The sequence below is a fragment of the Neopsephotus bourkii genome, unplaced genomic scaffold, assembly GCF_033783945.1.
Source record: "Neopsephotus bourkii isolate Nb327-2 ecotype Australia unplaced genomic scaffold, CSIRO-AGI_Nbou_v1 NB_52, whole genome shotgun sequence".
Classification (NCBI taxonomy): domain Eukaryota; kingdom Metazoa; phylum Chordata; class Aves; order Psittaciformes; family Psittacidae; genus Neopsephotus; species Neopsephotus bourkii.
This window is the reverse complement of record NW_026900569.1, coordinates 24,401-268,193: the sequence shown is the minus strand read 5'-3', so window position 1 is coordinate 268,193 and position 243,793 is coordinate 24,401. Positions and strand designations below refer to the sequence as shown.

Here is a 243,793-nt window from a genome sequence, read left to right as displayed (position 1 = left end):
GGCTATGGGATAAAGATGGCATCCTGTGTGCCAGCGCTTGGATGCCAGTCAGGCAGCTTCAAAGCTGATGTGTTGAATATGGAGCTGATGTTGTGCTGAGCAAGCTTGAGAATGGGAGCAGGGTTGGCTGGTACTTGCTGCCTGTGGCAATGTGTGGTGTCCTCCTTGACACAGCAGGGACTTCTCTTTGCACTAGGATGAGATGTGCTGATGATGCAGATGAAGAGAACAACTGGAAGCTTAGCCATCAGATGGGATGTAGAGCATTACAAGTTAGCTGCTTTAAATAAAGGTGTGCTGTGAGGGTTACTAATAAGGCAGTAGTTAGCCTCTTTTTCTGGTTCACACTATATTTTTAAGTAATTGGCTTGGATTCTATGTAAAATTAAGACTAGAGCCCAATACCACACTCCAAATACAGACTGAGATAATCCATCTCTTGATATTGAGCTGCACAACAGGGTGTTTGGGGCTGATGGTCAGCTTGGGGATATTCTGCATCCTTAATGCTCAGGAACAGTTTAGAGGAGGTACAGGAGGTACAGACCTGCTGGGTACTTCTGTGCTGAAATGGATGAGGGTTGGAAGCAGGAAATAATATGGTTTGAAAAAACTCAAATTACTAACCAATGTCTTATGAGTCTTTTATAGCTTGGTTGGACCTGCTTAGAGAAAAGGGAGATGGGAGTCCAAGATGCTGCTCCCTGCTGGACCCCAATCAGGTGAGGCATTGCAAGCTCTTAATGCAGAAATGATGCTTTTTCCTCTGCAGAAACTTCCCTCTGCTTTGTGGAAGTCAATTAACATTGGGTTTACTGTGGCCTTAAAAACAACAGTAAAACCTTTCCCTCTGCAATAATCCTTGCAGTAAAACCCCAGAAATCTCTGCAGGTAACCCTCCACTCTCAGCTCTGCCATGACTACAGTGGTTGAATTCCCAGCCAGCATTGCACCCTCTTGTAAGTTAAAAGGTGACCAGAAAGTGTATGGCTCTTGGGTTGGGCATCCAATGGCACCACTTGAATGCAACTGTGGGGAGAAACCTTTGCTAATCCAGGCCTTTTGAGTTTTATGTCTGGGAATGGCAGTGCTCTGACCTTTGTAAAGTGGGGTGGGCTTCTCGTGTGATTTAGTGCTTATCTTGTTTACTGGTGGCAGCTGGCTCTCTGCTCTCTGCTGTGCTCACCACCTTTAGCTGATGGCTTTGGACAAGTGTCAGCACAGACTGCCAAGGGTTAGACACTGAAGTGCTTCATTAAAGAAACCTTTAGGCCGTGGCAATTTGCATGGCAGAAACACAGCAGCAGGGCTCTTTTATTCCTTAAAGTTAGTAAGGGTTATAAAAAATAGTGGCTTTTTGGTCTTGCTTTTTGTCTTGCAACTACAGTCAGCCGGAAAATCTAATGCTTATGATCCCTGTGTTTCCCAAACTTAAGATGAGACATGTAAGAGGTTCTGAAGGGGGCCTATAGGGATGCTGGGGAGGGACTCTTCCTTAGGGGCTGTAGTGGTAGGACAAGGGGTAACGGGTTCAAACTGAAACAGGGGAAGTTTAGATTGGATATAAGGAGGACGTTCTTTCCTGTGAGGGTGGTGAGGCACTGGAATGGGTTGCCCAGGGAGGTTGTGAATGCTCCATCCCTGGCAGTGTTCAAGGCCAGGTTGGACAGAGCCTTGGGTGAGATGGTTTAGTGTGAGGTGTCCCTTCCCATGGCAGGGGGCTTGGAACTTGATGACCTTAAGGTCCTTTCCAATCCTAACTATTCTACGATTCTATGATTCTAAGACACTTGGTCACCTTTGCGTGGGAGCACACTGGGATGTGTTTTCATGCTTTTTTCAGGCATTTTCCTTTTTCTTACAATGAAGGAGCAATAAAATTACATGGAAAAAAACAACCAAAGGAAAACAGAGCTTCTTCACTAGCCACTCATGTCTGTGAGGACTGTAAGTCGCCCCAGCATCATGCATCAAGGCACTGAGGGCCTTTAACAGTCCATCACACAGCCCCAGCCCAATGCAGTTCTGTCCCACTGCTTGGGTAGAAGCTGAGTCAATGCCTTTGCAACTTGGGGTCACCCTGATTTTTCCCAGCTGTGAGCACAGGTGAGATTCCCAACTCTTTCATCCTCTGAGCTTTGCTATTTCGATCTTTATTCTTAGAGATCACTGTTAAAATGAACCAACCCTCTTGTCAGAGGTGATAGAAAGGGTGACATGTCAGGTGTCTTGCTCTTCCTCCAGCAGGTAGGAGCATCGCATTCCTGACCTTGCTGTGCTTGGCTAGGAGTTTGTCCCATCTTCAGCACCAAATACCTCTTATGTACACCATCTCTTGTATAAAAGAATCACACAGGATTTCCTGGTCTCCAGATGGAGAAATTTTCCTGTGTTTTATTTCAATCTGCTCCAAAGAGTAACAAAGGGAAAAAACACGTAAAACCTCTCTTGTTCCAGAGGGACTGGGTAAAGGAGGAGACTGGGAGGCTGAGGTTCCTCATGCCACATCATCAGGGTAAAGATGCACTAAGGGGAAGGAGGGGTGAAATCCAGACAGGAATGAAAAGCCTTTGGGGAACAGCAGTGGGTGGTACGTGTTGTGAAAGCACAGAGATGGCAGTGAAGATGCACATGAGCAGGGAGGGCAGGCTTGCCAGGCTGGGGATGAGGAGCTCTTAGGAGCAAGTAAATAGACCTTAGGAGAGGTAAATAGACCATTGACCTTGGCTTTATTTGATATAACCTGTGTTGTAGGGTTTTGGTTGTAATCTGGAGCAGAAAGCAGGTGCTGGTTGCTTGCCTGGTGGGATGCACTTCCTTAGACTGAGCAGGATTTACTCCCAGGTTTCTTAAGAGAGAAATTATCTGTGCATGAGTTGCTGGGTCACAGGATATGCAGCAGACAGAGAAATTCCTGGGGTACAGTGTCCAAGTCCCAGGGGTTCCATGAACAGCAACAGCTATACATGTGTGTAACCCTTTGGATGTTCATTTAAAGCCCTAATGGGAAAGGACAAAGGGTGTCTTCAGGAAAGAATTATACAGGCATCATGGCATGCCCAGATCTTTAATGAATAACCAAGTAACTGCACTCATGTCAAAGCTTACATCTCCCCCAGCCTCAGTTCCTGCTTTCCTGGTCATTTTGCTGACCTGCTGTTGGGTAAGACAGGGAATTAGCCGTTATCTCCTTACAGAACTGAGATCTTGGCCTTTTCCTCTGGTTTACGCAGTACCTTGCACACTACTGGGCACTCTAGTAATTAAGACCTAATCACGGTATAAATCAAGGCAGTAAGTACTTGTTGACAGGTCATCAGGACTCATGTGCCTCTCCGGCAGACGTGTTTATGGAGGTCAACACAGCCAAACAGCCCAAGTCCGTCAAGGGAGGAAAAGTGTTTTTCAATAGCATCCCCCCCTCCCTCCAGTCCCCTTTCACAGGGGTGATGGAGCAACCCTGCCTGTTCCCCATTCCCACCCATCCCATGGGCACCCCCTCTTCCACCCACAGAAATATTTGGGGATTTCTGTTGTTTTTTTTTTTTTTTTGTAGTGATAAAAAATAAAGTATTAAATGGTAAGAACATGTTAATTATTGTCACAGATCCCAAATTAAGGCACTTGTAAGTTTTTCTCTCCAATTTAAAAGTGGATGGTTTCTAAATAGTTACTGAAGTGCATAAGTAAAGATGTTAAGTAAAACTTCCATTCAGAAAGTGAAAATACTGAGGGAAATACTAAGGCAAACCAGTATTTCCATTATACTACTGTTTAACCTCAATGGGGAATAGAAAATGCAGCTGATCTTGGGACTAGGGTCAACCAGAGATTATTGTTTCCATTATTCTAGTGCCAGAATACCCAACTGATATGGGAATGCTGTAGGATAATTAAATGGCCATTAATTCAACCTAAATTAATTTCAGTTAATCGCTGTGATTGTTAGATAGGAATTGTGAATCAGCGGAGAACACGCAGGGAGTGGGAAAGAAACTGCAACCAAGGAAACGTAGTCTCTTTTTGGTGAGAGTTGAAAGGCAAAAAGGAGTTGAAACAGTTTTTGAGTACATATAAAATTCCTGTGTCATAATAAAAATAAAATCAGAGTAACAAATGTGCAGCACTTTAATGTCAGGTTTGACCGTCATTGGAACTGTTCACAAGTCGTGTGGACAAGCTAAGTTGTACTTCATTTTCTAAGTATGATATATAACCAGTAGGATAATTTAGAAGACACATCACCAGAAACTTGGGCTGAAGGGGGAAGAAAGGGAACATCTTTGGAAGGGCCATGTGGGATTTGTCAAGTGAACGCTATTCCAATACTTTGCGACAAACAGGAAGAAGTGAGGTCTGTTACACATCTTTCACAGCCTATATATAAACCAGCCCCAAGAATATTTACCTGAACAGATATATACAGGGTTTTCTTTTAAATATTCTTAAAAAAGTAATATTTGCTTGATCTATGACACAATGAACGTCTCTACAGGGAAACTTACCATAGGCATAATAAAATAGTCAAGAAGTCATAAAAGATAACACGAGAGCAGTGTCTGGCCTTGGTAAAACACATTTAGGATGACAGCAATGTATGGATACAGCTCTGTTCAAGAAAGGAGTTGTGCATATTTCAAGGTACTTACAAAGCTGGTCTTCTCCTTTCCTTGACATGGGTATGTTTCCTAACTGGATGAGTAGAAAATCATGGACACCATGCATTGCTAAAGGCTATGCCCATCTGTTTTATATGCCTGTGTTGCAATGATGAAATAGTCTCTTCTAACCCCTATGGCTCATAAGTGAAAAGAGATGGAGGTTTCAGCCTATGGGTGTTGAAGGGCGATCTCAAGAACTCCATGTTTCATGAATTCATAGGATTCAGCTCCCTTTTTTTTGTCTGTCTGAACAGATTTTTACACAATCTTTATAGAACTGAAATTGCTTCAGTTACTTCAGGTCTCCAGCCATGCTAAAACGCTACTCTTCGGTAAAGTTTAACATTTAAAGCAAAGATTGCCAGTGTTAGTCTGCACCCTTCTCATTTACAATCCCTCTGTGTGCACTGTGAAATGGGTGACTTTAAGCATCTGTGGAGGAAAATAATTGATGTGCCACTACGTATCACGGGATGCGTTCAGCAGCTGCTTTCACAGGAACTCTGGTCAAGGAGATCATTCACAAAACAAGCTGGGTCTTTCCAAAGGCTGATGGGTGACTCCCATGGAACAGGTATTTACCTTCAGAGAGAGGTTTTGCCCACCTCAAGACCACATCTTCAAAGTGGTACATGGGTTACAACCACTCTGATGCACCCGCTCATGGTGGTAGTGGTGTTCATTATTTGCACCGCCTTGCAAGCCAAGGCTGCTCCTGCCCTGATTACTTCACGGTGATGGATAGAGAAAGTTACCAAAATGCACTAGAAAACTTTTCCTATCTTCCAAGTGTGCAAATGGATCCATGATTTTATAGGAACCCAACTGAAATTTCTCAGTGCCAGCTGTTGCATTCGAGGGTAATTCAGCTGGCTTTACATGAAGCTCTTTGCTCGTAACTAACAGATAATTGACTATAAACGAGTGCAGTATAAACGGGAAGGAAAAAAAATCACACATTAAAATTGTTTCCCAGGATATCTGAAAAGAAGGAGGCAAATTAAGGCTATGACTAGAAAATGAGTGAGTTTTCTATTAAAAATACGCTCTGTCGTTGTAAGCTACTGTTTTATGAAGAACCGAGTGACTTCAGTGCTGCTAAACAATTAATGAGAGAAACCAACAATTTCTAGGAGTGTTGCTGCCTCCTGTGGGAATAACCATAACTAATCCCCTGCCCCCAAAGAGCAGATTTTGCATATAGTGCCAAGCTGACCACACTCACAAGCTGCTGAAAGACTAATGCTCCTTCTCCACAGTATCTTTTACAACCTCTGACACCCCCCTCAGTGTTTCTGGGCTTTTACTCACTCTAATGGCCTGGATACTTCATGCCAAATTTCTCATATACAATCACACAGATATGCATTAGAAGAGGGAGGGGGACGGACTCGTAACATCGCCTTCAGCAGTACCGAGAGCAAAATCAAGCGCAGAAGAAAGCGAGCTGACAGTTGCTATTTCTGTTATGCCTCCTTCTGAAATCACATCTGTGAATCCTCCCAAAGCCATCCTGCAGAGAAAACTGATCAGTTCTCATTAAATCACTCTCCTAGCTTTCGGTGGGTTGAAAACTGCACTCTGATGCTTAGTTTCCCTCATCATCCAAAGGGGAATTTTAACTGCAGTCCTTGCTTCTGTAGTCTCTCTGTGTTGGGGTAGGGAATGGGCAAGGTATAAGGGAAAGAAAACGGATGGCTTGAGCATAACATAAAAGCTCCTCAGTATGGAAACTCAAAATGGGATTTGTTCTACAGAATCATTAGGTTTCGTGGCTTATACGGTATCTCAGTGGAGATATTACTCGCTTCTCAGCATTTTTCTCATAACCACAAATCATACCCCCAAATAAAAGACATCCCTTCAAAACCACTTCCTATTAGCAGAGCATACCTTATATTATAAAACTTGCAAGTAGACCAGTGTTGTACCATGAAGCCTATACAGGGTTTTTTTGTTTTTTTTTTTCTTATTTTTTCCCCCCAGTGTAAAAATATACAATGCTACTGCTCAGTTGTTGCAGTGTAAAGGTCCAACCGGTACTTGCCTGCTGAAGGCTCTACTGCTATTGCCCTTCATACCTCCCCAACCCAGACCACTGTGTTGCCCCTCCTTATACCTGAAACCTCACAGCGTAACGTATTTTGCCTCCCATTTATAACAAACAATGAATCTTTAGCTGGTGTAATGAGATACTGTCCAAATAATCCACTGTCTTTCATAATTCTGTTGTAGCTGCTCCAGGGCCAGTCTTTGGATGTGATAGGGTCCTTTAAATTCTTCAGTACATTCATTTTCCCCGTTGACAGCTCTACAAAAAGCACATCTGTTTGCAAATGTGAAGTAGCATATATATAGTACTGGTTGCCTTCAGTGAAAGAGGGTTGAAATGTCAGATCAGATATGTGTATGTCTGTTTGTAAGTCATAAATCAACTTGATTTCCCCGCGGACAGTTAGAGCCTGGACTCTGATCCTGCCACCTTCTTCATCCGCACTGACCAAATAGCGTCCATCTGGTGAGATGTACGGCGTGCCCGACACGTCGCTGTTGGGGCCGATGACAGCGTCGGTGACACTGTCAATGATGAGCTGTGGTGATGCAGCCATCGACCTATTCTTCCTACACTGGACAAAGAAGTACCCGCCCAGGTGGGTATAAGCCATGGCCTGTGGTATGCAGCTATGGTTTCTGAAGTTGATAGTCTTGATGTGGGTCACAGTTTCCAGGTCAATTTTGTGAACTGCTGACTTCGATTTGTTAAAGATGAAACCAAACCTGAAATAGAAAACATGACACTGAAGTCATCTCTGGAGACACGGTGAGATGCTTAAGGAAAGACAAAAGTCAGCAGAACCGGGAAACTCTATGCTGCTGGTTTTGGAAGCATGTGCAATAATACTGACTCTTTTCTGTAATAAATCTCCTGGTTTAGTGCTTCTAAAACATGCTAAAAGGAGGTATATACATTTCAGTTAAAATTAGCAACCTGATCCTAGAAGCCTGAATATCTGCTTGGGTATTTGAGTAACATCTTCAAGAGCTGAAATCTGACTGGGAAGATCAATCTACAACAGGAATAATAATCAAGGCTTGTGTGTTCTGTAGGCTACTGTTGACCAGCTTTGTGTGTAATCTGATTCAGGTCTAGAAAGATGTAATTCAGTATAGACTCAAGACTTCTTCAATCCAAAAGCAGAAACCTGTTCTAAATAAAGCTATCACTGCCAAGCTGGGGCCAGAGAACAACTCTGAGCTCTAGGTATAACCACTGAGAGAAGACCATGTCCAACCTCATCTCTTAAATTACAGCACCAGCGGGTAGCTGGGATGTGTGTTTGCTCCCCATGGTGCCTGGGATCCAGTGACAAGGCTGAGGTGTAGGGCAGACTATGTGAAACGCCATCCTGCCAGCACAGGAAGAATGTAAAACACTTCTCAAGGAACATAACCAGGGTGCACTGAAGAAAAAGGGTCTTTGTTTGCTGTCTCAAGAGAGGGCAGACAACAGTGAACACGGAATAAATGCTCTGTAAAAGATATATACTGCAGCACACCTGACCTTTGCTGAAGACAAGAAAAGGTCAAGAATAGCCAAGAAAGGTTTCTGCTTAATTTGAGAGGGAGCCCACAGAAACAGCCTGTTTGTGTTCACCTGGATTCACAGGTCGCTGATGATGACTTACCCAAACTAATTTTACATCCAGTATCTTTTCATCCATTCAATGCAGACAGAAGGAAATGAAGTGAGTGCTCAGTTTTGTATCTCTTCCCTTAAAGATGCAAAGTTGCTTTGTGAAATATGAACGGCAATGTCCTTGTGTGCAGATAATACATATTTTGCTTAAAACACTGCGTTTATTTCGTTATTCTTAATCCATCTGTCAAGGAGACACTCTGCAATGATTTCACTTTTAAAGAACGAGCCACTCTAGTGTATGATCCCATGAAAACCACTGGGCTGAGCCTTTCATTTTCCCATTATATTCACATCCATTAGAGAGACTTCAGAAAATATGTGCAGTGGAGACTCGCAGTGCACTGTGTGTGGGGAAATTGGATATGACACTTGTATTTCTCCTGGATGAATGTGCTTTAAGTACACTTTAAAAAATGCTTTTCCTTACATCATTCCCCCCCCCCCCCCAAGACTTCCCTAATAGTTGGCCCAATGCCTGAAGTTAAAAAATGGTTCTTATCATAAACTGTAAAGAAGTGGGTCAGAATGTGTTTTACAAGCACATGGCTGCAGAAGAGGTGCAGCGCTTGCCCACAATCTGTGACCTGAAAACCTTGCACTTGGAGAGGTTTTAATAGCCAACAACCTAGCCTGGGAACTACTAAAAACAGACACATCCCTAGATATCCATCTGAAATAACAGGCAGCTGCAATACATACGCAGCAGTATTTGCATACAAACAATTTTGGCTTGCAGAAGAGATTTAACAGTCACCTTCCTGGGAAACGCTGGGATTGCCACTGATTGTTTCTGAGTGGAGAATTCAGAGCATAATCTCAGTGAGTCTCATTAGACTGGGAGCAATTGTTTTTCAATGCTGAGGGTAAGAGAACGAACAAAGATCTGGCCTTGAACAAACACAACAGGAAATTAGGCTGAGCATTCTCTGCTTTGTGCGTGGAATACTACAAACAATTGTCTACAGCTAGTATTCCTTATAGAAGATTGTCTGTATACAGCCGATTAATCACACCGAAGCAAAAAGACAATGAAACAAAATAAACAGTGCAATTATTCCACCTTCCTCTCTTTGAACCCTATACCTTCTCATCTCAGGCTTTAGCATTCAGCAGAGTCATCTACCTTCTGGCACTACTATTAGTCATAAGGATATTTTGAAAGCAAAGTGGAAAAATGAGGTAGGGAGAAATTGAGAGTGACAGCCATGAAGTATGTCTCATTAGTTTGCGTTTCAGGAAGCAAAGTTATTTATTTTGGATCAGATTCAACACACAATCATTCAAGTGTGACCCCCCTGTCCTCGGTGTTCACTGCAGGGAACCTAAGATGAATGCAAGGAGTTACATTATCAGTTTTCATGTGTTTAGCTTAGTTAAACTACATTGGGGACAGAAGATTGTTAGAGTTGTTATAACATGGTAAGTACAGTATAAATTGCTTTGCAGTTATCATCAGTTTTGATAATGTTAATGGGAGGCTTCTTGTGCCTGCTGGGAAGCAGAGAGTATTAGTCCAAGTTATTAGTATGTTAGTTACACAATCTCATTAACCACTACACCACATCAACATTCAAAACTGATGGTTCATAGAGGTGGGCTTTCTAATATGCAGTGCGTAGTATTTTTCTTCTCAAACCACACACCTCACACAGAGATCCAGTATTTGAACAGGCTGGAAATACATGGAAGAACCATGCTTTATGCTTCAGGCAGAATAAACCTTTACCATTTCAGGCAATAAATCTTTGACACAGGTTTATTATGCCCAGATCCATAAAGCAGTTTTGATGCAAGAAATGCAACTTCTTTTGGCCATCCGATTCCCAGCACAACCAAGCAGGGCAGCGTGCGATACTTTGCATGGCTGACCAAGCTGAATGCCTGTGCATGTGCTAAGGAAGTGCAAGTTTGTTTCTTGCTGTTTCATTGATTCATTGAATAACTATTAGTAATTTGCTCAATCAATAAGAGTGATTAGCTTGATCATGAATTCATTCATTCACGTTTGTAAGGTGCTATAAGATTCCTAGAAGGATGCCCACTAGAAGAGAGCACCGTGGTCACTGTTGCTATTCATTCAGATGTTCTTACCTAACGTGATTAATAATAAGATTTGTAGGTGGTATAAAAAAATCATCCACTCCTTCAAAGGGCGTGCGGATAACATGCTGCTCCTCCCCTGCGCTTGCCTCTGGTATCACCTACAACAAACACACACAAGGTTGAGTACAGGAAAAGCAGCGAGTAAGGTAGAAAGGTAAATACAGATTCCATAGTCACACATGACATTGAGTGGCTTTTCCCAGGGATGTTGTAGACTCAAACTGATTAATGACTTCAAAATACTGCTTGGTGTAGCTGTCTTGAAGAAGGTGTGCTAATAAATAGTATTTGAGGCTTGGCATTTGTAAGGTAAGCACACAATGTGACTTTTGTAAGATGTTTGTACCTCGAGGAAGAGCAGTCGTGCAGGAGCTGAAATAGTATGACAACACCAAGACTGTAATTTATTCCTCACTGTCTAAAATAAACATTTATTTCATGGTCAAATTTATTAATCTCACTTATATGCGTAGATATAATTTACCAGCTTGAAGGATCAAACACCAACTCACAGCAGATAACTATCACTTTGAAGGAGAACTCTTCACCACGTATTGTACCATATATAATTCAGGAAGAGGCACTGAAAGGCCCTTTGGCTGCCTCTCTCCATGCTGCCCAGCACCCACCTCCATGGCCCTGGGAACTCAGCTCTTCCACCGCCCCAGAAAAAGAGAGCTGGAAGTTCTCAATAGTTAAAATGTCAAATACTCAAATTGTTTCCCTGGTTCAGGATGACATTAGCCCATTCATTAGAAACTTCTGCTTCTCTAATGTGCAACAGGGGTTGCTTTCAATTTATAGCTACATAATTCATCAGGGAAGTGTTAAATCCCTACAAGGTTTAGTTCAGACAGCTGTTCTGGTCGTGCCATTTAGATTTCTTCCAATTAGACTGCTCAAGAAAGATATCATCTCTTGCACAGGGCTTTCACAAGGCCAGACATTTGCTTCCCACAAGTCAGTAATGGCTAAACAACAGCATCCCATTAGTCGGCTGCATGGGCTGTTTGATAAATTCCTGACTTCCAAAGAACGAGTGGGAATTTAGATCAACCTCGGCAGAAGAATCTTTGTTAAAAGAAGATATTTTATTGCATGTCTGCATCTAACCACTGCAGGTTAAGAATGAACTTTGCCATATGAGTCACTGCCCACCATTTGGGAAAGAAGGTTGGAAAAGAGGAGAGACCTGCTGCTGCTGCTGATGTTAATCTCGCTGCCTACATAAGCAACTGCACTTCATAAACATAACAGAAAGGACTATCTTAGAGCTGGAGCCTTATAACAAGTTTCCAACTGTGCAGGTGGCCTGTTCTTCTTAATAATCACATGCTTGTGCCATGTCTCCTTTAATTACAGAAACCTCTCACAGCTGGATGGAAGAAATTAAGTCAGAGAGGGTAAAGAGAGCCAATTTTATCTCCTTATACCCTGTACAGGAAACTGCTCATCCCCAGGTGAGCCAAGCTGGAGCACTGCCTCAGAAAAACTTCATTTATTTGTCCCTGTTCTGTTTTTGGTGTCTTTCTCTGAAAATGCCCATATTTTGTTGCCAGTCTATTCTTTGCTGGGAAGAGCCTGCAGGCTGCAGCCATTATCACAGATGAAGCATGTGGCTGGTGGGGATGGTTTGTCCCACCTTCACGGGGCAGCATCCCCACGAAGAACATGGACTCCAGATTTATAGGTTTTTAGGTCAGAAAGCACTGCCAACCTTCTGTGCTGCTGGGGAATGTTTGAATGCAGACTTACAAGCAGATGCTTCTGGTAGAAGGAGTATCCACATGACACCTATGTTCCCAGGAATCAAGTGCCAGAAAGTAGCTGCTAGAGCAGGGTATGTCTAGCTGGATCACATCAGCTCTGGTGTCAACTCTGTCATATGACATATAGCAGCAGCAAAATGCCCAGTTAGATGCCTACACTTCGTGTTTCTGTGCCATCAACAGAAGAATGAACCCTCCAGGGCAATCCAGAAATAGAAGTTCGTTCAGTTGTCCAAACCTATGTGCATTACTGTGCCCCAATATCACTGTGTGTCTCATGGTGTTGAGCCTGGAGGAGCTCCTGGGCCCCCGATGGCATCCTCCTTGGGCTTTGGAGCATGGCAGGCTTACACTGCTTGCAGTCAGCTGCCAGCCCTTGCTGTACAACTTTATAGCACTTGGCTCTGTCATCGGCCTTAAAACAAAACAGACCTTGGCAACAAAGCGGTCCTGCTGCCAGCCTACGGCACAGCCATTGCTGAAAAACAAATTAAACAGCAGGAAAAATATGGGAGGATGGACGGAGGAGGGATGAATAAAACACACTGGATATGCAAATGAAAGAACAGCTTTATATCCAGGCCATTAAATGCTGTTAATTACCTGCAACCAACCAGGCACCAGCTTGCTACCAATGATGCCAAGGCAGGGAAGGGCAAAGGCTCAGGTGCATAAGGACTTACCTGCAGCGTTGGTGAGGACTTCCGCGTGTCACCCCAGCTAAGCACCCACACTTGGTCGTGGGACTTGTCATAATGTAATTTGGTTGGTAATGGATCAACATCCAAGGACTTAAAAAAAGAGGGACAGGTATTTACACAGTGACCCAAATGCACATCACAGATGTTATACCGGTTTGCTGCCCACATTCCCATGCAACCACCGTTACACCCATTGTGCGGCTTCATCTTCAGATCAATTGAGAGATCAGCAGCAGAACCAGCAGTAGAAAAATCTGGCTGCTCAGTGCCGTTTCCTAGCTAGACATCATTCCATCTTATGCTCTTACTTATAGCCAGTAGATCAGGGACCAATTTCTGCCTGAGTTATACCCACACCAGTTCATTCTTCCCACCCTGCTTATAACTGAGGTCAGGCAGCGGCTCGATGAGCGTGAGCCAGAAATTCATCCTAGTGCTATATTCCCACACTAGCTGCAAGCCTGGCTGCAGATGCACCCCTGGGACTATGATATCCAACCCATAAAGGAGTTTCTTTCCTGCCAGCAAGTTTTACAGAACAGAAATGGCACAGTGTGACCCCATGGGTGAAAGCAACACAGGCCCAAGCGGTGCCAGCAGCTCCATGGGCAAAGATCAACTTTTCTTGTCCCATACCTTTTGCCACCAGTGAATAAAGACTTCCCCTTGTAAGTACCTGTATGGCCTTCTGAGTCTGGATATCAATTATCATTACTCTGTTGAGCTTAGGCTGCGTCGCATAAATGTACTTGTCTCTGACATTGACCGCTGAAGCCCAGAGGCAGGACTGAGTGCCTTCACCTTCCACTTTAGGACAGATCTCTTCCTAAGGGGGGGAAAAGAAGAGGAGAAAAGGTTTAATTTCTACAAGTTCAGGGTCTGGAGCAGCAAGAGGCTTAGCCTAGAAAACCATAAGAAAAAAATCCCTGGGGATTCCATTAGGATGATATTTACCCCCTTCTTTTCCCTTAAAAACAGGAAATAATTAGTTTATCACATACCACACTGCAGCCTGGCTCTACCCAGTAACACTAAATAGCTGGACCTCCTGCAAACTCACCCTGAATCTAAATAACCGCAGTGTCTATATGGATCTATCTTAGAAGTACAGCGTGGCTCAGAGACTTGCAACGCTGTCAGGATTTATTAGCAATAGAAATATCACTCTGTGCTTTGAAAAACCAGTGATTTACATTAACCGAATCACAGCTTCATATTTTTCATCAAGCCATTTTCAGGTCAGGGGAGCGTGCTCCGAGATGCTGGTGCTCAGGGAAACAGTGGCAAAACAAGCAGAGCTCTGTCGTCTATTGCTCCACCACAGAAACTTCCCCTGTTCAAAATGAACTAAATCTTGTTGCTTTGCACCAAATCCTGTTCACAGCTGCCTGATGCCATTATTTTGACTCTGATCCTCACTGAGTCCTGTACAAAACTGGTATTAGCTTTAGAAGGAGCTCACTGGTACCCTGAGTTGGAAGAGTCACACATAATCTCACCAACAAACCTCTGCATGTTGGCTACTCTTTGTTGCTATCCCTTCTGTTGAGCTGCTTTATGGGAAAGACCATTTGTGTGGGAGTGGGCTGTGGTGTAGGAACAAGGGTAAACCGAAATGAACACATATATACTTCAGTGAGCAAAGGTGCTGGGTTTAAAGCCTGTCAATACAACTGCTGGGTCACTTTGAATAATGGCACAGTCTCCCTAAAGGGAGCCAGTTAGAGCAGCGCAGCTTGTTCAGGGAAAGGGGAGGTACAAGATACAACAGTGCCAACACCACGTCTGTATCAGAGTGGTGGTTATGGATGAAGATTTCACCCCTAGGCAGCACAGCTCTGTTGGTTTAGGTACCTTGGTGGAGACTGGCTGAAGATACAAGACTCAACAGCTTGGCTGCATTTTCCTTTCCTACGCTACTGCAAGTGAAAAGATGCTACAAAAGCCCAGCCCTGAGCTTCCAGCAGCCACACACAGAGCCAAACACCCACCAGCCTCCAAACTGCCCTCCTCATCCTCAGCTCTGCACTGGGGCTTAGGCTCTCACAACACTCCATCCACCCAGTGCAAGGGGAGCAGGGAAATGGCACCACTTTCTGCTACAGTGCTCAGCTGCTCTATCTGCTTTTGTGCCCTCTAACAGCCAATGAAGAAACCTCCTGAAGCTGCAGGCTGGTGTCAGTGTCTATGAGACAAACAGTCAAGACACTAAAAGGGAAAAAGGAGGGGAGAGAAAAGGCCAGTCCTCCCTATATCAAGGGAAAGGGCCCTACGATACCGGTAGGAAACCCTTAGAGGTCTCTCTGAAAGTCAGCCAAGTAATGATGTTAAAAATCCCTTTCATGCCCACCGCTGTGCTGGCATTATTTCCTTAAGTGCCCTCTCTCCTTTGTTCTTTTCAAGCTGTTTCTCCAGAACCACCTCTTTGATACTTACAGCTCTTGGGAAAAAAGAAACACAAGATTCCTGTCTCTGTGTAGCAACAGCTCAAGTGTGGCTCCATGATGCTAACCCAGTCCTGGGGTGAGCAGCAGTCTGGATTCCTGCTAAGGTATATGAAAATCCAGTGGGAAACCCCCCAACAGTATGAATCACAACTTTATGGGTATCTAAAAAGTGCTGAATGCAGACTCAGAAGAAGATCCTGACCCATGGCACCAGAGCCCGACCCAGCCTTTGGGGCTCATGACAGTGATTGTCCCCTTTCATCCCTCACAAAACTAATAGCAAGGCCGAGTCCTTTTCTTCAGGAAGTAGCCACATTCTCAGCTTCTCCTTTTAAAAAGCCCCACTAAATAAAGGAGTGACTGAAAAAGCATTTCCGGATGTATTTCTGCCCCTGTGTTTTATGAGAACTCATAGATCCATGAGCATACATATGGTGTATATTACCACACAGGAGTACATAACAGAGGTCACTGAGAACACTGCCCTCACAGCACCCCAGGCACATGTTATCCCCCTTGTCATGTTGAGCTCCACTGTGGATGAGGCTGTGCTTGACATTCCCTGACCCCTGAACACGTTCTCCTTGTGATTTCCTGCAGCAGGGGTGAGTGAACCCGGCGCTGGCAGGAAATGCTGGACAGCAAACAAGGATGGCACAGGTCTGCGGTTCGGCGGCGGTAGATGCAGAGGACCAGCACGACACAAACATCTTCTGTGCATCCTGACCCACCTCCTGCTGCGGTTTAATCTGGGAAACTACTTCTAAAGAGCAGAAAGTGGCCAACTCCTTTGCCTATCTGTAAAAGGGGCCAGTGAGTGATGTGTGCATCTTGCTGCTGCTGACTTCTGTACTTTCTCTAACAGCCCAGTTAACACTTTTGGGCATGGTTACACAAACAGGCCAAGTGAAATCTCTGCCTACATTTTGACATGGTAACTAGGCAAGTTCTCTGCAGTGTGTCAGTAATCCCCCATGTCAGTCTTATAACTTAACGTGGTTCCCTTAATTTTCAAGAGGAGGAGATGATACACCTCAGGGATGCCACACGAAGCCCACCAAGCTCTAACATCCCTGTGTCCTCTAGCAACAACAACCTTTGAAGAGATTAAGAGCTGTCAGCTGTAGGGGCTGGGTTTAGGACTTACATAACTTGTGAAAATCCTCTCTTCGGGCCTGATGTGTCTCCGGATTTCACATTCGTTTGGCTGAAGGACTGTGATCCCATCATCAGAAAAGATATAGAACATATTCCCAACACTCAGGCCTTGAAGGGGGATAAAGGAAAAGAAGCAGGAATGGTTTTGGTATGTATCCATAGCTGTTAGGACTTTTCTAAGAACCCTCCCTCCTCCCCCAGCAAGCAGAATCTGCCTCACATCAAGGTTGGCTGGTTGGATGCAGTCGGTGCATTCACAAAATCAAATCTCATGTCACAACAAGGGCTTCAAGAAGTGAAGAGGTACAGACACATTCAAAAATGCCTTGCCTTGGTGGCGGTGCTTGTACACAAATAACTATGTCCAGGTCTTGTGCGTATATACCAAAGCCAGATTGGATAACAAGAAGCCCCTGCATTGCATCAGTCACTCCCTCAGGTTATGTATGGTTTTTCTATGATTTCACTAAAAACAACTTGCTAATAATTTGAGAACTGAAGGAGAAGTTTCAGCTAAAACTAACCTGAAGGTTATCCTGTTACAGGTAACTTGACTGTGATGTAAAATGGAAGTGCTCCGTATCCAGAAAGATCGGTATTTCCCTGTTTTCTGACACTACCTGCATGAACTAACTATAGCCACCAAAACAAACACATTTTTGAAATCTTACAAACTGTAATTCACAAATGTGGAGTAGTTCAGCATCGCAACAGCACTCATTTATCCAACTGGGGCATTCCAGGAGATTTGGAAAACTGGCTGCCTGTCATTGCTTTGCTGTTAGGAGGTTGTATTTTGTCATTTCTGCCATGCAGAAATGCCTTAAAACACTGGTAATTTGGTTGTTCTCCAGCTACATGCAATTGCAGCAATGAGCACGTTAAGAAATGGTCAGGATCTTTCCAAACAGTCTAGTTAGAGAGATCCAGGAGTCATTTCATCTTTTTCATCACCACTAAGTGTTTGCCATGACCACTGTCACCCCTGTAACACTGATAGTGTACTTATCTGCTAATGAAACAGTGACGCGATAATTTGTAATTTCTAATTAATTGCATTTTACTCATGGAGAAATAAGGTCCTGGTTCTACAGGTCTGAACAGCATTCAGCCTTACAATTCCCGTGGCTGCTCCAGTGATGGCAGCTCCAGACACTGCTCACATCTACAGTTTCCCACACCTCTTAAGTGTTTGCAGGACTGGGGTCTCAATCATCACCAAACCTCCACTATAACAACATGTATAATTTGGACAAATGCATTTTTGGGGAAATTTTATCAATTCCATAGTATTTAGAAAGGCCAGAAGTTTTATTCGGTGCTAAAACCCCCTCTTTTTGTTCCAAATAAGGGGCTTCAGAGCACAATGCCTCAGTATGTGGTGTTTGCACTACTAACAATGTTCAAGCTGAGTCTCCCTAAACCATACCACAGAAATACCCCAGTTAGGGCATCAGGCGGGTACAGGAGCCACGATCCTTAAATGTGATGCCACAGTGAGGGATCATGCATGTAGGAAAAGAGGTACTGATCTTCCATCAAAACTAAGTTATCTTTATGGACTAAGGGCTCACTTTCCCCAAGTATGTTGTTAAAACATTTCATTTGGGCACTTTGGACCAAAACCTGCGCTCACAGCATGCACACAACTCCCACCTCCTTCAGTGGGACTTGAGTGAACACATCAGAGGGCAGAGTTTGACCCTGGCTGGAATGAGTGCACATATTGCCATGAGTAAAGGATTTTAATCAGGCAGGCAACAAATTATGACTGTTGTGAAGATGCTCATTATCATTTTCATGCACGATAGTAGCGTGATTTCACCTGATGAGCCTGTAACAATGAGGGGGTGTTTCAGAACTAAGGCTATAACTAGTCACAGAAATACTTTGATAATAATTGTACCCCTTTTCGTTTAGAGTTAGTGACTTGGCAAGTCCCACACTTTGTTTTACAGTCAAATGAGTGCAAGTTTTAATATTGACTGGCTTAAAATATAATCCAAATAGCATCCAGGTACTCTCGTTTAAAAAGAGTTTACCAAATGCTTTTTTTAGAGAGTAATCCTCACACTGATTTTTGGACAAAGCAGTTTTCTCATCAGCCAAACTACGTGTTTTATTGTGACTTACGAACTATTCGCCGAGTCTTGACTGGGGTACATCTCTAAATGATCTCATGGACATCAATAAAACAGATTCTGCTCTTGATTTTGCTGCTGCAGCTCCTGGGTCTGGGGAATTATTTCAGTACAGAGGTGGGTAATGGGGAACTTTGCAGAGCCGTGTTATTTATAGTGGTGAGGCAGGTACCAGATTGGAAACTGGGGGAGTGATGAGAAACGTTTTTCTTTCCCTTTTTAATTGAAGACATTTCAGGCTGGATGACACAACTAGCTCCAAAACTAAAGGCTTTATAAAAGGCAGCATACCTCATCTGTGTAACAAAAACCATCACGTAACAAAACCCCCATTAAAAACAGGGACGGTTTCCTAACCATAACAATTCTTATTCGAGCCATTCTAGATGAAGTTGATTCTAACATCTTTTTTTCAAGCACTTCAGGAGGACTCCTGATGACAACCAGAGTTGAATACAATCTCCAACTGAGTGTACTTTTGTATTTCCCTACTTGGAGATCAAAGGCCAAATTTGTCACTGTGGAGTAATCTCCTCTGACCTCATACTTGAATAATTTGCCTCAATTTAACCTGAATGCTTAAAAGCATTTTAGAGCTTAAATTTGGTTACAAAAAGGCTTTCGGCTTTTACACGTACATTCCTACACCGACGATTGCCTGCTGGCTCAGTATGCTCCCTTTACCCAGGTATAAAGTAAGCAACACTTGCTGCAGACATGAACACTGACATGAAATAAATCTCTGCCTTACATTTGGGCTACTTGCAGCTTTCTCTGTGCAAAATTCAAGTCTTGTTTGTACATTGAGTAAATACTGCAAGTGCTTCCACGTCCACATTTAATTGGCTGCTCATGCTATGGGCATTCATGTTTTGAGGTCTAACCTGTTCGTGGTCTGTGAAGGCTTTTGAGGACAGACTGACAGACTGAATTTTGTTAATTACTTGTGTTAATTTACTTGTTACTTTGACTTCCAGCAACAGTTTGCCTTACACGATATTCTGCCTAGGTATTTCCCCAGTAGCTTTAGTTACTACAGACCTTGTGGGCACTAGGGTGTGATCATTTTAAAGGAGCTCAAATCTACCAATCCATCTGTTAATACTGCTCACATGTTTTTATTTTAATGGAATTAAAAGAATACATTAAAATGTAAAGCCAAAAATAGCATTCCTCTCTTCCAGCATTTTCTGTGCCAAGATTTCACATGTTAAAGGGCGTTAGATGGATTCTTTATCTAGAATGAATATACCGATCAACTACTATAGAACAACACAGGGGAATAAACCTGCTCTAAAGATACTGAATTGCTTAGGAACATCAATAGTAAATCTGCTTTTACTGCTCATGTTTTCCCTGTACATTGCTCATACTTGAATTTGCAATGTTGATACGCAGCAAGTTCATACTGTTTAGCAGAATTATAGTTAAGAATTTCTGCAACCAACTTCTTAGCTGGTTCTTTAAATATTGCTACTACATCTGGTAGGGTTATCCAACTACTTTATAAAGGAGCATAAGGGATGCAGTATATAAACAGCCATGTAGCATCCTGCAGATGAGGCTGGACTGATTAGATGCACTAGAGATTTCACTTCCAAGCGGAAGGGAAATAGCAATTCTTAGTGCCCATAATGCCATTTACAGGAACATCAGCAGTAAAGAGATACTCCTCAGTGCCATGCACCAGCCACTTGTAGATGGCATATTTGAGAATAAGTGCTGGAGAGCTATCTTAGGCTGCTGCGCCACATCTCATGACCTCCAGCCTGCTGCACCTACTGCAGGAATGTGTCTGCAGCAGGCAGTGGGACAGCAGGTATGCATGGGGTGTTTGCATACCTGGCCGAGGTTGCACCAGTCACTAAGGGCGGGCATTTCTCTTCTGCCCCTACAATCCTTTGGGCCAAGCCACAGCAATCCAGAAAGCTCCAAGCCAAGGGCATGAAGCCCAGCTGTCATTTTGGGTACCTGGAGGCACTATGCATGAAAGGGTCTTTGCACCTTCCAAAGGCGCAGTGAGTGGGGAGCCCTTCTTGGAGGAACACCAGGAGGGAGAGGTGTTTGCAGGAGGCAAGGGGACATGGTCAAGAGCAGTTTGTAAGTGCACAGGGGGTCCCCACAAAGCTGGAAGGACACCAAGCTCCCAACTTCCTCCTATGCAACAGGCAGATGCAAGAACTGGCTTATGCTTGAACCTCAACCCAAGAACCTTCCTCTGGTGAGGAACACACAGCCCCAAGGAGCCAGAGGCTGCGCTCCCTATCAAAGCACTTACAGAGGTGCCTGAGAGCTCCTTGGGCCTCTGCACAATGCATCTTACTGTGTGTTTTGGACATTATGACAGCACAAGTGTGCACAAAATCAAACCCATTTTCATTTCAAGTGCCTCCATAGTATCTTTGAGTCAGTTAGCTGGTTAGGATGGTGTTTTCTTTTCTGATTTGGCTCCAAGACACACAGATGTTGACCTTGTGCAGGGCACACTGTAAATCTGATCAAACTAGAGATCTTAACTGCCAATTAAAACAAGGAGAAGTGGGGCAACCCTTACTCTGCATCGATTTAAAGGCTACAAGGAAGCAAAACCTGTTGTGGGTTTTTTTTTGTATCTGCCTAACAGTCAAGAACACAATTTTTGTTGCTTAGTAAACATCAATACACGCTACTGAGGAGGAAGAGCTTGAATTGCTTGCTTAAAATGCAGTCTATTGGATTTATGTCCTGCTTGCTCAATTATGGTAATTTGGGAGCACTTCTGACACTCGTGCAATTGTTAATGCAGCTTGAGAATCTTCAGGCTACTCACACGTGTGGCACTTTATATAAAATTTCCAGTTTTACATATTTTATGGTCATCTATTATTTCTTAGTGGGAAAGTATCAGAAGGTACGATTTGTATTACGAGAGCGATATCTCTTCTCTGAATAGTTTAGCTTTTAAATGTGTGGTCTGTACTTAATCTGGTAACTGTGAAAGCTGATAGAGTTAGCAGCAAGTCAGTGGAAAATGGCCCATCATGGAATTATTAAAGCAGACAAGCACATTATCACTACGACAAAAGAACTTTACTGCAGTACCTTCCTCTCGCCACAGTATGTTTGCAACTGCAGCATCAGAAAATTGGGGAAGCCAGAAAATAATCAGGAACAGAAAAAAACAAAACAAAACAATGTCAAAATTGTCATTGTAGCAAGAAACTGAATTAACACTCATGTTCACAGGAACTGTTTCATTTGCGAACCCTTTGTAACATTGATTCAAATAACACCAGGAAAGAGAGCTCTAAATACGCTTGCTCCTTCCAGAGATAACTATGAACCTTTGACATAGGCAAAATCCTACCTCAAATGAAGCCAACTTTAGCCTGTACATAGATCTTACTAAAGAGAAGCTGTTACCTTCAAATGTAATGTACCTGTATGGTACAAGCTCCAGCTTTCTGTATAGGTTCAATCAGGAAACATCACATCTTTCAGAAGCCTGAGACTGGCAGTTAAGGCAGCTACACAGTGTGCTACATTCTTTGTGGAATTTCATGCAACTACATTCTGTTTAGGATTCAAATACTCTTTGAAAGCACATCTGCATTTGAATTTCTGTTTTAGATAGATCCAATTATTTCTTACCATACTGCAATTTCCCTTGCTCAAGTATTCAAGGGAAAACGAGCAATATTAACAAGAGTACATAAATCTATTTAATGAGGAATAGAATATATTTTCCAAAGACTCGCCATGAGAGCACATATTTATGGCTAACTTCGTTTTCAATTCTTGCTCTACATTAACAGCCAGAAAAGTAGCAAAAATCCCATTTGCACCTAACCTTTTAGTATCCCCATAAACCCAAGCAATCTCCCAAGTAGTTAAGAGAGCAGAATTAGGAAGAATCAGGCCACTGGGAGCTTTTCCACTGGGGCAACTAATCACTTCCTCCATTAATTGTGTTGCGGGGACAGTGCAGTCAAGATAACATTGCCGCACTCCTACGGGACACATGCAGCTCAGAGCGGCTGGGGGAATATTTGTCTTGGAAGTGGAAGATAATTTCACACTGAGGGAAGCCTGTTGTGCTGGTTAGTGACGTAAATGCAGGGAAAATCAATAATTCAATCAGAACATTTTCCAAGCATCAAAATATTCGAGAACTTCACCTTGTAATTGGCTTTAACAGAAATCTTGTGTAGAAATCAAAGATGTTCATTTTCTGAAACCACATATAATTTCGCATGATACTAGTTTGGGATTCTCTGATATCTAAAACTAGTGCACATCTGGTACTTTATTAAAGATGTTACCTGTACCATATCCATACATTTTTGGCACATAAAAGGCACCACAAACCTGGGTGAGGGGATTTTACCTTCCCTGTGGATTCCTTCCCAAACCAGTATACAATCATCTCATCAAAGCACAGACAAACCTGTCACTACCTCACGAGTAAGAGTCCAACATACTGCATGCAGTGGACTGAAGCATTACACTGCATGTATACCATTACATTTAAAGACTCTTTAAAGAAATAAATCCATGGAAAGTGAAGCTTACGGGTCTTTCTTGCCGAATCTTCTATGAAAAGTGATGATATGTCCTCGTCCACTCCCACCTCGTTTTTAGCAATGCAGGTATAGGCACCAGTGTCTTCATATCGCACGCTACTGATATGAAGTTCACTCCCGTTTGCTGTAAGAAAGACACCCATAAACTGTGCTTCTCGCTGCTGCTAATTGCTTTTCCTGCTCTTAATTGCCTTCCATTGCCTGGCAACAACAGGGTGGCTTCACCACATGTTTCCCTGTACATAACTAGAGGTATTTTGGGGATTCTCATCACAGTTGATGTTTTGCTTCTTTCCATTAGCACATACAAGCTCTGTGCCAGGAACAAACAAAGAAGAATCCCAAGTGCAAACGATAAATTGCATTTCATTTATTTCTTCTTGTTAAAAAAGAAAAAAAAATGCTTTGGCTTTAGTGGAGAAAAATTAAATTGAGTTTTGTAAACTGCTTTTCATCAGATCACCAAAAACTTGGGTCTGGGAGGGGTTTTCTCCACTCCTATCATTTTGCTTTCTGGAGTGGGACCATTGCCTAAGACCTTACTTTAAGACATTGCACCCAGCCCTGCAGGGAGATCTGTGTTGCCAATGCTGGTTGAGGGCTGCAACGCACCACAGCCAGACTGGGGGGGACGTGGGAAGGCTTTCAGTATGCTTACACAGAGTAAGTATTTTTGCCTTCTGCTGTATTTGTGGCAGCCTCATTTGAACAAGGATCTATAGGAGTCCAGAGCCCAATTCCCTCTGCAGAGGTGGCTGTGAGGAGCCAAGTGAACCACAGCCCAATTCTCAGCTGACTTGCTTCCAATGCACATAAACCTGAATTAAGAATTTAATGCATTCCCCCTCTGCTTTGCACAGCTCTGCACAAGAGGCGAGGCAGTGGAGAACCAAGCACGTGTCTGTTTAACAGAACACTGTTACCACTCCTATCAATCAATACTCTTTCCCGAGAAATACACGGGAGAAAAAGATAAAAAGGAAGAACAGGGGGTTTGTAACACAATTTCCAACAACTGTGGCTTAGGGAGAGTGCAGGAACTTCTGGTTTAAAGTGCAAACTAATCCCCTTTAATCCCTGTCTACAATACTTTAATTAATCAGAATTCCTTTCTTACCTAGAAGCATTAGTTGTTTGGATAGTTTTGGCATGATATCAATGCCGTTCTTTAGCCAGGTAATTCGGGGATTAGGGATGCCTTCGGCGTGACATCTGAGGCTCGCCGACACGCCAGGCTCCTGCGCCTGCGTTTCCGGGTACACGCGGATCACTGGTGGCACTGTGGGAAACAAGGAATTGGACAATTTCAACTCACCTTCCAGTGCTGTTCCTTGTCAGTGGCTTGAGAGAGGAAAAGGTCTGATCCAAGCACCGGGAGACAAGCAACATTCTGGTACAGAAGCGATTCGTCTATAGCTCAACTTTGGGGGAGAATATAGGAAATAATAAACTAATAAATCAATGCCAGGGAGCAACCCTGATATCCAGTTCTGTATTTAGACTGTTCATGCTTTGTCTTCCTTTCTTTCACTAAGGGACTAATCAAAATCAAGTGAAGTTGGATCAAAACCTAAGGCGAGTACTCATGTATTTAACAATTAAAGTATAAACTTCCAGCATTCACTGAATCTAGTAAAGAAGAAACTGGACTTCTTGGCTATAAGAAGTAGCACATTATTCACCATTTTAATCAAATATCCATCAGGAAATAGCCTGTATATTCACTACCTGTTATTCTGAACAAATAAACTACTTCCCTTTTTCCTGAGAGGCTTTCAAAGCATGACTCATCTTGTTTCAGGAAGGCCCTCTGAACTATTTAATATACTCGGCTGGCGGAACTACTAATTATATTACAATTTGAGACAAGTTCATTGATTTTCAATCATGTTGCCTTCATTGCTCAAATCAACAAGGCTTTACATCGTCCATTGACTCTTTCTTCACAATTCACTCACCTACTTTGAGGAGAAATTGCAATATCAGTAAAAAATATGAGTGGAATCCTTCCTTTCACCTCGAGGGATTTAATAAAAGGAAACATGAGGATGTGCTGTACTTGGCTGATGGTATTTCAAGGGTGGCCATGGACGGCTCTGTTTCATAACCAAGCGGTCAACTTTATATTAAGAGATTGTGGGACTTGGATGTAACTGTTGAAAGATGTACAGCTGTGTAAAACCATGGTTGGAGTCAAATGTGGATGTGATATGTGGGAGCCTGACTTCTTCCTCAAGGAAAATCAATAACCTCTGCTGGCACTAATGGAGAATTAAGGAAAAATTGTGGGTTTTCTTTAAGATCACCTGAATGAGTTAATAACAAACTTCAACTGGAAATCACTGGCTCAAGGTACCTAACACAGTGCCATCTTTTTATACAGTCCATCATCGGGCTCCAGGCCTGGCAAAATTAAATTGTCTTAACAGTTGCTTCAGAATAAAACGAAATCTGTGTTTGCAGCTTGCTATGTGTCTATAGACCCATATGGACATGGTTTAAATAATTACATTCACTAGCATACACTTTCCATCTCTTTTTTTATGGGCCTTACCAGAGAGAGATGTATTTTACTTCTGTGTTACCTACCAGCTGCCAAGTACTAACCAGAGCTGAGTCGTCAGCTTGGAAGGAAATCAGCCACGACAGAAAGCCCTCAAGTCTACTTGGGTTTGCTCGAGTGTAATCTGAAAGGAAATGCCTCTGGGCAAAAAATGGGGATTTTTAGCAAAGGAATGGCTTTAAACTTCACCTCTGCACTAGATGTGTGGGTTTACTTCCTTGTCTCATATTTCCTTCACTGGAGAAGAAGAGAAAATGTGTTATAAGACGCAGAGCAGTGAGTAAACCCACCCAAGATCTTTTTAATCAGAGGGTTACCAAAAATACAAGCTTGCTTTATTAAACTGAGATTTCAAATTCCAAATAAGAGCATTTCTGGCTTTTCATCTTCTCCTCCTCCCATTACTGTCAGGGTTGTGGCTCCTCCTGACTTCAGGAGGTGCCCGATCAAGTGGAAGGTGAGCAAAGGAAGCGATGTGCTGCTGGGAATGGCTGGCAGCTGTCAGAGCCACCCCTGGGGTTATTGAAGAGACAGTGCCCAAGCAATTCAGGGCAATAACGCTGTGAGTCAGGAGCTTCTCATTCCATCTGCACCTCGGAAAATTAATTGGAATCTCTCCGAGTCAGTGTCTCCAGGCGAGACAGGATAAAGATAGTAATTTCTGGCCACTTTGACAGGGTTTTATGAAGGTCCTGCACTCAGGGCTTGTCTCGCCTATGATTTGCGTGCTACTAGTAACGTTTTTAGAACAAAATGATTTAGGAATTGAGGTGCACTGAAAGGCTATGTGATTTATTCAGACTCATGGATGAGAGGCAGTTTGTCTCCTGCAAATGCATAGGAAAAAAACATCACCCAAGGAGGCCAGACGCCCAAATCCTGAAGTCAACTGACAGCACTTAATGTCCCCAGGGACTTCCCCTATTCTCCAGATGGCACAACCTGCCTTTTCCAGTCCCCAAGCAATCCTGGCCCTCTCTGTCTGCAGGTTTGCCTGCCCTAGCCTCCTGCAGACAGACTTGGGTGCCCAAGCTTGCAGCTACCTACATGAAAGGCGGCTTGGAACAAAGCCCATGAGGTCCTGTGCCCTGTGCAGAGCTCTGCTCCTGCCAGGATAGAACGGTTTGGGTTGGGAGGAACCTTAATGCTCATCTAGATACAGCTGCCTGCCTGTGCCTGCCCAGCACAAGGCAAGAAGCAGATCCCCAGCCAGTTTCACACCCTTCTCTAATATACCCCAAATGGCCAAAGGCACCAAAGCAATTTCCTCACCAACCAGCTCTTGAAGGAGATAAGACCCATCTCAGACACCACCTATTTCATAGAATCATAGAATAGTTCGGGTCGGAAAGGACCTTAAGACCACCAAGTTCCAAACCCCCTGCCATGGGCAGGGACACCTCACTCTAAACCATCTCACCCAAGGCTCTGTCCAACCTGGCCTTGAACACTGCCAGGCATGGAGCATTCACAACCTCCCTGGGCAACCCATTCCAGTGCCTCACCACCCTCACAGGAAAGAATTTCCTCCTTATATCCAATCTAAACTTCCCCTGTTTGAGTTTTAACCCATTACCCCTTGTCCTGTCACTACAGTCCCTAATGAAGAGTTCCTCCCCAGCATCCCTATAGGCCCCCTAATACTCTCAAAGCCAGTGTGGGTTGATAACTTTCTTGTAAGTTTGCTCTAGGCTTTCCTAAAGGTTTTTTTGCCTCACACCACCTTAGCCTGCATGTAAGAAATCCTCATCTTTTACCTGCAGAGCTGAAAATACAATAGACTTCTAGCACATAAGGCAGCTCAGGGGTCCTAGGCACTGCATCAATGTTCTGCATGAAAATCAGGTTAACTTGAAATTACAGCAAGGTGTTTTTCCCAGTGATTAATGAGGGAAGTGTTTGTTTTCACCTGCAAAAGTATGTGTTGCATCCCCATGCCTGCTCTTACCATTTTCCTGCTCCTTCCATTTTTAAACATTTTATTTCTTCTCCCTTGTCTGACATAATTCATTGCACAGGCAAATTATTGCGTGGAACTGCCTTGTGATAACAGCAAACTGCAGAATGCATTTTTATTGTCCTTGAAACAAATTAATACATTCCAAGTAAGCACATTTTGCTTTAAACTTGCAAAAATTTCAGCTCCAGACTTTGGAATATATGGATTATCCTTTGCTATTTCCCTTGGTGAATATATATCACTGCTAAGCATTACTGCGCCTGAAGCCAAGGGCAGTATAAAAATGCTATTATCTTAAGGAAAGTGGGAAAAAAAGAGGCATTCAAACAAGTATGAGATTGGGTAGATTGCCTACTACTGCATACTGAGTAGTACCTTGTGAGCAGACCAACTCATTACAATAAAACAGCTCAGGTGATAAAGCACATGATGAGCACAGATGGCAATATCAAGGCCCAAAGACGTACATTGCTGCTCTAGGACCTATATACTCCAGGGCCTAGTCATAATTAATAGATTAATCATTTACTTGAGATGTTTAAATCTTTCCATTTATGATTCGAAAGGACTTTGCAGCGTTATATGTTTTCTCTTGAAAAGGCACATTAACAAAACATCCTTGTTTAAAACATCTCTCTGCTGCTGCAAAATGTGTCCTACTGGACCCTTACAATTGTGCTGAGGATCCAATGGCTTTTTAAACCCCTTTTCAAAGAAAACAATATTCTGATTTATGCTGCTGTTTTCCAGAGTGCAAGGACAAAGGGAAATGATGCCCCACACTCAGCAGCCTCCTGATTTGCAAACTATCAATTTTCATAGTTGATTACAATTTTATGAGATTCTTTATCCTCAGCAACTCTTTTTCCTCTTGAAAGTGATAAATTGCTTTTCCTCCCTACACTTAGTGTATGCTGAACACATTTCCCAAGCAATACAGCAATATCCATACGTAGGAGAGAACATAATCTTCCCACTGTTCTTGGCTTCTCCTGATCAAAGATACCAGCATGAAAGATGTATTTCTCATTCCTAAACTTTGTGCTGCCTTTCAGGGCATTCTTTTCTTTCAAAGACATTGAGGTCCAGCTGTGCAAATACACTGACCTGAATCTTACCACTGCTGTGACTCTTAAGATAGATGAGATCATCCCAAACCTACCACAACAAATGTCCCATGCAGGCTGCATTTCGCACGTGTGCTTTATGCTCCTTCCCCAGATGTGAGCCAGTGGTCTGGGACATTCATCTGGTGGTCCTCACCTTTTCTGCCTAACAGGATTCTCATCTTTGCCTGAGCATCTGGATCTGCCTGTGTTACTTGTGATATCCTGAACCAGCTGCTACAAAGGGAAGAACTGCCATGGTTGTGTAGCACATGCACAGCAGCAAGCATCCATAAGGACACTGTTCCCCTGCAGAGCATAAGGATATGCCTGTCTTCCCACCGGATTTACTGTGATGAAGCGAATCTCATAGAATCATGGAATGGTTTGGGTTGGAAGGGACCTTAAAACTCATACAGTTGCAACCCCACAATGCACCTGAAGGTACACAACACTGTCCTGCAATCGGACCTGTTGTCCCAGCATCAGCTATTGGAGGAAGCCACAACAGAGGCAGAAAAGGAGAGAATACAAGGGTATGGGCAGCCAGCCACATCAAGGAATGCAGAACACGGCTTTGCAATGTCTAATGGCTCACACGGGAATATCAATGCTGTAGGACAAAGATTTCTAGATCCTGCAGAGTCTTCTAGCATTGCCTAGAGTTGACAGCAGAATGCATGGCATTTTGTTGCAGTATTTATTGACTACATAGCAACATTAAAAAGCCAACATGGAAAATGAGGATTTTTTTTTGTTGTTCTATTAGTAAGAAAACCACATGCAGCTGCAGCGTGTAACTTCTGTTTAAAAACAAAATAGGATCTTTCAACAAGTTAAATCTAAGTGGCAGGCATAAAGATGAAAGGAAGCAAACCCTCCCCACACTCCATCTAGTTTTCCTCTCATTCTCACTTTAGTTTCAAAGCCTTTGGGCCTTATATTCTCAGTGATGATAAAGTCTATATTGTTGTCTGCCAACCAAACTCCATTCAGAGCTCATAACATATCACATAATATACACAGGATTAACTTGTTAGCTTGCTTTTCTCTCAACTGCCATTCATCAAACAAAGAGCGCTCTGAGGAAGGAAACCCATTTTCCCAGCCGTAGCACGCACAATCTAGTTATCCACGTTGCTGAGAATTTACACTTTACCGTCTCCAAAAGATGACAAGTTATTCTGTAGAAACATTAAGTCAGTTTTCATTCAAATCAACCGGATGCTTCGTGCTCTCTCCAGGTACACGCTGTGAGCGGGGAGCATTTACACACGTCCAGAAGAACTGAGCTGCAGCCAAACCTAAACCCCACGTCCACCATAGCACTTCTTACAGTGCATAAATATCCTTTTGCTGTTTCTCTTCATGTCAGCTTTTCTCTATTAAGCTGTGTGTAGCTATCTACTCTTCCCAGCTGAAAGCTCTCCTTTGTAGATGCCTGTGTACATCTAGAGAAAGAACTAAATACTAAATTTCCTTTATAATATATCCTCCTGGATAAAGTCACTGGATTTCCCTGCAAACTAAATATTTTCAAAGCAGAGTACATAAAAATCTACCCATGGTGAGCAACAGGTTACCCCGTCTCCTATTCTGCAGATACTGCTGGTCATATTAGCACATATAAACACAGGTTTAAAGCTGGACATGATTTTGCTACTGGAAAGGTGTATATTGCACTGGCTGGTCCCTCAATGAAATGCTGGTTGAAGCTAATGTAATATTAAACTAAATCCAATGGTCTGAGTTTGAGGCCAGAAGAAAGATAGGGAATGCCTGAATATAAGTTCTACCAAGTACAAATGTGGTCCAGGGAATGGAGGTGAACCAGAAAGCTGGAATATGGCCTGTGTGATTCTCTCACCTGTAAAAGGGTCTGTGCTCATTTTGCAACCCTGTGGAATATATCTTTAGCCAACGTACACAGCTCTTAGTGAACCAAGCAGACCTACAACCAGGTAATAATCTGATACAGAGCTGAGAATTAGCTCATTTTGGAAACTCTGCACTGTATTTATTTCAATATCCTGGGCTGGAAGAAATTACTAAAGCAACACTTCTGCTGACAGAAGTAGTAATTAGCCTAAGAGATGCTTTGAAATGCTGCTTTTAACTCTATGACTCTATTGACAGCTTGGATAACTGTTAGGACTGAAGCCCAGGTAATTACACACATTCCTCCCTTGGTACCTATCCTGTTGATTGCCAGTGTGGTTTCAGGAGTGAGCAGAGCCCCAGCTAGGTTCATGCTCGTGCACACACAACTGTGTGGCTTTTCGCGTCTCTGTGTGCATGAGGTTAACGCGCAACTTCGCTTACAGGAACATTTCATGGATTGTCATATATGCCATTTACTAACCATTCACCTGAAGGATGTGGGTCTGATACAGCTCTTCATAGCCGTAGGCATGACAGGTGTAGTTGCCCATGTGAATAGTTGTTACCTTGGTGATGTAGAGGGAATCGTCTTCTCCAAAGTCCTGTATGGAAAGAAAGACAGGAAAGGTGCCTCTTTATTTAGGAAAAACATCATAATCACCATGTGAAGGGACACGACACACAAAACTTCTTCAGTGGTTTTGATAGCACCATGGCTTGGGAACACAGCTTGAGTTTTGAATAGGAAGTTATGAAGTTCATAAATCAACATACAGGGAGAAAATGAACGGCAATTTAAGAGTAAGGCAAAACAACCCATCTGAGAACATGAACTTCTGTGCTGGCTGCTAACAAGGTGCTCTTTGCACATAAAAAAGGTGGCAATCTCCAGCTGTTTAATTTATGGAGGAACTTAGTATCTACCCTTTGGATGCCTAAAATGCTAACTTCTGGGTGGGTTGAAGTTTCCTTTATCTATGCCTGTTCTTAGAAAATGCGCTGTAACCTTGAGATGTGATGAGAAAGAACTGAAACTGTCACGTATCTCAGACAATATCCTAGGCAGGAGACGAGGAAGCAGACAAAGAGCATTTTCTCAGACAAACCTGGTTTGATCTGCAACTCCTTGACAAGTATCTTCCTTTATCCCCTTCATCTTCCTAGATCTGCTCTTGCATTACTACAATTTTTGGTTATAGATGGGAAGAATACGAGTTATTAAAGCAGTTTTAGCACTTGAATATGTTGTACAAGTGCCCTGCTTTGGAATGCATTTCAGATTATAGTTAACAGAACCACAGCACTGATGGGTGTATTAAGTGGCTTCTCTCGTTACTTCGTTACCGTTCAGCCTTCTGCAGCTCCAGAATGTTTGTACTCCCATGTGAAACCAGAAGGATTCATTTCAAAAGCAGTTCATGTGCTTAAAGAATGGGTTTTCTTTAATTAGCTCCCTCTGTGAAGCATTTTAAACTAACCTTTGCAGTATTTCACTGCAGAAGTACGGGAAAATCCAACTTGGAATCAGGGCGGCATGAACCCAGTGCAACAGCGTGAGTGTTGAAGAGTAGTTCTGCTTGTGAAAAAGCAAGGACTTTATTATCCCATTTCCAATGTGCTGGATTTTATACATGTTACAAGGCAGACTCAGAGGCAGCACTGAGAAATACAGAGTTTACAGACAGGACAACAACCCTTCCCAAAGCGCACACCTTAACCTGAGAGGACATAAGACATCGCCACCTTGGTGGTGCTATCTGCTACCTGGAAGCACGTGCTGCCCCAGTGTATGAACATGTATGAGCAATTATCTATGTACAATATATGAAAGGATGAATTAATGTATGAACAATTATGAAGAATAAATGCACAGATGATCCTGGAATTCAAAATCCATAATCAAAAGTATCTGAGATATTACTGTCACTTGGGTGTCAGGCAGATTTAGCATCTACACTATGGGATAAACTGGTTATGCTACCCAATATATTATTACAAGTGTCTACTCAAAAATTCCCATTTCAAGCATTTGCCTGTTTGCTGGTCTGCTACATCTTTCCTGATGGAAAGTAAAGATGCACGAGTAACTGCAAACAGAAAACACATCAACCCTGGTCAAGTGATATTTGCATGAGAGAGAGAAAAAGCTTGCAGTGGAAGGGACCGAATAACAGAGTTTAAAAGTTAATCCCAAAGCAACTCAAATGGAGTTTAGATCAATAAAAGCAGGATGGCTACTTTAATGGAATGATTTATATGGCGTTGTGGAAAAACAGGACAATAAAATCGTCTGGTTTAGGTATGCTGCTTCCTTTAAGATATCTCAGAAAAATAATATGAATGCTTGCTTTGTGCTCTGTAATTGTCTTTTTATGGACGATCTGCTTTTTCCAATGCATACAAATGTATTAATATAAGACCCTTGCAAAAACAAACTCATGCAAGACTGTGGTATTATTCTCTTCCTTTCCAAACATATTTTTCGTGTAAAGAGAAGCTTATATTGGTAAAAGCATCATTTATGACTTTTAGAAACTATTTTCTGACTTGTAGCACATAAAGCAGGTTATCAAAGATGGTTTGGATTAACACCATACCATTTATGTTGGGCACAGAAGGAATTTACCTGCCCTGTATAACTTGTGCACACACCGTAAATCCACATGAGACTACAATGGTATTAAGAATGACCAGTATTAGACATGGGAAGGAAAAAGTGATTATGACATGCAGCTGCTGTTGCTACAAAAAGAATGCTGAATTCTCTTAACAAATTAATGACTTTTTCTGTGGGTTTATTGCAGCTCATGGCTTCTCCCTGTCTTTCCCTGTGGATATAATTAGTACATTGGGTTTTCACAGTTCTATTTTATATATATGTGCATGCATTCTTATGCACAAGTGCTTTCTGTGTATTTTATAAGGGTGTATTTGAAGCGCTGTAAAAACCCAAGCCCTAGAGCATTAGCAAATGATGAGTCTGACTCTTAAATAGCCTCTAACTCTCTGTGTCACACTCACCCCAGGCAGGAGTCCTGCAGTGCAACAGAAGCCCTGGTATTCCAGCCACTTCCCACAGCCCTCCAACACTGCACTGCCTGAGGGAGCTCCTAGGAGCTGCTGGAGTATATCCCTGTAGTAAGTTAACACTGACAGCGTGCTCAGCGGCTGGCTTGGTTTGCTGGGAAGTGGTCCTCAATGTGTCTAACACCATTATGCTGCACACAGCTTGATCAAGCTGAGAAGGAGCTGTGGGTCAATGAGGGCTTCTTGCCTCTCAAATATGTCTATCAGGCAAATGGAAGCTATTTGCACAAACGTTTTTAGAGGCTCAGGTTCTGAGCTCCATCCCTCCTCCCCCCCAGACATGCACACATAAGCCTGCTGGGAGAACTCGCAGGGGTGGGCAGAGGGAATGGGAAGAATTCATGCTGGGAAAAGGCATGAGGAAGCATTTCATGTGCTTTGATTTTTCTGGATGGCTTTTGCTTGCAAAGCAAGGTTTCCATCTCACCACGAGCCTGAAAGCAGTCAAAGAGAACCAGAAACATCTATAAAACTGATGGAACATCGTTCTTTCCTCTCCCTAAAACTCTCTCACCTTTAAAGCAGAGTAATCTGAGGGCTGTTCAGGCATCTCAGCTAGCCCTGCACAACCCCTGGAGCTGGGGCTGCCCTACTCCTACCCCAACAGTGAACTGGAGAGACATTTTTATGTATCATCCCAGCAAAGGATAGGCAACCAGGAGAAAGGCAAATAAATCACTTCTGAGACACATCTTTCCTCATTTACCACCAAAGGTGAATTTCCTTGTGAAGAAGAAGAAGCAGAAGTGATGAAAACACAGGCAGGAACTATTCTAACCCCGCAAACTGATGAGCTTTGCATCAAAGCGGCCAGATAAGGACAGAGTGTTCATCACCTCTATTTTATGAAATTCATTATAAGATAATGTTACATGTTCTGGGGTAAAGAAAAAAAATGATTCAGCAAGCTATGCTTATAATTTCTCCTAATTGATAAGGTCGACTGGTGGCAGATGATAAATCGACTGCTCCAGCAGTTTGTCTCTTGTTTTCTCTCCCTTGTTTGAATCAAAAGCTCCCTGTCCTTCATGGGCTGCCTTATGTCTTGCAGTTACCCTTCAAATGAAGCGCTGATTAAGTGACCTCAGAATATGTTTAAACTTTCCCAGATTAAAACCTTGCCCCACGCTGCATTTTAAACTGGTAACAACCCAGTAAGCTGAACAATAATAACAAGAAAATGTTGCTTCTGCACACAGTCATTTTCAGACAGAAAAGCAGATCCCAGCAAATGGATATGTGGGTTTTCTTGTATTGTGTTTCCTTTCCATCACCACTGATTACCCAAAGCATCGCTCTCTCCAAACAGAAGGTTTTTCATATTTATTTACCCCATCCCTCCCTCCTAATGCATTCCCTGGTCATGCAATCTGCCGCGGCTCGCAGAGCCCACGCTCCAAATGTGTAAAACATTGCATATTGCTTGTACATCTCGCTTCACATTCTGTCTCGAGTGAAACCCAAGATGTGATTGGAATGGCACAAATCTCCTGCCCTGACACCCAGGAAGGCAGCCGGCAGAGAGGGAGCCCACATTAACCCAGGGCTGATGGAGGGTGCGAGGCATCAACTGCCTGTTTTTGCCTCTTTCAGATGCTTTTTCATGGAGCTTTTTAACACGTCTCGAGGTTGCTCCAACACAGAACAGAAACATATTTAAAATCCTTCACATTTTTTGGCAAAGTTTCTTGTTTTCCAGGAAGTCTGAGGAGGAATTAACATAAGGTACCTTCAGATTATTTTGTAGGATAACTTCCAGTTACTTGAGGAAAAAAATACTTGTCTTACAGCTATAAATAGGAAGAAGGAACAGAAAAACAAGCTCCAGTGACAAGAAACCAATCTCCCCATCTCCCCAGCTATCAGCAAACACTGGCACAAATCACACAGCAGAAGAGCATGTGCCACGGCCCCACACATGAGATTTTAAACCTGACTTAAACCACCTCAGTTAGATACTGAATGGTCCTACCGGATGTTGGGGTGAGTCCTGAAAATGGTTGAAAACCCCTCACCATCCTGGTTTAAAAGTGTTCATCACAGAAATAACGACAGAGGGAATGGGGTTCCCTGGGTGGTTTCTTAGGAGAAACTCACTGGTTGTTGGGACTTCCTTATAAATAAATATTATCAGCATCATGATCTCAGGGGAGACCTCAGAGCAGTCTTCCAATATAAAGGGGCTGACAAAAAACATGGAGAGGGGCTTTGAACAAGGGATATAAGGACAGGCCAAGGGGAATGGCTTGAACCTGCCCGAGGGGAGACTGAGCTGAGCTCTTAGGCAGAAGCTCTTCCCTGTGAGGGTGCTGAGGCGCTGGCACAGGGTGCCCAGAGAAGCTGTGGCTGCCCCATCCCTGGCAGTGCTCAAGGCCAGGTTGGACACAGGGGCTTGGAGCAAGCTGCTCCAGTGCAAGGGGTCCCTGCCCGTGGCAGGGGTTGGAGCTGGAGGAGCTTTAAGGTCCCTTCAACACAAATAGTTCGCTTTCCTTCTGAGCCCCTGCCTTTCAGCCCTTTCCAACAAGCCCAAGGGAGCTGGGAGCCTGTCAGTGCTCGCTGACAAAGCCAGTCCCACCACTGGGACTGGCTGGTGTCACTGGTTTTCCTTTAGACAAAATAAACCACTCTAATGATTTCATAGGAACCAGCACAGCAATGAAGCTGTATTAACCAGCTGATGTTAAAGCAGCTAGCCTGATCCTCAGAGCCCCAGACATCTCCCTCTGATAATGTTTACAGGGTTTTAAAACAAAATGTACCCAAGCGTTTAATGAGATTATTATGATGCAAAATCTACAACAATGGCTACCGCTTTGCCAATGATTTCTCCTCACTAATCAAATGCCTCTGATCTTTTTTTCACAACAGACTCATGAGTGATTCATATAAAAATAATAAAAAATAAAATAAATTAGTCATGGGCTCTTAAATCACTTTCTTGGCTGCTTTTAATAATTCATTTCCAGAGACAAGCTGGAAACTTATGCTTCATTAATGTTATTTGTTCTTGGGTTTACACATGCTATCACTTCAGTAATTTACATGGAGGAGAATTCTGCCTTAAGCAAATGCCAGGAAACTCTTGCAAACGCAGCCTGATGGGCTGTTCATTTATCTTCCTTTGCTTTTCTGCTCACAGAATTCAGCGCTCCAGAAGACTGCTGGTGAGATGAAAAAGTTTTGGGCTTAAAAACACATGGAAATGTACTTTTTAGAGATGTGTGCAATTGTAACATAGATAAAAATGGATGACTTTTGTATCCCGAGAAACTCAAGAGACAATACAACAAGGAAAACCAATGGTAGGTTTTCCACCTGGAGCCGCTGGGAGGGAGGAATTGGTATACCAGGGATTTAGTGACATGTTTCTATTAATTGGATCTACAAGACATTTCAGAGAAACACAAAGACCACAGAACATGGAAGTACCAATCTTGGGAGGAAATTCTGTTCATAAACTCCAGCTTTCTCCCTGCAATACAGAGAGAGAGAAGTGGGATTCATGGATTTTGGTCTCTCATTCAATTATGAGTTACAACAGTCAGAGCAGGTGCAGGAGAGTACAAGTCATTTCAGAGTCCTAATTCATCTCATTCCCAATTGCATCCTTTTAAGTGTCTTACTCTAGCTACTTTAATACTTAACTGCAGATGGGCTGCCTCCTTTCTTCTTGATCGCATTTAGAAGATTCACACCACATCCATAGTCCTGCTGTTCTGCTCTAACACTCAGACCGAGTACTGCAGTTCATCTCCGGGAGAGTTGCATCTGACATCCCAGGTTTCTCAAGGCATTCATTCCCAAGGCATGAGCCCTGTGTGCCTCTCAAAAACACAAGTGAAACAAAACCACCCCAGAGCAACATCGTCCTCCATAAATATGAGCTTTTGAGGAAGGAGAAGCTTTCTACTGTACCATCTACTTAGGACCAGGTGATTTTTTCTTATAGTAATACTCCCTCTGTTTGTGAATGCTTTCACCCTGCTTCCGAAGGAGTAACTTTTGTTTATGTTTTTAATAAATTTACATCTGTTTCTCTGGAGATAATATGAAATCACGTAAAAAAACTCCTATAAATACCATATAAATACCTTTAACTCCACAAGGGCTTTACTACAAGTCTCAAGTTGAGGAATGCTTTCATAACCATGTATTTGGGAAAACATGTTTCTCGTTCCTAGGGGGCAAACGTGGAATTCATGTTATTGGGAAAGATGACACGTTTTAACCACTTCACCATTTGGAGTCAGAAATTAATTTGTAGCTAGCACAATCTTACCGGTTCCAGCTACATTATAGTTATTTTCTGCATGAGAAAAGTTGATGTGATTTTTTTTCAGCTACAGCTGCAAAGGGACTTCTAATGGATAAATAATACGCATGGATAATTTATGGCTAAATAATATTTTGATGCTAAAAGCAATCTTAAATATTTGCAAGAAAAACTATTGAATTACATGTACCATTAAGATGGCTCCTCAGCGATAGCTATGTGACAACTCATTAACAGAGCTCTTCACAGACAGGACAGGACGAATTATGACTGTGTTGCTTGTGAAAGCCTCTGATTAAGAAAGCAATAAAAAAGTATTAATATTTTGTTGCCAATCAAGATACCACATAAAAGTGATTTAAGGAACGCACTTAAACAACCAGGCTTTATCATTGCCTTCAACCCTGCCGTTCTGCCCAAATCTAAGGTTACAGAATCATAGAATAGTTAGGGTTGGAAAGGACCTTACGATCATCCAGTTCCAACCCCCCTGCCATGGGCAGGGACAACTCACACTAAACCATGCCACCCAAGGCTCTGTCCAATTCACAACCTCCCTGGGCAACCCATTCCAGTGCCTCACCACCCTAACAGGAAAGAATTTCCTCCTTATATCCAATCTAAACTTCCCCTGTTTCAGTTTTAACCCATTACCCCTTGTCCTGTATCTAGGTTTTTGTTGACTGTCACTTCCAGTGTTAATGTGGAACACAGACAACCTTCTCCTATCACACCGGTCATGAATCCGGAGAAAACAAAGCCACAAAGGGTTTGCCAGTGGTTCCTCTCCTGTGCTACTGGAAGGATTCTGTTTTTTTCCAGAGCTGAGCTTTTGTTTTCATCTCATTTCTTGAATTAGCATTTAGAAGAGAAAGAGTTTAATTGAAATATAATACCGGGATTTCTCCAAGTGTGTGCATATGCTGTAGGCTTGTACGTGATTACCATTGTGCCAGGAGCAAGGGGGACTTTCTTGAAGTTAAAAAGGTACAATTAATCTCCTGTTGCACTTCCAATTAGCCAAATTGCTTACCTGATTGTGAAAAGCAGGAACGCAATTGAGTTTCTGCTTGACTAAAAGAAAACTGAAGTAATTTAATTAACTGACTTCAAGTATATTAAGAAGCACAGTGCCTTCACTTTCCTGCTGTCAGTGCCTTTAAATAGATTGTTGTTTCATGTGAGTTTGTGTACCCATGGAAAGCTGAAGCTTTGAACTGTCTGCTGCCACCTACCCTGGCCCAAGCTGTCAGGCATCCATGGGTGCATGTATTTTCACATTACAAACCTCAAAGTGAACACTGATGCCACTTCCATGTTACACCAAGTATCAACCCCCAAATACAAGTGTGTTCATGCTGCAGGTGAACATAGCTCATGTTAAAGTCCTTTCCAACTCTAACCGTTCTGATTCTATATTCCATGAGCACAGGACACAGAGCTTGTGATTATAAAGATGGGATTTACCAGTTGAAGGAGCATCTCTTCATCCCTGCTATGAAGTGCTTCAGATACGCAGGTGCCCACCCTCAGTAGCCAAAGATGGGGACAGACCAGAGCTCAAGAGTACTACAGCTTGCTCACAGTGGAAGAGGGAAAATAAAAAGATGCTAATCCCCAAATTGTGTCACCTCAAGTGACAGGCCAGAATTGAGACAGCAGTAACATATACAGAATAAAAACTTTCATAGTTTCATTAAAGCTGAAAAAGCCGTGGGAGGTGTTTATTAGATTAAAAGGATGTGATGCTTCCTTCTAGAGGTGTTACATGTCAGTTTACGACCCCTATCACCTTGTCATGTGAAACATTAAAACTGAGGCATAAATCCTGGTTTTCCTCCCTGTAAGAACCTCAGTGCTCCTTTGATTTAGTTTCCCAGTGATACACTAGTTCAAATAGATCAAAAACTGATTTTTTTTCCCCTGCTCTATTGCCTGGTACTGTCCTAGGGGGTGTTGAATCATTCAGGAACCAGTCAGTTTATGTGCAAAGACATAACCCTTCCTCTTAACATTTAATAACCAACAAGAAAGAGAACTACTTGCAAGTAATCCAGAAATCCACTTGGGCCAGCCCTAAATTAGGGAGGAACTTGCATTTCAGCATAAAAACATACTCAAAATTCTATTTCAGATAGTAGGAGTCACAAATTAAGCCTCAGAGCCACGTGCTTGCTATCTATCTATCTATCTATCTATCATCTATCTAATCTATCAAGGATGTTTCTACTCCAGCTCTTGGACTGTCATTTTGTGTTCAGTTCACAGACGAACTTAAATCATTTAAGATTAATGTGATCATAACCAAAATTTCATGAAAGTAAGATAAATCAGAGAATTTTCCTTATTCTTGGCCAAAAAATTCTAAGGCTACTCTTGAGCCTCCAGAGTGTGTGGAAATAAGAACAACAGTTGTCCCTTCTAACCCCAGCTCAGTCATGAGCCCAACAAAATGACCCTGAAGCCACAATGTCTCAGATCTATCTAGTGAGTATCACTGCCAAAAGAAAAGGCATTTTTTAGACTCTGATCTTGCAAAGCTGCTGAATTTGCTCACTACAGATTACAGTAAGCACACTGGCAGTTTGTGTAATCTTTACTAAACTTAATCTGTCTCAAGGAATAGATCTGTTCTGAGGAATATTCAAACAAAGCTTTACGGTCAGGTCAATGCCTGCATGGCTCCCTGTGCCACACTGACTACAGCAGGGAACGCCTGACTTGGTGCATGGCAGCTTGACAGTTTTCTATGTATTTTTAGTGCCAGTTACCCAAAGGTCATTTTCTAACTGGCATTGACTGATATCTATAAGAAATCTGGTCAGGGACACCGGCTTCGGGCTGCCTGTACAATCCTGCACACTCTCATGAGTATCCTGTGTAATTTCGTGCCACTCCTGCACTGGTTTCATCTTGCATTTCAATGTCATGCTCCAAACGGAGACAAGAAATGCACGTGAAAGGGTAATACTTGCTTTGATGAGAAGAAAAGTGTGTTCAGATGGTTATAATTACTGAGTTTGGGCGCACAATAATCACCTACACATAGAGTACATCATTCTCCTGGTAGAGTCAACAAATAAAGCACCAAGCTGCAGTGTGTATTTCTGTCCCGCGTGCTGTAATTTTCCTGTATTAATGCAGAAGAATAAACCAAAGGTTTTTCACATTTCAGCAATCCTGGGTACACAACAATTTAGGGAGCTACAGTATTGACTGTAACAACTCGGAACTGAGTGGTTATCAAATTAACACGAGCTGAACAAAAATATAAATCAACCCTTGCTGTACTGCAATTAAAATAAAACCTGATTTACTGTGTCCTGTAATGCAAAGAGAAATGAAATACAGACCGTATTTTTTGTACACTACTTCCCACTCTCTCCATAATTAAACGTTATTAAATAAATGAGCAAGTTTATACCATTATTCAGGTCCTGCCTTTACTACCAACTACGACTCACACATCAGCAGTGTGAATTAAACCAGATTCATCTTCTTTCCTGTGAGGGCACTGCCAGACCCTGCTGAATAACCTATATTCTAAACTGCTCATCAGAAATAGTAACCAAGGATTAAGAGATGAGAATTGGCTGAAAGGCAAATGAAACAGGAGGAACAGAGATAAAAACATCAATTGATTTAGGCAGGGAGAGATTTCACTGCCAATGATAAATGTATTGTTGTTCATGCTCCTGGTGAACCTGTTTCTTTGCACTAGGAAAGAGATCTCTCAGGAGTTAATGATCTGTGGAGCTGCTTTCCCCTGGATTTCCAAGGCTGCTGCCTGTGGACCACAGGTTGCACCAAACTGAATAAGCAACAAGATGCTATATAAGTGCTGGGTTATTGCAGTACTCAGTTTTAATTTCATCATAACATATTCCAAGTACCCCTGCTCTCAAGCTGCATATGTGTTGTTTTGGTTTTATTCCTCAGACATCTTCATGTAAAAACAAAATATCACACCAGCTTCCAGTTTACCATAATAATAACAAGATAAAACTTGTGCCCTTAAAACTATCATCTGTTAAATGAGGTCGTATTCAACTCCCTAAAAAGAAAATGACAAGAGCAATCCAGGGCTTACATTGATGTCCTCCAAGTCGAGGAAGTTGAGGATGACACCATTGCGCTTCCAGATGATGGGAGGCCGCAGCGCCCCACGGATGCTGCATGTCAGAACGGTGCTCAGGCCAACGGTGATGGTGGTAACACTGATCTTCTGGTCCTCTGGTAGGCTGAGCTGGACCACCTCTGCAAAAGACAGTAAAGCAGAGTAATACCAAACACTAGAAAGGGAAGCAAATCAAGAGATACAAACTGAATCTGCAACAATCAGACTTGCTGCATCATCTTCCTGAGTCATTTAGTGGTAGTTGTGGCATCAGGGCACTAAGGTCCTCTCCTGCAAGTTACATTTAACAAAGCAGTCAGCAACAGGACAAGCAAATGCTCTCCTGCTTGAGACCATCTGTGTTTCTCTAGACAACTCCTGCCCACGTCCTTTGAAAGGGGACAAGAATGAGTCAGGTTCTGTCCTTGAAGCATGAAGGTAATACTGTTGTTACTGAAAGGCAAACAAACCCAATTTTAAATTGCCCAAATATTTGAAGTCACCAAGCATGAAAACTCCTTTACCAAACGCAGCCACATGTGGCATCTGAGATACAGGTGTTGTTTAACAAGGAGTGAGAAGCTTTCTTATATTTTAGTTAAATAATAAAACCCCGTGTTATTTTGCCTGACATGTAACACACAAAAGAAACATCTGAGACATGCAGGCTTCGCTAAAAACCACACTCACATCTCTCAAACCACACCACGTTGCATCATTTCCTTCTGGCCAATGCTCACAGGATGTGTCTGCACATTTTGCCATGTCTGGCCATGCAGATAGGGAAGACATTAGATACCAGAACTAACTGAAAAATTAACATCTCTAGAGTAGCAAATCCATTAAATCTTGGCAATAAATATTGCCTATGTTGGTAGCCTTGGGAAGCCTTGGAAGGATTCTGCTCTGGTCTAGCCACTGAGTGTGAACACATTGTGCAAAACTTGCATGTGCAACAGTACCCGATCAGCTCAGCATCCTGCCTCTTCCTGCTTCTTCCACCTAAGCAAGAAGTCAATTGAATGTGCCACAAATTGTATTCACCACTGTAGATCCAAGGCTGACTGAAGGTTGCTAAGATCAATACAGCATTGCATGTCACATCCGCCAGCAGAGCCATTCTCCAACTTAATATTCCCAGTGCTATTTCAGAAAGAGTACAAACTGCTTTGAAGAGATGGTAGCTTCAGTTTTGATCTATGGTTGATCAAAAAGAGGAACGTCTGACCAGCTTGCTGCTGTTATTTGGGGGGCAGTGGCTCCCATACATGAGAAGAGAGACAGGCACAGTCAGACCATTAAGCAGTTCCTGCACTAAAAACCTTAAAATCCAAAGGGGGATATAGAGAAAGATTGGGAAGGGAAGGAGAACCTCATGCACTCAAGGTCACTGAGCAGACTAGAGGCAAAACCAGGAATAGATAATATAACATTAAATCACATCACCCTCAGGTACCTACTAGAGGAGATCAGACGTGGCAACTCAGGCTTATGGCCCAAAGGAGCAGTGATGTCCCATCCCATCGCCCTCATCCAGCTGCCTGAAGCACACAAACAGCAAGTAGGAGCCAATAACGTCATTATTTTCAGCATAAAAGAGGGCTCCTTTCTATGAATAAAATATTTGGAGTGCACTTGACAGGACAAAGAACTGATAATTACGATAATTTGTAGTATGGAGTAGGACTAATGAGGACATCTTTTCTCGAGGAGAAATGAAATAGAGGGTCATTTATTTCCAAGAGAATTGTTTTTTCATCTTACTGCTGTTTTCCTTAATTCCCTCTGCTGATTCTCACACTGCCTTGAGTTCCCTGGCTCACGCTGGGCTCCCTCTTCAGCATCATTTGTGGAGTGTTCTGTTGCAGTAGAATTGAAGGCTCCCTGCCCATCTTCCAAATGACAACCTAAAGAGGCTTTGGTTTTACGTTTTAGAAATACAGTAATGAAAAATACATTAACTTCCAATTAAGAAGACGCCTTGCATTGCTGCCATTCTTGGATGGAACTGTATGAGGCCAGGAGATGACTTTTTCTGTTAAAGCATGTAATTAGTACAGACCACTTCAACAATACAAACACACTCCTTTTCTTGAGTATTTCTATGGAGTACATTTGAGGGCATTTTATTAACATCTAAAAGCCTTTCTACTAACACAAGATTATATTGTGTGGCTTTAGTCATTGCTTTATTGTTACCAATAGAAAAGATTTTCTTATACAACCAGGTGCACTGTGGAGGAAGCAGAGGTTCCCTAAGAGGATGAGAGGGCTTTTAAAAACTCAGAATCTTGTAGTTAAGTTACAGAGCATAGACACACTGATGCTAGTTGGATTATGTCTACAAACTATTCAAGTCACCATAATGATTTTGTGTAGAGCCTCTAGACTGAGCACTGAACACTGTTCTTCTTAGTTTTAAAAAACCTTTATGAGATAAAAGGATTTTTACCATGCACATAAACCTGTTCAGAATAAATGGGAATTATTCAGAGTGTGCCCACTTGCAGAACACATGCTGGAATGGAATCTGGTCCTAAAAATCAAATACTTTTATGTTCATTTGGAAATTCTGCAGGATGATGCATGCACAACAGCTTCCATATTCAGTAGATTCAACCAGTATCAGTCCCAGAGTTGCAGCTGATCATATTTATGAAGTCAAACCTGGGATTCTTCTCTGGGATTTCACTTGAAGCAGCTCCTCAGTTTATTCCAGCTGGAAATAAAGAAACGCTCCTGCCAATTACTCTGCCTTCAGGGAGAGATGCTATCATCAGATAATGGGATGCTGTCATTTTGACTCAGCTTTTAATAGTTCAAGACAGTAGTAAAGCCTTAGTAATAATCACTTTTAAGAAGGAATGGGTATAACCACATCTCTGTCTATCAGAGGTCCAGGAGTTATCTTTCACCAGGCACTGCACTAAATGAAGGTCAGTAAGAGGTGGCCAGCATGTGCAAACCCCACTTTGGTGACAGCAGTGCCTGAAAACTCTGTGGCTTCAGGAACTGGGCAACACCATCCTGAAACCCAGCTTTCCCATTCAGGAGGGTGAGGGATCACTCCCCATCTGCCAGTGGTCAGTGGAAGCATCTCTCTGCCCTGTCCCTCACACTTTTCCCCCCTGCTATTACATTCAGCTTGAGATAAACGTGAAGCACTGCACACCTTTGGTAACCCAGGAGTAGCCACTCTGATATTCGCACATTGAATTTCTTGCCACACCAGATGAGAATATGAAGCCTTACTAATTCCTTTTCTTGTTAAAAATGCCACGATATTGTCAAACATTTCCCTCGGCCCTTCCTCTGCCCCAATTTGATTTCCTAGGGTGCTAAGCTGGAGTTGCTCTGCACCTTTGCAAGCGGTGCATACTAATGCGAGCAGGTATTACTTGTTGTGCTGTTTTATCATGGGAATCTTTTTCTCTGCTGTCAGTTGCAGCCCGCCAAAGGCAATCATAATTTCACAATGAAGACATGTATAATTGAGGTCATTATAGGGAGCAACCCACAATGAGCATCTATGGAGGAAAACTCATTGATTTAGCACTGCGTGGCGATAATTTACATAGTAAATGTTGGTTGCCTGCCTGCCTTTGCTCATGCTATACTACATACAGAAACAGATTTCACACTTTAAAAAATGCTTAGTATCATTAATTAGATCTTTTCCCTTAAACCTGAAGAAAATACACTTTCTAATACATTTTTGCCACCTTTAATCATTGCTACGTTTATTCATGGATATCTTGCCTTGCTAAAACAGAATGTGGAGCAGCCAAGTCTATTGCTTAGATTCTGCTTAGGGGACAAAACAATGTTTTCTTAATCCTGTGACTTACTCTCACTCAGGAGACAATGAAACACAATGCAGCCTTGTTTCGAGAAATGGGAGGAGGACTTTCAAAGAAAGCCTCAAGCACGGATTCTTGCCTGTAAATAAATGTTCCTGAGTAAAGAGACCTTTATTTGTGAACCGAAGCATGGGTAACGCAGCCCTAAATTCATCCTGTTGCTTCAGCAATGGTTTGAGTCAGGACTGATTTAATGGGGTGAAAACTTCAGCCTCCACCCAGTTCCCCAAGTCCTACAGCTGTGTTATGCACTGTGGTGCATTGCTCAAATCTGTTTATTGCCTTGTGTCCCAATATTGCAGCACGGAAGTCAATGTAATATTAGCATTTGTTTCAATAGATCCTCTAGCTGATTACGTTCTCAGGTGAGGTTGTAATTCAGTCAAGAAAATCAAACCCATTCACGATCAGAGGGATATACCTATTCCAACCATTTTTTCCCCAATAATTTTCATGAGATATACTTGGCTTTGTACAGAGAAGGGAGAACAATTTTAGACCCTCTTCAAGCTGAGCTGACCGATTTTAAACTGACCATGTTGTATGTAAGATGTATTTATAAACATGCAAGTGAACATGAAATCTGGCCAGACAACGAAAGACTCCAGTGATACCTATTGATAGACCCTGGGATTAGAGACGGTCATCCATTTTATCATTCTCAGTGGATCTGAATCTGTAAAGCACTGTATAATATGCTTATAAATTACCTGTATTAGCATGTGATTTAGTTTCTACCCTACTCCATAGACCAAATAAATGAATTAATAAAAACCTTAGCACACAAATCATACTGGGTTTGCATGCCTTTGCAAACCTGTCACGCTGGCTGGTTTTAGGACCATCTCCAGAAGAAATCTTGCTACGCCATCACATTTTGTTAGTTATTAAGGTTCAACAAGTCAGGCTTACCTAATGTATTTGCTGTCTTCTCACCTTCCCAGAGTCAGGAGAAAGGACTATCCATCACCCAGCCCAAAGGAAAACTCCATTTTCTGAACACCAACTTCGTGCTACAGGAAAGCCAGTCATGCCATTGAAATGTTTATGCTATTAATTAATGACATTAGAGCTGTTAATGAACATGATTAAAGTTGTTCACAATTAATTAACCCAGAGAATTCCTACAGCTCCCCCATCAGCACAGAGCAGGTGATCGGTATGCGGCTTCTGGCTTTATAACCTGTGACAAACACCATCAAGAGCTGGCTCTGCCTCTGGGCAGCCTTGGTGTGACCCACTGCTGCCCAGGGGGGCTCCATGGGACCTTCCAGGAGGTTTGTTCCCCTCAAAGAGAGCATTCCTCTAAGGCTTGCAAGCTTAATTAATGGCAATAATCAAATGCTTTCTAAAGCTAGGTTGAAATGTTCATAGCTTTATTTTGTAACTGCAAATAACTCAAGTTTTTAATGTAATTTATAAATGCTCAGGACCTTGGGCGTGCTACTTCAGGAAGTATTTTATTGTAAATTCTCTACTAAATTAGTAATGCTGTTTTCTAAGCCTTAAAAAGGCACAGTTCTCTTTCGAGCAGCATGAGAGGATTTAGTACCTCAAGCCTTCTTCTGCCGTTACTCTTGAAGGCCACAGGCTATGACTCCCTGAGGGAGGTCCCAACCTTGCTCTTGAAGCTAAAACCTGTCCTGTCAGGGAATGAACAATAAATGTGTGCACATCACCAGTGATACCGCTCTGGTGCGGTGCTAAAGGACAAGACCCCATCCCTCATCCTTGTCAAGTTGAACAACTCTTCTGGTTGGTGTGGCCATGACTTTTAGATTAAATGCAAGACAAAAGCAGCTATTGGGATGATTAAATAGTACAATATCTTTTACTTCTCTTCAGCAGCTGTGTCTATAATACACTGTCATTCACATGTCATAGAACAGTTGGGTTAGAAGAGACAAAGATCATCTAGTCCAACCCCCTGCCATGCAATGGGCATCTGTCACCAGGTTAAGACCAGGTTGCACAAAGCGGTTGATTATTTAAAGAATAAGAATATGTAGAATAAAACAAATCTTAACTTGAATTGAAACTTTAAACTCCTCACGCTGACTACAGAGAAACTTTAGGTTTAACTACAATAGAGCCACCTGCACCAGAAACACTTACGTGTGGAGAGGCAAAATCTGTTCAAACAGCTGCTTAGATATTTATCTCAATTACACACAAATTCCATCAAAAAATCATAGACATTCAAGAAAGCAGCCCAGCTTTCCCATATGGATTTGTATCAAGCAAGTTCACCTAGCTAATAAATCTGCTAAAAATCATTTACGTTGACTTGTAACCAAACACAGCTTCTTTATGTACTTTATGTACTAAAGAACAATGCTTTCCTAAAGAAAACAAGAAACATGCTTTTCATCCTAAAATCTCACCACTGCCCTCCTGTTACTAACCAGAAGGAGAACATTTCGTTTGTGCAGGAAGAGATAATTCATTCATTCTTGAAAGTACATGAATATAAGTTGTTCAGTGTTTCAGTGTTTAATTATCTAATCTCCTGAGGGTGGTGATGGAGTCATTATGTAAATAGGCAGAAGAAGTCTATTTTAGAGAATGATTTCCATAAATGCGTTTGTTTTTCTTTCAGATTCCCATTTCCCACAGATTGAGAGCAATGTTGACGTGATTAATTTTTGATCAAATACTCCCATGTTGTGTCAACAGTGTCCTGCCTAGATTGCAACAGACACAGCATTTCCCCAAGTCACTTTACAGAAGAGCAACAGGCTTTCAGATTACTCCTGGTAGTCACGGCAAGTCAAACATGGGCCTGCAAAGATTTGTCTCTTTTTCCTAAGGAAAGTCAGACACAGTGTCCTCCTCTGTCTCTCTCTGAATAATGATGGGAGTATTAAAATCTGCCACTGAACACAGGATAAAAAAGAACATTATGGTCTTCGGGACAGATGTGAGAGCGAGTGCTCTCTGCGTTTTGCGCTCTCTATCCCACTGGAAGAGAAACCCAGAAGTAGCATCAGTTGTTTCCCTGCCACAAAAGCAACACTTACCCCTTGTGAAAGGTTTATTTCAGCATTTCTAGGAGTTTGTAAGATAAAAAATAGTCCTTCAGAAATTTGTTAGCTTTGAAATGGAGAGCTCTTTAGCATGAGCACTTCTTCCAAAGCATTAAAGAACAGCCACCATCCATATTTAAACTACATTTTTTCAGGGAACCAAACACCATTTGAAGCCACTAAACTTTTTCTCGGTAACTTCTTTAAGTTACAGCAGCTGAACTGATTTATACCTGATTTAAGGCAGAAAAAGATAGCTTCTGGTGGAGGATGTGACAAGCCAAGTTTCTCCCTGGAGTGAATTTTTATGGATGCTCTATAAACCCCTAGGGTTTATCATGGAAATACTGTCAAACCATTAAGTTCAGCATGACTTGTGGGAACTGCTGTAATGTGTATGTAAATTACTTTGAAAATAGAGACAAGTCAGGCCATGGGGTATTTGGGGTTCAGGAAGCATTCACATATAGTTTAAAACCAGTGAGACATCAAAAATGGCTCCATTGAACCGCTCCAATCTCTCACTCTCCATTCATTTCACCTGAGTTCTTGGCCAGCATTATGCAATGAATGTGATACACTGAAAAATGGATGAAGCAGGAAACAAGGAGCCTAGAAAAAAGCCCCACACTGCTGCTAAACATCAGATTCGGGGTTTGTAAAAAAAACCCCAAGCATTTAAAATCAAGCATATTTAGTTCTTTCATATCCTCACATTTACTGCGCTCATAAACAACCCAAACAGCGATAGCATACCTTTCAAGTTGTAAATAAGCATTAGTAATACCTTTCATGGAGCTTTCATTGCTCTTTCTATGGATGACTGCAAATTTAACCATGGTGTTTATATGGATCTTGCATCTTTTCTGACTGCAGCCATGCTCAGGATACTCAATAAACGCAGAGACTCTGCTTCCCTGTGTTCACACCATCCTAAGCCAGAACATGAGCTACTTCATCCTTCACCTTCCAGTCCGGCCATTGCCCATTTGGGGTTTGCCCCATTAAAGTCAAAGGCTTTTGGGTGATTTTCCTTACAAATAGCTTCCCAGGTCCCAGGCCAGCAGTACAAGAACAGAACATGTTTCATTTGTAAATTATAGATACATAAACAGGGGAAAACCCAACACAATACAAAGTGAGTGCCTATAAGGCATAGCCAGATATTTATGCCATGCACCCCTGGCTGGAGGTGGGACTTCCATAACATCATTCAGCAATGCTGCCTGCAAAGCAGGATTATGGCCATAAAGACTCCAGTTATGCCATGGCTCAGCTGAATGTGCATCTTGAGGATGCATTTCTCCTCATCCCAGCGCTGCTGCTAGTCCTGCCTTGGAGGGTGAGGCTTTGGATCAGTTTAATGCATACTGCAATGATATATAGGGATGGAATTGGCGTAAATAATGCAAATTTGGCTGTGGACACACACATACACACTGTGCAAGGTTACAGTAAGGTTGCTCTGCAGCAATATTTATCCAGATTGCATCTTGTACTGCAAAAATACACTAGTTGTTAAAAATTTCTGCATCAGCACTCTCATCCACATCCTTCCCATATTCAAACTCACCTAAACTGAAGCTTAGGAGAAAGAAATGTGCAAGGGAACAGCAGTGATCTGCAAGAAACAGGTAATTAAATAACATTTCTTTCCAGAGAGGAGGGTGAAGGGAAAGCAGAGAGCAAACAGTACCTAACTAAAACCCTCTGGTCCCTGCTATCAGCACATCTATTGTTGTGGGCAGGTTTTCTCCTCATTCAACCTTTCCAAGCTCAATCCCCTGCAGTTAAGAGCCTTTTAACAAGGCACAGAGAGGGTTGGGTAATCCATCAGTGCTCCCTCACCATGCCTGGCAGGCAGCTGGGGCTTTTTAACATAATTGGGAGTTAGGGAATTGCAGGATGGACAACAAGAGGTTTGGAAGGGACCAGCAGGGATGCGGTGAGTACAGGCTTCACGTGGCCATCAACACGGCTTCCCTGGCGGAGATGGAACCTCTGCAGAAAGCTCCAGAGATGGGGAAAGCAGTGGTGATGGCAGGAGAAGCAGATACAAGTCCTTGCCCAGAAAGACCCGACTCTGCCTCAGTTTCCTCCATGGGAAAGACCTCTCCAGGCCATTGTAGGGATAACATGTTTGTAAAGACTGCTCAGCAACCAATGGGAATAGGGGCCACACAAATACCCACAGGCGTGTTGTGTCTGCGGATTTCCCATCAAAGCCCCTCAGAGGTTCACAGACAAAACCCACATAGAAAACTGAAATTTAATTACACAAAAATACTCTGAAGCAGAGATTTGTGGCTACTGCTGTGAGAAACTTAAATTCCAGTACTACAAGAATGATAAATGCGGCATCCTTGAAAGTAACAGGAAAACAAATCATCCGGACTATCATATTAAAAAGCACATTGAAAAGCAAGATATGCTGGCAAAACCAAACGTGGCCAGTCATACTTTGTGTACCAGCTGACATGAGCTTCTTGAAACTTTTAAATCTGCAGAGCAAAATGATTTATAGAAGCTGTTCTTTATCATTCAGGCTTATAAGTCTTATGTCACATAAAACCCCCTGGCATTAGGAGAACATTCAAATTGCAAAGGGAAGGAACTGTGGGAAAGGAGAGCGGAGACAGCCTGCATCACTTGGGTAACACTTCTCTTCCTGAATTCCATCAGCACACGCTATTCCTGCACAGAGCAGACAGGGCTTATTTAGAGAGCTGCTATTCAACATTTTGTTTTCCTTATCGTATATCCTCAACCTTATTTTCAACTGTTCAAATGCAGCTCTCAAGGCAGAAATGATTCATTTCTCCCTGGATGTTTCTGTAACACCCTTCACTGTTAAATCCGCTTCAGAAACGCTCGTGAGCACCTTTGACACATTTGCTTTAAGCGAGTTGTGCAGCCTTAGAGAGGGATTATTTGGCACAAAGTGCTGTTGAGCCCTTCTGCCTCATTTCTGCTCAGCTCCCAGCTCCGACCTGGCTGAGACCTCCTGTCCCTGCTGAGCTTCAGTAACCCCATGGTTACCCCATGGCCCCAGTGTCCCTTCCCCATTGCCACAGCACAGCTCTTCCCATCACCTACAGGTTTGACATCTTCCCTCTAACCACCTCCTGGGTCCAGCAAAGGCTGACAGGGATAAAACATAGCATGGCCCTGCTCCTGGCTCTGCAGGGACAGCCTCTGCCACTTCCCACCAAAGGACTTCAGAATCTTAGAAACAAGGAATGGGTTGGAAGGACCATAAAGTATTTAAACAGTATTTAAAACAACAGGCCCTCACTTCCTGCTCATTTCCATTTTTTCTTCCTATGAAAATGTGATCTTCTTATTTTCCTCCTATTTTTAATTGTTCCCTTCTTGATTTTCATCAACTGTATCTCATTATCTCTTTGTATGTGATATTAAATGGCTCTGTGCTACCCACCACCTCCTTCCTACACAGGCGGTTACAGACCAGATCACAGAGATTTCTCTTCTAACTAAGAGGATACAATCTTAGATACCACCATTTTGTTAATGGCTGTTGAATATTGACTTTTTAGGCTGATTGCAGTAGGTACATGGCTTGTTTACATTTAATGACCACAAATTAAAATCAGCTCAATAAAGGGAACATTTGAGGAACGCACACTGCACTATCTATAATGAATTATCACTGAGTAAGTCTATAACTTAAATACAAGCACAATCTTTAAACATATATTTGATTCACAACAGCCCAGAAATCGAGTGGGCCAAATGAAAGCTTGTTTAATGCTGAATTATTTGCCAGCATAGCCGCCATATGCCAAGTGCCCCAAATAACAATATTCATCACATCGAGAGCCTGGGGATAGTTTCTTTTGAAGATCTTTAGCGCAGTGCTCATCACAACTATTATCAACCAGATGCTCTGTTTTTCCAAGAACCAATTCACTCTTAATGTGAACTAAAAACCAGAAATCCTCTCAGACTGCAAGTCCTTGTGCACATCACAACAACCCAAACACAGAACAGTTAAAGCAGTGTCCCTCTTCATAGCTGAAGAGCAGCCTTCCTCCCATGCCCCAACCAGACCTTCCTCCCCCTCTATTTTATGCAGCAACACAGAAATAACATTGAAAATATATTCATTCACTCACCAAAGGTCAGATACAAATTAGTACATCATGAAAAGCCACTATCTTGTGCAGAACATCAGCACTGATGGCTCAATTGCTTTTGCTAATATCTTACTAAATAATACCTCTGTGATAGGAAAACCACAGAAGACAGTATTAAGTTGTAGTTACTGCTCATGATGGGAATGTCAAAATTAAATATAGCCCATGTAAAACCTGCAGCAAACACAAGTATTAATAAGATCAGTGGCTGGCTTGTCCACGCCAGGATGTATTATTCATTGCTTAAGTCATGGCTTTGATAACAAAATGGTTTTCTCAAACAGAACATGACATTCATTCACTAAGATACAATGCATACCTGTAGGGCATGCAGTGAAAAGCCTTCTGCAGTACTTTAATTGACGTATAGTCCTTTGTGGCTTATATCCATTCCAAGTAATCTCCATTCCTACATTATTAATTGCCTCAACTGTATTATTGCTAATTTGGGTAAACAATTCATGGTAATTTATGGAGCTATTATTTAGTTAGTCCCAGCAGTGCTGCAGCACCAGACATGATGCCTGACAAGGTTTGGTTTGTATGTGGCTACTAAGACACAAAAGGGCTCAACCATGATCAGTGGTTCAAAAAGCAAAGCTCTGTTCAAACATATGCTAAAAGAAACCCAGTTTATGACCTAGAAAGCAGCAATGGAAACATGGAATAATGCCAGAAGATGGCATGGGAAACCAAGGCACGGTTGGATAATATGACTCACATCAAGCAGAGCAAGCCTGTCTCCCTTCTCTTGAGTTTTACTGCCAAAACCCCCCAAAACGTCATGAATTATTATGGGGAGAATTCTGCTTTCAGATGTTTTCACTGCAGTGACCAACTCAGCTACGAGTACTTGGGATTTCTCCATGCCTGGCATGACCGCAGGTGCATGAGTGAGTGTTTCTGGCAGTGGTTAATCCTAGGGGGAAGGGATTTAATGAGCATTAGCTAAATTACACCATTTAGACCAGGTGACATGAATGTTCTTTGTCTTACAGTTACGCTTCATCTTTTGCCAGAGCTCTAATTCATCTTTTCTGCTTTCTTCTCCCTTCCCCTCACTAAGGCTCCATAGAGCAAGACAGAAAATGCCAACGTGCGGAAACAAGAAGATTGCCCCCATTCCCAGAAAAAGGGCATCCCACAAATGAAAATGCCGCCAACCGGTGCCAAAAGCCGAGAGATGCTGCTCTTCCAGTCCAGGTTAGACCAAGGAGGGCTGTAATTTTCCACCCTTGTTTCATTATGAGCAGAAGACAGCAGCATTCAGCACTGCCATGAGCAAGGCAAACTTCACCTCCAGCCATGGGCAATATGGACTGCCCAGGAAAATCCTTCAGACCTTCTGCTGGCTCATTGCAAGGGCGCACAGCACAGCAAGGGATAAATAGGTTGGAGCAGAGGTAGAGGATCAGGTCCTGTCACTATTCAAATGCTCTCTGAAATGATCCCTGCTCATCAGTGCTTTGGCAGCAGCAAGCCACTGACTAAACCTGAAAACAAAGAACATCAATAGTCTGAAGGTGTGCACCAAGGATGACTTGATTAAACATCTCCATTCTTCTCCCTAAGTTAAAGCTATGCCTGTAATTTCAAATTCCCTCCCTCTGAAGACTTAAACTTCATGCACTGCAAATCATTAACTCTCAGTATAAATCAAGAGCAATGCTTATATAGGAAACGTCAAGGATGAAGCACTGAAGTCAGGGACATACTGTGAAAAAAAACCTCTTAATGATTCAGAGTAATATATTTCAGATGTTTGAGCAAACAAAGTGTTCATAAACCACCGCAGAACTGCTCCTTTCAGACTGAATGGAGCCTTTATTCCCAAACTGCGGATAACAGTGATTGAAGGAAGGAGAAAAGGCAAGGACACTACACCAGGTAAAGCAGTGCTCCCCAATATTTTCAACCAAGGAGACATAGAAATATTTCATGTTGATCTCCTCTAATATTATTTTTTCCTAGCTTCTCCACTTAGCAATACCTGAGGGTATGAGCTGCCCATTGATATTTATAGTACGTGTTTAAGGAAAAGCACGCTTATCTCCTGTAGGGTTCCAGAGGTGAGAAGGTAAAGTGGGGAGATCCCTCCTTCCTCATCTCCCAAGGCACAAGGGATCTGTCTGCACACCAGACACGTGTATCCTTGAAGATCACCTCAAGGAGAAGCCTGTCAGAGCACGTCTAAAGCACCAGAGGAAAACCTTGCATGGGATGGTCTCTTGTGAACCCAGTTCTGGGAAGACTCTGGGTCTGAACGGCCTCACTCCAGGACTATGTGAATCATCAGGACATCACTGAAGCTTCCAGCTTCAGGACATCACTGAAACTTCCAGCTCACTGCAGCTTGCAGTGGGAGATGCAAACCTTGCACTTGCTCGAAGCATGAAATGCAGCAAAAGTCCAAGAACTCGAAGGGTATTTCATGACAGAAGAGGATGTGAGTAGTTTATCTCTGATGGCTATTACAGAGTGCGAGAAGCTGGCGTCTGTCCAGGATGTCAAGGTTAACAACAACCCCTCCGTTATAAAAAATGTTATGGGTGAATCTTAAATGACTACAGATGGTCAGGTGTTGATTTTGCATGTCCTTTGAAAGACAGTGCCGTCAGCAGAACAGTGCCTTCTAACCAAATTCTGAAGTTCAATATGCTGTCAGCAGGAAGAGTGTTGGCTCTTTAACTGAGTCATCAAAACACTGTTCTTTTAGTTGCCTCTGGTGACTTTCCATTCAAGTACTGCTCTGTGGCTGGTTCCCCAGGACAAGAATATCTGCACAATTGATTGCCGGGGTTTTTTTCCTTTCCCCAGTAGTATTGCTTTATGGAAAGAACGTAAAAATCCTTGCTTTACAGATGGTGAGCTGAAGCAGAGACAGACATTATTTAGCTGCAGTTACACAACGTATCTGAACCAGAACCAGACACATGCCTTATTTCCCAAGGTTACTCTTCCAGCCTCCCTGAGATTACTTTATAATCCCATTATGGGTGGAATAGCTACATATACACAGCTGCCTTCTTGGAGCACTTGTCTTAAAATGTGAGCAAGGTCTGAGTTTTCAGTGGCCATCGTAGGCTGTTTTGACCTTGGCTTCTGCAAGGGTTTGCAGAAGGACAGAGTGGGAACTGTTACCACTGAACCTGAAAAAACAGACTGAGAGGAGACTGGGGACTGGATTATAATATACAGCCACTGAACTAACATCCTAACATCACAAGGAATGTCATCAAAAGACTTTCTGCCCCTTCACGCTGTTACATTACATTACGAGCCATCTGAGCGGGTATTGCTGGAGTCTTTTGATCCTTGTTTGGCTTTTTCATCTGCCCTGGAGACCTGTACCAACTACTCGTACCAAGAGCAAAATGGGGTGTGCTACCACGTGGCAATGGTGCCTATAGGACCAAGACAACAAATCACCTTGGCTGTGCTGGCACCTTCCTTGTCTCTTTCGTACTTCAGCTGCAAGCTTTCCTTCATCCCCATTTATGATGGAGAAGATGGCAGGGTGTCCCCCCCTCATAGGTCAGGGCTGGGGTCCCGACCATGCTGATGAGGGATGCTCTGCTCCTTCAGGCTCCCTCACAGCCTCATCATCCCAACATCATAGCTACAGCTATCATCAGGCAATGCACACAAACAGAGAACACAACAGACTAACTCATGTACTTCCACTTGTTATTGATGACCTTTCATGACTTTCACAACTCCACCTCACTCCACCACTCATGAGTTATGAGGTCAGCTGTAACTCAGGGAAATAAATGAAGTTTCCCATTAGCCTATTGTATATCCCCATTTATTACTTCTTTATTACCAACCTTTACAGTTTTATCCCCTAGTATACTGTTTTACTGTGGCATAACATTCAGATGCAGGGATGTACATCAATCAGGCCAAAATGGCTCAGCTGAGTTGGGTTTCAATGCTGACACACAGATGCAAGCACCACTTTTTTCCCAAGCCATCAGACCACATCCAAGCCTTTACAACTAAAGCGTGCCAGCGCTCCGGATCTGGTGTTTGTACTAAATGAGGTACAATGTTTTCTTCTGACTAACTCATGTTAAAACCCTTTTGGAACAACATTTCCCACAGAAATGACAAGACCTATCATATAAATCAAAGGTTTAGAGATGTTTGAGGGCTAGCTGCTGGAGGATATGATGGCTTTGCAGCGCTTCACACAACACTGTGAATAACGAGCCTTTAAAAAGCTTCAGCTGAGGCATTCCTGAGCAAGTGCAGTGCTGCTGAACAGAATCACTTTTGTCTTTGACCTGTCAGTAAAATGCCACAAGAATTAAATCAGACAGTACACTAATCCTCAAGGTAATGCTTACATTCTTTGGCTGCATGTACTGCAGGAGCTCCTACGCTCCAGATGCTTTAATGACCAGTTTTGCAGGATGTGGCAATCAGTACATACACCTTCTTACCCATGCTGCTTCCCATGGAGGTGCTGCAGCTCCCTCGGGCTCTTTGGCTTCACAAATCATTAAATGAGCCATGGCCAGTGCTGGGAAGCAATCTGGAGCTATGTACTCCATACTGGAGCTGGAGAAAGTGTGGTCCCTTCTCTGCGCAACAAGGTCAAGAAGCTTCCCGAAGTCTGGAAGCACAGTAAACCATGAGGAAGGCTAGAGCTGTCTTGCATGACACAAGAGACTGCAGCTGCAGAAATCAGCTGCTGATCAGCATAGACAAATGGGAAACAATTAGTTCATGAGCAGAGAACCTATTGAGGGAGCAGCTGCCGACTGCTGCAGTTGTGTGCAGCACTCAACGGGACGTGAGCACTCAGTTATTAATCTGTGCATTTTGAGCAGAAACCTTTGAGACCACCGTTTAGTGCAAGAAAATCAAAGCAAAGCTGCCATGCCATGAGACAACAAACCGAACAGAACGGTTTCTCTTCTTGCTTACTATACACACATGACCATAGCAAGGAGGAAAGTGCCTCTGTGCTCTGAAATGGATACTGCTGCCTTAGAACCAGCCCAAGACCAGAAAGGTTGAGGGTAGGGCATCACTGCTTTAAGAGGAAACTATCAGGACTGCCCACTGAAGCTTTCAAAATGTGGAAGGATTGGAAGATCAGATAATACTGATATATTGCCACACTCGCAAGGAGTTAGAGAGTGCTATAATAAGGAAATATGGGCAGACAGGAGAACTTGGAGCAGCTTCATAAAATAAACCCAACAGATCTTCAAAAATTCAGGCAATTAACTGAAGTCAGGAACATGGAGGGAGCACTGGCTTGCTTCCAAAGGGAAGGCTAGAGAATAAATTGGAAGGACAAGAACATTGTCTCTGAATCAGGCCCAAATCCCATAGCTCATGGGACCATTTCTACTGACTGTAGAAAGTGATTTGCTCTAAAAATACAAATGTAAATGTCCTTCCCATGAATCCAGGTAAAGGATAGCAGGGAGGTCCCAACCCCAGTTCATGCTGAAGGGCTTATTCCCCTTTTAAGGGGAGATCAGAAGAGGGTGCAGAGGACTTGTACCTACCTTGAATTATGACTGGGACCTGATTCTAGAAAAACATCAGCAAAGCTGTGGTCCCCTTCCTGAAAGGATGCTCAACCCCATGTATATCTGTCCTGGAGAGGGATCACCATGTGGTGAAATACCTGCTGCTCTGGGAGTAGAAGCAAGGAATATGACCCTCTGCTCTTCATGTAACACTTTCCCATTGCAGATCCCATGTTTCACTTGCTATGGGAAAAAACACTTTACTTCAGTATCCTTTCTTTAACTCCTCTTTGCTTTGTGAACCAGCACCTTCTCAAGTAATGTCTCCCTGAAAGTCTTGGTAAGGGTCTAGAGGAGCTGAGCAGAGTATGTAGCCTGCAGCAGACTTTATCGGCAGCAGGGTAGGAGTCTTTTAAAATCCTTTACAGGTGAATGGGGAAAACTCAATAATGTTCACTATCATTATTGAGTATAGTTATTAGCTTTGAACGTTTTCTAAAATAAGCCTGTCATTAAGACAAACGTCTTGTTAATGGTAGGAATTTCCCAACTGAAGCATTAAAAAACCTGCAGTGCCAGCATCATTACCTGCCTTGGAAAGCTGCTTTGCTCTCCCTAAATCCATGTCACCATGGGCAGTGCCACTGTCTGCTCCACTTCCACCCCGAAGCCTTTCCCATCGTGATTCCTACTCTCTGTAAAGCCTCTCACAGGTCTGTCATGTGCTGGTCTTTTCTGCATTGCAGACGAAGAGGACATCTGCACTAACGTGGACCAGAGGAGAACATTAGAAATGAGAAATGTTAATATTTAGATTATACATAAGGCAGAAATTCTTCTGAGGCGCTGGCACAGGGTGCCCAGAGAAGCTGTGGCTGCCCTCTCCCTGGCAGTGCTCAAGGCCAGGTTGGACACAGGGGCTTGGAGCAAGCTGCTCCAGTGGAAGGGGTCCCTGCCCGTGGCAGGGGTTGGAACTGGATGAGCTTTAAGGTCTATCCCCCAGCACCCCACTTCTCACCTCTCCTCCAGCAGCTCCCCATCCTGCCCATAACGATTTATCCTCAGATTCCCTATTCCCACATCACAGTTTGCTCTGCCTACATATGTTATTTATGACACACCAAATGACACTATCCAAACCAATGGAGTAGGTGACTCCTGGTAGATGTGGCCTACAAGTAAGGACTTTGAAACTGGAGACCCCTTCCATAATTAACACAGGGAAGTCTGAGGTACCTGTTTCTGGCTAGTGAAGGTAGCAAACACCCAGAGTCACCAAGGTATTAATTTAAGCCTTTCAATTACATGTCCTGGATTAGGTGGGATGAAGAACAAGTGCTGTGGGATGTACTTGCATCACCCATCTGTAAATAAGAGCTATGCTTTCCATTGCAAAATGCAGTAAAAGGAAATAAATTTTTTATAAGCTTGAGGGAACCTGACATTTTATCTCTCCCTGCTTGGGTGAAGCCAGCATTGTGCTCCTTGTTTCAGCACTACAGAAATTAGCATTTTCAGTACATGCTCTCCATAGGACCCAGACTGATCCCAAGTGGTTACCAGCACTTATTAATGCGGCAAGGGTCAGTGTTAGCAATAGACTACAACGAGTGATGCAAATATGTAATGTTTCATAGTTTTAACTCCTGATTCCTTACAAAGCCTGATTTTTAGCCTTAACCAGATAATCAAGATTCCAGTTGTGACTGAGGTATCGCTGAGACTGCTCTGATAACAGCATCTGGAGCCAGCAGAAATCACCTTGCACTTGAAATGACCTTGGCAAAGTGGCTTCTATTGAAATAACCAAGCTTGCCAGGTTCTTCTCAAAAGAATGGGAATACATCTTCTGTAATGTAATTTAAGAGCTAGCTACCAGGCTGAGGGCAGTTTTGATTTTATTGATATTAGTTTAGTGAACACTGTATATTGTAAAACTGATAGAGTGGGAAAACGACTTCACTAGATATCAAATTTGATGGAGCTGGTAGCTGCCTTTAAACATAAGTAAGGGAACTATCGCCTAAGAAGGTACTCAGTATTTCACTGTGGATTTTTTAATGTTTCATATTCTGAATAACCTAGAACAGTGGCCCTGAAAACAATAAAATATGCTTGTGCAATACTGCCGTTTATGTGCAGTTACACTTCATTATCCCGGTAATCTAACATGGTGGCTCAAAAAGGAGAACACGAACATTTTCTGAGTGATTTAGCAGGATGCTTTAATGATGTATTGAAAATGAACATTGACCCTATGTAATAGGTGCTAAACTGACACTCTTAAAGCACTCCATCCGTTTCGCTCAGGATGCCTATCCTTCTTAAATCATCAGTGTGTCATTTTTATGATGCAGATCCATCTATTGAGACTATGGGGCTGTGAAATGCCATAAAAAAAAAGGCAATAAGGAAAAAAATAAAATTAAGTCACAGGTGGCAAGTATTAGCATTTAAAAACTGTTCCGTTGCATGACACAATTATTCCATCTCTGTCAAGGGGCAACAAGATTCACTTCTCACCTTGAGGAGCCGGTGCTGTCAAAATGCATTAGCTCAGGAGCTCTTGCGCCAGCTGAAGGGCATCTTACAATAAAGGCAAAATATATTTAGGGCTAAATTTGATAGGACACAAGGGTCAGCCTCCCCCTCGGATGACAAAGCCATGATTGCTTCTTTTCCTCCCTGTGGTGTTCCTTAGCTCCCAGGTTTGTCACAATTAAAGCCTTGGAAACTTTCTGCCCACCAGGAAAGCTGAAATCGAAGGCTGGGTGGCAAAGGAGCTCATTGGAACCCTAAAAGATCAGGCTCCCTAGCTGGCAGGGCTCCTCCGAGGGTTTATGCAACGCAGGCCGAGGATGTTTTATTATGGAAAACAGCACAAAGTTGTTCCCTTCAGCTGATTTCTAACTCTCGAGCTTTAAAATGAAGTGAGATTATAAACGGGGTTAAACCACCACCAGGCAAAGAAGCAGCCCACGCAGGATGTCAAGGGCTTCTAGTGCTGTTTAAGGGTACATGCGAGGCTTTGAGTGGAGCTGTAATTACAGAGTGTAATTATTCATAATGACTTCCCAGAGGGAGCAGGATGGCACTGCAATGGTAGGATGCCATCAGCCATCCCTGTCCGCGGCAATGGAAGGATTCATTCTGGCTCTCACTGAAATCTGCCACCACCAGTGGGTATTTATTCCTGGAGACCAAAGCCACTGACTCAAATATGTAGTGAAATAACTCAGTAAATTTGACTATTTACATACAGAAATACCTAAAAAATTCATAGAACCACAGGGTGGTTTGTGTTGGAAGGGATCTTAAAGCCCATCCAGCTCCAACCCCTTACCATAAGCAGGGACACATTCCACTAGAGCAGAGTGCTCCAAGCCCCATCCAACTGTAATATGTGAGCCCCTCAAGAACTACAGTACCTATTTATTATACCCCAGAGAGAAGGAGAAAGGGAATCCCAGCAGCAAGCCTGTCCTGCTTGGGTTTGCAGAGGCACAGAAGTTCCCACACTGTGCCCCAAAGCATGATTCAACTCCAGCATCCTCCAGTGCCATGATCCAAACATTTTCAAAGATCCCAAATAGGTTTTGATTCTCAACTCCTAAACAAAATAATAAACGAAATCGTTTGAGTTCTTTGCAGCTGGTGCAGAAATAATCTTGAGCAGTTTGGAACCCCAGCATCTCTGCACAACTGAAGCTTGTGAGCATTGTGTTTCACCATATCAAGATGATTGCCTTCCATGCGCATGGAAGCTGCACCATGCTAATGGATCATAAGCGATTATGCTTGATGTCTGCTGCTCTGCCAGGTGGGGATTTACTATCAATGTAATCTTGAGTGTAATAATTGGGAGAGGAAGGAAACGCCACCTTTTAGGGACTGCTATAAAACTTGGTGAATGTAAAGCCTCCCAGAAGTCTGTACAATTGCAGGAATTAAGGGATAACAGTCATCCAGCATACATCCCCACCAGGTTCCCCCTTTTCTACTGAGCACCCTGCCCTGCACTACAAAGCAACATTGTCAAAGACTCCTCATTTTCTCAAACTTTGCTTTATTTTTTGTATGTATGGCAAATTCAGAGAAAAAAACCCTGACTCCAAGTACAACCCAACTGCCAGGTTTAAATCCCCTACTGCAAACCACCCAGTGCTAAAGCTTCACACTGCAGTGGTAATAATAAGAGGCTTTTTTCTATAGCAAGGGCTAAACACTGGACATTTCTCTAATCTTGTTACCGAAAGCTGCTGAGCAATTCTTACTGTGGGTTCCAGAAAGCAAAGTGACAAATTCATATTCAGCAGGCTCCTGTCATGGAGCATTTCAGCTCGAATGGATTCAGTCTGGCAAAGGCATAGGAAGTGGAAATAAACTCCACTGCAGCCCCAGATGTCGCTGCACTACATTGGGCACCCATCGCCCTGTGGTGGGTGGGCAGAAGCAGAAAGCTCCATCTTTCTCCTAAGCTCTCCTGTTGCCTTGTTTGCCTTTCCTTTGCTCCTTCTGAAACGCTGTTGTTATTTCTTGGCCCTAAACCCCACTTCCTATGAAGGCCTTTCCTCCCATCTCCAGCCCTGCATCCCCTCCCCTCTCCATGACCAAACAAACCCATCACCACGGGGGCATCTGGACCACAGGACCCACCATAGCCTTTCAGATGTCCACACTATATGAACATGCAAATTCATGCTAGATAGATGCACACACAGTTCTGCACCCCTAAAGGACACTTCAGTGTACAAGCTTTCCCCCAACCCCATTTAATTCCAGAATGGAAATACACAAGGAATACTTTTTCTCTGACAAGCCCAATGTCTGTGCTGTAAGTGAATTGGGAGTGATTCACCCCTACGGGAAGGAATTTGAAAAACATATTCTAAGTGTTTACTATATCAAATGGTTTAAATTATGACTGCATTTTATCTTCCCATTCGCAGAAGGCTGGCTGTTTCTTTATAGGCATTCATCTAACAGCATTCTGTCTATGCTCTTTTCCCCTGTGACTGGTAGCAGGAGTCTTCAGTCAGCAGTTTCATTGCTGGAATGGGTTTTATTTCAGTGGGTTCTGGAGTACTCGGTAATAAATAAGCACTAACCAAGCCGGGACGATTAAAGATCAATTAAGGCATAATAAATTTTATAATGGATTCGGGCAACAGAAGGTTGTTGTGCTTCTCAGCCTCAGGACTGAAGCTCATGGCACTGGAAAAGCTGAACGATGGGCGGTTTTCCTGTATTACTCAAAGGAGGATGGTCTGTTTGGGTAGAGTGGAGGGAAAAAGGAAAGAAGGAAGGAGGCTGGGATGCCCTATGCTGTGCTACCAGCAGGGCATTGTATGTTGTCCTTGAGTTTCCTAAGGGATGCAGTTAAAGTTGTGCCCTTCATTCCTATTGAAGACAAGCAGGAAAATCCATTTCAGGACTGATATAAAATATCATCTGTTTTATATGTAAAACTACGTATTTTGTATGTATTTAACTTCACAGGCTGTTACATTTCTGCTAACAAGCAGCAAGCTGACAAGGTAACTAACACAAAGCAGGTTCTATGGGTCACTGCAGTGCTTTTCCTACCTGCAGCCTCCACAGCAAATGCTCTACCTGCCAGTAATTAACGTGATGGTGATGGAGCTGTATGAGCTACACAGAAGTGTGGGGGGATCTATTTAAGAGAGTCATCAAATCTCCAGGGCAAACAGAGATTGACTCACATTGGAGTCAACCTGCTCCCTAACCGCATCCCATGCTGTCTTTGTGGTATTGAGAGAAGTCTCCAACCCTAGATGCATATACATGAGTTGAGCTAATTAACCACAGCAACTGAAACCCGTTTGCGTGCTGCAGAGGGTTCTAACTGTGATGCTGAGTACTCAGCCCTCTCCCAGAGGAAAAAGGGAAGGAACTAAGGTTTTTCCATGTGATCATTACCTACATATTCTGCTAGACATATGCAAAATGCACTATAACTTCTGCTTGCACTTAAGGTAGCCCCCAGTACTGCTGTTGTTGGGAAGAAATGTTTAAAGCTGACAATAAATAGACTTCAAGCACACGTCAGAGAGGAACTTTATGACACTGCAGAGCCAAACACCACCAAATTACATGCCCGTTTCTGAGAATCAACGAGACAGATATACGTCATGTGCCTTTCACCCAGCACCAGATCTCAGCGTTTCAGTTGGCTCAGGCTTTAAATATATTTTAATCATCCTAATACTCTTATTATTGTAATATATTACTGGGATATTAGACTGCAATTCAATTAAAAAATGTCATCTGCAGATAATTTATTCCATGCTCATTATTAATGGAATAATGTAGCCTTTTTGGCATTCTCATATAGCAATGTAATGCACTGTACTACTCCAGGAAAATGTAAATTATAATTCATCCCTTAACAGTCATTGGAAGAGCTGGGTATATCTTGCTTTGCCTCTTCTCCATCCCCTTCAGGGGCACATTTAAACAGGGTTTTGTCTCCGTTACTGTGAAACCATTATTGCCTGTTGGCATCACTGTGCTGGGTGATGCACCCAGGACCAGCACCAGGGTGGAATCGTAAAATGGTTTGTGTTGGAACGGACCTTAAAGACCCAGCTCCAACCCCTACCACGGGCAGGGACCCCTTCCACTGGAGCAGCTTGCTCCAAGCCCCTGTGTCCAACCTGGCCTTGAGCACTGCCAGGGATGGGGCAGCCACAGCTTCTCTGGGCACCCTGTGCCAGCGCCTCAGCACCCTCACAGGGAAGAGCTTCTGCCTAAGAGCTCAGCTCAGTCTCCCCTCGGGCAGGTTCAAGCCATTCCCCTTGGCCTGTCCCTACAGGCCCTTGTCCCAAGCCCCTCTCCAGGTTTCTCGTAGCCCCTTTAGGCACTGGAGCTGCTCTAAAGTCTCCCTGGCCTTCGCTTCCCTGGGCTGGAAGCAGAATAGTTTGACATCTCTTTGGTCGACTTGCATCGGGAACAACCCCAGAGAACAGCAGCATGTGTAGGCGATCATAAGAATATTAGGATGATTAAAAGGTGTTTAAATAGTAAATGCTTAAATGCAGTGTCGGATAAAAGGCCTTCAGCAAGGCATTCCAAGAATCTCAAAAGCCTTCTGGGTATACCAATGGGCTGAGGGACAAAGTCTAAATTGAAGACAGATGCCTGATAGGAAAAGCCTGCTGAGAGTGACCCAGCAACGGTAAGCTACACCAGCAAATCTGCCTTGTCCATATGCCATTTATAGGGGCATAAAATGAGCTTTGCTGCTGCAGCTTATACCAGCCCTCAATGAAACACCTATCCTGGCAAAACACTAAAGTGCTGAGTCCAGCTCATCTGTGAAAGGGTTATTTCAGGTATAAAAATATTACAGGGAACCTTCCACCCCGGACAGCATCATTCCACTGACAACCTTCCTTGGAGCAGCCCTGGTCTCAGCAGTGACCATGTTCTGCTCCAGCAAACCTCTGCCTCGCAGGGGAAGGGCTGAACTCACAGCACTTGCAAACAACAGAGCCCAATCTCTTCTAGCAGCTGGAAATCACTTGGGTTTCTTTTCTTGATTCCCCTTTGCAGTGGTGGACCCACTCCTCATCCCAGCTCTATGCAGTCCATAGGGCTCCTCTCCCAGCAGGACCTGGGCTTGCACTGCTGCAGCTCCCTACAGCCTGGAGCCAGACTGGAGCAAGCCAAAGTGCCCCATGGCATGGCAGGGGGCTCTCACAGGGGAGATTAAAGTGCTGTGGACAAGGTCAGAAGCCCCTGCTGGTGTGGGTGAGACTGTCTGTCCTCATCACACATCAGGGCAATGCCAAGCATCAGCTTAGTATAAGAGAAGTCCCACATCTTCCTCATCCCACAGCATTCCCAGGGTGGGACACCCCTCAGAGCAATCCCCTGCCTCTCCTAATAAGAGCAGCACCAAACTGAAGTGCAAACTTGGCTCATTTCCCACCCCACAGATCATTTCAGTGCAGCTGATGTTCAAGTTGTTGAAGCACAGTCTTGGGTATTTTTTTGCTTGTGGTTATGCAGACTGAAATAAATCAACAAACAAATCAAATCCTGGTCCACAAAGCACTGGGAATACTTAAAACCATACAGGCTCCTCTGCCTCCTTCCCATCTGAGCATGACTCCAGGCTGCTCTGCTTCCTCCTGCTCCTACCTTCTCTCCCTCCAGATCCAGATGAACACAGGAGTGCCATTCCAGGAGCTTGGGTTTTGATCCCAGGTGCCGATCATAGAGGGATTTAAGGCATACATTTTAACACCATTCTGAATTAAACAAAAACCTTTTCCCCTTTGTAGTCTCCAGAATAACTGTATTTAAACAGAAGCTTCATGCATCCCTCTACATAGGAACACCACTGCTGACACAGCTTTGCCCAATGAAACAAAAGGAGCTGGTGGTGAACCAAACACCCACCTCTGCCTGCATGTGTGGAGCCACAGAAAGAGAGGGCATGTCTGCAGTGCAGGACACCAAGAGATGCTCTCGTGATGAGATGCTGCATTATGCCATAGGGCACACTTGCAGCGAGGCACCTGCCCTCATTATAGGATCCTCATTCACTGCAACTATCAGAAATAGCCCCTGTGCCTAAACAACTGTACATAAATTACAGGCAGAAAGAAGCAAGGTGCTGTTTCTAATCCTACTTGGCAAGTCAGAGGCATTACAGCATGTCTAGTGGAAGGTGTCCCTCTCCATGGCAGGGGATTGGAACTGGATGAGCTTTAAGGTCCCACCTACATCACCATCCATGATAATTCTGTGACCTCCACTGACACGAGGAGGTTGGATAGAGGGGAGAGAATGTCTTTAGCCCCAGGAGGGCTTTGAGAACACCAAGTTACAATCACCCCTAGTTTCCACTCATGCAGCAGCAACACGCGCTGCCTCCTCATCCAATGACCACCTCATGTAAGGTGCCAGCATCACACCCTCAGGGAGAAGCTGGGACCATCCCACAGCTTTCAAAGGGAGGTGCAGCTGCATCTCACCGTTGGCTTTGGAGGGTGAGGATGTTTGCACAGCTTGAGCAACAAGACACACGCACTTCCCACTTGGAACTGATGAAGCACACTTCATGGTAACTTGCATCAGAGTTCTAAATAAAGCATTTTAATGAGTTTCTGTTAGCTGGAGCCTTGCAGGTGTCAGGAAAGAGCCACATGGATGGAGCAGAAAGGCGTTGTTTCTGCTGGCTGGGTTTAGGCATGAGGTCAGACAGCCCCCCCGGCTGCTGTAGTGAATGAGGGTTGATAGATCTCTCTGCTCTTTCCTAATTAGCAGCAGATAATCACTATGACAGTGATAAACGTTACTGAACGCAGTAAATTTAATATTACAAATATTACAGCATGGTTTTTACTGCTGTGTCAAAGGCCTTTGAAGCAAATTCCACCCTTAAGAAGGAGGGTTTTAAAGATCTTCCTTGTAAAAACCTATACAAAACCCAGACAAGGTTACTTGGAGGCTCAGAGATCTAATTAGCAGACTGCTGCTTAGGCAAGCATGCCTCTAACTTCCTGGTTATGGTTGTTGCATAGTGTTTAAATTCCAGCAATATCTGTAAAGCAGCAATTCAGCATTAATGCTCTGCTGGATATCACAGCCTTATTTTCATTTAGTTTGCATGAGTACAGAGAAACCCCAAATCCAGGAATGAACACTGCACATTACTTGGTAATTTATTCTGCAGGTAAATTACAGATTTGGGGCTTTTTTTCTTCTTTTTCTAATTGCACAGCCTTGAATAAAAAAGATTTATAACAAAAAGGGATTAAGATCCCATAGCGTTTGAGAGCAACAGGGATGCTGTCATTACACTGCACTGGTGTTTCGCATCCCACGGGATGGATGTGGATGTTTCCTATAGACAGACTCAAGCCGCATCAGAGAAAGATGAACCTACTCCAACTCCCTGGACAAAAAAAGGCCAGATCAGGAAAAGCTGGGAAATGGGGTAAAACGGAGCAGATCTCCATGCTAACACCAGGAAAACACTACCCAGGAGCAGTGAGCGAGGTGGGAAAAGTAATCGCGCACAATGGGCAAGGAAGGAAACCATCTCAAAATCCTCTCTAGCATATGAGAAACATGGTGTTTTTCCCAGCAGTATATCAAGACCCAAACTAATATGGCAGGGGTCAGTAATATTTTGTTAACTACGGAGCATTGAAACTCCACAATTATTAAAGTTAAGGTTTGCCTTCAAATTTGAGCAAGATCATTCTTGCAGGAGGCCAATCCCTCTCAGTGCTTGATGCTCCCAGGTCACTCACACTTAACAGTCCTAAATACCCATTTTTCTATCAAAATCACACCTGAGCACTGATTAGGGACCAATTTACCTTTTCTACACAATACAGTGCCATGTATCCAGCCACTGGGAGCAGAGAGGAAAGTTTGCTCAGAATCTCCTTACGCTCTGCAGATGCTAAATGCAATTTTCATTTCCCAACCCTAAGCAGCTCATTTCCTCTGTCCAAGACTTCCACTTGGGTTAGCAGAAACCCCTGAGCACGTCTAATGAAGGATCAATAGAAAAAACGCATCAAATCTTAATGCTAATTTCCTTTCTCACTGTAGTTACATGATTAGTGTCACACTCCTCAGAAAGGACCCTACATGCTACCTGAATGGACAAGTAATAATGAAATTAAATTAACAGCTCCATGTGGCTCTAATAGATTAGAACAGTTTAACTTTAAATTATCATAATTTAATCTAGACATCAACCAAGCAACCAAGCTTCCTGTTACATAGGTATCACTTCATCTTAAATTACTGCAAGGTAACATCCAGGGATGTGACCGAGATGCTACCTATAACATGGCATCTGGATAAAACCCTGCTGTAGCAACCACATGAAGCAGAAGTTGGTGCAACCTAGAAGATAAATCAATGGATTGACTCAGCAGCAGGCCATGTTGATACCAGCTATATCTTTATGTATTTTTAATTGTGGCCTAGCATCATCCCACCCCACTGAACTTCCCCTTTTACAGCAGCAGTGGAAGTGACCTTCCTAGTGCATTCATTTTAAGGTACCTATTTGCTTATTTTCTTAGGAATAGCAAAGTCTTCCGGGCAGGACAGCACTCCATGGGAAATGTGCAGCACAGCAGGAGCTGAGCAATGCAACCAGCAACAGTGAGAGCAACCTCAACTTGCCAAAGAACACACACAGTTATTAGAATTATGGCCTGCATTTAAAGTTCCAGCAAATTTCCTGGTTAAGTTCTGCACATATAAAACATACCAAAAAGAAGCGTCGCACTTTTGGAATAGAAGACAGCAGTGCAAACAAATCCACACATCTTTTACTCAGGAATACATTTGCAGGGTAATTGCATGGCAGGGAAGTTAATGTAATTAAAAATAATGCAATAGAAATCGTTGTGGAAATTTAATATTCCAGGCATACCTTATTTCTTCCTCCACTGGAAGTAGGGTTTTTTGATTCAAATCCAGGTGGCAGGAGGTTTGCAAATAAGCTAAAATACTCAGCACTGGTATTTAATTAAATAGTATGATACAGAAAAACTACTTTGGGACTATTAATAGTGTTGAAACAGTCACATTCTGATAATTCCACTAAAAGTTTTGAGAATGCATTAACACTTTCAAGGCTGGCTGTGGTTTTGTCTTACTTTTTCTGATTAACTACAGCTCTGCCATCAGGTAGACACAGATGTGCGGCTCTCCAGGCTCAGTGCTGCCAAAGTCACTGCAAAGTTCATTAAGGATTGAATTCTCCTTACACTGCAGAAGCAGGACAGCGCAGGAGCATCCCCAGACCCGTCTGAGCTGTCTCAATTCACAGCGTAATCTTTTATCCCATCACCTATGGTAAAAACTCTCTCAAGTCTATACCACCTATACTGGTATAAAGATGACTGATACTATTTCAACTTACTTTTTCTCCAATTTTACTAACTCACATCAATGTGATTCTTCTAACCCAGTGTAACTACACCCTTTACATCAAACACACCCATACACATAAAGCAGCAAAAGCTTCTGGGAAAGCAAGTGAAGTGCAAAATACATTCATTCTGTCTTTAGGCAAAATTTATAACCCTGTAATGATGGGGATATTTCCAGTGTCTCCCATTCCACCTACTGAAAAAGCAAGGAAGCTTTCCCAATCAGCACATTCTGGGTTAAGTGCAAACATCTCTCCTGTCCTATTACACTGCCATTAAAGACTTCACATTCATGCCCTGAACACCTCTGGCACTTGGAAGCAATGTTAGTGAAATACTAGGGAAAGCTTTCCAGTGAAACTATGGGGTTTCCAGTGATGTTTCTCCTGGTTCTCTTCCCAGAGAAGCTCATCTCATGCACCGTGTGAAAACACAACACCACAGCACAAACTGCGAACCTCAGGCATGAATTTCAGCCCAAAGATGCATCAGGGCATGATGATGTAAATTACATGTGAAACAAATAAAGTGACATGATGTGATTTGGAAACGTTCAATTACTACAAACCAGACTTTACTCGATGACCCATGGGAGGGGGTTAGAAGAGATTTTATGAGCTTTACAGAGGGACCACAACCCACTGGAGAAATGGGGAACCAGGAACTCCATGAAGATGAGAAGAGAAATGCAAAGCTGTGCAAAAGGATGCTCATTCCCACAGGATGGAAAAGTCTCACTTCCTCAAATCATGCACTGTGTCCTCTTCTCGTGGTTTCAAGAAGGTACCTCAAGAATAATTTCAACAAGCTGTGGCTGCCCCATCCCTGGTAGTGCACAAGGCCAGGGGGGACACAGGGGCTTGGAGCAAGCTGCTCCAGTGGAAGGTGTCCCTGCCTGTGCAGGGGTTGGAGCTGGAGGTCCCTTTCAACCCATGGGCAGCTCTGCCCACCTACAGCCCACGGCTTCATCACGAGAATGATGCTTTGGTCCAAGCTGATCTGGTTAGAAAAAGGGGAGATATATCTGAATGTCTCTGCATGTGTTTCAGATACGCATTAAATTTCCCATCAGTGTCTCCATCCATCTCTCACTTGCCATGGAGCTGTGTGGATTGTTTACAGATAAACGAGAATGAAATGTAAACTCCTTTCAGATGAGTAAGATATACAGGCCATGTCACTGGGGCTCTGCAACACGCATTTATATGAAACAATAGCCTGGGTATGCATCGAGGAGCAGCTACTTCTATTTTGTGGTGACACTCATCCCTGTCTGATATAGAAGTATCATTACAGCAGGCCCAGCTGGAATTGTTCATAAAGTGCAGGGTTTTATTTCAAGTGCTCCAGTCTAATTTCAGAGATGTACACACGAGTATATGAATTTCTGTAGAGATACAACGTTAGTCTGATGATAGTGTATTTTATTAAAGAGAGGCTCTAAAACAGCAATTTCATTATTTCCAATTCTGCGGGAATGGTAACAAATTTTATCCACGTGGCTGGAAGCAGTGAGTTGATCTGGAGCTTTTTGCTGACTGAAGATTTGGGGAGGAAAATGAAAATGTGCATCCTCACCTCATCTGATGGGTACTGTGCCTTGTATATTCAGCACTTGCTGCCACTCATATGGACTGGGATTTGGGCAGCTACAAACACTCCTGGTCTGGGGGAGGTAGCAAAAGTCCTATGGGAGGACAGGCGGCAAGGTCCCCATCAGAAATCAGGATGCTGTGAGGGTGCCCAAGGAGATGCCAGGATGGCCAGAGGGTGTTTCATGTTTGGGCTAAAGAGGGTACTCAGGATTCATATAAAATCCATCAGGGATGAAGATAAGGCTGTTCCTACCTTCCCAGGATATCTGGTTCATTTTATTGCTAGCTTTCCTGTATGGTGACTGGCATACAGGAAGAAGCAACCACTGGCAGATGAACTTTTCTTCCTCGGATGGGGAGAGTTGGGGTTGCAAAAAGGTTTTTTTCCTCCTACACTTTTCCTGATAAAATTATTCAGTTCAGCAAAGTCAGTGTGAGTGGCCCAAAGTAATGGAGCTTTCATGGTACCATTTTCTCTGGTCGGGATAAAAACCAGTAAAACCTAATGATGGGGCACTACTTTAGGGGCCCACCAACCTCTCTTCTCTTCCACCCAAAGCTTTTGCCACTTGCTGACTCTCCATTTAGATAAGAGGATTTTTAGGCTTTCCAGTAAAGGTCAATGCTCTTGAGCACAACTTGAATAATCAGCAGCCAAGTTTTCCTCAGAACTTCAGGAGGCGAGGCAGGCAGGGTGCTAAATAACCAACCTGCCACCTTCCCACTCCTCCTGTTGCAAATTGAGAGCTTTCCAAGACAGCCCCATTATTAATGCTATAAATCTGTTACCCATTTTATTCAAACATGCAGACAGGGATCCACGACCCTTGTGACAGGTAATTTACTTTAAGGGACTTACAGGAGAAACCTTGTAAATCAGTTTGCTGGTTTTTAAAAGGTAAAACTCTCAGCTTGAGATGAAAGGACTTAAATTATCAACCTTTCTATGTGCCTTAGGCTGGGGAAGAACCATGGGTTTAAGAAATGCGTTAAGATTTTATTAGTGCCTGAAACATTGGGATAGATGCTGGGTCTTACTTGACTGCTTCCTATGCTTTGTGAAAACAAGATCTGAAATAATCTATCATCTGTAATGTTTGCACCAAGCATTTCTTCTCATTGATCCTTTTCATGCACAAATGAAAAACAAGGATGTGAAGGCATTTGTCTGACACATGCATTTATATTTTCTTTTCTGATCACTGAACAAAGAACTCTAATTCCTCTTTTCAGAATAAACCTCCCGAACACCAGGATTTCACATTCAAAGGCAGCAGAGCTCTTTAACATGGGCTGGGACCAACTGCATCACCTCTGCCAGTGCCCAGATTTGGACTCCCAGGACCTACACTTGATTTGCGAATTTACTCAGTGAGCAGCATTCACACCCCTCCACCTTTGGGTCTTTCTCCAAGCTTAACACGGCACAAAAGCCATAGATTAATGCCCTAAATAGGGTTTTATGAACTTGCCACAATTCACCAAGAGCTAAAAAATGGGCAAGATTTTGTGGCTTTACTCAATAATGAACTGTAGATCAGGATGGTTTAATCTTTCTTTTGTTCTAGGCTTGGTTATTTGCTCTTATTTGGTTATTTATTATAATTTACTCTTCATTTTTTTAACATAATTTCATTTTTTAAAGATCTGGACAAACACCTATGAACTTCAAGGATGCCCAAGCAGCTCCCCAGCTCCCACTGAGAACCCACTGAAATCTGCTCCTGTGCTTTTGGACTCCCACTATGTATTTATGTCCTTCTTGGATGTCTAAATGCTGTTGACAACATCTCCTGTATCACCTGGTTTTCTCCTCCAACACCCCCTGGTGCAAAGAGCGGGGACCAGCAAGACATCTCGCTTTTCAAAACCATATATGCAATTACTTCAACAGTTATGCTACAGTAAAGAACAGGTTGGGCAAGCAGAGCCAGGCACGCTGTAAGGAAAAATGGACATAATCCCATGAGAAAAGAGACCCCAAAGCTAAACCCAAACATCCCGGAAAGTGAGGTTAGAGACCAAGAACACAACAGGTATTTTCGTACCGAGCACAAACCTACCCAGTGTACAGTAACTCTCAGGAACACTCCCAAACCCTTTTTCTTTAACTGAATGACATGGCAGGAGCAGCAGCGCTGTGTCTAATTTAGAGTAGGAATGTCAGCTAATTGGTGAAAAGCTTGTTTTTAATGTCACAGGTTTAACATATGTATTACAGTATAAACTGCAGGAATCTATAAACTGCCTCGGGCTTTGCTGAACTCTACATGTTCCATCAGTAATTATTTCAGTCCTAAACCACTTCTTTTGCTGAACACAGAAAGCATGGGTTAGCGCCTTCCTTCTTCACTGTGCATGGAGTTATTGGTGATGGTAGATGTTACCACCAAAGGCACCTGTGCACAGCAGCTGGAAGAGACCAAGGCTTTGGCTTTGCTGTTGCCCTCTCAAAGAGCATCTTAATAGTCTGCAGCACTAAACTGCTGAGCTGCAGCACACGACAGATGCCATTTACAAAGAAGTTATTGAACCAGAGTCTGGAAAAGGTGAGAGCAGACTCAAATGCAGATGGAGAACCCTTGGTCTGCACTAAATATGCAAGAGTGAGAGGAGAGGTGAGCTAAATTATGCTAAGGAAGATCATAATGTATCAGACTTTCACTTCCATCTGATTAAGTGAAAACCATAATGTAGATTGCATTGTAAAGGAAGCCAAAGAGCTCAGTGACTGGAAACAAACTGTTTTCTTCTTCACCCCACCCTGCCTCAAGTCTCCAGCCCCAGAAGAGTCTGCAGGTAGCGCAGACCCCATCTCTGATTGCCAGAGATGCTCCAGATGGACACTTAACATTTAACGACAGAGAGTAACGAGGGCCAGGATGTCAGTGAAGCACTGAGAGATCAGCAATGTGCCCCTGAGAGCAAAGACACCAAGGCTTCATTCTGAGGGAGTCAGGTACCTGTGGCCACTACACAGTTCCTCAAATGGAGCCACAACAGAGCTTGCAATTAAAACACAGTGTAGTTCAACACCAGTGCAACTGTGCCAGATAAAGGTAAAGCCAGTGCGCTCTCTGGAGTATTCCAAGTGCTCTTTGTGGTTATATCCATTAGCAAAGGCCATACCTAGCATGAAACAAACAACTAATAAAATGTGCTTTGCTCCATCACGTCTACTGCAATGTATTCCTGCCCTCAAAGCAACTCCCAAACGCATCACCAGCCACCACCTAAGGTCAGCACAGCATATCTTCCATTAGGCTATTAGGGACCATCCTGCTTTTTCTTGCTCTATAAACCAGAAGGGGTAGGTACCCATCAGGATCAGGATGCAAGGCATCTCATGGTAAACCAGAACAACTTTCATTTCATTAATTGATTTTGCCTGTTTAAATGCAAACTGCAGAAGCGAAAGCTTTCATGCCAGCCAACAGCCCTCCTCTCTGCGGTGTCATTTCACATTCATGAAATAAATGAAATATGTAATTGAAAAACTTGAAATGAATTTTAAGCCCATTAGCAACGGCATAATATTTACCCCAAATTGCAATGTTTCTCATGAGATAAGGAAAATACACAGGGTCCTACGGCAGCTGTACTGTCCTAGAATGAGTGAGCAGTGTGAAAGTAGCTGTGGGTTACATTGATGGTTCTCACTATCGGGGCTTGGATGAGGAGGAGAAAACAGCTTGCAATCCACACCTGGCAAAGAATTCTTACTAAATAAATGAGCAATTTCTACTACAAGTTTATCAGCACTTAATGTATGAAATGATAATGCCACCGGAGCAGCAGAGAGTGCTTCAGGGGAGCTGCTTTGTTTGCACAGCTTATTATGCTCCTGCATCGCCACACATTTTTAACAGAGCACGAGTTATATGGATACTTGCAAAACAAACATACCCATGCTTGTGTAGAAGGTTTAAACAGAACATCTTGGAAGAACATGGAAGATTGCTGTATTAACCTTACAGACTCTTAAAGAGCTAAATATATATACACACACACAAATATCTATGCGGCTTTGATGATTATTTTGCTGCGGCTGGGTAAAGAGCATCCTAAGTGTTAATTCAGACATGGAGGAACCTAGCACTTACCACTTCCATTGCTAACACTCGACACAATGCAATCAAGCTGTTTGCCGATTCAACAGATAAAAGGCTCAAACTGCTTTTCTTTCCAATCACAGAAACTACTTTTAGTGGCCAGAAGAGGCCAGGAGGCAAAACAAGGCAGGGAGACAGCAGAAGGGATCTCAGAAGAGCTGAGATCTTACTGATCATCTCAAGTAGGACTCTGCAGACCTGGTAGGTTTTGGATAACTTCATATCTCAGGTGCTGCTGGGTTTTATGCAACTGCAGCGTCACAAGAGCTGGCCCTGGGCTGTCACACACATACACTCTGCTGAAGCGCATCTCTATTGCTTAACGCAAGCAGAAAGGTCAAATATCATGGAAGGATTTTAAACTCTACTCCCAAGTCAGCCTTGCTAATGTATAAGCTAATTCTGCAGTCCTCAATGGATCATTTCTTTGTAGTCACAGAAATGCTACATTCATAAATGCAATGACAATTCCAATTGCCCACACCGAGACCATTGCAGTGGCACCCACTGATGACCAAGGTCCTTCCCCATTCCATGGTGCCTTCTCCCTCTGGACCAGCTGCTTATCCTGCTGATGCCAGGAGTTTCTATGCAATGCAAAGATGCTGAAATGTCACTGAGAGTCAGAGATTTATTGGTGCATTATTCACCGCTGGGCAAGGAGAAGCTTCCTGTACTCACTGAGAGATGCAGTGATCTGGCAGTGGTGGGACTGGGATTTGTTTCAGCCACTGCTCTATGCCAGTGGGAAATACAGTGCAACACAATTTAGGACACACCAATAAACCTAATGGCACTATCTGAAAAAAAACAAGAGAAGTATTGGTCTCAAAATACTCTGTTCAACACCTACCATCACCTTTTAACCTAATCTCTTTAGGATTATGTTTTCTCAATCCCCTGCTCAGCACTGTATTAGATATTACTGCATAACACACACAAAATCCCAACACTGGCATCTATGCAAAGGTACCTAACAGACCTTGGATCCATTTCTGTATGGCTGTTCACCACCTACAGGCTGTTTACAGCACCATGTACAAAATCTCATCATGCTTCTCTCCAAAACAGAGGATCTCTGCACATTACCTATTCCAAGATGTCAGAAAACATCTTTCCTAAAACCTCAGTCCCGTGTTCAATCTCCTACTGACAGCCACAGGGTGAAGTTCTCCAAAAGCACTGTATAAATATCCTCATGTTCCAACCAAGAAGTCTTCTGCCTACAAGGAATCTGGAGAAGGGTTTTTGACAAGGGCCTGTAGGGACAGGCCAAGGGGAATGGCTTGAACCTGCCCGAGGGGAGACTGAGCTGAGCTCTTAGGCAGAAGCTCTTCCCTGTGAGGGTGCTGAGGCGCTGGCACAGGGTGCCCAGAGAAGCTGTGGCTGCCCCATCCCTGGCAGTGCTCAAGGCCAGGTTGGACACAGGGGCTTGGAGCAAGCTGCTCCAGTGGAAGGGGTCCCTCCCCATGGCAGGCGTTGGAGCTGGGTCTTTAAGGTCCCTTCCAACCCAAACCATGCTGGGATTCCATGATTCTATGAAACATCCTGCCGAGCACCACCCAGCTCCCTTTGCAGGTCCCAGCACATACGCAGTTCTACTGCCAAGCCCTTAATCAATGCACAGAGTACCCAGCTTTGCTCCTTCCCCTCATAAATCCCCCTGCAATTTGTGAAGAATATGTTCCTGCTGGGACCTTCACTAACCACCTTTTCCTATTCTTACAGGATCTCTCACACTATGCAAGCGACTGCCGCAGCATTTATCTTCCACAATCACTAAAGAGTAAAAAAGGACTGTGTCACGTTGAATGAGCTCGCATTTGAATCTTTATCTGGTTTTTAGGTCTGATATATGAATCCTTCTAAGTCTCCTTTCCTGTAGCTTTCACAGCCATATTCCTTCATGTAAAATATTTGCAAAAGAACCTCACACGGTGCTTACTAAATATTATCTTCCACTGAATCAAGTCATTACAACAAGGGCAGTGGCGTGTGCTGTACAGCGAATGTGATCACCCAACTCTGAAATAGTTTCCATTGATGTCATGCACGGGAGGAACTAACAATCCCACTGCAAATCAGGCCATTCATTTTCAAAGATGCTCAGTTAAGTACTGTGCTTTCTTTGATGGTCTGGAGGCCAGACCATGGGGGGAAAGTGTCTTTGAGCTCAGTGGGAATACTGGCGTCTTGTAACTGGTGCTAAGAATAAATCAGTGCACACTTATATTATCTGCCCCTTAATCTGCTCATGAGTATATCCTTACACACAATGAAAGGGACGGTCTCCAGGAAGGTTGTGAAGGGACGAGACAGATCAGAGATGCCAACTAAACGCGGATTATGCTTTAAATCAGAAATAACCCCCATAAAAGCACCCAGGAGGTGGAGCTGAAGGACCCCCAACTCTGTCTCGCAGAAGGAAGAGGTCAACAAATCATTACGTGGTTATTAAATCATGTACAAATTAAATCAGGCTCTGAAAAGATCATTGTCTTTTTAAATTGAGAGGAAGTTTGGTCAGGGTGCGCACAGAAATAGGGAGATATGAACTACATATTTGGTTTGCGAGGAAAAGGGAAAGGTTAATACAAGTCATCGTTGTAAAAAGAATGGGTTCTTTAAATTAAAATCATATTTTCATCTTTTAAATTAAAATCATATTTTCATCTTTTAAATTAAAATCATATTTTCATCTTTTAAATTAGATCTGCTTTATGGGTGATGGGCAGTTGATGCCATACACTCACATTGATAAATGTGCTACAAAAAGGCAATGAGGAAGACACACGCTCCAGGAGTGCATCTATTCATTTCTAACGTTTTAGACTAAATCAGTTACATGTTTACAGCAATCAGCTTTCCCAGAGGGACATGAGTGTCCAAGTAAACTACAGCTGACACACAAAGAACAATTCCATTTCTTGAAGATTCAATAAGCAATAATCTGAAGGGTAAAGTTCCCCCGTTGCTGACAGCTGCCAGGTGAGAAAGGAGAATTGTTTTCATTAAAGACACAGAAAGAACCAACAGGTTTTTATTCACTGGGATCAAAGCAAATATACACTGACAAGCTTAACAGTTGGGTTTAGGTGTTGTTTTTTTTTTGTGTGTATTTGAGTATTATCTTGGTTAATGTGTTTCTGTGAGGTTATAAAATGACTCTGCTGCTGACAGTAATGAGTTGTCATGCACAAAAGACCTCACGGCTTTGACACCAGGCATACGACTTGGACCTGTCGTATTTAATACTTTCTTAAAGTGAAACTCAAGGTATTTCCATGGAGGGAATCCCATCCCAAGACTATACAAAGGACTACTTTTATACATCCATCTCCATGATGAAGCATCCTTCTTCTTCCTCCCTCCTCGCAACTCCTGAGCACCCAAAACTGCCAACTGCATTCCTGCAGAGCCAGACCTGCCAGCTCTGCCACTGACAACCCACAGCAATGACATTAAATACCATGATGATGGGCAACTTTGAACTGTACTAGTCTGCTATCAATGTTAAGTCTGTGACTAATCTATTAGGTCCCCTAGAGATGCCCAAATGGCTTGGCCACAGTGGACCACAGTGCAACTACCTTGTGCACTCCTCTATAACAGATTTGATTTGTGTGTTAGATCTGCAACTAGAATGATTAAAATACATTAGAAAATATGCTATGTTCTTCCCATTTCCTAACAAGTAAAAATCATGTTTATAAAGCTATTAAACGCTGAGAAAAAAAAGCAGTTATTTCAATAGTTCTCCTTCAAAGGCTGCTTTTGCACCAATTTAAAACTTAGACACCATTAACCAACCGACACCAAAACATTACTCTGAAAGTCATAGAATGCTTAAAAACTGGCACTTCACCCTTTTACTCAGATATATTGCTGGACACATGGAAGTTATTATGTACAATAATGATTTCTACTTTGCCTCCAGCCTACATTTTTCCTCTGGGTCACTCAGGAAACATTTTTAATCCTATAAAATAGAAGCCTAATTCAAAGAGTATCGATTCCAGGTATCTTTTATATCTTTCTGACTTCAAGCTCGCTCTTAGCAGGGTTGGTTGCTTGCACGGCTCGGGTGCACACGTAGCTGCACAGCGTGATCTCACATGTGCAAAATGGTGCTGTTCCCTTTTCATCACCCCAAAAGATTCACTTGGCTGAAATGTTACGCCCTTAAACAAAGACATAGGCGATGTTTTGCAGCCACAGAAATACATGAAAGAAGGAAAACTTCAAAGGTAAGAGTCACAAAGATGTCCTAAATCAGTTGTACTGTATTAGCAGTGAATGAAAGGCAAAATACTGTCTTCTGGATGAATGGAAAACTCAGGTAGCTCTCAATCAACTATAAATATTAAAATACTCATATATCTCTTCACAGTCCAGGTATAAATTATGGCTACTTGGCCAAGTTCCAGCTTAGTTAATTACAGTCTCACATAAAATAATACCCTAATTTAATTGAAGTGTGACATAATAGGGGATTTATATTAATCAGAAAATTCCTGAAAAATCATTCATTTAAGGAGCCATTTCATTCCAGATTTCTATCTATTAATGGAAGTTTTCACCAAAAATGTAAGCTGTAATCACTACCTTATATTTTTGCAGTGATCTTAGGGTTTTATATGATTCGCATCACTGTAGTACCTGAGTATCTTCTATGCGAAATCAATAGCAATATCAAAGCCCATAACTGGATAATGAAGTTTCCAGAATGACAATGGTGCTGAAATCCCTTCTCTAACACCTTTATTCTCTTACACTGTCATTTTCATTTCAGGGTTCTGCTCGTGTGGGGTGTTTTGATGTTCGTTGCGTTGTGTTTTTGACAACCACAAAAACAGTTGTAAACGGACCTGCAGGATCTGACAGCAGAGCTGATGCCTGGAAGGAGCTGGGATTTTGTGTCACCGAGATTCCTGAAGTGAATCAAATCTTTAAACAGCCACCAAATCATTGCTGAAGCCACCGAGCCTGAGAACATAGGGTGAGGGCGAAAGAGTTTAATGGACTGAGGAGACACAATACTGGGAGTTTGTTCTCCATAGCTCCACTAACTCCAACAGTGTTATCAGCTTCACTGATGTTACATGTCCCTTTGCATTTAAACACCTCAAACCAGTGTCGCTGCTATCAGTGGCCAGAGATGTTCTTTGGGCTTGAAGCCACAGGGATGATGCCAGCCTCGCTGCAGGGACAGAGCATCCCTGGAACAGCCGAGCTCCTGACACCCATTCTGCTGCTGTGCTGTGTAGAATACATCTAACACACAACACTGGGGCTACAAGGAAAAATTCTGATGTGCATAAAGTTGTTATAACTTAATGTACCTCGTTAAGAGGCTCTCAGAGCTCTCGGGTTTTGATTCCCCGCTGAGCACTGCATGTGGCATTAGAATCACTATAGAATCCCAGCCTGGTTTGGTTTGGAAGGGACCTTAAAGCTCACCCAGCTCCAACCCGTGCCATGGGCAGGGAACCCTTCCACTGGAGCAGCTTGCTCCAAGCCCCTGTGTCCAACCTGGCCTTGAATTCAGCCTGAGCTATGCACAAGTCACAAGGTGGGTAATAAAACCCCATATAAATAACGGCAGAAGAAGCAGCTGCCCCAGCCAGTAATGTGAGTGCTCTGGGAAGTTTACAGCTGAAACGAAGGTGCCGTGACAGCAGGTACCGGAGCACAGAGCGTGCGCAGAGAGGGATGTCTCCCACCCTAGACACACTGCCTCCCCTTTTATTTAATGCTGGAAAAGTAAATCTGATCGTAGCAAGAAGCTGGGATAATTTCTTCAGTGAGGTTACGTGCTGCTTTGACTACGCTCACTGCTACCTCCAGCAAGAACGCCTTAAATCTCCCTGGGCAGGGTTTGATGGCACAGTAATAAAAATGTCTCTGCCCTGCTTATACCTTAGCTTCTCCTCCTGCAACAGCAGTGATGAACAACACATTTGATTTCTTCTAGTAGGGAAACACCCTTGCCTGTCAGCCCTGTTTGCTCTCCAGTTTGCTCCTTTACTGCTGGAAAGGCAGATGCAAAGTTTCCCAGGTATGGCTGGCATCTTCCAGAGGGTTTGCACATCAGTTACCAGCTCTGGCTCACAAGGGACCTCTGCAATACGATTTTTGCCCACCTAAGGGCATTCAGACCACTGCTCGTCAGTGAAGAACTTTGAGCATCATTTCTCCATCTTGATTACACAGCTCAAGTACCCATCTCATTTACATCAAGCCAGACAAGGGGATTCGGGCCCATAGAACCCTGATTTCATTTCATTTAGCCTGCAGTCACAAGACTACTTTTTCTGTGGAATTATTACTGGATGGCATTAAGACATATGGCCTGCCAACGATGTTTAAATGACTTTTTGGTCCCCATCATCACCAGCAGAAAGCTAACAAGATCTGCCCAATCTATCTAAATAGAGATGGGAGGGAGCTGGGAGGAGATGGTAGCATTTAATGAAGCAGGAAAGAACCGAGGCTTTCAGAAGAGATGATAGACCCTAACTAAGTAAATATAAGATGGCAACAATGGCATGATTACCTCATTATATTTTCACTGCATGCCTGCTCCAAACAGTTGCATGTGTTTATTCTCTCTGGTCCCTAGGCAGACACAGCAATCCCTAAGTGACGCAGTCCTCTGACTGAAGCAACAGCAACCATTCATTAAAAACATAACAACCTGCAAACAAAGCTGCACAGACCCACAGGCCACTTGTTGTCTGCCATCAGAATGGTTCGTCTAGGGTGGGTGATGGAGCTCTGGCAACAGAAATCCCACCTCAGCCTCAAGGACATGCAGTGTCTGCAGCACACCCTGCAGGTTTTCACCATCCCATTAGCACAGTGTCCAAGCACAACCACTAAGTATTTAGAATCACAGAACAGTCAGGGTTGGAAAGGACCCTGAGATCATTTAGTTCCAACCCCCCTGCCACTAAACCATGCCACCCAAGGCTCTGTCAACCTGGTCTTGAACACTGCCAGGGATGGAGCATTCACAACTTCCTTGGTCAACCTGTTCCAGTATATATATAGCTCATGGAATGATTAAGTGCCACAAAAACTAGATGGGAAAGCTGCTATGGTTTTTGAAGGGATAATGGCCATAGGGAAACAAAAGACAGAGGAAACACTAATTCCTGAAAGGCTACCACTGCTGGAAGTCCCAGAAGTAACGTAATTAAGAAGGAATAGGGAAAACAGTCCTTGGTTTCACTGCTAAACAGTGCTTCAGACACTGCATGCACCCACTGTGGGATTCCTTACCAGAACATGGGCAGAGACCCAACTTTAGAAAAGGTGCGTGTGAAACAGATGCCTAAAAACGGGAACTCACAGAGAGGTGTTTTCATCTGAAACCACTCAAAATGGCTGGGCTAAGGGGGGGGGATGGTCTGACTTCAAGCTGCCAGAATACCCCACCAAAAATAACGATGAAAGAAAGGAATGAGCTGCGTTATGATCATTTCAACTAGCTCTGGCAGCCAGACTAAATCTACCTTTGAGTCTTTTCCTCCTTTTCTGCGCGAGATGATGCAGAAACTGTGACTGTGTTGTTACACAGCACAAGCAGTGAACAAATACAGGCGACTCAAAACTTCCTGTCGACTTCTAAGAACACAGGATAGCATCTGTGATGGCAATGTATGGTTTATCTTAACACAACTCTTTTTCCCAAGTCGAAGTATTCTGTATTCCATATGGACTTATCAGGGCATGTTTCTTGCCCCCGGGATCCTATGATGTGAAAGATCTTGCCATGTTATGACAGGCATCCACTCAACATAACTCTCTTTTGATATTCCTACTCCTACCTTTGAGGAGAAGAAAATATGGAAAACAGCACTGGAAAAAGAAAATAGTTTGAATTGTATTTTTATGCAGATGAAGTAAAGATAAACTCCATGTCCTCTCTCAACACGTTCCTGCTTACCCAGAGATGTAATAAAAAGCAGCCTACTGAAAGCTTTTCATCCCTCCAAGAAAAGAAGAGTCTAAAAGAAAAATGAGTGCTCTAAACTATTCTAAGCAGTCAATTTGTTAAGCAACCATGCAAGTTACTTCTGCTTGGAGCAACAGAGCAATACCAACAAGAGCTGCAAACTGCCACGTGAGCTGCATCAGGATTCATTATTTCATATTACGATGTCTGGAAGTAAGGAGAGCAAAAGAATGAAATGGAGTACTATCTGGTTTCAGCCAGCAAGGAAGCTGTTAGGGCTATCAGCTTCTGCAAGTGAACAGACAGCTTAAGGGCAGATCAATCAAGCTGCTTCCTACCTTGCCATACGCTGCTGTAGCCTCTTTGCATCCAAATGCTCAATGATGAGCAAAGCAAAGATGAATGGTTTGAAACACAGTTGTGGTGAGAACTGTTCAGACTGGGCTGCGTGAACTGCTTCAACCTTAATGTTTGAAAAGCTTTTATGAAATAAGAACAGATGAGCAGTCAGTATCCCATGACTAACCACCATGTCCTACCAGGGAAAGTGAAACATGGCTGACAGCAAAGCCATCCTGCTGTAAATGTTATTACAAATTAATACAGCAAGGAGGTAACTTACTGAACAACAAACATCAGAGCATTATGCTTATGCTTATGAAGGAGCATCTAACCAGCACTGAAACCAAAGCAGCTTTGTTTTATCCAGCACCAGCCCAAGGTGTGTTGACTGTGGTACCTAAGATGACCTGAACTCCCAAGGATGCTCTCTGCCTGCGGGAGGTAAGCAGGGCCTTCTCTTCAGTGTGCTCCCCTGTATCTCTCCAAGCAGTGAGCTTATTCTGCAGTGTTTCAATCAGTTGGGAGAAGAAGATAAGTTCTGCTTCATTTGCAGGTGTTTTGTAGTAAGATTTGGCATATTTAAAACTATAAAATGTGACTGAAACTAGTAGATAGACCCAACAATTTTTGGAGAAGTGGAAAGGGGAGATGAAGTAAATAGACCCCTGCCAAATGCATGAAAATGATCAATACTGGAATATGGCCATCAAACCCCAGACTGAACCTTCCCAGACAGCCCAGCAAGTTTGAGATGAGTGCTCTTCCCTTCCCTGCCCTCTGCAGGAGAGCTTGCTCAGAAAAACTCTTTTCATAGGTTCCTATTTGCTATTTCTAGCCAGGTAATGGGATGGAAATAAGACCCATTGTTTGCATTGCTCTGACCCTGATGAGGGGTGATAGACTTGAAGTGCACAGAAAGGTGCACGCCTGCTCTGCTGTCCTGTGAGACAAGGAAGCACGGGGGATGCCTGAATCCCACTTATTGGCGACATTGATTACTTGCAATTTTAGGTGAGTGTTAAACTCGCAACACAAACCTTACCTAAGTAGCTACAGCAGAGAGGTCATCGGTCCCTTTACTGCATGCAGTAAAAGAGAAATCTGAAAAAGTGTTCACAAAAAGATAAAACCAACGCATTTCTTGTGTTCTGTAATAAAAGATTCCCAGGCATAATTTGCAGGCAATTTTAGAAATCACAGCTTAATAATAGAAAGGAACTGCAAGAAAGTTACCCACGTAGGTCTTGCTATTTCCAGCCATTCCTCAAACTCATTTTGATGTGTTTGCTCTACAAACTCAAACTCTAACCAATTTCTTTAGACGATGGGTAAAATCCAAGGAAATTTCCTATCGCTTTGATTTAACTAAACCCCTGTGATCTGATGAGATTGTGGTGTTGACACTGTAACACTGTTCAGGCATACAAAATCACGAGTACTTTTCCTAATACATGGATGACTCTCTCCTTTCGCCTTGCAGAGGACACAGACTCTGCCAGGAAACATCACTCCACAGCTACAGCTCATGCAAGTTAATACCCTCATAAGAAAGACCCTGTTCTTTGGCAGGGGCATCTCTAACACCAGTCCCCAGCCAGCACTGGACACATTACCAGAGTGATGAACACTTATAATAAAACCCCATCATGTGAAATGTGGGTGTAGTTCTTGATTTACTGCATTTACTGAAGCATTATCATGGCAGGGAGGTGCTGTCCATCCACCAGAGTACAGACACCTCCCAGCAGCATCCCCTTCTAGAAACCAGCAGAGCTCAACACACCTAGGTCACTGTTATTTCCACATCTCCACCTGCTTTGAAGCACAAGGAACTGATGCTGATGTGGACATGCCTAAGAAATTTGTAGCACAGGAATGAGTAAAGCTGCAGCTTTTCAAGTCTAGTACCAATGTGTGTGTTTGTGCTCTGGAGAGGACAGGGACACTGGAGAATGCCCATAGCTGGAGGAGGAGGACATGAGAAAACCTGCAACAGAAATGGTTAATAAGGGTTTAAAAGGTGGAGAAATACTGTCTTACTCTGGTTAGAAAGTGATCTGAATTACCCTTGAATTTTCCACATTTTCAGTGTCTGAGTTGAAGAGATGCTGCAGCCCCTGACAGCTGAGAGCCATTCACTACTGGCACAGAATCATTTCTAAGCATCAGAAAAAGTCTTTGAAACATCCCTTAGACACTGACAGTCAAATTTGTCAAGAGCTATGCAAGGAGGAGGCTTAGAAATCCCTTAATTTGCCAAAATGGGAATTGTTCATGCTCCTCTTGTGCCTTCATTTGGAAACCTTACCCTTGGTTTCTACCGGAGTAGAAAGAGGCAGGTATGAAATAAACCTGAGCTAATTGAGAACAGAAAACCAGCCAAATGAAGTGGTGAGGGAGGCTGGGGCTGCCTGTGCAGGCAGGCACCTTCCGTCGAGCTGCTAACCAGCGGCAGAGCTGCATATGCAATACGACAGCATGCCGGCTCCTTCTTATTCTACTTTATTAGCCTCCTGAAGGATAACCCCCCCCCCAGGCCAGCAGTTTCTGTTACTCCTCATGCTGTCTTCCCTCCAGGGTTGTTACTGCTTTCTTTCTTTACCTATCTATAAGGCAGGCTGCCCCGATGAGAGATGCCCTGGTGATTTTATGGGCAGAAGTGGATGGGAAGGAGGTTTCTCAGCACCTGAGATTGCAAGTATTGATAGATAGGTGTGTTGTGACACGTGAGGGATTCCACTTGAAGTGAATGAGCTTCTTAAAAATGATTAAAGTTACAGGCATGTGCCAGGGGAACTGGATAGCCAGAGGTCAGCTTAAACCTGCAACAGGCAAAGGCCACCAGACTACGCAGAATTTGCATCTCGGCTACAAACCTGATACAACAGATAGTAGATTCACAAGCAAAAACACACTGCAAAGCCAGGCCCTGCTGGGTGTGCTGGAGATGGAGCACTGGGCACATCAGCTGGGGGCAGCCCCACATAATCGGGGTCTCACCCAGGCTCCTGACAGCAAAACCAACCAGACAGCTAACTAAATAACATTCCAGCACAGCAAAATCATCTTGCTTAGTTAAACTGACTATAGAGTAATTCTTCACAAGATAACTGTAAGAGAAACCACTTGGGCTATCTCAGTGCAGTTACTACAACACCTCTAACACTTGGCCACTTGCAGGGCCCAACATCAGTCATCTGCACAGCATCAGAACAAATCTGTTATTTCAAGTAACTTAAACTGGTTCTCATCCAACAACTTTGAAATTAGCTGGGTTTTTCACTCCAGCTCCTGCGGGGCATTGTCCACAAAAACTAATAACAACAACGGCAGCAATAATAACTATGAGAAAGCAAACACCCCCACAAGTATTATAACAGCTTCATCAGATATTTCAACCTCTTCTATGAGCAACTTGTATCTAATCCTCCGAGTAAATTACCCAGCGCACCGACAAACAGGCACCTAATGAAATTGCATTGCCACTGGCCCTGCTGATTTCTTCAAAGTTCCTTTTATCATAGGAAATTAGTGGATCAATTAACGCTCGTTGGAGCACTTTCTGTTTGCGGGCAGAAGAGCCCTTGCAAAGCCTGATGCAAGATCTGCAACTTGGAGAGCTACCACATGGGAGGATTAAGGTGATGGCTCAGCACGATGCGGTACCAAGACCCCTGGTTTTCCTTTTCCCTTCCCTCTTGCTTTCCTTCTCCCTTCCCTCTCAGTTTCTCCTTAAAGGCAATTGCCTAATGTTTAACAAAAGGAAAGCTGATCAATGATAGCGCAGAGCTGCTGCTCTTCTCCCAGGAGCATGAAGCTAACCTGCCACTCCTTCACTGTTGCTGTTTTTAAAGCTCTTGGACACATGATGCTTATTGCAGGCAAAACCCTTTTATTCCCCAACGTCCTCTGTTAAAGAGCTCTTACAGAAAAGGGATCCAACAGTTCATTATTTCCATCCGCTCAACACACTCCTGACATAATTGCCTTCGTACCTCATTGCGGGGCTTGAAAAGTGGAATCTGAAAAGCAGCTTTTTGCCATCAGTTTATTTATTTGCTGAAGCCCTGTTTACACAACAGAATACCACCCGCATTATTTGCCGTTCTTATAATTTGTTTAATGCGTTACGTTCGAGAGGCCACATGTGCTAATGCATCAAAGGAGTAAGTGGGCTGCTCTCACTCTATTTAAGAGAGGAGAAAACTATTTTCTGAGCCAAATCTCTCCCATCAACGCGCTTGCTTTCATCTAATTCAAGTGAGCGAGGGTGCAGGGTAAGGGAAATGCAGAAGAAGAGAGCAGGAAGAGGCACCAACGGCGCTCACTTGGATGGCAGCCACTGAATTTGTTCTTTTATGTCCTAAACATCCCTTCTCCTTCACAGGAGCCTGATGATAACATCAGAGGGATGTGCTGCTCTCCAGAGGAGCCCATGCATTACAGCCCCTCCAGCGTACACAGGTCTGTATCTCTGCTGTGTCAGTGTGTTTCTCCACTGCCACAAAACTCCTGTCTGGCAAAGAAATGCATTTCCATTTCCTTTGAAAGCTATTTGACTTGGTGGGTGTCCACGTAACACTGCAAGATGAATGCATGCTATATCCATTACAAACTGCTTTCATCTTCCATTCAGCAATAGTCATTGGATGTCAATGTATTAATTACAATCCACTGAGCCTGTTCATCACATAACATTGAAGTATTCAGTAAATACCCATTAACATATTGGAGTCTTTCCACAAATGTATCTTGCCTGACTTGGAGTGAATGGGTTCATAAAAATACATCTTAAAACAAAATAGGGAGAATAATAGTAATTCTGTAGCAAATTTTGACTCATATACATCTCATATGTTAGCAGATGACGGGTTAGTAAATTGTATTAAAAGCCAACCAGCTCCATTAGCTCTGCCAGAAGATGCTTTACACCTCACGGCAGACTCCAAACCAGTCTATTTAGGAGAGATGTGCATTTTGCATGGTTTATGTTACACTGAATAAATACTAATGATGAAAAAACCCAATAATAATTAGTGTTAAAATAAGTCTTGATGCCCTCTCTAAACTAGTCAGAACACACAACTATTTTATACCTTCTTAAGCCTGAAAATGACCATATGGGCTCGTTTCAGCAGCTGGAGATGATTTCAGTGGCTACCACAGTGTTAAATGAATTAAAGACAGACAGTGCAGCCTTTTATGCTGTTTACTGCAGAAGAATCTGGCACACAGCTCTTAGTTGCTACTGCAGGCCCCTGAAGAGAAAAGACTGAAGATAACAGCCTCTGCTATCGGTAATGACCAAATGCAACCAGATCTTATAATCACCTCTGAAACCACTTTGCCTCCAGGTCCTACAGGAATATAAACCCTATCTAGTGATGCTTGCAGATAAGCTACAGATGTAAGGACTGCCATGCTCTTTTTGGGGTTCTTTTAGGGTTTAAAAGGAAGTTTTGGATCCACCTGGTTTAGTCTGTTCATGAATCTGCATTGCCCTGCTGTAGGAAGCAGGACAGGAAGGGCCATGCCTCTCACCCTAGCCAAGGTGTCCTCAATGGGAAACCACAGCTTTTCGTTGCAGGACCAGCATAATAAGGAAAACCACATTAGCATTCCTAATAATAACTATATGAGATTCCTGTCCTGCCAATCAGGATGGCTCATTTTTAACTTCATTGCCAATGAGATTTCATCTCAGTCTCCTCATCTCAACTCTCTCTTGTTCTGTCCCTACAGGTTCTTGCCCAAAGCCCCTCTCCAGGTTTCCTGTAGCTCCTTTAGGCACTGGAGCTGCTCTAAGGTCTTCCCTTTAGGAGCCTTCTCTTCTCCAGGTTGACCCAGCCCAGCTCTCTAAACTTGTGTGTCTCACTTTTCACCCTGCTCCTGTTTTGCTGCCTTGCTTTGAAATTACTGTCATTCCCACTCACTTTCTGTCCCCTTTCCAGCAGTTTTTAGGGCTGGGATGCACAGTGCTGCAAACTGCCACCAGGTTTCAGCTGGTCACAGAGCAGGACACCGCTCCAGGTGTTTCAGTGACCAGGAAGACCTCCTTTAACACATTATTCAGGTTCCCATGATGAACAGAATGACAAATAATGCATGCATTCAGCATATTCCTCATTTTGTTAAATCCTGGTCACAAATTACTTCTCTAAGAAGCAAGTTTCTAATACTAGTACTGGGGTGTCAGTGCCTGGACTGGGGTGGAAGTTCTAGGATCGAAGTGCGGCTAAAAACGTAAGTTCTGTGGGACCTGTACTTGCTGGTCTGTAGAAAGGATAATTCTGCAGCTGTGTTTTAGATACTGCAGAGGGGAAACGTGATGGCAGAAGCGGTGCTTTGGACTCATGGCAGGCCTGAGCTCCCAGTTATTTATTTCTATTCACAGCTCTTGATTTTCTTTCTGAACTTTTGATCATCAGCAAACTTGAGAATGAGCTTTTTATGACGGTGCTAAAGACTGACATTGGTGACAGCTGAATTTCTCTTCAAACCCTGATGCCGCTGAAGCATCTCTGAAGCTTTTTACTTTTCTCTATAGGTTATCACTGCTTTTTATTCTTTTTGGAAGTATTAAAGCAGAACCAACCCTTGCGTTCAGCTTATGCAATTTCTTACCGCTATATTTCTCCGTTTCTATCTGGGCATCCTGGATCTGTCAAGGAGATTTTCTTCTGTGAAGAACATGAAATAAAAACATCTCAGCTGTGGCTCTACATAAATCGTATCATTGCACTGGGGATATGTACTGTACTTGGTAATTTTCTGATGGCTGCTCTGGCATTTTGATTAAGAAATTAGCACTGCAGCTCTGTAATGCTATACAATATCATTAAAGTACGTGCTAAATGAACTAAGAACTGGCTGATGGACAGATCTCAAAGCACTTCTCAGAGGGGACCACTCAAGTGGGTTTAGTCATCCAAAGCTGTCCAACATCTCCATCGAGACCTGGAAGGAACACAGAAATCCCAGCTGACACCAGAGAGGGATGGAGTGGAAGGAAGGACTGATGTGCTGAGTGCCCTGCATTTGCTTCACAAACCCCTCAGAAAGTCAGTCTTTGACTGAAAAATAAAAGGAAATGGCAACACAGAGTTGGGTCTGACTTTCAGAACTGGCCTCTGGTTTTGCATTAGTGGAACAAGGCCATAGGAAAGCCTGCAGTGCTTCATCCCCAGCTCATTGAAAATGCAAATTACACTTTTTAGATCCCTGCCTACGTGATCTGAAGGTGTGAAAGGGTTTGGAACTGGATGATCTTTAAGGTCCCCTCCAACCCAACCCCTTCTATGATACTATGCATGTAGGGCTGACAGCCGATTTATGATCTCACCAATACTTGTATTTGCTCTTTACTGACTTGTGTCTGCAAGTAACCAAAACTACTATTATTTGTGTATGTGAAATTGCTTCAGTGAGCATTGCTGGTACCGACCACCTAAGTATTGGAGAAATGGTATTTGCCTGGGTTTATGCACCAGTGAATCACTCATAAGTACTTATAAATATTTAAATATCCTACCCCTGCAAGGGGACGTGGAGACATTTGCTAGGGCCTGCACTACATCACCTCCAAAGCACTACTCCACATTGCAAATTCTCCCTTTAAACCCAAGCTTACCAACTCAATGCACCCTGAAAAGCATTTTAAACCCACCAGGATACTGAATTCTCACGAGTTTTCTTTGCAATTTGTAGACAATAGATTTCCAATAGCAACTTGTAATTAGTTCATTTTCTCTTTTTCAGTCATTACACATTAAGCCCGTTGACATTTTGCGGATGGCATCTTTGGAAATGAGAGAGATATGAAAAAGATACTAGAGTCTGGCAATTCACACTCGAGCGCACTGGTTCTGGTGTGCACCTAATACATCAGACAGAAACAGCACCAGTGTCAGTTGCTCTCCCTGCATTTTCATGAAAAAAACTCAGACACTAATTTTTGACCAAAAAGCACAAAATCACAATTTTAACCACATCTACGTTTGCCATTAATTCTACCAAAACTTTATTGTAGCAGATTCTTAATTCAAATCATAGTGCCAAAGTACACAAACTAAAGCGGAGTACAAAACTGAGCAGCAAACCCCGGTTAGATGAATTAGTGTCTCGTGTCAATGTGGAAACACACCCCTTTTTGGCCTAAGGCAAAACTGTGTCCTTCTTTCCGCTGTTAAGCACACAGCCACATGCAACGTATTTCTTTCTCAATCACAGCATTCTCAGTTTCTCCCTGGAACCATATTTTAGCTTCTAAAGCATTTTTGTTCAGATTGAATTTGCCTTTCTTGCTACAAATTAATTCTGTTTTTTTTTTCCTCTGAGAAAATACCTTTTACTACATTCAAAATGCAGCAAAATAATTGAGGATACAAACCAAAATCTGACTCTGACAGCTGTTCTGGGGCATGATAAACAACAGAAGGCTCTGTTGGAGCCCACTGATATTATTTTAGGCTTCAAACTCAGAAGTGAAGTTTCACAGTGAGAAGAGCTTTAAAAGAGAGAGAAAAAGGAATCACCCTTTTTGCAGCATGTGTTTCTTGGAGGGAGGGGAGAAAAAGAAAAAAGAAATAAAGGAAAATCAAAGCAATAAAGTTTTCCACGTTAAAAAATTACCTGCCCGCTAAAATGAACCTGTGAGTAAGGGTATCCCCAGCTGAGGCATCCTACATGTGTTACAGGATGATTCCTAGTGCTCAAGCCAGGCATCTTACACTCCATTTATGCAGGAGGTAAGGAGTCAGGTGTTTCTGCAGATGATCTAAACAGTAAAAACATATTGAGAGCTGGCCAAAGGCACTTCCAACCTCTAGTGTGTGCCTGGAGCTCAGTCCTGTGCTGCAGCATGGGCACCAGCCCTGCACAGAGAGCCCCTGGGCACTGGATTCCGTACCTCCACTTTGCTGAGCTGCTGCATCTACCTACAACACACCACTGCTGGCTCGGTCCAAAGAAAGCCTAAAAACCCAGTGTAATGACCAAAACCTGGCTGTGGAAATGTTGGTTACTAAATGCTTTTGCAGTGGCTTGGATGCTTGTTGGTTTTCCCCATCATCCCTGCTGCAGAAATCAAGCTAAAGGGATTTATAGTACTTTTTTAGCTTGATTTTAACTTTTAGGTTGGCTTTTTTTTTCGCCATAAGACTGCACTATTAAAGTAATCATTCCAGTAAATGATTTTATCCTTAACTTTATCCTTAACTTTATCCTCAGTAACACAGCTGCACACCATTCCTCCAGGCGAGCAAGAATGGGCTGCTTTGGCCAACCTAAGGAAACCTCATTTCTTTCCCCAGGTAGTTCACATCACCTCTAACACTGCCCCAAACCGAAAGCAGAGGCTGGTGCTTCCCGTTTTTGAAGTTGAGATATCACACAGCTCACCGAAGCAAATCAATGTTGGTAAGCTAATGAATTATTTCCAAGTTTGTACCAGTATCTGCAGCAACATGAAAGAAAAATCACATAGCAGGGAGATTACAGCTGAAGAAGCAGAGCATGGTACACAAATTGTCAATATTTTAGGACTCTGATTTGATCCTGTAGATAAGTGTTGCTGCAATATTGCTTAAGAGAACACCTCAAGCAAAAAATTCTATCTCACAATATAGTTGTCCAATATAATTAACTGGGCTTGACCAATCTAGCTGGAAGGGAGCAGTAACAAATACCCAACCCTATGTGCCATTGAGGAGAACAGATTTGAAAAGGTGTGAGTAAATGCTTCATCTGAACATGGAATTTACAGATGCAATTTCTGCTGGAACAGCTGGTTCGCTAGACACACATGGAGAACATATATTATGGACATATTTTACCCAATACAGATATTCATTTTCATTATCACCTTCCTTAAGCTGTGATGTCTACCAAGAATAGATATACTGCTGAAAGCTTCCTTCCTAACAGCTCCCTCTCCCACTTGACCCAATAGCCCTTCTTTAGGTTTCATTCCCTCTTCCTCAAGGTAGAACTGAGCTTTTCCCCAGCAAGCATCAATCTCCACGCTTCTGGAACAATTACAAAGCTCTGCCCTAAAGTAGTTTCCAGCAAGTCAGAAATATGCACACCTCAAAAATAAATCTGGTTTATGCTCCACACTTCTAAGGAGCCTCTGAGGGATGCCTGGAGGGGTCAGCAATGGATGGCTCGCTCCTCTGCATTGCCTGGTGGGGAATACAGCCACCGGAGATTTTAGGATGAATGCAATAAATCTGGAGCCAGTCCAACACCATTCACTGCTGAAATATGCTCCTTCCGAACAATATTTGTGCTCTTTAGATAATAACATATCCATAGATGATACGTCTCTCATCTTAGAGAGACAGCATTTTTCTGCCTACATGCAACATATATGCATAAATGCTTGGGAAATGACAACTGGACTGAAAAATAACAATTCAGCGTTTTTCTTTAAAACTACCTTTGTAGCTTGGGGTTGGGTTTTTTGGTCCAAATAGGACATCAAGTATCACAAAATGCTGCTACAGAGCTATGAGAATCCGTGTGATAGAGCAGCCTTGGCAGGCCACACTGGGAAGCACAGGGCATGCAAAGTGATCTCAAAGCCACGACAGTGTGGAGACGGAGTGATTATCTTGTGGTATAACTGCAACCTGATACAGTGAAATAGAATCATGGAATGGTTTCGGTTGGAAGAGACCTTAAAGCTCATCCAGTTCCAACTCCCTGCCATGGGCATGGACAACTTCCACTAGATCGGGTTGCTCAAAACCATAATGAAATGCAAAGTGAAGCTGTGAGCCAGAGATTTTGGTTAGGAGAATACTCTAATTGGCAATGAGCTAGAATTCAAGGGGATTTTATCGCAGGATTAATAACTTCTTATTAGCTAAACAATGTTGACAAGATAAAGCCATTTTGATGGAACGCATGTTTCCCCTCCCTTTGATATATTTGTATTACAAATTGACCTGTCCACATTGCTGATAATATAGATCTAGAAGAATACACTGATTTTTTTATTCCTTCAGCTAGGCTGCCACATCTGCCAGCCTGCTACTTTTCCATTATGGAAGACAACAGGAATGCCAAAAGTGACATGTCTAATTCTAACAGCCTGCAGTCAAGATACAGCTCCAGGAGTCATATCCAAAAATCACTCATCTGAGCATATTTAAAGTATGACTCAGCTGGGTACGTGCTTGCCAATTCACCAGACTATCTTCACGCTGATTAATTAGACGCATGCTCTCCTTTAGCACTTAGAACAACTAAGCCCTTCATTTATTACTCACTTATTGACTCTTTGTGACAATATAATGACAACAGACAAATATATTTGCTAGCACTCTAATTTTAGAATGTGAAAATCTTGAGATCATCAATAAACAATTAAAATCATTTAATTATGGCCCTGAGCCTGCTTATCTAATAACATTTATTAATGACAAATTAAAGACACCTACAAGTTGTTCTTGCCAGAGCTGCCAGGAGAGCATTTCATCCATCTCATGCATTACTTATGTATGATTAAAGCAATTCAAACAGTGATACTTAGGTCTGCGTTAATAGATATTTCTAGGCGTCCTCATAGGCACAAGCAGCTCCTAGAAATTGTATTTTGGGTGTTCAGAAACAAAAGAACTTTCAGAAAATCAGAAGAAAGATGATAGGGTTAGTAGGTGGGCCGCTATTTCTGTCCATAATCTAAAGCTGTGCATTCAGATGTGTATGAAAATGGTTATCATGTGTAGAAATTAGTATTAAAAATAGCACCTACTGCATGTACTGCTTGGAAGGGTGAAACCAAGTTTCAGGAAAGGTAAGAGGATGGGTTTATCTCATCCGTGCACTTTTCATTCATTTACAGCTGATGAACACGAATAGGGATCAAAATGCCCTTTGAATTCCGTGGGTCTTGGAAAGAGACGATAGGTCAAGAGAAAGCAAGAGACAGACGGAGTGAGAAAAAGACCATTTTGTGGCTCTGTTAAGTTACAGAGAGGCCAGGAGACTCTTTAAAACAAAATACAACATCTAAAGCAGCACAGAATGACAAATTGGCAGCTCTTTGCATTGCCAAGGTCATCCGCAAACCTTTCCAACACTGCATCGCTATACCAGAACACAGCGCACCCAAACAGATGTGACGGAGGCTTTGAGAGAATAAATTAGATTGAGACTTTCTGATGTCACTGAATGCTGGTCATTATGTTCCTCAGCTTGCTAAGCAGCCAGCCCTGCAGCCTGCTGCCAGCATGCAGAAATGAGCAGCTTGGGTGGATTTCAAGCAACAAAACCATCGCCTGAATAGGCTAAAAATGTGAAGGATGTGCAGAACGTTGTACCCTTAACTGCTCCTACAAGCCTAATTCTGGCTTATAGCAAAGCACAAACTTCATAAACACTCAAAGTGTGTGCTTAAGACAAGTGTTTGAAGTATTTTTGAAGGTTTTTTTTCCTACATCATGTAATAAAGGAAAGAGATAAAATCATACCCAACTAAAGTTCCCCAAAATTTCAGAAGTTCTAAGCAAGCAACTTTGTTTTTAAATTGAAAACTGATAAGCCACTAACATAAAGGCAAAAATTCTGAGGAAATTTGTCATAGTCAGTCTGATTTTCAGCTTCAGATGAAGAACAATTCTCTTCGTACCCCAAATACTCTTGATAGACACTCATTGTTATGCCTCGGGTTTTGTTACAGTATTTTTGCAGTTTATTGATTACTGTCTCTGGTCCCTGGCTAATATTTTGTACTTGTCTTATTTTCATTGCCTACTTAAAATTCACTGAACCAAAACCTCATACAAATGACTCCTGGAATTCAGCTTCAAGTTGCTGTGACTTTGAGAACCCATTGATCCGAATATGCTCCGAATAACTACATGTCAAGCCTTTATAGCAGGGTTAATTCACTTTATGGCCTTCTTAATGCATGAGGTTTTATGTTTTACTGTATATCTGCTGTTTTGAGTGTGCTGCGTTGAATTAAATGCGTATGTGGTTCAAACAGGTCCAAGGTGACAACTGGGGCTAATTTTAAAGCACTTTTAAACAGCCTTCCAGTACCTAAACAGGCCAACAAGACATCTGGAGAGGGGCTTGGCACAAGGGCCTGTAGGGACAGGACAAGGGGAATGGCTTGAACCTGCCCGAGGGGAGACTGAGCTGAGCTCTTAGGCAGAAGCTCTTCCCTGTGAGGGTGCTGAGGCGCTGGCACAGGGTGCCCAGAGAAGCTGTGGCTGCCCCATCCCTGGCAGTGCTCAAGGCCAGGTTGGACACAGGGGCTTGGAGCAAGCTGCTCCAGTGGAGGGGGTCCCTCCCCGTGGCAGGGGTTGGAGCTGGAGGAGCTTTAAGTCCTTTCCAACACAAACCATGCTGGGATTCTATGAATATTATACAAATTTGCATCTTTTTTATCAAAAAGCCAGAAGTAAAAAAAGAAAAAAAAACTAGAATCCACACTCTTTAGAAAAGAGGGTATTTAGCAAAAACAGAGGTTCTTCATTAGCATCACAGCTTGCCAAAGAGCAACGAGTTATGCACCAGTGCAGGGCACATGGCAACTATCACGCACAAAGCTTTCCCCACCAAGCATATATTGGAGCAGGGTGCCCTTGTTTAGAAAATAAAATCAAGAGCTACTGATATTATTTTGTCTATAAAATGCCACATGCAAAAGTTTGAGAGTCCAGTTTAAGAAGCAATCGACTTGTCACTGGCCTGCACTCAACACTTCCAACAGCTGAACCCTGATTTTCTTTAGAGAGTATTAGCCACATACATGTACTGTGTAGCTCTGATCATTGAAAAAAAACAACACATTTTCTGCCTTTCTGTTTTAGTCTCCCAAAGGGACAGGCCTCAACAAAACTTTCTATCATCCAGGAGAAGGAGACAACATGGGCCTTTTCCAGGGAAGGACTTCGGTGAATGCTTAACTTAAAGCATGAACATAAAGTAATGAGGATAAAAGGGATGACACAAGGACTTATTTTTCCACACTTAGTAGCTTGGTGACCTAGGGATCCCTGCAAATGGTGCTGAGATATATAGCAAGACTGCACATAATCCAGTAACATGGAAACAAATGCAGAAAACATCATTCCCAGGCAGAATATTCAGTAAAACACCTTCCCCACAACAAACACTCACATTACCAGAAGACATTTAGAGAGGTTACCACCATGTATCCTCAGGGTTATTCAGAAGCCACATACTCAGGTCTACAGACCTGGCCAGCTCACCAACATCTCTCCACTGCCATCAACAAGGAGCACAACAAAATACACATGAAAACAATAAGCCTCACACACTTTAAGCAAACTCCGAGCTCATGCTTATCCTTTGGAGCACAATAACCTTTAGAAACAAGCCTTACATAGTGTTTCCATTGCATGAAACACAAAGAGAAATTATCTTTGCTGACCATAACTAGGAAAGCAATGTTGCCATCACAGATAGTCATGTTTTCAACACTCAGGAGAGACAAAAGCCTCAGACTCACGGAAGGCTGTGTAGAGCTCCTGCAGTGTTAAGCGACCATCGTTGTTGTAATCATCAAACCGGAGAAGGTCTTCTAGTGTACAATCCAATAAATCATCTTCCAGGTCCTCCTCCTTCATTAGCTGTAGCAAAGAGAACAGGAAAATCTTACATTAAATGTACAGCTACAGACCCCCATCCTGGCTCATCCAACAGGTTTTCCATTACATGACCTTTGGGGAGAGATACAGTTATCATATACATCATTATGTATTTGCTTTGTGAAAACAAGGGAAGTCTGGTTTTCTTCTCTGTAAGTAAGGACAAAATTGTGTTCCTTGCTTTTAGGACTACAAGAATGCATGGTATTTTCAACACTAAAAGTGTTTTTCCAGCCGCTGACAGTTTGTTTCTTATGTATTGCAAATATTTCACACGCTCTACATTAAAAATGGTGAGAGCTTTCAAAGTCATACATCCAACTTAGCAAACAGCCAAAACCAGACCTAAGCATAACAAACATATTGGGTTCTCCTGATTTATTGTAGAACGTGAAGAAAACTGCTGAAGTGTTGCATCTTCCAGGCAGGAAAGCTTTTTGCTGTAGTCCAGGGACTCTTTTATTTACTATTCTAGTCCTGGCCCATTATATTGAAGCAATTTAAAGTAATAATGCTAAAAAAATGACCCTTCACCTAGCAAGGAAATGTGTTCAATAAAAGTGAGATCAACCATAACTTCCAAGATCAATCTTCTAATGATGGAAATTTCCCTTTGTCTATCTTTGTATTGGAAATTGATTAACTTTTCATAAGACCGACAAGTTTTTACTAGTCCTTTTGATTTAATGTCAAGGGAAAAAAAACACCAAAATGACCACAAAACACTTCAGCTGCAACAAACTTGGTAGATTTATGAATCTGACTTTAAAATACATGAAAGTTTGAAATGGAAACAACATTTCTATTACCACCAGTTTTAATAGCCCTTTATGCCCATGGCTGCAAAACACTGCAGGGTTCAGAGGGAAAGTATTCGATGGGGTGTGCCAGCAGCCAGGAGGCAAAGCAGCTCTAAATAGAGAGGGATGGACCACCTGCTGCCTAAAGCAATCCTGTTGTGGAGAATAACCAAGTGGGCAAAGACCCTCATCACCTCCCAGTGCAAGGAGCTGCCCCAATGCAGGACTGTCCTTTCCGGCTGGTCTCTGTTTGCAGCTTCTCCTTTGGGGTGAAACCCTCTGCAATGAGCCTCCTAAAGATCCCCCTGCAGGCCCTAAAACTGCCTTTTTCCTGCAGCAGAGCACGTTACCTGCCTCGTGTTTTTCCTTGCACACAAGGTTATAGTGCTCGAGAGATTCTTTTTCCTTTAAATATAAGACCGAAAATGCACGGCAGCAGCTCATGCAGCAGCCAGAGAGGAGGAGATCCCACTGCACCATGCTCGCTTCAGCTGCCTCTACCCACGGGCAACAAAATCCCCATCTTTGGGGGAATTCTGAAGTTGCAGAGAGCCAACCCAAATCAACAACAAAGCTGCCTAACAAAGCAAAAGAAGGCCTGGCAAGACTGTAACATGGAAAATTAGCTATTCCTCATTACCTAAAAGGAAAACCCCTTGAAAACTGGGAGAATAAACTGGCCACATAGGAGCATGTGAAAGTCATCTAGCTGCTTGAGCTAAGAGGAGAAATCAAGAATTAACACTCTACACATAAACTGTGACCACTACTGCTGTGAGACCCTACAGCTGCTCTGCAGATGTGTCCTCAGCACCATCAGGACATCCACCACACTCCCACCAAGGGGTTCAAGATCACCATCATTCAAGGAGGGATTAAAAGTATTCATGGCTTATCTGTACTCTGCATTAATGGGTGGTATGAGGTCTTTATAGAGGTGATCATGCTCTGTAGTGCTGGTGGCAAGCTTTTGAGTGGTTTTCTTTGGGTGAAGGGACTCCTAGCTGAGGGCTGAACTTAATCCAGTCATTGAACCGCAGTGGGCTCCAGATGTGCAAGCACGTTTACTGGTTTTGATAACAACGAAAAGAACTGAAATGATAGTAGTCAAGGTCTATGCTTGTGAGAGAGACCTGGGCTCCCAGCACATCTGCAAATGAGCCCAAAGTAACTTTGCAGCAGACCTTAGAGCACTGAATCCTCCTCCTTTAAAATGCAGGTGGCTGTTTCTTCCAATGGTAATGGCTTACAGGGTGCCAAACCTTTATTTCCATGAGAGGTGTGTTTTAATATCCTGACGGAATAAGTTTCATGTAAAAGGGGGTGGGGGGAATGGGATTGTAGAACACGCACTTATGCAAAAACTGGCTTTGAATTCAGATAAAAGTGTTTCCTCCTACCTACCATGTCTTTATAAAAAAAACATTGCATTTAGATGAACTATTGTATATATTCATAGCTCTGAGATCTAAAGGAATTTCTGCTGACACTTTGCGTTGTGCAGAAAGGACCATGCATCATGTCAACAGCCTGAGGATTAAAGTGCAGAGCAAAGTGTCCTACACAGGAGCGAGCTGAGGGAGGAGAGAGCTTGTGCCTGCGCTCACAGCTTGCATTTACACACTGCAACTACAACGTGCTTTGTGCTCACTGGGAAGCATGAGTGCAGATGAAATGCTCCTGCAGAGCACAGGGGGAAGGGGCAGCTCACAGGTCCAAGGCAGGTATTGGCTTCCAAAAGCCTGTTAAAAGGCGTTTGCTTCTAATAACATGGAAAAGACAAGATCTCCCTGCATCTGGCATAATGCATTTTCTCATATTTACAGGACCATTTTACCAGCTCTGCATGTGCAAGGAGCAAGTTCAGGACATGGAGTAATCAACCTGAGTAACCTGGGCTCTGTGCTCAGTTCACTTTACCAATTAGATGAATTCCAACAGCACAGCAAGCCCATCATTAAAAATAACAGTTTTCTTTCCAGCTCCCACCCTTTCTATCCTTACCCAGTTCTGCTCATCACCTCAATCCCCAGCATCTGCTGGGGATTTGGGGAAAACAGACCTGCTAAAAAACATCCCAGCTTTGTTGTCATGTTACTACATGCAAATGCACGGTCCAGAAGGCAGGGAGGAAGAATTAAGAGATTTCTGCCTTACCTACACACTCCTAAAAAATCCACATTAATTCTCCCCAAGCTGGCTAGCTGGAAATACTTCAGAAGATGACGGCTAGCAGCAAGGATGAGTATCTGTTTTCAGAGGCATGGATGGGGCTGGAATGCTGCCATGTTTGCTGTTTGCAGAGGAGCTTCAAATGTTTGAGACAGCACCATCTCCCTAGAGATGCAGAGAGAGGCTCACAGGCTGCAGTAGATTTCCCTCCTTTACCTGCTGCCAGGCCGGACAGTTACAAACGACTGTTCTCAGCAGAGTGCTGCTGTGTTACATTCAATTCACACTGACTGAAAAACGCAATCCACTTCATAACCCCATTGTCACTGAACAAGAAACCCACCTGCGCCAGTTCGGAGCTGCTGAGGTGCCCATCGCCGTTCACATCCAAGTGCTTAAACAGCTCTTCAACTAAAAAGCGCTTCTGGGATGCTCTGTCCTTGGCTGGGCTGCTCGGCAGGCTTTGCCGATGAGCCTGCAGGTCCAGGAGGATGCTTTTGAGGCGGTTGTAGTCTGCCATGGTACAGGTGTCACCTACAAGATAAAACCACATTCCTGGACATCAGATTAGCCTTCATCTTTTCAAAGGACTGAGCTCCTAAAGGGAAAGACAAGGCACAGCCAAAGACAGGTTGTCTGCATGTACAGCATCACTCAGCTCTGCACTTGAGGAGCTCCTGAAGTCGTTACCTTTTATAATAGCTGGCAGTTTTGTTAAATCCTGCTGTCAAGGATGCTCTACAGCATGCTATTTTCCAGATTACAGGGCTTCAGTTACAGACTTCCATGCTCAGCTTTGTAATCCCTACCCCTATTAAACTGGCTCTACATTTTTGCAAAGATATATTCATTTATGCTGGGATTCCAAGGTGAAAAATAAACCCGGAAGAGCTGATGCTTAGGAAGTGCCACAAACAGAAATAAACGGTACACCTGAGAGTCACCCTGTGCCAAACATGGGGCTGAGCTAAAGGAATCCTTAAAGGCAGCCCAGGGTGGTCAGATGGAAGGAGGGAGGACAGCGAGGAGCCCCTGCGGCTACGGTGTCACTGGTGCCTGAGCACATCACCCGACTCCAGACTGACATAAGCGCTTGCCTCAACCCCTGACCAGGGAGAAAGGTTATCATCACAGAAAAGCCCTTAAGCCCCTTGCTCTGAAGCAGCACGGACTCGGCTGGAGGAATCAGATTGAACCTTCATGACCCTGAAAGCTCACGCTGCACTCACAGCAGCCAGCTCTGCTGCGGCTCTTCCCTGGAGAGCGCCTTGCTTTGATTTAAGGGCATCCTTCTACAGAAAAAACACATCCTGATGCCTAAAGTGGTGTAAGATGTTACAGCCCTTTTCTGCTCAGCTGTTGTCCTTCAGAGCTTGGCAGAATGAAGGATGGCGACTGTCCTTTGTTGTGCAAACCTGTTTGCTTTAGTGTAGACCACAACAGGAACCTGGCTGACTCTGCCTCGGAGGAGACCCTGGAGCACTCTTGTGCTCCAGCTGTCCCCTTAGATGCCCTTCTCTTGTAATGTATTTTTGCTAACGTAGATGTCCTTATTCTCTATAATGGTGGTTTCAAAAACATCATTTTGTTTAAGTCCTATCACTGATCCTACTGGTGGATTAAATCTAAGGGATCCTGGTCTCACCTCTGTTTAAGGGACAACACCCTTGCACATCAGCTCCCCAGAGGCTCCAAACGTTATTCCTCTGAACAACAACTGCAGACTGGCACACTGACAACAACGTTCCTGTCCTTTTCTTGCTGAGCTGCACCATTTCTCATCTTTTGGTTGCACTCCAACTGAAACCCAATTAAGATTCCAGGTGGGAGGCACTCCTCTCATATCAAACCCATCGACTGTCAACCCTTCATATATTGTGCTCACAGCTTCAAAACCACCGTGACATGAGAAGGTGAGAGGACACAGAGGCTGGACATGCACTCACCAGTCAGGTCAGTGCCCTACTGCTCCACGAGCAGTAACTGCAAGACAAGGCTCATTTTCCACCCTGAACTCAGACCCTTCTTGTTTGGAGAGTTCCTCTCTGGGATATTAAGCTGCTTTTCCTTCTCTCTAAACAACCTCCAAGGAGCTCCTGGTCCCACATGGGATCAGTCTCATTTTACAGAGAAAAAAAGCTATTCAGCTACTATTAGTCTATGTGCATAACGTGTGTTAAACAGAATTTCCAGAATGAATTGCATGTTAATGCAATGCCAAAATACAAGCAAAGAGCAGATGTCACAGAATCACAGACTGGTTTGGATTGGAAGGAACCTTAAAGCTCACCCAGTTCCAACCCCCTGACCGGTGATGCACCCAGGCTCTCGACCGTGCCGCATGGTGGGAGCCAGGAGATGTTGATCCGCTTTCACTGCATCGCAGCCCCCTTGATTCTCCCATCCTCTGAAAACAAAGCCTGAAAACAAAACTGCTTTTCTTGTAAAAAGCACACACTGCTCCAGGCTGCAAGGCAGCCCATTTGGGGAATTTCAGAGGGTCAAAGCCATGCTGCAGCCTCCAGGCAAATGTGATGGGCATGAAGAATGGGATGAAGGAAACGGGAAGGGCAGAGGTGGTGATAACCTCTGGCTGCAGTTCCCACATCCTGCTATAAGCTCACTAACCACTCTGCTCCCATCACCACAGTACTGCTGTATCCAGGGTCAGGGACCATTGACACAGCAGAGCTCCATCCTGCATGGCAGGGTGATGCCATTCCAGTGCAAAGACAACCAGCAGTAAGACAATTAGGTCCCTATTTAGACAGTAACTCCAGCTCCACACGTTGTTAGCACACAGTGCAGTTGGAAGGTCAGAAGGTGCCCTGAGCCCCTGTCAAAACTGCTCTAACACCTCATTACCTTCACTTCCCTCAGGAGAATGATGACTGCAGCTCTGCTGGAAGTGGGTCCCTTGGCATCACTGCACAGTGTGACTGTGACAGACTCTGTGGGGCTCACACCTCTGAGCTTCTTCCCCTGCCACTGACACACCAGAGGGTTGTAGTGACACATATATGCATAGAAATCACAGAACACCAGGTTGGAAGGGGCCTCAAGCATCACCTGGGCCAACCTTTCAACAAATACGTATATCTAATTTATACATTTAATCTCACTGCAGAGGGATAAACAGGGGAAAATCACTGCGGATCAAAGGAAAGATCATATTTGACCTGAAAGTATAACCTTATAGGAAGTCTGGCCAAAATCGTTCATGCTTGGGATGTTTGAGCTGATGTTTTGCTGTGCAACCCAGACTTAATGCTGTTTTAAACACAACATCAACGGATGCTGGAGGCACTTCATAAAAGCCACTGACTGCTCCTCCAGCTCCAGCAAGGAAGCGAAGGAACAACTTGAATCACTGGGCAAGCCAATGCAAAGGACAGGTAAACTCTTCTATAGTAAAGATCCTTCCCCTCCTTTACTAGGCAATATTATTTCATGTCTTATCTTCCCTACAGAGACTGGTAACAGTCCTTCCTCAGACCTGACTGCATAGGTGTCACAAAGGACGGCCCTGTACTTTCTCTCCTTCCCACCAGCCCCTCTCCTGCTGTCAGTGACACTTGTAATCTTCTTAACATTGTGCATAGGATCTACCAGCTTTATCTACTAAATACCACCTCTTTAGGCAGCCACCCCTTGTTCTGTTCTTCCAGGTATTACAACCATGGCTGTTAAACAAAAAGCAGCACAGAAAAGCCGCTGCATGCCTTCTCGCTTATCCCCACTCTTGTCTCCGCTTTACTAAGTACCCCCAGCAGCTTCCTCTGCAGCATAAGCTCATCATTAGCAGGTTATCTCACCTCAGACTGCTCACGCTGCTATGTCTGGCTAATGGATATGTCTCAGCTTGGTTTCCTTGTTAGGAGCTGCCTGGGGACTTAGGTTCTGTTTGCAATTGCAACCAGAAGCCTTCCAGCCTGCACGCAGGGAGGTGACCAGCACTGCTCTTCAGACAGGGGTTTCACAGGACTTCTTCCCTGCCTGTTAGTGAACAGCAGAAATGCCACTGTGTGTGCTTTCGGTGCCTGTGCTGCACTCCTGACAGCTCATCTCCTGTCTGTATTGCCAACCGATCCGCTCCATCCTCACCACACAGCTGGGGGACGTCACACACAGAGAGCCCAATACACAGATTTGGGGTGAGTTGAGTCTGCTGTTCCGTCTTCCATGCCCTAAACTAATGCTGCACTTGATTATCCTTCACAACTTTATTGGAGGGCTGCTTAGAAAAAAGGCACACGTTTTACTTCTCTATCTTTAACCAGCATCCCAGTCTGATTTATGCTGCTGACTCCAGGAGAAGAGAAGACCTAAGGGCATACCAGCGGCATCAGACATCAAAACTAAAATGCTGATCGTCTAACACAGGGTGGGGATTTTTCACAGCAACTTTAATAACATAATACCACTATATCTGGATTCCAGCGTAGAAACTACCAATAAATAAATAAATACAAGTCCACCTTCACCATTTCAAGAGACTATCACTTCTACTCTTTTGAACGCAAACCCAGTTTGACAGCAACGCTTTGTACAACAAACGCAAGCTTTCCACGGGAAAAGCTGCATGGGTTTTGTCCTGTGCCAGGATGCTCTGGGCAGGGCTGCTTTTGTTCCCATCCCACTGCTGGAGGCCAGCCTGCATCCCTCCTGCAAACTCTGTGCCTGACTTTGCAGCCCTAAGAAGAAAACACTGGTGACTTTCAAACAAACCTCACACAGGGTGCAGCTCCCTCCCGTGCTCTATGGATAACACTTCAATGCACTTCTCACGCTCAACACAGGGATTTCTAGCAATTTTTATTGTAGAAATGGACCATTAAATCCATCCTCCCCATCCCCAAACCCTGCTCCTGCAGGAGCCACATCCCTGTGATGTTGGATGGAGCAGAACATGAGGAACCAAACTGCAACACCCCGTGGCCAGGGAAGGCCATGATTTCCCCCTCCGCACCAGGGGAGATCTCTACAGAAACAAGCCCTTTTTATCTATTCCCAGCACTTTCAAACCCAGTGAAGCCTGGCACCGTTTGAATGCAAAACCCAGACAGACAGGCAAAGAAAAACAATGAGACAGAAGGAAAAGAAAAGAAAAATCCAGTGTATTAAGGTCTGATTACTAAAGTGTGGCCAATAACCGTCACATTTACACGCTCCGCTCACTCCAAGCAATGCTGTTTCTTGCTCCGTTTTGCAGCAGCTACGTAATTCATCCTGTTTAGCACTTCTGCATGCTTTGGCAGATAAAATATTGATCAGCCTGCCAAGAAACACAGAGTGCCATTCTGTTTTCATGTCAGAACTCAGTAATGAACTACATTTATCAAGAGCATCCCCTCTGTGAAAGGTCAGTGGCGGATGTGGCTAAATTGTGATGACAGATCATTAATCCAGCTCCCTCAATAATTGCCCTCTTTAAGAGTTTTACTCCTGGTTTCTGCGAATTGCAGCAGGGTTTTACAGCGGGATCCCAAAGCAATCTTCAACCCACTTCTGAATCAAAGCAGACAATGGAGAAACAGCAAGGCTGAGGATTAAAATCTCCTTCAGAGAAGTGCAGTTAGCAAAGTAAAAATAAAGCGAGGAAGTGCAGAGCTTGCTTTGATGGGTACACTAATCTCCCTGTAAAATACTGTTGTGCAAGGTGCCTTACAATGCAATGTAGAGATGTCAGTACTTTAAATACCAGTGATCCGATAACGCCTATGGGGCACCAATCCCAATTCCCTGGTGTTCAGCTAACCTGACAGTAGGTGTGAACCTAAACGTTTGCAGATGTCCTTAGAGGATTTAAGCCCCACTGGTTATTGAGCTATTTCGCAGTAGTACAGGGGCTGCATGAAGGGCAGATGGCTTCTGCAGCTCTTCATGGGATCTATGACAAAAGCTGGGTAAGTCATTAGCATCCAGGCTAAGGATAAAAGTGTGATTATCTGCACAAGAAGGTATATACGGAGATACAAGCTTCTTGTGACCCTCCAAAAACTCTGGAGGAAGTTCCCATCGGTGCAGCCCAGGACTCCAGTCCTGGAAAATCTGCAGTGATGCTGCTAATCCCAACCATGCCAACACAGGATTAGACTCCATATGATATCACTGCAGGAGAGTTAGGACATGACGGTTAAGCATCCCACCTGAATCCCACAGCATCCTCTACCAGAAATGCTCCCATGACAGGAGGACCATGCTTATGCTCACTGCCACCATGGAGAAGCATAACAACAACCCATTACAAATAAACCCATAACAACAACCCATTACAAATAAACCACCACCAAAGGTGAACTCCAGTGGCACTAATTTTCCAGGCAACAATTCCCCACCACCAAATGTGGTAATAAAGAGCTGTTTGGAGCAAGCTCAGGAGTGTCATTTCTAAGGCAGGAGGTACAGGGGATGTCATTTTATATGACAGTTGCTCTTAGACCTGGTGCTATTTTTGGCTGTTCCTAAGGCAGTTTTCTAGCTTCAGGAAGAAATCCAGTGCAGGAGGTGGTGATGAGAAGAGTTAACCGATGTACAGAGGGGTTAGGGTTAAGCCGCTTGCTTAACAACGCTACTGCTTACTTATGCTTACTCAACAAATGCGTGCTCAACACTGATCGTGCTTGCCAGAACAGAGTGGGAGGACCAAGGCTATTGATAAGAGGGAAGAACAGTGACTCCTGTTCTCTGGACCCCTAAACCAGCTGAGATCAGCTTTGCAGTTTGGACAGGGACTGAATCACCAGGGAACGTGCGCAATGACTGGAGATGAGAAGTTCAAGGAAGACTCGTTTAACTTCATCTTGAGACCCTTGCCCATGACCACCAGGAGACCCTATGAAAGCAAGGACCTTTTACCTCATTCTAATATGAAGTGGGGATAGGTCATGGTTATGTGTAGGTGTGTTGCATAACCTCATGAATATGTAATAGTTTAGAGGACAAATATGAAGGAGGACAACGCTGATGTGCGCATGCCTTTGGAGGAGCGATCCCCCATGCGCCTCAGCGCTGAATAAAGCAGACCTGCTTTACAACTTTAACGAGTTGTGGAGTCTGCACGCTTATCAGTGGGAGCAGTAAGTTTTGTTTTCTCACTTGTATCCATGGGGCAAAAAGGATGTGGCTGCTAAAAATAACACCTCTAGACAAAATTAAAAGGATTTGAGAAAGTTTTTGGTTTCCAAGAGCCCATCCTTTCACACGGTTCACTCAGCCTTCACCTGGTATTGTTCAAAGCATCAGACAACGACTAAACTAAAATGTTAAAGGATACAAATTTATTTGAGTGTGGCTCCTTAATTCTTGTACCATTTATAGCTAAATTGCCCATCAGCAACAGCTTGTTTTCATGCATACAAAATGAAAGCATCAGCCTGCCTCAACTGCAGAAACGTGGTCCCAAAACATCAGACTGCTGAATCTCAGCGAGATGATTATGTGAACTCTTTACACCAATAACCCACAGCCTCGTGGCCTGTTTGACTTGACAGAGCAGGTTTAGACAGGGACAGGAAAATTAAAGATGACTTCAGCTCTTCAGGGGTCTCATTGCAAATCCCCATTCCTCCATGCAAATTTTCTACCTGTCTCTTTCTATCTGTCTTGCTCTTCCTTTAATTGCTCTGTTTTGCACATGCATGGAGAGACTGGATGGACTTTCCTTTTCCTGTGTGGTTGGAAAGAAGATGTAACCCTGCTTTTCTCAAAGAGCTCCCAAACAGACTCCTCTGAGCAAGCACAGCAGCTCACTGCAGTGAGAGAACATTGAGAAAGCTCTGTGAAATTCAGAGGTTTCTTGCAATTTAGAGACACCTGTGAGTTTTGAACCTTCCCCTGCTCTGACTTTTAGAGGCTGCAAGTACTGAGCAAACTGATTCAGGCTGAAGAAAAATTAACTCAAATCTGATTCCATAAGAAATCATTGTATCAACCATTTGACTTTTGATCACTCAAAGCTTCCTATAAAATGCCAGGCAGTGCTTTGCAGCAATTACACTGCAGGTAATCACACAGCAATGTTTGTATAATGTCTGATAATAACCCAAGGAGCATCCTGCTGCCTCCAACCACCACCAAAGACCGTGATCTTCACTATCACCATGCACAGAGGAAGCCACGCACCACAGATGTGGCATTTAGGCAAAGCTGGATAATCGCATCATGCTCCCATTGCAGTGCTACCTGCCAACCTCCTTTACACACAGCTAAACCCCTCAAAGTACCTGTTTTAGTCCTGATTTGAATTTACAGGTTAAGAGCAACTCTGGCAAAGTTCCTGCTAAGTGAAGCAGATGTTTAACATCATGCAAATCCCTGAACATTTCCCATCCTTCAGCTGCTGCTGCTGAATAAATTCAATTAACAATAAAGCCCAAACTAACTTGTCTTAGGGATGTGTTTCAGTTAATAAGATGTACATTTATCAGATAGCTATATATAATTTAGCAGCAATGGGGAGCTCACCAAATACACTGCAGAAATGGAACGGAATATATAGTGTGAAGAAGATACTATTAAACAACAGACATTTACAACCTGGAAAAGCTAAAAATTGCCTTGGTGTGTATTTATTCCAATATTTCATTTTATTACAAGAAAAAGCAGCCATCTATTACTCTAAGAGCTTTTAAAATATATTAACAACTTACAGCATCAGAATATAGATCGCCCATTCTATGAACAAAGCCTTTATTCCTACCTTAAACAATTACCATCCAAACTGCATAAACCTAAGTGAATTGCACCCCATAGCCCCAAATGCACAGGAAAAGAAATGGATGGATTGGAAGCATTTCTTGGGAAGCCCAAGAACTACAGCTTGGTTTACCAAGGCTAAAAGCAAGTTCTAGGTTTGTATCTTCCCAAGAGGGGATGGCAGGAGATGTTAAGGAAGGAGGCAGGAGGAAGCCTGCAGGTGGGAAACACAATAAATGTTATCTATCAAGTGCCCATCACTACCTAGGCAGTGTGTCACAGAAGGGATCACATGCACATTCTGACCACCTCCATTACACAAGCACCAAATTCAAGCTGATTTTCCCTGCAGCAGCTCCATAGTTTGCTTGCTTGTATGGCACACCTCCCAGGAAGGTTTCCAGCCCTGATTTAAGCACGTAAGAGCCAGTTTTTCAAATGATTACTTAGTCTCAGTGGGTAAAAATGTTTTATTTTCAATTTGCTCAACTTCAATTCCCATCTCCTGAATTTTGTTATGTATTTATCTGGTCCATCAAACTGCAAGTCTCATATCTCACACGTTACCTTCTTCTAGGTTTGCGCTGATGTTGGGCTCAGCTCATGTTTTGCCCATCCTCTCTGATGAGCTGTGGGATACAGTGGCTCTCACTAAAGTGGCTCCCATTCTAAATGACTTTTTCCCTCTTTGTGGGAATTGTATCCCACTTTGGACAACAAAATCATAGAATCATAGAATAGTTCGGGTTGGAAAGGACCTTAAGATCATCCAGTTCCAAACCCCCTGCCATGGGCAGGGACAGCTCACACTAAACCGTCTCACCCAAGGCCTCATCCAACCTGGCCTTGAACACTGCCAGGGATGGAGCATTCACCTCCCTGGGCAACCTATTCCCATGCCCAGCTTCTAGTCAGCAACAGGGGACTCTACCACAATTCAGTGCCCACCACCTAAGCTGGCTCAGACTCTTCATGGTACTACAAGGTGATGCTCCACTACCCACAGAGACCACAAACTCATTCTCAAGCCAGGGATTTCTAGCAGATTATGGTGGACAATTGCTTTCATCCCACCAAGACACCTCTCCAAAGAAGCACTCAGACAGTGTTTCCAAATGCTGTGTGGCATAAAGAAGATCTAACTTACAGCAGCGTTTGGGCTGGGAAGGTTTCCTATGTGACGCCATAAGCAAACAAGGCTGTTAGGCTTATTATTCGCTGCCTACTGAGTATCAGCTGTTATTTTTGTGCTAAAAAACCTTCAAATGTTTGTCAAACCTGAGAGAAGAAACAACGCTGTGAACATCAGAGCAGGCAAAGAAGGTAACACCACTCAGTCAAGGCAAACAACACCTAAGTAACCCCTGCATTGCTCCTTCAAACTACTCAGTGGATGCAAGTAATAGAAATCATGAGTGAACTATGCATGACTGATAAACAGAAAACTGGTGATGTCTAATGATTAATTTACTCATAGAATCACAGAATGGTTTGGGTTGAAGGGACCTTACAGCTCATCCAGTTCCAACCCCACCTTCCACAGGACCAGAGGTTGCTCCAAACCCTGTCCAACCTGGCCTCGAACAAACAAAACGCATCAACGGGTAAAATGTGGTAAAACAGGCCACATTTCCACTGTAACCAACTCACAATCCTCATTTCCATATGGAAAAATCCCATCACGATGTTAACCCCCACAACCTGTAATTTAAATCAACCAAACCAAACAGGCTTTTGTTAGATAAACAGTTCGTTCGCTCCTTATACCCACTTCACTTGATGATGCTGTGCAATCTGCTGTTTGACATTTTACAATCCTCTACCTTATTCCTATTAGAGAAAGCAAAATTGTCTGGATTCCTCTGGGAAGTAACCAGTGCTCACTTTTTTATGGCTGACTGGCACATCTATCACATACTTCTAGATAGCAAATATATTATTTGGAAGCTTTAATAACCGTTAAAGCCCTCTGGCACTAATGTAAATTTTACTGATCCTGTTCTGCTCAGAAACACTTACCTTTCCAAACAATTCACTGGCTTCTCCTGTCAGAAGGAGCAATTCACTATCTCTCCATGCTAAGGACCCCATGAATCTGACTCCCTGGTACTTTGCTTTCTTACTGTCTGGTTTCTTATCTGTACCATGAAGAATGCATGGGAACAGCGGCTGGCAATGTGTATGATAAAGGCTATTGCGTGCCATCCTTGGAGATGGATGCAGTCAAGAACACTACATTTCTTTTCGGGGTATTTGTGTATACAGGTTTTCCCTCCTCTCTTCTTGGAGTTATTCTTGCTTTACCACAAGACCACAGGATCTGCCCTGAGATGGCTTCATCCTCTACCACAGTAAGATTTTAAGCAATACTGAGCCAACCACTGCCCATGGTCACCCTGTTTCTCCCCACTCAGGAGGGGTGTGATGTCTATTGACTGCCCTGCAGAGGGAGAGCAGAGGGCACACATACATGCTGGCAACTAGTTCTCATGACATTTTCAATCCAAATGCAATAAGAAAACACCATAAATCCTCCCCAGACTGTTTCCTTCCACATCCTCATAACCAAAGGCATTCAGAGAAATCCACTGCAATACAACTGCTGATTTTAGGCATTTCCTCCTCTTGCAGTTGAACTCTCAAGTCTCCAGGATCCTCTTGCTAAGCACTGAAGGACAATAGGATTACAGTATGCAGGAGTATTTATTATTGTTAAGTATGTGTGTAATGGTTTGATAACGATGTGCTGTGACTGTTGTTCAGATGTCATTAGGAGACCTCTCAGGCATCTCATTAGCAGATCGTAACATACACCCTAAAGGGCATTACTGCAATTATAAAATGTTAACTTCTAAAGTGGAGAACAGGCACAAGGAGGGAGGAAGGGCTTATTATAAAGGACTAAGAAACTTCACACAGAAAACCCTTATACTGGTCCAGCAACAACAGATTAAAGAGAAACATTTACAATATGCATGTGTATGCTTGAGGGTTCACTTTCTCCTCCAGAATTCGACGAGGTCAAAACTATCTGCTATAGTAATTATAAAGGTTCACAAAACAAGTGTTGGGCTTGTGCTGTTTTAATCATCCTATACAATATATGCACCCCAGAAATCACAGAGCCTCCCATAATGAATAGAAAACATTTGCTACAATGATGTCCTGACTATGTAAAGTGTTAAATTGCATCCTTTCCATAAGACAAGCAGTGTAGACTAGGACCCTGGTTCCTACAGCACCAACTCAGCCAACTGACCACAGCATTTGACCCAGCTACACCTTCAGGTACACCTTGCCCTGCCCATAATGAGGTAGCTGAAGCATTGCACTTCTCAGGGCTCCAACTCGGACAGCAAAACACAAATACATCTACTCTAACCTCCCATTTACAACCCAAACCCATGCCACCCCTCCTGCTCTCTCCCATTGGAACCCAGACAACACAACCAACCACATTTGTATTTCTACTCTAAATCCACATGATGAGGAGCAGATATAGCAGATCAAGAAACAGAATGAGAAACCAAAAGCTCACCAATGCAACAGGTTGTATTCTGGGGGTGAATTCCCCTCCTGTTTCGCTGTGGGATTTTTCTTAAGTGCTATAATGGTAGATGATGAATGGGACAGTCATCTAAGCACTGGAGGTGCTTTGCTACTGACAACACAAATAACCTTTCTGCTGCTCAGGGTACCCATTCTGGAGTAGATCTGCTGGAGGCCTGTCAAGATAACAATATCCCCACACCGAACCATCGGCAGTGGGATTTTTCATTATAGATGTCACTGAAGTACACAGGGAAGCTTCTTACTGCAGAAATAAAGGGGTAAAAACATGTTTTTCCTGAAGATTTTCAGCACTGAGAGTGACATATTCCAGGGTAAAGCACAGATGACAAATCACTGTGTTTTGATCTGTGAGAGCTCTACGCTGAGCCTCTGCCTAGAGGGAATTAGCACAATTTAAAAGCTGGGACACAGGGAGCAAGGGCCCTGGGGCATAGTATGGCTGTGCCAGCACTTGTGTCCCCATCCTGCAAAGCTCCAGCTTGTGCTTTGCCTAACAGGCTCCAAGAAAGGGGCTCCCCAGATTTCCATCTCTCCTCTGGACGAGGATCGACTCTCCCATAGCAAACTCACACACTGCCTGGTTCTGCCTCAGCCACAGAAACCCCAATCATGGCCATGCTGAAGAGGATGGAGGCAGCACAGAGCATTGCCCTCAGTGCCCTGCTGCATCGTGACAGCCACCCCCAGTGTCAGAGAGTGGTTTGGGGTTAGAAAGAAGGAAGAAAAGGGAAGCACTTCCCTTGACTCTTCCAATAGAAAACAGTTTAAGTGCTTTGAGCAAGCTGCTCTAGTGGAAGGTGTCCCTGTCCATGGAGAGGGTTGGAACTTGATGAGCTTTAAGGTCCCTTCAACACAAACCACTCTGTGACTCTATGATTTACAGGATAGCATTCTAAATATGTTTACCGTCGTAACACCTTCCTGCTCTATACCAAAGCCCTCCCAGCTATAGTGGTGAATTTGTTTCATGCAGAGGGAAATCATTTCATTTCATTCTCTGCTCCATATTCATAACACTCAGTATTTATTTCATGTGCGTTAAATATAACACAAGTGACAGACATGAGTGCTGCATCCCTTGGCTCCCAGGGCGCTGCTGCCTGATGAACTGACACGACTCCATGCCCTTATGCTCACATTAACCATCGAGTCCCACAAGGGCCTGGGCTTACTTATGCTTTACAGGCAGCCTTCATTCCCACAGACATCATCAAAATCCCACCTAGCTGTGTCCAAACAGCACAGGACACAAATGAAACTCAAACCACTGAAGAGGATCAAGCGCTGATGTTTATTATAGCTGGAGATTAAAATTCAGTATTGCAGTACAGAAGGATGGTAAAACGCTGAGCAGGTTTAGCTCGTCTTCACTCAGGGAGGCTGTTTGATAATGCTAAGTCTGGTTTAACATAGTTTTATTGATATAGATTCTATTTGTTGAGGGCTCTGAAGGAAGCAGAAATGTCCCTGTGATGCGCAGATTGACTCCACAATTTGTTAAAGTTGTAAAGTAGGTATGCTTCTATTCAGCGCTGAGGCACATGGGGGATAGCTCCTCCAAAGGCATGCGCACCTCAGCATCATTTCCCCTTTATATTTATCCTCTAAAGTTATACATATGAATGAGGTTGCACAACATGCCTATACATATTTATGTCCTATCCCTGCTTTGTAGTATAATGAGCTAAGAAGTCCTTTGCGCCTGTGCAATGCTTCCTAGTGGTCGTGGGCGAGGGTCTCAAGATTAAAGAAATGAGCCTTCCTCGAGCCTGAACCTTTCACCTCTAGTCATTATGCATGCTCCCTGAAGGCTTGGTCATTGTCCAAAGCACAGAGCTGATTTCAGCTGGCCCAGGAGTCCAAAGGGTGGGAATCAAGTCACTGCCCCTACCTCTTAACAATAGCCATGTCCTTATATGTTGTTCTAGCATATACAGCGAGTACGATAAGCATGAACGAGTAGCAACATTGTTAAGCAAGCAGCTTGATCTACCCCCTTGTACACTGCAAGTAGGATAAGCGTGAGCAAGCAGTAACACTTAAGCAAGCAGTTTGACCTACCCCCTCACCGTGTACATCGGTTAACCCTTTGCATCACCTGCTTCGCACTCCCAGCCACTGGGTACCCAAAATGATTTTCTCTGTCAGGAGACAGATGTAGTTTAACCTGCAGCACAAGACATGAGTAGTTCACCGAGTTGGGCATCACACAGTGCCTGTGTTGGCATTACAAGAGCCAAAATCTGGGTACTGAGTGCCCTGAAGAAGCAATGTAAGTCAGTTTTATGTAAGAAGCCCTTCTAACATGGCAGGTTCTGTAGATAATAAGACTTGTTGCTAACATGCCTGTTTCCCTGGTAAAAACCTTTTCTAATCACCTTTGTGTCTTGCTAAAGACCCTTGCAAGCATACAAAGACATGTTAAAGACTCAGGTCAATTTATACATGGTCTTGCATAAATGCTTTTCTCCTTGTCTTTAGCATCACATAAAATACACCAGCTATAGAAAACCACTCAAGGTTCCTGCTCTAGAAGGTAAGCCAAAGAATTTAATGGCATTTATTAGAAGCAGGATCAGGCCCTGAGTCATGTCAGGTTTTTCTCATCCGCTATGTGGTTTTGTGATGTAAAAACTAAGAATTAGCAGTCTCGGTTCCTGTTTAACCATTTGAAACAGGATAAAAAACAAAAACATGGCTCAGTGTTCAAGCTTTAATGAAAAGTTAAGCCAAACCACATGACAGGTGATGAAAACTGGTGCACCACAGCCCCATCACCCTCCCACAGCCCTGCCTGTCTTCCATACGCCTCAAAACCGCAACCAGGCACATTAGAAAAGTACCAAAAGCCTGCTATGTCTTTATCACTTTGCTTTTAAAGCGAATCAATGGTAACATATTAATGCTGCAATTACAGGATGTTTGCATTTTTCTCCCATGGACGGGCCTTTCTGCATAGGATTGCTCCCACTCTGCTTACCCCAGTTTTATGATGGTGGAATATCAGTGAGTTTGCACGACATAGCCTTCATGTGCAGCACAGAAAAGCAGACTGGAATCAAGATCTGGGCTTACTTATTTCAGCATCTTTTCCCTGCAGCCATATAAATAAATCAGTGCATTTTCTGTGTTTTATTTCCCACCCATGTAAGATAAAAGTTGGGTTATTTCTTCTGCCTAGGCTAGAATGACCTCTCTAAGAAAAACAGCAGAAGATTCAGACCACCATTTGATAGCTTTGGCTGCACCCACATCAACAGCATAGGAATAAATTAACCATCCCCTCTGTTGGCTGATGCATTCTGATAATCAGTGGCCAGTCACATTAATGGAACTAAGCTCCCAGCTCAAGCTTATCCAAGCAAGTGAAATAACCTCTTGAGTTCAGTTTTGGGTTTTTTTGGTGTGCTTGGTTGGGTCTTTTTTAGCAGCCAAGCAGCTGAAAACCTTTAAAACTAATAGTCTAAAATGTTATGCTTCACATGCTAGGACTTGTAACACCACAAACAGTTTTGAGCCGCAGCCAGTCAAGCAGAAAGTATCTCTATGGCTGTCAGATACATTTATTTTTGAGCTGGGAAAAAATCATATTGCTATCTAACATAAGGTATCATCCTGTCATCCCAAAGATGCCAGCCAACAGCCCGCTGGCCTAATTCCTATTCCAGAGATAGTGCAAGTGACCCACACACAAAGTGTGATGGTGCTATTCATGAGTGGATTTGTATCAGCAGTGTAAACCTGTGCCCATTTTAAAGCAATCTACAAAGATTGCACATGTTAAGGGTGCAGAAGGTCAGCAGGAACTCAGCCAGTGCCATTTGAGATGCCTATACTGAACAGAAACTATGGAAATGCAACGCCACAGAGTTGTTTCTTTGCAAATCACTGTGCTCATCATTTCCTGCCTCCTGTATCCTCATGGAAAACACAACACATGCCAAGGCCCTGAGCAAAGCAATAAACTTCAGCAGAGCAATGTCTTCATGATGCTCCTTAAATTCTGATCATTGTTTCCTACAACACACCAAGAACCAAGACTTCCTCTGGCTGTGCCATTCCTTAGGTCACCTTTTGCCCGTGTGTTTTAAAACCTTTAATGCCTTTGGCCTTCCAGGTCATTCATTCCCTTCTGACAGACTCTTTTCCTGTTCCCTCCATACATTCAGGCTGGGAGAAGCCATCATAGGAAAATGAGTGGAACATTGAGCATTTGAAACCAACCTTAGAGGTTTCCAAACCACAGCCTCACCTGCTATTGGACAGCCTTCCTCTGCTATCCTTTATCAGGATCTTTTATCAGCATATTATGGTGTAACTGCTTCCTTAGAGATGTTCGAATGTCAAAACAGTTCCTTTGCTTCTATTCATTCATTCTTACAGAAAGAAAAAGAATTCAATTCTCATGTCAGGTAGATCTTCACAGTCTCTTCAGGTTAAAAGAAATTTTAAGAAAGCTAAGACTGAACTTGCAAATAAAAACCATTATTAGGAGCCAGAGAGACACCAAAGTCAATTTTTCTTCCTGTTTTAATTTAACTCCTCATAAGATGCTCAGAAAAAGCTTTATGTGAGAAAGGAGGATGCTCCAAAAGCAGCTTTCCACAGGTACATATTTGTGATGTGAGGGAAGTGATAAAGAAAAATGTTAATACACATTTGGCTAATACCATATTCCCTGAAGCTTCACTTCCCACATGATCAATTAGCTGTTAGGCTGCGAGGGTGTGATGCAATGAAGACCAGAAAAGAAGCTGAGACAGAACACAGACAGTTCAAGACTGTGACAATGGCACATTTAAAACAACACCTGGCAGAAGTAGCTGCAGGTATCTCCAAGTCATAAAAGGGAAGACTGCATCTACAGTATTTCCTTTGAGCAGTGAAATGCTGACAAATTGCAGTTTCAGAAGCTGTGGAGATAAGAAGGTTGACAGATCACAACCATTTCTAAGGAAGGATGCCACCAGCATCCTTCTCCATCATTCCACCATGATAGTGCTCTTTTGAAACAGTGGCACACTTTATAGAGATTGCATTTTGTAATGGTACTTTTCACAAGCTGCTGCTAAAAACTCTTTCCAATTTCACAATTACAACCCTGAGTACCACTACTCAGAAGCCCCACTGCCCCTGCCTGTAGGAAAGGGAAGTTGCTCTTCCCCCAAGAGCAGACATTACCAGCTCATCCTCCTCTGCACGCACAATCCTCTCAACACACCTCTAACTACATAGCTTGGAAAACACCATGAGAAATGCCTTTATGAGACTGCAGCTGAAGGTTTTGGTGACTATTAAACTTATGAGGACGAAATGATCTACCTCACCTGTTGGATGGAACCTGGAAAACACACTGGTCTCTATGGGTAGGATAATTTTTACTCCTTACAAGTATAAATATGGAGCTTAATTAAAAGGTACTCAAACACATATCGTGATTCCGACTATGAAGACATTGAATTACTTAATTCCTCCTGCATGCCAATGCCAGAAGTGGGTTAGGGCAGTATCCTAACTTACAATCTCAGGAATTCTTTAATCTAAACTCTCCTGAACTTGGTGGCAGCACATTGCCCCAAATTCAGCCAGCTCAGCAGGGGATGCCTATCATTAATACCTTTATGTATATCCATGCCCATGATTATACACACAAGGATACGGTGCAGCAATTGCGCAGGCCAGACTCCCAATGGGTCTAAGACAGCAGGACACAGAGGAGCTGCTTGCCTTACTGCCATAAATTGTGCCCTAAACTGTATTAGCTGGCTGCTGTGTTTCTAATAGGTATAAAGCTTTGGCCATACATCTGCTTGTGCAGTGAACAGCCCCTGCATGTGAAAGCTGAAGCTCTCAGAAAAAAACCTTCTAAATTAAAAAATAAAAACCCTGGGGATAGAACTATATTGTGAGCTTATGAATTTCTCTTCCCTTAATGCAGTATGTCAGGCCACAAAAGCAATATTGGTATTTTCTACAGTAAAAAAGGCATCTAAGGAGTCAGAGCCAACAGCTTTCAGAACATCCCCATCACTTGCTTTGGACTTACTTGCTTAATTATTTTCCTTTATATATTATGTTTTATATTATATTCTTCCTACGTAATCTATATATGGTGGTTTCATCAGGGATCCATCCCTCTTCATCTCATCCAAGCATGCAGCTGTATTGATGCTATAGAAAGCTGGTCACATCGTCCCACTTCCAGCCTTAAAGCCCTCACAACCCAAGTGCTCGCAATACCTGGCAATGACTGTATCTTGGCAGAAGAACTGTTTACATTTGACACTCATTATTTTAATGCAGAGCTGAAAGAAGTTTCTTTTCATTAAACTATGTAATTAGGGGTTCTTTATAAACATCCAGAAAAAATCCTATCTTGTCTTAGATGAAGAGTTTTTGCGTCCTTGACTGGAATCAAAAAGCATCTCTTTTGGCAGTCTCCCACCACGCTCATACATCAGCTGTTAAAAACATCTTGAAAGGCACAAAATGAAATGAATCACATCTGGAGCCAATTTGGACATGTTTTTGTTTTCTAAGCAGTATTAAATTCAAATCAGTATCTTGAAATTATGATATAGGCACATGAAATCAGATGGAAATAATGAGAAATGGCCCTGTTAATACCATGCTTACTGTCTATATATTCTTACCTGGGATCATAACTCCTAAATAACTTAATGGAGCTAACAGGTCACAAAATCAGGACTAAATTAAAACCAAAGGCAAGTACATCACTAGATAGTTACCCAGCCTGCCAGGAAGCAATGCCTGTAAGAGGTACAATACTTGATCGTCCACCCAGGTTCTGGCTACTTGGACCAGACAGGAAACATACTGTATCTCTGTAAAATCTATAGGTTATCAATCGCTCTTTAGTGCTATTATTCAGACACAGCAAATACACTAGTCTATAGAATCCACCCAGCGCATGCAGTTTGTGAGCTGTGCTTGTTATCACAGCCTCTGCTCTATTTGCATAGTCCTCAAAGCTTCACATGTAAAATAGCTGTTTCTTTGATACTGAGGGCAGCACAAAGGCAATGGACAAGAGCATGATGCCTGGCAGCATCGCCATTCCCATCTCTGATGCTCAAGGAAACAGGAACGTATGCACAATGCTCCATACACTCAACTCTCCTCTACCACTTTCTTAACAGGCTCATATGCTGAGGATGCGATCCATGCCATGCCATGGCACTAGCACCCACCACCATAATCATGCCTGTGCATGCAGCCACTGCTTCCTCCAGCTTCAGCCTTCAAATCACCATAATTTTCTCAGAGCTGTTTTTGGTTTGAGGTGATTTAGATGTGACTTTTGGGGGTAACAAAAACCTCCTGGTGGCTCAGGAGAAAGGTGTGATGCTGAAAGACATTCTCTAAAAACCTTCATTAATAGGAGGATCTTAAGGACTGAGAGATACCATAAATCCAAGCTGCACAGATCTCTGATTAAGGTTTGCTGCATCATATTCTGCAGAAGAATGGAAATGGTTATAGTCTGCAAATACACTCCCAAGATGATAACGGGGTTGTGCTTTCAATGATAAAGCAGGAAATAATTCAATTTAACCATCAAATGGGAGGCAGGGACCCACGCTGGGGGTGCTGCAGGGGATGGAGGCGCCTGGTTCAGGCACAGATCTCTTGGAAAAGAGAGGAAATAAAATAATGAAAAAAGATACAGCCCTTCTATCTCTTAAAAGAAGGAAAAAGGAATCCATATTTCTTCATCTCTCGCTGCTGATGTGCCAAACCTCCTCTACAAGATGTGCCCATCACACCCAAAACTAAAATTACACAGCGCTGAGAGGGAAAAAGCAGCAAAACCAGCTACAGGTCAGGAGCAGAAGAGCTTGGACTTGGCCTCCCTCCATTCTTCAAACTTCTCCTGCCCCAGCATTCATCACTCCTTACTGTCATTGGGGCTGGAAAACCAAACCTAACCCAGCCAAGCAGCTACAGCAGAAACTGGATCTGGGGACAGCATGTCCCAAATGCCTTATTTCCCTTTGGACTTCCAAAAGGAGCAGAGCCCCTCTGCCTCTCTCCTTCTGAGCCCTGGCACCCACGTGGGGTGGCTCCTCCTATGCAACTGCACAGGTAAGATGCTGTTCCCAGAGAACTGGGACTTACTGAGCTAATTCCCAATTATTTTCACTCATAATGCTCCCTTCCATTCAGTTCTCCAGTATCTTTTGCCAAGTTCATCTTCAGCCTTGACTTCCCATGACAGCTACAACAGGTCCTCAAGCCTGTGGGTCTAGGTCTGGGCCTTTGTTGTTAAATTTGCTTGAAATAGGTCAGAAAGCTCAAAACACATTACAGAGGTAGCTAGCAGAGAGCACAACACATTGGTGTCCAGTTGCTGCAAACCAGCTTTAAACAGTCCATAGTATTAGCAAGACACTGAGGACTACCCTATGGCCATCAAGAAACTCCCCTCCAAGTTCACACCACTGAGTGCACAGAGCAGGAATTCATAAGGGATTATTGCTTCCAAACTGTTGCTTGCACTGGTATCTCCCCTGGCAAAGCAGGGAGACAAAAAAGCCCACAAGGATATGCTGATTGCTTTCTGTATCAGTGTGTGCATTACCCTGCGGCTGCAAGAAGCAGCTATTGCTTTGTTTTTCACTTAATTTGGAGATATCATCAATAGCTTCATCTATCTGTGGCACCAGAAAACAACAGAAGGTCAGCCAGGGCTGATACCAAGCCTCTTCCATTGATTAGCTATTCATAGGATTGGAAAGAAGAAGTTGCACAGAGGGAGAAGAAAAATCACTGCTTTGAGTTTGATTAGAAAGATGCTATTTTCAAAACGCAAAGAGAAAACCAAACAGCAAGAGCAGAGCTTACCTGATCAAAGAAATTAAAGAAATACTACCATGGCCATTAGTTCTCGTGTTTCAGATCTATTTTACTCATAAGAGCCCACAGCTTCCCCAGGGATAACATAGGCAGGCCTTGGGTTTGCACAGTTCGGATAATCTGGAGAGATCATGCCTAAAGATAAACCCAAACAAAGGCTTTTCCCAGAGCTTCACCTTCAGGTGCCTCAGGCTTTCACCATACAAAGCACCCATTCCCCACAACCAGAAACACATCACAGGCAACCTTGAGTTAAAGCTGCATTTCCTGAAAGAGCCACCATATGCCCCTATTTTTACCCAATTCGAGCACTCGCATTGAATGAGTCAAAGTGCCCAAATCTCTTCAATAAAACCAGCCTTGCACAAAACAGCTGGTATTGACTTGAGGGGTATTTTCCCTCAAGTCTTCTGAATGCTAATTCCTGTTTGTTTAAAGCGTAGGACAGCTCTGAGGCACAGCACAGCTAGAGACAAGGAGTCATTCAGAGCACAGTCTGAATTTCCAATGAAGTAGTTTCATTAACCCATGGATGGTAATTCTCTTCAAAGTTCGTTTAAATCAAAAGATTGCTTTTTATAAGCAAGGTTACTATTTAAATAATAAAAATATTATCAGATTCCCGACATACACATGAACTCTATTGGGTATTAGGGAAAAGCTCTTTCCTGGGAGGGTCCTGAGGCGCTGGCACAGGGTGCCCAGAGAAGCTGTGGCTGCCCCATCCCTGGCACTGCTCAAGGCCACGTTGGACACAGGGGCTTGGAGCAAGCTGCTCCTGTGGAAGGGGTCCTTGCCTGTGGCAGGGGTTGGGACTGGATGAGCTTTAAGGTCCTTCCTAACACAAACTGTTCTGTGATCCTTGCGCAGCACACTGCATCAGCTTTCTAATTCCTTCTTTGGTTATTATATTTCAAAGACAAATGGCGAAACTCAAGTAAACCATCCTGCACACACTGCCCACAAATATAAATGCATTTAACTGCAGACAGGTTCCCCATTGATTCTGCAAACAACTCCCCCTCTGACATTAACGGGAGCTCCATGTGCCCGTCTCACAGGGACCAGAGCATCACCACTGCCCTTTTCATTTGGATACACCATGATTCAATTAGACCTAAGAGCCAGGGAACAACCTTTTTCATTTTGTAACATGCTGAAAACAGAGCATTTGCTCTGACACCGGTTTTAAACTATTCCCGGGGCAGAGCACAGGATTATGTGCTAATTGCAGTCACTCTTTGAGATGCGCCACAAGACAGGTCTTTGCCACTAAAAGGTTTATTTTTGTCGGCAGGCTTGAGAGGGCTCATTATGAGTGATCACCAGATGTCACCGATTCTTCCTAAAATACAACTGAAAGAACGTTTTTCCCAGTAAAAAAAGCAATCCACGACCATAAAAGTGTAACAAGAGCCATAAATAACACCATCCCGGAGTACTTTTAGCCACATTGTGCTTTTCTTGTTCTATTATGTATCTGAGCCAACACCTACTGAAACAAGAATGAAGCCACCTTAATAACATCAGCACTAACGATCAGCTCTCATTAGCAGATACCACACTTCACCCCCACCTCCAAGAAGATGATCAACAGACCTACAGCAGAAAATACAGCTGGGTTTCAGCTCAAGGCCCCAGCAGCCTAGAATTAACCCCCATCCATGGGAATAACAGGACACTGTAACTCAGCAATGCAGAACAACTGGGACTGGGCCACACACCTGTACCTGTTTTTAAAGTACAAGAGTAGGGTTAAAAACAAATGACTGAAAACAAGTTTGTCACACAAAGCTGTGTGCTTTACCAGAGGAATTCCCTGAGACAAAGATATGTCACACCAGTGCAAATTAAAGGCTAACTCACCTGCAAACTCTTTGTTTCTTACACTACGGGGGTAGTCTGAAGACTAGGAGCTGTTTCCCATTGCCAAATTCCCCTTGGAAATCCAAGCAAGGAGGCTTCCTGAGCTAAATGATACACTTGAGATGCTGGATCATCACTCCCCTTTTCAGATCTCAACTCAAATCTGGTCACTTTGTTTTCATTATCAGCATGGAGAAGTGTCTGAGTGACTGCCATCCAATACATACTAAGACATACATCACTCATCTCTCGTGAGCCGTGAGTATGCAGTCTGCCACTCGGAGCATTCCGTCTGTTTTTACCTCTGGGTTGCTTCAAATGAAAACCATTCTGTGCACAAACTGTGCCTTGCTGCTCACAGAGCCATCAGCTGTATTTATTTCACAAGCAGTTTAAGGCATGATGTGAACCAAATCGCTGGTAAGACTTTACTACGAGCTATCAAAGTCATAAGAAGACACCATCTATATTCACTTTCATCCTTGCACCCACTGACTCACGCTCCCAGTGCTATGGTGAGCACAGCCACAGCTTCAAAACCACCTCAACTGCAGCGTTGTTATTTGGGCACTGGGAGAAACCCAAACTCATCAGGAGAAACGTTCAGCTCATGACATTCAATGGGCAAAGCCAGAAGGAGCCTCAGCTCATGCTATACCATGGGACTGCACAGGGGACCATCCAGACCCAAACCCTGCCCTTCCTCTACATGGCAGCCTGCCTCTTAGACTTTCCCACAGCCAAGCATAGGTAAGAGATACACCAGCTCGAGCTGAGAAAGTGTTAAGTATCCACAAGAACTTGGGAACAGCTACTGGGACCCACTGATGCATTTGAAAGCCAACAGCTCCCCAGACCGCCCAACTCCTTCCCACTGAGCTCCCTCAGGGACAATAACTTACTCCTGCCAAATAATTCCATTTTAACAGGGGCTGATTTGAGATAAGCCTCTGGAATCAAGTGGCAAAGCTTCATTGTTACAGTGAGGCTTACAGAGACACCAGGAATTATTACTACTCTGTCTGAGCTCACCGTGTATACGCCACTGATCTGCAGAGGAAAAAAATGATGCATCAGCAGCTTCTTTTCAGGCTGTTCTGGGTTCAAAACATGTGGGCTCCTTTGCAAGCACCCAACGTGCCCCATGTGCAGCATCAGCCCTGGCTCTGCCACAAACCTCAGTGCCTACAGTCCTACTGCAAACACAGGGCAAACTGCTCAGCAAGTGTGCTCTAACGTAGGCTATGACCCCTGGTTAGTATTTCTGGGGCCACAAGTCCTCAGAAGAGTGAGAACAATCTGCTTTCAGCTGTGGGATAGGAGCAATTAAATCAGAACCATTAATATGACACGGCATTAGATAGAGTGCACAACCCCGTAAAGTTACTTTGTGTTAAGAATATATTTGGCTATTTCTAGGTGTGAATCAGGGCTGAAGATAAAGATTTATCCATTTAATCTTCATGGATTTCTGTAGACAATGTTTATGAGCAACTACTTAACCAGGCAGATTTGACTCCAAGACACAAGCACGTGTTTTACACAAATACACATATTTGCATTTCGTTCTCTAACTTACATTCACTTTTACATGTATTTATTGCAACACAGTTGTTGGAAGCCTCAACAATTAGGGCTTAATCCAGACATAATAAAACGCAAAAGCAAGAAATTAAACCCCAGCATCAGCAAAAGTTGCACGAGGCCCCAAAGCCCAAACCCAATGAAAAACCTACATCATTACAGCACGTAAAAATGTATTTATTCATACTGCCTCATACCCATCTTACTCTATGGTGTCTTTCACACACACGCTCAAAACCAGCACTTGAGATCCCTAAAGGGGCAACAAGAAATCTGGAGAGGGGCTTTTTACAAGGGCATGTAGTGACAGGACAAGGGGGAATGGCTTGAAACTGACAGAGGGAGATTGAGAGGAGATTTTAGGAAGAAGGTTCCTTTCAACCCAAACCGTTCTGTGATTCTACGATACAAGATTTTGGGTGCAATCAGTTTGTGTGTGCGATAGATGATAGAACCAAGAAAGCAAATCCTCCTCCTGAGACAGTATCAAAGCACCATCTTCTGCAACACCCTGCTCTTGCCCTGCATGTCTCCTCACCACACAAACAGCAACTGTCTATAGGAATATAAAATCACAGAATAGTTCGGGTTGGAAAGGACCTTAAGATCATCAAGCTCCAGCCCCCCTGCCATAGGCAGGGACACCTCACACTAAACCATCTCACCCAAGGCTCTGTCCAACCTGGCCTTGAACACTGCCAGGGATGGAGCATTCACAACCTCCCTGGGCAACCCATTCCAGTGCCTCACCACCCTCACAGGAAAGAATTTCCTCCTTATATCCAATCTAAACTTCCCCTGTTTAAGTTTTAACCCATTACCCCTTGTCCTATCACTACAGTCCCTAATGAAGAGTCCCTCCCCAGCATCCCTATAGCCCCCCTTCAGATACTGGAAGGCTGCTCTGAGGTCTCCACGCAGCCTTCTCTTCTCCAGGCTGAACAGCCCCAACTTTCTCAGCCTGCCTTTATACAGGAGGTGCTCCCTGATCTTCTGCTCCCGTGGTGCAGATCTGGCAAGCACCCTCAGGCTTATTCAGCTAAGATTCTTCCCTCCAGCAGACAGCACCTCCCATAACACAGAGATTAAAAAGACAAACGTGGTGACAAGCAGTGAAGCAGCAGCAGTCTCCCCTTGATATTTTGATGTCCCAAGCCTAAGCAAAACCTCCACACACCAGATTTCACCCTTCCCGCAGCTCCTGTAACAGAGCTGGGGCACGCACCAGCTTCCTTCCTCCCCAGGCATGTGTCTTCTGCAGTACACAGGCAGGCTTTGATGTCTGCGCTTGACAGCGAGCAGCTCGTGTTCCCCAGCACCCTGCAGATGAGCTTTGGGCTTTCCTGCACTCCCTGCTCCGAGGCTCCGCACAGCCCTGCTTGGCTGCTCTCAACAGCAAACCTCTTCTGTTGCCTGCTGAGCACCAGCAAACGCTGCTGCGGTGAGCCTGGCAAGGAGCTCGGCTTCCAGCCGGGAAGTCTTCAGCTCTGCCTCACATCACAGATTGGATTTGCTGCTGCTTGGGACTCGGCACAGCTCCACGGGTCAGCTTACGCAGGGAAAATGCAGCTTCCCCACTTCAGCCTCAGTGCAGTTTGTGATGGCTTTGTGATACAAACTCACCTGATTCACTGTGATTACACAAGCACCTTCCTGTTCACAGACCTACATACACACACAGAAAGGTTCTCGCATTGCCCTTGTCCATCTCTTCGTGCCCTAACCACAAGAATGATTTTCCTCTTACACTAATGAGAAAGAACTCGAGGACACATTGATTACACCAGGGTGGGATTATTCCGTTTTGGATGGCACCTTCCCCAGCAGAATCCCAGGACAAAGTGGAAATTATGCTCCACATTTGCCCCTCCCCCTTCTCTACTCCAAGCATCTTAGACACCTACTCTGGTAGATAAAGTGACTCTGTTTCTTAAAGTCATCAGGATGTACAAGTAATCCTTGAAAGACCCAAAATGACAGAGACACTTGAACATGGTCCATGGCGGCTCTGCCCAAACTACGTGTGGTTAGAACCCATTGGAAGTTGTGCCACACAACACCTTGCATCCCATGGCAACACTTCACCACCATTCCCTATAATACCATGATTTCCTACCTGGGTATGTTTTTAGAGTAGGTACAAGGTTGTTTGTTTAAGGCTGTCCACAACAGATGGCAGGAATTTGGGAAAACTGCCAATGTTCCCTGTTCAAAAGCTGGCTACTAAAGCTTCAGGAGACAGCCATTAGCATCTTCGTTTGCAACTGTCGCATAAAGGAATGACACAAAAGGTACACAGAGGTGGTTACTCAGGCGTGCAAGCTTTCTAACTCACAGAGGATAAGTGCTTGCTTTTTACCAGAACAATTAGGACACATTTTGAGCAGCAAAATGTACAGGGTTGGTTGACAATGCTCACCTGCAGCTTTTAGAGGTTTTTCCATTAGCATGAAAGGAGCCTGTGCCTTCTCCTCCTCCTTCCCCCTCTCCCAATAAACCAGGAGATCTCAACTTCTGCCCCAAAAGAGCAATAACGCCACGGATACCTTGAAGCTGCCACTGGGTTGGGGACACTGAGCTCCTCCCACCAAAGCACAGGATGCTGGGGTATAACCAGTGACACTAGAGACGAAAAACCATGGAGAGGGGGAAAGGAGGCCCATGAGGGAGCAGGAAAAGGATGGGGTTTCCATCCCGAGCATCCCACCTGCCTGCCAAGCTGCTGAACACTCGCCACCTGTCTGTTTCTGGTTTGGAACTAACAGCTTGAAAACTGGTGTGTAATATCAAACTCTAAATCAGTGCTTCCCGCTGACATGCCATATGCCATCATGTACTTCAGTAGTCACCAAAAGTGTTAACAGCGATTACTCAGAAATTATTACAGTTTATTCATGCAGAGAATCCAGACTCAAATCTTCCAAGCCATTTCCTTATAAACTCTATTTCCCCACAAATTTTCCATCTTATTTTACACTCTTTGCCTATTTTAATTTGACTTTGTTTTAAAATGACAGGTTTGATTACCAAGGTATTCACCTGCAGATGCTGTTCTGAGGGGCGATAACTTCAAGGAGCTAAAATTCAAAGGTACAAGTTACTCTCCTTCATAAACTTTTCATTTTTTATGGCTTAAAAGGGATTTAATACTCCATTGAAATTCTGAACATCAGTACCTCACCTGAATACAGTTCCCAGCAGTAAATTCTCCTAACTGTTCCCTGTTTAGTTAAGGATGAAAATCCTTGTCTAGCAGTAATAGCTACAGAGTGCCTAAGACCACCCTGTATCAGTTACTATTGATCAGTGCTGGGCTACTTTAATAAACTCTATGCTAATGCAGAGAATGTAAGACCCTGGCATTTGTGCTTAAGAAAGTATTCAAACAGTGGAAGATCACCTGGAAAGATGGACCGAACAGCTCCAAGGAAAACTGGGAATGCTATGTCCAGTAGTACATGGGAACAGAGAGGTATGGAGGTGGCCTGAGCATCTTCTAGATTGCCCAGGATACACAGCAAGAAAACATAGGCAGAAATAAGAGATGATGCTCTTGGATACATTAATGGAGAAAACACAACCTTCTCAGAGTGAATTTCATCACACAATTGTGCAAGAGATTGCAAAACAGAAGGATGAGGAAGGCTGGCAGAGGGCTCGAGCAAGAGACAGGTTTCCCCATGGTAGCCACTGCCAGAATAGGGATGAACATGTACCTGCTGTGTAAGACAGGAACACTGGCTTTAGGGTCCCCCATGGCCTGGGAACTAGCCCAGCTTATCCTTGTGCCCTGTAGGACAACAGCAATGCAAAAAAGGAAGTTTTAGAGGGAAGCTGAAGCTTTTGTGTTATTACTGCAGATTTCATCACACTTTGCAATGCATGAAACCATAAAATGTATTGAAGAGAGTTCAGCTGAAGGACTGTGTCTAAATTAATTTTTCATACTAAGAGGTTATCCAGACAAGCTTTATAATCCCAGCCTTCCCCATTGGAGAGCTCTCTGTAGACTTCTTCCTCACCTGCATGGTAATATTAAGAGCTAGAGGTGAGCAGCTGAAGTGTTTTACACTCAGGGAGCCACGACTGCTCTGAGATTGCAGCTGGTCAGGATGCCACCTTCTCTCCAGGCTTGCCCCAGGCTGGATGCCTCTGTTGGGAGACAGGACACAGCCTGTTTCCAGAGGGCTGCAGGAAAGGGCAGTGTAACATGATGCTGTTGGCACCCCAGGGTTTAAGCTCCCTTCCAACCCAAACCATTCCATGATCCCCAAATACTACTCAAGCTCCTTCTCCTGCCCCAGCCTCTGACTGCTTTTCCACCCAAGCACAGCATCTTCTCAGCCTTTGCTTGGTTCAGCAGAAGCAAGGAGAGTCTCCTGTCTCCTGATGCTCTTTAGAGCACTTCACCACGACATCTGGGAATAGCATCCACAGGAAACCAATCATGGTACAAGAGTCCCTGGGTGCCCAATGTGGATAAAAGCCTGCTCCAAAGAGCCTTTTTCAGCTTGCTGGTAGGCTGAAACACGTGTGAAGGCTCACATCACTCAGTGCTGGAAAACTCTCCTATTCAAGCTAATGCATATAAGTAGATTTACAAAGAAAACACATTTTAGTGCAAGAATTGGAGATGAAAATAAGGGAGCAGAAGGAAGAGCCCATTCCTGTGGGTTTTCTCCAGTGGCAGAGGCAGACCTGCACTGACACAGTCTCTCCCTTGGATGAAGCAAGCAAAAGTAATTAATCAAGTAGGAATTACTTAGGCACTAATTAAAATATCCAATCAATCACAACTTCTTCAAAACAGTCTGCTTGAAATAAGGGCAATAATGCCCAAGCTGAAAATAGCCTAGTTTGGGTTTATTTCATGCTTTCCACCCAATACTGACGGTCTGCCAGGCTGTCCATCATGCTGGATCCCTGCACTGGATCCTGGATTGAAACTGCTGAGTTCCCTCATCACACGAACAATATGCAGAGAAGTGCAAATCAGCCTAAAATAAGGGCATGTCAATTCTCTCTGTTTTATGCTCACAAGATCTATTTTACCATTTACCTGCTGCTGTATCGATCAGCAGCACAGAGCAAAGACTGTGGCAAACACAGAGTCAGTGCGAGCAAGGGAGCTGTGACACGTGGCACTGGCTTGGCAAATACATACTCAGGTAAGCTGTCATCTCCTGTCTAAACCTGGGGAGAACTCACAGTACTAAGGTACAGAGGAATAAAAAGGTTTCATTTGGTACCTGCTACAGGTGCCGGATTCCTATGAACAGCCTTTACTGACAAAAAGGGATTTCCATCATTGAGTTCCTGCTTTCCTTGGAGATAACTAAACTGCCCATGGAAATAGAACAGCACTAAACCAATAGCTCATGTTTTATGTATTCTGTACTTTTTGTTATGAAACATCCAAGGTTTGCTTTTCCCTCCTGTAGCAAGTACCAAGCCAAATACAATAACAGGAGGGAAAAATCAGAGCAGCATCTTTCAGAGTGCTCAGGAGTTTCCTCACGCCCCACTACCTATCACTGATCTCAGAGCAGATGATGTATGTCAATGCTAAGTGGTTCAGGGGTTTTCTTAAACCTTTAAAACCAGATTAATTCAGGTGCTAATGTGTACCTTAGACACAACTTCATGCAGGATACAAAGGCAGGGCTTACAGAAACTAAATCCTAGATAAATCTCCAGTTTACTCAGTATTCGAAATGTCCCAATAGGGATAAACCTCACTCAGCCCAGCTTCAGACACCTCCTCATAGAAAAGCCCATTCAGGCCAACAGTAAGTTAGAACATTATTTCTACAACAGTTTAAAGTGTTTTGTTCAGCACACTAAGCTAGATTTTTACCTTCCTTAGAACAAGAGATTTTAGGTTTTCCAGCTCCGTCATTCAAAAACAGAGTACAAACATTATGCGCCCTGTCGCCAAGGCACAAGTTACAACCACCCATAGAGCCTGAATGTAACTTTCAATGCCCCTCCAAAATCTCTTCCTGGATTTCAAGTAACTATTGATATTGCTTTTTAAAACAACACAAACATTTGCAATCCTATTCTCAGTTCCTTTTAACTTATTGATTGCAGATAGGTTTTGCCATCAGGCATGCCTCTGAACTTGGGTAAAGTCACTCTGGGTTTTCATACTGCGGGATACAGCTGAGGATACAGCCTGAGTGTCCCGACACTGGCACTAATGATGCTCTTCTCTATGCTGCTCTCATTCTTTTATCCTGACTTACATTTGGGGGGGGGAATATATAAGCAGAAAAATCCATAGCAGTAAAGAAAATAAGTTACACAAGAAATACAATATTCCATAGGAAATACATACAAAGGTTTTGCATTCCCAGATCAATATGCTTCATGAAACCTTTTGCAAACGTGGCTCTAGGCTGTTTTCCGATCCAATGAACATTATGAGATGATGTGAGCAAAATGTCACTAAATAGGTTAAAGATATCTGGATGTGCAGTAATTCTACCTGATTACTTGGAAATGTCAGAGTTCTCCAGCTCCTGGTTGGGGGTGATGGCTTTTTCTGGAGCCTTTCTGAGGAGTAAGGAGACAAGATTTGGGGATTCAAGGCTGCTCCTTTCTCAAATAAGGTTCCCTTTGTCATGCGCTCTTTTGGGATAACTGTTAGCATTTTAATGTCAGGAAAATTAAGTTGTATTACTGCACTCCCAGAGCTTAGGTTACCAAAGACATTCACGTATGTAGATGAGATAGCACAGATCAGATGCCTTTACAAACTAGATCCACTCTCACGGCCAGAACAATATTGAACAGGATAATGAAGCATTTCAGAAACACTCCTCCCATTCTTGATCTCTTGGAATTGAATGATCTTAAGGTCCTTTCCAATCTTAACTATTCTATGATTCTATAATTCAGCCCAATGCAGAAAATTAAAAGGAGAGGGGGAAAAAAAAGCAACAGTGCTACTGAAACCACAAAGAAAAACTCTTTGAATCATTTCTATTCATTAGGAAATAGCCATCAATTTGAGCAAGTGGCAAAATCTGACTTCAGAAAGAATAACTGTCAAAAATGCTATCATGCCAGAAAGGCTGCCCATGCCCAAGCCACCTCTTGGAAAGGAAAACGAAGGCTTTCAGCTTTAGTAGAGCCAAAGGAATTAGCTGTAACTGATGAGCCCGAAGCCGCAGCCTGTTCACGTTTCTAAAGTGAGCCCAAAGTAACTGCACTGCGATTTTCACCAACCCATTATGCAAAATAAAACCCAGCTGAAAGCCAGTGTGGGGCCACGAAATGCCTTCATTATCTTCCACTTCTGTTCCAGTTAAAAATGCAGCCAAAATCTCCTGGGTTCGGGGAGGAGGGGAGGTTTTTGTCTTAATGGCCTTTTACTTCCTCGGCATTGTACAGCTTCAGCAAGATGCGCTGCCAGTGTGTTTGGACCTAACAAGCTGTTTTACTATTAAAGCAAAACACAGTGTGTCCAGGAATATTAAGCATTCTCCACAGGGCCCTGTTTTACAGTGACTCCAAGGATGACAATGCCAAATTAGGAGTCCAAGACAGATGTTTTCCAGATGTGCTGAGCATCCCACATCCATGTTAGATGTGGAGCTCTTCCAGAACGCTACCCAAGTTGTGCCTGCTGTGTTTAGATAGGCAGTCCCCTGAGTTTCTGCTTCAGGGAAAAAGCCACATACCTCCCATGCCTCCAGCAGGGTGAAGAATCCAGTGTGATGATAACCACTGTATGGAACAAATTGGAAAGCAATGGGAGCTGTGGATGAGAAGTGCAGCACTGTGATTCCTCCGCTGCTCTCCAGGACCCAGCCAACTGAGCAAACCACATGAAAACCACCCAGCATCATAAACCTGCAGATGATCAATGGCTTCAGCAGGCTGATGCTTTGGTAACAGAGATTGCTCTGTTCTCAGGACAGAAAGGAAAGTGCAGGAGGCAGATGCCAACCCAGCAGCTCAGCAGCAGACGTGAACCTGCTGCCCCTCAAACAAGGGCTATGTCTATCAGAGTACATGACCTGAAGAAAACCTCTTGGCTGTTATTTACAGCATAGATTTTATGCTCTAAGGAGTAAACATTCCTTACTCTGACCTCCTTTTTTCCAGGCAGGCATCCCAAGTGCCAACTCACCCATGGTGCTGAGCTACTGGGAAAGAAGAGCTCCCTTTCTTCACACCACTGATGCCTCTGTACACCTTAAACCATGGAGTCTTTGGGAGGGAGATGATCCTCCACATTGAGTGAGCAAAAATCTCCCCTCCCCATGCAGGAGCATCCCGGAAGCCCCTGCCCAGAAGGACCAGAGCATGTAACGCAGCAGATCCCAGACTCTGGTTATCTTTCAAACCCCTTCACATTACATGGGACTCCCCACACAAAACCCTTCATTTCTACTACATCTTTCCCTCTGAAAAGCCTCAAATGCAGGTCTGATAAAAAAAAAAAAAAGGGCCAAATATCAGAGATTCCTTCAAGCCTACAAGTGGTTTTGCCATTGCTACCAGTTTACCTACAAGGCATCCAGGTGCTGTGCCGAGGGTTAGCCACGCATAGTCGTCTATCAGCCTTTGGATGAGTTTATTCATGGGCAGGTTCTGAGAATCACACTTCCAAACAAGATTTGCTTTAATTGGCTCTGCTGCTCCTCCCAGAGGAGCACTAAGATGGGGCTTCCACAGCAAGTAACTGCAAACACAAAGTTAAATCCAGCTTTCTACTGATATTCAGGAACATTCGCTTCCTGGCAGCATTCCTGTTAGTAAACCAATCTGCTAAAATATTCATCATGAATAGCAAGCTAAAGGGCCATGGCCACAGCCAAAATGCTTACGTATGAAAATACAGCTAAATATTCACTGCGAATGTTAACACCGGGTTTGGATCACTCTAGATTTAATGAGGGAAAAAAGCCCTATGATAATGCCTGGCAATCAGCGCCATGGTTTCCAATGGAAAACCTCTGGTGAAGAGGTGGACTGGTGCTGGAGAAGGCCCCCCAGGACTGACCTGAGCCCATGGGGTCCTTGCGCATGCTACAGCAAAGCCTTGCCCAAGCTCTAATAGCAAAGCAAAAGCCCTGTGTATGTTTTGGAAGCACTCAAATCCTTTCCCTTGAGCGTCTCCGCATCTCGATCACAACCCTCTGAGCAGGATAAATAAATAAAACCCCCATCAGCTTCAGATATTACTCTGAAATAATTCATTTGCTAAACTCTCAATTGAATTGCCAGGGCGGCAGCCAAAAAGCAAGCAAGGAGGGAAGAGGAGAACTGAGACAGACCCTGACTGCAGTCACTGCAGGGAGAGACAAGCTCCATGCACTTTATACATCCAACCTCTTACAGGAGAACCTTTGTTTGTTGTTTCAGGGAAAACAGCCCTCATTCAAAATGAAAACGAATGTCTGCCTTTGGACTTGACACACCAATAGGCTGAATTTTTAACTGAGAGAGGAGGAGTGAGCCGGGCCTTTCTCCATCACACACATTCATTACCACGGGGACTGTTTGGTTCAGCAGCATCACTATGTGACACGGAGGCTGCAACTGCATTTGCAAAACTGCAGTATTCCCCTTCCAGAGCCCCAGACCCAAACTGAGAGTAACTCTTTATGGGAGCATGGCACCTGGGTGGGTCTCACAACCTGCATGTCCAAGACAGAACAACTCCACTCTTCTGGACATTACACACCACAGTCACATCTCTGCTGACCACTATCTGCTGCACCCCTGCTTGGGCACAACGATTCTGTGTTCAGAAGCCCCAAGCAATCCATGGCCCTTATTCACCCCTGCAAAATCTACTGGAAATACAGCACTTCCTATAGGAAAAAACTGGAAGTGTCAGAGGATATTATAGAGACAGGGGCCCCAGAACTGGGATCATTTAAGAAAAGTTCCAATAGGAGTATCTATGACCTTCAGAAAATCACTGCCTCTCCTCTAGACTGCAATTCCTCCCCTGTAATGGGTGGATTGCTATTTTCCTGGCAGGCCAGGATGTTGTGTGATCTAATTCATTAATCTTTGCAAAGCATTCTAGGACACTTTGATGGAAAAAGCAAAATACTATCAGTAAAAGCCTCCCATTTAAATCTCACCTGGAAACCTTCTTCTTGCTTCTTAATTTGTGATTGATCCCCACTCAATTAGAGGTAATGGGATTTACATGTACACTTCAGCAGTGCAGCAGACCCCACAGGAAAGTGCCAGCAAGAGCATCAGTGCTAATTCACATGAAGCAGCCAAGTGAATGGTACCTGCAACTCAATGAGCCATGCTTGGCTGCTGCATCCCTGGGCTGCGCAGTGACAACCCAAAGCAGCGCTGGGCAAAGGGAGGGACACTGATCTGCCCATCACTTCAGCATCTATCCCCATACAAACACTGCAACGGTGGCACCTCATCATTCAAATTCCTCCCCAAGAACCAGCTTTTTATCCCCCAAATAAATATCTTAAATAGCGTTCCTCTGACTTCACGACACCTCCGGTAGGATTCATACAGTTCTGGCACCCCCAATGTAAGAAGGACAAGGGGTATCTTGGAGATTAAACACAGGAGACTGAGCTGAGCTCTTAGGCAGAAGCTCTTCCCTGTGAGGGTGCTGAGGCGCTGGCACAGGGTGCCCAGAGAAGCTGTGGCTGCCCCACCCCTGGCAGTGCTCAAGGCCAGGTTGGACACAGGGGCTTGGAGAGCAAGCTGCTCCAGTGGAAGGGGCCCCTGCCCGTGGCAGGGGGTTGGAACTGGATGACTTTAAGGTCCTTTCCAACCCTAACTATTCTATGATTCTATGATTCTCAAGAGTCAGTCCTTTTTATCTTTAAAGCCCCTCTAAATCTCCTTGCCTGAGTCTGCCCTAGCCCTAAAATTTATTCGATATGTTTCTTTTTCTACATTCAGTTTCCAGCACCCTTTACCACGATCTCATCACTTTAATCTTTAATCCTCATCTTTACCTTTTAACCTTTTCAGTTCTCTTTTTGAAGCAATTTCTTGGTCTCTCTCAGGGTTTGTTTTGTTGTTTTGTGTTTTAATTAAAAATCCCTTCGCCTCTGACTTAGCACAGAGACAGAGATGCCCCATGCTTCAAGTATGGGTTAAGCTCCCAAATTCACATACAATGAATACTAACCTGATCTACAGAGAAGTGAGGTGGGCACTGAATCCAGACTGCCATCAAATCACGACAAGCATGCGTCAGATGCAAACAGCACACACAAATAGGTAAAAAGGAAAGACAAACATCCCCTGGCGTACTCAGTGTCCTGTGTCCCTGTGTCTCTTCCCACATCCTTTACTTTTATTCACCACCCTACACTATTTCCTCTGCTTTCATTCCCCATCACAACCACTCAGGCAAAGCATCAAAGGAAGCTTCATTATCACCTCTCAGCCTTCCCCAGATTGCTGCAGTGACTGTTTACCAGTGCCAGGCTTTGAGCTGGCTCAGCAGATGCCATCCACCCTAAAGAACAGCGAGAGCTGCAACCCATTTCTCTGCCCTCAAACATAGCAAGCTGTGACTCTGGATGCTTTAAACTGAGACTGTCTCATGCTACCATTGTCTTCTTCCATGCCACACAGTTTTAGGCCATGCTTTTCTGTTTTCAATGTGTGAACAGTTCCCTAAACCCCTTTCTTAATCACCTATCACACCCTTTACATTCATGATGATGGCACAGTCCTCCAGCAAGATGAACAGGCTGCACATTGCATTACCCATGGGCTTTGGTGACTGCAGTTCAACCAGAACACCCAAAGTTACAAGGGGGAAAAGAATTAGGAAGAAGAATGCTGACTTTTCATTGGTGGTGTTAAGATGTTCATACTGCCGCTGAAATACCCTTTAATTCCTTTGTTCACTAGTTGATACGTACTATGAGGCTGTTTGGTTTTATGGCAGATATTACGGCCATGCACGTCAGGGCTGGCAACTGGAGAAGATTTATAGACTGGTCCTTGAGATGAAACAGATCAGAGAGACCAAATAAAACCGTTCACAGGGGCCCCAGTCATGACCATTGTAAAAACCAAACTTTACACAATTTCATATTAAAAACAAAAGGCCACATTGCAGCTACGCCTGTGTTCCCCAGATGGCCATTGCCTCAAATTGGAGCTATAAAACCACAAGGAATGCTGGACAGGGATCACTTTAGAAAACATCACTTTTCCCACTAGCTAGGAGCAGACTGTCTCAAGTTCACATCCTCACATAAATCAAAGGAATTTCCATAGCTTATCCCAAAGATTGATGCAGACTGTTTATAAGGAGTTAAGCTGTCAATCACATTTAAAGAGGATTCAGCCTGAAAAGCCAGGTAAAATTGATTCCTCCCCAAAAGACTCCGAGGAGGGAGCTGAAAAAGCGAGCATGGGAATAGTGAGGAATCCCTTTGGTATTCAGAGTGCTGAAGTATTCAGTGAGTGAGAACTGTTCCAGCCCTGCAGAGAGCAAACACGTATCTCTGCTGTATAAAGCATTTTTCTCTCTTTATAAGGCTTGAATCTCCTAATATATTTACATTGGACACCAAAATGATCATTAGAGGCCAGACTTACAAGGTACAGACCCCAGCTTGCCCCCCAGAGGCATTAATTTCATGCCTCCCATGAGCTCCGAATCCGCCTCCCTGCCACCAAAGCAGCCTGTCAGCAGTGCTGCAAAGTGAAATCAGCAAATATTAATTGCCAGCTGGGAAATCTGCCATTAGCTCACACTCAAGATCTTTTTCCAGCTGGAAAGATGGAGTGTGATAAATGGAGCAGATTTCTTTGCAGTCTGGGAGCCAGCCGACGGAGCGGGTTTGTCTGTTTTGCAAGCACTAAATGAGCAAAATACCCAACACCTTCTTAAGAGACGGTTTTGAAATGCTGTTCACTGGAACAAATGGTTTCTGGAAGTACCAGCACCAAACTAATACGTGCACAACAAATGAAGTAGAGGAAATAAAACAGCGTCACCTGAGGCTGAATTCATATCTGCTCAACATCACTGCAGTGATTGATCATATGAGTTATTAGCCTGCTTGGGGTTCCCCCCTCCCAAGTTTGTAATTTATGTACATTTAAGCATTGGAAATGTTCTGTCAACATACAGATGATTATCATTTCCCATAATTAGAAAGAAACTTTCTGAAACTGGAGGAAAGATAAAAGAGAAGCTGAAAATGAAAGATGCCATTTAAGACCCTAAAACCCTAAGATTATGGGATGATGTGGGTTGGATGAGGTCTTGGAATTTAAACCTTTAGTGCAGGGTCAGACCAGGTTACTCAGGACTGTGCCCAGCCAGGTCCTGAAGGCCTCCAGAGATGGATGTGCCACCTGGGGAGCCTGTCCCACCACTCGAACATCCTCCTACATCCAAGCAGATCCTCCCATTTCAGCTCTCCCCTTTGTTTCTAATCCCCCTCCCATACAGAGCCAGGCTCCAACCTCTATGCTATATGTGCCTAAATATCATAAAAGAACAAGTTACTCTCGCTCTTCCAATGTGCATACACACTTGCACCTGTATGTGGTACATACACATACAACCCAGCACATAGCATGCATGTTCAAAGTTTATGGCATGAAATACTGTTCTGAGCAACAGTGAAAGGCTCCAACCCAGTGTGTGCATGATGAAAAGAAAGGCAGGTGGTCTTCTACATGGATTTCTTTCCAAATTCTGTACCAAATCCATACAAAAAAGTGATGAATATGTTAAATGACCAAAAGAATCCTTTCCCAAACCACACAAAATTAAAAAGAGCTTTGCTGTTTGCTTTATCAGTTTACTGAGGATAGACCTGGCTCAGTCAAAGTGGAATTGGAGTATTTGATCTCTGTCATACTTTAAGGCCATCCAGTTTGTCTCTGATAACTGGGTAAACTGGCAGAGCACACAGGTGCAATCTGTGGCATCCCTCAGCTCTACTCAGCGACTTAAGCTTTAATTGAACAAGCCAGCCGGGACCAAAACCCACAAAGCAGCCCACTCATCAGCCTGACTGTACTCACATAATTAAGCTATCTCCTGGATAGAAAACAAACAGAAAGCGTGTGCCTGCTGAGAGATGTACACCTCATATCCAGCGCGTTTTAAGGTTGTTCTCCGAAGTTTTACCCTTTATGCTGCATTCATAAAGCTGATATAAACCTGTTGCTTAACTGCTTACTACAAATCTTCTATTCAAAAGAAAACACCATCATTCTGTGATTTACAAGTAGAAGACTAAAGTACAAAGACATGAAAAGATACACAGCAGGTTACTCAGGAGCTACATGGCAAAAACAAGGGTTGAAGCCGAATACTCCTATGGAGTCCCACTCTGTGGGATTATTCCCCCCTTAAGGTAAGCTTTGTTTTTCTATATTTTATCTCTGCAGACAGAGAAGCACTTTTTATTTATTCATGCAGGAAGACAAGTGAGTTTGGTTCTTCCCTTCCATAAAGCTGTTATTCTGCTGAAAAGCAGATTTAAGCAGTGCTCCATGGCAAGAGTTTGAGGGTTACTTTAAACTGGAACACAAGACTACTACTTTCTGATATCATTTCATGGCATGTTCAGGAAAGTAGTCAAGCATGACATTGTATCATTAGGTATAATACAGCCACTGCAGAGGCACTGATTACTGCAATGAGAACTCATTTTCTTTAACGCTCTATGTGATAAGCAATGAATAAAAACCCAGGCCAGAAGCATCGTTGTAAGAAGGTGGGATACGTACAGGAAGGAAAAAACTGAGGACACTTTTTGGGAGGCCGGGGAAGAAACTTCCTCCTCCTCTTGGCCTGCTCACGTGCTGTCCTTCCAAATATGCCTTTAGGTGACCCTTCCCATGACTAGCTTCATACAAGGCCTATTGATCCTAGATCTAATTAACCTCTTCAATTCAGAGTGCGCTATGACAAACCAACCCATCTCAAGCAGCGTTTACCAAGTCCATCCTCTGACCAGCTCCTCTGTCCCACCCACAGCCAGACCTCCAGAATAAATGAGACAACAGTAATGCTTTTCAACCTCCAAAGAGCATCACAAGGCTATATTAATAAGACTCTTTGAGTAGGCTCCTTTTTCTTAAACAGGCTCTTCTAGCATCAAGTTAGTAACTGAGAACCTGTGATGAATAGCTCTGTACACAGCCAAGCTCCTCAGGGGCTCAACTGCCTGGTGAGCTGGAGATAAAGGAATTATTTTCATATTTGATCACATAAATGTCACTGGATATATTTGCAACAACCTACTCCAATCTTACTGTAAGTAGATGGAGTCATATTTGACAGTGAGTTTGAGGTATACTCCAGTGAGGCGTTTACAAGACCTCTCATTAGAAACAAAATCACTTATGACTTCCTCCATTCCCTGGCGTTTCATCACACACTCCTGGCTACTGCAGCCCTGCTTGACTTGTGACAGGATGGTACATGGCATGCAAAACGTTGATGGAAAAGACACAGGATTCCATCCCTTTTGTGGTTTGGTGCAATAATGATAATGAAATTTGCTACTGAACCAGTAAAACAGCTGAAGATGTATACAGCCTATGGGTAACCAGAACTGTTCTGGTGGTACACTCTCATTTCATCTACACAGCTTCTTTCCTTTGCCCATGCCATTTACCTAAGCAGGGTTTTGTTTCTCACTGTTGTAACAAACTTTTTGTAATACCATATACTTTTTCTTAACATCTTTTGTCTTGTTCAAAGCCTTAACAAATGGACAGGATTGTAAAGAAGTTATTACACTGGCCGCTGAAAGCACTGAGCAGCACGACAACAGCGCCTACAATGCATACAGTGACGTTAATTATTTACCAGTTCCCAGTTTGATTACATTTTGGGTGGTGATGACACTAAGGAGCTGAATAGCTCCATAAAACATTGTGTTATGTTCTACAGCGTCCTAGAGTAAATCATCCCTGAAGAATTTCTCTTTTAGAAATAACAGCAACCATTCAGCCATTTATCAGGATTATGGTAAGATGAGTGATGAAAGTCCTACAGAAGTATTTATTTTTAATGATGCCCTACCTTTGAAGAAACAATCCTTGCTGTGGATAATGTAGATTTTCTTCCTCTGCAGGCAGGAGGCTCGATGCAGTTGACAATGATTCTCATAAAATTTGCCATCAGATCCACACACGGGCATGTAGCTGGACTTGCAATCCTCCACACATCTGCACTCGGGCTGGTTGGTGTCCTTGTTCACCACACACTTACTGCCCCGGCTGCAGTACTTCTTCTCACACGATGCGTGCAGGCCATCCTCCCCATAAAGCACTGGGAAGAGCAGAAAAGATCAGCATGAGCAATGTTTGCCTAATAGAATCCTAAAATGGTTTGTGTTGAAGGGACCTTAAAGCTCATCCAGTTCCAACCCCCTACCACGGTCAGGGACCCCTTCCACTGGAGCAGCTTGCTCCAAGCCCCTGTGTCCAACCTGGCCTTGAGCACTGCCACGGATGGGGCAGCCACTTTATCATGTATTTATTATTAGGAAATAAACCCTTGATTTGGTACATTTCAATAATCAATTTCAAGCCACACTTCTCCATTGTAGCAGCAGAACCAGCACAGGAGGAGGAGCTACAATACAAGGCTTACAAGGCAATAAGCTCAGTGCTTCGCGTAGCAGCAGTTTGAAGAGTGTGCTCTTCATCTGTGCTCCCAGACCTCACTCATCACAACATTAAGCCATGAGCTGAAAATGTTTCACTGAGACGTGATGGACGCGTGGCTGCTTGCTGTTTTAGCCCTTTGTGAAACCAGATCCTAGAATAAAAGCCAGTGAGAGCACTTCAGTGCCCGAACTTCGGTCACAAGTTACATTCAGAAAGCAATTCTCAAAACCTACGCTCCTCCAGCCACAGAACTCACAAGGAGATTCATTTTTTGGCAGCAAAGTGCCTTAAGTGCCAGCACTTCAGCTTCTTGTATCCATGTCTGCATTCACAGTCTAACTTCCACCCTGTAAGGCAGAAGCCGAGCATTCCCAAAGCTAAAATTCACACAGGATTCAATGAAAGCTCAGACAGACAATTGCTGAGGGCTTTTGCTATAATAACCCCCAGGAAAGGCTGTCACTGAAGTCAAGGGACTATTATAGGAAGATGCTTCTCGATGTAAAAGCAGCTATCAGTATCCTTACACTCTGAATAATGACATATAATGTAAAAACAACTTTCTACTACTTTTAAGAATACATTGGGTATAATGTTCTGAGCATTACTGTACTATCTGCTGTGTGATGCTATTAAAAGGCTAAGGAAGCTGCCCTTGTGCTATAACATCTTCTGCTTCTAAAGTTTCCTTGCTTAAAAGCTTGCAACAGAACATTATTATAATTCACACAGGACAGGGCACTGCCAAACAAGCCACTACTCAGAGCAATAATTAGCATTATGCTCAATGAAAAGAGCTGCCGGAAATTAGATTATTCTATGGTAATTGGAGTACACAAAGTTGGGAATTACAAAGGGATGCTGCAAGAGGCATAATTAAAGCAGAAATAAACACTTCATCATGCATAACCTGCTGCTAGCCTTGCAGAGCCTTCCAACAGCCTCTGGCTGTTCCCATGCCAGTGATGCAGGCTGGACCAGCATCCCTGTTGTCTCCATTTACCACATGCAGGTTTGGCTCTACCCAAGGTTTTAGGGCTTGCTGGCTTCCAGAAGAAGCTCAAGTGGATGCACTCCTGCAGATGTGCTCCAGCATCCAATGGGACAACTCGTGCAGCAACTGCAGCACCACAACATCCTCAAAATGCACCCAGGGCTCTTCCCTTCCAAGATGTTTCAAGCAGCAGAACAGTGCAGCTTAGAAGAGCAGGCTGGATCTCACCTAAGACCCCCAATCACATGTAGTGGAAATGTGAAGAGCATCAGCACCAGCGACTGCAATCTGTTGATCCTTTCTTATGCTAAATTCCTTGCTAACATCGACACAGCCCCTGCCTGCCCAGCATTTTATGTCAATATGGAATGTCCCAGTGTTGAAGCTACATTTCCTCTACTAGTGATCCAGAGGTTAAAGCCTGTACACAAAGACAAGCAGAAGTTTCTACAAAAGCCCGTTTTTCTCTGTCCCTGTTAAGCCTTTGTTTTTATCACTGTAAATCTGAATGGGGAAAAAGTCTGGTATTGGACGATTAACTATTTGACTCAATAACTCATTAAAATTCCTCCCACTTGGCAAGCTAAGAAATATTGACTTTTCCTGACTTGTAATAAACTAGAAGGTCAAAGCACCCCTGAGCTGTGCAAAAAGCAGTCCCTGGAAGGAGGATCTGACTGTTCTTTACTTATTCCACTAATTGTTTCAGAATTTCTGGATAATGTCCTCAGGAATGCAAATTCTGTGGCCCCAAGGAGATCTCACTGTCAAGGCCATCCGTATTCATGGGGTCTGCTCTAGATCCAAGCAGCATGAAGGTCTGGGCTTGAAGAAGCTCATGTCAAGCATCCTTCTCCTCCCATGGCAGGACCTACACCTGTACAGGTATGTCCATTGCGATGTGCCTCAAATTACATGTTTTGGAGGCTGCTGTTGATGCTAAAGATGTTGACTAAGGAGCTGTTATTATCTGTATCAACGTAATTCAGTCACAACTACAGCAAACCCTTTTCTTCTGCTGCCTTGATGACTAAAACTTGATCTCTCAGATCCAGCACCCATTGAGGGCTGCACCACACATCTTGCTGAGGGTTACTTCTGCCTCCTCATTCACAGTGGGCTGCTCTGATTTAATGCATCAGGTCACATCTGGGCAGGCCACAGCTGCACCCTGCCCCAACAGCTACTGCAGGCACCGGCAGCAGCAAAAACCCTCCTGAAGCCTCAAGTCTTTTTTGGTGTTTTGATTTTTAATGTAAACTTAGCATTACTGAAGACAAATGCTGTTCCTGTGCAATGCAAATCCTACATTTTTTCCATGATACACCAAAGGTTTGGTTAAGCACCAGCTTATAAAAGAAGACAAAATATTTTCCTACATCCACCCTGGTTACTATGGAGAAAACACAGAAAGCCTGTCTATGTTTATGCCTCATTCATTTTATTCACAGTTTGGCTTCTTCTATGTTCCCAGATGCATAATTCCTGTTTAAACATACATAAGGTGGGTGAGGGGTTAGGACGGATAACCTGCAAACAGCTAGAAAGGAAAGATTTGTATATTTGGGAATCCTGATATGCTTCTACTAGTCCAAGCCTTCTGAAATCTGTGTGCTTGCAACCAGAATGTTAACATGGGATGTCTTTGCCAAATCTGATAATGTTGATAGCAGCTCTTTAATTCAATTAGTATTTGCATAATCCTTTGAAGAACTAAAGCTCCCCACAAGCACACTCAGTTGTACAGACAGACCCTCTGTCCAGGAAGAACAGTAAGGGGATGAGGAGCAGAATGAAGCCAGTGGAAGCAGAGAGGAAGGGAGGCACTGGACTACAAAAGCACTGCTGTCTTTGATAATTCATTCAAAGCAGCACCATGCATCATGGAAAAGGACCTTCCTCGAATGCATTAAGATGCCTTCCTAAGGTGATCCCATGGGCATCACCTGAGCCAGGAAGGACAATGGGTGTGTGTAGCTCAGCAGCATTCCATTGCCATTCTTCATCACATTATTAAAAGTGACTGAATTCCCCACTCCTACAAGGATTATTAAAACCAGAAAGAGGAAAGGTAACCAAGTGAAACTCCCAACTAACTGCTCACAGTATTTATGAGCCCCAATGCACTGCATGGGAAAAGGCATGACTTGTTCGATTTATTAGTCACAAAGTCACTTACTCAGGTTAAAAATGGACCATCTTGCAAAACAAGCCACTTTTCAACACTAATTAAGTTTATCCAGCATGGCTGGAGTCGGAGTTGTTATACTGTATTAAAGCCAAAAGGATGGAGAGAGGAAAGCCATTCACATACACCCATGGAAACACTCCACTTCTCACACTGGTTTCTGCCTGCCCCTGAGAAATTCCGAATTCCAGTGGAAAAACGACAGCAGCTTGGTGCAGGCAGTAAAATAACTGAGTCCAGAAAATTCATAAGGCTTATTAAAAGGAAAAGTAAGATGTTATTGACACATTGGAGAAGCGTCCCCTGGCCATGCATTAATTCATAAAGACAGAGACTTCATCTACCTTTTCCACACCACTAAATATGTTACAGATCAGACTGTTTTCTTTACTCCCAAACACAACCCTATTCCTTACTCCAGGAAAACTCCCAAAGCATTCAAGGGCAGGCACTGACTTCAACTAAAATCAGCCAAACCCATCACACCTATGAGCAAAGCCAAAACCCAAACAGCTCTATTGCATTGCTTCTACACTGAAGAAAAGTTAAATTACTACATTTATATATAAAAAAACACTCTGTGTTCCAGTAACAGTGAGCTCCTGCAGGCAGCTGGACATCCAGCTTCATTGCTGAAGAGAAGAGTTTAGGTATTACATCAGAACTAGAGCCAAAACTGGAATCTCTAATTACAGGGCACTGGAGACTAGTAGTGGAACTGGAAGGTTCTATGCCAAGTTCATTGAAGGCAACGTTGCACCTTGTGGATGCTGTCCCAAAATAAAATCAAACCCTCTATAACATGATAAAAATATTCAGTCTCTAAACTTAGCTTGGTATGTCCATGAGGTAACACAAGCTGTTCATCCAGCATCTTGACACCAGTTTTCCAGCATTTTGCTTTTCCTACTGGTGTAAAATGTCACACCTGTAATCACTATTTACTGCTGAAAAACATATATTAATGGTACATATACACACACACAACACACACACACACACGTGTATGTGTTTAAGTAAGCATCTTAGAGCAGGACAGAGAGAGGCAGCAGCTTTAGAAGAGGAAGACAGCAAATCAGTTCCTTTTACTCATTCAGATGCCCTACACGAAACAAAACACAGGATGAGGTGGAAAGCATCCTTAAAACAAATAGGAGGAAAACTTCCCTGACGGCCACATTATTTCAGGAGGACTCTTGCAGAGTTTACAAAACAAAACAGTCACCAGAAGGAAAGGAAAATCTACTCCAGAAAGGAGTATGGCGATAAACAGCTACACCGATGACACCAGCACCAAGGGGACTGCTGAATCAGGGTCTGCGGTTTAATATCAAAGACAAATTGGAATTGCTCAATCAAAGCTCAGTAAGAGCGAGCAGTGACTCTGCAAATAACACTAAGGAAGCACTCAATATTACAGGAAAATGTTCTGTATCAATTTCTATGTCTGAAAACAGGGATTAATGCGACTTTCTCTATGTCAGGACTGTGAAACCCATCAGAGGCCACACCATGAAAAGACATGAAAATTTCCAGTACCTACACTAGTCCTAGTGTAATTTGCCTAATTTTTGCCCTGTTTAAAATCCATTTAACCATAATGAGATCAAAAGCTTCTTTAAGCATTATTTTTGGACAGTACTGTGGTTTGTGGGGGTACTAGCATGAAAAAAGAGGCAGAAAAGTACAAACCAAAACATCCAAACTATGTAAAGCACTGTGAAAGAATTACCAGTATATGATACCATATATATTTAGATCCTTGCCATGAAACTTTACCATGCCCAATTTCCTTGATTGCTCTCTTGTTGGAAGAGCTGCTAAAGGGGCAATTTACAAAATTGCACTTTATTAAATGCTTACTTAATGTTATCTATGATAAGTGCTGCATATTGAAGGCAATTTTATTGCATGGCTCCTGTGCAGCGAATATAGAACATGGACCTAAACCTGCTGGACTGCTGTGCAGCTCCTGTGGGTACCACACTTCGCCCTGCATTTGCAAGCTGCCTAGCAGGTCCCTATATACATACAGCTAAGAAAAGGCATTGCATTAGCAGTTGACCAGTATACTGCCTGCAGTGGTCAGAAGGACTTAATGTTTCCTTGGGCACCTGTATTTAGTGCTGCAAGCAACCCAGTGAAGCTGGGATTGTGTATAATAGAGTCACAGAATGATTTGAGGGACCTTAAAGCTCACCCTGTTCCAGCCCCCTGCCATGGGCAGGGACACCTTCCACTAGAGCAGGATGCTCTAAGCCGTGTCCAACCTGCCCTTGAATGCTGAACATGCATGTGTGCACACATATTTTACTTGATCACGTATTGCACAGCCCAAAGAATGCAGAAAATTTCCAGTATCGGATCTGGAAGGAACAGATCCCATTAATTCTTTGGCTTCTTTGGTAAAATCCTGTATCAGAAGAATATAATCTTCTGAAGGCAGGCAGTGAAATTCCCATAGGTCACTGCTCAGAATCTGTCTGGTTGCCTTTAATCTCGCTCATCAATCTTCTGTCTGCCCCATTCCTTCACTCTTACTCTCAGGACCAACCTTACTCCTCTGCCTTGCTTTCAGAGGTCTTTTATCCTTTGACCAGCACAGCAAGCCCTAGCATTCTACAGGCTGCTATAAAAGACATGAGAAATCAATAGCACGGTGCCATGCATCTTCCTGCTATTCCTTCAATGAAGTTCTTGTGGCAGAGACTACGAGGAGGTTAGAAGCCAATAATAAAATAACAGTAGATGACTTGCCTGTTTTCCCCATGATTTCTTCAATTACATTACCAGCGAGTTGCTGGAGGCAAGCCGAACAGTCTAGATCTTCCCTGCTGTCTGCATTGCTAACCTTTAAAGCTGCCCATGCACATCACCTTATGCTCACTCCCCTTTCCCTCCCATCAAGTTTCTCACACCTCCTCTCACCCCTCCAGAGCCACAACCTCTTGTGAACCCAGAGCCCTCCACACGTGATGCTACCCCCAAACCTCCTCAGTACAAGGCAGCAGTCTCTCACTTCCATCTATTTTCCAACATCTGATTCCAAAACTTTAACAATCTTACCCTCACTTTGACCATTTCTAGTTGGAGGAAGATGGAATCCATAAACCAAGTGTATTGGGCCATGCTGCAGTGGCATGGGAACACACACGGCCATTGCTAGGTGTTATTTTAGGTGTTATTGTGCCTAAGCGCACACAATGTCTTGCAATATTAGCAACAATTGAAGAATAAAAGATGCCAAGTTTCTATTCTAGGAGTCTTCTACAGTCTCACAGAAATGTCTTTTTCTATGGTGTTTTTTTTTTTAAACTCATTACTTTGCAATAAGACCACTTACCAGAAAATAATTGTGTTTATTTAATGTACGCCTATTTCCCTCTTAGATATGCACAGCCCAGATGTTATTTCAGATTGGATAGAAAGATGTTTTCTGCTTCCTATTTATTTTCTCATTCAGTGCATCAGTTTATAAGGCTCACTGAGGAAGAAGTACAGACATCAAAAGCATCATGTTTGTCTCAAAAAATAACATTATTCTGATTATTCTTGCTTGGAAGAGGAGCAGATAATGACTTTTTATAACTAACATACATCCAGCTTTCTTCTTACATTATTCTTGAATTCTGCCCTTAGTAAAAATATCATCTGACTTGCACCAAGTCGTACAAATGCCATTGCATGAAGTTTCAATGTGATGGATTACAGAGACCTCAGTTCTCGGCATCACAGCGATGCCTGTGTCAGCCCTTCCATTAGAGTCTCCTTCTCTTTAAGAGGCACATGCTGCACATTTGACCCTTACAAACAAAGTCACATTCTAGAAAAACATTTCAAAAGCTATGCTAAAGCACAGCTTACAAACACAACAGAGGCAGAAACACCAACAGTTAAATACCAGGTTTCCAGTGACGTCCATATTCTACCAGGTTATTAGTGTTAGTTAGAAACACTTTGTGGCTTGGAGGAACGGTCTTCATTCTGCTCCACCATCAGAAACGTTTAATTGCTGAAACAATAAGGAATGAATACTGAAAACATGAATCCAGCTGGGATAAGGGGTGATGGGTTCAAACTGAAACAGGGGAGATTTAGGTTAGATATAAGGCAGAAGTTCTTCCCTGTGAGGGTGCTGAGGCGCTGGCACAGGGTGCCCAGAGAAGCTGTGGCTGCCCCATCCCTGGCACTGATCAAGTCCAGGTTGGATGGGGCTTGGAATTAACCTGCTCTAGTGGAAGGAGTTCTAACTGGATGAGCTTTATGGTCCCTTCCTGAAGAGGAATCGAGCACAAACCTGCAAATCCACCTCCAGGGATGACAGTTTGGTCCCTTAAGACAATAAACCTACAGAGCATTTTACTGTCCCTTCTCCTGCCCCTTTCTTGCAACACCTTGGTCATTCACTACTACACATAAAGGAAGGCAGACAGCTGTGTGAAAATTAGGGTCTGCATTCATTTTGTGAGTCCACTTTTGAGCACTGATGTTTTTTCTGTAAAAGCTGCCATTTGCCAGAAATAAATGGCATGGGAAAAATAAAGGTATTAAAGCCATTTAGTTGTAATGGAGTTTGTGTTAGTGCAGGTGGTTTGTATTTGGGTAGTTTTTACTTCTGGGTGAAGTGTAATGCATGTTTGACTCATGGCTACCTTACTTGATTGAAGAGGCAGGCCCAGCAGCAGGAACAGCAGCACTCCTGCATCCCATCTAAATCAGCATAAGCTTCCTGCTTGAAACTGTTGAGGTTTCACAGTGTCTTTTCACTTCTTTCTTCTTCCCCTAAGATATTTCATTTATGTTTTCCTGACTAGATGCCTTAAAGGCTCATAGATTACAAGCATAGGAGTGTTATCATATAACAGAAGTGTGAGACAGAAACCAATCAGGTCCATTACAGGGAGAATTACAATCATGCAACTCCTGAAAGAGGATGTATTACATTTGAGTTGGGATACAGGAGAAAGGATGGTTTTATAAATCGGCTTTCATGACTTGTTTGGGTGTGAAGGGACCTTAAGGGTCATCCAGTTCCAATCCCCTGCCATGGGCAGAGACACCTTCCACTAGACCAGGTTGCTCCAAGCGAGCCCGAAACAGTGCTACAATCAATAACCATTTGCATTCCCCTTTCCCATTCTATGTTATCTTTAACAAAGTTCTTTTCTAAGACTGAGAAATAAGGAGAAACACCCTTTTCTAAGCAACCACATCCAGTTCTTCTGCTCCTTATGTTGACTTTGCAGTTCTCCACTGGTTTAGGTTTCTATTTGCTGTCTATCTCAAGGACACTCTATAGCCCAGCACTCCTGTATTTTGTGGACACACCATTCTGTTTCATTGCCTGCTTCATCTGGGGCCAGTGTTAGCACACAAAAACCTTCACCTCATATAGAAGACCTTGGCGTGTTGGTCTCTGCCAGCAAATGCACCCCAGACCTAAGAGCATGAAGTTACTACCGAGCCTTTTGAGGCCCTGTCCTCATGGCACGTGTATTTCTCATCGCCCTCCTGAGGATTTGATCACTAAAGGAAACTACCCTGACTGTGACTGAAGATTTATCTCTTTCTTAAGACAGTTTGACTAGCAATCTTCCTCCTGAATACCAGATTTTGAGATCTCTTCCTATTCCCAAGATAAATACCCCAGCACACATCCACTCTCCTCTGTCATCCTGCCAAATCACGCAACCTGCACCAAACAGAAGTATATGAACCAACAAGTTAAGCTCCTAGATTAAACAAAAGACATCTCTCTTATTCCCACTTACCCTCCAGCAGTTACTTCTCCCCATGCTTCTTACACAAGGGAGGACAGAAGAATTAATGCCATTTTCTACTGCATTACAAACATTCTGACTCCCTCCGCATTTGCTCTGTGCTGAAGGAAGCAGTTTAACGTGCATTTACCTGATGGGAAGAGTTACAGCCTATTGGAAGGATAACGCAGTAAAATGAAAAACCTACTAAAAGGCCATTTTGAAAGGGAAAAGCCTTTAAACTTCCCAGACTGTTAAAACTGGCTCGAAGGGTATCAGTGTAGAAATGCAGCATTAGTGCTGAGCCACTGTTAACTGCTTTTGGTTTATTCTGAGGAGCAGGAATATCACCGGTTTCTCAGGTTGAGACTCACAATGTCAAAAGAAAAACCCAGTAAGTGAAAACAGATAAAAACCAGCCACAAATGCAGGGTTTCTGCAGTGGGTGTGTGTTGGTTTCAAACATTCACTTAAGCTGAATTTCCTTCATTAGCACAACTAGGGATCTGCTTCAGGAATTACATAGGAGAGCAGAGCCCTGTACAGGACAAAGCCCTGCAGCCACCCACAACAAGCTTCATCCTTCTTCACAGCATCAGTGCTGGTCCACAGCCATGCAGCAAGGAGTCCACTGGGGACTTCACAGCCTGCTCTCCTCATTCATTCTCACCAGGAAAGCATGTGGAGAGCTGAATCTCAAAGGACAGATGTAAAATAAGAGCAGGTGCATTCACTGCCTCCCCTTTGAAGTGCTCTGTACAAGGAATAAAACCAAACAACTGATAAAAATCAACAAAACATTGTTTCCTTTTGAAAACAAAGACACCAAATGAAAACAAGAGGGTCATGTTTAACAGAAGAAGAGGAAAAGCTTGGGATCAAAAGCAGGAGTAAGCCGCAATCATCAGTCATCAACATCAGAATATAGTGGGCAAAAGCAGCATTATGGGGCTTTCTGTTAAGAAAAGGAGTGGAATAAACAGAGTTTCTGTGTGGGGCACATTTCATGTTAGGCTGATCCACACGGATACAGCACAGCTACACAAGAGGAGTACAAGATGTGCAGAGACACCCATGAGGATGCTCCAAGGCCCTGTATCCAACCTGGCCTTGAGCACTGCAAGGGATGGGGCAGCCACAGCTTCTCTGGGCACCCTGTGCCAGCGCCTCAGCACCCTCACAGGGAAGAGCTTCTGCCTAAGAGCTCAGCTCAGTCTCCCCTCGGGCAGGTTCAAGCCATTCCCCTTGGCCTGGCCCCACAGGCCCTTGTCCCAAGCCCCTCTCCAGGTTTCTTGTAGCCCCTTTAGGCACTGCTACTATTCCAAAACCAGAGCCTATAGCTTGCAAAGGAAACAAACAGGCTGTGAAAGGGATGACTGAACAGCCCGGGCAAAAACATTTGCTTTAGACATAAAGATTGCATCCATTCACCCCCACCCCTCTCCTTAAACCGCATCATGGCTCAGACAGCGCTGGCTGCACCCGCTGCTGCTGACAGCCCCCAGCCACGGGCAGACAACACTGCCTTCTTCATACCCTCCTCTTCCCCCTCCTTGTGTCAGATCAACTGTGGCATGAAACGGCTTCAACCCCTTCATAATGGGAGAACATGCCCAGCAGGCAAAATCCAGCTGGTATTTTGTGCTCACGGTAAATAGGATTACTGGCAGCAGTGAAAAGTGAAGTCCTCTGCTCAACAACACACTGGGGATGGCAGCTGCTTTCCAGCCTTGGACTGCAAATACCATCTTGCCAAAGCTTTCTGTACTAATGGGGCCTATTTTCTCTATAGGAAAGGAAAAGGCAGGAGAGAATTCAATTTTTATGCTTCCGAGTCTCCTATTGAAGCACATGTGTTCAACTGCTCCCGCTCCCGTTAACACCAGCATGGGGAGATTCAAACAACCTCACAGCTGCAACAAGCTGGGGTTGTCCAACAGATAGAGCAAATGTTTAAACTATATGTTTTTCTTTTATATGAAGATTTTCTGCATTAAATGTAGCAAAGATATGACTTAAAACCCTGTACGTCTTGATGGAAATAACCCGTCTCTAGCTGAAGTACAAACCAGAGCTGCCAACTATTCCCATTCTAATCCTTACCAAGGCCAACAGGAGCTGCTCTTGCAGAGCAGGTCTCTGCAGGGATCCCTGAGGGTGATTTACTGACTCCAGCACCACTTGCAGGCACTAAATGGCTGCCTCCAGGTTACTCAGGTGAAAGAACACGCACAGTGCCCATTTCAGGAGGCGAGAAAAAGGGTCTGAAGCTGTCGATGAAGAGAAATCCCTCAGGTCTCACCATGAACTCAGTGAATGACCAGCAGGAAAGGAGGGGAGAAAAAGGGAAAATGAGAAGAAAACAAATTGGCCTGAGTGCGTGATCCCAAACCAAAACACGGCTTCCCAGAAGTTCTCATTTAAAGCCGTATTCAACAGCACCCGCTGAAATGGATAAAACCCATAAAAAATTCAAAATTACAACATCTCTTCCCCTGTAAATGCCTCTCCATTAGAAACCAGGCTCAGATTCCAACAAACAGGATCTAGAAGCAAGGAGAAACACTATTTTTCTTGGGTTTTAATGGGAAACCCCAAAGCGCATTGCTGGTCACCTGAACAGGGACTCAGCATTCCCAAACCAGCACAAGCACAGGGCCACCCAGGCCAGAGCTACCAGGCTGAAAAAGCTGTTTGACTTTCTCCCCCTGGACTTGTTCTGCACATTTGTGCTGGCAATTTCAATTGATTTTATACTGAAATATTGCTGTGGGATGAGACACTATCGCTTGAGGTGCAGATGTAGTTAACACAATTAGCAGCAAATACATAGTTATTAAAAGGAGGGGTGGGAGAATGAAAAAAACCCTGTAACTCAATAGTCTTGCTTAAAGCAATATTGTATTTTGAAGGGTAAAGCAAGGATCTTGTTTGTTCCCTTCTTGTGCATCTTCCCCAGCACAACCATTCCATGCACTCAAACCAAGTAATAAATGCCTGAATATCTCTGAAGACATAAACTGGGATACAGCAAAGCAAGCTGCTAACACCAAGCTTTGTACTGCACAGTCCAAAGGGAGTCCACGGCAGGGACGAGGCAGAATGCATTAAATCTCAATTAGATCACAGTACACAACAAGGCACAGAACATTATCATCACATTTACTCACGCAAGGATTAAGTGGCTTCCTTTGGAGATGTCTACGCTTGCAAAGTGTCTTGGGGACCGAGGGGCTCTTTGTGGTGAAGAGCAGGCACCACTCTACTTTTTTTAATGAGCTGCACCCATTAAATGCATATCATAAGTATTAAATGCATCTCTCATGTATAAAATACATGTGTGCATGTGACAGGCTTCAGCATTTTGGAAGTGCTTCCAAAGTATTTTTAGCTCATATATCTTACTGGTGACTGACTGGATATGCTACAACGCCAGAACAGCAGTGTAGAAAGAAAAATGGTAAGGAAAAAAAGTGAAGAAAACATAAAACTAAGTAAAGCTTTGATGGCAGACTTGAGAAAAGCATTACTCTAATAAGGTAATGGTCCAGCCATTTCTAAAGCAATGATTTAGGCAGCATTATGAAGTCATTATTTGCAAATGTGTTTGTTATACAATGCTTAGTATTAATAAACCCTCGTAATTATACGTTCAAACAATTTACCCTTGGTATTACAAACACATCCAGGCTGATGGCCAGGCATGCAGTGATTCCCGCTGGCTTCTGCAGGCCAGTCCTGATGCTGTTGTAGCAGGACCTGCAGGAGGATTTACATGGCCACATAAAAGAAGTTTCCATCCCATCTCTGAGCCAAACTAAAATTCACTTCCATAAGCTTCACAGCACTGAAAAACTTCTGGTACATAATGCTGTGTTTTTCCCCTTGTCACAACACCTGAAAGCTCTCATGCAGCCTACGGCAGGGGTTGGAATGAGATGATCTTTAAGATCCCTTCCGATCCAAACCATTCTATGATCCAGTCATTTTCACAGCTCTAACCTCTGCTATCTTCACCCCAAGCATGATTTAAGTCTAAAGCCTTCCCCCATTGGGCATTTCAAGTGCTACCAGCAAGGACAAGACTCCACCCAGTGCAATAGTTCGTACTTTATTCCTCAAGATCAAGTTAATGAAGTGCAAAACTTCAGGGCTCTTTGATTAAAGAGCCGATCCTTGTAAAAATCAATATATTAGTGAGCAAAGCCTTCTTCATATTCAACCATGAAAAAAAGAGTCTTAAAATTTATGGAGACCCCAAATGCGACACCAGGAGCGCAGACACACTGTTTGTCAGTGGCTGCAGCTCTTTATAATATAAAATATACACATTTACAAATACTGGCTGGTAGTACACTTTAACACAAGCATTATTCAATAAATGCCGAGGAAATTATCTTAAAATGGCAGTGCCTTAACTTGCTTCTGCAAAAGCACTTTGATATCCACACACTGCATGAATGTCTTTTATAATGTCTTTTAAAAGGTTCCCCTTGCAGGGGAGCAGGACAATCACAGCAACACCAGCCTCTTTGCCACAGTCCCCATCAGCTCTGGGCTCCTTTAATCTGCAGCACTCAAATCTGTTCCCTTCCCACACAAGACCATTCACTCAACTCAGTGTATGGCTTGATGAATGCCCTCCACCACCACACATCTGGGCTTGAAAACTTCAAAGCAAGCCCATCATAATATTTTCATTAAAGACACGAGCTATTATTCCTCCCACAATAAAGCCTGGAAGACAGTCTCTCATCTCCACAGTGGAGGGCTCTCTTGAAAGGGGACATCACGCTGGCTTTCAAAAACCCATCTGGGACACGAAGTTCACAAGTACAAACCCTTCCAGCCTCAGTGGTGGCTGGGTTTTCTTTGCACAAACCTGGCATCAAAGCACCCACCCTGCCCTAAAATAGCTTCGAGTTCCAGTTGTTATACTCCCTTAACAGTTAGGATACAAGCTAGATGGTCCCAGCCCAAATTGCATTAGGCATCCCCTGACTGCACACACTGAGATTATGACTGCTCAGTGCACTCAGCACACACACAGTCACAAGGGAACACTAAAAGCAAATTCTGGCCCTGTCCATCATCCATAATTCAAGAGAAATCAGGGTTAAAAAAAGTGCACGAGCCATTGACATAATTTATATGCTGCAAGTGGGAGAGTTGGCAGTCTCTCGCATCATAAACTTTAAATAACGGTAGTTTAACACCAGATGTACCCGCAGATGTCCTGAGTGTAATACCATTAGCTCCATTATGGCACGGAGCAAACCCTCCCTTAGCTAGGCACCCCCAACCTTGCCCCACACCAGCAGCTTGCTTAACACTGGATTTCACCAGGAACCATCAGTCCAACACAAACCACTGCATGCTAAAAGCATGAAGAAAAAGAAAACCAACAAAAAAAAACACACCTTGAAGAGTTTTCTAAAGGAATTCTGGTTGTGAAAGTGCTACCTATAAATAAAAGAAGGAAAGAAAGGGGAAGGAAAAGGTATGAGCATCTCTTCTGAAAACACAGTCAGTTTTCTTCTAGCAATGGCACAAAGTTTTGGAGATGCAGTTGTGAATCTTCATCGATACCGTGCCATTTACCTTTTATGCATTAACCTACAAATACTTCCTTCCTGTTGTAAACCAACAAAAAATACTCTTCTTCCCACTGACTTTACACAAGGGATTATCAAATTAATTCAGTGTGTGCACGCTGAGGGGTGCTAATTGATCGTTCAACCTAAACCAGCTTTTAGTCAATATTCCTTACTGAAATAAGAGAAGCCAGAACAGTGACTGCTTCCTCCCACCATGCACAGGTTCATCCATAGCATTTATTTTCAATGGAAAACCTAAACTTCCCAGTAATGATGGATCTCATGAACCCAAGATCAAGGTGAGGCACTGTGAACGGGGCTGCCAAAAGTCCTACCTGTACATTAGATTTTTCAACTGATTCATTCTTTGTCTCCTCTGTCCCTCTTTAGAGTCATCCTAGGAATAACTGCAGAGGCCAAATACGGAACTAAATGTGGTGAATGCACAACCTAGGAAGGCCAAGCCAAGCCTACAGCCTGGCTCCTGCTCTTCAGCCAAATTCTTTTCAACATGGGAATCTTGCAGAATCCACACGACAACATGGAGACAAAGATCCCTAAAGCAAAAAGGGTTAATGAAAATCACCATCATCCTCTTGGTTTCACATCACCCTGCAAGTATTGAGATGCTATCACACTTGTTACCAGTATAAGCATCATTTTTCTGCCGTTAATGCCTTAATACCAGATTTTCAGGGGGCTTATTTGCTTCACGTTGTGCTCAGCTGGCAAGTATAGCTAAGCTGTGTTAAAAAAGAAGTCAGCAGCAGCACAGGGCCTCAATCTTTAGTCAGAATGTCCTTTTCTACACCCCTAGTGCAGATTCAGCACATCCACAGTACAAAGACGATGAGATACATCCCTATTTATTCTTGAAACCCAAAACTTGGTGAGCACATCACAACACAAAAAGGTGTTTTTCCCTCCCTCTGATTCAGCCAACAAGCATCAGCAGCAAAGTAGAGCAGGTACAATGGGAAGTGGTAACACTGACATAGCTGTTCCCTTCTCTCTTTCAGAGCAGAATATGGAGGTTAAAGCAGACAGCTGAAGCCTCAGAAACCAGTCACCTAAGAAAACACTCCAAAGAGACCTAAATCTCTTTTTTTTTGTTCTCCCAGCAGCACCATCACTGTTTCATTTCAGTACTTCCAGGGAGATGGGGCTGCATCCCAGATGTGCTGAGCGATGCTCCGTATTATCTGAGGGAACAAGGTCCCCTGAGTTATGAGGCTTTTCTCCCTTTTCGCTAGGTCATGATCTAATACTCTTATCTGAGCCTGCAGAGCACATCGTCCAGACAAACTGCTCATGTACCCAGGAACATGCCTGGAGGTAGGAAATAAAGGGTGCACGTTTGAAATACAGCAGCGAGCATCCCTTTTAACGCAGCCACAGGAACTGCCAGCGCAAAGCGCTTCACATGGGATTTACAACATGCATTTTTCTACTGCATGAGGTGGGGAGAGGAATCTGCAACAGCAGCAGGACATAATTTAGGTTTATTTATGATTTATCTTCTTTCTTCCAGTAGCTGGAGAAGAATTTAAATTAGGCATTTCGATGCTTCTCTCAGCACATGAACCTCCACGCACCCATGAAGTTCAGGGAAAGCTCTGGACTAAGTTACCCCCTGACTAACAAAACACAATAGACAGCATCCCTGCTGCCACCTTATATTGATATAGTGTTAAAATTAGTGGAACATCTGGATCCAGCAAACATTCTGAGCAAATTAATGAGTGCCTTCATAAGATCTCTCTCCCCGAGTTAGGTATCCTGCAGCTGAGTAATGACAACACGGAGGAGGGGGGAAAATACACCAAAATCCCATACTCCAACCTGAACAACCACATGCAGGATTTCCGTATCTCCTTTCTGCACCAAAGGGTATGCTGCATGAAGCTTTAAAGTATTCCTTAATCTTTTCCGTGCTGAAAAAGTCCAGCTTTTCCCAAGTCATCCCACAGCCATGTGTACAAGCAGAGCAATGGATGCCTCACTACAAACAATAAACCTAAGCAAAAGTAAGCATTAGGGAAGTTTTACATCAGTGTCAGTGTAAGCAATAGGGTCAGAAGGGTACGTGCTGCACAGGGCTGAAACTGCTGCTATGATCCCTGTAAGCTATTAGAAAGCTATGGATGGTAAAGAGTTACCCAAAATCACATTCAGGAGAGAACAAAGCATCCCTGCTGCAGCAGCACTTTACTGACCTAGGGGAAAGAAGTCCTGCACCACAAATCAGAATTACTCCTTGAAGTAATCCCATGGGGATGCTCCAAGCACTGGGCTCTGCCTCACCTCGCTGCTGAGAGCAGGGGAGCACAGCCCTGGGCACACCGCTGCTCCTCCAGCAGCACCATGGACCCATCACCGCACATGAACCTGCCTGAGGCTTACTTTGTTTTGCAGTTAGAGTGGGAGCAAGAATGATGCCTTCCAGCACACACAGCCCATTTCTAATTCATTCTGCCTCCAAAAGAGACCCAGCATTCGGTCTGTCCCCTGCACACTTCATGGAGGAGATCCAGAACCCCCACTCACACCACACACCCAGCAAGGTCCCTCAGACCCACTCTGGAGACTAAACCCATCACAGACAGTGCATTACTACTTGGCAAGCATTGGCCAAACTCACTCAAGTCCTCACCCAGCCTGAAAGCTCAGCAGAGCCATCTCACTATTCACATCTCTCCAAAGAGCAGACCATGTAGAGTCCTCAATAGTGGGAAGCAATCCCTGCCACTGGCTCATGCCAGACACCAACCACATGAATTGTCCGGCCAATCCTATTAGAACACTCACCCCTGCCTGGTGCATGGCCTCCTGCTCCTTACTCCTAAACCACTTCAGCTCTATAGGACTACACAGAGGAACAGCAAGGCAGCAACTCCAGGGAGCCTGTATTTATTAGGGCAGAAGGTGCTCCCCACCCCTTCCCCATTCAACACCCTCAGATGCAATGCGTTAGCAAGACTCAGCCTTGCTCCTGCTCCAACCACACCTGAGCCCCATTGCATTCACACAGTGATCCATGTCCCCCAGGGGTCAATGAGGCAGGTTACACAGAAGAAATGGATTTCTTCCTCCAAATGAAGCACAAAAAATAAAACTTTGAAAGTATCAAATTCACAGGTTTTAAATCCAAAACATTTTAGGGACAAAGTGATTCTACCTTTGAGATCCTTCCCACTAACATGGGCTGCCTGCAGAGCCACCCAGTGAAGGTTTCCCTTCTTGACCCTTTCAATGACTTTTACATTTAAAACATCTAGGGGTCACAGACCTTCAGTGCTGCTTCTCAGGTGCGGTTACACTGCCCCAGCACAGACCCTACCCATCAGCATGGAGCCTTGGTGTCCCAGCTGAGCAGAGCAGAGGCAGCATCAGCTGTGCCATTAACAGGGACTGTGCTCCAAACCCTCCATTCCACCCAGCACAGGTCTGGACCATTCACTCCTACAGCAGGGTAACAATATTCTTGTGGAAGATTAAAATATAAGGTTGTTTGCTTTGGAGTTAGACAGTCTCCATTGACTTCTGAGGCTGACACTTCAAGACACAAAGGGTGAGACTGCTTTATTTGCCCAGCTCATTGCAGCTCTGCAGGTAACACCGATGTTGACTCCCTCCTGCTAGTTTAAATGACCCCTGGTTTCAATCTCAAACCAGCAAACCCAGGGCCCCCTTCACTAGTGTGTGTGATGCAGTGTCTGACAAAGCACCCACCTCCATAGACAACTAAAAAGTCCATTCAGAAATATGTTTTAGATTATATGGAGCATTGCAAGATTTCCTGGTATCACGTAGAAGACTCGGATACATCTTCTGATCCACTGAGAAGCCACACAGATCAGCAATCCCCTGAGGTACACATCCCTAAGGGATAGCAAGGCCTGGAAACCTCCCAGACAGAAACCTAACACAGAAAACTCTAAAACATCACAAAATGCAAGAAGGAGGAACATTCCTGATACAGCATGGATGAACTACTCCTAGTTTTAATGAAAAGTAGTGCCAGGTGAACCCGCAAATGCAACGTGAGCATTTGGGGCCAACGTATCCACTGGCTTCTGCTTTGTAAACCCCACTTTGCAAAACCTCACTGAGTGTTTGTGAATGTGATCCTCAATGTTTCATCCCTGTTTGCAGCTCATGCTGCAAGAACACAACAGTGTTGATAGCAAGAGCGCTGTGTGCGCAGAGCAGTGAGGAGCAGCCACTGCCACACTGTCGGCCGAACACCTCCACACTCGGGGCAAAGATCAGGTTTTCGAAAGCAGTTTGCTACATACATGAAATAGCAAACCAAAGGGAACCGGGTCACAGAGATCCCACTGATGCCCCAGGGATGTGTGTTACCCTGCCTCTGCAGCATCACTGACACATTCCAGCTTGGGAACACCACTGGAGGAAAGGAATGGAGAGAAGCAAATGGGCAAAAGTTCACAGTGTGACAAGAAGTGCAGGAGAATTGTCCAGTCTCATCCAAGGGAAACATTACACCCCGTAACTCTAATACTTATTACTTATATAGGAATGCATTTAATACCCCTGCACATCTTTGCCCTATGTACAATATTGCTGAAGTTAACAAAAGCAGAGTCAAAGCATGAGTGTGGATGGCAAATACCACATTTAACACCTACCACAATGGCAGAGAAACTAAAAATCCCTTTTTTCCTCCTCCTCGAAGCATCATCAGAGTTCCATCTGGAATCCCTGAAAGCAGTGGGAGTTATGCCATTAATATCCGTAGGAACAGGAACTCCTGGTTGTATTTATTTCCTCCAGCCTGCCAAGCTATATTTAAATTCCTTTCCTCAGTAGGAAGGAACTTAACCAACCTGGAAAACAACAAATCAATGCTACTTGCATTGTTTTTCATGTCTGACTACACATTAATGCTGTGTCAGACACCATCAGCGTCAAAAGAGGCATCGCCCTTTGCAAAACTGTAGCATTTTCTGAATAAAACAGGAAAAGAGATAAGGAAGGATGAGGAAAATTATCAATTTCCAGGACATTTTCTATGCTGAAGCTCCCCTGATTTGACCAGGGCTCCTGCTACCTGGATGCAAGAGCTGGTTCTATGTTGAGAACAGGGTTTTCCTTACAGTTGGACAGAGAATCAGCTTCCTCATCAGTTAAGATAATCCTGAAGGCCCACCTGGGAGACACCGCTTTTTGCACCAGATCAGGAAGTTTCTAAGCAATAATATCGAGCCAGTACTCAACATCATGCTGCCAGATAGAACTCTCATTCTTGTGAGTGCAGCAGCCACCTCCCCATGGTCCTCAAAAACCCAATAGCCTGTGGTATCCATGTGCCACTCTTTGATCGGGTGAGGACTGTCTGCAACATATTCATGTTGACATTAACTCATTTCAGAAGAATACACCCACACTTACCAGCACACTTGTAAAACATAGTTTTTATACGCATTTCTTTATATATTTAGTTGCATTTTAAACTGCTTTTAATTCCAGATGCGATGCAGTTATCTGTGCTGGTCACTGGTGGGCTCCCCGCAAGCCAAAGGGACAATACAAAGCTTCACAGACAAGTATCTGGAGACAGCAACCACAGAAGCCAGGTGAGTGGAAAGATTAAATTCATTGCTGCTGAATACAAAATGGATATAGAAAAGGAGAGAATGTATATAGCTGTATGCAAAGAAAGTCGACTATAGAAAGGCTCCAAAGCCAGCACATCTGGTTAGCAAACCCTATCCCACTGAAACTCAGAAAAGTCTGCACAATTATTTTATGTGTTCTCCAATAAAAATCTAGAAGGACTATGTTAGAATAGAAGGAATAAAATTAATCCCTTTTTCCAACAGGGAATTTAATCTATTTTACTACTAAAGGTTTTTACAGCGAAGAACTGCTACCAAGCATTGAAAAGACTGTTCACAAAGAGCATTTAACATCACATAAGACAATAAAAAGACTATGGACATTTGCAGACCAAGGCTGTCTGTCATACTTAACTTAAAATATAAACCCATGGTAATGTATTATTCCTGTTAGCTCTCCTAAAACACTAACCAGGGTATACTGCAAGAGTCTTTGGAGGGAGAAAGTGCCATGTCTTTATATACAACAGAAATACATTTGCTCAAGGACAGAAGAGCTCCTGCACGTTATGGGCCTTAAAGCTGCTGATATTTAATAACCCTTAAGGAACAATAAAGTATGTAAAAGAACCCTTAAAAAAATAACAAGTCCTTGAGATTTTGACAGGAGCAGTCCCACATTTACAGAGCATCACCTTGGCTGTGCACTGAGGGGAGTCCATGTGGCCATAACACAGAGCCTCATACCCATGGATCATCTACACAATACTCATAGCCCTGCTCCTGCTGAATCCCCCCTCCCAGCAGAGACCCTGCAGGAGCTGAACACCACAGCAGCACCTTCTCTTGGACTATGTCAGGAACATGCACATTATCCAGCTTGGAAACACACTGACGGGCTGCAGGTCCCCACGGGAGCACGGCTGGCATTAGCATCGCCTGTACCCTGCCAAAGCCCAACTCATTCGGACAACTGGGACTGTGTTTCAGACGGGTTAAGCTTTAATCAATGCCTTCGTCAAAGCTTTGCAGCCCAGTGGCATTACAACAATTTACAGCCTATCAAAGCATCTGAGATGGGTTATTAGAGGAATGAGACCAGCCATTTCAGTAATTAATTTCTTTTTGGGTGGCATTGTTTGCTCAAGCAATGCTATTTTCCCATCAGATATGTTTTTGTAGCTGGAAAAAATGGCTCAAAACACATTACAGCATGTCTAGCCTTTGTTCGTGTGCAGCACTGAACTTCTCTGAAATAGTCAACATTTAAGCAATTGATTTTGCTTCTGGCAAGTCGCATGCGGCCTTGCTGGCTGTGCAGACCTGCATTCTGAAATTACTACTTATGAGCTACCTATTCTATTTACAGAAGAACAAACAAACAACCATTAATACAGATCTAAAGTACAGAAGACAGAGTGATCAGTATAAAGAAACCAGAGTAAGGAGTAAGAAACTTTCCTTTGATGAAGCATCCCAACTTCCACTGCCTTTGCTCTGCAATATGGCAGGAACAGGAGAGACGGACACAAAATACTCCCATCCACTTTGTCTTTTCTGTGGCTTGTTTCTTTATTTATTCATGATTTCCTATTGAGTTTATCTATAGAAAAATATATAGGAATTTAACACCATACTCCTCCGAAATGCCACATAAATATTAACTACCCTTACATACTTAATCGCTGCAGTAGCTTTTAATAAATGTTATCCTTGATGCAAAAACATTTCCATAAGCACCCAAAATGAACAAATCCTTCTAAATGCTTCACATTTTCCTGTCACATCATCAAAACTGTTGCATGGGGCTGTGCCAGAAAAAGGTGAAGGAGCCAGACACAGGCAACAGCAAGAAGCATGGATTTTCTGAGACAATGGATTTATCTCCCAGTCTTGTGCATAAACATCTTATCAAAACAGTGTTTAACAGAACTGGATTCTTGGCACAGAGGTGAGTTTAAAAATCACACTCTGAAGCGTGGCAGGTGGATTACTTCTCCCCATCCCAAACTATTGTAACACCCAGATTTCATATGCTTTTTCCACGTTGGAACAAGAGGAAAACGTTAATGACCATAAGTAAAGTGAAACACACACCACCTGGAAGAGCAGATTGCCATCGCTATTAATTCTGTAAGACTCAGCTGACTCTAAAGATGTGTTTTCCTGCTTTCCGATTCCACTGCCCAGTGACAGCCTGGGATGGTAGATGTCACGTAACTGACATTGCTGGGTCCTGACGCTGCAAAGCACATGGGTCAAATTAAAGCTCCTGCAGAAGGCAGGCACAGCTTCCTGCTGGTTTTCTGGTGGGGATTGCCGAGGCAGAGCCTTCCCTGCTGTCCAGAGCTCAGCACAGCCAGACCTCCTGTAGCACAGGTGCCATCAATCACATCTGTGTCAGCAACCTCGGTGCAAAACACGCTTGTCTGTCCACAGAGGGCAAGACCACATCACCAAGTGTGGAAACTCCCAGAGAGAAAAAATACCATACAAACAACTAACACACTAATTCTTTTAATAAGGCCTTTAGAGGAAAAATGAAGGTTTTACTTATTTTTTGATAAAAATAGAAGACAAAAGACAGCAGTACTCGTATTTATGATGCCTTAAACAGACCCTAAAGGTTTCCTGTCTTCAATTTAACTCAGCCTTTAAAAAAACTCAGCCTTTAATAACCTATTAGCATGAAAATGACAGCCAAGTCAATGTAAGCCGAGATGCCTTTTCAAGATGCAATCTACTTCCACGTTGCAGAGATGCTCTTGACACCAAGTTAAGCAATGAAGAAAACCCAAGCCACCCCTTGAAGTGCTCCAGAACTTATCAAAACATTTCAATGCTTTTCAAAATACATCTTGACACTTTACTCTGAATGCAATTAATACTTTTCTCCTTCAATTACACACATCTGTGCATACACTGAGGTATAAAAAATAAAGTCATTGATGGGCTGTTCTTTTCAGAACTGTACTCTTCTTCCTCCATTCTTCTGTCCTATCTTGCCACTTTAAGCTCGCATTTCTATGAGTGGGAGTTTTCTCTCTAGCTTCAGTGAGAGCAGTATTTATTGGAGATGGGCACTTCCTCCATATCAGACTGGCTCCTGGTTTCATAGTGCCTTGGATCCCACTTCCAGCACAGCTGGGTGCTGCAGGTCCTCCCACCACAGCTTCATCTGCTCATCCCATGCTGCTGGTCTGCACGAGGCAGGAGGATGTGTGTGCCAGGAGCTGCCCATAAGGCTTTCTGCTGTGCTGCCACATCTACTTATTAATTCTCACTATTTAGTGAGCTGTTAGAGCTCCAAAGGAAGTTATTCACAGCTCTATTGCAAGGTTCACAGTAGCAATAATATTTGTATCTCCTGAGAGGTTTTTAAGTAAACATAGCCCTCAAATGCTAATGGTATCAGCGTTCCTTGTTTCTGGCAGGCTCTGGCTCTACTTCAGTAGTTGAACCGTTACCTTACGGAATGAAAACAATACAAACTTCTTCCACAGCAATGAACTGGCGCTACTGTGATTTACCATCCTTTTTCACCTTGAACAGATGCAAAAGATGTATTCCTGAAGGAGACGTTTAAGCCACATGAGGCAGAAATGTGCTTTGTCTTTGGGCATTTTGGCAAACTTCAATCTCTTACCAAGAAGCACCTGCTGAAGCTGCCCACAGGCTGCCCAAAGCACTGCTCTGTGCCAGCACTGGCAGCAACAGATCTGCCACACTTCCTGCATCAAAAAATCCTCCTTTCCCTTTCAAGGGCATTACTTTTTATGACAAACCAAACGGTAGGTTTAGCTCCAACTCATCAACTATCTCAGATTCCACTAGGGCATCCCTCTACTTCTCCCTAGACGAATCCACACGTCCTATCCTTCAGCAGAGCATCACCACAGCTGCTTTTCCTAAGATGCACATCCAGCCATACTCCTGCGCACACTGCAGGTTGCTCTATCAGTACCTTCAATCTGTGCTTGAAACTCTTGACTTTATTAATAGAGCAGGAAAATGCGTGCCAGCTTGTCTACTTAGTGCTGTCTGATAGAAAAGGGTAGAAAACCGTACACGTTACATACAGTACGCTGTGTACACTGTACACAAAGAGAATGAATGATACATTCTCAAGCATGACACCGTTCCCCTTTCAGCTCTTTGAATTCATTGCTAATTTAATTGTCATTTCTTCTGTGGGTTTCTATTTTGAGATTGTAGTTAGATCCTCTGGACCCACGAGGAGCGATGCTGTGTATTTACTTATGAAGAACGTTGGAATTCATGTACTCAAGTTGCTTTGTTAGTTTACTTTATGCTTTCCAAATGATCAAAGCAGACCTTAATTTTTCATGAAGAGGAAAACTGCACCTTCCTGCATGATAGAACAACTGGGTTAATTGTCAACATTAATGTTGTGTTTGTTTCTCAAGAAGCCACTAAGCCTTTCTATCATAACTTAATAATTATGAATCAAGGAACGGTCACTTCAGAAAGGAGGGAAAGCTACCCTGGGTCCCTCCTTCAAGCAGGAAGCCACATCAGTAGTTGAGTGTGGCATTTGTAGCTGGGACCTCGTATTTCAGTTTTGCATGGTGTGGGAAGTCTCAGAGCACTAGAAGTATGAGAGTTGTCATTGCTAAGAGACCTTCGTCCAATTTTCCACATTCAGCTTGACTGTTGTATGGTTTAGGGAAAAGATGTCTTCATGGCTAAAAACATAAAGCATATTTTAATATTTCTGAAGCCTTTAATGAAGCCTGAATGTCTTCCAAAGAGTTTCCTTAGTAATTCAGTAACCTATAGGTCATCACGTTGATGTCCACATTGGAAAAGACACTACAGGAATCATCAAGTGAATTTTCACAGGCTGGATTTAAGCGAAGAACATGACTCTGAACAAAGGCACCATTACCAATATGTACTGAATTTGAAATTTGCCCTTGGTGAGGTGACATCAGTGGCTGCCCTCTAGCAAGTCAAATGGAAGACACAGGTAGGGAACAGAAGGGTGTTTTGGCTCCATGAAACCCACTCAAACTGCTGATGGGTCTTAACGTGTGCAGTTTTAATCTGACCTGAATCAACTCCAGCAGCAGGACATGCCAATACCACCAACTTCTTTGTGAATCTACAACATCAAGAAACAATGCAACCGCCCCAATTCCTCCAGATGCCCTTCTCCTCACTTGAACGGAAGTGACAAATTACATCTAAAAAGGGAACTTTAATGAACAGAAGTGAACTTCTAATGAAGGCAGTATTGATAAAGTGTCAAGCACAGGGGATCTGCTCCCAACTCATTTAAATACACACGGAGGGAGAAAGAATTAGTTATGCTTCTCAGCTTCCCCAGGGGTGCACCCCATTCAGCCTGGGTCTGGAAGCTGAGATGTTAAAGGATGAGTAGAAATAGAAACTAATTGCTGGGCACAAGATGTGCACTATGGAGCTTGCAAGGCCACACGGGACTATTCCACGTGTACAGTGTGATGCTGTCACTTCCCTGGCAGGATCCCACACATTTTATGTCCAACAAAAGTAGAAAGAACAGAAAGGATGAGTCTGGTTCCCACAGAAGAAGTTGAAATAATGGAAAAAGCATGATAAAACCATGCGACTGCAGCAATGCTGCACTGTGTTATTCAAAGCTCCATTAACGCAGTTACAGATGGGGACCTGCAGAGAGGGATTTTCATGTACTTCTATCACAAAGCATACTTCAAGAGACAGGGCTCTTAATAGCCTCGGGTTTCATCTGTCTGTGCAGTGTACTTGGTGTTCTAAACCTCAACTCCTCTCCACCTCATTTTATGAAGAAAGTCCTCCAAAAGCAAAGTCAGTACTTACCAACTCAATATGTTCGTGGTTCTGACACCTCTCCTATGAATGCAAACTCATACAATTTATTTTGTATGCAATGAGAAATTTGGGGTTTTTTTGTTTGATGAACACAGCTCTGTAGACTCCACATGGGCTACCCAGGAATTAGGCCCTGCTCTCTTTTGAAAAGCAAAGAAACTTAGAGATGCTGCTTTAGTTCACACTGTGAAAGACAGATGCATTCAGACTCAGACTCGCTCATGTACCCTGAGCACTTTCCCATGGTGATACTACAAGCAGCAAGACAGCAACAGCTTGTCCAAGGGGAAACTTGGACCTGAGCGTGACTGATTTGATTGCCCTCAAAAAACTGAAAACAGGATAGAGAAGGGAAGAGGGAATCTAAACGGAGGCAACAGAGGAGCAGTTTTGCATGGTGGGGACAAGAAACAAAACTCTACTGCATCAAAGTGGAAGATTTTGGGCTGAGGTTTGTCAGCTACTCCAAATAATACCTCCAAGCAGGAGCTACATCTTAGACAAGGCTTCCTCCCTGTGACACAGGAGGAATCCTCCCCCATTTCTGGATCCAGCAATTTCTATACAAAACAGGAGAATGGAGCAGAAACATATCAGCAAAGATGGGATTAATTACAACATATTTTGATGTCTTTACTGAAAATATCAGAAAGAGAACAGAAGCAACCCACAGAAAAAGACTTACTACTACCAAGACCAGAATATTTTGACATCTATGTCAATACACTCATCAATCCTTCCAATGCAAGCTGTATTTTCCTCTAGTAGAGCTGTGGGTATTAGCCAGTTTTCTCCTTATGGAATACACTCTTTTCTTGCAATGTTTTCGCTGAAAATAAGCAGCACAACAGCCCTGACAGAGGCTGGGCAAGATAGGATGGCACCTGGATGCCCTTGAATCAATCTGAAGGCATTCGCAGAGGTACTGAAACATTTGTCACAAGGACGTTGTTATAGATGCACTTTAGAGTTGTAACTGTGTGGTCTGCCAACACATTAATTTTGTTTTCGTTGGCAGTGTTGTGATGTTTACCACACTCCTTCATTCAGTTTAATTAAATGTCTCCCATCATATTTACTCCAATCACACCTTATTTAGAGATCAGTAAATAGATAGCTGAATTCTGTTATTTATGACGATGTTTGGCTTCACTATAACCTCACCACAGGATGTGTTTTACAGCCTTCTGTCTTACAAATGATTGAACATAACTGCCGCGATATTACAGACTGAGTAAAATTAATATCCCTTTTACTTCTGGTCCTTTTAATTAACCATCAATTTTTAAAGTTCTAATCAAGCCACTGTACACATACAAAACTTAACTTAACTTTAATCCCCTGTTTTGTGCTTATGGAAGAAAACACCCTCAAACTTATCTTTATCAAGAGTACAACCAGGTTTGCAATGGCACAACGGGCACTCTCTTGGCTAGATGCCTTTTAAAGCTGTCTTTTCCTTTGCTGTCCCACACAGGGGCTGCAGTGACTGGCAGATATTCTATCACTATTGGTTTCCAAAGTCGTTATTTAAATGTTCAACAACATCCTTACTCCTTCCACGTGACACCGAAATCAATCCTCTTGATGGAAATGCTTAAAAGGGGAGAGAGGCATGTAACAGGATTTCTTCTGTTTTAAATAGAGTTCAATCATTGAATCACTTCACCTATTGTATGAGCTCCTCAATTTCTAACTTTGAAATGATTTGACAGGGTTTCTAGAGGGGTGAATGGGTTCCATGTGGAGCCACAGAGACAGGCGCTGTGTAATCAGGCTTAGCAACCATGCTAGCCTATTAGAGAAATAATACATCTTACACCCTTCCTTCTCTGGAATTTGAGCATCTCCAAATAAAAGTGGGGATTTGGTGTTTGGAATCAGTGTTAGTTAAGTTCTTACAAAAGAAACACACAGTTTCTCCAAGGCTGAACAAAGTTAGGGATGCTTTAACAGACTGTAAAATAGTATTAATTACTAGTGATTAAACATTTGAGGAAAGAGAATGTGTTACCCAGTTCAACTGCAGGTGTAAATGAATTCCATTAATTCAGTTTATCCTTAATTAAGTTTTATGAGTGAATGAAAAGACCCTATTTTGCTCATATCTTGGTTATGAAGAGATCATTAAGACTCAAGACACCAAGATCAGAGGCTGGTTGAGACCCTGCTGTAAAGCCAGCAAGGCTTACAGTATCCTTCCCATGTGGGCAAAAATCTGTAAGGTGTCACATGCTCATATTGCTCAAATTATGTGTGAATTTCTCTTTCTCCATCACTACTTTTGCTTGGTGCTGTACTGTTTCTACCCAAAAAGGAGACTAAATCACAATGAAGCCCCCCACTGGCATGGTCTTTTCAGAGGGTAAGAGGGGACTCCTACAAGACAGACTTAAAACTGTCCCCTCTGTCAGTATAAAGCCATTCCCTCTTATCCTGTCCCTGCCTGCCTTTGTCAAAAGCCCCTCTTCAGCTTTCTTGTCAGCCCCCTTTAGGTACTGGAAGTATGTTATAAGGCTCCCTTGAGCCTTTGATCCTTCAATGGGTATCAGTGTGTGTCTATTACTACATTTCATGCTGAAAATATTAATGCAAATCACTTTTCCAGGTGATTTTCCAAGACAGGATAGTTATTCCCAAATTGATTGCACAAGCAAGTACTCTGCTGTCCTCAATAAATCCCTGCACATATTGTCAGGCCATTCCTCAAATCAACCCTGGGAAAAGCCTATCTGTATTTGAAGGGGACCACCCCAGCACATCACTGGTTAAGGCAACACAAACACCCCAAAGGGATGCAGAATGAATTGGAGATACACATAACTATACAAACACTTGCAGGAATACGCAGCAGCAAACAGCAGCAACTAATCCCACAGAATCCTCCGAGAGAACAGGGATATTTTTCACCCCCCTGAAACGTGATAATGCAAACACAATTCCCAGATGTTCCAGCAGATGAAATCATCTTGTTGGAAAGGTTATAATTATATATGTTAAATGCAGCAGCCCACTTTCAAGATTAGTGATAACGAGCTTATGTTTTTAATAGAGCCCTGCATCCCTGGGGATTTGACGTGAGCTGACACAGGCACTCCAGGATTGCTGCTGCTACCTCTGGCTTCAGACGTGGCAGCTGTTTAATATCACTGCATATGCTGTAAACACCACGCTGTGGTACAGAATAAATCAAGTGTATTTGTCAAGAGAATAAAGGGTATTTGTCAGAGGAAGGAGGCGGCTACAGAAAAGCCTCCCTCAACCTTTCACTTTTCCACAGAAGAGCTCAAGGACACACACAAAAAAGGATTATCTGCACCTTGGAAAAGGTTCTGCACCTTCAGAAGGCAGCAGAACCACTGGGACCTACAGCACTTTATAGCCTTTTATGCTTCATCTGTGGCAAGGACATGAAATTGCAGCTGGCCAGACCCAACACAAAGACCACAGAGTAGATCTGTGCTGGGTGGGCAGCAGTGCCCTGGCCACCACAATGGATAAGCCTATCATAGACTGGTTTGGGTTGGAAGGAGCCTTAAAGCTCACCCTTGAACTACAATGTACAAACAAGACCTTCATTTCCTGCTCTCAAGTGTAGTCCTTGAGGTTCTCACAGGTAACCAGGATGGTGGAAGAGAAGCTATTTAACCTCTTGGTCCTTTAAATCATGACCAGTCAGCAGAACATAATGACAGAGGGAAAAGCTAGTGAGTCATTACTGGAGACAGGGTATGAAATGAAATAGAAGCAAAAGAGGAAGCCTTCCAATTGGTTTTAATAGGTTTTGAATTAAGCTCCTCAAATTGGAGAGCAGACCTTTAAGAGATACATAGACCAGCAGACCCAATGTCACCACTACACGTTATTACCAATTCACAACAAAACACGCCTGAATGCTGTAACTGAAGTACAGAAGTGGGAGGGGGTATTGCAGGTTTTCAGTTCTGCATCCTTTACTTCCTTCCTTCCTACAAAGATAAGCTCAAACCACAGAAATCTGAGAGGATTCAACCTTCCTTATGCTCCTTCATACGATTCCTAAAGACCTACTCCAAGAAAAACAACTTGCTGTTAACACTCTGGTCTGAAGGCTTAGCGTGGCATACAGCCACTCTTTCCTCATCGCACAGTTTGAGGCCAAACTAATCAATAGCAGGTTGTTAATGCCAATGAATTCAAGCCAGCAGTTTGTTTTTAAAATGAAAAGTTACTGAAACAGAACTAAATATTGCCTAAATCAAATTAGCTGCAGTAGCCATAAATAATTAAAGCAATAAACTAGTTCATAAACAGAGAACATAATTGAATTAATTTTACTACTACATATAGAAATATCAATACTGCAGTGAGAGATGGAGCGGAGGGGAAAGCAGGGAGCTAAGACACTTTTGCATCCACAGCCACACACAAGCAGCACAATAGCAAAATGATTGGATATATATAAAAATCAAATCCTAGCAGTAATAGAGTACTTTGAAAGAATATGTAGCTGTTGAGAGGCAGATAACCAGCTCGAGCAGGGAGACACTGTGTACGTGGAATACATTTTGCAGAGCTGAGGGAGAGAAAAGAAGGACAGAGCAGGATAAGTTATTGGAGGCAAAATCTTCACAAGCTCTAGATGAAGAGCTGTGTTCATGGTTTATCTCGGGCGATGCCATTGCATGCCCTTTGCCATGTTCCTCATGGCCATAGACAAATCCACAGAATCATAGAAGAGTTAGGGTTGGAAAGGACCTTAAGATCATCCAGTTCCAACCCCCTGCCATGGGCAGGGACACCTCACACTAAACCATCTCACCCAAGGCCTCGTCCAACCTGGCCTTGAACACTGCCAGGGATGGAGCATTCACAACCTCCCTGGGCAACCCATTCCAGTGCCTCACGACCCTAACAGGAAAGAATTTCCTCCTTATACCCAATCTAAACTTCCCCTGTTTCAGTTTTAACCCATTACCCCTTGTCCTGTCACTACAGTCCCTAATGAAGAGTCCATCCCCAGCATCCCTATAGGCCCCTTCAGATACTGGAAGGCTGCTATGAGGTCTCCACGCAGCCTTCTCTTCTCCAGGCTGAACAGCCCCAACTTTCTCAGCCTGTCTTCATACGGGAGGTGCTCCAGTCCCCTGATCATCCTCGTGGCCATGCACTGCCTCCTGCACCCACAGGATATGGGGGATCCTTGGTTTAATTGAATGGGAGAGCACAGATGGTTGTGTAATTATAGCTCTTTTTTCTGTCTGGATCTCCTATTCATAGGAAAAACCCAAGCATGCATACCCAGCGTCTCCTTTCATGACTGGATCACACGTACAAATACGTGCTTTTCCCTCTGAACCAAACCTTTAAGGATGAGTAAGACCTGTTGAAATAACGAAGTACAAAACTAAAGCGATTTTGCAGATATCAGCTGTGGAGCATCGCTCCAGTACTATGGTATTAACAAAGCCTCCCTGTATTGAAAGAGGTTGCTTCAAAATACCAGGGTAGCACTCAGTTACCTCAGGCTGTTGAAATGGGGCTTTATTTGTTTCGAAGGACGGGAAGTGCAGACCCTGCAATCTCATCTCTCACTCAACGTAAAGCGCTGCCTTCCCCAGAGAGAGCTGGAAGAAGCTGTTTCACAGGGCTGTGTATCACAATGCGGTACAGAGGGAAGGCAGCTGAGGCTGGTCCATACCAGAGAAACATCAAACACAATTCAGCACAGCTAAACACAAAAGTCACGCTGACTTTGGCAGTGGAGGTCTCTGAAGAAACTCCACCTCCAGCATACTTGGAGCTGTTCCTTAAATAAAAGGAGGGCTGCTGGAAGGGCACGCAGTGATGTCTAAGAGACAGGAGGGTGCTGGTCCTGGAGGCACTGGCTGAGATGCTGAATGTCGTCACTTTAAGCTCACCCTTGCTCCAGCAGCAGCTCTGTAACACAGGCACCATGAAGGTTGTCTCTCAAACCCGGCGCAAGCAGGAACACAAACTTCATAATTATTCATTGCACACAACCGCATCCTTCTGTATGTTCTGCATGATCTCTCCAGCCGTCAGCAGAACAGGAGACCAAGCAGCTAAAGGCCAAATTTGCAAACACAGCCAGGCACACAACTCCCACCACTGCCTCCAGAGGCGTGAGACATGGCTCAGGGAGCAAAAGCAGGTCTGGCCTGCAGTGGTGCTGCAGGGTGATGGGAAGGATGCCGGGGGTGATGGGAACAATGCCGGGGGACTTTGGGGCAGAAAGACATGCTTCCCATTACCTGAGGCTGGTAATACCCTGCAGACCAGAGCACACAGCAACCTTTCAGCACTGACAGGACACCAACATCTGGCCATAGTACACCGATGCAAAAATGCCCCACGCTTCCCTTTGGATTTGCTCTGACGAATGCACCAAAGGATTCAACAGGAAACTCACCTGCTCCAGACCTACACATAGGAAAAACAGTGGAAAACACCAACAAGCACCAGCAGCTGCCCAGCAGCAGAAGTATTTTTTCCAGAGAACAAATCCATCTCCTAGGCTCCTGGCCTCCTGCAGTCACTGCCCCATCTCCATAAATGGCTAAATCAAGATTTAGATCAGTAAGTCAGACCAAACCCAGGGCTTTTTTCCTTCAAAGCATTTGTCTCTCTTTTGTTCCACTCAGTCCTCCCTCTCACCCTTCCTAATTGCCACAGGACAGGAACTGTCTCTCCCTGACCCTCCTGCACCTCTCTCCAGCAGCAGCAGGTTCCCTGGCAGCCTTTTCATTCTGCTGCTGCTCCTCTCACAAGTGATCCCATTCAACTTTCCTTTAGCCAATACATTTCCTTCCAGAGAAGAGAGCCTTAAAGTTCTTTTTTACAAGCCTTGAAGAATCACTTTCTCTGCCCATCGGCATGTGATGCAGCACTGCAGCAACCAGTGCTTCTGAAAGGTCATGCTCTGCAGATGAAGTGCAGCCAAGGGCAGACCCCGCAGCAGAGACCTTTCTGCTCCAGCCTGGGTCAGACCCAACCTCTGCCCCAACCTCAACCCCCTCCAGCATCATTGATGGGTACAGCACAAGGCCAGAAATAAATAGCCTCATTTTTCAAATGTAATTAGGTTCTCAGAGGCCTCGTGCCTTCATGTAGTTTTATGTTTAATGTCTGACAGTATCAGACATCCTTCAGTCTGGGACTATGCCAGGGAAAGGAGCTCTCTTGGGTGAGGGACCAGAGGGGCACGCAGATGACTGCCCTCCACTGGTCCCACAAGCACAGAGCTCCCCCTCCAGGACTCTGATGTGGCAGGACCGTGTTCAGATTCGCATCTCAGATATTTTAACATCTGATGTCAGTGCTCAAATGGCTGCCCCATCCCTGGCAGTGCTCAAGGCCAGGTTGGACACAGGGGCTTGGAGCAAGCTGCTCCAGTGGAAGGGGTCCCTGCCCGTGGCAGGGGTTGGAGCTGGAGGAGCTTTAAGGCCCCTTCCAACACAAACCAGTCTGGAATTCTATGAAAGCACTGGGGCACAAGCACCCCAGGGGATCCAGCATCTCCTTGCAGCCGATTCCAAAGCAGTGCCTGTTTTTCCACTTACAACATGTATTAGATCAATTGATACTACTTTCCTTTTAAACTTGCTTCACTGAAATTATGACAAAGGCACAAAACAGCAACCGAATGAGGTTTGCACACAGAGAAAATAAAGTATTCCAAATCACTCAGACTAATATAGCTCCACAATCAATCGGGGTATTTTTAACTGAGCTCATAAATTTCTTCTTTGCTTCTGCTACTGAAAGTACCAGAATAGATGGAGCCTCTCAGGCAACAGCAGAGCCTAATTCAGCGTAGAATCATAGGTTTGGCTTGGAAAGGACTTTGAGATTATCCAGTTCCAACCCCCTGCCATGGGCAGGGACACCTCACACTAAACCATGGCACCCAAGGCTCTGTCCAACCTGGCTTTGAACACCGCAAGGGATGGAGCATTCACAACCTCTCTGGGCACTCATTCCAGTGCCTCACCACCCTAAGAGTTTTGGTTTGCTTCCATTAAAGCTTTGGGAAGACAGCAGGCCAGTGTCACAGCCTTCAATGTATTAGCCACTGTGATGTGCTCCTCATCTTTAAACCAAAGTACAAACAGCAAGAGAGGCGTAGCCGAAGCTCCTATCTATGCATTTCTCATACGCCTCATTTCCAGAGGATATTCTGCTACTTGAGCTTCCAGCCTTCTTCTCTTGTTATATGTACATGATTGTAATTATCTGTAACTCATGAGAGTCCATACGGTTGGATCAGTAAGTCTGCCATTGGCAGACAGTGACACGCTAAACCCCAAGACCTAAAGGATGCACTACCACTTTAAGGAAAAAGGCACATCCTAACTATCAGATCACACGAGATGGACATGTGTGATAGTATTATGAAGCACACAGTATGACAATTAATTTGATTTTATCTCAGAAATCATACTAGCTTCGGTGATGTTTGCACTCCAGTGAATCACGTTTTCATGTGGTTTTTTCCTTATCTCAGGATACAGGAGAAGGAATTTTTAGGGCAAAGAACACCCAAGAGCATGGCCCAGGCCACCAGCAAAAGAGAAAATCAAAAATATCAATTATAAATCCTAAAAAAAATAAAGCAGAAAGCAGAAATAAGGCTCAGACTCCACTGATGCCCCACCATAAATGTACCCCCAAAGCCTTTGCTGCCAGATCAGTGTCTTATCTGAAGTCCTACAGTCAACTGGCATCACATTAAACACTCTCTAAAGTTATCTGTATTTTTGCAACCAAAAATGAAAGATTAAAAAGAGACAGACAAGGGAGATAAAAAATGGCTTTGGGTCTCCCATCCTTATCATAGCAGCTGGCAAACACACACACTTAGATTTTGATAGCAAGTAAAAGGACTGTGTTTACAGGAACTTTAAAATCAGCAAATTCAGTTCAAGAATAAAGGGAGCTAAGTATCTGGCAATCACCATTACTGCTCTAGACCTGACAAACAGCTCCTGTGCTCAACAGCTTCCCAACCTTCCTTCTATCTCAGTTGGCCCAACAAAAGATCCTACTTTTCCCTACAAATCTTAACTTCCCTATTCTAGTGCCTGATAAATAACCAGCTCAGAAAAGCAGATTTTTATCTGAATTAAAGAAAAAGATGAAGTTTATGAGCTCTCTCCAAGGTCTAACTGAACCTTCTTAAACAAACCCCAACCCTTTAGCTTTGGAGACCTTTGACAATAGCTCGTGGGTATATGCCTGGGAATCTCAGCTCTTCTTTTTGCCACAGAGCATGCCTGAAGGGAAACACTGGTGGCATCAGCAACCTCCCCACTAATTAAAAAGAACTACCAGCATAGGTGGTATTTCTACAAAACAAACATGTATTTTTACAGCAGCAGCATGTGTAGCATCAAACGGAGAGGAATTTGTTTCCCTGTGATCTAGAGAACTCTTAGCTTCATCGCTAGTCGTGAAGCTGAATCTGAACTCATCCCTTCTCACCAGAAATCAAATAGAGACCTTTACTGTATTTAAAACAGCACAAGTCCCAGTTTTAATAACTATTAGTTCATCTTATTCTTGCTTATACGACCTTAATCTATAGGGAAAGCTACAGGGTGCCTCTTTAACACACTGCAGACGAGATTCTGCAATAGTGAGCGAAAACCGTATAGTTTGGGGTTGATTTTTTGCTTGGGTTTTCAACTGCAAACTCAAACAAAGCAGTTCTGACCAACCCCCTTTAACTACTTTGTGACTGAAAGCCCTTGGAGCCACTAAGGATACATGGCCCCCTGCCCCAGGAGTGACCAGCAAGCACAGGTCAGCAGAGCTTCAAGAGAGCAATCAGGAACCCATCCCCTCACATCCTCTTCAGAGCCCTCCCCAACAGAGCACATTTAAAGACAAACAGCTCCATCCCCAAAGCTGCAGAGGAGAATTTTATGCTCACAAAGGAGTGTTTGTTTGAGCTAAGAGAAAGATGGTAATATCTAAATTAAGTAAGTGCACTGTCCTTAGCTCCTACTGACAGAGTGGCTGGATATTAATGGCTCTCCTGCTAGAGATGCCTCTCTCTGGAGAGCACCATGGACATCAGGCGCTTGCTGATCAGCCCATCAGCAAAGGGGACACGCACGCACGCAGCCACGCTCCCCTGCCCGCCTCCAGTTAGCTGCTTGAAAGGAATCGCATTGCTGTTTTGACAGAAATCCTCTTGTCCCATGGGGATACATGGAAAGAATGAACACCAGGTTTGGTTTAAGGAGGAGCTCAAAATTATCGCTACAAAAGCAGAAATGGATAAAGGAAACCTTCCATTAGAGCAGGGTGCTCCAAGCCCCTGTGTCCAACCTGGCCTTGAGCACTGCCAGGGATGGGGCAGCCACAGCTTCTCTGGGCACCCTGTGCCTGTGTCTCAGCACCTTCATAATGAAGAACTCCTTCCTAAGATCTTGTCCCAGTCTCCCCCCTGTCAGGTTAAAGCCATTTCAGTTATCTCCTTCCCGCTATTAACTGCTGTGATACCTGAAACTGAAAATAATCCCTCAGGTTTTCCAAACAGAAAATCCATGGAAAAGGTCCATGTTTGCACAGACACTCAGCAAGGCCAGCAGCACTGTTCTCATGATGGACCAGCCTCTCATCCTCCAGTGAAAACACATCCTGTGATATAACCACATTAAAGCTTCTGCCTGTTGGAAAGGCAGGGGGTGAAAGGCAAGACAAAGACCTGTAATGATTCTACTCTATTACTCTATTATATCTGTTCTCAAATACTAGAGGGTGCTCACTTAAAGTTGTCTGAAAGATGATGGGGTCATACCATCAGAGGGGATAGAGCTCAGCTATAATAAACATGCCCTGATGAACACGCTACCTTTGAAGAGAAAACCTCGACACCTGATACACAGATCAGCAAGGATTAGTTCTGGTGATGTTATTTATACTGGATGAACATCAAAAGGTGGTAAAGCCATTTTCAGCATTGTCTCACATTCAAACAGAAATCTGTTTGAAGTTCAGTCAAAGCCCGATTACTTCACCAGCATCCCCACACTTCCTATAGATGCGTTAGGATGCTGCAGTGGAAACTGCAAAGTGGGACTTACCAAAAATGCTCACTTAGCAATGCCTTAATCCACCTGACCTGCTTTGAATATATATAACTAGAGGTGTCATCCAAATGTGGACCTCCAAGTGCAGGCAGCATTTATGAGATTTCCAAAAGGAAAAAAGAGGGATTTCTGCTGTCTCTGCTTCTTTACTGCTACCCCCATGTGAGATTTCCCTCTAATTAAGATGTCTCATAGTATTGAGGAGCAGTCAGGGCTTCCAGGATAATTCAATGTACTTCTAAGGGCTTTGAGTTATTCTCCATGTTGTGCCTTAGTGGTTTTAACACTGTAAGCTGAGATAGTCCTGTATCCCACATTCTGCAGCCCAGGCGAGGCAGCTCATCATCACTATGGCAAAACCAACTTCACTTTCCTAAGAGCCTTCTCTCCATCTTTCCCGTGACTCTGGCTGCTCACTCCAGCTCCCAGCATCAGGACACAGCACACTGAACAGTCCAGGAGCTCTCCTGCCTGACCCACTCAAGGGGCTCATCCACTTAGCTCGGTTATGGGCTGCTGCTGATGTTCACTGTTTAAGGCCTTATTATATAGTTTGGGGAATAGAGTTCCTCATTTATGAGGGTGGTCTATGGATCAGATAAGTTATTTCTTTGTTGAACAGTGTTAGACATAGCCTGGACCCAGAGTCCTGCACACTGGGTGAGTTCCATCAGCATCTCAGGGTGCAGACATGGTCACCTCACACTCTCAGTGGTACATCTGCTCTAATCCAGCAACCCTCTGTTTGCACAAACTGTTTGTTTTCCTATACAAATGTCTCTGGCAATGGATCAGCCCTCATTGACACGGGTGCCAGCAGAGTTGGACGTGTTGATAACAGCTGAGAGGCTGCATAGGGCTGCTTCCAATTTCTGGCTTCACTGACTCTATTCCCAGGGAATAAGGTTTGCCACAATGTTGACTCTGTTAAAAGCAGCTGATGAACTTCTGTGTGTAATGACCAATAAGAGCTAAAACCTACATATGACTATCACATAATTTAAGGAAAACTAATAATGCTGGGGAAATAAATATGGGTAAAGAAGAAAGCACAACTATGACATCAAGACAGGAAACCCAGAAGTGCAATAAATCTAAGTAACGACAAGAAAAGCTATTCTTATTAGAGGCAATTCACAACATAGAATTTCAACGGGAGAAGCAAAACCAACAGAAGAAAGGGCATCGCAGGCCACTGTCGACGTGATGCAGCTGCAGTGAGAAACTAAATTGAAATCTTGTGAGAAATGACATTTTGAAGAACTCCTGCACATAGAAAAAACAGGACTTTTTCTTATGCTTTTTATTTCCCAGGTAAAAGCAGAACTTCATGCTATTACCTGCTGGCTGCACAAGGTGGGTTTCAGCTGTGGCCTTTCCACCAGCTCTTGCACACAACAAGCCACAGAACAGACATTTATTGATAACCTCAACGGAGCCAGACCAGTGCACTGAACAAATCTAAAAGCCAAAATCCAACCTACATCTTTGGAAAGAACGGGCTTTGAAATCTATAGGTGCTAAAGGTCCAGAAGCACTTTTCATACATACTAATTCTGGTAAAACACATTGTCAGATGAGTTTCATAATACAAGTGAAACAGTTTTATACTCAACCAGAAGGAGTAGCTGAGCTGAGATGCAGCCCTATTGATTGTCACACCTTTGGGGCCACTGCAGCAGAATTCAGACGTTCAGCAGAGAGGAGGAACATTTTAACCTCACCAAAACTGAAAGAGTAAAAAGAGAGACCAAAAGATGGACTCCGTGTATGGGAGAGGTGAGGATGGAAAGGAGGAGAAGGGGACAAGATGAGGAGCACTCTCACTCTGCTTCATAAACACACATAGTGCCCATCTTGTTATATGCAAAACAACAAACTAATACACTTCAAAAGACCTCATCAAACACAAGCAAGCACAGCACAGATAAATAACTACTGCCTCATGACAAACAGAAATATTTATGGAAGGCTATTAAACTTGGATTACTTAGACATTGGAGCAGTTGCAGAGTCGCCAATCAGCTCTGCTGACTAAATACATATTTATAAATGCTTTAGCTGTTTTATTTACCCAATGGACCAAAATGGCTTATTCATTCTGTTCTGGTTTTATTTTGGTCTATCAAATACACTAAATGTGCAGTTAGGTGCATAATAAGAACTCCTTTAGAAAAGTAATTGCATTACCTTAGACACAGGCGATTTTTCTTTCCCAGACACCAACTGGACCATTTCACAGGCTCCTACGTTCTTAATAAATAATATATTTAACACACACTAATTACTGAGCTGAAACCTTGCTTACAAATGCAAAGTCCAAAGGAAACGTTTACAAACAAAGCAGAGCCCACTGGAAAAAACACACTAATTTAAGTAGAGTATTTGCTACAGCAGCAGCCAGGGATGCAGTTGTGGTACCAACCACCTCAAAGGTTCATTTGCCACAATGAGGGTGGTAAAATCCTGGCACAGGTTGCCCAGAGAGGTGGTGGATGCTCCATCCCTGGAGACATTCAAGGCTGGGATGCGGATCTGAGCAATCTGATTTAGTTGAAGATGTCCCTGCCCATTGCAAGGGGTTGGACTAGGTCCCTTCCAACCTAAACCATTCTGTGCCTCAGCAGGAACTGGACATGGTCGAAGATAACGGACCCACAGGCAAGTACCACAAGGATGCTCGCCTCAGCCACTGCTAATCCGTGCTGACAGCTCAACATGCTGTATCTGCCACAGGTAGAGGCCACAGGCACTTTGGTCTAAGTGCCTGAGCTACAAGAGCACAAAGAGGGTAATTTCTGTCTATTTTATCCCATATTTGGGCAGTGAGTTGAAGCTCTGAAAACATTAACGTAACTGCACTCCCTTATGGCTAACGCTCAGCTCAGGAAGAAATGGCACACTGGAACCTAGTGAGTCTGTAACTGAATACAGACCATGCTCTTATACATTCATTAAGCAGACCAGCAGCACATTCAAATACCATGACTCTAAACCCTGACTGAGCCCAGACGTGATCCTGGACTCTGGGCTTTCTGGCTCAAAGTCTGAGTTAGTTATTCTGCTAATGCCTGAGACATGCTGCATAAACAGACTTAAAGAGTATTTGTGTATTACATTATACCAGTATTATCAGAAACATCTGGTGCCACTTTCTTATTCAACCTTCACAAAGAAGTTTATTCTATAAATGCTCTGAAAACTCACGGTTTCTAGTATATTTTAGCCTTCCAATATTACGTGCAAGCAGTGTATGCCCTTTCCATGTGAGAGGGGCTGTGCATCACCCAATGCTCTGCATAGCAGTACATCAGCATAATCATGCAGGTGAACAGAAAAGTGGTATTTCATGCAAATAGCAATGCTCCACCCAAAACTTGGGCCAACACGACTTCAAATTTCACTTATAATTTGGCTGCTGCTGAGGATGCTAAAGTCAGTAAAAGCCCATTTGAAAGCCTCTCCTCTTGTTCAAGGCAGGTTGCCTTAAAAACCAGTGCAAAAATCAACCCTGCTTTACTGGTCTGGGTCAGCAGGATCTAAGTGCTTTGGAGGGGGTGGTGATGCCCCCAAGATGGGGTTTATAGGACAAAGTGGTCTCTTCCAAAAGTTCCAAAAGCTGCCCAGTTTAGGTGGAAAAAGTAGAGAAGCTCAGAGCCAAGGGATGTCAGGGAAGGGAAAAACATTAAAGTGGTTATCTCTTGGGGAAAGACAGGTAATTTACAGGCTGTGGAGCACAGAGAGATTACAGGTAGATGTGAAAGAGAGGGAGAGATTGCCCTGTGGAATACAACTAACCTCTCTAGTAAGTCTGCATCAAAATTTGGCATTCGAGCTGGCAAGGAGATCATCTGAGGCAGGAGCAGGCAGCACCATGACCTGTTGGGACTCATCTCCCCCCTGACAGCACGGAGGATGCCCTTGACATGCCACACTGGGAGACACAGCATGGAGCACACACTGCCAGAAGTGCCCTGAAAGGTACCTTGCTTGGCATGGACCAGAAAAATCCACCCTCTCCATTTCACTCCAGGAAATAGGCTCATCTATCTCCCAAAGTTTCCAAATACCGATGAGCAGGATTGAGTTACCTTCTAGTTTGGACACTCCATATTTTCTGCTGCCTCCCTCAACATGGCTGTTACCTTTTTTTGCATGCTTTTGACTTAAAATTCTTGCAGACTCAAGCCAAAAGTCTGTTCAGTAAACCCTGCTGTTAACTGTCCCATGGAGCTGGGCAGACAGAGCTGGCTTTGTTACAAGCTTTAAGTCAGCAATTCACACATGATGTAATGATGTGAAAAACCCTAAACATCTCAAGGGATTCTAGATCCCTTGATATGAAGTAGCTCAAGGAGCCTTCTGGACCATGCCAGCAGGTAAGGCCATTGCTTTGCTGCAGGTCAGTGTAAGGTTTTGTGCTCTGCTGTAAATGAGCAGCACTGATGGACAAGTCCAGCATCTTCCACTAAGCCGTGGAGCTAACTGCAGTCTGAGATTTCTAGGTTTAGGTTCTGATACTGCTGTGCAATATCTACCCATGGGTATGGGCATGCAACGTAAAGAATGCAAGCAATGGCAGCACCCTGCTTCTTTTTTCTTAGAAACCTCTTTTTGTGTGGCAAGAAGTCATAATGTGACTGATGTCCAGACTGTTCCCGACATGCTCAAATGAGAAACTGGGACTTCTTAAAACAAGGGGCATGACCAAGCAGGGCTGCAGCATGGCACACTGGTCAGCAACAGCAGCACAAGCAGCTTATGTGGCTGCCAAGTGAGCACAGTTCATTCTGCTTTCAGTGGAAAAAGAGCAATGCCTTCGGGCACATCCAGCCTCAGCACTCCGCAGTGAGGATGCCAGTTTATGAAGTATGGCAGCATGGAACACACATATGTAGTATTTCACGTCTTCCTGTAAACCCTCACAAAGTCTCCTAGCTTGTTGGCTTATCTCCATCCTCTTCCCCTCCTCACCAGGGGACTGAAGTCTGGCCACCTCCTAAGCTCGCCTACAAGCTCCTTCCTCTGACTTGCTGTTAGTAACAGCTGCCTGGTTTCCTGCTGTTCAAGTTTCACTTCCAGCTCCTCCGGGTCCATCAGTCTGCTGTTCCAGCAAAGCCAGGTACTATTATATTTACTGGCTAAACATTCCTGCCCATTCTGCCACGAACAGAATTCATTCCTCCTCCTGCCCACAAGTACTTCACTTGCAGAAAGTGACGTATCAATTTACAAGAAACTTAACCTGCAAAACCATTCTGCTTCCAGCATGGCAGAGCTGGCCATGCAATGGGTTTCCTGCATCTACTGGCAAAGCTGGGCTAAACCATGGCTGCATTGACCTTTGCAGAAGTAACCCACCCAAATGAACCAACAGTCATTTGGAAGGCAAACATGACCACTAACCCAAACAGTGGTCATCCTAGAAAACAGCTCCCTGGCTAAGCTGAAATTCACTGCTCGGTGCTTGCAGCTACTTATCCTTGTCCAGAGTCCCGTACACGTGCGTGCAATACCAACAGCTATAGTAAGACTGCCTAGGAGTATCTGTATTATTGTTTAATTTACTACTGTGCCTAACGCTGGCTAATGAGTTGATTATTTGGGGTTCTTCCCCTGCCACATGGTTTTACTCCCTCTGTTAACTCTTGTCACTCAGAACCACAAAATATACCAAATAGTAACACGACGGCTGACAGATACATGGGAGAGGATAATTTTGCCTCTCCCTCCCTTCCCAATTGGGTTAGTCTGACTCTAAATAAAACCCAAGCTAAAAAATGTCTTGGGCAGCTCTTTGCAACCATTTTACCTTCATTATTCCTAGCCAATTCCCTGCCAGCATTGCAGAACTGGGCATCCCCACTGCATCATGTGTTTGAAGAATACCATTCAAGTGGGATGAGGTATAAAAAGTGCTGAGTAGCTGCAATTTCTCAGGCCTAGAAAAACAGGAGCTAAGCACCAAGTTAATATTCTGAGCATTCAAATGCCCTTCCCCAGGTAACAGATTGCCATTCACTGACAACAGATGCCCTGACAAGCCAGAGATATGCATACACATATGTATATTTATCATATCATATAATCTGGATGTCACTCGGCTAGGCAATCAATCAAGTGGAGGTACCGCTGCTTCTAAAAAGCAACACAGCTACTGGCTTTTGGTGGGTTTTGTCCAGGTCATAAGCAACAAAACCAAGTTTCTTGGACTCTGCCAATGGGAAAACAATGGGATGAGAAGTGAATAGGTGATTTACTACCAAAGTAATTACCACTGATCACTTCATTTAGTTTCTGAAAGGCTTGAGAAGAGAACCTTGCCATCCTGCCAGGTTTTGAGAGCCTTCCATCTCCCACGGATAGGTAAAAATTTCAAATGTGCAAAAAGAAAGGACAAAGTGAACAGAATTTCTAAAGGACTCCACTGTTTTATAACCACCACGGAGCTTTTCATCAAGGACACAAGAACTGAAGTCAAGTGGGAAGTAATGAAGTATTTATTAAGCTGTTGGCTGGATCTTCCACCACTACTAATGTAGCCCTAGAGATGTTTCAGTAAAACTATGGCACCTTGGGAAAGCTCAGGGTGTGCTATATTCTACTGCTCCTCACTGTGATTAGGAAACACACTGTAACGATGAGGATGGTGTATCTTAATATACACACCCACATAAACAGGACATCCACAATCCAGAGCTTGTGAATACTTCAAAGAGGGTTTAGCCTTTTAATTCAAAACAGATAAAGTTCCTATCTTTATGGCATTGGGATGTCACCTGTCGGAATAAATCTGGAGTTGCATCTCCTTTAACAAGATTATATGGTCAAACAGAGTGGAAGCAATCTGCTCGAACATTTCTTGGCTGAGTGGTTTCAAAAGCATCTTTTGACACTAATTTGTTGAATGGATGATTGCAAGCAACATAAAAACAAATTAAAAGTTTTAAGTGCTTGGGCTAGATCCTCAACTACTGAAAAGCAAAGGTAGGCCATTAAATTCTGCATGGCTTTGCAATTTTGTAGCTACCGAAGATCCGGTTCTTTATGCTTAATGCAACTATAGATATACTTGAGCACAGAGTTATACTCAGCAGACAATTCATTTGGGTAGTCAGCATCCTTCAGGTCCACACTGCCAACAGGAATAGGAGCATTTGTCAGCTCCAGAAGTTGCAGAATTAGTGCCTATGTTCTTGCAACTAAAACAGTTGGGGAAGCCACTAGAGGCCCTGTTCTGCTCAACATGGGGAATGTGATGGACGTGAACGCATATGGTTTTACATGCATAAATGATACGGTCTAATTTACAGCAACAGGTAAGTATTGCACATTCATCTACACTCATTACACAGTGAAAACTCACCTATCTTTAAAATCAAGCTTGGCCACTGTCAAGACCATTCCTTACAGGTGCTCCCTTAAGAGCTTCTTCCAATTTACCGTAAACCCTTTAGTCTCCCAATTTTCTGCTGCATGCTACTCTCCATCCTTTCCACTAAATGCCTGCTGTTTCCACCCAATCTGCTGCTTTTCCCAGCTCTCTACTCCAGTTTTGCTCTTCCCCATCTGCTCTCATGCTCTATTTAACTGCGAGGGGCAGCTGATGCAAAGATGCAGGTTATTAACTTTTTTGCTCAGTTTCCCTTTTCTGTGCACTAAGAGCAGGTAGGGCACAGCAACGGCAACAATGCTAACACCTGAAACCATACATAAACCCATGGAGTCAATAATGGAAGAACATTTAGATAGAAATGGGAAAGAAGACTGAATAACAGAAAAAGAAAGATATGCCTGCTCTAACCTGCTCCCAGTTTTGGTCTAAAAGAGCAATACAAATGATGGTATTAAAAGCCTGTGCTTGTTCACTCCATGCTGGGTCTTCTTGAGTGGACGGGTTGTGTTTTGTGGTTTTGTTTGGCTTTGGCACCTCACACCACATGCTATTACATGAGCATAATGCAGATGGAAATTGCAGTGGGTTGCACGCATGACCCACTGAGAGCAAAATTTCAACTTAATGAGCTTAAACTGAATTTAGGGAAATATTCTTGCAGCTTCTAATCAACGACCAGAGGGAGGTTTTTTGTTAAAAGATCATTATTAGTCAAAAAGGGTAATTTCTGAGCACCAGTTGGGCATCCCAGGAACTAAACGGATCTGCAGCCACTCATTCCCATTTCAATTCAGGAGGAAATCAGTCTTCATACATCATGGTGGAAGTTGGCTGCCAGCTGGAGTCAGGGAAGCATCTCCCTTCTGTACCACAGCAATTAAAAGATCATGTCATTACAGTTGATCTAGCACCCACAGAAGTCAAAGGAAAGCCATTCATCGATTCTAATGAGCTTTGGAGCAGCTTCAAAACTTCTCCAGCATATGTAGTCCTGACACTTTGGAAACCAAAAGCCTCCCAGTTTAACTACGCTCATCCAGGGCTCAAACAGGGAAGAAAGCATTTCCACATTTACAACAATCAAGGCTTTGTTTCCTTTGAAAGAAAAGCATCGGCTTTCAATGGAAAAGACTCAAACCTTTTGTCCAAACCCAGAAAGAGCCTGAAAAGCATAAATCAGTGTTGCCCCTCCTTTCACCAGCAGCTCTTTTTAATTATCCTGGCTCATCCCTGAACACGGGACAATGAAAGCAGGCACAGAGCAAGTTTGCTGCAGCTCTCACCTTTGTGGTGGCAGATATTTGAGTTTTTCAGCTTCTCAACAAAGCCACATCCTCCACCAAGGGAAGGGAACAAGCACACAACCCCCCCACCCTCAACCATTTCCCAGTCATTTCATTTCCTCAGGTACAAACTATTATCCACAAAAATTACCATTTTAGGGGAAAAAAAAAGGCCTGAATCTTAAAATTAGATCCTACCATAGCCCCAAATTTATAACAAATCCTTTCACGTGCATAACAAACATTTCAACCCTCTTCTTTTTCCTAGCACTGAGTGGTATCTCCTCGGCACACATTTTAATACTGGAGAGGTTGCTGAAGGAGGCTTTTGTTGAATTATTTCTTAGGCACTATTGAGGGCTAACTCCGAAGAGGAAGATACTTAATCATTGCTGAAAATCCCCAGGTTGCTCTGCAAATCCACAGGCTTTTGGGACCAGGGTGTATTTACTGTGTCTGTCAGCGTTTTCTTGACTTCTGAGGAGTCTGCAGTTCTTCAGAGATGATTATTCCCACTGTGTCACTGGGCATAAACCCAATATATCTATAGACCTTAACACCCCAACTACCATCCCCTTCACTCCATCCGTGGATCTAAGAAGCCTTCTGACAGAGAATTTCATTATATCGAATGCATTTCTGAACAAAGATATGGTTTAACCGCTCTGAATCAAGTCAAGCCTTACTCATCCTGTGAAGGCAATAAAAAAAATCAGTCTAATTGAGCCTGGAAGGCACTGATCTCTAAATCCAGCTATAGCTCTGAAGTAACATTTGCCAAGCACCCACATGATCTTACAAGCTCAGCCCCACTTTCAAACACTGCTGTATTTAAGTTCTTGTAGGTGTTGGTTACTTTCAGTGGGGAGTAAATCTTGAAGACCCAAATCGTATCTGAAACAGCACTAGAAGTACTTCCACAAAGTTTTATGCAGTAAGTCCACTTCCACAACTCTCCTTGGATTCAGGATTCAGTCTCCTGCCTATAATCAATTGCACCACAAACTCTATAGCTAGAGCATGACTGAAATGTTTCCACATCAAAGGTGCCAAGATGCTCTCCTGCATCTCAAAGCAACCATGAACCATTCAAGAGCCCTCCTCAGGCTGAGATCACGGCAAGGCCAGTAAAACTGGATTTGCTCATGAGGAGTGGCAGGAGTTTGACCCATCACACACGTATGCTGGAAACCTGAGCTAAACAGATTTCACCTTTAGCAACAGGCATATATTTGATGTCCTCTAGCCTCTGCTGCCTCAGCCTCACAGCAAAAAGGAAACAAACAAAAACCATAGAAGACAACCACAAAAATAACCCAAAATGAGATTATTTGCCCACGTGATGTTACCCTTGGACCTGACCTTTTTCATTTATGCAGTAAACAGCGGTAGTTACTTCTTCCCAATACATGGGATTCCTGAAGCAATTAAAGCTGCTGCTGGAACAGGACAAGGGAACACATTAATCTATTGTACAGGAGGATGCCTCATGTTCTACAGACACAGATGAGGGAAGCAACTGCCTGATCCAGAAAACATCTGCTCAACAAACCCAAAATTAATGATAGCAACGAGCTTCTTGATGGCTCATTCTCACCCAGATGCTGGGAACCATCAAATAGCTACTCACAGTAGCAGCCAATCAGTTACTAATGCAAAAGAGTTTACAGGAGCAGGATGTGGGCTCAGGGTACCAGCACAACCCAACAAACCTTGACTTGCATCCCCAGTGCCATGATGCAGTTCTGTGCTGAAAGAACAAGTTTCTATTGAAACAAGAATCCAATAATCTACAATTTGTGACACTAAGAACTGCCAGGTGAAGATTAGGAGGCAGCCCCTTTGAAATCCCACAGCAGCACGCTCTTTCAAGTGTGGAAATGCTTGGTTTTAAAAGTTACTGTAAGAATACTCAACATTAGCACACAGTGAAAGAAAAGTCTATTTTTTCCTACCTTTTCTTCTTGTAACTTCAAACCTTCTGGAGTCCTACAAAGAAAAAGAGACATTTCTGTGGGTTTTGTTGTGATTTGGGTTTTTTTTTGTTGTTGGTTTGGTTTTAATACAATAATTGCTCAAAGGCAACATGAACAAACCCCCCTAAAAACATCAGTCATTGTCCCAGAGCAGCATCTACGAAGCTTTACACAATAAAACTGAGGAGTAATTATAAGCATGTATTTCAGTTTGTCCACAGGTATTTAATGGATCAAGAGATCACCTAAAACGATTCCTCATTCTTCATTCTGTGATAAGTGACATGGCAGAGCACAGCATCTTTCTTTAAAGTGGATTTTTCTTCTCTATTGATGTTAAAAGGGAGCAGCTAGGAGGGTTATTATTACTGTACCAAGGATTTAGGGCTGGGGAGGGAGGAGGCAATACAGCTATTTTTAGCAGAGGCATGTTCAAATACTTGAATAATTTCAAAGCAACCCGACTACTCATGCTTAGAGCCGAGGGCTCTTTCAACCTTTACACACCTACATGATTTGCCCTATTTCTTGCAAAGCATCACTACTGTCTATAATAAACTTCTTTTAAAGAGACATTGCATGAAGTCTCAAGGGGTTGTTGTGATCCCAAGCAACACAAACTACTTACACTAGTGGCAAGACTCCAGAGGACATATTTCATTCCAAGCAGTAGCATTATTTATGGGTTAATTACAGATACTGGCAGTTGCCATCAGTCAAGATACTTCCTGTATCAAAAACAACAGAAGCACAGAGGACTCAAAGAGCATCTTGCCTGGAGTCCCATTGACCTGGACAGTGCCTACTGATGGGTGATGCAGGATTAAGCCCACTGAGTGCAAGCTCTCCAGACCCCTGCCAAAAGCTTATAAGGGGCTTCTTTCTCATGTGGATGTGCCTTAAACTCATTCCATTCCTTTCGTGCTCACTGTTCTCAGATGTTTGTTTGTCAGAGAAGGAAAACAAAATAGGTTTGTTTCTCTCTTGCTGTTGATAGGAAAATAACACACAATCTCCCCAGACATCTAAGCTTTCTGCCCTACCTGATGCTTATTATGGGTTTATTTGTACTTTTTCCTCTATAATAAAGTACCTCCCCGCAGACCACATTTAGACAAAGGGAAGTGCTACACATCTCCTGAAACACATCCACAGTCCTTTCTGTGGTACACGGCACCCTGCCACAGGGTAATTGGAAATAAAGCAAGCTGCCACTGGAGCACAGGGTGAAAAATACAGACTTTATCCAAGTGAAAGATAGAAATAAACAAGGGGGGGGAAATCACTTTATGGAAACAACAGTATCTGCTCAGCTAACTCCTGAAGACCACAATTGCCTCTCTCAACCGAGTACATCAGACAGCATCAGGTAATTCAGAATGAGGGGGTTTAGTCCAGGATGCAGTACAACACACACCGGATGCTAAGGTGTCATAGCTACTTCTAGGTAACAGATGCTGCTTTCTTTCCTACAAGTGACCAGCAAGCTGTTTTTCTCAAAGCTATCACCAAACCCAAGAAGGATCAGAACAGTAGACATGGTCTTGGCACTCTCTAAGTCAACTGCCCCATCCTTGTTCAAGGCCAGGTTGGACACAGGGGCTTGAAGCAAGATGCTCTAGTGGAAGTTGTCCCTGCCCATGGCCAGGGGTGGGAACTGGATGAGTTTCAGGTCTCTCCAACACAAAGTATTCCATGATTCTATCAACTGAGGGGAATAAAGAAAATATGGGTATTTGCTTATAGAAATACCAAGTCTTTACCCGCTGTATGATGCTACCTTAGTGATCTTCAGAAAGACATAAAACGGCATTCAGGCTAAGTACAGACTTCAAAGGATTTATCCCCTTGATGCAGCAAAGCTGAGCTGCACAGACAGCGACACTCCAGGGACCTCTCAGAGCTTTTCAAAATATTAGTTTGAGAGGTGGGGCACAGGATAAAAATCCACACAGAGCCTGCTATCATTAAACCCATGTACATGTAATGTATGCAAAAGGGAAGAGTACTTTTAAAGCTCCCCCGAGTCACTCACTTTAACAAGCTGTTTGAATTCTCTGCAGTTCAAAAGCTTAGAAACATTAAAACTAATTACAACTATTACATTGATCAAAAGGGGGGGAAAAGACACTCACTTGATAAAATTCAAGTGTCAGCTCACTTGTACTAAATACCCTTTTGGTACTTCCATGTCTGCACAGACATCGTGAAAAACAAAGGATGGTCTTCAAAGGTTCCCTTCTTTTTACTCTGTTCCCCTTACAATTGTACACCCTAATGAATATAAATTACCCAAAAGAACAGATGCAGGATTGAGGAAAAGCTTGTTAGAAATGCAATGGGAGAAGAGGGGGTCAGCCTGCGAATCACCACTTCTCATTACCTGGGAGCACTTGGTACATCCCCCTCAAAACCTCCCTTTCAATAGAGAAAAGGCATTGAGAACACTCAACATTTCAGGAGTACACAGCGAAGTGGGAAATATACCTGCCAACTATAGCAGGGCTTAAAGAGCAGCCACAAAAATCCATCACCTCCAGGTAGACACACAACTGCGGTTTCTATCCCTCTAGTAAAGTAAAACTGCAGCAAGGGCTCATTTTTCTTAGTTTGCTTCAGCCAAAATCATTTCTCTCTTCTGCAGCACAGAAAAGAAACGATGCTAATTTCACTCCTTGAGGGCATGTTGAACATAAGACCTTTCTATTAGTGATCTAATATACCACTAAGAGACATTACCAGCAAGTCTGGCCACAGGCACAGCGCCGTGTATGGCTTGGGCAATCTCTTCACAGGAGAGAGTAGTCACCCTTTCTTTGAAGTGTAAGATACTGCTCTCAAGTTAAAAAGGAAAAAAAATCACACTGAGGTTTTAATAGTGTTACTGGTAGAGAATCAAACTATTTGGATAAAAATGACACTAAAGTTCTTGGATGCACTGCCTGAGGAATACTCTCCTGCAGAAGCCTTAAAGCAGATGGTTATAAATGAGACTTATTTCATGGGCACCATTTAACAACTACAAATCCCTTTAACTAAAAATCTAATTTTATCAGAGCATAACTCATAGGCTTTGAAGGGAAAAATTTGCTTCAGATTTCTCATTCCTTCTAGAAAGCTTCTTCACGAGTACCATTTTAAGCAGCATTTCATTAATGGAATACAACAGTTTTATTTCAAGGTTCATGTTTAGCACCTTTCTGCCTGCTTTTTAATGTCAGTTAATTGAATGCAGAAGAAAAGGTCCTTCTGTTCTGTATCTGAAACACCTAATCATTATGTGCAAATCGATGCAGTGTGTTTGCCCCAGTATTTGGTTTCACCAGACGTGTAGCTACTGAAAAAGTGTATCTCCAGAAGATGAACCAACCCAGCGCCAGTGGTTGAGAGGCGATGTAGTGTCATCTAGTGCAATTACTAACCCAACCTGGACCTGGAGGACAAAACAACAATACGAATCAGAACTACAGCTCGCTCCCTGGAGCTGCCGTGCGTTGCACAGGCACCTGTGTGAACCTCCTGCCATTGAACAGCAAAGCCCTTTTCTGCTCTCACAGAAGGGGAATGCCAGTCTTTCAGAAGACAGCATCTCAACGTCCTGCCAAGCCGTAATAGCTGGTTTGTGTTACAGGCTGCTGATTAATGCTGAATCATGGGCCCACGGATGAGCAGAGCACGTCTGGAATGAAAAATCAGATTCCATTCAGAGCAAACACAGGGCGAGGGGGGGATGCTTCATTGTGCAGAGTTAAAATACAACTACACAGAGGGAATACACGATGTAGTACAGTGCTCGGGAACCAGAGTACTGCAGACAGATTTACTGACAGTCATTAGTGAGGGATCCAAGCAGCAAAACCGCTTTCAGGTTGTTTGGTGTCAGTGTAAATAAAATGTTTAAACATCTCTATGAAAACATATCTACATCTGTCCTGTACCCCCACAAACAACATATTGCACACTATACAAGGCAACAGTCTTTTCTCCTTATAAATCCCTGTTGCGGGGGGGGAAGGCTATGTGAGCTTCTGCTGCTGAAGCAGGAGGTCCCCACCTCCTGACCCCACTGGAGAAAGAGGCATCATGGTTGGTACTGTGTTTTACTTCTGTCTCCTCTAATTGTTGGGGTTTTTTTTCCCTGCATTAGGGTAATGGAAGACTTGGCTTCAATTCTCCTACAGTCAAGCAAAGCCAAGTTTGCTGGACAGCCTATTTGTTGTCTTGTGTTCGGGTGCTGCTTTTGAATGTCCCTACCAAGCGAAGCCCTGAAAACGTGGAACCACCACTACACTATTAACACTAACTGCTGTTACAATCACTTCAGCCCAGCTTCATTACACCAACATTCATCAGCAGTTAATCATTTTTACTTTTTAGGGCTGCATTCAAGCAAACAGGGGGGCAAGGAAGGACCATGTGTATGTTCCCTGTCCCTGGAAGTTCAAAGCCAGGTTGGACACAGGGGCTTGGAGCAAGCTGCTCCAGTGGAAGGGGTCCCTGCTCATGGCAGAGGGTTGGAACTGGATGAGCTTTAAGGTCCCTTCCAACACAAACCAGTCTGTGATGCTGATTCCTCTTCGCTTTATAACTACAGGCAAGACCAGCCCACCAAAGGGCTAATTTCTGATTATAAAAGTGATCTATGACAACCAAGAAACTGCTGTACCGAGCGGCAAGAACCGTTCGTCACATAGAAACCTAATTCCCACATCTATTAATAACATCCACCTATTCTCTCCAGCCAAGGACTGAGCAGGCAGAGCAAAACAGTCACATGGATGCTCCAACGACATGAAGTTATTATCACAGCATGACCAAAGGGGAGGTCTTTCAGAAACAAAGCTGAACCAGGACTGCCTCTACACAAAGCTGGTCCAGGACTGCCTGCAGGAAGCACAGGATGAAGCAGAGCTTCCCCAAAGCTTTAAGGTACCCAAGAGACTGGGGACAAGATGCAGACACACAAACAAGCTGCTCAAAGCCCTCCTCAGCTCTAGAAAAACAACAGCCTAGCCTGTAGACAAGTGATGCTATCTACAGCAGGTTAAAAACCTGTCATTTGGTATCTAGAATTTATAACCATTTAATGCATGTATAGTCACATCACTTGAAGCTGCTGTGCATGATTAAAAGCAATCTATTAACCTGGATCCTACAACCATGGACTAGACATTATGGTGTGTGTATAATGCATCCCCTTAGCAGCCTCAAATAAAAACATGCCAACCCACTGCAATATGAGATGGGGCATGGGACAAGACTCCTAAAAGGCTGCTCTGAAACACACACAGAGACTAGCACCATCACAAATTACAGCAGCTATATTGTACTTGGTTTGTAAATGACATGCAATGCACACAGACAAGCTACCAATAGGGATGGAGAAAGGACTGTTCCCTTATTTCTCCATAACAGTTGTTCTTCCTTTTGTCGCTGCACATCCACAACTGGCCACATGCAATTTCCTGCATTCTAATTTGAAGAGAAAAGTGAGCACACTTTGCAAGGCTCATAATTAAACAGTCACAATTAGGCTTGCAATTGGGAAAGACAAGTTCCTGTCTGCTATGTCTACCTCATTTTCCCTTGACTAACACCAGAGGATGAATGCTTATAAACCAGCATGCAGAGGCACACAAGCAGGAATCCCTGGGCAATAGCTCACTGTAGTATTTTAAGGTTCACATCTTTGCAGTACAGCATCTCTCTATAGTTCTCTTTCTTTCCCAGCTTCCTCCATTTGCAAACCAGTACGCACAGATTTGTGCCACACAGATATGTGCAATCTTTTATGTCAGCCTCTGATGCCACAGCATGATGACTAATATGCACCAAGTTTGGTACCAAACGGGTACCAACGGCCTTCAAGAACAGCAAACCTTGCAGTGTTTTCAGCCTCCTGCTCTTTTAAATGCAGATTTAGTCAGGAGTCCCTTAGGACCGTAAGCAAAGGTTAACACAGGGGACACTGCCAAAAAAGCCCTATTAATGCAGCAGATGGAAGAGATGCAGACCAGGTAACATTTCACATCCACACGCTGCCTGTATCACTGGACTGTAGCAACCCTCTTACTTTGTGGCAGAGACTGCAGTGCTTGTGCAAGGGGATAAATCAAATCCAGCACATGCAGAGGGCTCGTGCTGCGTCCACCACTAAATTAGATGTTACTTCTGCACACACCAAGTCTCCAGGGACCTGCTCTCAGGATCAGACCATCCGCTGCACAGCTCCTAAATATACAGCCCTGACTCATTTAGCCAATTAACAAAGAAGCGCCAGTTCCTATTAATAGACCATCATCTGGGGATATTTGCTTTCCTTTCAGAGCATGCTCTTACTTATCTCAATTGGGGGGGTCAAGATCATTACTCTGCCATCAGTGCAGGGTAAGGGGAGGTACCCTGCATATGAATTGTAGTAGTTGCAGCAGTTATGAGGAATAAACACACAACCAGGATTCTCTGTTTACAAAGCTATGCACAAAGACTATTTTCAAGATGCTAATGAGGCACAGGACATCCACTTCATCTCTTCTTTTGAGCAGGCATAAGGAAAAGAAGATAAATTGTATACTGCTGTTTAGAGAACGCTTGCTACCAGTACAGATGCTGGCAATTTAGAGTTGTTCTGTCTGGTACAAACACCGAGAGAAGCTCTGATGTCTCGCATCACACAGGATCATCTGCTCGTCCATACGGCAGCTAATTGAGATGAGTGCTACATCTCTGATTTCACTCACTATTTCCAGACTTCAGATGAGAAACCCAGGTACAGCTCCATAAATTTCCACACTGTCACAGGGAAACTCCTGGGATGCCTGTTTTGGAAGTCACAGATTTGCAGATGTACCCTTCCTAATTGAATTAAGCGAAAACTCCCCTGCTTTATGGTAGAAAGTACTTGAAGTAGAACTATCTCCCTTCTAAATCTACTCCAACAGCTTTTAAAGGAGAATATGCTACTTTTGGAAAACAATTAGTCAAGATTCAGTCTTTTAAGGTTAAGTAGCTTCCGAAGAGAGCATCAGAACCACATCATAGCCAAGACAGAACTGCCTTAGATGTCTTTATGTGCAAGATGTTTTACCCTGGTGTTATTCTCTGCTTCAGGAATATACCAGCATTCCCCCATGTAAGCATGATGTTTTCCACAGTTACTCAACTGGGACAGGAGGAAAGATTTACCGAGATGTGGTTCCTGGGGTCAGTTTATGCCACATGGTCCCTGCTCTCCCAAGGAACAGCATCCAAGCACCAGCTACAGCACCCAAATTCAAGGTCGTTAGTACCCAGGGCATCACCTAAACTGCAGGGAGGGCACCTGGTGGTCCTGGCTGCTGTTAGCTGGAAGGTGATAGATCCCAGAATGCAATGCAGGACCACAGAGTGGTATCACACACCACATCTTACCACAGGCTTAAAACCAAATACAGGAACCAGGATTCTGGTTCTATAAGGGGTTGCATACAAGAGGTTTTCACCTTTTAAGTTGTGCTATAGGTGTGTCCTGACAATCTCCAATACTTATTATTGAGCCACATCCATGAACATAACCTAAAATCCTTTTAACTTGATGCTGTTATTTAAGTACACAACACCTGCTTTGTTCCAAGTAACCCAATATTCAACTTCTCTAGTACTTCAAGAATAACAGCATGCCACAGCTACAGCATTTATTAAACCTTCTGAGTACCATCCCTTAAGATACAGCATTCATTAAACCCTCTGGGTACTCGGGAGGGGGTAGGTGGGGTTTGGGGATAGGGAGGACCCCAACATGTGTATCCAAATACTATGAAAACATTCCCCAGCCCCTTGAACTGCAGATACTCTGATAACCAGCACTCAGAGCAAAGGCTTCAGGGGTAACACACTAGTTAAGATTTAGAATGGTCTACAAACAGCAATTACAGCTTGTTAGAGATACCTTATCCATGCAGGTAACAAGGAATGAATTATCATTATATACTGAAGTGATGAAAACATAAATTTAAGTCTTGCCTCCTTTTACCTTCGCTAATGTGTACGACAGGAGCGGGCTGTAGCCCAGCATAGATTTGAATTCAAATCTGGTCCTTTCCTTCCTTTCTCCAAACTGACGTACAGGCAGGAAGAGAACACACATGGCAGAGAATACATTACTAATAATAATTCTTTAAATAAATACCAGGATATTAGATCTTCGCCTGTGTATAAAAGTGATGCACTGTGCCTGTCTCACTGCAAGCTCCTGCTCTGAAATCACGCTTCTAGTTGAATTAGAAGCAAAAGCTTTCATCAGAAGCATTTGCAATTTCCCACGTTGCCTCCCAAAACCCTCCTTTCCTAGCCTGTCATGTTAGTAAATAACACTTGCTGGGGGAAGGAGCACAAAATCATCCCCATGACTCCTCTGCTCCTTGAAATAACCAAAAAACCTCCAAGCCCTAACAACCAGGTCAGATGATGGATAACCTACACAGCCAATACCTTCCAAACGCCAGTCAGAAAGTTATGACACTTTTAAAACTGAGCATGTCTGCTACATCCATTAGCACAAAAACAAGCCTTGGTCTTTGGCATCCATTCCACCCAGTAGGATTTAGTCCCATGATGGCTCAATCCCAGGAAGCTGCACCTTCCAGCTCCACACAAATCCATGCACAGCACTCATGAGCTTCAAGAGCTTTCCATCTCCCTCTGGAACCAGCCTATGGGAAGTCCCACAGTGTAAAAGTGACAACAGCATTCTAAAACAATATGGACCAGGCGAGTTGCAGGTTAAATCCTGACACTGTCCTTGTTTTAATTAGGTTTTCCATTGCAGTTCATTCTACACCCATGGCATTCCAGACTGCAGGCACGTGTTTACTATTCTAATCAGGACTAAAAATAGTCCAGATTTTCTCTGGAACACCTCATACATTTGAGAGACGGAAGGCTGAGCATCAAGAAATCATCCTATTTACATGCCATTTGTATGTTAGAGAGTCACTTTCCCAGCCAGAAGGGCTGTACATTGCAGTCTATGGCCTCAAGACTCATTTTCCCATTATAAATGCAAAGCACAACTGCAATAATTCCACCGCAGACCATGAAGAAATCGATTTAGCAATCACAACATAAATTAAGCAGTGGTTTTGATGCCATAAATTTGTTCCTATGTAGATCACAACAAGTATTAGTGAAGGTCAGTGACCCATACCCAAGTGTTTGCTTTGATGAAGTTCTGAGGAATTCAAGATCAGAGCACACATCAAATTATTTTACATGGAAATTAACCCTTTACACATCTTCTAATGCATTTCAGTGCATTGCCAGGAGCTTTTCTGTTTGTGATTCAATGTTTTAAACACATGTTAATGGAACCGTATATTAATAAAACCACAAAGCTGGTAACAAACTCCTTAGGAATAAGGAGCTCCCACCTGAACAAAGGCCAATGTCACTAGAAGATGATCTCAGGTGATGTTGTATTATTAAAAAGGTATCATGGCTAAGCTATTTCCTGAACGATAACATAAGAACTGTTGCTTTCCTCTCAAAAGGGGATCTCAACTCCACTGGCATAGCCGAAAGCTCTGTTCAGGGCTTCCAGATTCATCCTGGTGTTTTGTACCATTCCATAACCAAGCTTGTGGAACAAGCTTTCTGTACAGTCCCTTTCAAATCTACATTATAACTTACACCCCTTGAAGCCATTTCAACTGTGTTCTCTGAACATTAGAAACCTTAATGCTAAATTCTGTGCAAATCTGAACAAATACATTTCTACCTTAGACCTTTTCACCTCCAGCAAGATCAAGTAATTGGTACAATCACTTCATGCTTTTTTAGAGGAAGATCGAATGAATCAATGTCTTTGAAATACAACAGTTCTACAGTTCTTGTTTCAGCAAATCATTGGAGTAATGGAACTAATTCCACAGAGTAACGCCTTCAAAAAAAACAGAACTAATACACAGTATCTGAAGGGGGCCTACAGGGATGCTGGGGAGGAACTCTTCATTAGGGACTGTAGTGATAGAACAAGGGGTAATGGGTTAAAACTGAAACAGGGGATGTTTAGATTGGATATAAGGAGGAAATTCTTTCCTGTGAGGGTGGGGAGGCACTGGAATGGGTTGCCCAGGGAGGTTGTGAATGCTCCATCCCTGTCAGTGTTCAAGGCCAGGTTGGACGAGGCCTTGGGTGGCATGGTTTAGTGTGAGGTGTCCCTGCCCATGGCAGGGGGTTGGAACTGGGTGATCTTAAGGTCCTTTCCAACCCGAACTATTCTATGATTCTATGATTAGTGCAGAATGAGATCCTTTTGAATGCAAAAGCATGCAAAATATTTGGTTGCTTTTCAGAAAGCAAAAGTGACCTAAGACAACACAAGAACGTGTTTAGCAGAGTTCCAGTGTACCTGAGTCTACACAGCAACGACATAACAGTGGAGCTGTGGAGGGGAGCTGCTATTCCTCACTTCTACAGAACAGAGGATGGATAGTTCAAGGAAGAAGTACACCTGAGCCAGAACTTGGAACTGCAGATCTCCAACTCCACTGAAACGATAGCTGAGTCCTGGTAAGCAGCAAAAAGCATCTTCTTAATTGGCTTAAACTGCTTTACTGAACTAATGCACACAACTGCGGGTATTTGTAGATGGGATGTGACTGGGAGGAATGAGATTCTCCAACTAGAACAAAATCCTGAGGCTTAAATAGATCCAATTGCAGCATGAATCCATCAAGAGCTTATCATTAGCCTGGCACTGACTAATGTGTCTGCCAGTACGTAAGTGTTGTAGGCAATGGCAGCTAAAAAATAGCAGTGTCTCCTATCCTTTGCCTCCCCCATCACCTCCCACTTCCAGGCATTTGAGCAATCATTTAACAAACCTATGATAATCAGGAACTAATTAAATAGCTAAAATTGTTCCAGCGTTCATTGTTTTCTTTCCATGAAAGTCACATTCCCAGATTTTTATAGCCTGATTTGCATGCCTCAGACTTCAGAATCTGAGCCTACCCACATCTGTGCAGCAAGGCACACGGTGAGCTCTGGTCTGGAAAGCCACCGTCCCCATGGGGACAGCCCACACTGGACACCTATCAGAATGGGGACCTGCTTAATGCACATCACTGCAACAAAAGCCAACACTGTCACCTTCAGCACTCAAACCAGTTGCTTCTTCACTGCCATTAAGCCCAGGGACGGAACACTGAGGAGTGCATTAGTGTCCTGCATGAGGAGTCCTACCACCCCATCGGGGTCCTCTTCAGCTGGACAAAGATTCCCATCCCTCAATATGGCTCTTGGTCCCTTTCTAATTACTTTGCACTTTGCAGAGGTTCAACATCAGAGGGTCAGGAGGGAAACAATCCAGCAGTAACTTTGCTGGTTCTCTCAGACCCACCTATGGCTCCATTTTCCTTTTATTAAGCAGCAAAAAAAGCCCTTTTTTTTTGGCTTTTTCCAGGTTTCACCTGAAGGGCCAGTGACCCAAATGAAGAGCCAGGACAAGTTTGCCTGTTTCATTTAGTGTCACTGATCCCAACAGGGGACAGAGCAGGGAACAGAGGTCCCCAGCCCAGGACAGAGCATACCATAACGTCTTTGGGACAAAGCCAGCATCTCCATCGTGGCAGTTTCCCTCCCAGAATGATATCAAGTATTCTCAGTGAGTGTAGGAGCTGATGTTTCACTGTTTTTTCACTAACCTCTTTAGTTTAATACATAGATAAGCCCTCACTTATTTTCTGTTTTTGCAGTACAAAGAGCCTGAACAGCACAGAACTAGAAACACAGAAGTTGTAACTGCAGCAGCAGGGGGTATACAGTACCTCTTGATGCGATCTCCCCGCATCCAAATACAGCTTTCTGCTCCTGTCTTCATCCATCCATCCCCTCGTGACCAGCAGGGAAACCCCAAGCAATACAAGAGATAACCAAAAGCTTCTTGATCTCATCATTTCACGCCTGTTGAAAACAAGAGAACAGTCAGAAAGCAATCATTGTACAACAAAACCCAGCTCAGATGCAGTAACACGGCCAAAGCTCCAGGTGATGGAGCCCATCCATGCTAGGGCAGGGTCAATGGAGCTTTGCAGACTCCCAAAGAATACGCAGCAAAACACTCATCTTCCTGCCTTGTGCTCATCAGTGCTCTGGCAATGAATTCCCCCATTACAGCATCTTTGTGAAACACTTATCCCAAAACTAACCCCCACAGCACACGTTGTTCCCAGCCTTCTGCCACAAAGCACCCAGAGAAACAGAGCCCTGGGATTTCTGAATCTAACTACAGTATCCAAAAGCAAACCACAGCAAAACATGGTACTGTGGCACCGAGAAGGATAAAGGGTGACTTTATCCCATCTCCAGAACCCCCAGCAGCACAGGGTCGTTCCTACTGAGGACTCATTCTCAGCAGACCTTCAGGAAAGCCCCAGACACCTCCTTTCGCTTCTTTGACCCCTGGAGAAACCATAGAAACATCATTGTTCCCCTCATTCAGAGGATGCCACTGCCTCGAGCAGATGCAGCCACTGCCCCCCCATTAGGCTACACTTGAGTTTGCAAGACCAGCCAGGGTCTGAGCTGAGCCCCAAGACACAAGAATAGCCATTTCCCCGTCAGATGGTCACAGAACCCATGAAGACTTGCATGGTCCATCCCTGGAAATGTTCAAGGCCAGTTTGGATAGGGCTTGAAGCAACCTGCTCCAGTGGAAGATGTTCCTATCCATGACAGGGGGTTGGGACTGGATGAGCTTTAAGGACCCTTCAACCCAAACCAGTCTGGGATTCTTCAACCCAAACCAGTCTGGGATTCTATGATTTCTATAGCATGCAAGTGACAGGCTGCTGCTTGGTTTGAGCTATATACATTAGTAAAGCAAGTTACCTGCTGATGTCAGAATTAAACCTATATTGATTAAGTCCCCATGACATACCTTACCTTGACAGCACTCATTTTACAGTGTTTTCATGCCAGGTACGTGCTGCAGCTGCATCACTATTCATTTTGGAGCCATGACCATTTACACCAGCACTGACTTGGTCTCAGGTACTTTGCCTAGCACAGCATCACCACGCGCCCATGCAGCCCAGGCACTGCTTTCCCCCAGCGCTCATATAAACACCCTGAATTGAGAGCACTCAGGACGAAATCAACATTTATTAGGCTTTCTAAATTCCAATTAGAAAGCTCAGTGTTGCTGGGGCTACAAATAAATGTTTAATAACCCCAAGTCACTCTATCAATAAGTGACAAGTACATTGGTACGTTACGAATCGCTCCCGCACAGCAAGGCTGCTCCTCGCGGTTTTTATGGAGGTATTTTGTATGCTCCGTTGATACCATCACAGCAAACAACTCTTTCACTTTGCAGTTCCAGAGACCTCTGACTCGTACCCTGCTTGAAATGGCAATCCTACGGCAAAACAAGGGACCAGCTACTTTCATGTATATTTAGTAAATAACCGACTGCTCAAAAACGTGATGATGTTTGGATTAGGATGATTATAACACCAATGAAGCCAAAAGGGCAGGCTCTACCCCTAGAAAACTCTGTCTGGTTTATAAATAGGATTTGTAGAACATCTTTCTCTAGTCAGTTTAGAAATCACTTACTTTTATTGCGTGCTGACTGACAGTACACTAATTGCTTTCACTCATAGTAAAAGGGGACACGCTAACACACGTTATATATCTGAATAGCCTAAACCAAGCAATAAGTGTACACTGTAAATACCAAGTGAGGGTTAAGCCTGAAATCATTCAGCGTTTTCATGCTACTCGGCATCCTAAAGCACAGCTCAGCATCGCCTTAACCTGAGCTAGGAGGAAGGCTCATTGCAGAACCTGGTCTGCAGCTGCATCAGACAACACAGCTCCCGGAGTCAAGAGGAAGAGTCTAACTGATGGAACAGATCTGGCACCGCTATAAACTCAGACAAGTTTTATTACCCCGTTTCCTCTCTTCACCTGAAGAAGGGACAGATCTGGAGCCTGCACAGACAGCACTGCCCAGGTAAATTGTGTGCATAGCAACATCTACATAAAACAAGTAATTCCACTCGAAAAACAAGTGAGCAATGTTGGTGGCTGAAGACTAGAGGTCTCCCAAGAGCTGGGGTGGAGGGGGGACCTGTCACACACCTCCTGGCCTTACTGCGTGAGCAGGGAAACAGACTTTAATCTGCCCTGTAATGCAGAAACTGGGGATTGCAATGCAGATGCTGGGAAGCAAAGCTGAGCATCACATCCATTTGTGACACATTTCCTTCAGCTTCAGAGGAGCGATTCCCAAAGCAGTTCTGGCTCTTATATTATAGATATTATGCAAAGACTAAGAGTTCACCTACAGGCTGGGGTTTCTTTCTCTGAGCTAGAGCACTGTTGCAGCCCTCCTTGCAGCCAGCGCCGCTTTACCTCCCACAAGCACTTTGTTATCTGATGAAGCTCAAGCACGAAGGCTCCTGCATACAGTGCCCAGACTGGCAGCATCCCTCTGCCAAAGACACAAGCACAGGGTTTAGAGGAGAGGTTTTAAGCAGAAAGGGTCACCTTGGAACAGAAACAGGACCTTGCCCATTTGAGTGGAGAAAACTGTTTAAAGCATTTCCATAACATGCAAGGGGAGCTGCCAAGCAGGCAGATTACTGTAAAGAACCCACAACTTTTTCCTCCACGATACAGAAGCATTAAGAATTCAGTTATGGTAGCTAGTAAAAGGAAAGAATTTGCCAAAAGCTGTTATTTGGGTTGGTTTGGGGGCTACTTCAATTGCAGCTTCTTTTTAGCTTAGAGAAATCACTAGTTCACTACAGCCTTTAGTGATCCCCAACAAGCCTCACATTAGAATGAAAAAGGTTGAACTTAATTACCTGAAGTTACTACTGCTGCTACAGCAAGAGAAGAGCTTTCAGACCAAACCCTTCACTCTGCCAAACCAGCTCTTGTAACATCAGCTAAGGATCTGGTCCTCAGCTCCTCTGCCATCAGCTGTTTCAACTGCTTCAGCCTTGTCTAAACAGCACTTTTATGACCCGTAAAATAATTCTAATGACCATAATTTCTTATTGAGTACTACAAGAGCTATAAAATTAAGGAGAAAAAATCCTTTTGAAGCTAACCTTCCAGCGAGACATAATGAAGCCAAACAATTCCATCAGCTGTCCCCAGCATCCTAGATAAATTACTCAAAGTTTTGATGCATTAAGAACTCATTGGAGCCAGCTGTGATGTTTAAGTACAAACCAGACATTCCATTTGAGCAAAAGCTCAAAAGCCTATTTCACTTGATCATTAAATTCTCTAAGCCACTTCAATGCTCCTACAAGAAACGCAGAGAACACCAATCCAGCAGGGACAAAAGACTGCCAAGAAGCCCCTAAACCTCACAGGTATTTAATCTTGGCTCTCAAGGCTGCCTCCGTGACTCCTGTGTGTTCCAATCACAGCTTTGCTCTCAGGTTATCCTTACAGAAGTCCCAACCATCCCTCCCGTTGGCACCACGGGAAAGCCGTTTATTTCCACGGCGCAGCAGCATGTGAGGCCAGCCGGGAAGGAGCGCGGTACCTCCGATAAATTAAAGCATCCGATAAACTAACTGATGAACCAAAGCACCATCGCTTTCTGCTGCCGCTGCCCACGGACCGGGGCACGCAGCGGCGCTGGACGGGGCACCCCGCGGGTACAGCCGCCGGCACCACGGCGCCCCCCAGCGGTAGCGGAGGGAAAAGCCGGCGCCACTCGCGACCGCGGCGGGACGCGCAGCCCGGCTCCGTGCCCCACCGACGGCGGCAGCGCCACGGCCCCGGCAAGGGCGGGGGTAAAAGGGACGACCCCCGCGCTGCCCTCCGCATCCAAGGGGCTGGAGCCGCGTCCGCCCCACGGGCGGCATTTCCATCTCTTGTCCGCATTGGGGATGGGAGGGGAGGCGGCATCCCCCTAAGCCCCTCCGTCCCTTCCCGCCCCGCGGCGGGCGCCCACCTGTTACCGCGCCCGGATGGGGGAGTCCGCGGGAGGCAGCGGCTGCGGCATCCGGAGCCCCGAGCGCTGCCCGCACTCGCGGAGCAGAAAGCAGCGCGGTTCCCACGGGCGCGCTCCCCGCAGCCCGGGCGGGGACGGCAGCGCTCCGGTCCGCAGGGCGCGGAGCGGCAGCGGAACCCCGCGGTGCAGCGCAGCAGAGCACAGCCCGGGGCGGGGAGCGCTGCCCCGCGGCACTCACCTGGGGCCGGGAGCGGGGCGGCTCGGAGGGGCCGGGACGGGCACGGAGGAGGCTGAGTCCGCGGCGCGGGCCGGGGCCGGCCCTATTTGTGCTCTCTGGGCCGGAGCCGCCTGACGTCAGCGCCGCATTTGCATATTCCACCCAATCGCCAGCACCTGTGCGGGGCCGGCGGGACCGCCCCCTCGGGGCAAGCGGCGGGGCGCGGGGGGGCCGTCGAGGCTGAGTTGGGGGTGCGGGCAGCGCGGCAGGGACACGGTGGGTATCGGGGTCCCTGCTGGAGCATCCCTGTACGTGCGTGCCAGAGGTGCGCGGCTGGGAGCGCAGCACAAACACCCCCGAGGGGGTGGGCACCCCTCGATCACACACACACACAGCCCATGCCTGTGAGAGCCGTTGCAAGCTGGGACGGAACTAGTCCGGAACTGGGTGAGATGAGGCGGCTGCCGTGCACAGTGCGGGGTGACCCCACGGGGAACTGAGTTTTCCCCACAGCCCACCTCTGAGGGCTCTCCACATCGGAGATGTCCCGTTTTCAAACCCCCTGGTCTGACAGAGAGGCAAACGTTGCCGTTCGTTCGTTCATCCTCCCCTTCAGCATCGCCTCTGGTTTCAAAAATGAAACACGGTAAAAGTCAGTATAATAATTTCTCATTTATCTTTAAAAAAGGGCTGGATGTTTATGGGAGAGGGAGGCACAGTGGATGGAGGAACAAAGAGGACTTGGGTACTTGGCTTCAAAGGCTACGACACAAACTGGACATCCCATAGGCAATGGATGTAACACTCGCAACTAACCCAGGGGATGAGCGATCTAAACGACCCGAGAAAGCACACCAATTTTTGGTGTTTCTTCCCATAAGGAATCCATCCTTCAGCTGGAACAGGATGCAGCTGAATCCTGCTGATCTGAACTGGATTTGTCATTGGCTTTAGTATGGAAAGGACAGGACCCCCTGTAGTCTGAGTGTGCCTAAAAAGGCAAAGGCTACCCCCAGAAACAGGGTCTAACCCAGTAGGAATTGTTCTCATTGAAAAATCATTGCACAGAATTAGGCAGGAGGTTGCAGAAGAGGCTCCCCCCATGAGAATAAGCTTGCTTTTTTTTTTTTTTTTTTAATATATATATATGTATAAAATAAATCAATTCTTCTGTACTTTTTATTTTCTTTGCAGGAAACACCAGTGATCACGCAGGTTGGCTCAACAGAATCTGTCACACCTTTAGTTCATAGAATCATGGAATAGTCAAGGTTGGAAAGGACCTTAAGATCATCCAGTTCCAACCCCCTGCCATGGGCAGGGACACCTCACACTAAACCATGGCACCCAAGGCTTTGTCCAACCTGGCCTTGAACACTGCCAGGGATGGAGCATTCACAACCTCCCTGGGCAACCCATTCCAGTGCCTCACCACCCTCACAGGAAAGAATTTCCTCCTTAGATCCAGTCTAAACTTCCCCTGTTTCAGTTTTAACCCATTACCCCTTGTCCCATCACTACAGTCCCTAATGAAGAGTCCATCCCCAGCATCCCTGTAGCCCCCTTCAGATACTGGAAGGCTGCCCCGTTCTGCCCCGTTCAATGCAGCACCTCTGAAATACAGAGCTTACTGTACCCAAACCATGCACAAAGGCTTGTGGGGCCTCTTGGAGTGGTTTTTTTCTCTGGTTTTCCTCCTTTGGGCAGGAAATGATCTGAATTGGCTGATTTAAGGTTTGGATTCAAAAACAAAATCACAAATGGAATAAAGCAGGGAGTATTCACTGCGTCCTAAGAGAAGAAATGAGCGAGTGTTTCACAGCTGGCCCACTGGTTTGAGAGGTCTGAGGTTTTAAAAGAATCAAGCTGAAATCTAATCAGAGACAAACACATTGTCTTCAATGAGATCTTTTTCCTGAGGGAAGAAATCAGGAATCATATCAGTGGAGACAACTCTTCCCCATTTCCCAAAGGGAAGGAAGAAAAACCTTGCCACTTACCAACATCATTTATTCTGTGGAAATAGGTCTGTGCTGTCAATTTGAAGTATTTAGAAATCTCTCTGTATGTCTTAAAGACAGACATAAACATGAGATGCATTGGTAGGCATCTGAAGTACCTGCACTGCCCCTGTTTGTTTCTATCCAGGCGTGCTGGAGGATAAGGGTACGGAGCCAGGAGGCAATCATGTTTCTCCATCACCACCAGCTCGCCTGGGTGATACCTGCCATGATACACTGGTAGCAACAGGCACATTTTGCTCATTTCACATCACTGACACAGTTCTGACTGCTCAGGCTGGAGCTGCCGTGCTTCTGTGCGACCCCAGAAGGGCTTGATCTGCCATCTTCATGCCATGCACCCTGACACCTCAATAAGGAGCGTAAAGCACTTCCATCCCTGGCAGTGCTCAAGGCCAGGTTGGACACAGGGGCTTGGAGCAAGCTGCTCCAGTGGAAGGGGTCCCTGCCTGTGGCAGAGGGTTGGGACTGGGTGAGCTTTAAGCTCCCTTCACACCCAAACCAGTGTGTGATTAAAAGCAACTGGCAGGCACCCTCCTTGCACCCTCCAGCCAGCTCAAATGCTTTCAATCTGCCCTGAGACCCTTCCAAAGCCCAGGAGAATCCTGGTGCATCCCACGGGGTGTTTTCGAAAGGATGCTGTGGGAGCTTTGCTGTTCCCCCCCACGCTGCTTCACCCACCTGCATAGGCTGGGCAAAGCAAACAGCAGGAGCAATAAACTGCTGCTTGCTCCAGAGCAGGCTGGCAATGAAAAACTGGTTAAATTCCTCATCTTCAGGGCTGGATGAGTTTGAAGCAAAATAATTGTTGCTTTCTTTTGAACTGGGAATTGGAGAGGCCCAAGAAGCAGTGATTGGAATGAGAAGGAAAAGAAAAATGGATGGTTTTAAAGACAGACTTGAGGAGCAGATGATTCTTATACAGAGAAAGGGGAAAAACAAGCCTGCAGTTGTATTGTTTTCTCATGAAAACACAGGATAACCGCTTCACTGAAATGAGACTGAAGCATCCCCCCCTTCCCTCAGGTAAAAAGATATGTGAAAGCAAGGAAACCCTGGAAGTTTGGAGGAATGGAAGCTGTGAGTGACAATGTGTCCAGTATGATGCGGGCAAATAGGAGGACTGTGAAGAAGAGACCTGGGCCTGTCCCATACTCATGTACTTTGGAGAGAGGAGCTGGAAACAAGCAACCTACTGTCAGCTTTGACTGATGCGACCTCAGTTTGAATGGGAATTGAATTGAATTGATGGGAAACTCCAAACAGCTTGGGAAGGCAGCTCCATGTCACTGGAGATACAGCAGCATTCAAGGGTGACCACAGCATTTAGGGTAAGGGAAAGAGCTTTGAAGAACAGATGGTCCTCTCTTATTGTAAATAAAGAACACCACCACCACAACAGAGCAATGCACATAGCCAAGACTCCCTGATTTCAACCAGCAAAGGAATTAACTGGAAACCATCTGAGCTATCTGAAGCACTTCCAAAACCTGGTAAGAGTGATGTTCAGAAGGGGAAGATACGGTTTTCTCTTTGAAAACTCCAACTTTGAATGACAGCAAATCACCCACCTGCCCCCCTTGTCCAGCCTTGCTAGCTAAACACAGTAATTAAACATGAGTTTTTAAAGGAACATTGTATTCACTGGAAACGAGAAGCACAGGAAGTAATAGGACAACAAGATTCACGCACATCACATTCAGTTATTTGAACCAACAGCCTAAATCAGATCTGATTAAAATAGGGACTCAAAACCAGATTCAACCAAAACTAGAGTTATTAAACAAATACAAATGTGACAAGAGTCACGATGCAATTATTAGGAGTCCATCTTTTAATTGCTCATTAAGATGACTGTGTGTATCTTTGCCTACGTACATTTAGCAAAGCCTTTTCGCTTTGACAGCGCATAAAATTATCCATGCCAGCTGTATATCTCTTACTTTTTATGTCAACTTCAGAATTGCCAGTTTTTCATTATCCTTTTGGTCACAAATTAATAAGGAGGAACAAACTTAATAGCAGCCGCAAACCTTTGGAGATTGTGTCAGCTTTGTGTATCTGTGCCAGTTAAATTACCATTTATTTCTGCTTCAGTTTAATGTGGTCATCTTCATACAAACACACACGTATTTAAAGCCTGCTCTCAGGGAACAGTGTTAGTGCACCAAGGGGCTGCTCTGAAAAGCTGACATGGAGCTCAGACTTGAGCTTTTCTAACCCCATCACTCCACTTCAGATGCAGCAAATGCACAGGGCCAAGGTCAAAAGATGCAAACACACGAGTTTTTGGTGGGTGCTGCTCCTCAGTAGGAGATGGGATGTCTATGGATGAGCCATTGCAGCAGTGGCACGTCCTTTGGGTGCTCAAAATGGGTCAAGGACCAGGCCTAAGTAGGTGCTGCCCTTGGGGACCTGTCCTTCTCTGTCTTCATCACGTTTTAGTACATGCTCTGTTTGGCATACGGCCCCAGATGCTGGATCGCAGCGCTTCATCCCTGCCTTTGTAGCTGTGAGCTACAAATAATCAAAAAATACACTGTAAAAGATGTTTTATACCAAAGGAAATACTAAAGGTAGAAAGAGGAGTTTGATTCATTTCACAGCTGTAGTCTGTTTTGATTTGTTCGTAATTTTCTACGCTACTGCTTCCAATTTGATAGTGTCTGGGCCTCGGATGACAATGAGAATGGGATAACAGATGATGAGCTCAAAATACTGAACACAATCATACTCACCCTACGTGTACCCACAATCAATATGTCACTTTAAGGAAGGAACCATCAGCCACCGGGCAAAGTTTGGAATAGAAAATGCCACAGGAACTCAAGGCACATTTCTTATTTCTCAGTTGTCAGAGCAGCTGGCTTGTGGCTGTGTATGGGACATGTGGAGGGTTTAAATAAGTAGCCCCAGAAACCTGAATTAAAATGGATGTGGCAACTTTCAGTGGGTCCCTCCATCTCCATCACTCTGGGAACCCAAATGTGCAAGCTTAACTGTGGGCTAATGGAGGCACCAGCATGAACAGGTCCCATTGCCATTGACTGAGCTTGTGGCTTTGGGAAAAGCACCCATGTTCCTCAGTTTACCCATCCCTGAATATTTTTTTGGTCCACATGCACATGAGAGCCCATCAAAAATGATGTACAGGCTGGATGTGGTTCTGAGCAACCTGATCTAGTTGAAGATGGAGAAGAGGAGGCTCTGTGGAGACCTCATAGCAGCCTTCCAGTATCTGAAGGGGGCCTACAGGGATACTGGGGATGGACTCTTCCTTAGGGACTGTAGTGACAGGACAAGGGGTGATGGGTTAAAACTTAAACAGGGGAAGTTTAGATTGGATATAAGGAGGAAATTCTTTCCTGTTAGGGTGGTGAGGCACTGGAATGGGTTGCCCAGGGAGGTTGTGAATGCTCCATCCCTGGCAGTGTTCAAGGCCAGGTTGGACAGAGCCTTGGGTGAGATGGCTTAGTGTGAGGTGTCCCTTCCCATGGCAGGGGGCTTGGAACTGGATGATCTTAAGGTCCTTTCCAACCCTAACTATTCTATGATTCTATGTCCCTGTTCATTACAGGACAGTTGGATTAGATGAGCTTTGAAGGTCCCTTCCAACCCAAACCATTCTATGACTGTTTGTCTGAAGACAAGAAAGCACTGTGCTCCATGGGCATGGATAACAATAATGTACTTATATTTTTTCCCAAGGTCCTTGGCTATTTGTATGGGCAGCTAAGTCCTAAGGAAGTCTGGGTGCACATTCTGGAGCATTTGGTGATCTTTCAAGCTTGTTTTCAGTAGGAAGCTGAAAGTGAGGACCTTTCTTAGAGCTGTTACGATATAGCAGCCAAGCAGGCACTTGGTCACAGGACAGGACATCTAATCCCTGTGCCAGAGAGATGCAGATGGATGAAACAAGTGAAGATGAGAGAATACGTACTAAAGCTGAAGTAAAACCAGCAAGAAATGTGAGCCTGCCTCATGTGAAACATGTGAAAGGTTTCTAAAGTGACTTCGCACCATCACTTAATGCGTTTTACTCTGTGCCTGTGTGTATCTACGCTGTAGATCAAGGAATACACATGAGCAAGGGTGAATTTGCTACGGATTCCTTAAATTGCCTCTGCAGACAGATGGGCAGCACGCAGGCTGGGAGGATGTCGTTCGTCAAGCAAAATTAAGCAATGGAAATGGCACCATCAGCGCTAAGAAAGACAAACCCCTGCAAAGCACGAGCCGGGCTCGGTTCTAACAGCAATTAAATGATTTAGAACAAGACTCTGATCGTTTACCATTTTTAAAGGTGAAAGGTGTGATTTTGGTAATACCTTAAAATTAAAAGGCCATCCACTCCGTCTCTAAAACGATGGTTTCTCTCCTGGAAGACTTATCTCAGTGTCAGTCCATTAGCAGCCAGCCAGAACCCATCCATACTAAAATAATTGGCTATTGATATATGGTAATGCTAAAAAGTTATTCTTATTTTTGTTCGTTGCCACAGAAAGATGTCCTCTCTCGCCTCCCCTTTCAATCATTATAAATGCTACTGTGGGAAACAAAAAACACTCTTCTGAGATAGATTAAGATCTGCTTCACAAATAAATACACTTTATCACTAAGAGAAGAGGCAAGTGTCACTGGTATGGAGTGTTTTATACACAGTAGATACCACTTATACTGGAATTTTCCCCTCATGGTAAATTAATGTCACTGGCTCTGCCCAGTCCCCTTGGCACGAGCAGGGTCCAGTGCAGGATCTGTACTTGGCAGTGTTCAAGGCCAGGTTGGACACAGGGGCTTGGAGCAAGCTGCTCCAGTGGAAGGGGTCCCTGCCCGTGGCAGGGGTTGGAGCTGGAGGAGCTTTAAGGTCCCTTCCAACCCAAACCGCTCTGGGATTCTATGACACATGTGAAGAATGGGCTCTGAACCACAACAACAACCTTTCCTTTTCCCTTGACCATAGTGAGCTAGGAAGGGGTAAAAGGATGGATTACCAGAGAGGGACAGTGCCCACTGCTCTCCGCAGGGACCGAAGGCCTATCTCCCCCTTTGCCCCAAAAAACGTCACATCCTGCACACCACAGTGGTACCCAAACAGCAAATCCCACCACTACCACCAGCCACTGGGGCCTGTCAGATGTTATTTGTGCTCAGGCTGAGAAGTTTGTGCTCAGTGGCAGATGCTGCACTTGCCAGCTAAGCACCCCTCAAGAACAGCTAATAAAACCAGAGGACATTAGGCTTCACAATGTTGTATTTTAAAGATAAAGAGCCTCTGGTTGGAATCATACTAAGATCTTTACTTTCTTGTGGACAGCTATTTGGCTGCTCTGTACCATAATCTCGAGCTGAACTGAAACAAGAGGCTTTAAAACTCAGGCTGGGCTGATACACAGGGAGAGGTAAATGGCAGAACAGAGAAAGCAGGGAAATAACTGAGCTTGACAGAGAATTTTAGGACCATAGCTTGTGCCAGTAGTCAAAATTTCTCATGCTTAAGGCTCAAACATGCACCAACGAGAAAGCAAAGTGTTGAATGGCTTTAACAAATCTGCCTTGGGATCTCGTGTAGACCTCGAGTTTGGGTTGGTTTGCCTTATTTATGGCCATTCACTTCTAGCAGTTGTTGATAAAATGTTTCAAGGAATAAAAAATTAATTTAGATTTGTTTTGGCTGCTCACAGGGGTGTTTTTCTCCATCTATTTTTCTTGTTTGGCCAAATTTCTACTGTAACTCTTCCAACACAAACAGTTTTGATTGCTTTTAGGATTCTGTTAGAAGCGCATTGCTCTTAGTAGTTTCTATACTGAGTCTGTGTTATCCCTTTAGCAAGTCTCTCCTGCAGTAAAAGGAAACGCATTTTTTCTCTTGTCTCTTACTGTCCAGAATTACTCTTGGCTATTACAGTCGTCAATGTTTAGTATTAAATCATTTCCCTGCCAACTCCTTGTAATCAAATCTTCCACAAAGTCAATAGCAATAACATTTTTATAAGGCATCGTCTCTCTCTGCCCATTAGGTGCTTTCAGATCTTTCAATTTTCCACTCTGAAAGTAACAGATAGTGGCCTGGAATAAAGAGTAAAACATGTGGAAGTCACACGAGCCACCGTGTCATTGCTCATTCTGACCCAGCCTGTGGGTCAGGGCTCTGGCTGCTCAAGACAGGTCACTCAGTCATACAGGGACTGGTATCTTCCATAGAAAACAAAATGCAAAACAAAGAAATGAGCCACCAGCCCTACCGTGACCAGCGATGCTATTTCTACCGCAATTAATGGGACCAGATGTTGGCTTTGCTAAGCTGTATGTGGTGTTACACTGGGCACATCTGTGCCGCAACGCAAATATGCCACTACAGCTCACAGGGTGGTGCTTAAGCTGGTTTGAAGGAGGTGCTGGGAGTTGCAGCACTGCAGAACAGAGCTGAGTGCTGCAAAACCCACCCAAGCACTAAGTATTCACTTGCACCACAGTCATGTGTGGCTGGGTGCTGTCACAGCGGCAGTGCCATTAGCACCCATGGTGCTGGCTCAGCAGTGGGGGATGCCTGTGAAAGCTGAGGATGCTGCAGAGTCCCACCCCTTGCACCCCCCAAAGCAGTGGGTGCTTCATAGCCAGAGGGAAAATAGACAAAGATCACTTCCTCCAGCATCCTTTCAACTGAAAGCAGCTTTCACCACCTCTTGGTCAGGTCCTCAGGGTAAACTTCAGCTTCGTCTTCTTCTGCCTTAAGGAGGGCCAGAGTCACACAGCTGAGGGTTACTCTGGGGTGGCAGGAAGCAAAATGGGTCACAGACAGAGCGAAGTTGTGACAGGCCACCTTAATTGTAAGTGTACAGCTTGCACAGAAGCCAACAGAAGTTTTGTTTGAAACAGCCCAATTACAGCTTCCCATCATAGCCATTCACAAACACAGATGGAGAAAATATTACAATGAATGAAAAAAGCCCCAGATTTCCCTGTAGTTACGCTGTGCTAATGAACACTTGCTACGCTGCAACTCCATAAATGAAAGCATAAAGGCTTATCTAAATGAGTTTGTTCTGCCTTAAGAGGAAAAGACTCAGGAGGGGACCTCACTGCACTTACAGCTACAGAGGGGGAGGGCAGCGAGGTGGACTCGGATGCTCCTCATGGGCACACAGTGAATGTGCATGGCCAAGGATGCAACAGGAGATGTTCTGGTTAGATAGAAGGGAGGAAAAATATCACCCTGAGGGCAGTTAAAGACTGGAACAGAGACTGGGGGAGGCTGTGGGGTGTTTCCTCTGAGACATTTAAAATGTGACTGGATGAGTCCCTGAGCAACCCGCTCTAGCAGACCCTGCCTGCAGCAGGAGGTTGGGCTCAGTGACCTCCAGAGGTCCCGTCCACCCCATTTAAGTCTACAATCCTCTGAGTTTATAAAGAGCTTTTGATACCAGCCCCTAGAAAAAAGAGCATCAGTTAGTGAACATGGACAGGTAAAGCCACAGTCATTTTCAGGGAATCAGGCTAGAGTCTGCATATTTTAATGCTATTGAAAGTAGCAAGTATCCATCTGGCTTGTAACTAAAGGAGCAAAGCAGAAGTTAACATTCCAAATCAATAGTGCAAACTGATATAGGAAGTCTTATTTTCTGTCTAGAAACAGAAGTTCTGTTGAAAATTGCTTATAGATATTCTGATGAGCAGTGGCTGCTGTGATGTTAAATAAGATTAACACATGTGAAAAATCTATTGCTTCATTTTTACCCAGGTGAAAAGTCCTGATAAGCTCTGAACTGAGATCTTTCACTTGCACTGGTGTCTGCTCTGCTGTGGTCATGTATGTTTTGGGTGATGCTGTTTCATGTGGCTGCTGCTGCTCCAGCAGAGATGTCCAAGGTATGAACCCTACATCATCAAGAGTTCTCTCCCTTGACCATGGAGCTCTCTTCAGTCTGAGGTTACTTGACTTGGTTTTAAACACTGCCAAGTGCTGCTGTTAAATTCTGGAATCACTTCCACAGCTTAATGGCACTTCCTTGGTGTATACATCCCTCCTCTGTGGATTTTAATGATAGCAGAGGACCTCTCAAAGTCACGAGGCAGTTGCCCATTAGGTGACTTAGTTCTTCTGTCACTCACAACACTGATCGTACAGTCAGTGAACTCTCTATACAGCTTGTAACTAATGAACTAAACTAACTAAAAGGTGAGGTGTACCAGGCACAACACGGTGTGAGTTAGCTGTGCTTTCTCACTTTAATTTGAGCTTTACGAGTGTGCAATAACCTCAGTGTCAGAGACATCAGCATCACAACCCTCAGTTAACTTATTGTTTCCATAGCAAGGAGCAAAATCAATGCTGATTTTGAAGATACTTTCATTTGTGTGACCCATTGCAAAACAACAGCAACAATCCAAAAGCACCATGCACTGATGAGTGGGCTTCTCCCAAGGGTGGCTTGCGTGCCCATACACACTCAGAAGATGAAGTACAGAAGTACTCTGCAAGCACTTACCACTTGCAAGTGTGGGTGACAGAGCTACATCTGTGCAGTTGCATTGATTCTGATGGGCGATTTATTTCTGACTCTGCAAGGCAAACCCATAGAGACCAGCAGTCGATATGAGTAGAAGTGGATTAGTGCAATAACACACACCTTTTGGGTCAGTGAGCAAGCACAATAGTTATTATTCCTATTAGCTCAGATGCAGGTGGAAAAGAGAAAGTTAGTGTCAGCTGTGAGCTGTGTGCCTTGTTTCTCTTCTGCTTTTTCCTTAACAGAGTTGCAAAATCTGATGCTATTCTGTTTTTTTCCCTTTCCTTTTTTTATTACACTGATGCATTTTAAACAGAGAATGGGGACATCTCAGGTCCCTATTCTCATCTCACCTTCTTCCTGTATTGCGTAATTCCCTAATGTCTGAGAGCCTGCCCAGAACTCACTGTCAGCTTGTTCATTTCTTGAGGGACAAGACCCACAGCTAATATTCCAGACAATGCATTCCCTTTGAGGAACGTTATGAAGAGCTGAATCCTTTTCTCTTCTCACGTGGTCTTAATGAAGATTTTGCAGTCCTGTCTCCCCAGGGCTATGTGGGTACCATCTAGTATCTGCATTTTAACATTCTCACCTTGCCTCAAACCCCAGACTGAAACCTGAAAACCAAGAAACAGTTTGTTCCATGCTTCCTGAGCAACATACAAACAAGTCTCTGCAAAGAAGCAGAGCTTTAAACCTAAAAAGAGCCACAGCATAAAGAGGAAATATGGCCAAGCTTCAAGGGCTTTACCCTTCTAGGGCATGTTGGAGTCAAGGCATGAATCTGATGCAACTTGAAATAAAAGACTTCAACAACCAGGACAAAACCTATTTTTACAGCATCATTCCAGGTGAAGTGGATAAAACATCCCATTTTTCCTCCTGCCCCACCCTCCACACCCTCAAATATCTTTCCACCTCACAGAAGAGATTATTTGCTCCATACAGGATAGATGTGAGCTTTATAGGAGCTGTGTTAGCTCCATGTCAAGAGCTGCTCTCCAGGGGAAGAAGGAAGAGTTTTAAATTAGCTCTCCTGTTTTGCTGTCATTCACTTAAAGAAGTGACAAGATTACCAAAAGTACAGCTGGCCTTGAAAGATTTTGAACCAAATCCTCTCCAGACTGTTTCTAGACATCTATATCCATCCTTCATTGCCAAGAAAACACAGAAAGAGCCTGGCCACCCCAGCTTGCATGGCTGAGGCTTTATATGGGGCAGCTGAATGTATTGGTATCGCTATAGGGGCAGTTCCTCCAAACCATTGCTGAGAGGAGGGATGTGAGTGATGCTCCTCACAGAAGCAGAAACCATCAAGTCATCGTGACTTTTCTGGCAGCAATAACAACAACAGCTTCCTCTTCAAGCACATACTGACAGATCATTTCGATCTATAAATGGCATTTGTGCTTTGTCAGTTAATAGATTTGAGTCCCAAGTTCATATTCAGATAAAACCCCCAGGTTTTGTTGGTGTGAAATGAATAACTAGACAAAGATTTGCCCCCAGTCAGACTGGTCTAACCTGAGCTTTTATGCAATTCAGGCAACTGTAATCAGCTGTAATAGAGCTGGGAGAAAGTGGGCAAGAATTGCAAAGAGACGCATGGGTAAATTACCGCTTTTCTCCTGTTATTTGGAAGATTACAAACATTAAGAGTACCACAAATGTTAGCTCATCAACAAGCTCAAACTGGCCAGGTGCTAAACGCTACTTTCCTGCTGGAAAAGTTAGGGGCTTCCAAATAGAAGTGATGCTATGTGACCTCAGAGGCCAGGCACTGATCCTTGCAGACAACCGGCATGTAATCAAAATGGGAAGACTATAAAGAAATAACCTGCTGGCTGAAAATCATTTATCCAAACAACTTGGTGAAGACTTATAAATAAGAAATACAATAGCACTGGCTGGAGCTGGCTTAAAAATTATCCGCAATTAATAAATTGACCCATCCTACGCACTGTGTTATTTTCCCTGACATTTTCACAAGCTACAAATCTTAGAATACAATTAAATGACAAGTTCAATCACTCCTTCCTTTCATGTATATGTATATTACAGTATTTTATAGCTGTATTACAGAAAAGACTGTTTACTCACGTTGTATCTTCCCCAGCATAATTCAGAGCTCTGCTTGCCTACGAAATTACTTGTCTGCATTTTGATTAAAAAAGCAAAACCTCATTGTTCCCGTGGCAAATGAATTCAGTCCTTAAATGAAACTCATTGTCACATCCTTTTCGATGCAGCAAAGGCATTCAGCTCCTGGAATGGTTTTAACCTCTAACACAGCACTTTTGTGTCTGTATCTGATCCAACCACGATTCATTTTTCTTTCAAAGCTTCATCAGTGTTTGGGCTCTGCACTTAGTTCTCAATGAACTGGCCATAACGCAGTAGCTACAGCTCCCTGGAAAATGACACACAGTAACTCTGTCAAGTCTTTTATTAGCTTGGATAGGTCTTTTATTTTAGCAAGGTCTTTTATTACCTCAGATAGCTTTGAACTAGTGCTGAAGTGGATGAGTGAAGACCTGGAGATCCAATTTTATATTGAGAGCCATTAATTTCTTTTTAACTGCAACCCCCTGATTATTGATAGGCTTTTGTTCTTTCCTGCCATTGCACAACACGTTGTCTGAAGTGAATCAGAGCGCACAAACTTTCCCTATTACTCACTGGAGCGCGGATGGGTCATGGCAAACAATCGGCAATGTTCCTCTGACTTTCAGGGCGTAAAGAAGCCCCTAAGTCAGAAGCTGATCTGATCCTTTGTGTTCCATAGTATTAGTCAGAAAACACTACAAGAACGTGATGGAGAAAGGAAGCACCTGGGAATCTCAGATGGTTGTTATTCTTTTGTCCATTAAACCACAAGTATACACAAAGGCAGCTAATTTGGAGTAGTTCAGCATTCCACCGTGATAACTCCATAGATCAAAATGGAGCTATCAAGTGCCCACCAAAATAAACGGGCACAACTGAGGCAATAACACCAGGATCAAGCTGTTCAAGTGCGGAAGCTAAAAAAAAAAGATTACAAGTTAATAGAATTTCACTGAAAGTGTCAAAAATATTGTGAGTTCTTTCCAAAATAGCATGCAATTCACCCTTGGGCCAAGGAATCCTTCTCCTCATTCGCATGCTTTCAGTCACACTTCTATGGCTTCAACCTTTGTTACGTTGGACCTTATCTCATAATCTGGATTCCTTGAACAGATCAAATAAAAAGTGTGTTTGCGGAAAATTTTGGAACATGACCAAGAAATTAATTTGCTCCCTTTTTCTAATGGAGACTTCTTCACATTATCAAAGCACTTAAATAACTCTCAGCTTTAAAGTGAAACCTCATGGCATAAGTTTTGATTGCTTTTTTTTTCTCTTTAGCAAACCACAGTACAATTTCCTTACAAGTTCAAAGATGCTTTCTTTTAAATTCTAGATTAAAAGGCAGCACTATTTAAAGCTTGAGTCAATTCAGACTTCCCAGAAACTCAAATCAGCCTACGACTATTACTTGATAAAGTTGAATCCTTTTATACGAATCAGTCTTATTTATGGATCAAGTAAAACTTGTATCAAAGATTGCTCTCATATTTAGGCTCTTTTGCCTTAGAATGATTCTTGCATTGAGCTAAAGCATGAAACATCCTGCTATGCTCTTCCTTAGACTATTTATACCCTTGTGGCCTTCAGAATAAACACTCCCAGTATCACTAACACAAGTCGGTTACAACGATACCCAGATGCTGTCAAGCAGTTGGGTAAATGGAAATCCATGTTACCACAAGGATCTGCTCGGCAAGGATTCAGCTGTAGACTTGGCAACAGCAACAAAGAAAAGATAAATCACATTTTCCCCTTTTTCTTGGTTGCTGTATCCATACTGTGCCTGTGGCAGCAGGGTCAAGAGCTGGACACAGAACCTCCAGAAGGTCTATACAAGGAGCTGGAAGGGGATGGTCCCCAGATGATGCTAAGCATTTTCCTTCCTTAAGTGCAAAAGTCAGTCCAGCTTGGCAGGATTTGGTCCTCCCTGCACAGTGCCTATGACCACAACACACCCTCATGGGATTGCATTTAAACCACAAGTTTGAAAAGTTTCCCTTTTCCTTATGGACACTTGTCCTGATCTCACAGAGAGATTACACCGTCCTGCTAAAAAAATTCATGCTGTAGGGATCAGCTAAAGGTAAATCTAAGAGGAATAGTACATTACCCCAGGATGAGACTCATATTCAAACAGACTGTTCACCAAGTAAGACCTCACAGTGTGAGTAATGAGAGCAGAGTCGGGACCAAAGGCACCCAGGCATGAGATACGACAAGAAGGGGACCAGAAGCATCTCAGGAGCTGCAGGGGCCATGTGGGATGGGGCTGGGTGCTCCAGGGATAGCTTTTCCTCAGATGTAGAGAGGTTAGACTGCTTTGGAAATGTTGTTTTCAACAAAATATTCCTTAGAAAAAAAATCTGGAAATTTGGATATATGAGAAATATGGGAACACAAAAATATGGAGAAAGAGACAGTGGACTGGAAAGTTTCCATAGGTTTTTTAAAATGTGAAGGAAAAAGCCAGCATCCTTGTGCAATCTTCAATGAATCCATGGTCATTCCCCTGGGTTGGGAAGAGAAGGTTTCAGAACATCATGAACACCCTTTACTGCTACTTCTCCCCCTGCCCACAAACTGACACATGGTGATAATCTGCCACCTGATGAGAAGTCGGAAATATCTGGAAAACTTCACAATGGAAATCACTGCTTGCATTCTTCCCTTTTTTACACAGCTAGCCACAAAGCCCTTAATGTCAGTGTTAAGGAACTACCGTCACAATTTGCAGACAGTTCACATTTTTCCATATTGTTTTTGATAAAACCCCAAAAATCGTCTGTTTGCTAAACAAAAATATTCTGTAGACATTGGTGCTAATTCCCTTTTTCCAGTCCCTCATATATTTGCCACCTGGAAACATCTAAATGCCAGCAGGATTTGGCCTCAGGTTAGTAAGTGTTGGCAATTTATTTCTCAGAACCGCTAATAAATTTCCCTGCCAAACAATGATCCAGCAAAGCCTTTGAAGATCAAAAAGAATTAATTTGCTAAAGTGGTAAAAATACCCCAAATACCTGTTAATAAAATTATATTTGACCTTGTGCATATTTCTGCTGAGAAGACAAGTTTTTACTTTATGCCAGTGGTATCCTCCATGGGAGAAGGGAGAACCTGTGTTGGGTTGACCCTGTTTGGATGCCCAATGGCCACCCACCCACTCTGCCACTGCCCTCATCAGCTGGACAAGGCTCATGGGTCAGGATAAGGCCAAGGAGAGATCATTCAGCAATTACCATCATGGACTAAATAGGGAAATTAGTTTAATTTATTACCAATCAAATCGGAGCAGGATAATGAGAAATAAAACCCAATCTTAAAACACCTTCCTCCCTTCTTCTCAGCCCAAATTCACCCCCAGTTTCTCTGCCCTATAATACTGTTCAACATGGGATGTAATCCTTTACAATGCCTATAATAACAGGAGAAAGTTGAGGTGATCTGAGATTTTTGGGGTAATGGAGACAACGAGGTGGGTATATCATGTTCATAAGACTTACTTAGAATTAAAACCATTGAAAAAGCTTATGTTAATGATAGGGGAAAGATGTAATATCTTAGATAAGGCCACTAGATTAATTCCATCGCATCTACAATAGCTAAAAATGGATTATGTTTTTAAGGAATTAACTGTGCAAATAAACTCAACTTAGTTCCTGCATTACTGGGGGAAGTTTAAAGTCAGGCTCAAAGTTTTTCTGTTGCTTGGTACCTGTGACATTAGCAAACAGATGCTCTGAAACTGGATTAAGATTGCTAAATAAATTCTTTTTGTTGGTGTGCTTGTCTTAATGCAACGAGCAATGAAAGCAAGGCAGAGTAAATCAAAAGTGAAATGCAATATTGTACAAAGACCTCAGCATCCACAACATACGTTGCAAAGACCATCAGCCCACACAAGCTGAGCGGTGAGTTTTATGACACCAGAAGCAAGGGGTAATGTGATGGAGCAGGCTTTTCTGTCCCAGAATTCCAGCTGCTAATTCCATTTTCCCTGTGACCTTAATCAGCAAGAATGTCAATCTGAACAGTATAGGGAATTCAGAGGGAGGAACTGGAGACCTGCATGCATTCATCAGATAACTGCCCCCCACAACAACTAAATTAAAACCAGTGCCAACTACTTATTTGGTTTCCATTCTTCCTAAAAAGCCTCTGACATTAGCTTAGAGCAGTTTTGCTTTCCTGAGTCTATCAGAGCCTCTGAGACAGTGAGCAGGTAGTTCATGTGGACCCTGCTTCTCAACCCTACTAGGAGTGAGCAGCATCATAACCCTGCATAATCCCATGTAATTCAGTTTGGCTAGAGGCTGAGGGTAATCCCTCTGGGTTCACATCAAACCCCAAAATTCATTGCCAAGGAAATGACCCCTCTCCCTACCAACACTTCCTTCATTTCTGTTCAAGACTGGCAAGAGAATGAAAGCAACAGGCTAATGGGAGCTGCTAGTTTGAAAACTTCATCCAGGAACCTGCAATGTCACCAACTGGAACTAAACATGCCTGGGAAGACAAATTCCTTAACTGGCCAGTGCTGAAGGACATGGTAGGTAACATTAACCTGGCTAATTGTTGACTTGCTTAGCTAATCTAACATAATCTGCATTGATTAGATTTTGATTTCATGCTGGGTGAGTATACGGCTTCTGTGCGCCGCTCGCTTAGTTTGTGGACCGTACCAAAAAGACATCTTTATAACACGTTTAACGCTCCAAAGCTACCAGGGAACAGCAGAGAGAGAGGAGGCAGCCAACACAAGTGGTATTAAAAGGGTCATTAAATTCAGCATTGGGTAAAGGTCTTGTTTTGGGTTGCATTCAATTCGATTAAAACTGAAGTGTAAGCAAAAGGCATTCAAGAGAATATTCAAATGCAAAGTACAGTGTAGACTCTTGTGCCTGTAGCTATACAGAGCTTATGGGCTCTTATTCAAGCACCTTTCACAAGTCTTTCAAGATCACAAAGCTGCAGCTCATGGGCTCAATAGCACAACAGCTTAAGTGTGAATATGTTTTAATGAGCGTAAAGAGATGTCATTTCCTTAGAAAATCCTAAAAGATTGCATGAGAAGAACAGAGGTAATTTTAAGCCTAATGAAATGTTATAAATACATCATTTTTGGATCACTTTTGGGGGGTTTTACTGCCATGGGGTCAGAAACTCACCCCAGAGTTCACTTAAAGCATTTATTGCTTTGAACAAGGGAAGGAGGGGAGAGCAGAATTTGGTCTGAAGAAATTAAATCTCAAATTTGATGGAGGTACTTTATTGAAATACAGGATTTATTGCATTTGGTGCTGTGGAGTTTTGGCACAGAAACAATGCTTTTTGCAGCACAGGAGTGTAGAAGTACTGTTCTAGCTCAAATTGAGAAAACTTGGATGGCTTCATGGGCCTTTAATAAGTACCAAAGTTCACAGCCTTCGCCTTGAAGTCTCCAGTTGAAATTTAGATTGATTTTGACTCCAAGTCCTTTCTGTCTGACAGCTCATGTGAGGAGAGCCGCTTCATTTCATACCAAATGTGTGGCCAACATCCTCCAGTTTATTGTCACAGTCTAACAAGTCCCTTGGCTTGGTCCCAGAGGCACCACGGACCAGTGGAACCCAATCCTGCCTGTCTGGGTCTGAGAGAAGCTGAGGTGGGGTAGGGAAAAAACCCCAGGAACGAATCTAGGAGCATCATAACTCTTCCATGGAAGAGCTCACAAATTGAATTGCTTGAGCCACTCTGTAGGAACAGAATTTGCCTACTTTTTCAGGCAAGGCTGCAGGGTGGCTGATGTATGATTCCATAGAGCTGAGTTTTCCGGTTTGTGGAGAAGGAAAATGAGCATTCTAGGTCATGACCACTTGGGGAAGAGGTGATTTTCTTCAGTCAATAATATGCCCTTTTCTGGCCTAGGAGGGAGAAATCATCACAGGGCAATCCTGGCAAATGACAAAAATGAGGTTCAGTTGTGTGTCTCAGTTATATCCCAAAATTAGGTGGGATGAGCCGAGGCACATTGACTCAGCTTGCTCGTCTGCATCTGCTGCACGACAAAGACTTTCCAATACAGCTCCTATTACCTAATTCAATATACATTTTCCTATTTCAAATAAAACTGAAGAAGCAATGAAGCAAAGAAATAAGCCTATATTCATCCAAATTCTAAGTTGCTTTTACTCATATCAGAAGAAAGTTCAACTGCCTTTCCCAGAATAATTGATGTGTTTGTAGAAAAGGAATTTAAAGGACTCAGCATGTTCATGAAATGTAGATTTCAACTCTTCCTAAATAAATGTGCCAGGCTAAATGTTTGCAAACGTATCCATTCAGGAACCTGAAATGCAAATTGATTGCTCTGGCCAACCTCAGCTAAAAGTATTCATATCATTAAGCATTAATAATCAGCTATTACACTTAAATAATAATTAAGTAGTCATTGCCTATTAGTGACAATCCTAGGGAGAGAAAGTGAGGGTGAATTAAGGCTCCTGGCAAAGGATGCATTGCACTATACTGTTTTAGTTAAATCTCATGTTGGCACTGCTTCATGCATCTGTACTGTCTATACAGGATATAGGAGTAAATCCAATGAAGCCAGACCTGAAAACCTTATTTTACTGCTTGGGTTACTGCAGATCATATAGTACAAAGAACCCAACATGATAACATGGACAAAAAGCTAATAGTGATAAATCAAAGTAAATTATCACCCTAAGATGAGATTTTATATACATTTATTTCTGTATGCATATACACATGCATTTATGATAACGTCTGTGGACTGATTTTAACAAAACACTGGGGAGATAGTTCTATGTTAAGGAAAAACCACATATAATTGAGGATTTAATTATTTATTATGACCTGGGGCAGCTTTAAATGATAAACTTTTCACATTTAATTTTTATGGCAGAGGGTATCAACCTTTTTTTCTCTGTGCAAGTCCCATTGTTTCTTTATCAGTTCAGTTTTCTCCAGTTAGTGCATGGGCCAGATTCTGTCCTTAGGTGATCAAAACAGCACTGATTTCAGTCAGCGAGTGACGTACATGTACATTTAAGGACTATGTTTTGTTCTGTATGGAACAACCACTCTCACTTCTCTGTGTCTGTAAGTGCAATAACTGCTCTGCATCATTTAAATCAGAAACATGGAAATTACCCATAAAGCTGAGGTACCCAATTCGTGCAGGAGAGCCGAACACCTTTGCTTGGTCAAGAAAAGTCATTATTTCCATGGCTACCAGCAAATATTAATTGCCGTAATAGGTTCTTATTCAGGGAGAAGTTGTTAGGTTTGCAAAGTACAGTGAATATATACTTTGTGACAAAACCATTAACTACAGAGGTTTTCAAAGTACAACTGAAAAGTGGAACAAAACAGCGCTGCTTAGCCTCTCCGAGAATGGTACATGTAATGTTCTTATTCATTCAGGTCTTCTGCAGTGAAAACAGCACAGATATCTTGTTAAAAATCTATTAATTCCCATAACCTTCCTGGTTACCAACCCTGCATAAATAGAATTATTAGATCTCCAACTCCCCTTCTTGTGGTTCCTATCGATTTCTACTACTTTACTACAAAACTTGCAGATAATCAACACAATGTTATAGAATATGCAGCCATATTTGCTGGTGAGACCCTCTACTGGGTCCCAGTCTGTCATGACTGGGAAGCCATCCCATTGAGGATGCGTCAAAACAATGAGCATCTAAAACTGTGACAGTGGAAAGAATGATAGCTGACCTTCATAATACATAACGCAAAGCATGAGCTTATTTAGCCTACCCTAGACAATGATGAATTTTGAATCTTCCCCACCCCAAAGCTAAAAGTGTTCTAGTTTTAGGTAAGAGGCTTTTTTTTAATGTTTTATAGTAACGAAGGTACTTTCAGGTGTGCAAATTTGTTACCTAAGCAAAGCATCTGGACAGATGCTTGGTTTTGATGGTCCCATTCTTCTTGTTGCTTGTAATGGACTAAACTACCAGAATTACAGTCAGTCTGCAGCTATTATGGTGAGATATACTCAGAAATTACTCAGACTGCAGAGAACTGCACCAGCATCAAAGTCAGGTGTAAGTTTGTCTGAAATCTCTCCATAACCGGTCCCAACCTAATTCCCTGCTGAAATCTTGGTCAAGTCAGATAACACCTAACAAATACACCAATAAAAGCACACGCCTACCACTGTCAATATTGGCAATGCCCCATGAAAGGGCCAGTCAGTTACAGTAGTACTTGGTGATGTGATTGAAACCTGTGCTAGAAAGCCATAGTTTCTCAGCATAGGGGCAACAGCTATCTGAGGACCAGTGGCTGTGCTGTCCAGCCTTGGAAGCTTGGAGGAGCCAAGTTGTTTTTCGCTGGCGAGGCTATCTGTGTAGCAATGCTCACTGGGTCACTGATTTATTATTGTCAAGAAAATAGAGCTTGAAGACTAGGAAGTTATTAAGATGTACAGGGAATCATAACATTTGAAGACTGTGTTCCATCATTCTTTAAGAAAAAAATCCATAAGTTCATGTGGGATTATTGGAAAACACAGTTATACTTCTAACCCCAAGCCAAGACTGCCTTGTCTTTTTAGACTGTGAGATCATCAGAGCACAGAGCACCAAGTGTTCTGAATTGATGTGGTTCCTGGTACAACAGAGGCAGATTTTGATAGTTACCCAGGTTTTACAATAATGACAATAATAACTAGCATCAGTGGGAGTTCTGTCTGTGAGGGTGGAGGTTACAGTGAATATTTCTGAGCTATTTACTAGTTGGGAAGGTCAACTTCATACAGCATCAGTGACCAATTTGTATGCAATTATAGGCTTAAACTTTACAGTTTCTCTGCACCAAATTCCACACCACCAAAAGACGTGTTAAGAAAGAGTAGTTTTCATCATTGTGGAACAAAAGCACTAAAGCACCTTGTGATTGTAATATAGAGAAAAGACACTACTGAGTGACACATCTGTCTCCCAGATCCTGAAAGGAAATACAATGTGCTTTGACTTATCTAGTGCTGGCTTCAGGCATACAACCTAAACAATCATTTTAGGGTTTTACAGAAGACAATACAAAATACTGTGCAATCACAGACAACAGCTTCTGATGATGAAGAGCAAATAGAGTGGGAATCCTTTCAGTTTAACAATGTAGATAAAGGGACACTTTTGTATTTCCAAATGATACTCAAGGCTCAGGTGTTGCAGACAATACAAAAATAATGCAGTATTGCTTCCCTCCAATGCACTTTTACTTCTGGAGTTAGTTCACCTACATTGATTCACTGCTAAAGCTCATTCTCTATCAGCTTCACACCCTTTTTTGTATGAGGTCAGCGCACAATAGAAAAATAATACTAAATTTAGGAGGAAAAATAAGTAAGGGTGTTTACGAGACTACAGCTGAAATTGCCTCCTTGCTCCATTTGGCTCTTTAAGAACAAGAAAGCAGAATTCTTTCATGCCTTGTTTCCATTGTCTGTCATATTTGATGACATTCTTTTCCAGAGCAAATGTTGCCTTGAAATTCTAATCAAGTATTCTGCATATTGGCTGGAGAAGAGGAGAAACGGGAAGGATTAAAAACCATAGTTATACCTGGTATTCTGCTGTAATAGGCAACTATAGCCTCCAACATTTTCATTTAGAAGCCATTTCCAATGGCTTCAGTGGAAGTTCTCATTAATTCTGATACCTAAGTCTCAGAAAGTTTAAACCAACGAAGGTGGCTCCTCCAGGCAACACACACAGCCTCCTATTAAGCTGGGTACAGTATGACCCCAGTGCTGTTAGAGCTATCACATCAATGGGGCTCTTTATGTTGACCTCAGTGAGCTTTTTATCCCCCTTTAGCATGGGACTGTCCTGGGAAACAACAGCCACAGACTGATACTCATTATTCAAATGCTATAGGGGATGTAGAACACATGACAGAAGATGACATATTAATTCAGGATTTGAATATAATCCTGGTAGTAGCTTCTTAGGGAGTTTCCTATTTACCTGTTTGCTACAACTGAGTCTTCCATGAGTAAATTATAAGGATCATTCTTTTAAAAATAGATTTTATTTACTATCATTATAAGGGAGTGAGTTGGATTGGAAAATGTCCAGGACCTCTTAAGCTGAACCCCAGAACTGGGCACCCACTTAAAACTGGATCAACAGAATGAAATACAGAAGTGCCACCTGCTCAGTCGTTGACAGCAGACTAGGGAGAGAGACTGCAAGACAAAGGCAAATCAAAAAATGAGAAAGGTTTGGTGTATTTTTTAGCAGTATATTCATTTTTCAGGATGTACACTGATAAAGGTCACTGGTGACAGTGACTCTTTATTGACTGATCAAAGGTCACTGAAGTCAACAGAAGTCTCCAAGGAGCCTCATTCGATCCATGGTTTCAGATGTATGCCAGCCATTTCCTCAGAATAAGAAACTGCTTAGACCATGATGAGTTTAAAGAGCAGCCCACAAGTTCCATTGTTATTCCTTCATCCTAGGATCTTGGCTGTGGGAGAAGGCATCCTTCAGGAGTAAGAAGCAAGAGAAGACAAGTATTCATCGGAAAATATGTCAAGTTGGTAGAAAGATTCAGATGCCTTAGAGGCACATGAGAGGCTAAAAAATGTGACAAGTATGCATTCAAAGTGAAAATAATTGTTTCCTTTTTAACTAAAGGAAGATAAACATGCCACCAAAGCACAAGAGAACTGCAACCATCTGATTTCACAGTGGTCTTTCATAGCACCAACATTACACTCCTGCTCCGTTGACTTTCCAGTGGAAAACAGCAAAATCAGACCTGAAATTTGCCTTGAGTTGAGCATAATATAACCCTGGCACTAACTAGGAATTTTGGCCAAATATCTGCATACAGATGACTGGCAGAATTGCAGTGTTGTTCTTTCAGGTTTGCTTGTCTCTTTCTCCTCTAAATGCCAACACTTTATAGGTTCTTTTCCCTTTTTTATTCTTCACAAAACCACTTTCAGTCCAGCATAATTTTCCAGGCAAATTGCACACTTGTCAGATCCCTTGATTAAGAGCCCCGTATTCATTACTATAAAAACCAACATGCTCGCTGAATCATTAAAAAGCAGATTGGTCAGTAATAATAATCAGTTTTCTGCTAATAAATACAGCCCGGCATGCCTAATTCTGTGTCTTACTCAAATACCAACAATGAAGAATTTAACTTTTAAAAAGTCCATTACTGAATGTAATATGAGTGCATTGGTCTTAGTAAGAAGCATTACTAGTGTCTTTAAAGGGCAGCCAGTTCATGTATTAATTATGTTACTTGAAGAGTGCATTGATTTCTTGAAAATCTCTTCATGCATAAAAGCAATTTGAATATAGTATATGGTTAAACCCTCTCAATCAACTTGAATACAAAAAAAGACCAGAGACGTACTTGAATTCAAGACCTAGCGTTGGCAATGAAAGCACAGTTAAATGGGTTCAGTGCATTATTCATCATTGCATGTCCATGTGACAAATGCCCACAGGGACACACAGCAATCCTGACCAACTCCTGCCTGGCCAGGAGGGAAGAGCTACAATGGGGAAAGTGGGTCACCAAACAAGGCTGCAGAAGGATATTATGTGGAAGCAGAATGTACTCTGAGAACCTCACGTGGAAATGGTGGAGAAAGATTTGCAGGGAGAGGCAGGGTGGCACCACAGGGTGCTGTAGTCACATATGGTTGATACCCTCAGCAGCACGGGACTGGGGTCTGCAACTTGCTGCTTTCCTTGAACCAGTGTTCATAAGATTGACAAAAACTGTCTCATCATTAACCAACACAGCACAAGTCTTTGTAGTACTGATGCTGAGTATTTTAAACAGACCTTCATAAATAAGTTGTATCAGTGAGTTAATTTCCACTTACATCAATAATTGAGTAATGAATATGTTAGGACATTTGCATTGTGTAACAAATCTCAGGTTGAAATTCCATGCTTCGACTGTTGTCAGCTTTTGGTTGCATCTTAAATAAGATCTAGATCTGATTTTTTGATTGAATAAGATCTATCGGGCATTAATTCTTCTTTCTCCTGCTTTCAACTTCTGTGTTTTCCTAGAAGACAATTTTATCCTTCAGGCACAATCCTCATGCCTTTATGCAACGAAAACTCCAAATCCCATAAAGATGTCTCCAAGGAAAGAGCTGCATCAGCCTCTCCTGCCTTTCTGATAAACTTCTATTTATACAACAATATATACAAAGAAATCCATCTATAATCGTTTCTGACAGCACTTGACAAAGGTCAAGAGAATTTCACATTCTGGAAATAAAGAACTTCACACTGCTGGAGGTTCAACTGAAAGTACCTGGAGCTCAGGAGCGCTCCCAACAATTACCCTGTAGAACAAGCGTGCTCTGTGAAAATCCTTTGAAAAGGAAACAGGTCAGGAAATCTTTCCTTTCACAAGGATGATCTTGGGAGTATAGAAAGGAGTTCTTGACGATGCGAACTAATGTCCACTGAACAAAGCAATAGGAGCATGATTACTGACATCCTACCAACTTCCTCTAATTGCTCATTATTGCCATAATGCAGATTATTTCTTCAAAAGGAAAGTCCTCATTTTGACTTGAAAGATTTAAAGTGGTTTGCTCCCTCCACACTGTCATGAGTCCTTAACTCACAGGCTAAAGAAATTAAAAGGGAGAAGAAAGCAGAGCATATGGGCACATAGGGAAGAGTATGTTAATGCGTGGATTCAGTGTGATAGCTCTCAGAGATACAGTCTGAAATAACAATATGGAATTGAATATAGGCTTGTAAACTAAGTAAAAACACAGAACCCCCCCCCACAACAGAAAACCAACTTTACTACTAAAACACATTACTGAAAGCAAATCCTTTGATGAGAAATTTAACATTTGAAACTGTGATTTGTTTGTCCCAGCCTAATTCAGTAGACCTGAGCAAGTGACGGAGTCAAGAATATAAATTTCAAGAGAGTTCTTGGTTGGTGATAGGTGCTGCCTAATGGCAGGAAGTCATTTCCCTGCTCTGAAGAAGCTCCTGGTTTCTGTGTGATTTAAAATGCCACCAGAAATAAAGGAATTATCAAGGCTTGGCCTTGATGTACGAGCCTATTTAAATCCCTGGGGTGAAACACTAAGGAGTACTCTTCCAAAACAGCCTGAACGGGATCATTAAGCAGTGCAATAATAGCTTGGAATTGGTTCCTGCAGTATAAGGATGAAGCTGTAGTGGGTGTGCTGGAAAGAGCTGCTCAATTACAGGCAGCTGAATAGAAAGGCTAAATAGGACACGGGATACAGCAAACATTTCAAGCTGCTGAAAGGCTGCAGGTGGAACCGAGTGTGCACCAAACACTCCTCCTTACAGATTCAGGTCAGGGTGAAAGTTAGGGTACTTGAAGGGATTTGTCTCCTCAAAGGCATCCTTTGGGGAGAAGTAGTCTTTCTGTGGCTGGTAGTCCAAACTCTCATGTCCAAAGTTAGGGATCATGGTCCAGGATTGTTCTGTACCTCTGAAAATGAAATCAGCTGTACCTTTGGAAGCTCAGGAAATGGAGGGGGTTGTTTTGTTTGGTTAGATGTTATTTCATCACATGCACTTGTGCTAACTTCACTGCCCAGGTAAGAAGAGATGAGCAAGCACATAAGGTTTTGCAGAGCCTGGAGTTGACTTTAAGAACATATACTTAATATTAGTATTCTATACCTAATATTATGAGAGAAAAATCCAAAAGAAGGGCTGTGAGATCCACAGCTGGTCACCAATTGCAATACTTGTTAGTCAAATTGCTGCTCTCTCCTTGTCTGGTCTCGAATGTGTCCTCTGATTTGCTCTAACACTCTCACTGGGTTGCTGAAACCTTTCAATAAGGGCTTGAGAAATAACCAGTAGTAAATATTGTGTTTCTGCTTTGCATTCTCAGCTTGTTTGGGAGCCTCCCACTGCTCAAGCTCATGGGCAATTGTCCAAGGCCTTCTGAAAAACTCTCCAGCCAGCCCCACTAAAGCCAATTGAGAACTCAGGATGGTCTTCAACCATCTCCTCCATTTTGTCTCCTAAAACATGAAGCCCACAGAAAACTTTTTAAGAGACACCTCTTCCGATAAGTCTTTCTCTTCCTGAACAATTACTAGGCAATAAACTATTTTATTGGTTTTGCTTACATACTGTATTTCTGAAAACAAAACAATAAATGCTGTAAACCCAATAAAACGTACTAGGCCAGTGTTTTATTACAAACAAGCCAATACCATACACTGCAGCATATTTTTCAGCTCAATGCACCAGGATTCTTATTGTCCAGGTGAACGTTCCTGGCTGTAAATCGCAGTACTATAGCTCTTTTCCAGCGCACTCTAAAACTTCTTTAGGTTGATGTGCCTTAAAACATTCCTAGTCCTTGGATAAATTTATGGGGAAGATAAAGCTTGGTGGGTTTATGCCAAGGTGGTTTTAACTTTGCTAGCCACCCTGCAAGCACTCTTGAGTGCAGACTGCAGGGTTCAGCTTTCTTCAGCACCCCAGGTAGACCTTGCAGACACAGCCTGCAGGGAGCTGGAATGGCAGCAACTGGTGCAGAGATGGGCTGTTTACTAACGTGGAGAGACAGTGCTCAAAGCAAGTATGCTACATATCTTTCTAGCAATTATCATACTTATCATAGCTATGAATAAGACAAATACTAGATTTAAAAAAGGTTTTTCAGTATGGTTCCTCTAACTTTACCTATTCATGTTCTTCAGCCATCACTCACTGCCCCAGAAACAAGTCTCTTTGGCAAGGACGTCTCAGAGCAGCTATCCTGCATATCTAGATGGAGCACTCCTAATACAGAACCATATCATACCATTGGGCCACAGTCCTCTACAACAGCAACCTTGTCGAAACCAGCTTCACAAGGAGGGAGCATCACCTAAGGCTCATGGTCCAGAGCCCGAGACTCAGCTGAAACCCACTCTGCTGATGTGGAAGCCATAACACAAAGCAAAGCACAAGCATACAATCTAAATGATGGTTTCTGAAGATGCCTTTTTTTTGCTAACTCAATGTCTGCATCTGTAGAAGGGTAGAATAATAACATGCACCCATACAAAAAAACTGCACAGCCATTAATTACAGCAATTTGCTTTTCTGACTGCTGAATAAAGCAAGTGGTTGATTTTTGATGATTTTACACAGTATTAATGCAGATGTTATTTTCTGCTGAAGCAATCTCCAGCAATCTGCAGTACACATGAAGTGGCAGTAGATTACTGGAATACATTTCCTTAGCGACTGTCGGAATAATTTCACGCCCAGGAGAAAGCAGTTTTCCTAATACACCTTCAATCTTGTCAGCAGCACTTGGAGCCAACAAGACTTGCCCGTCAGCCCCTGACAAGCACAGCAGGGCAAGGACTCTAAAACAATCCTTTCCAGAACTCTGTGTCATGCTTTATCATGTTATGATAAAGACCAGCTCCTTTCCCTTGGCTGTTTGCTACAATAGGTCGTCATCCCCAAATAATGGATTCTACATGTTTTTCCTGACAACTGTCACTCAAAATAACCAGTGACTAAACCCAACGTTGAGTACAGAAACCAAAAGTACTTCAAGGCTGGAGATGACCTCTGAGATCAGATATTAATATGATTGAAGTCAATATTGTAATCTATGCAAGAGACATATTTCTTCCCCTTGCACCCTGCCATAAATCACTTCCCTGTGTATAAGTGCTGCTTTGCTTAGCACATGGCCAACCCAACCTGTGAAGTCCTTGGTGTTACCTTTCCGTTCCCATAGCGTGTTATAAATGCACAGATGGGTTCTAGAAAATAGGGCACACATTTACAGGAAGAAATTTCCATTAAGAGAAAATACTTCTGGTATTAAATTTAGCCAATAATTTGCATGATCTTTTCCAATTCTCACCTTCAATTTCATCTTCCTGTTGAAAAAGGCTTAAGATCAAACAGAACTTGATCCTATTATACAGAAATCCATCATAGGCTTGCAAGTGATCTCACTGAAGTGCAATTAGGAAGACATAAATATGATAATGAGACTGTTACATCACATCTGCCTAGTCCGATCTTGTATGAGCTTATTTCACTCGTCTATTTATAAGCTTTGATGCATATGTCATTGGAGGAAGATGCATTCATTCCTTGCCTTGGCCATCATAGCGGGAATAGCTGTCCCTGTCAGCCGCACCACGGGTAACCTCTGGGCACCATGTCTTGAAAGCCAGCAAGGTTTCTGTGGGAAACATATGTGAGAGCTAAAGCTCCTTCCCAGTCTTTACCATTGCTTTAATCTGGGTAGCCAGTCTGACTCCCCTTTACCAAAACCTGCTCTTTCCATGTAAGACAGTGTCTTGGACTCTTGGACAGGGCAACCCAGCTTAGCTGAGGACTCTATAGCTCGACAGCAGGATCTTAGCTGTGATCAAGTGGCCAGCAGAGAGCTAGTGCAAGCCTTGGGACACTTGTGACATTTGCTGTCACTGAAAAAGCCCTGCTTGACTGATGCCTGTGACACTGATGTAAACGCAGCACCACAGTGGAAAGATCTTGCCTGCATGGCTCTTTACAGAGCTTCAAGTAAAGTGCACGCAGTTCTGCAGAGGAGAGAAATCCTCAAGGGCAAGAGTGTCACTGAAGTCAACTTAAATCACATGAGTGATAACTCCCCTGCGAGAACAGCACGCATCAGTCATCAGTGCTCTTGCTTAATATCCCCTGTTTTGGAATATTCCTGCTGTCAGTCATTTTGCTCATCTGCTGGGCAGCCAGGAGGATGAACGGAATTACTCTTAGCAGACTAAAGCTACGGACCATTGGAAACAGTCTCTAACAACAGCACTCAACAAGCACCTGAGATTGATAATTCATCATTTTCACTGCTTTCTTATAGATAGCTGACTAAAGGTGTCACATTAACAGCCCTGGCAACTAAAATCCCCCATCTCGGAGGCATGGCATGCATGGCAGCCTTGCAGCTCACCACTTTCATTGCACTGATGAGAGAGGTGCCTGCATTCTTGGATGATGAATGTTTTTTCCCCATTGGTTATAGCTACTGGAAAAGCTCTTTCTGGATACAACTAATAGTGCTAACTTTTTATTACATCCTTTTATGAAAAGTACATTCTAAATGGAGATAGTACCACAAATGTCTTTTTCAGCATGGGAAACTGAGGCTGAGAGCAATAAAATGACTTGCTCAAGGTTAAAAAAGGAGTTGCAAAGCCAGAAATAAACCCCAGATCTCCTGAGCTCAAACCTCTGTTGACAAGGCTGCCTGTTTAGATTAGTGCTTGATAAAAGACTGGGAGGTTTTCCCCTGTCATCTGCACTGCAGCCTTTTTTCCCTTCAATCTCCTAAGACGTTGGCCCTAAAATCATCTTGGCTCATTGCTCTTTGCACAGCAAGCTCCTCTTGGAGTACTTCCAGTGTTATCTGCTTCAAATCTATATTAAATACCGTATTCTTGTCTTTACATAGGAAACTGTTCATAATAGTTCACAGCATAGCCAACATAGAGTGCATCCTGCAGTGACCCCAGTGCCAAACTGATCAGCAGCCATCAGCTTGTCTCTCCTGCATCCCTAGGATTCCTTCTACTTAACCTCTTATATGTGGGGAGAAGCCCCAATAAAATCCCAGCAATATCTGCTTCATCTTCCTTAAAATTTGCTCTAATCCCTCTGCTATGATGGCCAGAAAGTCCAGTCCTGATCTGAGGTTTACAAGTTACAAAGTCTGCTTTAGATCTATTTAAAGAACACCACCAAAAAGACCAAAACCACCCTCCGTTTTTCTCTACATTCACTCCCACCTAAACTGAAATGCAATCAAACCAGAGCAGACCCACGCTACTCAACACTCACCAAACCAAGCAGTTGTTCAACAAGTCTTTGAGCAAAACAGCTGTGAAGTTTAGGACACAAAACTGACGTTTAATCTTGGTATGTGCTTGAGCACACAACACAACCATGGCCCAAAGGACACTGTGCTCATTCAGGAGCATTCCTCCAAGAGCCTGAGAGTCCTGCATCTTGGAAGCTCAACAGCTTCAGACTGCCATGTCATAACACCCTGATAAGTATCTGCTACAAAAGCAGGAATAAAACCCCCGACACACTCCTGAATTAATATTGATTTCATGCCAATTGCTTTATATTCCCACTTACAGAGACTGCAGGTCATTGATGGAGGAGATCCTCAGAAAGCAAAATTAAACCAAACTGTCATCCAGCAGCAGTGAAAACACAAGTTTTCCTAATAAGCAATAATGATTTAGAAGACTGCAGCATCTCTCATTACTCCGCAGCATGGTAGATATATAACTGTGCTCCCCTTTCCTTCAGCAGCTCATAAATCTAGCAGGGGCTACGCTTAACCTGAAGATCAAACAATCAGCAGATACTGATAAACGCTGAAGCACCTTCAAAGTTCATCATAGAATACCAACCTGGGCTAAGAGTAGATCTTTTTCCTAGCAAGACCTGATGTTTGAAGTATAACGATAGATCTCCAGATTAGGTGGCTCCCATAATCTTTTTAGCCCTATTTTTCTTGTATCCTGTTATTAGCTGACAACTGCTCTCAGGGTATGGCTTCTTCCCTCACACACACCTGCATCAACCACATCAAAATCAGGTGTAACCCAGGAGAGCATCAAACCCAGCACACCAAAAGTGCATTCAGCAATGCCTTTGTATATCCAAAGTAGTTGGATCCATCTGGTGCAGTTGCTCCGCAAATCTACAGAGCAAATTTCACAACAGACATAGTACTCATAGGTCTTTCCCTTTTATACGTGCAATTTTCATCATGTCTGTGTCCTTCATCCTCTCTTTGGGTCCATCCTGTATTCCTCTTCTATTCCTCATTTTTTCCTACCTTTCTATTTTCTCCCAGCTTTATCCCAGATTGCCTTTACACAGTGGAGTGAGACTGCTTGTCTTGCTGCAGCTCAGATGTGATCTCTCTGCTGTAGCTATAAATCAGATCAAAGCATCGTTTTACAGATCACTTTGCCTTCCTTATTTCCAAATCCCCTAACAGATTTAAGAGCATCTAACTCTCTGATTCTTTTCTTTAAACCTGATTTCATCCTTTACTCCCTCACTGTGGTTGCAAGCTAATAGGAGAATAATGAGAAGGTGCTTTCAGCATTTGAGTTATGCCTCAGAGTTTCCTGATGAGCAACCTCAAGCAAACCGATGCCTATCCAAAATCAAAATGGGGGCTTAGCTATCAAGGTCCCTTTGACTAGTTGAGCTCAGTTGCTGCTTTCTGAGCACCAGTCTGCACCATTAGAAATATGATAGTGTTTTATGGGGAACACATAGAAGAACATGAGTAAATGTCCACCTAAATGAGGCACAGCCTCTGATAGAGTTTTACACACCCGACTTGGATAATATGATTGATGCTAAAGCTCAGATCACTAGTGTTTGAGGAAGCACCCTGTGTGCACAGAGACCTAAGGTCTCTCAGGCATCCTAAGCCCCTTCACTTTCCCAAGGCTGAACTTAGAACTCAAACCCAAATTTCAATGCAGCTGAAAACCAGGACCACTGCGTAAGGTATGTCTTGATAACATTAAAGGAGCAGGAGGGAAGAGATGAGCTGGCCATTCTGTTTGCAACCTTCTCCTTTGGCCTCATTAATGTTTTATTAATATTTCATATGACATGAAAGCAGATTTTCCTTTGTGTCTGGCATTAAATGCTGATCAATATGAATGTTTGATTCATATCTCTGTGAAAGGGACAGCAAGAGAGAACAGGAGGGAGATTGGAGATATGATTTACATGAACTTCAATAAGGCTGTTAAAACAGCAAGGCTAGTGAGATAATCAATTGGACAAGGGACTTGGCTAACAACGAGACCTGGGCTGTGACAGCAGCTGGTTAACATCCAGTTAGGGCTGTGGAAGGAAGAACTGTGGGTTTGTGGGGTTTTTTCCACCATCTTCCCTGTGAGGGTGCCCAGAGAAGCTGTGGCTGCCCCATCCCTGGCAGTGCTCAAGGCCAGGTTGGACACAGGGGCTTGGAGCAAGCTGCTCCAGTGGAAGGGGTCCCTGACCATGGCAGGGGTTGGAGCTGGAGGAGCTTTAAGGTCCCTTCCAACCCAAACCAAGCTGGGATCCAATGATCTGAAAGCTCACTGGACAGTGAGGCAGGAATGAGGAAAGGGAGTGCAGGGAAACAGCCTATACCTGTGTGTGCTCTGGAGAGATGCAGGCTGTGACTAGAGATCTAGAAAGAGAATTCCTTTGTTGTGAGGCCAGACAGGGCTTGGGCAGCAAGAGGAGCCCCAGCTGGAGTGAATGAACTTTCAGAGGAAGCAACAGAGAGCTGGAGGAGGTGAAAATGAAGCTGCTGGGCAGGAAGGACACAGATGACATGCCGTGAGCCACAGGCACATGTGGTTATGCCAGACTGTAGTGATGTAGTGGAACACTGGGATCAAAGTCTGGTGATGCCTTGTAAAAGTGAACCTCCAGCAAGGCTTGCTGGGTGAGGTGATGCACAAACAGACCAAGAGCTAGGACTGAGTCAGCTGCGACAGTATGGAAAAGCAAAGGGAATTGTGACATGATGAGCTATGGCTTCCTTATCAAGGGAGGAGGGACACTGGCCAGCACCTGAAAAACCTCAGTGTCACAAAGAAATGAAAGGTAGGTCACAGAGGCACCATATTTCTAATTGCTTGGTAACAGAGCCTGTGTTTCAACACAGCAGAACCACCAAGGAGCAAGAGCTTTCTGCCAGCTTCTGTAATGAAAACGGGACCTGGCTGAGGAGAGGAGACATCCAGAGAATTTATGCTCCAAAGCTATTCTCCATTTGCTCCTATATTTTCCAATAGCTGTAACCAAAGGAAAAGCTCTTCATACAACTGATATTTCTGGTAAACACGTGTAGATGTACCTAAATGCTGCCAAAACGAGGAGTTACACAATCCCTCATGCTCGAACAGACCGGCATGTTCTGTGCAGCAAAGGGAGATGGAAAAACAAGACCAGGGTAAGAAGTGCTCCACAATTCTCTAATGGTCAGATGCTATACACCTGCTTGGTTGCCTACAGCCTTTTGCAGACTTGACCTGGGGTGGTTACCTGACTCAGACTGATGCTTTAATGCCTCTTCTGCTCTGGAATATCGATCCTCAGTCCCCAGGGGCCAGCTCCCAGATGCCCATTAAAGACAATGGGCACAGTAATATTAAAAGCTCTCTAAGTTGGTGGCTCTACCCAACCGACACCAGATTGGCAGTGTCTGAGAAATGATTGGAGCTAAACTGTCCTGCACAATGCAAATACGTCTATGCAGAAATGGAAAATTGCCATCAAACCTTCAGGACTGCAGGAAAATTCAAAGCTAATTTGTGCATTCAACTAAAACTTGAGTCTCCTGGTTAATGGTCACACTGCTCCGTTAGTTATCCTTCTAATCTGAACAGCACAGACATGGGCACAGTGCAGATAATAGCTCAGATAACAGAATTATACAGGTTAGAGAGCTGGTGCTGGGTTGATCCAGGACAACCTTGATTTGGACTATTCCTTTACTAGGCAAACCTTTCATGTACCAGGAGAAAACCTACTCTGTATCATGTTGATTTTGGAGCACTTAGAAATCAGAGACAGGGTGGGTATGGTTATTTCTGCTATGTGACTACAACTGCATTGTTCTCACTTTCAGGTACTTCAGTTCAAGCGTAAACCACTCTGTTCTCCATGTAGACATTAACAAAGGAGACACATGCATTAGCAGAACTTGGATCCTAAAATCAGTGGAAATAGGTTGCAGCATTTGAGCTGCTTTCTTCCCAAGACTTTCATGTAGTGAGCCACTTCACTTTCAGTGAGTCATTTCAGAGCAATTTAAAGTTGGGGCAAACACAACCTTTCCTTTGCAGATGAAGAGCACTTGTCACAGAGAAACATGCTTTTCTTTTACAGGAAAGGACTGAAGGAAATGTGTGAAGACAGAGACTTTTAGGAGAGAAATTCAAGTGTAGTCCTTTACATGCCTCATATCATCTGTAAGAGTAAAGCTTGACTGTAACATTCTGTAACTGCTGGTAAAAGCTATCCCTCACACAGCGTATTTCAATGCACTACTTGGTCCTTAGCTCTTCAGTAAATGTTGGTCTATCCAAAGAATGCATTTTCTTATGTAAATGCTTCAGCAAATTTGCTCTTCAAAAGCATGGATATTCAGGATTACTTCCTGAAGGTTATGGAAATTACTGCTCAGTTGACTGGGACTGCTCTAGTTCATGCAAGCTGAGATCAAGCCCCAAATCTCCAGACTAGTAAGAGGGAGTTCCTTATGCTCATCATACTGGATCTTCCCTGACAAAGAATGGCTTTATTAATGACTACACAGGAATGCTATTTAAATAAGACCCTTGCTGTTCTTTAAAACCCAGACTCTCTTAAGCTGAAGCTGTTGGAACAGTTTTATGAGCCATTAGTTTAGATAGCTATCAATTGCCAGTCATACTCTTCCCATTCTCCTCCAGAAAAAGTGTTGGCCATAGAAATACAGAGCAATTCCAGTGGCTCCCCTGCCAGGGGGAGTACCAGGAACCGGAGCAATCCCAGTCCTGGGGTGATCCCAGCCACTGGACAAGTAAGGCCAGCTTTGATAGGATGATTTTCAGTATCTAGAGCAGCGATTTTAGGTTCTTCTGTGTCCACTTTGTGCTGCTCCAGAATGTGCAAGCTCAAAGCATCTCTGAAGAGAAAAAGCTATACCCCCTCCCAAAAGTTAGCCTTTTACTAACAGGCTCAGAGCTGACCACTGATAGTTGCAAAGGCTCCAAATTCACATTTGCAGGTTCTTGTTTAGCTCAGTGATTTCAGCTCATCACTTAATCCCTTCTGCTCATTGCGTCTGCTGTGTGCAAGGAAAAATATTAGCACAGAATTGCTGCCTTATAATCATCGGAGAGAGCTGCTAACCTGACAGACTGCAGAGCATTGGTGGAGCTTTATATTCAAACTAGAAAGTAGTAAAATCTCCTACTAGTTGTTTGCTTGCAGTTCATGTCAAAGCAAGAGAGCCTGAGCTAACCCTTGGAGAAAAGAAAAGGAAGAATAAATAGATCATGAGCCCCTGCAGAAAATGTCCTGCCAGTGATTGTGGATTTATGAATTCATATGGAGGCACATCTCCACAGAGCTGAATTGTCTAGTCATTTGAAAGATAAATACTGCAGATGGGTGAATAATTCACTTGTACAAATGTTCACCGAAAACAAATTAACTGGCTCGTGTGTACAGGTGATGTGGAATGGTAATAGTTATTTCACAGAATGTTTGAGAAGGCAATTCCTAAAACCCAGCCAGCCTATCGCCATAAGTACCTAAGCTACCAAAATCTCCATGCCCCAGCTTTAGAGACTTGTCCGACGTTACCTTCCAAAGGGGTACCAAAGGGGATGCTAATTCCATCGCGCATACAGAAGGCTTCAGCGATGACAGCTGGCAGTGATTTTTCGAGAAGCAAACACACAGCTGTATTTCACGCAGAAATGTCAACACCAGCACCACTTTAAAGTCAGATTGGAATAGAGGGGGCTTTAAAATACAGACAGAGGGGTGTTTTCAGCCTGCCCAGGAGTCGCTCACACTGTGCCAAGAGGAAGATGCTGTGCTGACTCTGTCAGCATTTATCACCAGCCAGATTAAGTCTATAAAAAGGGGATTATG

General features: G+C 43.5%; 1 protein-coding gene across 4 annotated transcripts; it reads right to left on the bottom strand.

Moving 5' to 3' along the window:
• Positions 1 to 4,110: 4,110 nt before the first annotated feature.
• Positions 4,111 to 207,594, bottom strand: LOC133209343 (follistatin-related protein 4-like). Of its 4 annotated transcripts, none has more exons than XM_061347953.1 (16): positions 207,458 to 207,594; positions 203,063 to 203,198; positions 191,235 to 191,268; positions 142,936 to 143,184; positions 102,652 to 102,842; positions 99,198 to 99,318; positions 42,203 to 42,369; positions 31,234 to 31,354; positions 24,360 to 24,521; positions 23,232 to 23,366; positions 21,762 to 21,788; positions 16,529 to 16,647; positions 13,611 to 13,760; positions 12,917 to 13,024; positions 10,453 to 10,562; positions 4,111 to 7,439 (listed from the first exon to the last, which is right to left on the bottom strand). In XM_061347953.1, exons 2-16 carry the CDS (start codon positions 203,189 to 203,191, stop codon positions 6,737 to 6,739), a joined length of 2,526 nt encoding a protein of 841 aa, XP_061203937.1. In that variant the 5' UTR covers positions 203,192 to 203,198; positions 207,458 to 207,594; the 3' UTR covers positions 4,111 to 6,736. The 4 variants fall into 4 exon arrangements, with proteins under 4 accessions (XP_061203937.1, XP_061203929.1, XP_061203948.1 ...); XM_061347945.1 differs by lacking the exon at positions 207,458 to 207,594 and adding an exon at positions 207,220 to 207,364; XM_061347964.1 differs by lacking the exons at positions 21,762 to 21,788; positions 207,458 to 207,594 and adding an exon at positions 207,220 to 207,365.
• Positions 207,595 to 243,793: the final 36,199 nt, after the last annotated feature.

Bases quoted from the DNA above. Each gene is read 5' to 3' on its own strand.
- LOC133209343 (XM_061347953.1), bottom strand. From the start codon at position 203,191: ATGATGAGATCAAGAAGCTTTTGGTTATCTCTTGTATTGCTTGGGGTT. The intron at 99,319-102,651 runs GTGGGTTTCTTG...TCTTTGCTACAG, and splicing joins GCAGCTCCGAACTGGCGCAG to CTAATGAAGGAGGAGGACCT. The intron at 21,789-23,231 runs GTAAGCTTCACT...CTGATGCTGCAG, and splicing joins AGATTCGGCAAGAAAGACCC to TTGCAAACATACTGTGGCGA.